Here is a 288,358-nt window from a genome sequence, read left to right on the forward strand (position 1 = left end):
CACAATTGCAGGACATAATTCCACTAAGCTTTTTGCTTCTGTTTATCAAGGATCCTCTTTCCTCCAGTTTCAAATGACATGCCTCTTAGTGTTTCAGAGACCTCACTTGACAGCACCAGTTATAGTTTGAATCTGAAGTTTTCCCTAAAGCTCTTCTATTAATGCAGGAATATTCAAAGGCTAAATGGTTACATTATGAGAGGAATTACCTAATTGGTCCCTTCTAGTTAGAATGGACTGACAGGGTGGTAACTGTGGGCAGTCGGGGTATGGCTGGAAGGGGTGGGTCTCTAGGCACATGGCCTGGAAGGGTGCATCTTCCCTGGGGCCCCCTGCCTTTCCCCTCTCTGCTTTCCAGCTACCATGAACAGAGCAGCACTCTGTCACACCCCTTCTGCCATGATGTTCTGCCTCACCTTGGGCCCAGAGCAATAGAGTCAGCCCCCATGGACTAAAACATTGAAACTATGAGGGAAAATAAACTTTTCCTCCTGCAAATTGTTCTTGTTGGGTATTTTGGTCATAGTGACAAAAAGCTGACTAACACAGCAACTTTGATATCTGCATTTCTATTAATAGTCCACTTAGGCTTCTCCTGTTGTGCTCCTTCTAGCTACAGCCTGCTGACCAATTTCAAAGTCACTCCACCTTTTGTATTTTTTATAGCAGTGTCACATTCCTGATGCCAAAATTTATATTAATTTCCCACTGCAGCCATAGCAAATTACCATCCATATAGCTTTGAGGACACAAACTTATTACCTTCTTATGCTATAGTTTAGAGTAGAAGTCTCATACAGGTCTCAGTGGGCTGAAATCAAAGGGCAGGCTGGGTTGCATTCCTTTCTGCAGGCTGCCAGGAAGGATCCAAGGTCTTGCTCTTTCAGGTGGTTAGTGGAATCGAGTCGGTGTTATGGTTTAGATATTAGCTGTCACCCAAAGGCTACATGTGACACAAAACAAGAAAGTTTAGAGGTAAAATGATTGTGTTATGAGAGCCTTAACCCAATCAAGTGAATTAATCCCTTGGGAGTGATTAACTGGTAAGGTGTGGCTGAAAGAGGTGGATCCCTGGGAGCATGCCTTTGAAGTTTATATTTATTTTGCCCATGGAAAGGAGATCCTGATCCCCCCACCTTCCAGATGTGATGTCCTGAGCTGCTTTCCTCTGCCACATACTTCTGCATGATGTTCTGCTTCACCTTGGGCTCCAAGGAATAGAGCCAGCCTTCTATGTACTGAGACCTTCGAACCCGTGAACCCCCCCCAAATAAACTTTTCTTCCTCTAATTGTTCTTGTCAGGTCTTTTGGTCACAGCAGAAAAAAAAATACTGACTGAAACAGTGGAGACCCCTGTTCCTTTACTAGCTGTCAGCTGAGGGGTTTTCCCAGTTTCTTCCTGGCCTCCTGCTTCCAACTTTGAGGCCAGAAATAGCAGGTTGAATTTTCTCATGCTTCAAATCTCCCCTTCTTTTTTTTTTTTTTTTTCCTGCCTCAAATCTCCTAGCTCTTACTGCAGCTGGGAAATGTTGTCTGCTTTGAAGGACTCACTTGAGTAGATTGCGTCCAATCAGATAGTCCACCATCTCAGGGTCTATAAGTTAAGGACATCTGCAGTATCTCTTTTGCCATGTTCCTGGGATTAGGGTATGGATGATTTTGAAGGCCTTTAATCTGCCTTCCAAACTGCTATTGTTCTGACTTGAACTCAAGTCATTCTGATTACATTTGGATTCTTCCTACCAGGGTTCATAGTCCCCTGTCATAACTGGACTTTATCTCATGTCTGGAGGGCCCCTCATCTTGTAGTCTTGTTCTTGCCACTGTATTTGTGTCAGATTAGTAATGCTTTGGGCTATAAGTAACAGCAAACAGCTAAGATCTCCTTGAGCTGCTTGACTTAGTAGAAGTTTATTTTTCTCACATAACAACACGTCTGGAGGTGGTTGCTGGGCTCAGTTTAGTGATTCAGTGATGTCAAGCCTTTGGGCTGATAATTGTCGGTCTTTCTATCATGGTTGGAATGTGGCTGCAAGAGCTCCAGCTAGCACATCCACATGTGCTAGAGAGGAGGACATGGGGATAGGCAGTGGGCTCCAGTTCTGTCTGCCTCTTTAATCAGGAAAGCAGATGTCTTTCTGAAAGTCCCCATCAGACTTTCACTTGCCACCTCATGTGTTAGAACTTGGTCACGTGTCCCATCCCATGCTATTATAAGGAGATCTGAGAAAGTTAATCTTCTGCTTTTCCTGGTGGAGGTAGGTAAAGAAGCAGAAAATTGGAAATGAGGTTTGGACCAGCCAAGTTCCATTCTGCCCGGGATCCTGTCTTGGTCTTTTTTTTTTTTTTTTTTTAACCAATTCACATTGGAATCGCCACCCTGCTTCTGAATCAGCTGCCTCCTGGTGATTGTGCTCAGACTCCCTGTCTGACCCCTACTCACTCTTCTGGCAAGATATTCTGACCCCAGCCATGTGGTTAAACTGCCATCTGCAGTGGCTGTGATATGCTTCCTGTCATTTTTTGCTGGTCCCTGGAAGCACCTAACCATCTTTCAGAGGTCAAGAGACTCCACCGGTCCCGGTGACCATGCAGAGGCAAGCTTTCATTTTGGTAGCACCTGTTTTCCCATGGGTCTGTTGTAAACACTGTGTGTGCACACTCACACAGGGAAATAAAGGGGGTGTGGGTGGTAGATTTAGGTCACATTGACCAAGGACATTCTTATCCTAACCTAGCTTTAAATTCTGAGTAGAAAGTCTCCTGAAAATATCAACATGGTAGAGGTTATCATTGTCTACCATAATATGTAGTCTCCTCTTCTTCCCTAGTAACAGAACTGTGGTTTTATGTGCAATAGCCACCCACCCAAACAAAAGACTTATTTATTCTCAGATGAAGAAGACTTCTCTCACAACTAGGTACAGCCATGTAACTAAGTTCTGACTAATGTGACATGAGTGGATGTTTCCTTACAGAGAGAGCATGTCCTTCTTTATTCTTTAATTTATTTTGCTATTTGGACTACATATGAAATGGCTGGAAATCCATCGACCATCTTGGGATACGAAGAGGAAGGAATATGTTAGGGATGGCCAAGAGTTGACATTAGCCCTGTATTTCCCACCACCAGGTAAATAAACTTTGCATTTAAGCCACTGTATTTTTAGATTTTTGTGTTATTTGCAACTGAACCATAAGTAATTACTGTAATTCATGTATTTTTTTCTTCTGTGTGATATCTAATGCTTCACATGGCTCTGTAATGTAGATTATCTCATTTTCAACAGATGGAAAGATAGGATTTTTTTTTCTTCATTTCTAGGTGGTCATGGTTTCAGGAGAGCTAGTTAGGGCCAACAGCAGCCATCAGAGATGACCACCTAGCAGGACTGAAGACTGAGAGAATACCAGTTCAAGAGGCAAAGGACAAGGTTGCTTTCAGAGTCAATAGTCAGTGACAAACCTGGAGCAAAATGATCCTGCCTCTACTTTTGTCAGATGAGGTCCTGAGTCTCAAATTCAGCCCTTCTTCCCCATATCACTTCCCCAATTTTTAAAAAAATCTTTATTTTATTAATTTTTATGTGGTGCTGAGGATCGAACCCAGCACCTCTCACATGCTAGGCAAGCACTCTACCACAGAGCCACAACCTCAGCCCCCACTTCCCCAATCTTAAAATGGTGTTTTGGTCTTCACTGCAGAAGAGTAAAATACCCCACCTCAAATACATTTCCTTGGTATATTCTGAATTGTTTATTCAGAGAAATTATAGTCACAGGAATGGCTCTGAAAAGCTGTCCTTTTGTCAAAGAAATTGACATCTCTCTACACCAAAAAGTGTCAGATGCAGACAGAGCATTTCTTTTCTTTTAAGTTGTAGTTGGACACAATATCTTTATTTTACTTATTTATTTTTATGTGGTGCTGAGGATTGAACCCAGTGCCTCACATGGGCAAGAAAAGTGCTCTACCACTGAGCAGCAGCCCCAGCCCCAGACAGCATTTCCATCTGATGTTCCCCTGTCTGCTTCAGAGGGATCTTTCCATGCACAAGAAGAGATCAGGGGTCTGACACCTGACCCAGACAGGTGGCTGTTCCCTGGGAGACTTCCTCTTCACACAAGGCCACCCTTGCTCACTGTATACATTGTTCTCCCTGGAAAAGAGGTAGATCAAGTTTTAGAATGATATGAAGTAGGTGGGTAGTCACACACCTGTGATACCCCCCCCCCGAACCCCCCTCCTGTGACATAGCTTCCTTGAGAGGTAGGGGTAGATTTCTCTTTGCACTGTCAATCATTTTATATAAATATTGTCTCCAGGAATTCTTCCCTCCTGAACTACAGCTTCAGCCACATTGCCACTGCTCACTGGTGGGCTCCTCTTGCATATTGCTGGCTGGCCATGTGTGTAAGGGTTCTCCATTATAATGGAAATACTGGTGGCGGGCTGGAGTGGCCTCCTTGTGCTATCACATTCTGATGGCCCTTGTTCTACTTCATTCCAAAGTAGCAATCTGGCCACAGTCCTCCAGAGTAACTTCTGCTTTATTCTGCCTACACCTCCCCATACACTCCAATACACCCTTCTTCCACCCCAAATTCCACACTGTATTAACTTCAAGCTCTGAGTGACATTGTGGGGGTTTTTTTGTTTGTTTGTTTTGGGCCAAGTTCTCTTCTCTCCTACTACTCTCACCTGGCTAATTCTAGCAAGGCCCTGCCTGACCCAGCTCAACCCACAGAGCAGGCTGCCTCTTAGGAAACTGGTGTGCTGATTCACAGCAGGTACACAGGAGGGGCACATCTCAGCAAAGGAGGCATACCAGATAGCCTGAGTAAAGCTGTCTCTGCCAAGGATGAGGATGTGAGGGGTTCATGGTTCTTTGATCCTTTAATAACAATCACAGTTTTTCTTATCTGTGATTCATATTTTTCCTTATGAGGTATTTAGGGTGGATTTTCTTTAGGTCTGAGGTCCAAAGAGGAGAAGAGAGCAGAAATGAACATTTAGTGAACATGAAGCAGGAATTAGGTCCTTGCAAACTCTGGACTGTAACACAGCAGTTAAGGGCCTGGGGTTGGAATAAGTCAGTGCTCACATCTACCCAGATCTGCTAATTACTAGCTCTCTGACTTGGACAAGTCAGTGAATGATAAATAGCACCTGCTGCATGGAGTTGCTGGGAGGTTCACATATGAATTGCTTAGTTTGGGCCCAGCAGATATTATCTCTTACCAGGCTCCTTTTACAGATAAGAAAACTGAGTCTCAGAGAGACTATGCTGCTAATACACACTGCTTGTGGATAGTAGTCCAAGTACCAAAGTTTCTTGAGTCATTTAGTATCATCCTCACTTTGAGAGATTATCTTTGGGCTAAAAACACTTCCCCTGGAAATTGTGTATGTGTATTGGCGGGGGGAGTGACAGGAAGAACAATAAGCAGGGGATATTCTGTTAGACCCCTCTGTCATTGATCTGTGAGGGCAGCATAAGGTTCTCAGCAATCCAGGCACAGAGAGGTAAAGTAACCTTCTCAAGGCAGTACCTCATGAGATAGTCACTAGTGGCAGTGACCTCAAAGAACTTCCCAATTCTGTTCTGCTCAATTGTGTCCCAGAGTCCTGGGGAACAGCAGGATGGTGTGGTCCTCAACATAGGCCCAGAACTTGGTCTTAGGCTCTCTGCTCCCATGGGAGGCAGCAGAATGCAGAGGTTAGGACACTGGCTCTGCGGTGAGGCAGAGCTGCTGGAGGGGTCTTGGCATCATTGTTCAAAAGTGGGGAGACATGGACCAAGCACTCGTCTCAGCCTCATTTCCACATCTATAAATGAACACAGTCACAGCCTCCAAGAGTTACAATTGGATAGGAATATAGGTGAACTGTCAGGTGTTTCATAAATAGTAGTTCTAATTCATATTATGTTTGTTATTACCTGTTGAAGAGGATGGTTTAATGTCCTAGAAGAAAAGCAAACCATCTACCTTGTATACCACCTACCTGGAATAGAAATCCACGCAATTCACAAGCATTCTCATGAGCTGTGGAGACATCTTTTCAGCCCTGTGTTTGGACTGAAAGCTGCCCAGCCATTCTGGATGGCTGCCTGGAGGCTTACCCCACTGCTCAGATGCAGATCTGAGCTCTTTCACTTTCATGAGCAGCCATGGCTGAGGTACCTAGGAGAGTCAAGGTCTCCAGGGTTCCTGGGCAGTGACCTGCCTGCTTTCTTACTGTTCTGGTTCCAGTCACAGCTCTCCCAGAATTCCTTCTGAAGAATGGAGGTTGGTTTGGGCTCTGGAAGTCAATGAGTCCTACAAAGACAAAGTCCTCCATGAGGATTCACAACCAGCAGCCTTCTGGCCAATGTTCTCAGGCCCATATGAGTTTTAGGAAAATGTTTCTTTGGACAACGTTGGCTTTCTTGTCTTCCCCAATTTGGTGCTCTTTAATTGCTTAGGATGATATAGGGTTAAGAGTACCAATGTTAGAGGGAGGAGCCTGGTTCCAGTAGTCTTTTAAAAATACTCTCTCTCCATCATGTACCTAAGTGAGGCAGCCTTTCTCTGGAGCACTGTGCCAAGACTTCTCAGGGATTAGGATTGTCTCATAATCCCTCCTGACATCTCCATTAGATAGCTGCCCCTAACAGATGAGGACATCCAGGCACAGAGAGGTAAAGTAACTTTCTCAAGGCAGTACCTCATGAGATAGTCACTAGTGGCAGCGAGGAAGGAGCCTAGGGTAGGACAAGGCAGAGAAGGAAAAGACAAAAAGGAACAGGGAGGAATAAGAGATAACAATCTTATAGAGCCTATTTCCTAAGCCCCAGGGATATGACTTATTTACCTCTACCCTCAGCTTTGCCAGGAGGAGGTTTGGGGATGGATGAAGGTCAGCAAGGATTGAAAGGAAGATTCATAAAGATGCTAAAGGCGTTTGGGAGGATTGGGGTGGAGGTGGGGGAGGACACTTAGCAGCAGACAGGATGCAAAAAGATTTATTCTTTCCGTGGAGGAAGTAAGAAGCCCAAGAGGATGCCTTTCCCAAGGGGTCACCAGCAATTATTTAATTCCATACCTGTGTTTGCATTCCTGGTGAGCTCAGTCTATTAAAGTCGTGAATACCCATGAGCCGAATGCAGCCTGTGGTCAGTGAGACATCAAGGCACATCCCTGGTTCCCTTAGTTACTAGTTTGCTTTAATTTTTGAATTAATGAACAATTTCAGATACCAGAGCCTTGACCCACGGAGAAATGCAAGGTTTAGCCATTTTCTTATCTCTTCCACCAGGTGATTTTCATCCCCTCCCCGCCCTCAGCCCAGTGTCTCAGCACTTTCCTCTTCTCTGTTCCTGAAAGAATCTGCATTTCCTCTGCCCAGCTCCGGTTCTGGCTTCCTGTATGCTAAGCCTCTTGCAGTTATCATCATGTCTTCAAATACATTTGATAGGTTCAGGAAGCTGCACCGGAGGGAAGATGGAACCTGCAATCAATATTAAAAAAAAAAAAAAAGGAACTATGTTTCTAAGAAAAATGCATCACTGGTTTCCCACAGGAGTTGTTTGTGTACCATATACCCTAATATCGGGGGGGGGGGGGGCAATGTATCTAATCTTTTGTGCTTGGCTCTCCCTAGCCATCTCAACAAGAAAGAAAATAGATCTTTTACCAGCTTTCTGATATTCTATAGTAAAGACTGCCTTTCCTTTTAACCCATTCATTCATCAGACAGCACAAAATAAAATATACACCCCCCCCCCATCTATTTCTCTCGGCTACTAGTTTAGTATATTTATGGTGCATGAGTCATCGAGCTGCTGTCTGATTGGATAAAAACCAAGCACCCCTGAGACCGTCAGTCAATTACAGCTATTCTCAGCTTCATTCACAGATTTATTAGCTTGCACACACGGAGAGAAATTCATTCGGCAAAGTTCATTCATAAAAATTTCAACACTCTGCTTATCATTCTGCACATCTCAGCCTTCTGCTGCGAATGGGCTCCTGAAAGAAGCTCCAAGAGTCCGGGAGGGAGGGAAGCTCTGAGGCAGGGTGGGCAGGCTGGGAGGGAATCTGAGGAATACGGCGGGGTGGGGTGGGGGAGAATGGAGGGATCGGGAGTCAGTGAAACAATGCGGAGCAGCTCCTGTCGCTAGTACTCCTGGCTTGTGGCCCAGAATGGGATGCAAGACCAGATCTTCCAAGAGAGGGCAGCCATCAGAATCAAAGAACCCAGACAGAAGGGCCTTTGACTCATATATACATTATATTTTTCCTCTTTAAATGAACAATCACAGGAACAGATAAAGGGTTAATAGGCCAGTCATTGCCCCGCCCTGTGGGAGCAGGTTTGAAAGTTCCTGTGAGCAGAAGGGGAGGCTGGGGGAAGGGGGGGGCAGGGGTGCGTGCTACATATTTCTGCTAGATTCCTGCAAGGCTAGAGATGCAGCTGGACCGGCTGGCCAGTGTTCTACTGGGTTCTGTGCGGAAGAGTTGGCGGTGAGGGATCCCTGTCGCTGGTAGCCTGGGTGCAGGATTTCCCAGCAAGGAATCCGAGGCGAGAGCACCGGGCCCCTGCCTCGGTCAGGGAGGGACTGAAATCAGAGATGGGGAGGCGTTTCCCCCTGGGCTGTCATCCTTAAGCGTCCGGAGCCGAGGCGGGCAAGGGTTAGAGCAGAATTAGAGAGGTGGCTGCTACGCGATTTGCGAATTGCACGGGGCGTTGAGGCTTTTGATGTCCATACCGGTTATCTGCCAGACAACGAAGCGATTTATGCTACAATATCCTGTTTCAGCACTGCCAAGGCTATGCGAGAACGCGGCCAGGACAGCCTGGCAGGACTTGTGCTGTATGTAGGACTCTTTGGGCACCCCGGGATGCTGCACAGGGCCAAGTACAGCCGCTTTCGGAACGAGTCCATCACGTCTTTGGATGAAGGCAGTCCTGGAGTCTCTGTCGGGAACAAGGGCTCGCCGCAGCCACCCCACCCTGGTCTGGCACCTCACCTGCCGGCTGAAGATGCCACCTTGCCGACCCAGGAGAGCCCCACCCCACTGTGCACCTTGATCCCCCGCATGGCCAGTATGAAGCTGGCCAACCCTGCCACTTTATTGAGTCTGAAAAACTTTTGTCTGGGTACCAAAGAGGTGCCCCGGCTGAAGCTCCAGGAAAGCCAGGATCCGGATCCCAGTAGCCCGGCATCCCCTGAAAGCAGTCTGAATAAAATCGGGTCTGCACCTGCAAGGCAGCCGGACCTGTTGGGACACAGGGTGACCTCCTTAAGCCCTGATGCTTGCCCACTTCCTGGTCCTGGAGAACCAACCCCCAAAAGCAGGCAGGACAGACACTTTCTGCAGCCCCTGTTGGGGATGGGCATGAACTTCTGCGTGAGGGTAAGTCCATTTCCCTCTCTGCACTCCTGAAGACTCTGGGGGAAAGAGACATTTTCCCTGATTTCTGCAAGGGGCTATACATTACCTGCCTGGGTTCTAGATTTGAACAAGACATTGTGCAACTGGGCCAAGGGAGAGGGGAGCTGGCTTTACACATTTTCCAATAAATATCTGGCATGTACCAGAGTCAGAAAGACAACCTTTGGTTCAAGGGCATGAACTGGTGCTAACTTGTAGATAGTTGCTTGTGTAGGGACAACTTTTGATACAGACAGCTGAGGTGGCACCTTCTTGTCTCCATTGGACCTAACATTGTGGCAAAAAGAGTCAAGGGTTTCAAATTTGAATAGTGGTTGAGACTTGGTAGATTATAATGGCTGTTGTATTTTGCATGAATCCAATAGAAATTTCTGTTAGAGAGGAGCATGTGGTATATAAGGGAGCTTGAATTAGTTCTGAAAAAATTAATTCAACATTTAACAAACACTTCTCAAAATATGGCCGAGTCTTCAACCCTTGTGCTAGGAGGAGGTCTTAGCTCCTCGGTGCATATTTATTGCCTACACTGCAGCAAGTAGGCCTTGTCCATGGGCTACGTGAAAAATCAAGGCTCTCACTAGCCTTGCATCTGTCCTTGCCCAGTCAAGATCTGGCCCCTTGCCCTTTTAAAGCTCAGATCCCAGTGAACACTTGTAAAATAATAAGAGAACAATGCTTACCTATGGATATCTAGTGTGATAATGCTGAGGGAATTCAGAAAAAGGGAAAGGTGCTTGTGATCTGGATTCATTCATGTGGTAAAACTTCAAGGGAAGGTGCATCTTGGAAAAAATATCATGTCTAGAGGAGATTCCTGGAGGTGCAAGAATAGGAGCAAAGACATTGTGGTGGTGGCAGGGGACCCTCCATAGGGCTATACAGGGCTTCCTTGAAGAGAAAGGAGGATGCTGGAAAGTGGAGATAGTGGGTGATAAAGAGAGTGGCTGGTATCACAGTGCTCAAACAAACATGAATAAAGACAAGTATAGACCCTGCATAGTTTAGGGATGAGGGGCAGTTGTCCAAAGCTCTCCAATGCCAAATGAGAGGGTTGTAAACACTCTGAATGGTGAACAAGAACCCTCCCTGGTCTGTAGGCAAATCATGACTTGATGGCAGTAGTTTTAAAAGATCAGACTATTGATTTATTGGACATGAATTGAAGCAGGAAAAAATTTGCGGCTGGAAGGCCAGTGAGAAATCTTGTTATTGCTTTTGTTTGTGAAGACTGAGGATGATTATTGTGAAGAGTGAAAAATTACTTTCAAATTTAAGTCTTGGAATGACATTAGCAATGCCAAAGAAAGAAAAGGAGTAAATTAGGGAGGGGGATTTGTGCTAAGTGTGCTTTTGAAAGGTAACATTAAAATAATATTATCTAGTGGTGCTAATACGTAGGTAGAGAACAGAATAAGACTGGCACTAAGGTGAGAGTTTTGATCTGAAGGTATTGATTTGAGAGCTACTGCAATAACTGGATCACAGACAGACAAGAGGGGATCTTGAGGAAGGCCAAATAATAAATTCCGGAAGGGTTGTAGAGGGAGCAGGCTCAGGGAATCCTCAACAGATGGGCACCTGCAACCTGAAAGATAAATGTATGGAGCACTCAGTTCTTGCCTTCCAGCACAGTGAGTGGCCCATATTGGAAACACTTTAATGTATCTACTGAAAGTTCATTTGTCAAGCTTCAGTGCGTGCCAAATCCTCGTAGGAAAACAAGTGACTCTCTTAACCCATGCTCTCTGCATCTGTCCTTCTGTGGCCTGCAGATCCTCTGCCCTCTGCTTCACCTTCCCTTCTCTCTTGTACCTCCTGCCACCTCCCCACACCCATACACCTGTACAGTTTTAAATGTGGAATAGTTGCTATGCAATCTCTATTTTCCCTGGGAAGTGATCCAGCTGGCATTTTAGGTTTTTAATGAGGTCACCAGCTGTCTTTTCATGGCAATGATAACTGACCCCAGGAAAAGTGCTGACCCCATGACCCACATGCACACTAGATAATGCCAATAGCTGTGATGTGACTCCAGTTACTACCTCTCTTACAAAGTCACAATACATGGAAGAGCTTACTTGAATTTTTATACAATCCTAGCTTTACAATTTAGAAGGATCCTATTCATCAACTTATCAAAATCAGTGCCTCCATGAGGAAACTGTACCCTAAAGAAGTAATTTTTAAGGCCACACTTTGAGTCCAAAGCAGATTGAGATTTGGAACCTGAGTCTCCTGTGTATCATTCTTGGTGCTCTTTCCCACAGGTTCTCATCCTGATGGATGTTCTTGTCCTAAGAATCCTTTTGAGACATGAACCTCTTTTTAAAAGCTGCAATGCCAACCTATTAATATACAGTGAAAAAATATCATACCAAGTGAACCACAAATGTGATCCATGTAACTCATCTGCAGGAAAAAGCACATAGGAAGATTTAAGTCAGTGCTTGCTTAATGATGATGTCTTTGGATCCAGAAGTAACATTCTTAGTGGCTAGTGGACTGGGCGGGGAGGGGGGGCGGCGGAATTTTTGTAGGCAAAATCTGCCTCATAGTCTAGTCTATATCCATGACATGTAACTGCTCCCCTCCCTGCCGAAACTTATTTGCCAACTCATCCACTCATTTATTCAACAAGTATGGACTGTGAAACAATTATGTGGTAAGAACTATTCTAGTTTTTGTTCTGGGCATCCGTGAGCAAATCGGACCAGGTGTGAGCCCTAATGGAACTTTCATTCTAGTGCATGGAGTTGGGGCCTAATAAAACAAGCAAGTCAATGTTTCAGAGGGCAGTGAGTTCTACAGAGAGCAATGATGCAGGGTAAGTGAAACAGGTAGCACCTGAATGAAGAAGGCAGATATTCCTTCTGGGTATAAAACCGGTACTGTTATAGCTTCTTTTCGTTTTCTTGCATCTTTTCTCTTTGCAATAGAGACTGTACTTTTCATCTACTCTAAGTTAGCATTGACATTGGGTTAAATGTCTTTTTAGAAAAGGACTTCCATTGGTATTATGACATAAAATTAGTAATACAGTTAAGAAGCACTATGAATCCTAAGCACCTCCCACCTGCAGAGGGAGCAGGCTCAGGGCATCCTCAATAGATAGGTACCTGCAACCTGAGTAACTTTCATTTTTAAGCTTAGACTTTGAACCCCCTGAAGTCTCTCTGGAAAGACGTCCTGGCAAACCATTTTCTGAGATACCAAGCCAGGAATGAGACAGTCAGGCCCTGGTTTGGGCAAAGTAGTGAGTTGGCTGAAGTCCATTAAGTGGTGTCAAATGATGACTTTCATTCTCATCATAAAAGTAAGTATTGTTTCTTAATGAGGTCTTCCCAAGGCCCTTCAGTCATCAATAGTCACTCACTTAAAGGTCTCCAAGGTGCCCAACATAATCTGCAGTAAGTGTAGAAAATACATAATGTGATCAGCACTCTCACTCTAAAATGAGAGAATTTCCCTCTGTGTTCTTCAAAGTGTCCCCTAGCATGAGTGTTTAATGACTCCAAGACTCCTTTCTTCACATGGGAGGTGTTTAAAATGTTTAGTTCCTTTTCCCACCACACCCCAACCCTGAACCTGCTCCAACGACTAAATAAAGCAGAAGCAAAGAAACTAACTCTGACAGAGCTTCTCCGAGTAACCTCAGAGGTTCTCACAACAATGCTCTGAAGAAGACTGTATTCTCCAGGTCAGGACACTGACACCCCAAGGGTTTGGGATTTGCATATACATTACAATTAGTAAGCAGTAGATTGTGGATTCCTATCAGGGTTTGACTCCTGTGGTCTTCTTCCTGCATTTCACCTACCTTTGAGCAAGACTGGAAGTTCATGAATGAAATAGTGTAGATGGAGAACCATACTAGGCAGGACAGCTTTGATACAGAACCAGCCCATAGAACTTGGCATTTATTTGCACGATTCTATACTCTTCACTTTTACCCAACCATTTTCCCCAGACTGTATTAGTTTGCTATTGCTACTATAACAAGTATCACAAACTGGGCAGCTTGCAACAACAGAAATTTATTTTCTCACAGTTCTGGAGGCGAGAAGTCCCAAGGCAAGGTATCAGCAGGGCCATGCTGTCTCTGAAGGCTCTAGGGGAGGAATCCTTCCTCACCTCTTCCAACTTCTGGTGGTTGTCAGCAGTTCTTGCTGTTTCCTAGCTTGTAGATGTATCACTTCATTCTCTTCCTTGTCTTCACATAGCATTCTGCCTGTGTGTCCATGACCAATTTTCTCTCTTCTTATAAGAACACTAGTCATTGGATTTGAGCCCATCCTAGTCAAACTTGACTCCATCTTAACTTGATTACATCTGCAAAAACCAATTTCCAAATGAGGTCACATTCACAGATTCTGGGGAGGTTAAGATCTGAACATATTTTTCCTGGGGGTTTTAGTTCAACACATAATAGTCCCCCAAAACATTAATTGCAATGTGTTTGCTTACATAGGTATCCTTGTGTTCATCAGCTTTGTGTGTAAATACAAATTTGTCTTGAGAGATTTTCTTAACCTTCCTTTGTGAATATCACATTTACTCTGACAAATCACCTTGTTCTGTCTAGTGTTGTATCTTATTTCTGAACCAATAATCTTGTATTGTCAGTATTCTAATTTCAAGACTAGATGTAGTTCACCAAACTAAAATGTTATGTCTACCTCAAATATCTTTTCCACAAGAAAGTGTAGGTCTAGAAGTTAGACAGGCTGGGTTAAAGCATGAAGCTGACTGGCTTTGTGACCTTGGGTGAGTCACTTCACCTCTCTGGGGTTTCATCTTCACATACTTGAAATAAGAAGACTGAATAAATGCTGTTTATTCTCTTGAGGTTCCAAGTCTTCTTTTCCACATGTCTGAAATCTCTTACTATTAGGACTTTTTTTTTTTTTTTTTTGGTTAGAAAGATGTCTCTGGAAGAAATAATTTTTAGCATCATCTTGTGAACAGAGAGGATAAAGAATGTCCTTCAGTTACTCTTTGAGAAACACTGAGCTGGCTTCATTATTAAGCCAGGAAGGGATGTGTTCTAATGGCATGGGTAAAGGTGGTAGATTTTAGAGGTGTGTGGAGAGGAGTCAGACTGTGGAACAGCACTCAAGTGTGGGACTCCAGGGAGTGGTGGAAGGTGGGCTAGTCTAGGGGAGGCCAGGGTTGGAAGAGGGGCACGATGGTGGCAGGGATTATGGGAGCATGGCATTTCTCCTGTGTTGGTCTACCAGAAGGACTGCAGGAGCAGCAGGAGTTAACCCTTCCCTGGTCTCTCTGGACAAAAGTGCTTAGAGGAAAAGGCCCTGCCAGACAGACAACCTGGTAATTCTAATCTTGAAAGAGGAAGGCTTGTGACTCCAGGAGACCCCTGGAGAGAGACAGTCCCATGGTGTACACACAGCAGGGCCAGGCAGTGTCGCTCAGATGCCCACAGCTAAGGAAGGTGGCTTTCTGCCTCTGCCAACTTCCCGCTTTTCTATGTGATTGGTGATTTAGTGGGAGGTGGTGAGAGTAGGTGGAAATAATTCCAGCTAAACAGACAACTTGGCTTGAGGGTATTGCATTTTCCTCCCTGTTTCTTTGTGGCGTGTTTATGAAGTATATTCTACTAGGACAATCTTAGGAAAATCCTGGCATGTTTGACCTGTATTTTCTTTTTTTTTTAAGAACTTTCCATGTCCCTTGATCTGTCTAGTCCTTCCATACACCTTGACACCAGAGCAAAAAAGAGTTTCAGATATCAGTGAGTCCAAATGCTTCACTTTACAGTCAGCTCCAAGCTGTTTAGTGACTTGCCCCAAACCATACGTCTCGTTAGTGGTAGAGCCCAGAAAGTTTATAGCACTCTATTTTCTACTCCTATCATGCTTATTTTTTTCCATTTTCTGCACTCAATGTGCTATTCCAAACGTTCTCTATTTGGTTAAAATGCTGGACATGCTTTAATAAAACCAAAATCCAAACTTTTTTTCTAATAGGAAAATTGTCTTAAAATAGTAGTGAGAAGATACAAGAAAGAATGGGAGAGTGGCAAGGAGCTATTAGAAAACATCTGATGCTGGGTAATGTATAAAGAAAAGAGGTTTTTAAGCTCACAATTTCAGAAGCTGAATTGGGCAGCCCCATCTATTTGGTCTCTGGTGAGGGTCACTTGGCTGAATCATAACATGGTGGATGGTGTCACTGTGTGAGTGTATGGGAGAGGGCGAGATCACATGGAGACAGGAAGCTTGAAAGAGTCAAGGTCCAGGCTGTCTTTTATAGCAACTCACTCTTGTGGGAGCCAACTGGGACTCTGTGAGAGCTACATTAATGCCTTCTAAGGGCACGTCCTTAATGACCTACTTACCTCCCATTAGGTCCCATTTCTTAAAAGTTCCACCACCTCCCAACACTGCCACACTGGGACCAAGCTTTCTACCTACCAGCCTTTGGAATACACACTAAGACCATATCCAAACTATTGCAGAGCCCTTAGAGCACTGGCTTTGACAATTTTCCATTGTATTTAAGGAAGTTCCTGAGGGTGGTATGTGTCCATGTTGGACTAGGACTTGTACAGTTATGCATGGACTGGCCTATTTCATTCATCTTCTATAACCCTCTGGGGGACATTTCTCCAATATGGCTTCTTTTCACTTCTGTTTCCTTCCTTCCTTCCTTTTCTTTCTTTCTTTCTTTCTTTCTTTCTTTCTTTCTTTCTTTCTTTCTTTCTTTCTTTCTTTCTTTCTTTCTTTCCTCCTCCTTTTCCTCCCTCTCCCCCCTCCTCCTCCTTTTCCTCCCTCTCCCCTCTCCTCCTCCTCCTCCTTCTCCTCCTCCTCCTCCTTTTCCTCCTCCTCCTCCTCCTTCTCCTCCTCCTCTTCCTCCTCTTCCTCTTCCTCCTTCTCCTCCTCCTCCTTCTCCTTCTCCTCTTCCTCCTCCCCCTCTTCCTCCTCTCCCTCTTCCTCCTCCCCCTCTTCCTCCTCCTCCTCTTCCTCCTCCTCCTCCTCTTCCTCCTCCTCCTCTTCCTCCTCCTCTTCACTGGGGATTAAGTTCAGGGATGCTTCACTACTGAACTACATCCACAGTCCTTTTCATTTTTTATTTTGAGACAGGTCTCCTAAGTAATTTAGGGTCTCTTGAGATTTGAGCTAAATATTTAACTGTGGAATTCAGACACTGGAGCAGAAGCACGAGAATGAAGTAACTGGAGGTGTGAAAGCCCACTTGTGAACCAATGCACTAACTTGGGACATTTGGCAATGCCTGGAGACATTTTGGAGTGTAATAACTGGGACAGGAGAAGGGTACTACTGGCCATTAGTGGTTAGAGGCAAGGATGCAGCTGAACATCTTACAACACACAGGGAAGACCCCATAACAAAGACTCAGGAGGCCCAACATGTCAATAGTGCTGAAGCTGAAACCCCTTTTCAGTGGGATGAATTGCATAAACCTGGGATGTGGATCAGGAGGTAATGCTAATGAAAAAATAAACTAAATTCCTACAAATTCCTAAATTGTTGAGACCGACCTTGAACTTGAGATCCTTCTGCCTCACCCTCCTGCGTTGTTGGGATTTATAGGTGTGCACCACCTTGCCCAGGTTACTTCCATTTTCATATTACTCTAAAGCCAATATTATGTAACCACATGGATGGGACTGAACCAACTCTGGAGAATGATCTAGATGATGCACACACACTCTTGAGTCAAGGCTGCTCTCTCACCCCTTCTACCGAGCTTTGCTTACTCACATCAGCTGTCTGCCCCCAGGGTGGCTAGGTTTTCATACCTACCTGGGCATGGGAATGTGAAGAAATTTCTAATCCTTTGTCTTTCACTTTCCAATTCAGACTACCTGGTAGAGAAGCTGAGAATGTCTTCTTAGGTGAACATACTCTGGCTCCTTTCTTTTATGCAAAAGGACAAAGGGTACTGGGAGGGGGGCGCTGGGTGAGACCTCCAGAGTGGGTGAGACACTCTCAGCTGAGAGTGCCTTTTTACTATTCTAACAATGTTGCAGAGTTTTTCAGAGTAGGAGTACTCCAGGATTAGTACAGACTATCTATAATTTGTGGGTCAAAAATTTCAAAAATGAAATTTCCCAGAGAAATAATGATAAGACTTGATAAGCTTTCTCTTATGGTTAGAGAGAGGATCAAGCTAAGCACAGAACTTGTGTCATAATAGCTTCCAGGTGTGGGGAGGAGAATGGATGTGGTCTAGGAGTGCTTTGGGGCACAGAAAAAAAAATTAAAAAGGAAAAAAAATGATGAAAGGCCAAATTTGACTTTGGCCATTCCCCAAGTCCCTTTGGCATACCTTCTCCTGGCCAGCCATGACACTCTGGTAGAGCCTTCTTCCCTAAGCCTTTTCCATGGTCAGTAGGAAAGGCCTGCTTTCCTTTCTAGAGTTGCCTGCTGACATCCATGGTCAGCTCTCCTGTTTCCTCCATACAGCAGAGTGAAACATTTGCATTTTGAAAAGATGCTTATCTACTTCACAGACTCTTCTTTGTAGTATTTTCCAAGTTTGCTGAGGAGCACCTATGTCAGTTAAAAATGATTATTAAATATATAAATTTCTAGCCTCCATCCTGGACTTATGGGATCATAGTAGTTGAGGCTTGGGCCCAGACATTTGTATTTTTATAAGCTATTTATGCAATTCTGATGCACAGAAAATATGGGTAACTGCTGAACACAGTGCAATGGTTCCCAAGTGGGGATCATTTTGCCAGTTGGGTCATTTGGCAATGCCTGGAGACATTTTGGGGTGTCATAACTGGGACAGGAGAGGGGTACTACTAGCCAGTAGTGGTAAGAGGCAAGGGTGCATCTGAACATCTTACAACACACAAGGAAGACCCCATAACAAAGACTCAGGAGGCCCAACAAACATGTCAATAGTGCTGAGGCTGAGAGACCCCATGTCAGTCGGATGAATTGCATAAACGTGGGATGTGGATCAGGATCAGGAAAAATAAGCAACCAACCAATAATTTCTATAAATCTAAATTAAGCAACTTCTAATTTTATTTACCTCATTCCCTCCACCAAGACCCTAATATAGACCCTTTCACCTTCATCATTGTAGTCACCCTTAATGGGCTTCCACAGTTCCAGTTACTTCTTTCTTATGTCTCTTCCCCAATGTCTGAACTCCTCGGTTTGATATTTAGCTCAAATCTCAATATTATCATCCACCAATCTTTTCTAAGAATCTGGAATTCATATGAAATTATGTCCTCTTTTAAATGCATAGATTTTCTAAAGTTTATACTTTGCCACCTGAGTTTCCACCCCACCATACTCCTCTTGGCATCCACTCAGGATCTCAAGCAATGGGGGTGGGAGTGGGGCAAAGGACCCTGAAGTTGCTGAGTCACCTGCAGCTCAAGACATCCATGAGCAGCAGATTCTACTTCAACTCAGGTGCACTCTGGGCTAAATGGCATCTATAGGCTAGCTGGCATCCCAATTGTGGCATTACACCATTATTGGTAGCTCATTTCACCAGTAAGAATTTTAACAACTAACAAGTAAATTTTAAGAACAGAGCCATCTTGGGTTTGGAAACTTCTAGTTACAGGGGAACACATACTATGAAGCCAGAGACTTGAGGAGAAAGACTATGTACTGTGAAGACAGTTCCAGAAATCGGACCCTCCTCCACCATGCCTTTAGATAATAATTTATATGAAATGGTGAAATGCATAATTCAAGATTAAATATTTTAACCTACTATGAATTCTAGATTCTAAAAACATTATTGCTCCACATCTCCTCTCTTAACATTGTTTTTTAAAGGTGGGTCTCAGAACTCATCTGTCCATTATACTACTCCTTTCTGTTTTAAGATAAGTTCAGCTCTCCAAGGTCATAGCACTCATCGGCAGTACAGTAAGGACTGAAGTCCAGACTTCCTGACTCTCACACCAGTGCTCTTTCCACTATGTCATGGGAATAAGACAATTCTTGCATGAGGATGTTACAACAGTAAAGAAGAGCAAAGTTGTCCACACAAATTACTGTAATATGTCAGGTGATAATAAATGGCACCAGAGTGCCAAAGGAAAACATTCTGACTGTTCAGGAAGGAAGGGGTTGGAAGGCAAGACAGGGGTGCCAGACCCATCCCATACCCCTCACTCTTCTTATCCCACACAGCTTCTGTTGTCAAGTCCTGTTAATTCCACCTTTTGATGTTCTCCTCCATTTTCCTCCATCCTCACGGTGGCTTCTTAGGTAGGGACTATAATATGCAGTGCTTCTAAACTTGTTCCATCAGCTTCTTATGGAACTAGTGTTGTGTGAAATATGCTGGGAAACTGCTGTTGTAGCTTTCATTAGAAACCAGAAGATGAATAATCATAATACAAGAGAGAAAACAATATATGCCTAGAGAAGATAGATACATCAGCATCAGAGAAGTAGAAGTGACTTCTAGCTGGGTGGTCAGGAAAGCCTTTCTGGGCCTTTGAGATGGTCTCTAGGGACTGGATTGAATGTGTAAACAAAGGGGTTTTCAGATGGGCAGGAAGTAGATAAGGAAATGTAAGTCGTACACAAGAGAGAACGTCGCTTTTCATTTGGCCAGAGTAAAGGCTGCTTGGGAAAGACTGGTGGATAATAATATTCTGATTTGAGCTAACTATCAAACTGAGGAGTTCAGTCATTGGGGCAGAGGCATGAGATTGAAGTCACTGGATGTGTGGAAGCTCATTAGGGTGAGTACAATGATGAAGGTGAAAAGGGTCTACATTAGGGTCTTGGTGGAGGGAATGAGGTAAAGAGAGAGTGGTAGAGGTATTATGGAAGAACAGTTTTATAAGGGGCACAAAGAAAGAAAGGGTGAGGTTCACCTAGGATGCCTGAGGATTTGAGGTAGCTGGCTTAGGATAGGGAGGGGGAGCCAGTGGAAGACATGGGGACCCAGGAGGAGAAGCAGCTGAGTGGGACAACCAAGGGTTCCATTTTGAACAATCTGAGATCAAGGTGGCAGAATCATCCAGATGAGAAAGATGACCAGCAGGCAGGCAGAGATAGGAGAACATCTGGCCTGATGTGTACTTTGTAGACCAAGCTTCTTTAGCTGACAGTGTCTGACAACTGTCCTATTAAAATGAGAGATTTCAGGTGATTCTTAAGAGTGGTAAAAATTTTTGAGAGTGATGTATCTTTTTTTAAAAAAATTCTAATTTGTTATGTATGACAGTAGAATGCATTACAATTCATATTACACATACAGAGAACAATTTTTCATATGAGAATGGTGTATCTTAATACTATGTATTAGAAGTCCTCTTCTCTGTTACTATTGAGGCTTGTTATTATAGGACATAAAAATTACATACATAATTTTAACACTTAAGTTAAATTTGCCTAAAGTGTGCTTTTGTTTTGTAAGGTCAAGGGGCCTTTATCTGAATTTTATACACAATGATTCTTTTTCCTTTTCAACTTGGGCATAAATTCTACCCACAGTACCTTATCTGCATTCCTCATTTCAGTATCTTTAAAGTGGAAGATGTCTTGGAGACATCTTCAGAGCAATCTCAGTTCTCAGTGAAGACCCGTTTCTTTTCTTTCTTTCCTTTTTAATTTTGTTGGTGGTACTGTGATTGAATACAGGGGTGCTCTATCACCCTCAGCTCTTTTTATTTTTATTTGAATTATTGAATGTCTTGTAAGTTGCTGAGGCTGACCTTGAATTTGTGATCCTCCTGACTCAGCCTCCTCTGAGCCCTTGGGATGACAAGTGTGCACCATGTGCCTGCCCAATTTTACTTTTTAAATCATGTGTTTTAGAGTAGGTGTATCTACTTCTAACTTAATATATTTTCAAAAATAATTAGCCTTCATAAAACTTTCCAAAGCTTTTGACTTATTTTCAATTAATTACCTTTTAAACAAACTTCTCACTCATGTTTTATCAGTGTGTTTAATATCTCCTTAGATTATGTGATTTCAGCAGCAATGATTTTCAGCAGCCAGATTCTTGGAAAGCCCATAGTTCAAATTATCATAGCAGGTGTGGACACACTGGTGGCCTACTGGTTAACAATCCAGCAACATGATGTGTTGATATGTCACACAGTGCATTTCTGATTTTCATCATCACATACACCTGCTTGGTTGCATGGCTTTAATCCTTGAACACATTTTACATTAGATTTTTTTCCCCACTAAACCTGACAACATCTTACCAAGGATTAATAGATAGCATTTAATGAATACTGTTGCACTTACTCTCAAAATTGTTTCTATTCAGGAAAAATGATACCAAGAGAGTGTCTCAGGGCATCCTAGAAAACAACCCTGCTAGGAATACAACAGACACCCTGAGAGCCCACGCAGAAAATCCAGGCAAGACCCAGCTCCAGAGGTGAAACCAAATCAGCAACTGTATCTCTTGGTATAGAGGTTTAAACTTAGAAACTCATCTAGAGCTTTCCCCTTTATAAAGAAGACCCCAAACATGTCAGTTTTGAGTTCCCTCCACTCTTAATACTTTTACCACTAAGACTAAGTGAAGAGCTTTGGGTTTTGTTTTTCTTAAAAATAACTTGCATCTTCTGGGATACCCTTTCATCTCTGTAGTGTTTTGTGAAAACTAAAAAAATTGTAGTAAAGTTTGCTACAAAGGGACATGTAATTTGTTGGCCATTCAGAGGAAATACTGTCCTTCTCAGGTGTGATGACATTAAATATTAGAAATCCACTCTACCAAAACCCAGTGTGGTTTTACATCTCTATTTCCCCAAAACCAAGACAATTTACCCAACAAAATGGTTGTATTTTTAGTTCTTATTTACCCTAATTTTCTAGGGACTCAAAAGCTTCCAGGTTCTTGGTGAAGGAGGTTTTTCTCTCATTTGGATATATATTTTTTTTAAATAGAAGAGTCAGTTCTATTTAAATATTTAAATAATTCTATTTAAATATTTAAATATTCATCACTCGAATAACAAGTGATGACTTTTCTAGTTGTTTTTGACTAACATAAGTTTTTCATTATTGCATTCTCTGAAATGTCAAAGGTAATACATGCTAATTTGGGGGACAATTTAGACAGCACAAAAGGAAGTAAGTGAAAGTTCATTCTCTAGGGTAATTGAAACTGGTAACAGTTTGCTTAATATTCTTTTACATTATTTCCCCTGTGCAATGCATATTTACATATACACACAAACAGAGCTGTGAACACAAGGAGATAATTCTGTGTGCTGGGGTTCACCATGTTTTTCCTCTGCTGACCCCACGGTGGTAATGCAGTGTCTTAAAATGGACCACACTTCTAGCTGTTCCTCTAGAGACCCAGAAGTGCTAGAGGACCCTGATGGGAGGCTGATTTGTTTGGTTTCTGAAAGGATGTTAAAGATACATTTTCTGGCCAAATTAAGAGGTACTTGGAAAGCGTTTCTGATATCTTAGAAGTTCCAAACATTGGAAATAAATGTCAAAGACTTTTCAAGTTACCTCTATGCACCCCCCAACCTCAGATTTTCCCAGCATATCCATCACAGAAAGCTCATGGGAGCCACCACTTAATACCTGTCAACACAATGCTGGACTCTCAGGACCTATGTTATATCAATGACCTCTTCTCAACCCTTCAAATACAGAGGTCAGTTTTTAAAACTATGTTAACCCATCTGAAATAGCTATAAGCGGTTCACTCAAAAACAAAGAAACCCTTATTCAACACCAAATCTTAATTTCTTTATCTCTTATGACAAGCAGCAGTAAGTTACAGAGTTTTGCAAAAAAGACAGACAAGACTGCTGGTACCATATAATTGTGCCTAGTTCCATGATAGGAGAGTTTGGGGAGGGAATGTTTTGAATGTACTCCTCCGTGAGTGGAGAGGAGGGAGAGAGCCATGCAGTGAAATTACCAACATGAAACAAATGGAAAGAGGTTCCACTTTGGAATGTGTGGTGGATTTCCAAATCTCCCTTCAGAAAAATGCAAGACTCAGATTGCCTAACTTGAGGCTGACACCTATGGATAGAGCGAGGAAGAGGAGGAAGAAGGGGAAGAAATTTGAGAAAGGGTAAGGCAAGATGTGGGCATAGCTCTGGGAGGCCCCTGGGCTCTAGCTGGGAGTGATAGTATGCATACTCATAGGTGATGTATTTATTTATGAGTTAAATCCTGACAGCTTCCAGAAAGGTCCTAGGTGGCCCACCTGCTAATGAGGTAATGCTTCCTACACACACTGAGCCACTCTGGGGAGTGAAAGAACAGAAATGTGAGTCACCACCCAGCTATTTAAGAGGAGGCTGTTTCTTCTGAATAAAATGCCCTCGATGCTACCAGCACTCACAGCAGGAGGCCAGGCAGCAGAAGGCTCACTTTCTTGACATTGCCAGGCAGTCAGTGGGTTTTTCAGGTAATTGAAGATTCTCTTTTTTTTTTTTCAGAAAGGAAAGCATTTTATTTTATTTTATTTTTATTGATTGTTCAAAACATTACAGAGCTCATGATATATCATCTTTCATACATTTGACTCAATTGGGTTTTGAACTCCCATTTTTACCCCAATACAGATTGCAGAATCACAACTGTTACACACTCACATTTTTACATAATGGTATATTTGTGACTGTTGTATTCTGTTACCATTCCTATCCCCTACTATCCCCCCTCCCCTCCCCTCCCCTCCCCTCCCATCTTCCCTCTCTACCTCCTTTGCTGTTGTTCAATTCTCTCCCTTTTTTCCCTCCCCCTTGCCCCTCACAACCTCTTATAATTTTGTGTATCATTGAAGGTCTCCTACCATTTCCATATGCTTTCCCTTCTCTCTCTCTTTCTCTCCCCGAAGATTCTCCTTTTAGAAGGCAACCTTTTTTGTTGTTTGTTTGTTTGGGTTACCAGGGACTGGAGGTGTTAACCACTGAGCCACATCCCAGGACCTTTTTTTAAAAATTAATTAATTTATTTAAATTAGGTATATATGACAGCAGAATGCATTTTGATTCATTGTACACAATAGCAGCACAACTTTACATTTCTATGGTTGTACACAATGTAGCGTCACACCATATGTGCAGTCATTGTACCTAGGGTAATGATGTCCATCTCATTCCACCATCTTTCTGGTCCCCTTGCACCCTCCCTACCCTCACTCCCCTTTGTCCAATCAAAGTTCCTCCATTTTTTCCCATGCCTCCCCCCTCCCCATTATGGATCAGCCTCCACTTATCAGAAAGAACATTTGGCCTTTGGTTTTTTGGGATTGGCTTACTTCGCTTAGCATGATATGCTCCAACTTTATCTCTTTACTTGCAAATACCAGAATTTTATTTTCTTTTAATGCTGAGTAATATTCCATTGTGTATATATACCACAGTTTCTTTATCCATTCATCTATCGAAGGGCATCTAGGTGGCTTCCACAGTTTAGTTATTGTAAATTGAGCTGCTATGAACATTGGTGTGGCTGTGTCACTATAGTATGCTGATTTTTATGTTTTATTTTGAGACAGCCTCTTGCTGAGTTGCTTAGGGCCTTGCTAAGTTGCTGAGGCTGGCTTTGAACTTTCAATTCTCCTGCCTCAGCCTCCCAAGTCAGTGGGATTATAGGCATGTGCCACGGTGCCTGGCTAGAAGATGGTCCTTAAAAACTTAAAATATCTTACATGGAAACCTCTATGTGATGACGACAATGTGCTTCTTTCTTGTCATAGATGATTGATACTAAATGAAAAAAAAATGAGGGAAAATGCCATATTTTTTCTATGTCTGTGGCTTATATTTTTATAGAGATAATTCTTATACCGTGAAATTCACCATTTAAATATACAATTCTGTTTTTTTTAATATATTCATAGAGTTGTATGATCATTACCACTCTCTAGTTGTAGGAAATTTCTTTATTCCAAAAGAAGTCCCATACCATTAACAGTCATCCTTGTTCCCTTCCTCCACAGCCACTAATCTACTTTCCGTCCCTGTGGATTCGCCTCCTCTAGATATTCCATGTAAATGGAATTATATAAAATGTAGTTTTCTTATGTCTGGGTGTTTTCACTGAGCAAGTTTTTAAGGCTCATTCTTTACTTTTGTTAAAAAAAAGTTTACAGTACTGAGGATTGAACCCAGAGGTGCTTTTAATTTTTTATATTGAGACAGGGTCACCCTAAGTTGCTGAGGCTGGTCTTCAACTCATGATCCTGCCTCAGCCTCCCAAATTGCTGGGATTATATTAAGGTTCATTCTTCTCTCTCTCTCTCTCTCTCTCTCTCTCTTTATACTTTATTTAGAGACATAGTCTTGCTGAGTTGCTTAGGGCCTTGTTAAGTTGCTGAGGCTGGCTTTGAACTCACTATCCTCCTGTCTCAGCCTCCTGAGCTGCTGGGATTACAGATGTGTGCTACTATGACCAACCAGGGACATTCTTGTAGTATGTACCAGTACTTCATTAAAAAAAAAAAAATGATGAATATGGGCTGGGATTGTGGCTCAGCGGTAGAGCGCTTGCCTAGCACGTTCAAGGCCCTGGGTTCGATTCTCAGCACCACATAAAAATAAACAAAATAAAACTATTGTGTCCAACCAAAGAATAAATATTTTAAAAAATTGCTCTATAATATGCCAGTGTATGGATGTACCATATTTTGTTTATTTATTCATTCATCAATTGATGAACCTTTGGGTTATTTCCACTTTTTAGCAACTGTGAATAATACTGCAATGAGCATTTCATGTATAATGTTTTTTTTTTCACATTGTCGATGGACCTTTATTTTTTATTTATTTACTTATATATGGCGCTGAGAATTGAACCCAGTGCCTCACACGTGCTAGGCAAGCACTCTAACACTGAGCCACAACCCCAGCCCCTCATGTATCAGTTTTCATAAGCACATGTGCTTTTAACTTCCTTAGGCATATACCTAGGAGTGGATACTGACTGAAATTTAATTTCCTTTTTTTTTTTTTTATGGTGGAAGTAAAACCTTTGTGCTGACAGTCATGGTGCTGTATCAGGACTAGGCAAGTCTTCAGGTGTGGAATGGATTTGTTGCCCCTGAACTTTGGGTCCCCCAAAGGACTGAGCCTTTTGAGTTTAAATATCTGCTTTTGAAAAGTTTTCAGATTTCTTCTGTTTAATCAGCTGTCACTTTTTGCTTTTGACAGTGAGTCTGTCTCCTGGAGGACCCAGCATTTCAACCTGGGCTTCTGAGTAAAAAAACCTGTTACAACTGTTATCTACATCAGAAGTAAATGGGAGTCTGGGGATGAAGCTCAGTGGTACAGCACTTGCCTGGCATGCACCAGGCCCTGGGTTCAATTCCCAGCACCACAAAAAGAGTAAATGGGTTCTGAGTTAAGGGCTACGGTGTTTTGCTAGGAAAACACAAGCAGAAGCGTTAAGTGTGGACTAGGTAGTGTTTTGGATGATTACTTTTTTGTGTTTTCTAGCATGCTTAGGACATTTAGCATTGTTATGTCTAGGATTTCCAGTTAAGATTTTATCATATAAAGCCTCTAATTTCAGATAATCGGGATTCAACTGTTACTTCTGCTGGCACATAGGAAAGTCTGTGTAATTAAGCTCTCCTTTGGTAGGAAAGGAAATGCAGAGATGTCCAGAAGTGGTGACTGCCTTCTGCAAAGCACAGGTTAAAAATCCCCCTTATTATTTTGGATTAGGGCATCATAAAAGTTCAACTATGAAGTTTAAATCAAATAACTGGAGTTTAAACAAGGCAGAAGTTTGCCTTTTTGCTTGGTGAAAAAAAAAAGTCCACAGTTGCATGGGTCAGGGGTGCATGGTTATCCAGTCATCAGTAACCCTGACTCCTTCCTTTTTTCCGTTTTGCCATCCTTAATGCATGGCTTACATCCTCAGGCTCACTCTAGATTGCAATATGGCTACTGGAGCACCTTCCCCATGTTTGTCTTCCAGGCAGCAGGAAGAATAAAAGACAAGGACAAAATGTTATACCTCGTGGCTGAGTAAATCCTATTTTCAATAGTTTTCCCTGAAGTCTTACCCAATGTCATCCTCTTACAACTCATTGGTCTTCTGGCTTCAAGGGAAGCTAGAAAAGGGTACTTTTAAAGTTGGGTACATTGGGGGTTCTGTTAGTAAGGAGAAAAGGAAGAAGGGGGAAAGATATTGGGAGGAAACCCAGAATCTCTGTCTTGGCTCCTTACAGCTCATGGTGTAAGATGGATGAGGCAAAGGAAAGTTATCGCAGTGTTATACACTGCACACACAGCTGTGTAGAACTACTCAAGGGCCCATCCCAGGACCATTTCAAAGTTTGTAGGCTTAGATAGTTGAAAATGTGAAGAGACAGTTTCCCAGAAAAGACATACAAATAGCGAAAGGCATATAGACATCAACATCACTAGTCATCAGGGAAATGAAAACCCAATCCACAATGAGGTAACACCTCATACCTGTTAGAATGGCTGTTATCAAAAAGGCAAGAGGTAACAAGTGTTGGCAAGAGTTTGAAGAAAAGGGAACTTTGTATATTGTTGGTAGTGATGTAATTTGGCACAAGCATTATAGGGGTTCTTCAAAAGATTATAAAAAGAGCTACTATATGATCCAGCAGTCCTTCTTCTGTGTATGCGCCCAAAGGAAATAAAATCAGTACCTCATAGAGATCTGCATTTCTATGTTCATTATAGCGTTATTTAAAGTAGACAAGATATATAAACAACTGAAGTATCCACAGATGGATGAATGGGTAAAGAAATTATATTATAGATATATGTATACGCACACACATATATGCAATAGAATATTATTCAGCCTTAAAAAGGAGATTCTACCTATTGTAACAACATGGATGAGCCTGGAGGACATTATGTTAAGTAAAATATGCAGGCACAGAAAGAAACAAATTGTATGATCTCACTTACATGTGGAACCTTTTAAAAATGGAATATATAGTAGTGGCAAATACAGTGGTGGAGAAGGCAAGGAAACCAGGGGGTGTATTTGAAGGGGTACAAACTTGCAGTTAAGTAGGATATGTGAAGGGGTACAAACTTGCAGTTAAGTAGGATGAATAGGTCTATAGATCCAATAACCTGCGTGAGAACTAAAGCTAACAAGATTATATTATATACTGAAAATTTGCTAAGGGAGTGGATTTTGGGTCCTCTTACCGCAAATGTCCGCCCCCCCCCCAAAAAAAAGATTGTTGGAAGATGATTGAATTGTCCATCTCAGTTCTTCAGTGGGAGAATCACAGGATTTTCTGGAAGATATGAGATTTCAGAAGAATGTTAAAGGAAGTGATTCTCTGAATAAACCCCCTTAAGGTATGATGGGAATGGCTGGCTTGGAGCCAGGACAGTGTTACTTGCTCTTCTTTGTTCCCTTGTTATACTCATGAATGCCATTGGTCATGGGTAGCCAGGGCAATCGTGGGTGGTTCAGAGTGCCGTTGATAGCTGGGCAGGGAAGGAAGCTGCTTGACTTCCATGAGAATGTCAAACCTGAAACAGACTCCTCATTATTAGCTATAACTCCCTGTCCTCTCCCTATCCCTAGAGTCTTGTGTGAGCATTCTTATCTTTTTAAGTTCCTTATGTTAAACTATAGATTCTTCTAGAAAGCTATTACTTAATGTCATAACAAATACTACTAGTAATCCACCTCATGCTATTGTATTATATCCTGAAAATTTGCTAAGAGAGTGGATTTGGAGTCCTTTTACTCCAAAGGTAACCACTTATATGAAGAGAAAATGTTATTTTTCACTTTGAAAGTTTCTTGATGTGGGCATTTGGGAGAATCTGACTCATTATTAACACAATTTATTTGAATCAAGTCTTACATATCTCATGGCTATTTCCACTCCTACCTCCCCCGGAGACTGTGAACTCACCAATATTTCTCCTCCCTCCTGTTATTTTCAACCTTTTAAAACACAAACATGCTCAAGTCTGTTCCAGTCTTAAAATTACTTCTCTCCTTAGCTTGAATTTCCTCTTTTGTTAACATATACATTCCTCAAAACAAAAACAAAGCAAAAGCACTATACCCACTGGCTTGCTTCCTTGCCTGTATATCAACTTCTAAATCTCCTTCTGTCTGGCTTCTTCCTTTACTCCTCTCCTGTTATTACTTCACTAAAGCCAACAGAGAAAGCCAACAGTTGCTAGATTCCAGGGGTTGTTTTCCAGGCCCTTGTCCTATTGGCCATCTGCACCGCCCTGCATTCAGCTACCAGCCTCTTCCTCCAGGAGCTCTAGTGCCTTTGACTTCTCTGCCATATTGTGCCCTTCTGGTTCGTGTACGTTTCTGGCTTTCATTTTGTGTCTTTAGTAGACTCTACTCTGCCTACCCTTTAAATGCTGAGTGATATCATTTATCTTTTTTTAATCTATGAAAAGTAGAGGAGTTGGAATGAATGATTTCTAAGGTCCTTTCAAGCTTTAGTATTCTCTAAAGTCATATCAGGAGTTAGAATTCCCTGACTTGAATTACAGAATATTCTTGTGTTTCATGTAAAAAGAAATGTAGTGACAGATGACTTCACAATTGGGCTGTAATTCTGCAAAGGCATATGGTTGGCTGCTTCTTTTTGAGAGAAATCATAAAAGCTGGAAACTAGTATGGCATCATTCAGCAGTTTATCATCATGTGGGAGACTGACTAATGCAAGGCACAGTTTCACCATAATGAACACTGACCATTGTGTAGGGGTTGAGTTCTGGGACTTGGAGGGAAGATGGTATGTGAATGAGTTCTTTGGCCACCATGGCCTCCAGTCATTGACCACACACAGGTCATGGTGAAATCCTAGATGACTGGGAAGATTGGAGCCACCATTGTACTGACACTCCCCCTGGAGATATGATGTTTGACTAAACATGGCAAATGGTGACAAATATTTTGACTTTTTCCAATTTGCCCTTTTCAATAAAGCTTAATTAAATTTAACTTCTGGTCTTAATAGTAATTTATTTATATATACTGCTATCCAAGATTTCAGATTGTTTACTCAAAGCAGGGTTTAATATGACAAGGAGGGGCAGGAGCAAAAACTTAAGGGTATTTGAGCCTTTTTTTAAAGAGGGAAGGGTGTAGACACCTTGGGGTGGGAAGGGGAATGGAAGACAGAGTTTGATGAAGCTTCTATCATTTGTCTATCTTGCATAAGTACTTGCAGATGCTCTCATTTGTGAGTGTGCAAAATTCCTTCAGTAAGTATTTAATTCAGTCAGATACTCTAGATCCTAGGCACTCAAGGCTGAGTTAGAAGTGTGAGATTTGGGGGATGTAGGGTATAATTTTCTATTTTTGGAGTCCATGCAGAATTGAGATATAAGGTTATATAAAAAAGATTCCATTTTAAGTGAATTATGGGTTGTCATAATTCACTTAAAATGGACATTATCATTATAGGTAATACACACATTACCATTAGTAGGTTAGATTATATCCCCTACTTAATTAGACAAGGTTACAAAATATAATCAGTAGGTCATTCTCTAAGCCATGGGAGTGATTCCCTAAGTTGTGGCATTTCCTTGGCTACAGCAGAAACCATATTGAGGCTACAACCAATAAGATGGTGGATATGTTGGGCCATTGAGACTATGGACAGGGCTCTACTCCATTAGCTCTAGTGTACACCTATAGCACCCTTATTCAAAAGTGTTTGGGCCCACACCTCTGCAGCTCTGTGATGAGATGCAGGGCTGCTGCACCTTGGCATCTCTTCCTGGAAGCCTTAGAACACCAGATGGGCTCCCAATGTAGGGTCTGAGAATTGCACTGGCTATCTACGCAATAGAGTTGCTGGCTTTTTGCCTAACCTTTCAGAGCAAAGGACATCCAGCAAGACTCTCCTGGGGAGCATATTAACTTCTGTGAGTCACTGCTTTTCCATCTCATTTATGATTCATGACTGAGGCTATATTTTTAGCTTTTATTTATTTGGGTCTGAGAAGTGGGCTGGGTGGCAGTGTAGTTCAGAATCTCACGGAAGAATGAGGAGAAATTGGCATCACACTTAAGCCAGGGTTGCATGAAATTTGGCTATAATACTCAGACATTCAGCAAACCTTAACTGAAAGCCTACTATGTGCCGCAAACTGTACTGGACTCTAAGACTGTAAGGATAAATGAGACTCAGCTTCTGCCTTCCATGAGCTCAATGAACTGTGTGGGCAGATGGCTTCCTGGATAATTAATGTAGTGTAACACCCGCCAATATGCCCAGCCATATCTCTAGACTTCATGTGTATTAAAGTGTTTGGAATTTTTGAAGTGCCCCTTATCCTTGCCCTTATTCTTGCACATGCTAGGTTCATTGCAGGGGAATTCCTCTTCCAACCTCTTGTTTGTTCTTCCTCACTCAGCATGCCTTCTGAAAAATCTTCCCTGTCCCCCGAGGCTGACCTGGAGTCCCTCCTACATGGTCCCTTGCATCATAGCACTATCCCACTTCTATAAAGAGTGTTCTTATTGAGGTCCCCTCAAAGTAGTTGAGGCTGATTCATCAGCTTCCCAAACTAAGGCAGGTGGAACTGAAGACAAGCAGGAAGAACAACATTGTCACCCCAATGTAATAACTACCATCTGCTGAGTCCTTTCGATATGCCAATCACCATGCTTAACACGGCACATGTTATTACCTTATTGGATCCTCATGATAACCTTAGGAGACAGATACATTTTTGTATCTATATTACAGGTGAGGAAACCGGGGCTTTGAGATTTGTAGTTATTTGCCCTGGGTTTCACAGCTAGTCCATGCAAAGCTGAGATTCAAACCCAGGCCTGTCCAACTTTCAAAGCCCACGCTCCTAGACTCCATGCTGTGTTTCTTCTTCCCTTTGGTGGTTTCCATCTCAGTCAAGATGGGCCAGGTCATTTTGTGTTAACAGATATTCTCAGCATCTCCGTATTTTTTGCTTTAGCCAAACTTTCTAGCACATTGGCTGGGACTTGGCTCTGTCATCAGTCACCTGGGCTCAGGACAGCTTCCCAATTGCAAGGAAAAGGAGATAGGAATGATCAGTCCCATCGTGAGGTCATTGTCAACTGAGGAGCCTCGTCCAACTTCGGAGAGGCTAGAGAAGTACGATCCTACTAAGTGCAGGGACACTAAAAAATTGGAAATATTTGTGGATCTGCACCAATGATTCCCACCCATACAAAAGAAAGGAGTGGGGGAAGTAGAAAAATGAAAATAAAACAGAAGGATAAAGTGTCCAGAGGAATGAGAGCATTCCAGGAAATAAGAAAAGCCTCTTTAACCATAAGTCTCTGATTAAACAGCTGCTGGGATCAATTATTCAGTTGTTCCCCCTGTAAATAGCACTGTTAAGGCTGCCTCTCTTCGGAATGTATTAATGCCTTGACAAAACTTGGGATTTCCCTGGGTCCATCAGGGGAGAATAGTCAATTGCTATCACAAAAGCAACTTAATCTGAGTAAGGCAAGCTTTTGCAAGCCGGTATTTCAGCTCTTGTTTTCATTATGAGGAACCAGTCCTACCAGGTTGGAGACTTTCCTCAAGAACAATAGAGAATAGCATTCTTGGTCTCCTAGGATTAGGCTTCCACAGTGATAAAAATCTCTTAAAAGTTTACTTAGTTGAGTGGACATAGAACCCACCTTTGCTTCTCCCTCAAAGACTTGAGTTAAAGCTATTAGTTGCAACTTTTGAATCTCAATAAGAGCCCTAAAACTAAATATAAGATACCAGGCCCCAGGGAGTTTCTGCAAAGAGCACATTGAGTATATTTTAGTCAGGGAGAATTGACCTTTGTACCAAGAAGTTCCTGCTTTCCTAGAACACAAAGGGTGATTGAAGTAATGTGGAACTCAAGACAGTATTTACTGTTTTAGGTGGTTGTCTTAGTCCATTTTCTATTACTATAACAGAATACCTGAGGCTGGATAATTTATAAAGAATAGAATTTATTTGGCTTATGGTTCTGGACTTTAGGAAGTCCAAAAGCATGGAACTGGTATTTCTGGCATCCGGGTAAGAGCCTACTTGCTGTACCATAACATGTCACAAGGTATCATGTGGTGAGACAGAGCCGGTATGCAAGTGTGCTAACTTGTGTCTCTGTATCTCTTCTCATAAAGCCACTAATGCTATCATGGGGGCCCCACCCACCCTCATGACCTCATCTAATCCTAATTACCTCCTAAAGGCCCTACTTTCCAAACACATTAACATATGAATTTGGATATTAAGTTTTCAATGCATGAACTTTGGGGGAACACACTCAAACCTGGAAATCATGGTTATAGAAATCTTAAAGTCATCCTATATAGTGTGAAAACATTTATATATATGAAAACATTTACTACCATCATTGATGTCTGACTTTACCACTCTTCTTTCTCTTTACATCTGTCCATCTATTTATCTGTCTATCTAACATGAGGATTTTGTGGGTAGGTAAAGGAGAGACATAATGTAATATCTTTAATCAAGAAGTTTTTGGGTTCTTGAATTCATTTTCATTTTAAATATCTCCTCAGATTAAACCCACATGGTACATGGGGAAGTTTCAGGAGGGTATGCATCGCAAGGAAACCTCTTCTATCTAACCCAGGTGCTCTGGGGAACGCCTCTGGATCAGATGAAACACTCTTGAGTTTTAGTTAGGGCCCCCAAATCACTGTGTACTATCCTTTGTTTTTTCATAGATGAAAGGATTAAAGTCTCCCCTATGTGACAAACTTCTTCAGGGAAGGGAGGTGACATGGAATGGAGTGGTCTTAAACATTGAAGGATCTGAGTTCTTCTGCATTTACCAACCCTGTGATCCTTTCTTCCCACTTTTTATTTTTTATTTTTATCTTTCCATATTTTTTGTGCACTATAATTGTACATAATGATGGGAATTGTTGTTACATATTTGTACATGCACACAATATAAGAATGTAATGTGGCCAAGCCCTGAGATCTTTGAGGGGAACACTGAACCTCTGACAATCAGGTTTTCTATCTGTAAAAGGGCATCATTCACCTATTCAGGTCTAGTCCTAGTTCTGCTGTTGGGATCAAGTGAGATAACATTGATGAGACCAGACAGCATGTATGTCTATGTTTATGCAAAAGCAATGATCACACTGGGTGGTTTTTTTGGCCATGCTCAGCAGCAGAAAGAACCACTTGTGGCTTCAAATACATGGATGCAAAGTTATTCCTTAGGTGAAGTCATAGCCCTCCAAATGCTCTCAGTGTGATTTTTGCCACAGGGATAATCTCAAGCTGAGTGACTTTGTCTGTACGCAGGTCTATAGGCAGAGATGAACTCTTTCTCAACTTAAAAAACAAAACAAAACAAAACAAAACATGTGTAAGCTGTTTTCAATGGGAGTAGGATGTTGGAATGACACGGCATAGCAACCTCGTGGGGTGCAGATGGTTGTCATACTTTCCTTGCCCACAGACAACCAACTTTTTTTTTTTTCAGATGAATTAGAAGATTTCTTTGGATAATTGTAGACAGCCCATTTCCCAATATAATACAGTGTCAACAAAGCACTAACCAGACCTTGATCTTGATTGTGTAACTAGGTATCTGGCCCACAAGACACTTAATTTCAGGTTCCTGGGTTGCCCACTGTCAAAGAGACTTTTTTTTCTTTAATCAGCTTAAAACTTCCCTCATTTAATTCTAAAACTCCCCAGGAAACTACACTAAGGCATTATCAGTTCTGCTTACATTAGGAGGACAGCAACAGAATCTCAGTGAGTAGAGACAGTTGGTGCTTCTTCAGTGGCTGTGTGTGAAGGAGTGTACATAGTGGGGGAAGGGTGTGGATGGAGACAGCTCGGGCCAGGAGCCACAGACCTTGCCCACTTCACAGCCCTACCTTTTGGCATGAGCAGGAATCCCTGAGAGGAAAACTCCCTCTTGGAATAACAAGCGAAGCATATGACTTACTTTTAGAAGGTTCCATCTTTGTAAACATTAAGGATTTAGAAGGTTGAAATTCTGTTTGCCAAGTCCCCAGTTGTGAATGAATGAACAAATTTAGACTTTTAGGCTTTTGAACATGGACATAAGGAACAGCTTTTGGCTGATGTTTGGATTTAAAAAGAAAAAAATGTGTTCCATACAATCAACTCAACAGTATTTTGAGCGATACTGTGTGCTAGGCAGTATTCTAGGTGATCAGGAGAGAGCAGACCTGCCCTCTGCTGTTAACCTTTTCGTGGAAGACACAGACAACAGAACAATAACAAAAACAAATAATATTTTCAGCAGTAAGAGTCTGCATAAAAACAAATATAAAAAGGTCAGGGATGCCTGTAATCCCAGCAGCTCAGGAGGCTGAGGCAGGAGGATGGCAAATTTCAAAGCCAGCCTCAGCAATGGTAAGGCAGTAAGCAACTCAGTGAGACCCTGATTCTAAATAAAATTTAAAATAGGCCTGGGATGTGGCTTAGTGGCCGAGTTGCCCTGAATTCAATCCCAATGCCAAAAAAAAGAAAGAAAGAAAGAAAGAAAGAAAGAAAGAAAGAAAGAAAGAAAGAAAGAAAGAAAGAAAGAAAGAAAGAAAGAAAGAAAGAAAGAAAGAAAGAAAGAAAGAAAGAAAGAAAGAAAGAAAGAAAAGAATGAATAGTGGAGAAAGCAGCTCTGTGCTGTTGGATGGGAGTTGAGTGTTTGCTATAAGTTCACTCCTAAGAGGAGTCAATGCTTGCCAAGAGCTCTTGTGCCTTTTCCTTAGGGGCCTTCTTCTTCTCCTCCAAACTTCCTCCCTATTCCAGGGAAGGGGTCCCACTCCATTGTCCATCTGTCTGGGTTTTCATTTGATTGTTACACTAATAGGGAAGGGATTTGTTCATTCCCTCTTTACAGACCTCATTCCAACTCAAACCTGACATGAGGAAGGCTTTTGACCAGCTTGGCTTCCGGATTATTTTAACTGGAGATATATTCCTTTAAGAAAAAACACATTACAGATGGTCCAGTTAGGATGCAGGTTATTTTAGGACTTCCTGAACATCATTTCTTGGCAATTCATTCAAATAAATCATTTATTGCACTGTAAGAGGTGCTGAGGATAATGATGAGTAAGATTCACTCTCTGCCCTTGAGAAGCCCATAGTCCAGCTGGGGGCATAGACGACATCAATAGAGATAAATTGCACTAGACGAATGGAACCTGGGGGCGTGATGAAGATGCTCTGGAACCCCAAAGAAAGAGCATGAACTCTGCCTGCAGGGTGCTGGAAAAGGTTTCAAACAACTGCAATAATTTCTAATTCCTCATTGATTTATTCATTCATATCCATTCATACATATTTCCTGAACTTTTTACATCAAGGGTTTACGTATTGCCTGTAGATATTGCTTGTTTGGCCTCCCGTTGTTTCTTCTTGATAATTTTTTTATTGAGGTATAATTCATATGTCATACCATTCATCTACTTAAAGCATACAGTTCATCTTTTAAAAAGTATATTTACAGAGTTGTGCAACCATCACCAATTTTAGAATATCTTCATCACCTCCAACAGAAGCTCTGCACCCTTTAGCAATCACACTGCGTTCCCCCCCAAACTCCTCCACCCCTTTTGCTATTGTTACAGATTTGTCTATTCTGGATATTTCATACTGGTTAAATTAAGTAACATGTGTTGGCTGTCTTCTTTCACTCAGGTTAATATACTCCAAGTTTATTTATGTTGTAGTATGTGTCAAATACTGTTCCATTGCAAAATTATACCACTTTTTATTTATTCATTCATTCAGTTGTGGACATTTGGGTTGTTTTTCTACTTTTTGACTAGTATGAATAATGATGCTATGAATATTTAAGTGCAAGTTTTTATGTGGACATATGTTTTTAGTTTTCTTGAATCTATATCTAGGAGTGGAGTTGCTGAGCCATATGGTAATTCTGTTTAACTTTTTGAAGAACTGTCAAACTGTTTTCCCTAGTAGTTACACCATTTTACAGTCTCTCAGCAATAAATGAGGGTTCAAATTTCTCTACAACTTTGTCAGTAATTGTTATTTTCTGTTTGTTTGCTTATTTTTAAAATTATAGTCATCCCAGAGGTTTTGAAGTGATATCTCATTGTGGCTTTGATTTGCATCTCCCTAATGATGAGTGATTATTGAACATTGGCCATTTGTATATCTTTTTTTTTGGAGAAATGTCTTTTCAGATCTTTTGTGCATTTTTAAATTGGGTTATTTGTCTTTCTATTCTTGAGTTGTAAGGGTTCTTTATATATTCTAGATGCAAGTCTCTTATTAGACATATCATTTGCAAATGTTTTCTACATTCTGTGAGTGGTCTTTTCACTTTCTTTTGTGAAAGTATTTAATTTTTATGAAGTCAAATTTATCTATTATTTTGTTTGCTGCTTGTGTTTTTGGTATCATATCCAAAAAATAATTGCATAATCCAAGATCTAAGGTTCTGATGATTTATGCCTGTTTAAGTTTGTAGTTTTAGCTCTTATATTTAGATCTTATAACCATCTTGAGTTTATTTTTGCATAGGTTATGAGATAGAGGTTCAACTTCATTCTTTTGAATATAGACAACTAGTTGCCCCAGCATCATTTGCTGAAGACTATCCTTACACCCATTGAATTGCTTTAGTATCAAATTAATTAATAGTAAACATGAATCTTTATTTCTGGACCTCTCAATTCTATTCTGTTGATTTGTAAATCTATCCTTATGTCCAGTACCACACTGTCTTGACTGTGCAGCTAGCTGGTTAGCAAGATTTGAAATTGGGGCAAGTGAGTCATCCAACTTTTTTCCTTCTCAAGATTGTATTGTTTATTCTGGGTCCTTTGAATTTCCACCTGAGTTTTAGGATTGGTCTATCAATTTCTGTATAGAAACCATCTGGGATTTTGATAGTAGTGTGTTGAATCTTCAGATCAGTTTGAAAGCATTGCTATCCTAACAATATTTAGTCTTCTGATCCATGAACATGGTTTGCCTTTTCATTTATTTAGCTTTTGAATTTTTCTCTAATATTGTAGCTTTATAAATGTTTTGCATTTATTTTCTTAAATTTATTCACAAATATTTTATCTTTTTTTCTATTGTAAGTGAAATTGCTCTCTTAATTTCATTTTGGATTGTTCATTGGCTTTGTGAATAAAGTCTGACTTCTGATAAACCAGAAGATCAATTTCCTAAATGGTAGTATAGGACTAGCATGAGGAGTTTGGGCCTCATTCTTCTATAGGCTAGGTGGTTTCAAGTTAGCTCTAACCTAGCTACTTTCTTATATATGGATTATTTCACTCATTAGTAGTTTTATTATTAAGCATTGAGTTTTTGACCTTTATGATTGCTCTTTGGGAGGAAGTCTAAATTAGAGGTTTAATTTGGAAAGGGGGTTAATATTATCAAAATCTTTAATATGACTATTTTTATATATACATCCTGTTCTTTCTCAAAAGTTGCTTCAAGCCACATCTAACTTGCTCATCTCAGGAACATTGTTGAGTCAGGCTTTACACCAAGTAAACAATGAAAAAATAACCATTCCTGTTTTAAAGCAGATACAAACACATTGACAAAAAAGTACCATATGGGCAGCTGAAGTTTTATAAAAGAACTTCTATAAATTCAGACAGTATATATAAGTGGGCCCAGAGAAGTGAGTGGTCACGCCTGTGGGCAGAGAGGAGAGGAAGAGGGGAGGTTTCATAGAAGTGACTTTTGCCTTTCCTTGTGAATGATACGTAGGAGTTGCCAGATGGATGTGGTTAAGAAGGATATTTCAAGATGAATGGGCAGAGGAAAGCGAAGTTCTGGATCCAAACAAGTTGGTGAGTTCAGCAGAATAACTGGGGTGTAAGATGGAAGGGCAAGAGAGGAAAGAAAAGGCTGAAGATTTCAAGGCTATCATGTTAGGGAAGCTGGATCTTTTCCTGAAGACTGATGTTTTTTCTAAATAATGAGCTGATCTCTACTCTGCTTACCAAAGACATATAATTGAATTATTATTATTTTTGTCTTGTTTTGTATTGGGGATTGAACCCAGGAGCGCTTTACCACTGAGCTGAGTCCCCAGCCCTATCTATCTATCTATCTATCTATCTATCTATCTATCTATCTATCTATCTATCTATCTATCTATTTGAGACAGAGTTTTTCTAAGTTGCTTAGGGCCTCACCAAGTTGCTAAGAACTTGTTATCCTCCTGCCTCAACCTCCCGAGGAGCTGGGATTACAGACATGCACCACCATGCTCAACAGTGGGTTTGTTTTGATAGATGTTAGGGGTATTAAGCAGTGGAGGCTCATGTACATGGAATAACCAAGTGTGAGTTCCTTGGTTAGAATTGAGTGAAGGAGAGTGCTTACACTAGGATCATGAAAACTGGGGCAAGGTATGGAGTTGAGGATGGAAGACAGGGCAGATTCGAGCAGCTATATGAAGATTGAAAGGATGGGATTTAGCTCCACATTGGACGAAGGACTGGAAAGAAAGGGAGTTGAGTTTTCTGGTTTATGTAACTAGAGAGGCAGTGACACTATTGGCTAAGATCAGAAATGTAAATTCAGAAATAATTCAGTGTATTGAATTTTGAGTTGAAAGTAGAATATTCATTTTCTTATACCTACCTACAAGTGGAAGAGAGCTTAGGCTGAAAATTTGTGTGCCATCAATCAGCACTATGTAGCTCTTGTGGCCATGAGTCTACATGCTAGGAATTCATTTTCTTGGCCTGGAGTTGAACCTGGGAATCAGTTTTTAAAGATTCCCTAGTGATTCTTATATGCATTCAGGATTGAGAACTACTAGTAGAGGATGAGAAGAGAAGGAAACATTGTTAAAAGACAAGATGAGGCTAAGGGTAAGTTGCAAAGGAGACTGAGAAGGAGTAGGCAGAAAGCAAAGACAATAAATCACAGAAAATGTTCTCATAAAAGCCAAAGAAGGGGAGTGGTTCTGAGGGAAAATAAGAGTAGGTGGAGATCCACACTTCACTAGAATGAACCAGGAGGAAGTAGTTGGTTTGCTCAGGAGGTTTCAGGGGTGTTAAAGCCAAAAACTTATCTATGGTGAGTTGAGGAATGAATGGAAAGTAAAGAAATAGAGACAATATCTCAAGGTTATTTAGGAATGTCCTTCCTTATTGGCCTTCCTTTAAAAAAAAAAAAAAAGACAAGAAGTTATTTAAAGAAGCTGAAAATCCCCTAGTATATTCTTGCCAACTCAGCGGCCTCTACTATTGTTGAGCATTTATTGCATGATGGCCAGACCTTCATTATATCATATTTGATTATATACTGTTATTCAGTATTTAATTGTTTCATAGCTGTCATTCTTCCTTATCTGATTACTCTTATTTTAAAAGTGCATGGCCTAGACCTTAAACTTCTCCTGCATAATATTCTCTCATACTTTGAGAATGGGGAAGGTACATTCTTAAGAAGAGAACATGGCATTAATAAAAAAGGATTCAACAAACTATATTGTTATATTATATATTGTGTTCACATTACTCAAGAGTGGAGTAACAACAAATCCCATCAGTATGTACAACTATAACATATCTGTAAAAATGTGGGGGAAACGGGATTTAAACAGGATTTCAGGTGAGGTGGTAAGTTTGCTTGATTATTTCATTTTAACTCTAAAAAATAATACTACATACTTATTTTTTAAAACATATCCGTGCAAAAGTGTGAAGAAAAAAGTGAAAAGCTGCCTCTTCCCAGCCCAGAGGAAGCCGCTCTTAACAGTTTATTGTAGAGACTGCGGACATTCTTTCTGAGGATTTGGGGTATATCTTTTTCCATAGGTAATACCCTTGAAGTCACCATTCTCTGCGAGTCAGATGAGATATTTTCATAAGTTAGTTATCACTCCTTTTCTCTGAAAATCCCAGTAATTTCACAATTGGAATGGATTGCCCCAGATAAACATGTCCATAAATTGACTGTTCACTTCTCCCTGGAAGCAAATGATTGGGTTGATGCTCAGAAAGTACAAAAATATAATTATTGTGGTGTGCAGAGAGGGAGTGAGCTGGGAGTTAGGTAAGCCACCTTCCAGGTGCTGAATGGGAAGTTGCCTTTGCATTTGCCAAAGCTCTGCCTCTTTCTCACCAACCCTACAACCTCTATGTAAAGGTCTTTAGTGTCCTTTCCTTGCCACAAGATCAGGTATTAGGGAATGTTTTCTGTCTCCTGTGCCGCTCCTGCAGTCCTCAGAGCAGCCTGAACTCACAACAGCTATCACATTGTGGCCCTCAGTCTTGTCACTGTGTTACCAGGGTTGACCAAAGGAGGAAAGTGGGAGCCACTGGACAACCTCTTTTCTTTTCACTCCTGTTATATTGGGTCCCAGCAATGGGCAGTGGTCCCTAGAATAAACCCTAATTCAGTTTCAGTGAATAAATGAAACTGAGCCAGGTCCTTCCCTTGAATAGGCTTTAATTTCTTCTTCTATTAAATGAAGTTAACAACAGTGACTCACCTCATAAAAACAGAAGTCATCTCTTTCCATGGTTAGCCTGTCTTTATGAGGCCAGGTTTCTTAAGAACACAGATCTGTTCTTAAGATCTTATGCAGATCTGCATTTAATAAATGAAATGAAAGTTATTGTCATCTCTAGTTTGTACCTAACATATTGAACTTCTACTCCCTCAGGCCTTGATATTCAGTCACTCTGTTTATGCATTTATCAAGTGTCTAAACAAAGAAATGGACAGGTTATTCTTCACAGCAATGGACTCTGCTCGGAAGACTTCACCATTCCTGTTCTCCTTGTTCATTTCCCCAGATGGAGAGAACTTCATCCCACTCAGCTTCTTCACCGCCTTTACCCCTTGTAAGGTTCAGTAGAGTTGAACACTAGATGCTTTCTGGGTTCTTTCAGCCCGTGTTATAGATACCCTCTGGGTGCCTGGCACTGTCCAAGGTGCTAGGATTATGGCAGTGGTTAGGGTCCTTCCTTTTAGGATGCTTGAAGTCCAAGAAATGAATAAGCAATTACAAATAAATTCAATTATCCTTCAATGACATAAAGGTCACAAATAAAGCTATGGAAAAGAGTGGCAGGAGGGAACCTATAAAATAGTGTCATTTGAATTGAAACCTGAAGGATGAAGAGGACTCAGACCTGCAGAGCAAAGGGGAAGGTTTTGAGAGAGCAGAGGGGTCAAGGCTCTGCCTTTGGGAAGAGTGGAGTGGATCTGAGGGAAAGGAAGGAGCCAGTGTGGCAGCAAAGTGTGTAGAGAGAGAGGGACAATGATGGAGTTGGAAGGGTGAGTAGGGCCAGGAAACACAAGGTCTAGGGCCTATAATAATGAGGGGTTTTTGTTTGTTTTGTACTGGGGATTGAACCCAGGAACACTTTACCACTGAGCTGAGTCCCCAGCCCTATTTATTTATTTATTATCTTATTTATTTATTTATTTGTGACAGAGTCTTCCTAAGTTGCTTCCAGGCCTCACCAAGTTGCTAAGAACTTGTGATTGTCCTGCCTCAGCCTCCTGAGGAGCTGGGATTACAGGCATGTACCACCATGCCCGACAGTGGGTTTATTTTCATAGATATTAGGGGTGTTAAGCAATGGAGGCTCATGATCTGGTATGATTTTTGAAAAAATCATTGTGGCAGAGAGTGGAAAATGCAGGTCCTTGGTCACCTTTTCAAAAAGTGTACACTGATAAGCCAATTAGTACCACCTTGCCAGACATTCATGATTTACAGCTGCAGGAAAAGATGGCATATACTTCTGCATCAACAAGGTATTCTGGGGGAATTGGAGGTGTAGTCTATAACTACTCCCCAAATTTCACGGGGAATCTATTCTTTCCAGGACCAGTACTGCAGGAGACAGGGCAGCAGGGGCTGAGTTGGGTTGTGGATCAGAAGAGGGTACTGAAAAGCAAAGAAAACAAAGCAACCAATGAGGACACATAATCTTTTTGATTTACCTTGATGTGGAACTTGAACCCTTGTTCTGAAATGGACATTTCTAAATTTAGCTTTCCTTTCTGATTAAGCCTTATGGTTCATTGAATATAAATCTCTAGACCTCACTTACTTCCATGTGGTACCCAAGCCTTGGGAAGGTAAGTGTGATTGGGCAGAACAAAATATCCAAGATGTTTCTTATGTTGATCTTAGAGACTCCAAGAGGGACATGATTAACAGGGGTCTGGCTGAGAACATTCCACCCAGTGTGTTCTCCCCAACATCAGGGTCAAGGCAACACTTGTGCACTGAGCTGGTCTTAGGATGTAAATCTAGAGAATCTGCTCAGAATACTACATGAACTCTTTGGAGAGAAACACCTCCCCCACCCCCAGCTTCTGCCATCTTTCCACAGTGCTTTTGCCATATCCAAGCAGAGGGAAGCTGGAAGGCTTCCAAAGGAAAGCTAAACAGGAAACATATCATTTCCAAGGAGCTGACAGATCACTTTCAATCAGACTGCTTGGCTCTTATAACATTTCCAAATCACTTCTCAAGAGAAACACTCTCTCTAGTCGACCAAGGCTCTGCTAAGAGGATTTCCTCCCACGGCCTCACCTGGCAAAGCTACATAGAAGACTAAGTCTGTATTTCTAGGCTTCTTTTCTCCACAGGATCCAGGATTTAATTTTCAAACTGCCAACTTGTTATTTCCTGGCTATCCCACCAGTGTCTTACAGTCAACGGGTCCCAAATGAATTCTTCATCGTCCCCTTCCTGGCTTTCCTGTTTCTGTTGATGGTATTACTGTTCCCTCTGCTCTCCTGACTGAAAAAGTCTGAGTCATTCTTGACTCATCCTTCTCTCTTATTCTCTATGTCAAATCAACTGCCGAACCCTGTAACATCTATTTCCGTGATGTCACCTGAATGGGTCTCCTCCTCCCTATTGCGACCATCCTTCCTCCATGTGGGTTGTCAGTACCTCCATTTCCCACAGGAACATCCTAACTTATTCCCTCACTATTAACCCACCCACCTTCACACTGCTACAGGCTTCAGCCTCCTCAAACCCAGATTGCATCAGGCTGTTACCAGCAGCCAGACGTGGCTCCCCACTGCTGCCACATTAAATGCACACTGTCTTTTAGCTTCATATGTCACAATTCCTTTTCCAATGTTCCACATTCAAGTTAAACTTACTAATCATTGGTATGGGACATGACTTTTTTTTCCTTGAGCTGCTTTATTATTTCAGTGGTATTGCAAAAGATGATAAAATTGTCTTATGTTACTAATTTCTGTGATATATATATATATATATATATGCTAGTTAGAGCTTCTTTGAAGATTGGACATTCCTATATTATTTGTCTCACATTTTTTTGCTTCCTGTAATGTTCAAGAAATTATGCATAGTAGGCATCTAGGAGCTTTACATGTGTGAAATAATTCAGCTTTTACAACAAATGTATTTCCATTTTACCGATGACAAAACTGTGATGCAGAAAAGTTAAGTAATTGGTTGTGATTCCCTAATGAAGAAATGGCAGAGACAGGATAAAAATTCACCCCATCTGGCCCCAGAACCCACACTCTTGACCACCAAACTCACATTCATCTCTTTTACCTGCATTCCTGGTATCAACCATTTGCATTTTGCTAATGTTTTGAACTGAACCGAAGTGTAAGGCATGTGTCTATTAATGATCAGATAGATCAATGGCAGATGGAGTGTGCATATGTAACTTGACATCAGGAGCTGATTTGAGGTGCTTCCCAGGAAATCAGTATTTAGCTAAGATACAGCTTTGTGGTATTTTTGTCCTACTTCTTCTTATTTTTTTCTTATTCTAGTACATGGGCTGTATTGAAGTGCTGCAGTCAATGAGGTCACTGGATTTTGGAATGAGAACCCAAGTTACAAGGTAAGAGACCAAAAATTATGGGGAGGTTTAACATCTATAGTTTAACATCACAACAGTTTCTCCTGCAGGAATATCATGCAAGCTTTCAAAATCAATATGGGTTTTTTATCTATATGGCTAGAAGGTAGAACATACCCCAGTGACCTTGCATCTCAAATGGCTTTATCTCATCATGTGAAAATTACCCAACTGTGTGGCAGAGCATCTGTGTTCCATATGAGGACTAGTAAGATGATTCAGTCTACATAAATAGCTGGTTTCCCAGGTACCAAAGTACTTAAAAATTATGTCTGGAAATAGGACATTATAGAACCTCAGACCTGTCAAAGAGGTAGCTAAAAATAAGAGCAGGCAAGAACTTTTAATATAAAAAATCCAAGCTGTCTCCATTTATGCCATCCCTGTCATGAGAGTCAGTCTGAGTCTTGCTCCTTTTTGTATAGTGAGCTAGATGAAAGAGTTGAACCTGGGGGGAGCCTTTATCCAGGTGGCCCCAGATAGCTTATAGGAAGAAATCAATCTTTGTTATGTAGAGCTCAAGTAAAAGACTGAAATACAAGGCATGGTTCATTATAGCCAAGTTCAAAGCAAGGAAGTAAAGGAGAATATGTGGGTGTGAAACTGGTAACTGGGAACACTGTGAGATGAGAGAGATGAGGTGAGAGGACTAGGATTGACAAGTGGTTTAGAATGGAGACTTGTGCATCTGTGGTAGATGGTGCTGTGTCTCAGGGGTGTGCCCATCTGGATCTGTGGGTGCTACCTGTTCTGAAGGTGATGGTTCTTGTTGCAAAGAGAGGAACTTGTTCTAATGCTCATTCCATGGAATTCTAGGCCTAGAAAAGGATCCTGTGATCAAAAAATTTGAGAAAGAACCTTATTGCTTTTTAGGAGAATCATAATGTACAATTTTGATGTATTACGAACTCTGAGAGGTCCTGTGCAAAATTAACTTTATGCAGGGCATGGTGGCTCATATCTGTAAGCCCAGCAGCTTGGGAAGCTGAGGCAGGAGGATCTTGAGTTCAAAGCCAGCCTCATCAAAAGCAAGGCACTAAGCAACTCAGTGAGATCCTGTCTCTAAATAAAATACAAAATAGGGCTGGGGATGTGGTTCAGTGGTCGAGTGCCTCTGAGTTCAATCCCCAGTACCCCACTCCCCAAAAAAGAACTTTACCTCAAATATTTCTAAACATATTTGGCCCAAGAATCTTTTTTTTCCATATAATATAAATAAAAAGGGGCTGGGGTTATGGCTTAGTGGTAGAGCACTCGCCTAGAACATGTGAGGCACTGGGTTCAATTTTAAAAATAAATAAAATAAAGGTATTGTGTGCCTCTACAACTAAAAAATTAAAAAAATATATAAATAAACAATCCTTGTATCCCTAGGGTTCCATGGGAAGTACTTTAAGAAATGCTGATTTGATACTCTGCCTTATGCAGCATTGAAATTTGTCTTTGCAAATTTCTAACCAATCCTTGGTATTTGATCTAGAGTCAAATAAATGAAGTAAAATCCTGGATTTTTGCTTGCTTGTTTGTACACTTGATACCTACCCCATACCTAGAGCATGGAAGAGCTTTAGTGGATATTTATCAAATCAGTGCAAGTTCCTCTTGACTCTACTTGCAGTATTTGGAGATAGCTATCACTTTCTTCTCTATATCTTCCCTTTTGCATTCTTATGGAAAGAATAATCCTTCAAGTGATGTGGGGTCTGGACTACTTTCCACACTGTTAACCCTATTTTGGAAATGTTTTAACCTTTATATCATTTTGATGATCCTTAATCTGAGAAAACCTTTCCTATGACTGATCTCCCAGGTGTCTGGGATAGGGGCACAGGACAAAGGAATGCCCACTTTCTGGACCTGAGTGCTATGGTCCGGGTATACCTTTTCCCAAAAATTCTTACATTGAAACTTAATTGCTAGTGTGATCATATTAAGAGAGGAGGTCTTTACTAGGTGATTAAGTCACAAAGGCAGATTCCCTGGTGAATGAGATTAGTGCTTTTATAAAAGAGGTGAAAGGGAGCTGTTTGCCCCTTCTGCCTTGTGGAGATGCAACGAGAAGCTCCCACCTACGAATCAGAAGCCAGACACTGATTCTGCTGGTGCCTTGATCTTGAACTTCCCAGCTTTCAGACTGCAAGAAATTAATTCTTATTATTTATCAATTATCCACTCTAATGTAGTTTGTTACAGCATCAGGAATGAACTAAGGCACTGACAGTGATTTTACTCAGTTCATTCATTCATTCATTCATTGACTCATTCTCATTTATTAAAGTTTTTATAGTATGTCCATTAAGTGCCTGAAACTGTTCACGAACTAAGGATCCAGCAGTGAGTAAGAAAATGTCTGCTCTCATGAAATTTACATTCTGGCTGGGAAAATGGACTATGGCAAGGAAATAGATATGAAATAAACTTTTAGGTAGTAATAAGTGCTATTACTAAAACAATAATTCAGAATAAGAGGATAGATGTGTAGGGACTAGCCTTTTAAACTTTCTTTTATATCTTAGTTATAAAAACACTACATGTTTACTCAGAGCATTTGGAAATTAAAAAATATGAAAGAGGAAATTATTTATAATCTCACCTAGAGATAATGTCTATTAACATTTTATGTTTTGGAATTTCTTTCCAGTGTTTTTATTCTATGCATGAGCTCACAATGATTTTTTTGCAGAAAATATGAGCCATATTATATATTTCTTCCACATTAATCATTTTCCTATTGCTCCAATTTTTTTCTTTACTTTTCTTTCTTTCTTTCTTTTTTTTTTTTTTTTTTTGGTAACAGGGATTGAACTCTGGGACACTTATTTTACTGAGCCATATTCCCAGCCCTTTTCATTTTTTATTTTGAGACAGGGTCTCACTAAGTTGCTTAGGGCCTTGCTAAATTACTAAGACTGGTCTCCAACTTGCAATCCTCCTGCCTTGGCATCCCAAGTTGCCAGGATTATAGGCATATGCTACCATGCCCAGTCTTTATCTCCCATTTTTATTATATATATAATATATTATAAAATATATATATATACACACACACACACACACACATATATACACACACACTTATATAGTGGAATGTAATATATAACAAAATTTACCATTTCTAAGTGTGCATTTCTGTGGCATTAAGTATGTTTATTCTGCTGTACAACCATCACCATCATCCATCTCCAGGATTTCTTCATCCTCCCAAATTTAAATTCCATACTCATTAAACACTAACTTCCTATTCTCTGTCTCCTCACTTACCACAATCTCTGGCAACCACCACTACTTTTTGTCTCTACGATTTTGACTAATCCTAAATACCCTATATAAATGGAATCATATAGTATTTGTTCTTTTATGTCTGGCTTATTTCATTTAGCACAATGCCTTTGAGGCTGAGTGCTGTTGTAGTATGTTTCAGAATATCATTCCTTATTAAGGCTGAATACTATTCTATTGCATATATACTGAAGTTAGTTTATCCATCCACTAATCAAAAGATATTTGGGCTGTTTCTTTAAAGAATTTTTAATGGCTGCATAACATTCTTTTAATTGTTGTAATACTGCTATGAACATCTTATTAACATCTCTTGAGTATTTCTATAGGACAAATTCTAGAATTAGAATCATTGATCAAACAACTTAAATATTTTAAAGGCTTCCGATGTGTATTGCTAGGTTGTTTTACAGAACAACTCTACTAATTGAAACTTTTCTCCTTCATCATGTATCTTTTAGAGTCTGGGGATGTAGTTCAATGATAGAGTACTTGGCTAGTATGCACAAATTATTTAGCCCTTGGACTCAGTCTCTAGCACTGCAAAATATAACATACAGATAAAACTTATAAACTATATGTCTATACTTTCTTAGTTAGAAAATATTTAAAAACTGACTTATTCCCTCTGCTATGAAGATTCAGCTTCTCACTAATGTAGACACCCAAAGGAGAAAGTCTGGCTTTGCCTTTGGATATTATTCTTTATAGATATGTCTATATGTGATACAGACATAAGAGATTATGTTTTGGGCAGATTTATAGAAGCTTGAGGGTGGTGGTCTTTTTCAGATTTGGTAGTGAGGAGGCCTCTCTGAAGAGAAGAAATTTGAGCTAAAACCTTAGTAAAGTGAGAGATTTAGGCCACAGGAGTATTTGGGATAAGAGAGCTCAAGACAGAGGAAAATGGCTATGGACATTATCTGTTCCCAGCATCAACATTTTGGCATGTAGTTTGATAGAAGTATGAAGGAGTATGCACCTTCTCCCAAGAATGGATTTAAAAGAAAAACATTCAATGAATCTTAGCCCTGGAGAGGGAGAGATTGATTGGAGGGGAGGTCTGAATTTTAAGATACTCTTTGGTAGCCTGGGGATTTCATCTGCTATGGGGCTTGAAATTTTTTAAATTAATTTTTAAAAATTTATATATGACAGTGAAATGTATTACAATTCATATTACACATATAGAGCACAATTTTTTCATTTCTCTGGTTGTATACAAAGTATATTCACATCAGTTCATGTCTTCATACATGTACTTTGGATAATGACGACCATCACATTCCACCATCATGTCTAACCCCATACCCCTTCCCTTCCCTTCCCTCCCTTCTGCCCTATCTGGAGTTCATCTATTCCTCCCATGCTCCCTGCTCCCACCCCACTATGATTCAGCCTCCTCATATCAGAGAAAATATTCAGCATTTGGTTTTTTGGGACTGGCTAACTTCACTTAGCATTATCTCCTCCAACTCTATCCATTTACCTGCGAATGCCATGATTTTATTTTCTTTTATTGCTGAGTAATATTCCATTGTGTATAAAAGTCACATTTTTTTATTCATTCATCTACTGAAGGGCATCTAGGTTGGTTCCACAATTTAGCTATTGTGAATTGTGCTGCTATAAACATTGATGTAGCTGTGTCCCTGTAATATGCTGTTTTTAAGTCCTTTGGGTATAGACCAAGGAGAGGGATAGCTGGGTCAAATAGTGATTCCATTCCCAATTTTCCAAGAAATCTCCATACTGCTTTCCATATTGGCTGCACCAATTTGCAGCAGTGTGTGAGTGTATACCTTTTATTCCGCATTCTCGCCAACACTTATTGTTGTTTGTATTCATATTAGCTGCCATTCTGACTGAAGTGAGATGAAATCTTATGATTTGCATTTCTCTAATTGCTAGCAATGATGATGAACATTTTTTCATGTATTTGTTGATTGATTGTATATCATCTTCTGAGAAGTGTCTGTTCAGGTCCTTGGCCCATTTGGGGCTTGAAATCTTGAGGTCGATTTCCATATGAAAGGCCAACCGTCATTCACCTTACTTCAGAATCTTGTACTAAGCTTCCCCTTTCCAGTTTCCTGAACCCATTCACTGGGATTCATCAGGCTCCTCTCACCTTGATGTCAGACTGGCACATTCAGTAATGAGCCTATCTCGAAGCCATGAAAGTTGCTGCCTCTGAGCAGATGGCTTCATTGTTCATATGTGATCAGGTTAAAAAAAATGGTTCACTTTCCCTACAGACTCTATTTCCCACCTTACTTCCCAAATATTTAATCTTTTTCATTTTCTCTTAACTTTTCCTTCTTTCCCCTTGTTCTACTTCTTTAACCTGTATATGTTTTGACATTCAACAAATATTTAATTTACTTTATTATGATTTTCATGGATGTTATCATTTAAACATATTGTTAAATCAAGTTTCAAACTTTTTTATTTAAAATTTTATCTATTTTCAAAGTTTTCTCGTTTACCACATTGTCCTGTTCAGTACAAGACAAAATTTTTAGTGAGTCAGTTATAATTTCGAAAGAAAGAATTTTATTTTGTGTGATCACACACAGCTATCTCCACACATTTTCTATCAAACATGATAATTCAGATGTGAGTGCTGATAAATTAGTGTAGCTGAAAGTCTCCATTATGGGTACAAACAAATGGGGGCTGATGTCCCTCCCATAGTAAATGTCTCACCATCTCTAGGTTGCATATAATAGACAACAACATGACATCCTGGTAATGAAGAGGAGCCACAGTTAAAATGTACAAAGAGGATCCCCATCTGAAACAGGAGAGAGATGGAGCAGAATTCCTGTCTTTATGATGAACTTTTTGCCAATTGTCTAAGTGGTGAATCCATAGGACTCAGAACACAGAAGGTACTCACATGAGAGCAAAGAAAAAGAAAAGGACAAGAGGCCATTTACTTTCTCAGTAGTTCCCCAGATTACACCCTATTCAAACCTCTCATCACACTTCTCTACATTGACTTCAGGTGGACCGCCAGGAAAATGAGAAGGTAGACAAGTAGAAGACATGCTGAAGATGATAGAGACATTGCTTCCTCCTGGAAGACTATCCTCGTGATTTTAAAAGCAAAATTAAAGAAAAAAAAACAGCCCTCATTTGATCCAAGTTGAGAAACACACACACACACACACACACACAAACACACATACACACACAAAATCAGGTGGTTGAAACCTAAAGCCCAGCTTCCCTCCCTTGAGTAACCCACCACATCATGAAAAGATGCCTCCTTGGTATGTCCAGGGGGGGACCTGTCTTAGACACTGAAGGAGGAGTAGACACATCAGGGTAAACCCAGTAAATGAAGCGGTGTGATGAAGCTTGACTTCCAACCTGAAGAATAGAACCTCATATTTTGATGCCCAAAGAATCGTAGAGGAAATATGTAATCCATCACCACATCACCACAGTGCATATTATACCCCAAGGAGCAGGGCCAACTGTTAGCAAAGGGAACTCCAGACCCTCACTTTACTCCTTTGTCCTCTTTCAGTATTTGGTGCCTTTGTAACTCATATTTATTTGGTAATAAAATCAGCCAGGCTTAAGTGCAAGGCATGCAGCACTGGCTCCAAGGGCAGCTAGGCACAAGTGGCTCATAGTGGCTTTGCTTTATTTGCACACTCGCCATCCCTGGGGTTCTGTGAAGGAAAATGGGGAGCTTCCAGAGAATAAGTGGTGAATGCTCCCTTTTGGGGTTCTGTCTTAAAATTCATTTTCTCTAGCTGATCATCTCAGGCTGCACATTGTGGTTTATCTGCCCCATTATGCCATGGGGGAAAAAATCTCTTGAGTAGTGTTTTTTTTTTTTTGGAACTGCTGCTATAGACAGTAAGTAGGCTGTTTGGGTGATTTGGTACTAGGTAAGGCAACAATGAAGCAGAGATCATAATTCAGAAGATATTATAATTGGACTAATTTCCTGTTTGTATGTAATGTTATTGCTCCTGAGCAATGATTCTGAAAATTCAATTCACTAACTTGAAATTTTTGATTCTTTAGCTTCAACAGGACATTAAAGGTAGCTTTTCAGAGTCTCTCTCTCTCTCTCTCTCTCTCTCTCTCTCTCTCTCTCTCTCTCTCTCTCTCGTGTGTGTGTGTGTGTGTGTGTGTGTGTGTGTGTGAGAGAGAGAGAGAGAGAGAGAGAGAGAGAGAGAATAACCTTTTGATGCAAAGCAGATCCAAGGTACAGCTGAACATTTCCATAAGGTCTGGTGCATGTGGCTTTTATGAATTGTGAACATTAGGAAGACAGGTATTCTGTAGAGGTCAAATATCTGTGTGGAGGTGATTACATTAAGATACCCATTTTACCCATTTGTTTGAAAACAGCCTGGCATTTATCTAAACTTCCTGAGTGTTATGGGATCAGGATTGTTTAGTATGTATATCTCTGTCTAAACCTTGGAGTAGTTGAACAGCATATGGTATATTGATTCTGTGCTGACTTAGGATGAAACCTAGGAGTAGGAGTAGGGTTGCAGTTCAAATGACCTGCTAAATGAGAACCACTGGAGTGGAGATAAAAGAATGAGCCTGTCAGGCAGGGGAACACACCCCAGAAAAGAGTTATAAAGTTCTAGTCTACACTAAGGATTGGAAACAGGCATTGTGGCCAAGATGGAATGTACATGGCTGGTTAAAACAAGTCCCATTGTTTCTTGCTCAGAAAAGAGTATTAAGACTGCAGTAAGGATCTGGAGTCCCAGGGTCAGATTCATGACCTTTATCAGCCTTTAGAACAATAAGCCATGCAATGAAACATAACATTCATAATTAGTATTTCCTAGGTGAGCGCTGGTGTAAGTGGATAGATGTCAAGAGGCCTTTGCTGGATGTTTGACGTGGCACATGTGTGAGTATGCAGATAGTGACTGCTTTTTTTCCCCCCCAAGTTTCATTGCCCTCCAATTCCTCACAATCTATTTAAGGCTAAGATCTCAATTCTCAAATACTTGAGATAAATAAAATAGCCCATTAAATTTCTTTTAGAAGTATTCAAAGACCTAACTAAAAAAAATGGTGTCTCCAATCAATTGGAAAAGATTTTTATAGTATGATGGAGTCCTGTGCAGAGAGAAGGTATGAAAACCAACTGTACCCTTGTCCTCTTAGGGTATTCCACATGGCAGGGGCATAGTGATTATTGGAATGAACAGATGTAAGATTAAGAAATGTACTTAATTATACTTCAAATGTAAATGTGGTATATACATACAATGAAATACTATTCAGTCATAAAAGGAATGAAATCCTTTCATTTGCCTCATCATGAATGGAACTGGAGATCATTAGGTTATATGAAATAAGCCAGCCACAGAAATGCAAGTACCACATGATCTCACTCATATGGAATATGAAAAATCTAATCTCATAGAAGTTTAGAGTAGAATGGGGGTTACCAGAATAAAAGCAGAGTAGGGAGAAAGAAAGGAGGGGTGGGGAAAGATTGATCAATGGGTATATTGATCAATAGTTATAGTCAGACAGGAGCAAGAAGTTCTGGTGTGCTGTTGTTGCACAGTAGGGTGAGTATAGATAACAATAATGTACTCTCCATCTCAAAAATTCAGAGGAAAGAATTTTGAAATTTTTTATCATAAAGAAATAGAGGAAATAGATATGTTTAAGCTGATTTAAATATTACCTACTGTATGCACATATCAAAATGTCATTTCATTAACATATCTAGCTTGTTTTTCTATAACAGGTAAAATTAAAGTGGAAAAACTATTTTCAGTATGATAACAACATCACCCTGATCATCATCATTGCTAATGTAAATCCTATTGGGGGTCATCTCATTCTTAAAAGTTTTTCACTTTTTTTTCTGATTATGGAAAGTAAATCTGGTTTATTGTGGAAATCAGTAAATGGAATTAAAATAGAAGAAAAACAGACAAAACAGTGAGATCACTAATAGTAACAGTTTGTGGTATAGTTTTTCTACTCACATCTATCTACAAGCTCATATGGGAGCATGTGGTGCATATTAATTGATAAGCTGTTTTTGCTATTTGTTGTGCTCATTTTCTAAAGCATCAAGTCTGAGTAATAATTCTTTGACCTCAGCTTTAAGGTAAAAGGAATAATTTGCCATGGGTATATATTTATTGATTCTTTTTGGTTTCGAGTAATAGAAAAATGATGGCTGAGTTTAAGCAAAAAGAGAAGTTTCTTTTATTTATTTATTTTTTATTTTATTTTATTTTATTTTGCTACTGGGGATTGCTGTACCACTTAGGTACATGCCTGACCCTTTTTATTTTGAGACAGAGTCTTGCTAAGTTGCCAAGGCTGGTCTTAAACATGAGATCCTTCTGCCCTTGGCTCCTGAGTCACTAGAATTAACAGGTGTGCACCTTCAGGATTGCCCAGGAGAAATTTCTTGGAAAGGTAATTGGGGTAGCTCATGGAACCCGAGAGCAGTGAACAATCAAGCAAATAAGGACCAAGGTCAGGGCTCCAAGGCCTCCTCACACCCCCATCTCTGACTCTCTCAGTTCCAATTAATAAATTCTCAGGAAGGCTACTGATAGTGATTGGGGCCAATTTCTGAACCATTCACCTTTGTCCAGGATGGCGTTGTATTGTGGCAATATGGCAGTTCCATGGTGATCATATACTGGGCAGGGTGGAAGAGACAAGCTGTAGGAAGAAAGGGAAAGGGAGGGGAAGGAAGAGGAGTAGTAGGAGGGGAAATGCTAGGAAGATAAAAATCTTATAAAATAGAAGTAGTAAAAAATAATTTCCATCTCAAAGGGAAAATGAGACATCATATCAATAATTTCTTTGGGCACTTTAAAAAAAATAAAAGAAAGAAAATTGAGACTATTTAAATCATCCCTAAATGCTCCACTAAAATCTCATGCTTGCAAAATAGTTAACTCAATTTTTAATGTTATTATAGCAGTGCATTAATTTTGGAACATACATCAACTTCACTGCATTTTTATGTGGTGGTTGGACATTTCTGGAAATTTTGAGAATCCATGTCTAGGTCCTGTGTATATTTATGTCCCTTTTATAGGACTTAGGGCATGGCTTTAAATATTTTTAGAAATTTATTAAATTGTCATAGTTTTTGTTCCATGACAAACTATTTAAAGTATATCTATATTTTACTTGTTGAGGGACTCCTTGGACAGGAATGAAACTCCCAATTATAGCATCTTTTCCTTGGAAAATATGATGCACTTTATGGAGTGGTTTCTAAAAATATGTTGCAGCTAAAAACAGGGCTGCTGATTTATCCATGTACATCTCTAGGAATCTGTAGATATTTATCTTACAAGCACATACCACAAGCAGGTTATATACACACACTCGCCAACCTAAGACAGAGAGTTATATACCTGTCCAAGTCCATGTATAGATAGGCAGTGGATGGCCTCAAGAGCTTGAAGGGAAACAAATTAATTCAGAGGTTAAAACACATGAATGTTAAAGCCCATGCACGTGGAAGAGACTCCAGTATTCTTATACAGTATTGCTGAATAAAACAGGTCCCTCCATTGATGTCTTCCCAGGCCTCCCTTAACATGCAGAACCAGATGAGAATGCATTCTACTATTTTCCTTTTGTGGTCCTTTTGGCTTCCTTAAGGCTGAATTTCTAGTTTTGATTTTGTCAGTGGCCAACCCTTCATCTGAATCATTTTGCAGTGCAAGTAGAACAGGCCTTTTGAACCACTGTTCCTGGAATCACCAATGCTACAGTTGTGTCAGAGCTTTCTGAGAAAGCCCAGTGTGCCCCAGAGTGTGTACGGCCTGGAAGGGATTTGGTTCCCTAAGGTCCTATTTCAATGAAACAATCATAAGGGCATCCTTTGTCTTTGGGCTTAAAGGTTCTCCCTTGGAAGTTTGAGTCAGAGACTGGTAGGTTTCAGAACCACAGTGCCTGAAACATAGTTGGATCAATGAGTATTTGTTGATTAATGGAAAAGTTTCCATGTTTCTTAGACCTAGATCACATATTTGGAAATGACCCTGGAGGTTTGGAAGTTTCCATGGTTACTGCTGGTTAGAGAAAAGCAAAGACCTAAAGAATCTAAAACATGGGATCTGGAATTCTGAAGCTGGCCAAATTGCAGAATGAGAAGCTCATAGACAATTGGATCAGGTAACTTGCTCCACAATACAGTGTTTGGCTATGGGCACTATACACACACACACACACACACACACATATACACATATACATTGTATATATATATACACACATATGTATACATATGTGTATATATATATACACACACATATATACATATGTATATATACAAAAGAATGTATATGCACAAAAGAATAAAAATAAAATCACTGAAGATACTCAGTTTGGTTCAGACAGCCTTGAGGTCCAAGTTGATTCAGAGGAAGTTTCTCGATCCACATGAAATTAGCTGAACTTCAACTTATTTGTAGATGAAGGAATAACTTCAACTGTTATAAATTGAATAACTTCAATTTATCAAGGTCGCCTAGCAAGTCCAAAAGTAGTAGAGCCAGAAACCTGCCTCACTCTTTTGCACTATGCCTCAAAGTGAGAGAATTTTAAGGAACAAATCTTAGGGAAATGCTAAAAGCCAGAAGTGACAGAATAAGAAGACGTTTAATCCTCAGTTTTGAATTTGGCCTGGGTTTAAATGCCAGATTCCTCATTAGTAAGTTCTTTCTGAAAGAGCTTCATAAAGAAACTAACAAATGTGTAGGTCAGGATACTTTAATGTCCTTTTCTCTACTAAGGGAAAAAACAAAGTCTGCAGTTCTCATTCTAGTATACAGGACTCCCGAGGAAGAATGTTGGACTCTACTCTGGAAGTTTTGAATCAGGAACATTCATGTTTAAGTTCTCAGGTAATGCTGATGCAGCTGGTATGTGGACCACACTTTGAAAAATCACAGGTACCAGCCTATCAAGTGTCCAAATGAGGTATCCAGTTAGATCATAAATCACATGGAAATCTTTTATTTTTTAAACAAATCACCCCCCAGAAAATCCCAAAAGCATTTTGAAGTTTTTATTTTTAGGAAAGGAAAGCAGGATACTAGGGGAATGCTAGAGCCATTTTTAATTCTTCTACTCTCTAAGAACACAGAGAAATTAATGATATAGTTCTGTTTTAGTCAGCTTTCTGTCACTATGACCAAAGGCTTGACAAGAGCAACATAGAGGAGATGTGTATTTGCACGTTTGAATAATAAGGGGACAGGTCATTTTGATTCAGATTACCTGTGCCACTTATGAGACATTCTCTGACAATGACTTTTTTCCCAGTTGTCTGTATAACATAGATTTTTTTTTTTAACTAAAAATTTTTAAATTGAGGCATGGTATTTTCACATCTTCATGGACATATTATGATAATTTGATACATTTATGCAATGTATAATCATCAAATCAAAATAATAAACATTTCCATCTCTTCAAACATTAATTATTTTTTGTGTTAGGAATTTTTTTACTTTATTTTTAATGTTTTTTTATTAGTGCATTATAGTTAAACATAATTGTGGGCTTCATTTTGACATATTCATATGCATAAAACATAACTGGCACCATTTCAATCCCAAATATTTCCCTTCCCCTTTCCTACCTCCCTCTCCTGATCCTCTTCTTCTACTCTATTGATTTTTATTCTATTTATTTATTTTTAATTGGTGCATTATAATTATACATAAAAGTAGAATTTATTGTGATATATTCATACATATACCTAGCATAGTTTGGTCAATGTCATCCTGTAGTTCCTCCTTCTGAATCTTTGTCCTTTCCCTAAATCCCCTTTCTCTTCTCTGCTGTTCTCCTTTCTATTTTCAGGAGATTTCCTTTTCTTTTAATTCCTCATTTTTTTCTAGCTTCTACATGTGAAAGAAATTTTGACATTTGATTTTCTGAATTTGGCCTATGTTTCTTTTTTTATAATTTTATTTTTTAAAAAATTTAAATTTATTTGTTCTAATCAGTTATATATGATAGCAGAATGCTCTTCAATTCATTGTACACAAATGGAGCACATTTTTTCACTTCTTTTTTTGTACATAAAATAGGGTCACACCATTTGTGCAATCATACATGTACCTAGGGTAATAATGTCCATCTCATTCCACCATCTTCTTACTCTCACTCCCTCTCCCCCTTCCCCTTTGCCCCAGCCAAAATTCTTCCACTATCCCATGACCTCCCTATTATGGATTAGCATCCACTTATCATAGAAAACATTTGGTCTCTGATTTTTTGGTTTTGGCTTACTCCACTTAGCATAATATTCTCCAGCTCCATCCATTTACCTGCAAATGCCATAATTTTATTCTCTTTTAATGCTGAGTAATATTCCATTGTACGTATATACCACAGTTTCTTTATTCATTCATTTATTGAAGGGTTGGTTCCAGAGTTTGGCTATTGTGAATTGTGCTGCTATAAATATTGATGTGGCTGTGTCCCTGTAGTATGCTGTTTTTAAGTCCTTTTGGTATAGACCAAGAAATGGGATAGCTGAGTCAAATGGTAGTTCCATTCCAACTTTTTTAAGGAATCTCCATAATACTTTCCAGATTGGTTGCACCAACTTGCAGTCACACTAGCAATGTATGAGTGTGCCTTTTCCCCTACATCCTCACCAGCACTGATTGTTGTTTGTATTCTTGATAACTGCCATTCTGACTGAAGAGAAATGAAATTTTTAGAGTAGTTTTTATTTGAATTTCTCTAATTACTAGAGATGTTGAACATGTTTTCATACATTTGTTGATAGTGGGCTATCTATAAGGAACTTTGTTTATTCCCTTAGTAGAGAAAATGACATTATATCTTCTGAGAAGTGTCTGTTCAGTTCCTTAGCTAATTTAATCATTTTTTTTTTGGTGTTGAGTTTTTTGAGTTTTTTATATATCCAAGAGATTCGTCCTCTATGTTATGTGCATGTGGTAAAAATTTGCTCCCATACTACAGTCTGTCTCTTCACCTCATTGGTTTTTTGTTTTGTTTTGTTTTGTTTTTTGTGAAAAGAAGCTTTTTAGTTTGAATCCATCTTATTTATTTATTCTTAATTTTCTTTTGTGCACTTTAGGAGTCTTGTTAAGGAAGTCAGAGTCTAATCTGACATGATGAAGATTTGGGCCTACTTTTTTTTTTTTTAGCTTTCTGTAAGCATGGGATTGTCATTTATTTATTTATTTACATATAACAGTGGGATGCATTATAATTCTTATTACATATATAGAGCACAATTTTTCATATCTCTGGTTGTATACATAGTATATTCATACCAATTTGTATCTTTATACATATACTTTGGATAATAATGATCATCACATTCAACCATCATTAATTACCCCATGCTCCCTCTGCTCTATCTATTCCTTCCTCCTATGTTCCCTTTCCCTATCCCACTATGAATCAGCCTCCTTATATCAAAGAAAACATTTGGCGTTTGGTTTTTTGGGATTGGCTAGCTTCACTTAGCATTTGGCCTGTTTCTTAATAAGTTCCATCTATTTACCTGAAAATGAAGTAGTTTCATTCTTTTTTTATGGCTGAGAAAAACGCCTTTGTGTATATAAACCACATTTTCTTCATCCATTCATCTGTTGAGAGGCACCTTGACTATTTCCATAACTTGGTGATGGTGTAATTGCACTGCTCTAAACATTGGTATGTGTGTATCACTATAGCATGCTTATTTTTGTTTTTTCGGATAAATATAAAGGAATAGTATTTATAGCTGCGTGATGTGGTAGTTTCATTCCTAATCTTTTGAGGAATCTTCATACTGCTTTCCAAAGTGGTTATACTATTGATGCAGTTCCACCAATAATGCATGAGTGTACCTTTCCTCCCACATTTTCACCAGCATTTATTATTTGTGTTTTTGATGACTGCCATTCTAACTGGAGTGACATGAATTCTCAGTGTAGTTTTGATTTGTATTTCCATGATTGCTAAAGATATTGAACCCTTCTTAATGCATTTGGTGACCATTTATATTTCTTCTTTTGAGAAATGTTTTTTTTAGTTCTTTTGCCCCTTTATTGATTAGGTGGTTTTTGTTTTTTGTATGTTTGTTTGTTTGTTTTGGTGTTAAGTTTTTTGAGTTCTTTATGTATACTGGATATTAATCCCCTGTTGAAAGAGTAGCTGGCAAAGATTTTTTCCATTTTGTAACTTCTCTCTTCATACTCTTACTTGTTTGCTTTGCTGTGCAGAAGCTTTTTTAATTTGATGCCAGCCCACTTATTGATTCTTGGTTTTATTTTTGAGCTTTAGGAGCCTTATTAAGGATGTCAGTACCTATGATGATATGTCAGGGTGTTGAGACTATGTATCTTCTAGAAGTTGCATACTTTCCGATCTAATTCCTATATCTTGAAACAGTTTGAGTTGACTTTTGGATAACACAGATTCTTAAAAATAATAATAAAAAAAAGACGTCCTCTAGTTATGTGGATATGCAAATCTAAGGTGATATATAATTCTGGCAGCAACTAATTGGCAAGTCTTAGGTAAATGGAGAGTTTAGGGCAAAAGGTTTCCTGGAGTACTCTCGAGGTTAGCTGCTGAGGGAATGAGGGAATCAGGCTGGACACAAGGAGAGGCTGAATATCAATGAAGTCACAACAAAGGTCTCTGCAGATACCATGGGCAATTCTGGAGTTAGGATAGCACTTTAGAGTTGTTCCAAATTGAGGCAAGGGGACAAGACCCTCCAATCCCATAGTGACCAGTTATTGGATGCCTGCTACCTCTCAAGGTGAGACATATGCATGGGGAAGGTGACTTCTCTCGGGAGAGGACAACTTCTGGGGAAGGAACCCAGTTGTGTGCAGTCCACTCCAGCAATTGAGGAAATGAGTACCTCCACTTTGAAGGAGTGGGGAGAGTCTTGTTTATACGGGGAGACAAGGTCCACACTTTGTTTCAATGTCATGGGGACACCTAAACTTTTATATATTGAACACATTTTATGTCCAAAGTAGTCTGAGAGATTACATGGGGACTTAAATAAAATCATTCATGCAATCTGCCTTTATAGAAACTTGTGCTATCAAGTACTACTTGTATAATAGACATAATTTTTACTATTATCCATTGTATTACCTACAGCATCCCAGTTACATCACATAGAATACTTTGCTGGTACTGGGTACTGTATAAAATAGATTTGATCCAGTTAAAGCAGAAAGCCATTAGAAGGATAAAGCAATAGCAATGGTTGACATTTACTGAAACATTGTTCAAACACTATCCTACTTTATATATTTAAGGGAATGAGACCTAGAAAGCTTTAAAAACTTGTTCAGGGTCACAGAAACTTTAAGACACAGCTAGAATTTGAACTCTAGCTTGCTCTAGAGAAAAACGAAGTAACTGGGGCCAGTCCAAGATCTTTTGGATCCTGTTTCTCTATAATAATGTTTAGAGAATCATAGTCTGCAGGCCAAATTCAGCCAGTGGCCTGATTTTGATTTTTGTTACCTTGCTGTCCAGGAATAGTTTTGATATTTCTAAGTGGTTGGGGAAAAAAGAAGATATAGTGACATGTGAAAATTATATAAAATTAAATTTTCAGTGTCCATAAGTGTTACTGGCATCACAATCGTGCCTATTCATTCATAGACTGTAGCTGCTCTTCAAGCCATAGTAGCAGAGTTGAATAGTTGCAACACAGACTGTATAGCCTGCCGATCTTAAATTATTTACCATCTGGTCCTTTTCAGAAAAACTTGCAGAGTGATTCTCAACCTAAGTTCATCTGGAAACACTTGGGAGGGATTTTAAAACTTCCAGTCCCTAAGTCCTATCCTGTACCAATTAAATCAGAATCTCTAGAGATAAGACTCTGTCTTCAGTACTTGTTAACACACTCCTTGGAGTTTCTCCAATGTGCAGTCAAGACTGAGAACAACTGCCTCGAGTGGGAATGCAGTTTGAGGTTCAGATGGACCCAGACTCTCTGCCTCCAGACTGCCAGATGGGAAAGAGAATGCAGGTCACTCTTGCCACCTGCATGTACTGGGAGCAAAGAAGTTCAAGACCTCCAGATGCCTGCTGGTAAAAGCATTCCCCAAGAGCAGGCAAGGCAGGGAGGCAGGGGTGGGGGGAGAGGAGTGGATTTGCTAAATATCTACTCTAGCACAGAGTGACTAAGTTGAAGACAGATTTTCCCCCAAATGGAAATCATCAAATGTACAGGGAGTGTAGCCTTCCTTATCAAGCCTCTAGGAACAGTTAGCCTCATTTCTTAGCATCCACTACAGAAACCATCTGGTCAAAGCTGTAGAGCACAAAACCAGTTGCCCTATGTAGCTGAGTCCAAGAGACTTTTGAATCAACCATGTGAACCATCAACTCTGCTTCAGGATCAGCTGAGAGGCTTGTCAAACTGAAGATCCTAGCCCCATTACAGACTGAGAGAATCAAAATCTCTACAAACAACCCTAGAAATCTGCATTTGAACAGTTACCAGTTGATTATTGAGAACTTGAAAGTTTTTTGCCACTTACCTGAATGGTTTTGCTGGCAAATTCCTGACAGATGTGCAGGTCCAACTGTCCTTCAGTCATTTGCCACCGTGGACTTAACTGGCTAGCCCAGGAATGATTCCTTTAAGAGTGCACACCCACATTAAAAAATGAACTTTTCAGATAAAATTGATAACATATATGCCAAATGGCCTTTTAAAGAACCAGTTTTTTTTTTAAATGTGACAAAAGTTGTACTTTCCAACAATTGCTGTCTCACGCAATGTTATTAACACCTTTGCAGCAAATTGGTTTAAATATTAAACAGGGCCAAATCTTCCTTCTTTGAAAAAAAGGCCAAATTTTTGTAAATAGATACATATCATTGAGAATGAATGGAGTGAATAAAAAGTAGTTGATCAAGTTGGATCTGTTCTGTTTTTTTTTTAATTTAAATGAAAGAACTTTGACTTTAAAGTGATCACATTGCATGTCGATGCACTCTTTAAAAGCCACACCTTCATAATATTTTGAATGTTTTCTCTCTAACAGAGTTGTTTTAAAGAAGCCCAGCTTATCCCAAAGTAAAGGAAAACAGAGTTTGGGACTGACAAATTTATTCTTACTTTGTATGAAAATGACTCTTGTCATTTTCATAAGGCATAACCACTTACAAAGGCTACAGACTTCATTTTGTGGGTGTAAGTGTCTGAATATTGAAATACATGATCCTATTATAGGAAATTATTGTGAGATAGAGAACATTAGCATTTACTTTCTGTTAACTAGGGAGACTTGTAGGGGAGAAATGATACTTGGAATAGGATGGTCATTTCACCTCATTCCAGTGTGATTAATGGTCCACATTTGTATCAGAGCCAAAGGACAGAAGAACAGAGTAGACAGAACAACCTATGTCCTATGGTGGCTGAGCTGGGTCGAATTGCAAATGTACTTCAGAATCAGATTTTCGATATAATTCAGGAGGACAGTGGTGGTTAAGTCAGTGTGAGGGTAAATGCTATGGCAGCACTGAAAGGTTTTGTTTGACCACCTGGGACCTGAGATGCATGTTTCTAAAATGAAAGGACATATTTATGAGCTGGGTGTACCCTCCTTGAGTGAATGGGTGATGCCCCTTGATAACAGCACAAAGGGAATCTGAAGTTTCCATTTTTAACTGGTCTGTGGACATTGACTCTGTTCATTGTGCCTTATCGCCATGTTGGCAGGCTCATATTCTAAAACATCGTGTCCAAGGGCTTTCACAAGTCCTTGGATGTCTTTAATTTCACCAGGCTGAACAAAATTGAACACATAGATCACTGAGACTTGATGTCCTGAAGGCAAAGATTTTGAAAAAGATGGCACTGGTTTCCCTAGAACAATTGGAATAATATAATACCACACCGAGGTGGAGTCTGAATGACTCACAAGTCCCTTCATTCACAACATGAAGGCAATTTGAGACTCTCAGGTGACAACTTGACCCTTAGACATTGTTAACCGGTTTCTTTAAGGATCATGTTGGAGATGAGAAGTAAAGGGAAGTCCCTTGGGAAATAGAGGCAAATTAGTGTGGCCGCAATCTTTTCAGTTTGGAAAGGTTCTTGTTGTAAGAAAATTTTACTCTCTTTTCTATTGCTACAACAAAACTGAAACCACTCTTTCACTGTGTGTGTGAACATGTGTGTTATGTGAGACAGTGGCTGTGACTCTGAGCGTGTGTGCAGGGTGGGGGATTGCAGGAACATTGCCTGCAATCATTCCAGCGGAGCCCTTTGCCTGGTTTCATGTGACACATTTTCTGGCTTTTCTATTTACTGAAGAACTGCATTTTCACTGGGAAAAAAACTGCCCTGAAGCCCTTCCCCCCATTAAATGTACCACTTTGTCTTGGATTGTGATATTGCCTTCCAAACTTGGGGGGGGGGAAGAAAAGGAGGCAACATTGCTGCCAAAGGAGCTTAACTGTTTAAGGGTTAAAGACACAGAAAAATTATAACTTAAGTACTGCAGTGGGCCTGGGGTTAGTGAAGAAAGATGGCTTTGTTTAGATGATTGGTTTGGACTTTGTGAAGGCAGACAAAATATCTTTTTTTGGTCTTATGGCGTAGGCAGGGTTTTATAGTCTTAAAAGCAAATCTTCAACTGCATTCTCCTTCTCTTACATCAGCCCACTTCTCCCCTTCCTTCTCATGTGGTGAAACAATAAACAAAGTGGCCACTGTTGGTGTTGTGGGGTGTTTCTCTCTCTTTCTAGAACAGGCTCCCAGGATAGAAATCTTCAGCCATTTAAACTCCAAAAATTCTGCTCCTCTAAGAGAAGACAAGTGCCAAATGTTTGCTAGCTGCAGAAGATCTCATGGCAAGACAGCTCTGAAAGGCCTACGCAGAAATGCAGACTGCTGGCAGCTAGGAAGGCGGGGAACCCTGGGCCCTGGGAGAAGTCGCCACTGCAGGCTCCCAACTGTGTTTTCTTTTTCCGTAGCATTTGTACAGTCAGTGTATTAGGCTGGAGGGTGTGGCTGAGACTCCAGGAAAAACTCTGAAAGTACTATTTGTTCTTGAAAATATTACAGTTAATTTCTTGGTCCCACTCTCAGGGAAAGAAAAGATCTTTGTAAAGAAAAGCAACAAAATGCAGGCATGCCTGAGATTTCCAGATCTGTTAACACTGATATCAGCAAAGAAAGTGAGTTTCAGAGGTTATTTTTAAGCAGTGGTTTACAAATGCTTTGGGGACAGTGCGGTGGGAAGTGGGCCCTTTGAAATCGAATAAAGGTAGCACGAACACAGTTTTTGGGGGGTGGAGGGAACCCATGGTTCATTTTAGAGTTTCAAATCCAAAACAAAATAAAAACCTCTCCATTTTCAAAGTAAGTTCATAAGCACATGTTTTCCCCTTGTTTTCTTTTGAGGAGAGTTGTAAATCCAGAGATTTTCACACTGTAAAGCTGCAGGCACCTCAGTTGGGGTGAGTGTGTGAGTGTTCACGTGCCTCTGCCAGAAGGCATTAGCAGCCAAGGGACAGAATGCAAAGGCTGGGAAAAGTTGGGGCTTCAGCAAGAGCCTTTTCAGAGCTGATCCCAGCCCATTTGCCCTTTTCCCTTGGCAGTTTATCTCAGCCACATTGATGTGAATGTTGGCTAAAAGGTAGCCCTCACTCTGTAGGGGACAGGGGACATGAGGAAACGGGGACAATCAATATCCCCCCACCACCACCCCAGCCTGGGGCTCCTCCTATCCACCTGGCCATGTTGCTCCTCCCTGGCTGAGTGAGAGTTTTGAAGTCAGACCTGGATTTGTATTCTGTGTCTTCCGCTATCAGCTGCCTTGTTTGGAAGCAGTAAAATTTAAGTTCCTTTCTCCTTCCTTCCTTCCTCCATCTCTCCCTCCCTCCCTCCCTCCCTCCCTTCCTTCCTTCCTTCCTTCCTTCCTTCCTTCCTTCCTTCCTTCCTTCCTTCCTTCCTTCCTTCCTTCCTTCCTTCCTTCCTTCCACAGGGTCTTGCTATGTTGCTCAGACTGGCCTCGAACTTATGGGCTCAGTGGATCCTCTTTTTCTCAGCATCCCGACAATATTTAATTTGGCATATTTTATCTCTACATCACAAGCTTTGGGGTTGGTTTTCTATTCTAAAATAAATGTTCCTTTTACTTACACACTCTTTCAATATAAGTTCTTGCCCTGTCAAATGCTTTGATAATTTTTATATTTGTCATGCTTTATCAAATTACTCTTTAGAAAGGTTATGCTAATACTATTTAGGCTCCTAGCAATGGATAAATATGTCTGAAGTGGTAATGGACTTCATATTTGTTTTTTTCCTAATGTAAATGAAGTATCATGTAGTTGTTTTAAATCTAATTTTAAAATGATAATGTGTAAGAACAGTTTCCTCTTTTTTAAGATTGAACTTTTCTCTCTCCTTCTGTGTGAATTAGCAAACTATGGTCTGTGGGCCAGATCTCGCCAACTGATTGTTTCTAGAAATAAAGTTGTACTGGAACACAACTATGCTCATTTGTTGGCATATTGTCTAAGGCTGTTTCTTTGCACTACAGTGGCAGTGTTGAGCATTTGGAACAGAACAAAGACTAAAATATTTGCTATAGGGTCCTTAACAGAAAAACATTTGCCACTCTTATCTCATCTCTTATCTCTTATTCACTCCTGCTTTACCACATTTTATTCTCTAGCAATGTCAAAGTATTTGTTCCCCTTGTATACTTCATGCTTCTGCTCTTCTCTTTCTGAGATTTCCAGTCCCCACTCTGCCAGGTAGATTCATCCTTCCTTGAGAGTGCTCATGCTAAAGAGTCCCCTTTAATTCAGATTTACCATGTTACTTTTGTTAGAAGATAGTGACAGTAGGTGTGTGAGAAATTAAAAACAAACAAACAAATAAACCCAGTACCTGGGAAAGCACTTTGTAAAACTATAAGGCACTATATAAAAGTAATACCTTCTTCTAAAAATAATTCTAATAATACTTATTATATTTGGTAGCATCAGGGTCCACTTTTCTTTGTACTTTACTTTGAACTACTTATAAAGCACCCTGATTGATTCTTATGGAGTAAAGGTCCTGCCCTTTCTTATAATACTGCATTAAATACTATGGATACAGTGGAGTTCCTGGACTAATTATTTTGGCAGTTTTGGAAGTCAATTTGGATCAATTATATGAGTCTCATCAATTATTGAATAATCACTAAGGTGACTCAGAACATTAATCAACCAACCAAACAAGCAAATCCAACCTTCTGCATGATCCTTCTGTTTGACTCAGAGAACAAAGGTTGGAATACTAGAGGAAACAATATATGAAATCCTGAGAAAATATGCTAAACCAAGGAGCCATACTCTTCTTTGGTCGAAGGTAATTATGCAAAAATCAGACAAGATAATACCTTGGAAAAGAGTTTCATTTATTCAGAGGGAAAAAAGATATCCTAGGCTAAAACATATAATTCTGAAATGGTATGTGAAATTTTTGGGAGTTCAGCTCGCCCTTCCAAAGTGTCTTCTGTATCACTGATCTGTACTATCACCTATCCTAACCGTAGCTTCTTAGTAATGGGTCTGAATTCCTTTCTCTAGTGGCTCCCCTGTTTCTGTGGAAATCAAAATTATCTCAGAAAATATTATAAAAAAAACTGAAATACAATGTTGTATTATCTTCATACACAATTTGTTACTTTAAACAGTGATCTCTGGGGAGACCCAGGAAGGAGCATAGAGAATTCCATTTGCCTTGTGAAAAGTTAAATGTGTGTGTCGAAAGCAAAAGGCTCAGGTTCATATTACACAGAGTGAGGAAGGGTCGGTTATGAATGTTCATCGTCCCAGACACAAAAGCTTTTAGTTCTAACTGCATTTCTGTAGAGGAGGGCCCTTCTCCTCCACCACTTCCATTAAGGAGCAACTACTTATTTTAGTGGTGCTTTTCTCTCAGGAAGTGCAATATGTAGTAAGAGCAGAAAAATAAGCAAAGGAGGAAATTTGATATTGATTTTCTTTTTCTTCTGTGAAATTACATGAAAGCTCAATGGTGTGTAGCAGTTACTCAGTCAATAAGCCTCCATTTGAGCCCACCTTGAAGTCCAATGCTCTCCCTATCCTTTCAAACTTCTTCTAGTGTTGTATTTGTTTGTTTTTAATTGTCTTTGGTGCTGAAATAACCATGAACCACAGTGAGGATTTTGCTAAAGGAAAAATTGTGAAGTATTCCCAGAAGACAAAGGTTGGCCCCTCTTTTTTGGTTAAAAAATCAACAATAACAAAAAAATCAAATCTGGTTGTATACAAAGTATATTCACACCAATTTGTGTCTACATACATGTACTTTGGATAATAATGATCATCATGTTTCACCATCATTTCTAACCCCATGCCCCTTCCCTTCCCCTCCAACCCCTCTGCCCTATCTAGAGTTCGTCTATTCCTCCCATGCTCCCCCTCCCTATCCCACTATGAGTCAGCCTCCTTATATCAGAGAAAGCATTTGGCATTTAGAGATATGGAAAATTGTGCTCTACATTTGTAACAAGAATTGTAATGTATTCTGCTGTCATATATAAATAAAAATAAATAAAATCAAAAAAGTCTAATCTGAAAATCCAAGGAAAAAAATTAATGAGCAAAATGATTAGTAGGACTCCTTGTTGGAAAGCAGTTTTTCAATATTAGGGTATTGCTAGGTCTCCCTGAGTTTGAACTAACTGCAGATGAGACTAAGCACGGCATTTTCTCCTGTGGGGCCACGAGAAGGTCATTTATGGCAGCCCCACTGTTTATGTCTGCATACATGCTGGTCATAATAATGCTAGCGTTTCTTGAATGCTTACAGTGTGTAGGTGATAGGCTAAATATTTCTATGGTTTCTGTTCTATAGGGAAGCAATAAGTCGCCTGTGTGAAACTGTCCCTGGGACAAATGGAGCTGCTAAAAAGCGAAAGGTAAATATTGATGTGTTTTGTTTTACATTTCTCTAATTACAGCAAAGAAGGTATCAAAATTTTTATTAGTTCATTCCACCACGTGACCCAAGATCCAGTCTGGACTTATTCATTGGCACGATATAGAAGCTGCACCCAAAGTTGCTCTTGTCCCTCAGAATTTTCGAGCTCAGGGGACAGTGTCTGAAATGGTGACACCTTGCTTGGCAGAGTGGAGGAAGTGCCTGGGTTTCAGGGCAGAAACCCTGGTTCCCTGGCGGGTCTGCACTTGCCTTAGAGTATGATGTCTCTTCTCTCTGAGACACTGTGAAGTTAGGGAATTCAAACACATGACAGTTTGGGGCCTTCCAATTTCAATATTTTATACACATATGCATTTAAAAATGTTTTAGAATTTTATACTTCCTGGTAGAGATGAGTTAATAACACAGGGGTAGAAGGAGATTACCATGCTGAAAGAAAGCAAAAATTTTGATGTTAGACAGACCTGATTGAAATCCTGCCTGTACCACCCAAGAACTATATGATCTTGGACAAGTCATTTTCCTCTTGGATCCTTGGTTTTCTTATCTGTAAAATAAAAGAAAATAGTACTTTATAAGATCATGGAAACATTAAGTGAAGTGATACCTACAGAGTGTCCACCAGTGTCTGGCGTATATGAGACTTTCTATTTCTATATATTTTCTATTTCTATGTCTTTCTATTTCTAGTATAATTGCTATTAAGCTGTTAATCCTGAAATGCATAATTGCCTTGAAAAGTCTTAATTTAACAAAGAGGTGAAGTCTCTTTTTCAGATATGTATATGAATCATAGAATCGTGAACTGTTTAAGAGGAAAGGGATGTTTATTGATCTCATTTTGCCAATTGCTAAATTGAGTCTGAGAGAAGAGATGATCATTGGGACAATTATGGTCAGAGCCACCTCTCAAAGCCGGGTCTCCTGATTCCTAGCTGAGTGATTTATTTCTATATCACCCTGCCTTATTTTTTTGTTATCACTCTTCATCATTTTACATAGGGCTGAACCCAGAATCCCAGAGTGGCTCAAAGGAGCCATACATCATGGTAACCCCTGACAAATGGGCCCTGGAATTCTATAAAGGACTCCCTATTATTGGCTTCTTTGACAGAACCCCTTGCTCCAAAGTAGCCACTAGACTCTTCCTTCTCCTCATCTCTGCTTCAACTGGATGATCTCAATAAACAAGCTCATTCGTTTAAGATTTTCTTGTTTCAGGAGTACCCCCAAATAAAACAAACCTGGTTATTATCTCTCCAGAAAGTATACCTATAAAGAAAAATAAATTCTTGAGTTAATTCCCCTTGATAACTAGCATTCTTAATATATACAAGGGAGTCTTCCTGGAACTTCATTTTTGAAATGCTCTTCATTTCCAAAATTTTTACTGTGATAAAATACATATAACAAAATCTTTTCTCTTAACCATTTTAAGTGTATGGCTTAGTGGTATTGTTTTTCTAGTCTCCAGTTCTTTTCATCTCTGCTCTGATATTTATTACTTTCTTCCTTCTGCTGGCTCGGGGTTTAGTTTGTTCTTTTTTTCTAGTTCTTAAATTGTAAAGTTAGGTTTTTTTTTATTTGATATCTTTCTCCTCTTCCCCCTGCTCCTCCAATGTAAGGGTTTATAGCTTTAATTTTCCTCTTGGCACTGTTTTTGCTGTGTCCCTAGTTTTGCACGTATACTATGTTTTTACACTTTGTGAATCATCACAGAAAACATAAACAGGTGCTATTTCTTATCCTCATTTTACAGATAAGGAACCTGGGACTCAGAGAGGTTAAGTAACTTGCCCAATTAACCAGAGTTGCCAGATTAAGCCCAGGCAGACTGGATTCAGGATCCATGTTCTTAACCACTGTGTTCTCTGCCTCTCTGGCCTTGCATATCTCCCCAGGTTAGGGAGTCAAAAACTATTAAGGTCAACTAAATATGCTTAGGATCTGTTTTATTCCTTTAGGTCTGTGGAGTATTTCACCATAGGAAATTTGGAGGGCTGAGGTACTTATCCATTTGTTTGATATGATGAGTTTCTAAGTCTAAAAGTCAATGAATAACAAAAAAGTGTGTGTGTGTGTGTGGGGGGGTCCTGAGCGACTGTGATATGGAGTCAGTCTGGTGTCAATACCAATAAGTTAATTAGTTTATAGGTCTCCCTATCTTAGAAGTTTTCTCATTTATAAAATATGATAAGAATCACCCCTCCCAGCCAGCCTCCACTTTCTTTGTGAAAGTTGGGAAGTATCCTAGTCTCACTTTCTCAGCCTCTCCTTTTTGTTCCCTTCTCTTCCTACTCCCGCAGCTGCCTGTCCCTAGGCCAGGACCTGCACAATTTTCCCCCTCTTATCAAAGCAGAAACACTGTAGCAAAATTGCCAGAATTAATTTAAAACATGGTAGTCACAATCACTATAATCTGTTACCATTTCCCTGGGTACTGTGCCTTTCCATGAACTTTATTACTGAATTTGATTCTTCCAAGAATCCCATGGCTAGAGGTAGAAGGACAGAAGCAATGTTATTATTCCTGTTTTCTAAGTATAGAAACAAAGGTTCAGGGAGTTTCCTAAGGTCCCTCAGCTAGTTAGTAGCACCCTTAAGTTCCCTTAACTAGTTAATAGTTTCCTAAGGTCCCCTGGCTAGGTGAATCCAAGTTGCCCACCACCAGTCCTGTTTGTTTTCTATTCGGCTATATTTGCCTGAAACCTATGTGCTTTCTCTTCCATGGGTTATTGGAAAATTTCTAAATAATTTCTAGTAATAATAATAATAATTATTATTAAATTATTTATAAATAATTTCTAGTAATGGAATGAAATAATTTGACTCCTATACTCCTTTTTTTTTTTTTTTGTAATGCTAGGGGTGGAACCCAGGGCTTCATGTGCACTAGGCAAGTGCTATGCCACAGAGCTGTGTCCTCAGCTCTGTCTTCTATCCAATAAATACATTTGAGCATTTCTCTCAAGGTTAAGGTTATGGGAGGGCAAAATTAAGATAATATACATAAATGATTTTTGTAAATAACAAAGTACTTGTCGATTATGAGAGAGTACTATTATTATTTAATAAAAAAATTTTAACATCTAGCATGCAAAAGAAACTCAGAAGAAGCAAGGAAGTGGTCCACTCTCAAATATAATCACTTTGGGTAACAAAAACCCCAATATAATCACTTTGGATAACACAAAATCCCTGGATTTATGGCTTATCTTGCCAAGCACTATACAAAGAGCAAAGAAAGCAAACCAAGAGTCAACTTTATGATGGAAGGATACTTGTTTTTTGGGGTATCTTAGTTACACCGTCACCATATTTTAGAATGTACTTGGAATTGAAAATAAACATCAAATTTCAATGATGTATATTTAACAGTTTGGTGTGGTTTCATAAGGATTCAAATAAAAGTATATAAGAAAAACTATGAAGAAACCAAAGTATGTGTTAACTGATTGCTTCAAAGTATTGATCCAGCCTGGTGTGGTAGCACACACCTGTAATCCCAGTGGCTTGGGAGGTTAAAGCAGGAGGATCACGAGTTCAAAGCAAGTCTCAGCAACTCAACGAGACCCTGTCTCTAAATAAAATATGAAAAAGGGGCTGGAGATGTGGCTCAGTGGTCAAGTGCCCCTGATTTCAATCCTTGGTACCAAAAAAAAAAAAAAGTATTGATCCATATGTTGAGGCAATCACTCTTTTCTATCTTCAACTGGCCCACTTTCCAGCAGAGGATTTCAAAACTTAATTCAAGATTCCATCAGAGTATGTAAATCCTTCAAACTATCTTTGAGGATCTTGGAGTTGGAAGAACAATAGCAATAGCAATAATAGTGCTCATGTATGCAGCCAAGTACTATGCTAAATGCTCTCCATTTATTACCTATTTCAATCTACAACAGCTCTTATAAGGTGTAGCTTCTATTTTTTTTTCACTTTTTATACAAAAGGATATTGAGGCTTAAAAAGGGTATTTCTCCAAGGTCATACAGCATTTCTGGTCATAAATGGCACTTCTGCTTGAGAAAATTGGCCAACCCATCCCAAAGACATACCCTGTATTGGTACTTCTTTCTCTGCTTTATGACCACAGGGCCTAGTATAAGTTATAATGAAAAGTCATTTCATCTCATTTGATATGTGTAAAGTGAAATAGAGAGGAAAAATATGGGCTTTGACTCATTTTTAACATTTAAAAAACATTACCATTTATTCTATAACAAAATCCATAACTTACAATTTTGTTTTGTTATTTTTAAAGCCCCCAGTTAAATTCCTATCAACAGTTCTTGGCAAAAGTAACCTTCAGTTTTCGGGAATGAATATAAAACTGACCATCTCAACGTGCAGCCTCACACTGATGAATCTTGACAACCAACAGGTGAGACAATGAATATCATTTATAGTTTATATGTCATCTATTGTTTTGGAGAACTGGGGGTAGAGGAAAATAAAGTGTCCAACAGAGTATGCCTATCATTTAATGAGGCATAAAGGAAAAAAATCTGCCCAAGATTTATGTATATTTATATATGATAATAATTAGAATAATAGTATTACTAAGCCATCATTTAGGCATTTAACTGCCTACATACTTGCTATTCTCTAATCAGCTTTGTATAAAAAGCTAAGGTTCAAAGAACACAGTAAATACCATTTATTAACTAATATCCTTCATTTGGTCATTGATTATTCTCCACCAGCTCTCCCTAAAGGGAAAGCATTTCCATTATCAGAATTAATGAAGTATGTATTGGACTGGGGTGCAGATAACAGACCAAGGAGAGGGGTGATGTCAGGGTTAATGTTGTAGCTAACAGAAATTTAAGCAAAAGACATTTTCTTTCAACTCCTGTGGTTGAAAGCTTTCTACAATGTTATTGTGTGAACTTATTTTCTCTCTTGATGATTTATGATACTACAGTAGCCCGAGTTTTCATTATGAATCTCATTTCTCATAGAACAGCTTTGCTGAAGCAAATATAAAAGATATATCGGTATGGCTAATTATGTACCTTCACTAGGATATTCTTTTTGACTTGGTTTTAATTTTTAAGCTAAATTACTTGTAACAGGTTGTTTATATGTTTTGGTATTTGATTTTTCTCCGATATCTAGTATATAGTACACAGTTCAAGGTTCTTAATATTTAAGGTTTTACTCTATGGAGTGCTCAAGGATTTGTGGAAGGCTTAATGTGCACGGTAATGATAAAACACTAAGTTTAAGATTATGTGGGGGTGAAATGATGGCTTTTCCATTTATTAGCAAGTCATCCTTCCATTGTGAGCTTCAGTTTTCCTCACCAGTGAACTGCAGAGCACAGTATGTATCATAGAGAATATATGTGTGTGTGTGTGTGTGTGTGCGTGTGTGTGTGTGTGTGTGTATATATATATATATTTATTTATTTAAGCAAAATGATGGAAAATTTCTAAGTAATTTCTAATTATAATATTATCATTATTAAATTATTTATATATAAATCCATATATACATATATAAAAATCCATATATATATATATATATTATATATATATATACAATTCTGGAGTATATTTCTGGGTATTTAGATAGGACTTTGAGATGTGTATCCTGGTTTTTTTTCCAAATGTGTCTAAAATTAATTCATAACTTTGCCTTTACATAATTCTATCCTATTAATAATAAATTCTAATTCTATTCTATTCATAACTACCAGTCATAATTATGGTCAGATATTAATTCCCAAGTAAGGTGAAGAAGGAGGAAGGAAATTGGGAAATCTTTCTGAGATATCTGGGAGAGAGGTGAAGAGAACAGAAAATGAGGTTACAGGACTATCATAGGGTTTCTGAGAGGATGAATTTAACAATATCTCACAGGGCTAGAGGATTAAATGAGGTAATGAATGTAAACATTTAGTACAGTGCCAGTCACACGGTATCTAGTATTGTTATTTACTCATTCCTTCTCAGAGACTTTTTTCATATATATACTAAGTACTTACTGGGAAAAGCATAATACACAAAATCATAAATTTGTCAGTAATTTATAAGTACATGTTTTTGAGGGCTGTTTTATTTTCTAAACTAAAAAATGGAATAAAATGCATTGCTGATGCATTAATATAAAATATCTTAGAGGAAAATACTTGATATGAAATAATTCAAAATAGATTCCCATCTAGTTGGTTTTTGACTGATTGTCCAAGAGAGGTGATACCACTGGTATAATGATAGCATAACATTTTGTCCTGTACCAACCTGGAAGATGCAAAGCATCTGGGTGGAAGATGAAACATTCATTAAGTCATTCATATGCTTTGACCTCAAGAGTTCTGTGGCTATAAAATTTAGTTTTAGTTTTCACCCTTGTACATGATAACAATAGAGGCTCAATGCTTTTGGTCATGATATGAATTTAGAAGCTCTTGAATTACCTCAGAATTTTGTAAGGTAGGAAGAGCAGGAAAAGCTGGAAATATCATGGTGACAGCCTATGTGCAGAATTGAATGATTAGTTTTTAGAAATGTCCCTTTGAATAGTGCTTGAAAGGAATTGAATTTATGTAGAATTATTGTTCATGTGATGGGCATAGTTTATTTTCAGCCTCTACTTCTCCTTTACTATCTTATTCAATTCACAGCAGTTAGAGGTGGCATAACTACATGCCCATCATTTTTTTTTCAGTCCAAACAAAGGTAGGAAGAATAGGCATGGGTAACTTCTACTACCAGTAACTATAGCAAGGATGTATCTCTGAGAATAGCTCACATATTTTCTATACTGGTAATAATAGCATTAAGTGGGTTTGTGTTCAGCCTGCTGCTGGAGTGGGGACCAAAGTTAGTATCTCAATGATCTCAGACTCAGGGGCTGATATTGAGTTATTCTGCAATGCTGGGAGATGACTAGTGGAAGAAGGTAGAGATGTACCAACATGAATGCTTCATTCAAGAAACTTTATGTATCTCATGGGAAGGGCAACTAAATGTTCAAGGAATGAAGGCAGTAAAGAAGAGAGACCTTATAAATGTAGCGTGAGAAAAGGATTTATTAATTAAATCTTTAAAGAAAGCTCTCCCTAGAAGTTCTAAGATAAATAAATAAAAAGAAATGCTAATGCCTCCCCACTCTTCTCAGCTTCTAAAGATACACTATGGAATAAAAACATAAAGAGGTTCAAGTTTATGGATATATGAATAGATGATAACACCTATTGTTTAGGTGGCTCCATTTGTCTTCAGTCACTGAGATCATTAAAAATATAAACATTTACTCCTAGAAGATGTTTCATAGTGCTTCAGAAGCAGAAAATAAAAAAGCATTAAACATGTAATGTTTAAACAACTACCATATTTGGGGGTGAGAAAATACATTTTGGAAAGGCAAGTTATATGAGTTTTATATATTCTTTGTTTTAAAATTTAAGCAACAGACTTTATTTTTTGTTTTTGTTTTTGGTACCAGGGGATTGCACCTTTGTACTCAACCACTGAGCCACATCCCCAGCCCTTTTATGAAAAAAATTTAGAGACAGGGTCTTCCTGAGTTGGTAAGTGCCTCACTATGTTGCTGAGGCTGGCTTTGAACTCTCAATCCTCCTGCCTTAGCCTCTTGAGCCGCTGGGATTACAGGCATGAGCCAACCACATCTGACAAGCAACAGTCTTTCTTGACATACTTTAATACAGTAGTTCTGCCTTATCTGTGGGGGATAGTTCCAGGCTCCCAGTGCATGCCTGAAACCCCAGTGCAAACCAAACCCTATATATACTGTTTTGTTCTTAAGGTAGATCATAGCAACCTCAGCATAGGATTTTTTCTTTCTTTATTAAGTCAAAGACTTTCAACTTTTCACTTAAAGGAAGCACTATATGAATTCTCTTTGGCATATCCAAATTGCCTATCTTACTACTATTTTGTTTGTGGCATTAAGTAAAAGAAGGATTATTTGCACCAAGATACCATGATAGTGGATTCACTGATAATGAAAGGGCTAAGTTACTGTGGGGCAGGTAATGTATACAATGTGGATATGCTGGGTAAAGGATGATTGAGGTCCTGTATGGGATCAAGCAGGATAGCATGAAATTTCATCATGCTAATCAGAATGGAGTGCAGTAAAATTTTGAATCACTTATTTCTAGAATTTTCCAGAAATTTTCAGACTGCAGTTGACCACAAGTAACGTAACTGAGGAAAGTGAAACTATAAATAAAGGAGACTATAATATTTTAGGACCTTAAACAAAAATGTGAGTCTCAGTAGTTCCCACTCCCACCAATTCTTGATTCATTTCTAAAACTGTCACTAACTCTAATAGCTATTAAATTGAGAAGAGTAATAAACAGATTTTTTTTAAAAAAGGTCATTGAGAAATAGATATATCATTTAGTCTCTACAAGAAGAAACAACTTCAAATACCTAGAGGGCAGCCAGGCAATGCAAACTGTCCGGGCACAAGAAAAAAAATAGGGTGCAAGCATAATGATAAATGGTGAGTGCTATTTGACACTATAATGGGGGAGATGACACTGGAGAACCTGGCAAACAGAACACCTTTCCTAAAGGTGAATCAGATGTGTTTTGCAACAGAGGACTATTTAAGGGCTGGCATATATCCCACTTTGGGGAAAATAAAAATTGAAAACCTGTATTTTTAGCTGCTATCTCCGAATTGAGATATTGGTCTTTCATTAAATTATTAGCATGAGCCAAACAAAATAGACCTGGGTGAGCCAATGTGGGACATCTGATGTAAGGAAACATAATACATATGGGGACACACATACACACAATCTGGAAAATAGACAACCCCAATCACACTCTGTATGTTTAAATTCCTTTAAATTCTCTAATCTCACCCCAAATCCCCTCCCCCTTGCAAAAATAAGAATACCCCAGAACTCCCTTCTTGTTTCCACTAAATGAAGATATATATATATATGTGTGTGTGTGTGTGTGTGTGTATAATATATATATACACATATATATACATATATATATGTTGTATGTGTATTTTATACATACATATAGATGTATTTAATCCTCACAATTTGTAAGGCACATCCAATTACTATTTTCAGTTTAGGACCCAACCAGAGAGATGAATTTACTGTTACTGAAGTAATTTAGTGGAGCCCAAATTTGAATCAGGCAGTCTGGTTCCATTTTGTGACCTTACCATTAAATACATTATATATATATATATATATATATATATATATATATATATATATATATATATATATATATATATATATATATAAATTAGAATATGTTAACTTTTTATTTTCAGTAAATATGAACAACTATTTCAGTGGTCTGAGCTTGTGTGTTACTGAGGAATGAAGCCAGGGGTACCTTACCAGAGCAACATCCCCAGTTGTATTTTTCATTTTGGGACAGTACTAGTTGCTGAGGCTAGTTTCTAATTTGGAATCCTTGGTCCTCAGTTTCCTGAAGTCACTGGGATTACAGGCCTGTGCTACTGTTCTTGGTTCTTTTTAAGAGCAACAAACCATCAGTTTCAGAGCCCAGGTCTTTCTCCCCAAGATGAACCTACAAATGCAACAGGAAGCCTGGTGCCCTGGCACATGTCCATAATCCCAGCAGCTCTGGGGGCTGAGACAGGAAGATTACGAGTTCAAAGCCAGGCTCAGCAGGTGCGAGGTGCCCAGCAACTCAGTGAGATCTTATCTAAAGATAAAATACAAAATAGGGCTTGGGATGTGGCTCAGTGGTTGAATGCCCCAGTTCAATCCCCAGAAACCACCCCCTTACCCCCCAAAAGCAACAGGGAATAGTTCCCTGCACCCCATCCCTTGCTCTGTACTCAGTCCCAGAAACAATTTCAACTTGTTTGTAGATTCTTTTTTGAGCCTTATTTATCGTGTTTACTGTATACTGGCATCCCTCCACTCCAAGTCCCAGACTCATCTGACTGTAGCTACAAGTTAGATGAGAAATTAATGGAAGACCCAAGGTATTGGGGAGGCAGTAGGATTAAGGACCAACATTTACCTCTTTTCTTTCCTCCATCTTTCCTTTCCCTTTCAACCAAGCCAATGTTTTGATCTTATTATCCTTATCAGTCCTCTATTTTATTGGACTTCCCCACACCAAAAGACAGGATGGCTATAAAGCAAGGATATGAGTGGTCCTATTACACTGAATCTGTATTTAACTGCCATCTGTGGAACCCTTTTATTGTTCATGGTAAGACCTGCTGGTATATTCATATTGCTTGGCATAGCCTTCTGACAATTTACTTGCATGGAACTTCTGGCTTTTGATAACCATGCAACATGCTCATTGATAGGACAGGTTTCCTCAGGTAGGCAAAATTTCATAGGTAGTAATTGTTTTATTTCCAGAAATTAATTTGTAAATTTGCAGATGGATAATTTCCTCTTAAAATACTGGCTGTTTAAACCACAAAGTGGGTGTAGTGATACATACAATAAAAAGTAGTGTACAAAGTACATATGCAATACTAACAGCCAAACAAAATACACAGAACAAGAAATTTTATTATCTCCAATGCTGGTACATAAGGAATAACAAGTTTAATTAGAGGAGGAGACAGAGGGAAACTTCAGATACTGAGGTGAATTTCTGAGCAGGTTTAAAACCTTCAAAGGTTGACAGCATAATTAATGTGCATACAGTCTTTTTAAAGTAGAGGGCTTTCTTTTCACTTGACAATTTTCACCAACAGTTGTTACAATACCAAGATCAACTAAAGTCTTTCACCTGTCAAGTTAAACGAAAATCAGCAAGCAAAACAAAACTTCCCTAGTATATAAGGGTATTAGAAATAATTTGTCTTTTTGGTACTTTCACATACATTTTAATGTCAAAATTTGAAACTTTGTAAAAAGACATTTTTACTTTAAAAGTCATGTCAATAGATTTTCCTGAATTAATAGATCACGGTTTTATAAATGATCAAAATACACGTACAAAATTTCAGATGCTCTTGGAAACACATTTTAAGATATAGCATATGTGATACATATATTTTAATTCACTTATCCTTTCGTAAATGAATACTCAATTCATCTTACACTCCAAATTTAGCCTTTGATAACCATGACTTGGCTAGATCACAAAGCAGAATTTTGAGTTTCTCAACAGGTTTTTCAGTCCAAATAACTTGTATGTTTTTTTGTTTTTCCCCTCTTAGAATTTGTATCAGTGGGCTCCTGTATTGGCAGTTTGTCTTGGTCATGATTCACTCTTGTAAAACCTTCTTTACAGACTAGATATCTTCCCCAGTGGAAGGAAAATAATCTTGATCAATAACAAAGTCAAAGCCATAGGTGTTTCAGGACATTCTTGGAAAACAGATTTCAACAGTCTTAAGACCCCTTTTCTTTCATGATGCTTTGTCTTTTCACAACTGTGCAATCACTGTCCTATTGTCCTGTATTCTGAAAAACAAAAACCAAATTTTTTTTTTCCCCGAATCAAGTTTTCATTGCCACAGAACGATTTGGAATGAACCCAAAGAACAGCGGAAAGTTGGGTCTCTCCTCAAGTAGTTTCCTCCTCTTATCTGCATTAAACTACTCTCTATCAATAATCTCATCACAACCGAGTTCTTCGGTTAGACGATTGACCACCATAAGTGAAAAAAGCTCTTCGATAAAAGCTAACTGATCAAACGGGGTCTTCTCATAATGCATCTGAAACCCGCCATCCAGGGCTGCCTCCCTTGCTCGGGATGTTCTCAGAAACATCTTGTTGGCTTCTTCAAGGGCGGCTGACACTCTGTAGCCCGCACCACTCAGCTGCTCCTCTTCGGGATAGTCGTAGTCGTCCTCCCAGTCATCAAATTCCTCGCCCTCATCCTCGCTCTCGAAGTCTGGGCCCGCGATCTGGCCCGGCTGTTCCCCGGGGTTGGGCCGGTTAGCCAGGCCGCGTTTCCCCTTTGGCGCCGCCATTGGCTGGGCCTCCTCCGCCTCCATTGGGCCTTCCTCCTCGAGCTGTGGCGGGGCCCCGTTGCGGGAGGGGCTCAGGGATGGCTCCCGGTTCCCGCTGCCTACCTCCATCTGCGGAAGGTCACCCTCGCCAGGCATCACATCCATCTGTAGGTCATTGCACTCTTCATACAGCTCGGACAGCTCTGCCATTTCCGACATTGTTGAAACTGCTCAGTCTCCTGCAAAGCGCTTTCGGCACAAGAAGAGATGCGCGGACGAGTGGTTGTGCGCGTGCGCAAACGCTGCGCGCTTGCGTAATCTCTTGCGCACGCGCGTTGTCCCGACGCCGAAGCAGGATCGGCGCGCGAGTGTGGTGGGGGACGGTGGCGTTCCTCGGGGAATGTCAGCTGGGTGGGTTTTGATTTGACAGTTTCAACTCTGCCTTGAGACTGTATCCAAGAGCATCACGTAGTACTTCAGCTTATGATGCTGTGAACTGTAAAATACGTGGCAGCACTTCAGACTCCCATCCCACTCCCTCCCTCTTCCTCCCCCGGCCGTGGCATCAAGCCTTTAGTTTACTTTTAATCCTTGCTCAAATGACTTGTGAATCCACGTCTCCAGGCCAGACAATATCCGCAACCACTGGGCAACATATTAACAAATGACCCAGGCTGCTTTTTAAATTTTGGTTATTTAAAAAAGTTAAATTCGCAAATAACGCTATTTTCTTTAAAAATTGTGAAGAAATGCTTGGTTCTATATCTTTTCCTAGGATCTGACTTTCCACGATTATCAATTTGGTGCTTATTTTTTAAGAACCCCCCTCCCCCCAACACACACTTATTTTGTATTTACATGAATCTCTATGTAACTTGTAGGAAAAAAAGGAGGTTTTGCGATTTTTTGTATGTATTTTAACCCGTCTTCCATTTAAAGGGAAAATAAGCCTCAAACAATGTAATAAAGATTTAACTTTTTGCTTTTTTTCTCATTTATGTAAATATACTGTAGTTGACCTTATCATGGACGGATAATTTGTGTGTTTGTTTTTTTTTATGTTATAAACAACGGATAAATGAACATCTACATGTGCCAATGTTTTTCTAGAATAAATACCTAGAAGTGGAAAGGTGGAATCGTAGGGTATGTATATGTCATTTTAAATATGTCAAATTGCTCTCTGAAGTTTCTCCACAAATTTAAGTTTAGCTAGCTTCGTTTGAGACTATCTACAGCCTTTGCACACTTGATATTGTTGGACTTCAAGATTTTATCAACTTAATGGTGGTATCTCGTCTTATTGTTCATGGCATTAGTTTACCTTGGAAGTTGGTTATTTTTCAGTATGATTCATCATTTGTATTCCTTCTGTGAATTAACTGGTCTTATTTGGGGTTTCTTTTATTTTCTTACTAAATTATGAGAATTCCTTATAAATTCAGCATGTGAATACTCTTTTTTCTTTTTAGAAGTACCTTCTGTGACTCGTTTGTCTTGTTTAAGGGTCTTGTATAAACAGTTTTAAATTTAATCTTTATGTAATCAAATTTAAGTTTTTTTCTTTTTCTTCCTGACTTTTATACGTCAGTAATGCGGTCTTGCTTTCTGATAAGGAAAATCTTGTTTTTGTTCTTTAAAAAATTGCCTTAGCTCTTCTTGCACATTTATTCTTCCTTTGAATATTAGAAGCAGCCTGAGTATGTCTTTTTATACTATATCTGCTATCTGATGAGGGAAATTTTGTGTACTTATTATTTTAAAATTGATTTAGCTGTTTTTCCACATTTATTCTTCCATATTAATTTAGAAGAGGCTTGAGAAGTTCTATTAATGACATTGGTAGCATTTTTATTAGAATTAGATGGAATTTATAGCTTAATTAAAGGGAAGAAAATTGACCTTTGTTATCTTTTCATCTATAAGGTGATATGTATCTTTCTACTTATTCGAATCTTATACTCTTAATAGAGTTTCTAAAAAGATTTACATGATTCTTATTAGTTTAATACTTAAGTATACCTTTTTAAAATGTTCCTCCCATTTTGCCCCCTGGATACAGTGTCTAATCAACTATTGTTGATACATGATAATGACAGTGATCTTTGTATATTGTATATTTCTGGAAGGAACTGAGATGGCTGATAAGAGAAATATTAATTTAGAATAAATATTTTATTTTACTGAAATATATAGAAAAGCAAATAAATAACGTATGTAATTTATCATAAAATGAACATATGTGTGTAATCACTACCCAGATCATTTGTACCATCACAGTAAAATCACTTTACCTCCTTTCCTGTGCTTCAGAAATAGCCACTGTCCTGACTGCAAACACAATAAGATAATTTTGCCTGGTTTTGAACTTAAATAAATTATATCATGCAGTATATATTCTTTGTGTTTGGCTTCTTTTGTTTAACAAACACATCATTGCTAAATAGTAGTCTGTTGTTTGAATATCATAGGGGTCATCATTGGAATTTTTTCCAGTTTTGAGTTATTATAAACAGGGAATTTATTATCTTTCTTGAGGTTATCTTTTGTTGTACATATTTACTCAATTGTGGGATATATGTGTAGGAGTAGAATTGATTGGTCATATATATGTAATTTTAATTGTGTCACTCAGTTCTGAAACAGGATTAGTCAATAGTGTATAGTTGGTATTTTAATGAAACTTTAAACCTGTATAACAAATAATCTCTGCAAATTGGTTATTTATTATACTATGATTGCCAAACCAGCTAACAAACTAGAATCTCAAGTAAAAGAGACAATCTTCTTGACTAATTAATACAGTTTACATTTTGAGTCTTACTTGACTTACTGGCAGTCTTAATGTTCTTAGTGCATATCCACTTGATGGTAAATGACTGAAACCAAATTCAAACTATGCAAAAAACAATAAATAGAAACAAAACTATAAATTAAAGGGAGAAAATATATTGGTTAAAGTGATGGAACAAATGTTTCCACCAGACTTTTTTCTATCTCTGATTTTCTCCAGATGGAAACTTTGGACTCCAGCAGACTTTTCCCATGTGGCAGCAAAAGATGATCCCCAGAAACTTTGGGCTTACACTGTCCTTAATGGCAGAGAGAGAGATGCATTTTCTCTTATCAGCCATCTCAGTTCCTTCCAGAAAACATTGATTGGTTTTGCTATATCTGATTGGATATACCTGAATCTTGTTCATCTAGGTAGGGAGGGGCAGTGATATGGGCATGTCAAAATCACCTGACTCTAATGGTTTGAATTAGATTATTTGGGAGAGGGGTTGTGTGGTTCAGTGGCAGAACATGTGTTTAGCATATGCAAGGTTTTGAGTTCAATTCCCAGTACCAAAAAGCAATAAAAAATGGATTATTATGGAATATGGTGGGGTGGTTTCCAAAGGAATGCTAAGAAGGTAAAAACAAAATGGATACATGTATGTCCATTACTGTTAGACCATACATAACTAGGAATAATAATTTATAGTATTATATTTGTTTGTTTATGTTTTTCAGATTATTGCAAATCATCATATGCAATCAATTTCATTTGCTTCTGGAGGGGATCCTGTAAGTATGGCTTCATAAGTTATTTTTATGAGTTAAAAAAACTTTCTTGTAAAATCTATCAGTCACTATATGTCTTTTCCAAATATCTTATTATATTTTGAATAGCTACATGTAACAAGTAATACAAATTTGGCTTGGGCAAAATATTTTCTGTTACAGAATATAAAAATATTTGGATTAGTAGATGAGCTAACAGTACTTCATTGTGTTATTAGCCATGAAGTTGTCATCTGGTAAGCTTCTTGTTGATAGCATCCAAGACTATGAAAAGCAAGTATGTCTATTTATGTTGTCAATTCGCTCTCAGAATTCTTCTCAACACAAAGTTCTAGGCAGGCTACTAATTAACTGGACTTGGTATATATGAAGCCTATTTGCCATCCTGGCCATCAACTAAGGCTTAATCTAGAATGGTTTTGCAAAAACCCATGGAGAAAAACCTTAGCTGGTCAGAGAACTTATAATTATGTTCTGTCAAGAAACCATGTGGGGCTGGGGATATAGCTCAGTTGGTAGAGTGTTTGCCTCACATGAACAAGGCCCTGAGTTCAATCCCTAGCACCACACACACACACACACACACACAAAAAAAAAAAAAAACACCAATGTGGGGCTCATTTCCTACAAATTATGCTTAATTCTCTCTCCAAGCCTACTTTGTGGATTGGAATGTCATTCCTTCACTCCCTCTTGCACTGTTACTGGACCTAGAGTCTTTGAATAGGGGCATTGAAGTTATGGAGTATGTGACTGAACAAGGAACAAATGTTTAAACTGAGAGAACAGAAGAATAAATTTGCTCCCCTGTGATATTATTGGCCATTTTCTTGTACCTGTAAACATTTGGAAGGTTAAAACAGGGCAAAGTATTACTTAAATAATGAACATTGATAACACCCAGAAAACTAATGGAGAACACAAATAGACAACAAATACTTTGCAGAGGAGATAATACATTCTGGGTGGGTAAGAATATAGTATTATTAAATATTATATCTTTGAGAAATGAGCCAATTAAATGCTCATTTTTATTTATCCATTCCATTCAGTTTCTTACCCCTCCCTTTTTATTTAAACCAGAGATTGAAGCCAAGGGCACTTAACCACTGAGCCATATCCCAAGCTCTTTTTATTTGTTTTGAGACAGTCTTGCTAAGTTGCTTTGGGCCTCGATAAGTTGCTGAGGCTGGGTTTGAACTGGTTATCCTCCTGCCTCAGCCTCCTGAGCTGCTGGGATTACACACAGGTGCCACCACACCTGGCTCAGTTTCTCGATTTTAACTGAGGAATAAAACTTAGAGTCATATATGATGAGCCATATAACCTGGAAACCCAAGATAGCTATGAAAGGGTAGTTAAAAAATAAAACAATACCTAAATCTGTCAGATGTTATCACTGCAATATTTTGAATTTGTTTAAACTCTGTGATAGATATGTAAAGTCTGGAAGTTACTGTAGGTAGATCATTGATTGATTTACTGGTTACTGAAGAATTTGAGCAGGTTCTTCCACTTCATTGTTTATGTAACGTTCTTTTGTGTAAAGTATATAGCTAAGTGCCATTTAAATTAATCCATTAAAAATATTCAGAATTACTTTTCTTCGCTTTGGCTACTAGTGACTCAAAAGTATTTAAGCATATAAACCAAGACAATCTGCCTTCGAATTTCTTTGAAGCATATAAAAGAAAAAAAGCCTTTATAAGATTATTATTTATTTGTTTATTATTTTTTAGATATGCAATTTTTCCTTTTAGGCTTCACTGCTTCCTTACTTTTGGGTGCATTCATTTTCAAATGACTATATTAATTCCATGATGATACCAAATATAAATGAACCAAATTTTAAGAGCTCCCCCCACCACCCTGCCAGACGTCATGGGTAGCTAATTATTAGCAAACAGAGGGCATGCAAGATGGCTGGTGCTTTACAGCTGCTATGTGAACCCAGAAGTAGCTCTGGACTTTGATTTACCCAGCCTTAATCTATCCTCAGGAGTGACATGAAGGGTGGTACAACAGAGATGGCTCAGTGAATCCAAACTGAAAACCACCAGCATGAGCTCCTTTCTTTTATTATAGCTTGGTCATCCATGAAGGAACTCATACTTTTCTTGTGTCTTGTGTTCTGTAAGTGTAATGTGAAAAATAACTATTAGTGTTTGGTCTAATATACCCTTTTCAAGTTTTAAGGGTTGCTATCATTTTAGGATTAGTGTGTAAACCCTCATTTATACTCAGGTGTGCCCTGCATGATTTCTGTTCTTGTTCTCCAGAATCTTAAGGCTTTTCATCTATTCTTTATGTGCCTTTGTTTTTTAGTTCTTTTTTTAAGTATATTTTTTAGTTATTTATGGATCTTAAATTTATTTATTTATTTATATGTGGTGCTGAGAATTAAACCCAGTGCCTTGCATATGCTGGGCAAGTGCTCTACCACTCAGCCACAACCCCAGCCCTTCTTTACTTCTTTAAATTCACCAAAGCACTGTCTGAACCAAAAACAAACAGCAAAAAATCTCTAGCACACTGTGAAAAAACATGTACCTGTTGAATTGAGTGGAATCCTTATGCTCTCTGTGGCTGTAGAGAAAGCTTATTGATTCAGATTTAAATAGTAATATGGATCCATCCTAAGCATCAGCACTAACAAACCCCCACTGAAGTTTTATCCTTATGTCTCGGAGACAGTGTGGTGTAGTGCTAGGTGTTGAAATCAGGTTACTTGATTTATTTAACCTAAGGTTCAGGGTCCTTGGCCGTAAGATTGGGAATGATCCCTATTGCCTCACAGTGTTGCAAAACTTCAGTCAAATGATATGTAAAATGCTAGCACAGTGCCTGGCACATAGTCACAAGGTAACTATTACTGACACATGTCCATAATTGTTTTAGGATTCTCAGAACTAACTGGGTCCAAGAGGTAGGAAGCTGAGTTATAAGTCCCTGTGGTCTAACATAGCCATTTTCTTTCTACCAGATTTTCTCCACATTTCAAAAATACTGAGTATTCTTCCTTGCCTGTGGCCTTTGTTCACTCTTATATTTTCTGTCCTCTAAAAAAAAAGTTTATTTTCCTTCTATCAGCTATGAATGGAAATGCTTCTAAGCCTTATGTGCTTTCTACATTTAAAAAATGCATTGCGAGTATGTCAAAAATTAAATACACCATTTTAAATACACCATTTTCTGTGCTATTTGTGTTATTCTTTTGAACATTCTTCAAATTCTCCTAGATGTTTGCTCACAGGATTTTAAAGTTATTAGAATGTTGAGGACTGTTTTGAAGATGAGGAAAACTGAGGTCTGGAGAGGTCCCATGACCTCTTTCCCATCAATTGCACCAGACAACATTGCTGGCATCATGCCACTTCTTCAACTTAATGAGAGGGTCTTCAGCAGTTTTTATTCTTCTAAGTTAATATAAAACAAAGCTCATATATACAACCTCATTTACTTAGAATATATTTCAAATCTTTTTTTTTCTTTTTGCATGAAAAATTTATTTAGGTGTATGTTATTTTTAAAAATAACCCAAGACGAGTTATGCTGACCCTGCTATCTACTTCCTGTATGAATCACTGTGAGTTATTAAGTGATTGTCCTTGAGGGTATTACAAACATGGATTTTTATTTCCTGCCAGTTGATTGCATCTTTCCTCTAGAGAGTCATACTTTTAATCTGCATTGTACGTATTTTTTCCCAAGAATAGAGATAACAAAAAGCATCTTTAATTATTAAAATCTTACCATTCATCAGGTTACTGTTTTCAGTAAAAGCTGGAATTGTGAAGTAGCTTTTTCTGTGTTTATTTTTACAGTTGGTAGCACATGTCTTTTTGAACTTAAGTTTTTCATGCGTTCTCTTTTTTTAAAAAAGATTTTTGTCTATGTATTGATCAAATAAATATATTGTATTTTTGTTTTATTATTCCTTAAGTTAGCTTGCACTGCATACATGCAAGCTAACAGACACAAAACTCAACATGTCTTTTAATCTGTTTATTTTCTGATGTACATCATATCTATTTGGACAACAGAGAAATCACAATGCTACATCCTCATTTATGACACCTTTGTGATTGAATAATTCCTAATATTTCAATTTTCAACATAGGAGTTATAGCACCCAGATATTTTCAATGAATATGTCCTAACATAGCACCTACCTGAATTCTGTTTTTTATTCTTAATGACATAATCTGCCTCTAAATTTTTAATCTTCAAATTCTTTCCCCAAGGGACAGAGAATATGGGCTCCATAATTGTTAAATTGTGTAGTATATATTGTAGTCCCTTCTGCAAAGCTTTTTTTCTTGAAATAAAAACATTCATATTTAAGTCCTTGCTTCAGTATCATGTCCTAAATGTATTCTTATCTTTTGATGGTACAATTCATTAACTTAAAATGTAATCCTTTTTTTTTTCACTGTTGAACTTTGAAGTTTAATGATGGGCCTTATTTAACCATAAACAATGAGCTAAAAGTTGAGTCCAGATGCAGTTATATCTAGATGTGCAGGCACTTCAAATATATGTATGCAGCATATCATTTAAATAAAGTAGAAAAACTGTCGTGGTGTTCTTCACATGATATAGAAGAGGACATACAATTTAATAGATTTTTTCTTTGAATATATTTTGTCCATTTTCTTCATGTAGTATATATATGTCAAATTGCTTATATTGTCCAATATTCTTTTCCTTTCCACATACAGTACAGGCCTAAAATCAATCTATAATCTATACAATAATAGGCTATTATATCTATTTTTCTCTAAAATAAAAAATTTATTTCTTAAAAAAATGTTTCCCATTAAAATGTAATCTTTTCCCCCCTTTTTTATAGGATACTACAGACTATGTTGCCTATGTAGCTAAAGACCCAGTTAATCAACGAGGTAAGGAAAGCATTTTCTAGATTTTGTTGAGAGCTGTTATATACCATCTTTAAAAAGTAAAAGGCAGTTATTTTTAATATGCAGAGTTATGAGTATCACTAGAGTGCTATATTGTATTTTAGAAATATTATGTATTTAAGTTGGAAATAAATAACTTTGCTAGCAAAGTAGAAAAAATATGTGGGTAGGATTTAAATCTTTGTCACTGAGAGATCCACAAACTAAAAATTTTAAGTATAACTAAAACCATAAACTATGTGTATACTCAAAAGGGAAGCTGTTTTGGTTATGATTGCATGAGCTGGATGCATGTTCCCAGTGGGCAAGTAAAATACACATAAGACCCAAGCCATTGAAGTTATCAGCCTGCATTGGCATTGATGTGTGTGTGTGTGTGTGTGTGTGTGTGTGTGTGTGTGTGTGTAAGTGCATGTGTGTATATGTGCATGTGTATTGAGCCTGTGTGCTTGCTATTCAGGAGTCTGGAATGTCACTTTTATTTTTCATAAAGAGACCTTTGACTGATAGTACCTCCTACTTCCAGTAGCACATCTTACTCTGGTGCATTATAACACTTTATTTCTCTTTTTTAACACCCATATTTTTATTATCTTATTTACTCATGACACTTGTTTATATGCTATGAGGCTAAAATTCCTATGAGGGCAGAAATCTATTTCTCTTACCCATTCCTATTCCCAAGTACTCATCACAATGCCTAGTACATAGGTGATGAACAAAAACTGTTTTGTTGATTGAGCAAATGGAAGAGTTGATTGGATCTCTCATCCTGGGACTTTAGCGAGGTTGCTTAAGAAACTCATTATCCAGCCATACTGTGGTTTAAGAGCCTGAAGTTCCTCATGTAGTTGGACATTGCTGGACAGATGTGGTTAGCATTGTTTCTCATTCCTAACTCTAGGACATTTAGCCTCCTCTTAGAGATGAGATTAGGTCAGTTCTCCTCCTTAATTAAAACTTATTAGTTAAGGAATCTTTGCCACCCCAGGAATGGAGTTTGCTCCAAACCACTTAGTAAGTGAATATGGAATAGGATTTGGAAATTTTTTAAAAGAGCTCTAAGTCACAGTGGTGGAAATACATATGGCATGCTAGGGGGCAAATGAGTAGAATATACTAAACTGCAGAATGTATGTGAAAGAAGAAAAAAAACAAAGTCTAAGAAGTATCCAGAGGGCATAAAGAAAAGAGCTAATATATAGGGACTTAATTCTGTGAAGAAATGGGCAGATGTGCTGTTTGTTAAAGCAAAGCTTTATAAAGAATGGTTTGGCAACAGGCTGAATTAGGTGAATTCAAGGAAAAAGTTGAAGCAGGGAGATCCATTTGGAAGTAATTGTGATTGTCAGAAGTGAAATGATGAGAATCAGCTGCTGACACAGAGCTTGACACACAGTAGATATTCAGTAAATGCTTGCCAAAAGAACATGGCAAAGTGAAAAGGAAAGAAATAGATGAAAAAAAAACTACAAAACATTCCATTACAATTAAACCACACTAAGGTAAATAATGAAGAATGGTTAATGGTCAAAGGGTGGGCAGAAGAGACAGGAACAATATGGTGTAGTAACAGCATGGCAAAGGATTCCAGCAAAGAGCAACTTCTTTTAATCCTGCCTAGAGAATAATGGCTTGTTATATTTATATTTGGAAAGACCTCTGAACAAGAAGCTTTTTTTTCTCTTTTCCTAACATGAAAAGAACAGGATGAAAGGAAAAAAAATATGTCAGGAAACATAGATGTGTAGTAACTTTGCCACCAGTCACTGAATTTATCTGGACATGTTATTGCTCTTAAGTAACAGTGGTGAGGCAATCAAGAGTCATAGTTGGTTGCTGAGAATAATGGCCATGAAGAATGAATCCATGTGCTTTCAGATCCCTTCCCTTGCTTAAGTAAAACAGGCAGAGAAAATCATGCAGCACATTCACTTAGAAAGCTCCCATGGAGCCTGAGTAGTATATCAGAGATGAGATGCATGAAAGGGATCTATAGGGATCCTGGCATGTGGATTATGAGAAGGCATTCATGAGAACTCTTGAGTGAGGTCATCGATTGGCTTTGAGAAACAGCCCCAACAGAGCTTTCAGTTTTTCTTTCAGCCATTAGCATATATATATATATATATATATATATATATATATATATGAAATAAGATCAATGTTGGGATAAGCAAGACTGGGTTAGAATAATAATTTTTCCACCAAAATTTCATTATATAATATTAGGCAGATTGTCACATCTTCAAACCTCGACTTTTTAATTGTGAAAGTGGGAATAATAGCGACTACCACCTGGTGTTGTTGGGATGAATAACTGAGATAACATTATGGACAAAGCATAATTTTATTTCCTCCTTCATCTCATCTTTGTTTCTTCTTTAGGAAAACAGGCCTCTACTTAGAAGTTAGGATATTTTTCTTAGATTTGAAAGTTAATTGTCTCCCCATCACTTGTTTCTTGTTTTCCTGTCCCCTCATCCCCTCTCTTACTTATCTTGTTAAAAAAGACCCAGGAGAGGCTACTGTGTTCTTAATATACCTCTGCTTGCACACTAATCTAATGTTAAATCTTTCCCCCTCATTTAAGCCCCCGGATTCATGGTATCTGCAAAGAGATAGTGACACAGCTTTTGAGGCCACAAATAATTATTAGGTATCAGTTGCAGGCCACTAGAAGCCATCAAAGATTGTGAATTTTATACAAATTATATGGCTTCTGTCATTCTACTGAGGTTATAATATAATTTTTTTTGGCAGTTTTATCTGTAAAGTGATATTGGAGGGCAGAAAACCAGCCTGGAGTTTGTGAGTCCAATTCCAGGGATATCTCATTAGTTCTAAATTGCCTTGGAGAAGCAAGGGACAGTTTTTTAAAAATTTAATTTTTTATTGGTGCATTATAATTATATATAATGGTAGGATTTATTATTGGATATATAAATGGACACAATATAACAATTTGGTCAATATAGTTCTCCAGTATTTCCCCTTTTCCATCCCTCCTCCTTCCCCCAGGTCACCTTCCTCTACTCTACTGGTCTCCCTTCACTTTTCATAGGACTCCCACCACCCCTGCCCTTTTATTTTCCTTTTTCCTCTTTAGTTTCCACATAAAGAAAGCATACAGCCCTTGTTTATGAGTTTGGTTTATCTTGCTTAACATAATATTCTCAGGTTTGTCTATTTCTCTGCAAATAGACATAATTTTATGTTTCTCTGTCACTAAATAAAACATTATATATATATAATATTTTCCCTATCCATTCATCAATTGACAGATATCTAGGCTGTCCCATAGTTTGGCTATTGTGAATTATATCAATGTAAACATGGGTATGCATGTATTGCTAAAGTATGATAACTTTAATTCTTTAGGACAAATACCAAGGAGTGGTATAATTGAGTCATATGATGGTTCCTTTCCTGGACTTTCCGGGAACCTCCAAACTGATTTCTATAGTGGTTGCTATAATTTACAGTCTCACCAACAGTGTTCATATTCTCTCCAGCATTTGTTATTGTTTGTATTCTTGATTACTGCCATTCTAATAGGAGTGAGATGAAATCTTAGTGTAGTTTTGATTTGTATTTCCCTAATACTGAAGATGTTGAACAAATTTTATATATTTGCTGGTCATTTGCATTTCTTCTTTTGAGAAGTGTCTGCTTAGTTCATTTGCCTATTTATTAATTGGGATATATGTTTTATGGTATTGGGTTTTTTTTAGTTTTTTATATACTTTTGATATAAATCCTCTGTTGGAAGAGTAGCTGGCAAAGATTTTCTCCCATTCTGAAGGTTCTGCACATTCTTGTTTACTTTGCTGTGGCTTTTTAATTTCATGCTGTCTCATTTCTTAATAAGCTTTCTTTTGTAGTTCCAATATATTATTTCTTGAGCTTTAAGAGTCCTATTGAGGAAGTTGTTACCTGCACCTTTATGTTGGAGTGTTGACCCTATATTTTTTTATAGGTGTTGCATAGTTTCTGATCCAATTCCTAGGTCTTTGATCTATTTTTTAATGTCTTGTAATGCTTCCTTTATTATTCTTATTTTTTAAAAAATGATTTATTTATTTATTTTAATTAGGTCTATATGACAGAAGAATACATTTTGATTCATTGTACACAAATGGAGCACAACTTTTCATTTTTCTGGTTGTACATGATGGGGTGTTACACTATATTTGCAGTCATACATGTACGTAGGGTAATGATGTCTATCTCATTCCACAATCTTTCTTGCTCCCATGCTCACTTCTCTCCTCTCCTTCCCCTTTGTCCAATCAAAGTTCTTCCTTTTTTCCCATGCCCCCCCATTATGGATTAGCATCCATTTATCAGAGAGAAGATTAAGCCTTTAGTTTTGGGGGATTGCCCTTCTTGGCTTAGCATGATATTCTCCAACATCCATTTACCTGCAAATGCCATAATTTTATTCTCTTTTAATACTTAGTAATATTCCATTGTGTATATATACCACAATTTCTTTATCCATTCATCTTGAAGGGCATCTAGGTTGCTTCCACATTTAGTTATTGTGAACTGAGCTGCTATGAACATTGATATGACTGTTTCACTATAGTATGCTGATTTTAAGTCCTTTGGGTATAGACTGAGGAAGTGGGATGGCTGGGTCAAATAGTGTTTCTATTCCAAGTTTTCCAAGGAATCTCCATACTGCTTTCCAGAGTGGTTACACCAATTTGCAGTGCCACCAGCAATGTATGAGTGTACCTTTTTCCCCACATCTTCACCAACACTTACTGTTGCTTTGTATTCTTGATAATTGCCATTCTGACTGGAGTGAGATGAAATATTTAAGTAGTTTTGATTTGCATTTCCCTAATTACTAGTGATGTTGAACATTTTTTTCATGTATTTGTTGACTGATCTTTAATCCATTTTGAGTTTGTTTTTGTGCAGGTTGAGGGTGAGAGGTAAGGACCTAGGGAAGGGAAGTTTAGACCAAATTTGTAGATTGAAGTTTTTGATGATTATTTAGACATGAAGGTTGATGTAGAAATAGAAATCAAATATTCTCAGGGACTCTATGAGAATTGTTTGCAATGCAAATATCTCAATGTTTGACTTATTGTAAATAAGTAATAAATTGTCGCTATTTTATTATGCTGTATGATTTGGAGTGGTATCACTAGAGAAATGGGAATTCTCAAAAAAAAATAGGAAAAAGACAAGCAACACAATGGAAAAATAGGGCAAATAAAATAGCTACTATGTATTGCACACTCACCATATGTCAGGCATTTTCAGAGTATTTTGTCCACATTTAGTCATTTAATCATAACAACAATAGTATAAGGTAGGTCACAACACTATTACTTTTTTTTTTTTTTTTTGTGGTGCTAGCTCAGAACTCAAGACCTTGGGCATGTGAGGCAAGCACTCTACCACCTGAGCTATATCCCCAGCCTATTCCTTTTTTACAGGAAAAAAAAAAACCAACAACAACAACCTTGGAATTGAGAAAAGTAAGGTATTTTCTTAAGGTAACCAGCCAATATGAGGAAGGACCAATTCCAGATCCTGAGCAAAAGAACATTACAAGGCACTAAGAAACATTTTGGGGGAAAAAAATTTAGTCTCAGTATCAAAGACACATAAATTATAATTAACAACATATTTTATTTTTAAATTTCAAACATTGAAAAAAAGGCAAAATGTGAGTAGTAATTAACATTTGAACACTGCTGATAAAAAGTATAAATTCAAGCATTTTTCAGAGCAGTTTGACAGTTTGTATCAATGAAGACATGTTCAAACCAGCAGTGTCACTTCTGAGGAAGTAATTAGGACATGCACAAAGATTAAGCAATACAGATCATTGTCATATTATTTATATAACAGGACAAATAAAATTAATTCAATATTTATAAATGGAAAATCATTAATCTGGATCCATATCATGCATTATTATGCATTAATTAAGACTGTTTTGAAGAGTAATTGATGATGTGGGGAAAATATTCTTAATGCTATTAAGTACAGAAAGCAGGATCTGAAGCAGTATGATTAGTGTGACCCCAGGTAAGTTTTGGGGTGAAGGTTAAAAGACACATTCTAAATTAAGGATAGTGGTTGTCCTTAGATAGTAAGATTTTGTGCAATTTTTGTTTCTTTTTAGTACTTTTTAAATTTTCTAAAAATTTTACAATGAACATTACAAACATTAGAAAAAATGTTCTAAATCCTTGATTAAAAATAATGAAACCATAAAGATGATGTTATAAAATTATCTAGTGAATTTGTCCATATAGGTAAAAATGGCAGACAAGAGAAGCCCAAGGAGTGGATCTTGAGAGTAGGGAGACAGAGGAAGAAAAAAAAGTAAAGAGGGGAGGGACCCAGGGAGAGAGAAAAAAGAACACCTTCAGTGCAGGTTTGTAAAAGCTAGAATATAACTATAAGAGTTAATGAGATCACCAAAGAAGGAATCTAGAAAGAAGAAGGCTGAGAATTTTAGGGAATGGGAGAAGTCAAAGATAGTATGATGCTCCAGAGTAGTCAGGAGCAGAAGAGAAGGAAATCAGAAGATGAGTGCTTCCCAAGAACAAGGAATGGCAAGTTTCTCCCAGAGAAGAAATTAGAGAAATTTAGATGGCAAATGCAATTCAGTCCTGAAATTAAATTCACCTTGGGAAGCAGAATTTTGGTGGACTAGTGAAGCCAGGAGCCAGATGGCAGGGATGAGGCTGAGAGTATGACTGACAGGAAATGGAGGTGGGCAGAGGAGACCAGGCATCCTGCTAGTAATCCTCAATGTTCCCACTGTCTCCCATGTGCTTAATTCACCTTTCACATTAGTGCATGCAAATCAGACAGTTGTCATTTTTTCCCCCATCTTAGCTAGGACCCTTTTGTGAACTCTTCATTTTATAAAAGGCCCTTTCTTTTGAAAAGGCAATTTCCAGTAAGAATGTTTTGAGTTTACCTAGTGACTAATACAGCTTTCCTCTGTAATTGCTGTCAATGAGGAAATCCATATTCTTCTAATACTACTCCAAGTGTGTAGCAGTCCAAGAAGGTTTGAATATTTTCTCTGGATTTAGTCTGTAAGAGGCCCCAGTTTATAGAATTATATGGATATAGGAAGACCACAGTTCTGAGTCTCTGAAGAAAGTTAAAAAACAAACAAACACTAAACAAAACTTAAAACAATTAAATGGAGACTTAATTTATAGTTATGTCACGGTAATGAAGTACATGCACTATAGCACTGGTGACATCCCTTAACCATGAACTGACAGCAGGCCGGCTTCTTTGAGCTCCTTTTTCCTAAGGTGTGTACTCCCTGTTGCAATCCCACAGCACCATCTGGTGGATGACCCAAGAAGCTAAACTTTTGAATTTAGAATTTTCTAACAAAAACAAAATAACTGTTCTGTCCAAAACAAGTAAAACTACCAAAGAAGGATCTGTTGTCCCATAAGAATCAGTTCTCATCCTCTTGCTCATGACTACTCAGTTAGGAAACCATATGAAAATGAGAACAACAGAAGATGAATCTTTTAAATCTTAGTATCATGCTTGATACCAAATAGTAGAACTGTGGGTCTGCCTGGAATCAAAGTGGGATGAAAAGAATCTAGATCTGCATCTGAGATCTAGAGATCTGGAGAGCAAAGCTTAGATCTCATGCCAAAGTTATCAAAGTTATGTCACTAAAAGTCACTTTTTTTTTTTTTTTTTTTTGGTAACAGGGAATTGAAGCCAGGGGTGCTTAACCACCGAGCCACATCCCCAGCCCATTTTTGTATTTTATTTAGAGACAGAGTCTTGCAGAGTTGCTTAGGGCCTCATTAAGATGCTGAAGCAGGCTTTGAACTCATGATCCTCCACCTCAGCCTCCTGGACATGCTCCACTGCGCCTGGCAAAAGTCACATTCTTTAGGGGGATTGGGAAGTTTTATATATTGTCTTTCTTTCTTCCCTTTAGCTATAGGTTGGGCAATTCTTAGCCAAGCTTTTGGAGATACTGGGAAATGGCATATTTATGTGATTCAAAACCCACCCTATACTGGTTAAGAATAAAAGTATGAGAGAATATTTTGGTGAAAGACAACCAATATGATTTGCCATTTTGAAATGCTAAAATTACTTCTACAAGTTGGGTGTGTTCCCAAAAAGTAAGCTAAATGACAGTCACCTGCTGACTATTACTATTACCAAGAGTCACTATATCTTTCCTAAAGAGTCACAAAGAATAGATGGATTTTTTACAAGGAAATAGACTTTTTGTGTATTTTTTTCTTTTTTGTTTTATTAGAACTTTATGGTTATATGTAGTCATGATCAATTTTTTAAAAGACTGTTTTCACACACATGCTGAATGAGCAAGACTCAGGGTGTACCAATGAAACCATCTAACCATTTTATTCTCCAAATGGCTAGTTCTCTTCCCTGGGATAAATCCTTCTCTTACTCCTGAATAAAACTTGGACTAGGAGCTGGGGTTGTGGCTCAGTGGTTTAGCGCTTGCCTGGCATGTGTGAGGCACTGGGTTCCATCCTCCGCACCATATAAAAATAAATAGTGTCTGTGAGTGGTGACAGTATCATTATTGAAATACTTGTGTTTCCTGAAGGAGGTAAGACTGAGTAAAGTATCTGCACATAGTCAGTCTATTTGTCCATTGTCACTTATTTTATGTAAAGGAACATGAACCACTGTTTGGGTTTTTTTTTTCTGTTAATCTCCTCAAAAAGTAATATGCCAGTAATAGGGTTATCTGAAGAAATACAAAAAATTATATTCTTAGAATCCGCCCAGGTATCAGAATCAAAGAAGCTGAGATAAATAAATTATTTTGAAAATATGTTAGAAATAACAGAGGATGGTCAGCCTGTTTGGTTTATTCATTCTTCCTGTGTGCCCACATGCATCGTCCTTGTCCTCAGTGGATTTAAGAACTATGACAATGTATGTTTACGGTGCCTTTGTTTAGTATGAGATAATTGTGTTTATATGGTTTTGTCTCTGTGCCTTCTATTCTGTACCATGAGTCTACCTGTCTGTTTTGGTGCCAATACCATGCCATTTTTGTTACTACAGCCCTGTAGTATAATTTAAGATCTGGTATTGTGATGCTTCCTGCTTCACTTTTCTTCTAAAGATTGCTTTGGCTATTCTGGGTCTTTTACTTTTCCAAATAAATTTCATGAGTATTTTTTCTATTTCTATGAAGAACATCATTGGAATTTTAGAAGGAATTGCATTAAATCTTTCTAGCTCTTTGGGCTGGGATTGTGGCTCAGCGGTAGAGCGCTTGTCTAGCACGTGCGGGGTCTTAGGTTCGATCCTCAGCACCACATAAAAATAAATAAATAAATAAATAAAGATATTATGTCCAATGACAACTAAAAAATAAATATTAAAAAATATTTCTAGTTCTTTTGGTAATATGGCCATTTTGACAATATTATTTCTGCCTATCCAAGAACATGGGAGATCTTTCCATTTTTTAAGGTCTTCTTCAATTTCTTTCTTTAGTGTTCTATAGTTTTTATTATAGAGGTCTTTCACCTCTTTTGTTAGATTTGATTCCCAAATATTTTATTTTTTTATTTGAGGCTATTGTGAATTGGTTAATTTTCCTAATTTCTTTTTCAGTTGATTCATCACTTATATATAGGACAATAGTTGATTTATGGGTGTTATTTTTATATTCTGCTACCTTTCTGAATTTACTTCGGAGCTCTAGAAGTTTTCTTTTGGAGTTTTTTGGGTCTTCTAAGTACAGAATCATGTCATTGGCAAACAGGGATAGTTTTTGAATTCTTCTTTTCCTGTAGAAAAGATAGCCTCTTCAACAAATGGTGCTGGGAAAGATGGAAATCCATATGTAGCAAAATGAAATTAAATCCCCATCTCTTACCCTGCACAAAACTCAACTCAAAGTGGATCAAGGACATAGGCATTAGACCAGAGACCCTGCACCTAATAGAAGAAAGAATAGTCTCAAATCTTCATCATGTTGACTTAGGAACCAACTTTCTTAACAAGAAAGTACAAGCAGTAAAATCAAGAATCAACAAATGGGATGGAATCAAACTAAAAAGCTTCTTTAAAGCAAAGGAAACAATAAAGTATGGGAAGAGAGAGCCTACAAAATGGGAGAAAAATCTTTGCCACCTGCACCTCAGATAGACCATTAATCTCTAAGATATATAAAGAACTCAAAGAATTTAACACACACACACACAAACACACACACACACACACACACACGCACACAAAAAAAACCTTAGTCAATAAATGAGCAAAGGAAGTGTTCAACATTTCTAGTGGCTAGTGGTTAGAGAAATGCAAAATGAAAACCATACTGAGATGTAATCTCACTCCAGTCAGAATGGAAATTATCAAGAATACAAGTAACAATACATGTTGGTGAGGATGTGGGGAAAAAGATACACTCATACATTGCTCGTGGGACTGTAAATTGGTTCATCTGGAAAGCAGTATGGAGATTTCTCAGAAAATTTGAAATGGAACCACCATTTGACCCAGTTATCGCACTCCTTGGTGTACACCCAAAGTACTTAAAATCAGCATACTGTAGTAACATGGCCACATCAATGTTTATAGTAGCTCAATTTACAATAGCTAAACTATGGAACCAGCCTAGGTACCCTTCAACAAATGAATGGATAAAGAAAATGTGGTTTATATACACAATGGGATATTACTCAGCCATAAAGAGAAATGAAATTATGACATTTGCTGGTAAATGGATGGAATTGGAGACTATCATGCATAGTAAAATAAGCCAATCTCCCCAAATGAAAACTCTGATATTTGGATGCTAACTCACAGTAAGGGTGGGTATGGAAAAATAGAAATACTTTGGATTAGACTAAAGGGAATGAAGGGAAAGGAGAGGAGTTGGGAGTAGGAAAGTTAGTAGAATGAATCAGACATTACTTTTCTATGTTCATATATATTCATATATGAATACATGACCAATGTAATTCCACATCATGTACAACCAGATATATGGGAAGTTGTACTCCATATATGTATAATATGTCAAAATATATTCTACTGTTATGTATTAAAAAAACATAAAAAAGCTACTATGACAGAAAAAGGATAGGATTTTTATAAAGCAAAAAGGGACTTCAAAGATCAGCTGACGGGGATGGGGTTGTGGTCCAGCAGCAGAGCACTCGCCTAGCATATGTGAGGCACTGAGTTCGATCCTCAGCACTACATAAAAATAAATAAACAAAAATAAAAGTATTGTGTCCAACTACAACTAAAAAAAAATATTAAAAAAAAATAAAAATAAATAATAAATAAATAAATAAATAAATAAATAAAAATTTTTAAAAAAAGAGATCAGTCAGTGCATTGTCTTGGTAAGCAAGGACCTTGCCATGAAGTGGCTTGTTCAGGGTCACAAAGATAGTAGCATAATTGGAACTTGAACTCAGATCTGAGTCTTTGCACAGAATTCTTGTAAATATCCTTATTCTCTTTGCTCTCTCACTGGAAGTGAAATTTTGTTTTTCTTATTTATTTACAACTGAATCTCTTCTTTCTTTCATTATTTCCTCATCTTTACCCCTTAACATCTTCAAACTTAAGAAAAAATAAAATTACAAAAATTGTTCTCTGATATAATTTCTGATTTTGATTTTATTTTTAATTGGATCATGAATGTATAAGATTAAAAACAAAATGAATTACCTTTTTGTAGAATGTAACATGACTTCTCTTGGTTCAACTGGAGGATATATCTCCAAGGGTACTTTGTAGATCTTAGTATATGAGCACTGGCTAGGAAAGAAAGACTATATTTCCAAAAAATGAATCAAGCAATAATTTTTCATTCAATGACTATAAAAACATGCCTTACTATGGGGATTCATGGTAGATTTCACTTCAATAAAATCCAAGTTAATTTCTTAAAGTAAAAATATAGATGTGTTTCAGGGAAACAAGTATTTATTCAACAAGTATTTTTAAGTCCCTTGTAAGTCCATTATAAAGTTGTCACTATGACAAGCTGCTGTAGAGAAAACTAAAGGGACAGTATAAAATGGCAATCTAAATATAGACCAAATGTTTTCTTTTGGTGAGAAGGTTGTGTATTTACAGGTATTCTTAACTGAGTTTTACAAGCACACATTCTTGCAAAAGTGTTTATAGAGAAATAATTCCCTTAAATAAAAGTCACATTAATTATGGAATGAGAATATCTGAGATTCCATGAGATGATTATCAATATCAGTATAAGAAACACTGTTATGGGTTCTATAATTTACTGTTTATCAGCTCTATGAATTCTGTAAGATGGGAATGGGTTGCCTTTTAATTAAACGTGATATCCTTTCCAAGACAATACAAGGCATAAAATCTTGCTTCCAAGTTAATGCCATTAAACCATTCCACAAAGACAGTTATCTCTTCTTGCCTCATATTTCCCTTGTGGTAATTGTTTCCAGTGTTGGTTTAAAAATTCTAAGACCCAAGATGCTTTCCCTGGTATTTAATTTAATTTCCCATGCACTCCCTTAAACTTATCACATTTTTTCTTTACTATTCTGAGAGCATAGCTGACATTTTTAATAGTATTCTTATGTATATTAAACTGATATCAAGTGTCTTCTTCATCCCTCACTTCTTCAGGCTATACAAGAGTTCTTTTTTGCCCCCTCATAAGATTTATTGACTCAATCTTTAAATCATTCTAATGACTCTAAGTCATTGTTATGAAACTCAGTCCATTATATTTTTATATTCAAGGCCCTAAATTTGACACCATACTCCAGCCAAATCAAGAATGTTGTTATATGTGGTGGGGAGATAAATTTATAGTCTGTACTGTAAACACAAGCTCTTGTTTTTACATAATAGCAGCAGATTTTCTAACTCATGTAATTTTGAGATGCTGGTAGATGCCTCCACCCCTTATTTATTTTACATGTAAAAATTAGCCTCTTCCCAGTAAAAGCTTCTCAGAAAGGTACCCAGTAAGAGCTTTAATATCTTCTGGTAATGATAGCATCACCAGATTTTGATTTTAATGCTTATTAGAGAAATTCATTGGTGGGATTTCAAAGATGGCCATGATTGTACTTACCACTGCTTTATAATAATAGCAATGCCAGGGCAAAAAGGGTGACTAGAGAAAGGGATATTCCAAAGCCCCTATTTTTACCAGCAACTCATCCCGCATGTTTGGAATAGGTTTGGAAAGTTATCTTTTTTCTTCTGAAATATGCGATACAAACACGAGACCTCAAATTCCATCTTCTTGTCAGGTACTATGTTAAGATCTCCTGCATTGAATTCAAGAGATAGTATATAAATATTTGTCATATCATTAGTCATGACAGTCTATTTTGATTAAAATGTGGGCCCAAAATACCTGTCTTGGGACCAAAATTTGTGTTTGGAAATCTTTAGATATAAAACTGAATATTATTTTTCTCATTGATTTATATGAAATATGAAGTATTCCTCATTATTTCTCTCTGAAGAGAGCTGTAAATCTATTGCTGCCTTTTGTTCAATTACCAATTAATATTCTGGAAGTATTTTAACTTTATATAATCTTACCTGATTGGAAATTTGTTATAATTTTTTTTTGTATCTCTTCTCACAGCCTGCCACATATTAGAATGCCGCAATGGAATGGCCCAAGATGTCATAAGTACTATTGGGCAGGCTTTTGAACTCCGGTTTAAACAGTACTTGAAAAATCCTTCTTTGAATACTTCTTGTGAAAGGTCAGCCAAGAGTTCTGTGGTTATTTGACTTGCTTTCTATTTTAAAAATTAATATATTTTAAAATTGATTAAGGAAATTAGTAATTATTTTCTTATAATTAGGTGCAGTTTCAGTACAAAATTATAGTGACATTTTCTATTTTCTTCCATTCATATTTATAAAGATATCTCCTCTTGTTTTGTAACAAGATTACAGGAGACAATAAAAGTAATAAACAATCAGTCCTGTTTCTCTAGTGTAACAGAAAGCTGTGAATTACATACAATTATAAAATAATAAACGTTATCAACAAGTTCTTTGGATTTTTTTAAACCCCAGATCTCTTATGTAAAAACAAGAACCAAGAACAAAATAATAAGAATCAAATGTCTACTATAGAACTTCTTGCTTGCTAATTTGCGGTATAAATAGATCAGCTTTCACTAAATTGTGGCAGCGGGTGGAACACGACATGACCCAATGATCTCGTTGTACTATCTAAAGCACAGAAAGTTCAGAATGAAAGCTGAACTCCTTTAGGTCTCTTAGACTCCACCATGTATGGAATGAAGCAAAGCCTCTGGCTTGCAAACACTAGGCTTGGAGATGTCCCTTAATGAGGTAGTCTAGGGTAGGAAATGAGAACCGTTACTAGAAGCCTTGATGCTGAATTTTTCCAGAATAGCACATTGGTCTTAGTGCTATCATTTTGTTTTATGTATAATGAACTCAACAAAACTTTGTGAGTTGTCAGTAGAATTTGCTTGTTCCAAATAGTCTTGATATATTCTTTTTTATAACAAATTTTTATTACTTCTAATTTAAAAGAAAAGCCTATTTGTTTCTTCTTTACCCTGTTTCAGTTTTAAAACCAATTGAATGTTTATATAAATGTACCCACTTACTACATATGGTTCTAATATTTCCTTATGAGTCCCATATATTTGTCTGGATCTGTGCAGACAAGATAGCTAGCCATAGTGTTCTTAGTCTTTTTCCATCTTAGTTTAATAAACTGGGCCAGGTCTTCTACCCAAAGAACAATATCTAAATTTTCCTTGAGCAAAACATTTCCAAAATGCAACAATTGAAGCCTGCTGGAGATACCCAGAAAGCCTTTGCATTTTATGACAAAAATGCCTTATATTTAGAGAGTTTATTATTAATTATTGCTATTATTATTATTATCATTAGTTATCCCTGAGGAGAGACACAAAGCATCACCCTTGGCACTTTTTTTTTTTTTTTTGCTTACTCCACTTTGTCTACAAAAACTAAACAACTCAACCATCTGGTTGCTTCCATCCAGATGTTTGCTGTCACGTAGCACAGCTATACACTTAAAACACAAATGCAAAGGTTTTCAGGATGATTTGCTTGGTTCTACTCCCTTTGCATCCTTTACATCACTTGAATTCCTGCCCAACCTCTTAGGGTTTCTTTTTTTTTTTTTTTCCTTTACAGTGAGGAGGTGCATATTGATGGTCTTTCAGAAGAGAGAGAAGATCATGAATACTACAATGAAATCCCAGGGAAGCAGCCACCTGCAGGTGGCGTTTCAGATGTGCGGATCAAAGTTCAAACTACAGAACAAATGGCTTATTGCCCAATACGCTGTGAAAAGTTATGCTATTTAGTAAGTAATGTTTTATTGTTACAGGAAGCACCAGTGTAACTATGGCCCTATCACTACAGCATTTCATTTGAGGGTTTCCAAATGCCAATTTAGGGAAAGTCTCATCTTTTTCAAATGGTTGGTGGGAGAGTGAATCATAGAGCCTGTACCAGATCATTTTTACTCCCAGTCCACCAACCACAGCCTCAGCAGTCTCATATCTCACTTCACTGGAAAGACCAGGCCATCCAACATATTATCCTCAATTTCACCCTTTCCCATCCCCAAGTCTTCCTGTGTTCTCCTTGATTCTCTTTCTTAGCAACTGCCTCCAAAGCTAATTTTCCCCCTGTGCTCTTGATCCAAATCTCTTCAATCTACCCTTGTCCTGTCCACTAATTTCTGTCTCAGTATTTATCCTCTGTCAGTTCTTTCTCTTCTGCAAATAAACTTGGACTCCTGCAATCCAACTAATAATGTCCTACCTCTTTCTTACCTTCCTTTCACTCACAAACTTCCGGAAAGAATTGCCTCTGTCTTTGCTTTCCTATCTACATTATACTATTAGGATTTGAACTCTGCTTGACAACTTGAAAGAAATTACTTTTACAATGATAATCTGCTTTAATTTTAAATCTGTTTTTCTCTCTGTATTTTGCATCTGTCTACAGCATTTGGCATGTTGGCTACCTCTTCTTTTTTAGAGATCTCTTATCTTAGCTTTCAAAGCCCTTCCATCTTGTCATTTTCTTCCCACATTTCTAGTTACTGCCTGTCTACCTTTCTGCTTGCCTGCCTACCTACCTTCCTTTCTCCAACATTTTATTATGAATGTTTCAAATGTACAGAAAAGTTAAAAGAACTATATAGTGAACACTCACATAATCAACATCTGGTTTCTACAATTCACATTTTACTATATTTGCTTTATCACATGTTGCCATTTATCGTTCATTGATCTATCTTATTATGAACACATTTCAAAGCAAGTTGTATCTTCATCTCTTATTTTCTTCTATCGTCTCTCCTGAAAATCCCAGCCCCACCTTTCTACAATGTAAGTACTCTTTGAGGCTCTGCCCTCAGCTCTCATCTTACCTCTAGCAGGCCACCTGTGCACATACTTCTTCCACCTTCTGTCTTCAGCCCTTATTTACCTCTCCAGCTGTAATGCCAAGTTGTATTACCAAGCTTATTTATATAAAAGTTGAATTTGGCATTTTCTCCTTGACTTCAAACTCAATTCTTGCACTGATTTATTCATATTTATTATGGCATTGCAACTTTTTCATGAATCCATTGTCTTTTGTTTTTATAACATTTTTGGTTCCATATTGACTTTGTTTTCAAGACAAGATTACTCCCATGAAAATGTCTTTTGAAGCTACTTAAAACTTTTTCATTCCTGTTATCCTTTTAAATTCTGGTCCTCTCTTGCTTAGATGGTTCTGAAAGCTCCTTTCCTGTCTCCAGACTCATTCCTCAAACCCTTCTACACAGTATTGCCAGATAAATATTTCTTTTTAAAAAATATTTTTTAGTTGTAGGTGGACACAGTATATTTATTTTTTTATGTGGTGCTGAGGATCGAACCCAGTGCCTCACACATGTGAGGCAAATGCTCTGCCACTAGCCACAACCCTAGCCCTCCAGATAAATCTTTCTAAAGCATAGACATTACCCTTCTCAAAGGCATCAGTTGATCCCCATTCCATTGCTGAAGGCAGCTACATATATAGGAATGATTGAAACCCTTTTATTGGGTGAGATTTTTAAGAATAAGTTTGCTTGGTTAAAAACCTCAGTAGAATAGGGTTCCAGTCTGTCAATTCAAAGTTAGGTGGAGGTTGGCTGCATGGCCCTTGTTTATACAATGTCCTGAAAGTTACTTTCTGTCTGAGACTTTAAGTCCTAAAATGTGAGCTCCCAAACAGAAAAGGAAGCACAGAGGACACAGGACATTAGCAGTCTTTATGATCACCCCCCTACACGATCAGACCCACCTCTCTAACTCCAAAGCAATACTATGAAAAGAGTATGCTCTCCCCATCCAGAATCTCAGTTTCTGACCTGACATTTCTTGTGTCAGAAAGTGAAGTTACCTATTATATTCCTCTGGGAGTATTATAAGTATTTTTTCTTTTTAAAATTTATGCATGTGTACATAAATGTTTCACCATTTAAACGCACCAATAAAAATGTGGAAAGAAGAGAGAAAAAGAGAAAAAAAATAATGTTTCACAATTTGATTTTCATTTAGCCTGAAAACTCCAAGTGCAGCAGTGTATATGAGAACTGTCTGGAACAAAGCAGGGCAATAGGTAGGTACAGAGTCTTTTCCCATCTGCTACCTCCTGATCCCTTTTAAGTCATATGAATGTGTGTGGCCCTTGCTCTTAAAATCTTTATGGAAAAGTCGTGTATATATAACTAAACACACAATCTTTTTGCTGAAGTCTTCCCAGAGAGGCCCAGAATGCACAGATGTATTACTAGAAAGGCTTGTGGTTCCCTCTTGTTCTTGTGTGATCCATCATGCTGATGATTTTGCAATATGGAGTCTATCACTTCTCTGACATTATGAAAACTTTTTTTCTGGAACGGTGCTGTCTCTGCTCAAAACTCAAGGGATTTTCATTTCAAAGACCAAACAGTAAACTAATATTATGAAAACTGCCTGTCAAATTCTTTAGGATTAAGATAAAACCTTTGTTCCAGGTTGGCAAAGGAAACAAAAGGGTACTTGAAATGTGAGAGTACCAATTAGGGGCCCATCTGCTCCATACTTACCAGGGTACTACATGTTTTTGTTTTATTTATTTGTCTATTTATTTATTTATTTATTTATTTATTTTAGGGTACTACATGTTTTATTGCTGTGTGTGATCACTAATGTTAGGCAAAACTTGTTCACAATGCAAACAGGACATCAGCCGTCAGATTGGAAATAAATTTTCATAAAACAAGTTATATTGCTAGTTAGTTCTTTCATTCTTAAAGTTGTATAAAATATTTATATGGGAAGGAAAGTTTTGCAGCTTTAGAGGGGGAGATGACTGAACAGTATAAATAATGCAGTGGAGGACAGAATTGGATAACCACATCTAAAGCTAAGGCAGTATTTTAACATATTTAAAAACATGACTCCTGATTTAAAATATCATGGAATTCTTCAAGATTACTTAAAACTCTAAACAGAATAATAGGAGATTGCCATCTACAAAGTAGTCACTTCAAGGATCCTTTTATATTTCCTATGCAATTATGCCAGTGCAATCTATTAATTTTATTATTTTTACACAGTGGAGGGACATATGAGGATTTATTGTTTCTAGTGTAACTGATTATCACTCTCTTCGATCCTAAAAAAAAAAAAAAAGGAATAATAAGGGCTGGGGTTGTGGCTCAGAGGTAGAGTTCTTGCCTAGCATGCATGAGGCACTGGGTTCAATCCTTAGCACCACATAACAACAAAATAAAGATATTGTGTCCACCTATAACAAACAAACAAATAAATAAATAAAGGCATAGTAAGCTAAGGCAGTATTTTAACTTATTTAAAAACATGACTTCTGATAAAAATATCATGGCATTCTTCAAGATTACTTAAAACTCTAAACAGATTCTTAATAATATGACGAATCAAGCTAATAATTGTAAATGTGAATGTCTTTTAAAAATTATGCTAAGATCTGTAATTCCTCCTACCGTCTTTCTTTTCCTTCACCCAGGAAATTCTTAACCCAGGGATTTAACAGTTAGGTACATACCATGGATAACCTGTAATATTGTAAACATCTCCCTTTGCTGAGCTCCCTTGAAAATATTTCTGTCCTTTTAAATCTTATTAATATATTCTTCACTTATTCAGCTGTTCATTCAGTGATATTTATTGAAGACTTCTCATGGACCAGGCACTGTGCTAGCTGCTAAGGATAGACAAAACTAGCACTCATGTACTTTGCAGGTTAGTCAGAAAGACACACATGAACAGATGCTAACAAATGTAATGAATGTCACAAAGCCCAAGATGATATGGGAACAAATAGTAGGAAACCTATTTAATCTAGGGAACTACAGAAGGTCTTCCAAAGGAAGTGACAGCAAAATCAAGATCTGAGGGATAAGGAGAAATTATCCAGGTACAGTGGAAAAGACAGGGAAAGAAAGGGAGGGAGAGAAAAAGACAGGAAGAAATAGAAAGAATGAAAATGAATAAGCTTCAGAACTAAGTGTGCTGGCACCCGGACTGTGGGCAGAGACAGCATGGGGCAGAGAAGAAAAATGAGTCTTGAACCTGTAACAATATCCTAAGGATTGTGAAAGTTTTTACTCCTTCCCAGATACCTCCCTTTCCAGCTTGTTTCCCTCCTCTCCATTAAACAGTCATCATGATCATATCTTGCATCCTCAGTCACCCAGCTTCTGAAGAGAACTCACTGAAAGAAAAGTATCAACTTCTAGAATTAGTACAAAATTGTAAACCACAATACAACTATTGGAGGAAAGTGGCATGTTTCCCTCCTCTTCCACCCCTCCCCCTTCTTCTCCTCCCACCTCCCCCTTCTCCTCCTCCCTCTTCCTCCTCCTCCTGTTTCCTCCACCTTCTCTTCTTGTTCTTCCTTTTCCTCCTCTTCTCCTTCTGCTCCTCCTCCTCCCCTTCTCCCAAGAGCTCTCATCTTGATTTTTATTTTTTACATTTTATTCTTCCTCCAAAAGAATAAATTTATGAAGGAATTAACAGAGGCATCATTTTAACCTTGTTCAAGATTTTTCTTTTTGTAAGTAAAGCTTAGTTATAGAATCCAAAATTGATCGTTTTTGATTATCTTGGTTTTATTTCTTACTTAAACCAACAGTGTAACTTCTTATGTCATATGTGGCATTTATATGCCCTAAGCCACCATAAGCAGATCCAAACACACAAGTAGTCTTTATAATAAAAGGTTGTTTAGACCTGGGATATTTTTTCATAGAAATAATTTTAGCAATGATGCCTCTTACACAATTACACTACATGATACTGTTCTGGTTTGCTTAAACTGGAGCATAAATGTATATTTCATTATGAAAAATACAGTTAAAATTCTGTTACTGCCTTTCATCATGGTGGCTCTATGGTAATGATTAACTGAGAACCTTGCAGAGTCTTGGGGAAATGAGAGATGGTATTTGTAATTGAAAAAAGTCCTCCACTAGATATATTCTTCCACAATTAGTCCCTGAACTACAACATTGTTTTTGATGAGGAATCATAATATTAGAAAGCCTTCTTGCCAAATCTTAGCCACTACCTGGGTGTAGTGACACGCCTGTAATCACAACAATTTGGGAGGCTGAGGAAGAGGATTACAAATTTGAGACCAGCCTCAGCAATTTAGTGAGTTCCTGAGCAACAAGACCCTGTTTCAAAACAAAAAGCAAAGCAAAAGAAAATAAAATGGGCTGGGGATATGGCTCAGTGGTAAGGGCCACTGGGTTAAATCACTGGTACTAAAAAACAAACAAACAAAAAAACCAATCTTGGCCACTAAAATCCTGGTGGGATAGAGGAATTCAACCCATGCTCCAGAGGCTACAAGAAAGGTCCCTTCTATTGTGGCAAAAGGCATTTTCCTACTGTAATGTCCTTTCATCCCTAGATAACCATAAGTCAGGTCCATATTTCAGGTTTATATCACCTTCCTGTGACTCCTGGGCATGTGTTTAAAAAGTGGTCTGAAATTCTTGACCAATGAGCAAATTAGCCAGTTGCCAGACCAGCAAATATATAGTTTTTATGGCATTTTCCAGAGCTGCATTTGTAAGCATTTGAGAGACACCTATATAAATATTTTTAATAAGGTTTGGATTTTTCCTCCCAAGACATTTATTTATTCAAATATTGACTTAAAACTTGAATTTTGGGAGTATTATAAATATTGCAATAAGTTATTGAAGGATTTAATTGTTTTTGTTCTAAACACAGAAATAATCTCTATCCTTAGCACTAAATTTTTTCCACATGGAAAAAAAATAATTAGCAAAGTATAATAATGTTTCCCAAACCTTCAAGTTAAATGGAAATGTTGATATTCTAAATCAAAATGGTGTTAAAGTTCCATAAACCTTAAGGGCTTACACTTGAAAATTTTGTTAAAGTACATATATGGTGTATATATTTATTTTCTGCCACAAATCTTCTCTTAGGCAGGTTGGATAGGTTTTCAGAGTAATATTTGGCACAGAGAACTTTTGGAATGCATAATGGCCGGCATATGTGACTAAGGTCTCATCAACCATATACTTTAGCCTAGAATGATGTTAAATTTGGGTACTGGGTGGGGTACCTTTTTTAAAAATTTAAGACAACATTGCCAACTTCAGTATGATGTTGCATTTAAAAAAAAAAGCAATGGTAGTTTTCAGGAGAGACTGTATACAGACATCCAGGCTTCTGTGTAATCCTTCTGAATGGTAAATTTGATGTGGTCAACTCAGGCTAATGCTTCGGGAAGAAGCAGATGTGTTAAAGGTTGATTCAGGATCCTCAGAACATGATGGGGTAAAATATGCTAAGATAGGAAAACAGAATAGACATTCAGTCATTTGTTCATTTAGCTATTTTTCTTCTGAGTAATAAACAGGTAATGAAGATGCAAGACCTACTTTAAAAAAATTTGTTCTAGTCTTTCTTCTTTAGGACTCAAGGAATTTGTGACCTGGAGGGGAAAGATAGACAAGAAAACAGATGAAATATATTATGGAGTGGCATCTAACCCAACTTGAAGGAAGGAAGAACTCAGGAGAAAGCTTTCTGAAGGTTCAGGTTTTAAATAGTTTCAGGGCAGAGTTGTACAGGACAAACAGGAGTTAAAGAATGGGGAGGGTTATTGCAGTAAGAGATAAATATCATGTATAGGGGCTTAGCATCTATGAATAAATAAACAGCTGAGCACTATGATAACTATTTATTGATTGCCTACCAAAAGGCAAAGTCTATGTTCAGTGTTTCACTAACATTAGTTCCTTTAATCCTCCTGACTCTAGTTTAAAGATATGAAAACTGAATCTTGGTGCGTGTGGGGTATGGGGTGGGGTTACTTAGCTTGCTCCAGGCCACACAGTAAGAGGTACCACAGGGGTGTGAAACAGGTTCATATGAATTTAGAATATTTGGTCATATTCTAATTTCAATAATTTCTATGAGCAGCAACTCTTAAACAAATGATTACTCAATCATTTGTTATAAATACATATGCCAGTGTATTATGCAGACATTATAAAATACACATAGAATACTTTGAAGTTGGAATTTATGGTAAACAGTTTTTTAACAGTCTTGCTAATCAGAACAACTAGATGCTATCATTAGATAACATTTTGAGACCCAGTATGCATTTAGAGCATTTACTGATAAAGAAAATAGATATAGATCTTCATTTTAAATCTTGGTAATTTTAACTTCTGGGGACCAAAGTCTCACCTGATTATATTGTTATTCATAAGCTCATAATGCAACCAAGAAGTTTGTACTAAGAGTAAAAGAATGATCTTCAATCTTTGATTTCTTTGCAGTGATCTTTTAGTCACTTTCCGTTTGTGAAAGTAAATTTAGTTTAAAGTAGATAATACAACTCATAAATCCTCTTAACCAACAAATGGAAACTGTAATATGTTGCAAAATATACAAACAAAAGAGGTGCTCTGTTGAACTCTCTCCCTGCAGAAACCCCACTCCTCTCTCAGGAAATCCTACATATGAAGTATACCACTTGACCAGATAGCATGAAACAGCTGACAAACAGAAAAGGAGTAAAGGAGGAGCAGGTAGTAAGAATGTAATCTGGCTGGGCTTTCCCTACTTGGTGTACTCTTAAGTTTCTATACTGTCAATTAACAGAATCATAGCACTTAACTCACCATGAGGTGTGGTCCACTATGCATTAGATTTGTTGTAGGGGACAGATGAGACAAGGCACTGAAGATAGCAGGAAATATTATTTGGCTGCAGCCAGGTTCAGAGTGTACAGCTTTTACCGTAATCAGTTAATCCCCTAAATCCCAAGTTCAGGTAGTTTCAGAACTTTATGCCCAGCATGTAAGGGGAGGGGCTCAGAAGTTCATAGTCAGCAGAAGTTCACATAAAAGCAGCTTTTTCTTTCACTGTTTTGGGCAAGTTAACCCTTCAAGGATAACACCTGAGAAGAGGAGAGCTGCTTCTCCCCTTTATTTCCTCCCCCTGCCAGCTGTTACTATGGAGCCCGATTGGTAACTTATTTTATCTTAGAAATGTAGACATCTCTGTGAAGCTCCAGCTCATGGCCAGAGCCCTTGTTAAAGGATATGTCTTTTTATTATCATATTTTGCATTTGCAAGCACACTTTTACAAACTAATATATTGGATAAGTGTTTGTGAAAAACTAGTAAAGGGGTGTTCAGCACCTGCAGTGCTGATTTCTCCCAGGTCACTAAAATAGAGCAACAGGAAAATAGGAAATTTACCTACATTGAACTTTTGTAGAGACTCTTTTCTGGTAGTCTTAAAATCAATTATGGTGAAGATTTCTGAAGAAGCTTAGTTAAGATTTTCTGTGGAGGAAGGGGTGTCACTACAGGTCCTCAGAGGAGTTCAATGACTGAAGCAATAAAGGACTAATGCTGTTTTATGGCAAAGCAATGGAATGTCACTATTTCATGTACACCTCATGGGATAGTACATTTAGCTAAGACTTAAGTATATTTGTTTAAACAGAAAAGCAAAATATTCTATCCTGGCATTCTTAGTAAAGAACTATCTGGATGCCACAGAGTACTTCATGCCATCAGGTAGTGCTAATGTCCATGAATTCAGTATTATATGCCAGGTATGTGCAGGATGACAGCTGTGAACAAAGCAGACGTCATCCCTGTTTTCATAGAGCATATGATTGAGATGTGTGCAGAACTCCAACAATTAATAACAAATAAAAAATGAATTGTTCTTGTGGTATGGGCTCCAGTGGTTAAGCACAAAATACTAGGAAAGAAGAGATCCAATCTAGTTTGAAGGGTCAGTGAAGGCTTTCCTGAAGAAAGGAGTTTAAACTGACATCTGAAGGGCAAGAGTGATGGATAAGGGGAGAGAAGAGCATGTCAATCAGAGAAGAGGGGCCTTACTATGGAGACCGTACTTCGAGGTCAGTGTGACCCCAAGCAGAGATCTGGAAGGAGAAAGGAGGAAGGGGAGCCAAGTACAATAAAACAGGGCTTACGGCTTGTCAAAGAGTGTGGGAAGCAATCAGAAGGTTTTTAAACTGAGAAATATGACCAGATTTGCAGTTTAAAACATAATTGTAGGCACTATGTATAAAATAGTGTGGACGGGAAGAGAACAGCTTAAGAGGGAAGAAGGAGAAAACCTGAGGGTAGAGTCCTATCCATTGAATAACAGAATGAAATATTGCAATTGGTGCAAGGCTGAGGTTGGCAAGAGAAAACTTTGAGAGTAAAACCGATACTAAACTTCCCATACTTAAGAATTTTAATTTATTAATTCATTTATTATTTTAAAAATATACTTAGTTCACAAGAAGTAAGAATTTTGAATTAATTACTGAAGCATTTGAAAAGGAGTTTAACAAATAGATATTCAGATTTTATATAATATTTGTGTTTTCCTGATTGCTATGCTACTACTACAAGCCAAGCCACGGATTGGAACTGTTTGCTGAGACAATTGCAACCCCACCCCTCTTGTTTTTTCTCCAGCCATTCCTCTTCAGAATTTTTTTGCTTATCTTTGGTCTGCTTTGGGGATAATGGGTCAGCTGAGGGACAAGGCAGAGAAGGAAAGGAAGGCCAGAGAAAAAGTGTCTTTTCCTTGAAGATTGGTGCATGTCTTGATTTTATGAGTGAGACCCTAAAAATCAGTGTTCAGTTTTTGTTTAGAGTAGGTAGGCATGACTTAATAGCTTCCTGTCATTTCTCTACTTAAACATGATTTACTGTTATCAAAAATATAATGAATTGATCACTGCTAATCACTATAGGTAATGCCCAGGAGAAAGGGGTGCACTGTCAGCGAGATGCCTCGTTAATGAAGCACACATGTCGAGTGGATCTTTTTGATGACCCTTGCTACATTAATACGCAGGCTCTTCAAAGTACATTCAGCTCTGCTCAGAATCAAAACCCATTTCAGCCACTGGGGAGCTCATGGCATTATGGAAGTAAGTATCTACTCATTGTCTGTTTGGTTTCCTGGGGGCCATGCTAATGAATTACAAACCGTGTATCTGAAAACAACAGAACTCTTCTCTCACAGTTATGGAGCCCAGAATTCAGGTCTTGTATGCTGAGTTTTGAAGTGTTCTCTTCCCTATGTGGATCTGATTAAAGACCTTGCCCCATTTACTCCCCTTGGTTACCCTATTTTACCTGATTAGAATACTGTCCAATTTTCCTCCCATTGGTTACTTTAGAATACTGTCTACTTTATCCCCATTGATTATTTTAGAATACTGAACCTCTGGAGGGAATTGCCACTCATCTCCCTATCTTGTCCTCCAGTGGCATTTTTCTTATATCCTGCCTCTGCCATCTTGGTGTCCCCGAACTCCTGCTTAACATTTCTGCTTAACATTTTCCCCTGAGAAATATGATCTCAAAATTCTTTTTGGGGGGCTGAGAAGCTGACATTTTCTTACAGCTGCTTCAGGCTGACAGTGGACTGTTGTTCTTCTCTATTTGGGATTCACAGAACTCTTGCCCTGTCTGGTTAAGAGGAGACAGCGGAATGCCTGGGTCCATTTGTGGGATCAGTTTGTAGCCTTGTTGTAGTACCAGCTGGAGTTTGATTGCCTTTAAGTGAGAGGAGAGAAGTCTTATTAGGTAGGTTTAATAGGCAGGGTCCAAATAACAAAATCAAAAGGAGTATTAAAAGGGGTCCTGCCAAGGATAGTAACCAAGACATCCAGTTCTACAATTTTGACTATGACTGTGACTTTGACTGTGACTTTACTTCCAAATTTTGGAGGCTTGGTATGTTAATTTCTTTGCTGCACTCATAATTATCTCAGATTGATTTGCATTAAAGCCACATTCTTCTTCCAATAAGAGACATAATCTCCCTTTCCCAGCAGTTAACAAATCTAGTCCCATTCTGTTTTGGAGAGTGACTGCTGCTAATGAATCTGATTTTAAAGGGAATTATGCTTTTCACTATTTCAACTAGGCCACGGGAAAGATCTTTAGACAAGCTCTGAAAATTAAAAGGGAGGTGGTTAGCCCCTCTACCCCTGTGCCAGTTGGCTGCTGGGAATTCTTGATGTTCCTTGGCATGGATGCACTCCATTCTAATTTTGCTTTGGTCTTCACATGGCCTTCCCCTGTGTCTCTGTTACAGATCTTTTCTTTCTTGTAGACAAAAATCACTAGATTTAGAGTGAAATGAGATGATTGTGTGAAATAAGATCAGCTCATCTTAAGATCCTGGATTTAATGATATTTTCAAAGACCCATTTGCTAAATTAGGTCACATTCATAGGCATCCAGGATTAGAATTTGAAATTATTTTTTGGGGACATTATCTAACTCATTATACTGTCTCTTGTTTTTAAAGAAGACTATTTCCTTGACTTCATTTTTGGGGGGTTGTAAAGATTTTTTCTTAAGTTCCTCCCCATGGTTAATAATAGATTAGAACTTTATGGAAAAATTTTGGGTTTCAAGTTTTGAGTACATTAGTTTTGAATATTCTTTCAAATACTTTGTAATTATTCTCATTTTTTTGTTTCTGTAATGTGTTTTTACTGAAGGAAGGATTGTCAAAACTAGAATTTTGAATTTGTTTATTTGCATGAGGTACAATGGATACCATTTATGGTCTGTTTAGTGATGTCATTTATATTATTTTAAAAAATCCTTGATAAGTCATCTCTATAGCACTAAAATGAGCTGGCTCCTTTCTTCAACCATATACTGTAGGTAAAATGTAATAAGACAAATATCAGTTTGCTGATAAATTGCTACCAGGAGCAAATGCATAAACAAGAACATAAATAAAAGCAAAATAAACCAGACACCTACAATCAACTGAAAAATAAATAAACAAAAATGTTTTTCATAAAATATTGAAGCTTGTTAGTTTTGGAGATTGGCTTGATTTCAAGTTTGGTTTGCTCCAAAACTAGAGAACCAGTCCCTGAGAAAGTCCTTTCACTAGCCCAGGAAGTATCTCCAGAACTGCCAAAAGCAAATTTCCAGCTAGTGTGGCTGCAATGGCAAGAAAAAATTTAAAAGGAGATTTTGTTGAGCCTGAACTTCAACAGACTACCTTAACTCTCTAGACAAAGAGAGTTCTTATTGCCAGCCAGGTGGCAAGCAGTTTGTCTTTTTGCATACTTTCTTAGATCACTTTTGGCATCCAACCCAACCAAGTAGGGTTCTCTGGAAGCAGACACTAAGATGGTACTTGGCATGCAAGGTTTTTATGGGGATCAATATCAGAAAGTAAAGAGGAGAAGGAGAAACTGGGCAGGGGGGAAAGTAGAACAGTAGAAGTACAGGCCTAATAAAGCCTTGGCCAGCCCCACAGAAAGCCTGTGTGTTTTGTCAGAATTGTCCTACATTGAGCCTAAATGGCTGGGACTTTATAACCCCATGTATCTCAGTTTGGATGTGTACCACTCTAAGGAAGATAAAGCCTTGGGGCTGGTGAGATGGACCCTGGAGGGCTGGTTAGGTGGTAGCTTACTTCTACATGGGAGCAATTGGTTCTTCCTTGAAGGGGAATCTAGGCAGTGTATCTCTGTCCATCACAGAGGGCATCTTGTAAGATGGATGATGGGAAGTGAAATGAATTCAGATTTCTACAGTAAGTTCACTTGATTGTCCCACATATAATATCTTGGGTGGATAAGATAACATTTGTTATAGGGTTGGTTTTAAAAGTAGCTTTATGAGGAGTGTATGTTTGATAGAGACACAACATATCAGAAAACTTATTTAGTGAGGTGTCCAAATTAGGTGATCTGGGGTATTCTTTGATTCAAAACTCTACTTTCTTTATTATTGAGTCTTTGGTATTAAAAATACTTAGAATCTAAGCAAAGAAATTTTTGTGTCATAGATAATTAAGCAATATGAAAAGGCAGAAATAATTCAAAACAAAATTTCTACCAATAGTTGAAAATAAATAAGGCCTTCCTTGTCTGAAATTGCAATGTCAAGGTATATTTTCCCTGAAGAGCTTCTTTTTTACCTTTTCTTATTCTCCCTGCTTTAGTGGCAGCATGTTTAATAATTTAGACCTCCAGTACTTTCTTGTTCTTTGTTTCCTATTAGAATGTAAAGTACCATGACCTCCTGGGCTTCTTGTTGCTCTCTTGAGGTAAATTTCAGCCTTCTGTGACTCCCTCCAAAAAAATTAAATCCAACTCCAAAAGCTTCAATAAAGTTGATTTAAGAAAATTTTAGGAGAACATGGGATGAGGTAACTTCATGCATATTTTTCTATAAAATGTTGTAAATGAATCTTTAATCTTTCCTCCATAATATTTCTTCCTGTTTCCTTCCTTCCTCCCTAAAATACTCTTTAGCTATTTTAGGCATATTTAGCCTCTTTTATCAAGACAAAAACTTACTGATTTATGAAGAACTAAAAACAAAACAAAAATCTATAGTTATGAACCTGTTATTGTCCATGCATGCTCTCAGGGCTCTTCAACTCATCCTGTCACACTATCAATATAAGAAAAGTTCTGACACATGTTTATTCTTACTGATCATGGCAGAAGGGCATCTTTCATTCTTGAACTGATTTTCTGTCTCTGTATTATTAATTTCAATCTAAGCTGCCATAAGCAAGAAATGCCTCAAAATGCTCATATAAAAAAGACCAGCATTTTATTTCTTTTACCCATTGGTTCAAAGACTGGGATATAGGGCTGGTATAAGGTTACATTGCTGTTCTTGACATCTAGCTTCCATCTCTGGTCTAAGGTGGTTGTTTGGATTCTCACATTTGTATTCAGCCAGTGGAAGAGAGACAGGCAAGAAGAGTGCTGTATATTCCTTTGAAGGATATGACCCAGAAGTGGTGGATATTATTCATTCTCACTGGTAGAACTTGTTGTTATACCCACCTGCAAGGGGAAGCTAGAAATGTTACCCTAGCTGGGTGCCTAGCCAAAACTTTGGAGTTGTATAATGTAATGAAAGGGAAGATAGACATTGTTAGACAAGTAATTGTCTCTGCTATGGTATTTTTCTGCCTCTCAAATATGAACTTTTATTTTCTTATATAACATTGTGCCCTCTTCCCAAGGGAGATCCACAAATACCCATCCATTTATAGCATCCAAGATTGGATAGGTATCCCTATTATCTGCCAAGTTATCTGCCCTCCTTTATACCCAAACTTAATAGTGGAAAAGGGATAAGATAACTGTACTAGAAACACACATTTGCAAAGGGAAGATTTCAGCAGCAAGTCATTGCAACTTCCAAATCCTGCCAGCAGTGGAAGCTCCTTGAACTAGAAGTGGAGAATGTGGTTTGCTTGGACCCTGGCTCAGCTATTTGAGAGGACTTTGTTACCATGGATCTAGACTGTGCCCTTTTCGTTGACCCTGCTATTATCTTCTACATGTACACCTAAAGTAAGTGTTGGAGAATGTGCTTTTCCTGGAGGCTCTACCACTTTTGCAGCCTGTATCAGTTTGCTGTCAGATTGCTACCAGGAGCAAATGCTTAAACAGGAACATAAATAATTATGTTTTGTGTTGATAGAGACATATATGAGGCATTGTGATTTCTTTGGCAATGTGATTTACTCAAAAATTTAGTAGGATTCTACTTTATTTGATTAGAGTCCTTACCATGTGAAGTTTTACATAATATTCCTTTATTGTCCTTTTATTACCTAAAGAACATGTAGTAATATCCCTTCTCTCATTCCCATTATTGGCAATTTTCTCCTTTTTTACTTGATAAGCCTTCTTTTAGGTTAATTAATTTATTGATATTTTCAAAGTACCCAGGTTTGGGTTTAATTTTCTCTTTTTTTTTTGGTTTTCTATTTCATTGATTTCTATTTTTATCTTTATTATGTCTTCCTTTTGCTCTCTTTGGATTAAATTTTCTCATCTTTATCCAGCTTCTACTACATTTTCTTCTAGAGACTTTACAGTTTTATTTACATAATAAAACATTTATTCCACTTAACCCTATATAATTTATGTCAGATAGAGGGTATAACTTAATTTTATCCAGTTTAATCAGTTTTTCAAACACTGTTTATTAAATAATCTCTTCTTTTCCTCCATGCTAGGCTGTGCTTATCTATATAAATCGATTTATGGGATTTTCATTGCACTTTTTCTATTGGGTCACTTATATGTTCTATATCAGCATATGATTTGCCATGTGCTAATTGCTATGTCTTTGTAATATGTCTTAATAGACATGTAATTCTTTCTTTATAAATAATTTTCTTTGAGTACTCACTAAACCTTTTGCTTATGCTTAACCTATTTTGTTGACATTTTTTGCCAAATTTTCAGACAATTTTTGTCAGTAAATATATTTTTCTTCTCAATTATGCAAATAAATACCAATTTTATAATCTTCATCAAATAAATTCCCATTGCACATTTTTTACGTGCCCAGGAATCCATACTAATAAGCCATATATGGTCAGTTTTCATTATTTATATGTTTTCATTACTTACATACTTGAGAATTAGCTTATCCGCTAAAATTTCATGGTTACCCCAAAATTAGTGATCTGAGTACTTTCATAGTCATTGACAGATATGCATAGAGCAACAAAAAAATGAGTCATATAAATGCCACATTCCCAGATAAGGTAAGATAAAGAAAAGCTCTTCCTTCTTGTTCACTTCTCATACTGTAAACACGTGTTCTTTTGTGGTGTATTTAGTGTCATGTTTTGCACATTTGTGCTATTTCTTGGTAATTTCATTGTTTCAAATGTTCCCCAAGCATAGTACTGAAAAACTGTGTAGTGTTTATAAGTGCAAAAAATTTATGATTTGACCAGTGTAACTCCACATCATGTATAACCACAAGAATGGGTAGTTATACTCTATGTATGTGTGATATATCAAAGCATGTTCTAGGGACTGGGGTTGTGGCTCAGTGGTAGTGCACTTGCCTGGCACATGTGAGGCACTGGGTTCAGTCCTCAGGACCATATAAAAAAATAAACAAATAAAACAAAGGTATTGTGTCCATTTATGATTAAAAGTGTTCTTTTTTTTTAAAGACACCTTCTACTATCAAGTATAACTAAAAAGAACAAATTAAAAAAAAAGAAATAACTTGTCTAAAATTTAGTCAGGAGTCACTAAGTGGTCTTGGTTGAGAAAAATACATGTAAATTAAAATAGAGTGATAATCCAAGTTTTCAAAGGGGATAGTATCCCATATCCTTGTAGTGTATGAGAGCCAATAATTATAATTTTAGCTACTCTGACAATTATATAATGGTATCTCATCGCATGTTTTGTGGTAATTTCCCTGATTTGCAGTGAAGTTGAACAACTTTATGAGCATATAATTTAGTGTACTTTTTAAGTAGCTTGTCTATCTTTTTTAAAATTACAGTATTACTCATATATCCTGTATGTGTCAATTATGTATACTATAAATATATTTCCCATTCTGTGAAAAAAAAAAGCTTGTGATGTGTTTTAGATAAACATTGACCAGGCATGAATTTTAGCGAGTTCAGTGTTAATCAAGATACATATTAAACAACTTGTCTTTAAATAGAAACCCACATAAAATAAGATTGTATATTGACTGATTGATAAAAATGTTGTGACCTGAAGCTTGTAGGAACATAAACTCTAAAGAGTAATGCACTTCCCTTAGGAGTTAATGGTTGCTTTCACTACTTCAGTGTTTGTGGCTACTTTATAAAACATAACTTGTGCAAATACCCAGAATCCACTGTATTTACAGTTCTCTTTAATAGGAAATGTAGTCATCATGACATGTTGTAGTGAGAAAAGGGTAGGCTTCAGAAAATTGAGGATTCTTCCCAGCCCTGATACTCTTCTCCTATGCTGTTATCCTTCTTCTGATTACATCCTTAGTTATGTGGCTATTCTGACTTTTACATACATTTTACTCTATAGACAGATTTTTTAAAACAATTCAAAAGTAATACAAATGCTCACAGAAGAAATTAAAATGATAAAGAATAGTATAAAATGAAAAGAATAAAGATTCTTTCTTGTGCCCCAGCACTTCATCTGAATCTCTAGATGTTAATGACTTCTTTCTGATTACTTTCAGAATGTTAATGCATAGTTAAGTATCTACTTCTCTAGCTTAATTTTCTTTAAAAAATAAATGAAAGTTACAGCTCCCTTCTCTATTTGCTCATATTAACTTCTTATTTTAGAAATTTGTCTGTGTTAGCACATTATCTCCTTTATTATTTCCCATTTCTCTATAGTAGTCTATTACTACATCAAAACAATTTATATAATTATTCCTCTATTGGCAGACATCTCAGTTTTCCCAGTTCTTTGCTAATATAATAATCAGTGCTACAAAAAAGCCTTTTATTTGTGCTCTTGAAAAATTGAATTTGTTAGTGAGCCATCTTTACAGTTCACATTGATTTCTTTAAATGTCACATTCTTCCTTTTTCTTTGGAATTACTTGCAATTATTTATCCATATTTTGTAAGTTAGGTTTTTTTCCCTTAGGCTGTATTCTTCCTTTCAGAGGCTTTGCCCATCAGATAGATATGGGTGTGAATATTCATATCCATTCTGAGTTTTCCTGAAGTTCTGATAATGAACAATATGTTTTTAGTTCCTAAGTGGAGCTCCAAGATGAGAGGATTACATTCTTCTATGATTTGTAACACTTTTGAGGGGAGGGGTGTCTCAATTAAATATTGAGTGTCCTACTTTGCTGCTTCCTAACCTTCTCTACAATTTATTAAATATCATTTATAAATTATATAAATAACTATATTAGATTATGACTATCATTCTCAAAGTCAACTTTATATAAGAAAAGTAGTAAGATAACAAATGATGCACCACAATATTGAGAATGGTTATATTTAGGGATGGAACTACAGATGACTAATTTTCTATATTTAAAAAATAGCATTTAAAACAACATTTTAAAACATCTGTCATATATTCTGCTTTTGGCAGAATTAGGTTTACAGCAAATGTTCAAGTGACTTAAATTTCCCAGCACAGTATATCTTGTCCTGGTGCTAGCTTCGGAAACTGTGTTAGGAAAACATTATATCCTCTGGCTGGCCTGAGATCTGTTGCCTCTTTTCAAGATGATATAATGTCTGTTTTTCTTTTGTTTTGTCCTTGTCCAAAAGCTCTTCACCAAAATCTGAGAATAAACTAAAAAGAGACATCCACTAAGATAAGTGTGCCCCCACACCCTCCCAAGGCATGCTTCACATTCATGCAAACACTTGCTCACTTACACAAACACACACAAATACTCATTAGAACTTCTCCATTGTGCCTGAAAGCAGGCAGCACTGAGGCCAATCACAAGTATTATTCATCAAATCTAAACACATTTCACCAGGCTTTTTTCTGGCAACAATAGGAAGACTTGATTATTTGTATAGGAGAATTATTTCCAGTCATTAGATTTAGACTACAGATATTTTTAAAAATGTGAATGCTGCATCTTTTGTTATGCAGAAAGAAATTCTTAAGGAGGGACAAAATTATAACATATTAACAAGAGAATTGGATTATGTCCACAGAGTGCTATTTGTCCTATACCAGTGATTTCATGGTATAGTTATATTTGAGTTATAAAATTCTGTCAAATTAATTTCTCATCTTACATAAGAACATGTAAAAACTCCATCATATTAATAAAATGAGAAGTATTCTTTATATTTAAAAATTCAGAGTCTGTTTTTTGTGTTTATTTTCTTGGTAAATTTGCCAGAAAATATACAACTATTACCTGAATTCAGATATAGGAATTTATGCTGTTATTTCTGGAGATCCTTTGCATCATTTTGATATCATTGATATCTACTAGAGACCTTTGTAGGCACTATAGAAGTAGAGTTGATAGGCCAGTTTTAAATGGAAAAATTTCATATCCAAAGCTAGGGCCTTAGAGTTACGTGATTAAAAGCCTGGGCTTTGAAGTCAGGTTTTGAATCCCAGATCTACCACATATTAGCAGTGTGACTCTAAGTTAATTAGCCTTTCTAAATATTCACTATCTTTGCCTGATTTAAAAGCAAACAAGTATCAATAATAACAAGAGCTAGCTGATATACATTCTCATTCCCAGTGTTCTCAGCTCTGCACAATACTGATTCCACAGGGCCTTAAGGAGCTGCTTTAAGGCTAATGCCTCATTGATGTTTTGCTTTGTTTTACCTCATCAACGCTGTTTTGTCCAGGCAGATGAATGGCCTAACTAATAGAGAGTTCATTTAATATAAATGCTTTAAGGTTTAGCAAAGCTTTGAAGTTTTTGGTCAGAAGAATGTCTAGAAGCACATTAGTAATTCATAAATTAGTATAAAAAAGGAAAAAGAAAATGCTAAATGTTAAACAGTGGGCACAATTCAAAGTTTCTGTTGCTGTTTTAAAAGAATTGAGAAACATTTTGGAAGTTATGAGTAGTCCAGGTACAGCGTAAGCCTCTTTCTTTTTAACACACAGCCCTTGGGACACAAAGAGCCTCTCTCTACAGTTATAAAAGCAGTTCTCATGTGTTGGTTCTGTTTCTCATCTGAAAGGAAAACTCCTGTACCTGGGAAAGCCTTTTCTGGTAATAGAAGCCAAAGGCAATGTTTGGATCTACCATTAAATTAGAGCCTATTGGGAGTTTTGGAAAAGAAAAAAACACCTCATTTGTTCCAGAAACAGTGTTAAACATTGCCTAGCTCATAGTAGGACATAAAGTTATGTTTGATGAGTAGTTGGATGAGGAGATAACTTGGAGATGTCTCTCTATGTGTTCTGACTTCAGAGGCACCAGAAACTGTTCAGCCGGGTGCCACAGCCCAGCCTGCCAGCTCACATTCTTTGCCACACATCAAGCAGCAGCTGTGGAATGAAGACTGCTACCATGGCAAGCTGAGCAGGAAGGCAGCTGAGAGCCTTTTGGTAAAGGATGGGGACTTTTTGGTTCGGGAGAGTGTGACATCCCCTGGGCAGTATGTACTGAGTGGACTACAGGGAGGCCAGGCAAAACATCTTCTCCTGGTGGATCCTGAAGGCAAGGTATCATTGATTTTTCATTACACATTTCATAGAATATTGTCTATTAAGGTTACTCTGAATGGTATCCAAAACTTGAGATTGAATAGTGTTTATGTTTAAGCATTTACTTTTTCTTGAACCTTCCATCTAGAGCAAGAGGTGCTAAGTAGAGACTAGTGGAAGAATTAGAGTGGGAGGCCAGGCTGGAACATTAAGTTAAGGATAATCTCTCTCTGTCCTTCTCATTCAATCCAATGAACACCTACTACATGAAAGTACAAGGATTCAGCTGTGCTCTTATTGACTCTTGTTCAGTGTCACATAAGTAGTTCTTGCTCTCAGGAGGCTTATAATTTCATAAAATAGTGTTTAAATAATCATAACATAAAGCCAAATGAGATAAGGATGGTTCAACCAAAACATTATAATGTTTCTCAGTACAGAGAGATCATTGTGGTTGAGACAAACTGGGAAAACTTCTTATAGGATCTGACATGTTAGGTAAACTATGAAAGAGTGAAGAATTTAAAAAGGGCATTTGGAGTACAGTGAAGGAGTGATAGGAACAGATGGAGTAATAGGATGGTATTAAGCCAATAGAAGATGTATGGGTGGAGCAGAGAATAACCTGTAGACATCTGGAAACGTTCTTTGGAGACGATGTATAGGGTGGAAATGCCTAATTTTCTAGACATTGGGGAGGCATTAGCAGTTTTAGAAGAAGGGAATGATACATGAAGAGGTGACATCAACCACAATAACAGCAGTAGTCCCAGTCCTCATTCTCCAACAGAAACACTGATTTGAAAATTCTGTATAGACCAAAATACTTTTATGAGAATCTTGGAATCCAGTTAATAAGTTAAAGTTGTCAAGGTGAGCATAAAACTGGGAATTATCAAGTTGAAATTGCTAAAAAGAGCAATTCCACTTTACCTATGGCAGTTCTCTCAAGCCAGCATAGCTTGGTATCAGGAGAGAATGCTCTGGCTCATGACTTCTGCCTTCAAGGGTGAAAGAGAATGCATGGGATGGGAAGCATGCATCCCGTCCATTGCTCCAACTTTTCAGAGGACTGCCTGAGAGACTGGTTTCTGTCTTGCCTCATATGGAGCACCAATGGACTTGGCATAATGGGATGCATCAGAGCTGATGAGAACAAAGAACACAAAGTAGCTTGCTGCAGGTATTCTTTGCACAACCAGGAAACAGTGTACAACATGAGACTTTTCCTTCAGGAAGGGGTAGAACAAAATTTACATCCAGCATTCTGACTCTTTGGAGGGGCTCCTAATGGCCTGAAATCTCTCTTGGGTTGCTGATGGGAAGTCAGGATATCTTGGAAGTCCATTGGCTACTGAGAACAATAGTGAGAGACTTGCAGCTATAGAACAAAGGAGCTTGCAGTGCCATAAAAAGATACCAGAAAGAGGAAGAGAGTTTGAGCTTCTAAAAACTTGGCCTCTCTAATTGAGAAATTGAGTACACAGGCCCAGAGAAGTTTCATCTCCCCTCCATAAAAGGTTTTAGAGGCACCCAGAATCTCTAGCTGGTCTGATTGGTGAGTATATTCCCATATGTGAAGATAGTCTGTAAGGATTGATAGACGTAGCTGTTTTTCATGTGTGTGGATCCCAACACAAAGTTATGAGACACAAGAAGAGGCAGGGAAACATTGTCCTAACAAAGGAACAAGGTACATCTGCAGAAGCTGATCCTAAAGAAATAAAAGTATGCTTGCCTACCATGTGTGAAGCCTTGGATTTGGTCCTCAATGCTGCAACAACAAACCTTGCTGATTATTTGAAGCTGAGAACGTAGCTTAGTGGTGGAGCGCTTGCCTAGCATGTGCAAGGCTCTGGATTCAATCCCCAGCACGCACACTCACACACTCACACATCCAAACACCCACAATTAATTAATTTTTTAATTAATTTAAAAAGGGAAATAGAGTTATCTGAATTACCTGACAAAGTAAAAGAGGTACCTGAATTCAAAGTAACCATCATAAAAGATGCTGTATGAGCTTAGGAACACAAACCATGAACAAAATGAAAAGCCAGCAAAGAGAAACAAAATATAAAAAGGAATCAAATAGAATTTTTGTAGCTAAAGAATATAACTGAACTAAAAACAACAAGTTTCCTCAAACAGAAGGAAGAATTAGTGAATAAATGATCTTGAAGGTAAGTCATTTAATATTGTCCAGACCCAGGTACAAAAAGAAAAAAAAAGATAAGGATGCCTAAAGGACTATGGGACACCATCAGATGGACAGGAATCCAAAAAGTCAAACACAGAAAGGGAATAGAAAGCTTATTTAAAGAAATAATAACTGAAAGTGTCCCAAACTTGGGGAAGAAAATAGACTTCGGACTCAAGAAGCTCAATAGACTTCAACTATGAGAAATTCAAAGAAGTATACACCAAGACATAGTATAATCAAATCATCAAAACAGAGAGAGTTCAAAAGCAGCAGGAGAAATGTTCATCATGTACAAAAGAACTCACTTAAGATTATCAATGGATTGCTCATATTTTCCACAAAACAATGAGTGGATTTGATATATTCAATATTCTGAAAGAAAAAAATTTCACCATTCAAAAGTACTACATCTGGCAAAAAAAAATGACAGATGAGATAACCAAAATCTGAAGGTGTTCATCATCACTATCCATCCCTTACAAGAAATGCTAAATGGAATTCTTTATGATGAACCAAGCAACATGAAAATTTAAAGGTCATTGGTAAAGGTAAATATTATAGACAAAGAATACTGTAACACTGTAATGGTGGTGTATAAATAGCTTTTAATTCTGGTATAGAAAATAAGACAAAACTATAAACAATAACTATAAAAATATATTAATGGATATATGGTATGAAAATATGTAATTTGTGAAAGCAATAATAGTATGCATGTATAGAATTTAAAATGTACAGTATTTATATACTGTTGAAGTTGCTACTAATAGCTTAAAATAGATTATTATCATTTAAGATGTTTTTTGTAAGCCCTATGGTAACTACAAATAACATACCTAAAGAAGATACACTAAAGAAATTGACAGCTATTGGTACATGCCTGTAATTCCAGTCGCTCAGGAGGCTGAAGCAGGAGGATCACAAGTTCAAAGTCAGCCTCAGCAATTTAGTGAGGCCCTAAGCAACTTAGTGAGACCCTGTATCAAAATAAAAAATGTGCTGGGGTTGTGCATTAGTGGTTAAGTGCCCTGGGTTCAATCCCTGGTACAAAAAAATAAGACAAAGAAGTCAAAACATGTCACCACACAAAAAAATCAGTGAAATATAAAGCAAGACAGCAAAAGGTAGGTCAAAAAAAGACAGAAAACAGTTAATAAAATGGAGAGTTTTTTCCTATTAATAACTACTTTAAATGTAAATAAATTAAAGTTCACAATCAAAAGACTAAGTGGCTGAATAGATTTTTTTTTAAAGTTGCAAAGATATGTTATCCACAATGGCTCACTTTAGATTTTTTTGGTTTGTGTTGGGGGGAGTACTAGGGATTGAATTCAGGGATATTTGACCACTGAGCCGCATCCCCAGGCCTATTTATTTTTAATATTTATTTTTTAGTTGTAGTTGGACATGATACCTTTATTTTATTTATTTTTCTGTGGTGCTGAGGATTGAACCCAGGGCCTAGCCCATGCTAGGGCTACACTCTACCGCTGAGCCACAACCCCAGCCCTCCCCAAGCCTGTTTTGTATTTTATGTAGAGACAGGGTCTCACTGAGTTGCCTAGTGCCTCGATTTTGCTGAGGCTGGCTTTGAACTCTCCATCCTCCTGTCACTGGGGTTTAGGTGTGTGCCACTGCATGTGGCTCACTATAGATTTAAAGACACATGTAGCTGAGATTAAAAGGATAGAAAAAGATTTACCATGCAAATGATAATCAAAAGAAAGCAGGAGTGGCTGAGTTTATATTAAACACAAATAGACTTTGTCAAAAACTGCTAAAAGTGTCAAAGAAGGACATTATCTACATTTTTGTGCCACTTTTCCCCTTTTTCTGTCTTGCTTTGTGTTTCTCTTTCTTTCTTTTATTTTTTTGAGGTAACATCTTTGATTCCTTTCATTTTCTTTGTGTATCTTCTATAGGGATTTTATTTGTAGTTACAATGGAGCTTACATAAACAATTTATAGTCATAATAGTTTATTTTGAACTGATAATTTATTAGAATGTTAATTATAAGTGTATATAAATCCAAGAGCAGAGCACAAATATGTGAAGCAGAACTGAAGGGAGAAATAGAAAGCAGCACAGTGTTATTAGGGGATTTCATTACCTACTTTTCAATAATGAAAAGAATATCAGAAAGAAGACCAATGAAGAACAGAGAACTTGAAGACACTATAGACCAAATGGATCTAATAGATGTATACAGCAGCAGAATACACATTTTACTTAAGTATATACATAGTAAATTCACCAGGATAGGTCACATGCTAGGACACAAAACAAGTTTTTAAGAAATTAAAGATTGAAATAATACCAAATATCAATGGAAGAAAGACTAGAAATTGTAAAAGGAAAACAGTTATTTTTACAAATATGTAGAAATTAAACAACACACTCTTGAGCAAGCAGTGGGTTAAATAAGAAATTTAAAAGAAATTAGAAAATATCTTGACAAATGAAAATGAAAAATACTGTATTAAACTCACAGAATGCAGCAAAATCCTTACTGAGAGAGAAGTTTATAGTGACAAATGCCTACATTGAAAAGAAGAAAGATCTCAAATGATCTAAATTTATACCCCAAAGAATTAGAAAAGTAAGACAAACTAAGCTCAAATTTTATAAAAAGAAAGAAAGAACTAAGATTAGAGTATGTATTGCTTAGCTTTGTATTAATCCAAGGGAATACCTAAGGCAGCTGATTTTATAAAGAAAAAGTTTTGTTTAGTTCATAGTTTGGAGACTGAAAATCCAAAAGGCACAATGTAGGTTCGATGGTCATCCCTGGGTCACATCACTTCATGACACAGATGCAATGGTGGCTGCATGTGCAGGAGAAGTAAGTTATTACATTTTGAACCAGGAATAGAGAGGAGGCTGGGAGCCAACTCAGGCTCTCATTATATTCCTCTTGAGAACTGCCAAGGAGTTCTAAAAGAACTACCTTCTGAGGGCACACTTCTAATGACTTAAGGAACTATCTTTAGACTTTACCTTACAAAGGTTCCACAGCACTTCCTAGTAATGCCTCTGTGAGGACCAAACCTTTAGTCATAATGAACCTTGGAGAGTCACTCAGATTATAGACAAACCAGAGCAGAGCATAAACAAATGGAAAAACAATAGAAAGCAATAGAGAAAAATCAGTGACACTAAGAATTGTTTTTTTGAAAACAAAGAAAATTGAGAAATCTTTAGCCAAGATAACTAAGAAAAATAAGACAAGTAAAATAAGAAATGAGGACACTACGTAATTAAAAGAATTATAAGATACTACTATGTATAATTATCTGCCAGGAAATGGATAAATTCTTAAAAATCTAAACCTACCAAAACTGGATCATGAGGAAATAAAAAATCTGAATATACCTACAACTGGTAAGGAGATTGAATCAGTAATCAAAAATCTCCCAACAAAGAAAAGCTCAGGACCAGTTTTTTTTAGATTCAATGAAATCCCAATGAGTTTTTCAGATAGACATAGGAAAAATACTCCTAAAATTTATATGGAACCACAGAGAACCCTGAGTAGCCTGAACAGTCTTGAGAAAGACAGTGCTGGAGGCCTTATATGCCTGATTTCAAAACATATTTAAAAGCTGTATTAATCAAAATAATATGGTTCTAACACCTAGATTAATAGATTAGTAAAGAGAGTTCAGGATTGAGCCCATTTATATGGTCAAATGACCTTCAACAAGGGTGCCAAAACTACATCATGGGAAAAGGATAGTGTCTTCAACAAATGAGGCTGGGAAAATTGAATATTCACATGGAAAGAAAGAAAGAGAGAAGGAGGGGGAGAGAGAGAGAAAAGAGAGAGGAAGGAAGGAATAAAGGAGTGAGGGAGGGAAGGAAGGTAGAAAGGAAGGAAGGATGGATAGACAAAAATCAACTCAAAATAGGATTAAATGGGGGCTGAGGTTGTGGCTCTGTGGTAGAACTGTGAAGAACTGGGTTTGATTCTCAGCATGACATAAAAATAAATAAATAAGATAAAGGTATTATGTCCATATACAACTAAAAAATTTTTTTAAAAAATAGGACTTAAATGTAGAATTTTAAGTAAAAAAATTTCTAGGAGAACATAGAGGAAAAGCTTCTTAACATTGGTGTTGGCAGTGATTTCTTAGATAAGATTCCCAAAGCACAGACAGACTCAGAAACAGAAAATAAAATGGTGTTTGCCAGTCCCTGGGGATAGGGAGAAATGAGAAGTTGCTGTTTTATGGGTATACAATCTCAAGTCATACTAGAGAAAGTTCTAGAGACCTGCTGTACAACAGTGTGCTTCTAGTTAACAATACATTTTAAAGTGTACTATATATTTGAAATCTCTTGAGAGAGTAGATCTCATGTGTTTCTTTTTTATCACAATTTCTTAAAAAGCCTACGTGGGTGGGATTGTAACTGTAAATGTCTTCAGGGTCCAACCAATACTATAAGTGAGTAAAAGTGGGAAGATGATGGAGCGAGCATAGGGTGCAGTGGGTCTGCTGAACTATAAAACACCCAGTCACCATTCAATTCCAAACAGTTGCTGCCTAGTAGGGCAAGATTTGATTTTTCCAAAGAAGCCACAAAACCAGAGTTTTATATAAACTCTTCCCATTTTCAGTTCAAAATACCTAGAACTCTCCTACTTAAAAATGCTCCCTAACCTAATCCCCAGCAAACTACAACATCTGGTGTTTTTGGCCAGAGAATGGAACCTTTCAATCTCCATACTAGGAGGATTAATTTAATAATTTATATGTTGGATCCATTATAGAGAAGGGTAAGACCAGGGAAAGAGAAAAGTAATTAGGAGCTTCTAGGTAAGAAGCAGTGAAAGGCTGAACCAGAATGGAGGCAGGAAAAATACAGAGGGGAAGCAGAATGATTTTGAATTAACACTACTGGTGGGGCTGTAAATTGGTGTATCCAATGTGGAAAGCAGTATGGAGATTTCTTGGAAAATTGGGAATGGAACCACAATTTGACCCAGCTATCCCTCTCCTTGGTCTTTGCTCAAAGGACTAAAAAACAGCATTCTGCAGGGATACAGCCAATCAATGTTTATAGCAATACAATTCACAGTAGCTAAACTGTGGGACCAACTTAGATGCCCTTCAATAGATGAATGGATAAAAAAAAAGTGGCATATATTTTACACAATGGAATATTACTCAGCAATAAAAGAGAATAAAATCATGGCATTCGCAGGTAAATGGATGGAGTTAGAGAAGATAATGCTAAGTGAAGTTAGCCAATCCCAAAAATCCAAATGCCGAATGTTTTCTCTGGTATAAGGAAGCCGATTCATAGTGGGGTAGGGAGGGGGAGCATGGGAGGAACAGACGAACTCTAGATAGGGCAGAAGCATGGGAGGGGTAGGGAAGGGGTATGGGGTTAGAAATGATGGTGGAATGTGATGGACATTACTATCCAAAATACATGTATAAAGACACACACACACACACACAAAAGAACATAGCATGGCAGGATTGGTTAGCTGAATTGATGTGAGGTGGGGATGAGATGGAAGAGATAAAAACTTCTACAAGGTTTGGAGCCATTTGAGAGTTAGTTGAAGTCATTGTGCCCTTTTCCTCCAAATCCTTGAAAGTGTATGTATTAAAATTAGGGATATTCTCTTTTGTAGCTATTGTAAAATAATAATCAAAATAGGAAATTTAATATGACTATAATATTATTATCTAATTTATAGTTCCTATTATTTGAATTCTGTCCATTAATAAGTATATGTATATTTAATATGCCAAAACCCAATACCTTGGCAGAACTCAAAAGAATCCCTTGTAGGAAAACTAGTAGAATTACATAACAAGGTACCCCCTGATTATACACCATCCTCCCCTTGATGATTCTTCATCTACCTTCTGAACAGGAGCAGATGTATGCTAAACTGCCAAGCTAATAGCAATGATGAATAGTATTGTATGTCTTCTGTCCATGCATAGATTGAGGATGCAATAATACTAGGAAGGAAATTCCACAGAGGAAGGCCTGGCATAGGAAAATAGAGTTCCTTTGGCATGCAGACCGTAAGTTCTGTGCAAAAAATATTTATGAATCAGCTACTTTATGAAGTCTGCTGGAAGGAGACATGAATGCCTATTAAAAAAAGGTCTGAGGAGGTTTCTTGGAGGAGACAGAATTTGTGTTTAGCCTCCAAGGAGAGGTCAGACTTCTCTTCCTGTAGACACAAGGTAATATGAAAACACACAGCTTAATGGAAGATAAATTTAATCCTGGGATTTACTCTTGAATATAAATCAGTTAAATATTTATAGTATTGGCAAAAGTATAGAGTATATGAAATAATAACAACACAAAGAGGCTGGTTGCAAATTTGAATTGAGTGACAAGTGCTTACCATTTCTTCACTGTAGGATGGTTTCTGTAAAAAGGTAATGAGACATGAGAAAGTTGTTTATTAGGGAAAATAGAGTTGAAAAGTGATTTTTATACTTTATTCAGCAAAATTACTACTTTAGGGATAGGTCTGGAAAACACACATTATTGTCATTATTCTCTCACCCTCTCTACCAAAAAAATAAAAGATGATTTAAAAGATGGTAATCAGAAGTACTATTCTTCATATTCAAAATTCAAATTGGTTCCCTTCTTATTGAAACTACACAATTTATTTGCTTTCCTTTCCCCACCCCAACTATCTATATCTTTCAGAAGAAGTACTCTTATTTAACCTAAATATATTTATACTTGCTCTTTAAGGTGAGGACCAAGGATCATGTGTTTGATAATGTCGGCCACCTTATCAGATACCATATGGATAATAGTTTGCCAATCATCTCTTCTGGAAGTGAAGTAAGCCTTAAACAACCAGTGAGGAAAGATAGTAATCCGGGACTTTCGCATTCCAAGAAATGACAACACTGAAACATCATCACAATGGTATTTCAAGAAACTCCATTTTTTGTTAGTCCACATTAAAAATTCAAACTTTGTTCCTAAAAAAAAAAAAAAGCACAAACTGTGAAGTGCATATTTCCAAGAACATCATGGACAAAGTCTTTTATAAAACAAAAAACTAGTAATATATCTTCAGAAAATGAAAATCAGAGAAGAGGAAGAGGATTGCTTCATTTATAAAGAAATTATACATATGCACGGATGTCACTTTTTAAGGTCATATTGCATTGACAACAAGCTAAAAGCACAATTAAAATATCACATTCTAAAGACAACTTGAACTGCGGGGGCAGTGTATGTGCCTTTTAACTTGATAATTTGGGGAAGTTTTCATGTGGGGCAGATAGTCCATTTTATATGGACTGATAGTTCTGGGTGTTTTCATGTTCTATAACTACAGAACCATTTGCCAAAAATGTTTTTTCTTGCTAAAAAAAAAAGAAGCAATTTGCTTGATAGTTACTGACGTTATTTCATTTTTCTGCTTAGTAGCATCTTTCATGGCGATGTTAAAATAAATATGGCATTGAATTCAAACTGTGTCTATGCCAATAGAGTCAAGTCAAAAGCCCCTGAAACTGTTAGTCTTTTTCATTGGTCTGTCCCACTTGCTGTTTAAAAGGTTGTAAAGGATCTATATTCTTTGGCCTAATATTTCTCAATCTTTGCTATTTGGACTGTTTTTATACATTATGCCACAAACTTAAGAGGCCAAATCTGTCAGTCATTTTTTTAATTTATCATTATTCTCTCACCCTCCTTGCCAAAAAAATAAAATGTGATTTAAAAGATGGTAACCAGAACTACTGTTCTTCATATTCAATATTCAAATTGGTTCCCTTCTTCTTGAAACTACAGAATTTGAAAATATAGGGAAATTATCTTTTGACTTACTGCCACTGAATCATAGTTTTGTACCTACATATGTCCTAGCACCTTTTCTAGATATGGTTAGACAAAATGCAGAAGGGTAAAAACATTGAATGAAATAGTAGATCAAGCATTATATAGGGATAAGTATTAGGCTGGGACTTATCACTGTGACCTTGAGTAAGTTGCTAAACTCATCTGAATTCCAATTTTCTTGTTTATAAAATGAGGGAATTTGACTAGGAGAGTCTAGTCCTACCATAGTATGAGTCTATAAAAGGCAAGTCTTTCCTTTGTTAAAGGTCAGTATTGATAAACAGTCTGTATGGTCAAGGTTAAAAAAGTTTTTTTCCCTTTAGTCTGTGCCTATATTCAGGATAAATGGCATAACTGACATAGTTCAGACCCCACACCTTTTAGTGTAAGACAGTAAAAGTTTAGAATAATATAGGCAACGTAGTACAAATGGATTTAGTTTGCTTTCATTAGCAAAAATGTACTGCAGTTCTTTACTTGCCTTTGCATATATAGATATGGCAGTGTGTGTTTAATCCTGAATTATCTCAATAATTGCCTTAACTCTGTTTCATTTTGGCTAAGTAGATATAACCTAATATTTGTGATTGTGATACATTTGGTAAATTTTCAATATGGGAGACTTTTTAAAATAGAAATCATCAGAAACCAAACATAATGAACTCTAGTATTGTTATGGAAAGACTTATGATTTTATTTCTGTTGCCATTGATTTCTTAGGTAGGTTCATTTCTTTTTCTACAACTAGGAAATAATGTATCTTTCATTAATTTTCTGTACATCTTAGTTATTGATCACTTTTCCTTATAAAGAGCATCAGTATGCTACAGATAACAGAAATTTATGGGTAATCTAACCACCTTTATCAGAGACAGGGCAGGGCTGTGGTTGGACTCAATCTTCTGAGTAGAATGTTGACTGGGAAGCAAGAAGTTCCTGATACAAATGAACACAGATAGCAGTAATCGTGTGAGCAGTACATGTGGGTAAGCAGTATTTGACTATAATGGCATAGCAATTAGGCAAGCAATACTGTATTTATAAATACCACAGGCATAGTAAAAGAAACACAATAAATGTCTGCATGCTATTTTAATCTCACGTTCTTCATCCATTTTATAGTGAAAACCTATTTACTTATAAATATCTGTAAATGATTTTTTTTAAGAAATAAATGACTATTGCTTTGTGACAACTGACAATATATGCCTGGTGTTTGGGAATTGGAAAACTTTACCATTTGTAGGATGTATCAGGGTCCTGGTACAAAGCAGATGGCTCAGATTGGGTAATTTGAGATGTGGGCAGAATACAGGGAAACCACAAGGGAAAATTCAGTGCTCTGGGGCCCAGTGGAAAGAAAAAGAGAGGAAGCAGTTACAGAATCCAGAGAATTGTGGGCAAGGGCTGCCTTTGTGAGCTATGGTCTATCCTGGAGGAATGCAACCAGCCCTGATATCTCAACAGAGAGAGGGGCATTTTTAACATATTTCCCCCCCTCTCTGAATTCCAGATAAGATCCTCCCCTGGTCTAAGTAACTTGAAGACAGAACAAGACTTGATGTAGTCCTCCTGAAGGACTTGAAAGTTAGCCTCCTCAGACACAGAGGAGGATGCAAAAGAGTAGAGAGAAAATCTGAAAGGATAAATGGAGCATATACATCACAGAAGACTTGGGAAATGGTCAGACTTCTCAAAACATCAGAGAAAGTTTCAATTTGTCATTAAGGCAAAGCTAATTTGCAGAGAAATATGTATAAATGTTTGGGTAACTATATATGAATCACAGCAAAATGTCAGCTTTTTACTATTAATAAAAACTGAATAAGCTGTATTTTCAGTGTTGGTTATTTTGCTTAAGAACAATTTCACATACATTTAAGTCTTAACATATATACTTTTGATCCTTGACCTTCCTGTTTCTTGAAAACCCCTCTTCTAATTTTGCCATTTTCTTACTTGTAATTATATAAGGAAAAACAATGTATCTGACTCTGCTACTTTTTATGATTGGAATTATAGATCTACATAGATTACAACATGAGATAATTTCTTACTATGTTGAACATATATATGAAACATACCATTCTATATCTATGGAAAATATTTAAATACACACATATTAGTATTAGAAATGAATTGGTACTTTTATCTTTTTGAGATTCTTATATATACGATGGGATTTTTCCTTTATTTATATGCTTGCTCCTCCTTGCTCCATTTTTAGGTAATTTTATAGTCTTACTAATGGGTCAAATAATCTTATTAGGGTGGGAATAAAAGAGAGTTTTCCTATGGACCTTACAAAGAAAGAGCAATAAGGGAATGCTACACACAATTTTCACATGTAAATTTGATAACTAAGAAGAAACAGACTGATTTCTTTCAAAAGTACAAGCTATCACAATTCACCCAAGAGGAAACTGATGTTTGAATAGCAATAAAGAAAAATTGAATTCATGATTAAAAACTTAGCTGTGATGGTACTCAAATATCAACTTGATTGAATTGAGATATCCTTAGGAAATACCTATAGTTAAGAGATTTCCGGTGTGTCTATGAAGATGTTTCCAGAGTCATATAGGCATAGCATGGCACATGGGATAGAAAAATAAAGAGGATACCCTCCTTGTTTGTTGGTATCACTGTTCAATACTCTGGGTTACCATATGGAACAAAAAGTAGAAAAAGGAAGTAAGTGTGGGTACAAGCTCAATTTTTATTGAGTGGGTGCATCTATTGCTGCTGCCATGGCCCAGGAACATTGGACTCCAGCTCCTTTACTCTTCCAACATGAACTCTCACCGGCAATCCTCCAGGGAGCTTCTAGGCTTTCAATCTCCAGTTGGGGCTACATGATTGCTCCCTCTTATTCAGAGGCTCCAGCTTCTTGGACTGAGCAGCTATTAGTTCCTCTGGGTCTCCAGTATGCAGATGTGGAACTATCCAATTTTTGATCATGTAGCTCCCCTTTTATAATCATTTGTGTGGGTATACACACACACACACACACACACACACACACACACCCCACACACACACACTCCCCCCACCCTCTGTTGGTTTCTGTTCTTCTAGAAAACCATAAGACTATCCCCAAAAGAAATTTTAGATAATTTTAATAGAGAACTCAATCATTTAAAGAATAGTTAACATCAGTGCTATGCATTCACTTCTTGAACATTAAAGAGAACACTGAACTTATATATAGGGCTTTTCCTTCATTGATAAGCTTGCTTCTCCTTGCTCCAGTTTAGGTAATTTCATTGTCTTACTAATGGGTCAAATAACCTTATTAGTGTGGGAATGAAAGAGAGTTTTGCCTACAGACCCTACAAAGGAGGACCAAATAAGGGAGTGCTACACACAATTCTCACATGTAAATTTGGTAACTAAGAAGAAACAGACCAATTTCTCTCAAAAGAACAAACTCAATCATTTAAAGAAGAGTTAACATCATTTTTTGAAGCAAATATTACTCTGACATTAAAACCAGACTAAGTGAAAAAAAGAAAAATATCAATATCCTTGTGAATATAGATGCAAAAATCCTTTAATGTTAGCACATAGTATTCCCAATATATAAGAATAATCATATAGTGAGATTCATTCCAGGTATGCAAGGCTAGTTCAGTGTTTGAAAAGTGATGACTATGAGCTACCACATTAACAATCCCAAGAAGAAAAATCGCCCAGATCCATCCGCACTGCCCTGTACGAATCCCAGGCTCACAGCAGGCCTGGTCCACCTCTCCCCCAGTTGGGCAGACACCTTCCAGAGCCTAGCCTCTGGCGCACTACCTCGGGAGGGAGGTCAAGCCCAGCAGCCTAGATCGGCCCACACCAGCCTGTGTGGGTCCCAGGCTCACAGCAGGCCCAGTCTACCCCTCTCCAGGCAGAGCAGACACCTACCAGAACCTAGCCTCTGGTGAAGAACAATCCCTCCAACCAGCAGACTGCCCTAGGAGGTCAGCTGGGTGACCCAGAACCACCCACCCTGGCCTGTGCAGGATCCAGATCCAGGATGTAGTAGCATTCATTTTGGGACACCAGCAAGGTCTGGAAGCCCAACATCAAGGTGAGGTACAGAAAATCTGCATGGGTACTATAAGAATATAGGGAAGAAACTGTAATATCTCAGATCCACACTGCAAGAAAGGAAGACACACAGACAACATGAAAAAAATAAGTACCCCAAACAAACCAGGACACTATAATAACAGAACCCATTTTCAACCCAACAGCAAAGTTGATGAAATGTCAGAGAAGGAGTTCAGAAGGTTCGTAATTAAAATGATCTGTGAATTAAAGAATGACCTAAATGAGCAAATATAGGCAAAAATTGATCACTCCAACAATGAGATAAGAGAGCAGATACAGGTAGCAAAAGATTACTTCAAGAAAGAGAGACTCTGAAAAAAATCCAGTAAGAAATCCTTGAAATGAAGGATACAATAAATCAAATAAAAAAATCAATAGAAAGCATAACCAACAGACTAGATCACTTGGAAAAAAAATCTGGAAAATAAAGTTGATTACATAGTGAAGATAGTTAGAAACCATTAACAGAACATCCAAGAATTATGGGACAGCATCAAAAGACCAAATTGAAATGTTATTGGGATAGAGGAAGGCACAGAGTTTCAAACAGAAGGAATGCACGATCTCTTCAATGAGATAATATCAGAAAAATTTCCAAGCATGAAGAACGAATTGGAAAACCAAATACAAGAGGCTTACAGGATACCAAATGTACAAAATTACAACAGATCTACACCAAGGAACATTAAAATGAAAATGCCTAGCATACAGAATAAGGATAGAATCTTAAAAGCCGCAAGAGAGAAGAATAAGATAGGGGGAGACCAATTCGAATGTCAGCAGATTTTTCAACCCAGACCTTCAAAGCCAGGAGATCATGGAACAACATATACCAAGCTCTGAAAGAAAATGAATGCCAACCAAGAATCTTATATCCAGTAAAACTAAGCTTTAGATTTGATGATGAAATAAAAATCTTCCATGATAAACGTTAAAAGAATTTAAAACTAGAAAGACTGCACTATAGAACATCCTCAGCAAAATATTCCAAGAAGAAGAAATGAAAAACAATGATGAAAATCAGCAGAGGGAGAGATTATACTAAAGGAAAATCTAATTAGAGGAGAAACCTAGTCACATTAAATACCAAAAATAAACAAAAATGGTTTGGAATACAAATCATGTCTCAATAATAACCCTGACTGTTAATGGCCTAAACTCATAAATCAAAAGATATAGACTAGCAGATTGGATTAAAAAAAAAAAAAGACCCAACAATATACTGCCTCTAAGAGACTCATCTGATAAGAAGACATCCACAGACTGAAGGTGAAGGGTTGGGAAAAATCATACCACTCACATGGACTCTGGAAGCAAGCAGTGGTTTCCATCCTCACATCAAATAAAGTAGACTTCAAACTACAGTCAATCAAAAATAATAAAGAAGGACACTACATACTGCTCAAGGGAACCATACACAACAAGACTTAACAATTTTAAATATATATGCTCTGAACAATGGAGCATCTACATTCATCAAACAAACTCTTCTCAAGTTCAAGAGTCAAATAGACCACAACACAATAATTTTGTATACCCCTTCCCTGACTTCCACGTGTTTTGCTTCTAACTCCCTGCACTGTTGCTGTCTTGCCACCTTTACTAGTGCAAGAGTGTGAAATCTCAGGTCCTTTGCCTCTGATTACACTTAGGGGATTCCATGTGGGATCAGGTGGGGCCCAGCATTTTTCCTGAAGTCACACCCTTGCTTGGCCCTTTCCTGTCCCTCTTCCTCACTTCCTTACTGATTTCGCCTGAAAGTGTTTCCTTAAATCATCTGCATCTGAATTTTCATCCCAAAATTCACTTCTTTAAACTGACCTAAAACAGATGTGTATCAAACAACTTTAAACATGTGTCCCATTACTGGCCCATGTAAGTATTAAAATGCATTAATATTTTTGATGAATCTTGTAATACTCTTATGAATGGTATCATTGTATTTTGTTAGTGTACACTGAGTGCCTTGTGTGAGCAGTTAAAATATATACTAGTTTTATAAGTTCGTCTTGAGACTTCTTTTTTAACCTACTGAGTGTTTCAAGAAACAGAAGTGGGATGGTCTGAGCATCTCTTGGCATTTGGGTGGACTTGTATTCCACAAATATAATTCTTATAGATTCAGACCTTTTAAAATGGTCACATCACTTATAATAGCTTTTACTGATTTTCTGATTAAAAATCTTGTTGTGATTGAAATATTAAACATTAAATACAAGCAATTGGCCTTTCAGAACTTAAAGAAGCAAAAGACCTGTTGTCCCATGATTTTCATCCTTTTTTTTTTTAAGTTGGGAAAAAAGGACTCTGTGACAATATAAAACTGAAAAGAGCAATAGAAATTGTTTATTTACTTTTAAGAAAGAAATATGATCTAATTCATATGATTTGATAAAAAAAATAGAGCCCTATACATTTTCAAATAAACAAGTAATTTTTCACACTTGCCTTGGTAATATGTTGTGAGTTATTTAAATAAAAGAGATTCATAGCACATTTTATAAAGTAGAAGCAATTTCAGAGGAATTGGATGCCTTGGTTATAGATTTTTAGTAATAAAGATTTGAACTTTAAAATGTGTGTTATTTTAAAGTCATGTTGTAGGAAAAGTGTAAATAATTTAAACTGGTTAACAGTACACAGAGTTGGATTAACCAAACGACTCATAGCAAACTTACTGAATATTGATGAAGCCAAAAAAGATAGTTAATAATTAAGAAGCTGTAATAATGGCTCTTAAAAACCATTACCTCCTGAAGAAAAGCACTATTAAAATCATTCTCCCAAAAGTGGGAATTCTGGCTATCCTCAAGTATGCATTAGCAGCGACTTTACAATGTTGTACATATAAATTATGAATAATCATTCTTGATATACCTGATAATAGTATACTCATTTAAATTTATGAATTCTAAACATTAACAAACTTTGATATCTTGTTTGGTGGATTCCTGGATGTGTGAAAAAATAAAAGCCTATAAGTTAGCAAATTATTTTCCCATGATAACTTAATAAATGACTTTGGCATTTGTGTCATTGAATGGCCCATCAGAGAGATCCTTGTGGCCACTGTATTTGGGCTATGGAACACATTTGGTGAATCACTGGTCTAGACTTTCCAAGTATAATCTATCATTAAAAATACATCTTAGTTATGACTGGCTATATACAAGGAATATACTGATTTTGCAGGGCTCCCATAATAAAGTATCACAAACTAATAATTTTATTCTCCCACATCTCTGGAAGGTAGAAATTTGAAATCAAGCTGTTGTAAGAGCCTACACTTTCTCCAGACGTTAGGGGGAAAAAATTCTTGCTTTTTTCCAGTATCTGGTGGCCCTGGTGTTCCTTGCCCATGGCAATATAACTCCAGTTCTGCCTCCATCTTAACATGGATCTCTTCTTGTGGTTTGTGTCCTCTCTCCTTCCAAGGACACCAGTCATTAGATTTAGGGGCTACTCTAATCCATTATCACCTGAAATCAACTAATTAAATCTTTAAAGAACTTATTTCTAAATAAAGTTAGTCTTAGGTTCCAGATAGACATGCATTTGGGGGCAATAGTATTGCCCAAGCCAATACCCAAGCCAGCTCAATTAGAAAGCCATTTTAATTTTAAGTTCAAGTATCTCTGAATCCAGGGAAAAGCTGAACTAGCAGGCTTCTGATAGTACAGGAATTAGGCAAATCCATGGCTTTCAGTGGTAGAAGTTCATGATCTTCAGTCTTGGCTCTGCCACCTGCATGACAAAGCTATAGAGGCAGCCTATTTCCCATGAAATACAAGTGTAATAAGAGACTGCTTCTCTTCTGGAAGGCTGCTACCTTACTTTTTTCGTGAAGTCCTATTTCAGTTATCTGGTAAAGGAATTTGATTGGCTCAGATTGGGTCTGATTCTCACCCTTGATCTAATAAGGTATGGCCAGAGCTGGGGATGGTGTGTGTGTAGGGATGGTGCTGAGGTCACAATGGTTGTGAGCATGAGAGATTCTAGAAAAATATGTCAATGTTAAGCCTCTAGAATAGTGCTTGGCACAAAGTAGATGCTCAAAAAGAATTGTTGAATGAATGGGCTACAAATAATGGTCTGATCTTCCTCAGTTCTTTCCAAGCACTCCTGTTTCTGTCTCTGGTGCTTCCTAGTTTTGTTCTGTTTGCATAAAACCACATCCTTTGCATAGACTTCTCCTTTGCCTTATTTCATAAGTTTCTGTTATCCTTGTCTTTCTCTGCACTGCTTCCAGAACACCTTAGTATTTAGGTTGTGGCAGTTGTACCTTCCTGGTTATTCCTTACTGCCTCAGACCCCAATGTGTGCTCTAATCCAATAAGTCATAGGATGTGGAAACAGAATAGAAAAAAAAATCTTTAGGGTTTTTACATTTTAAAAGCTCTTTCACATATTTTTTCCTCATTGTATCTTTCCCATGATCCTGCAAAGCTGATATTATCATTCCTATTTTCAGATAAGTGTTCCAGGCTTCACAATGCACTCACAATGCTAATCAACTTGCCTGCTAAGGTCTCTCCTCCTCTTCCTCCTGGAACCTTCCTTGACAGATCCTTAAATATTCACTTTCCCTCAGAATTATTGCCTGTTCTACTCCTATTAAACTTAATGTTTTCCTTGTTCATGTTATCATTTGTCTTTCTATGTGAGGATCTTGTTCCCCAAACAGTGTTGGTATCTTGAAGATAGGGGTTCTGCCTTATACTTTATATTCAAGCACCTTGTCGGGACTTAAACAGGATAGGCAGCTAAAGAAAATGTTATTAATTATCATATAATCACAAATTCTCTAAAATCCATTTTTAAAGGCAGAGGATTTTGATTTATTCTTTATTCTGCACCTTTTATCAATTGTGTGTTAATCTCACTAATATATTTTGTATATAGTGATAAGCTCTGGATTTAGAGATAAAGGACCTAGGTTCAAATTCTGTCTCCTATTAGCTGTATGGCCCCCTAATAAGTCACTTAATTTTTCAATGTAAGTTTCTTCAACTATAAAGGGGATAATATTAAAATCATGAGCACCCAAATGAGATAATGCCTGTGAAAGGGCTTACAAAACTGTATGACTATGTAAGAAATTATAAACACTGCCTCCATATGTGCTATCCCCCTTGCATATTTTATGCTTTTGTCTTTGTAAGAAACAGCTGTTTGTGGGCAGGGATCACTTAGCATTCTTGATTAAGCATTCTGTCTAACCCTGAGCACAGGACACAAGATACATTAGTTTACTAATTGACTTTGGTGGAAAAGTGCTGCAGTCTAGTTCTCATTAACAGATACCATGGCTCAGGTTCAACAAATGCCATTTACCTGGATGTCTTTTATTTGCTTTTTCTGGTCTATAAAGTCTTTATTTGTTCATTTATTAATTTATTCACTTAACACAATTTAACACAACTGTCTTGAGTGGCTATCAGGGGGTGGTGAAGCATGCTAATAGATGCCCAGGAAGCAGAGTAAATAAGTACCTCAAGTAACATTGTTCTGAGTGAAACACACACACACACACACACACACACACACACACACACAAACTGATTGTAATAGAGGCATTGTATCTCATGAAAGGATGAGTTGACTCTGGAAGGGTGGGCTTATAGGTTGCCCACCCATCCACACTGTGTACAGAGGTGGGAAAGATAATTTCTGCCAAGCGAAGGTAATGAAAGTCGTCAGAGGAGGTATTCACTCTCTTGGAGACAAGTAGATGGATAAGCAAGGTAGGGCAATGCAAGTGAAAGAAACAGTTTGAGCAAAACAAAAGCACTCTGGGAACTATTGGTAGCTCACCTTGTGATTTTATGCATTCTGTCACTATGGAGTAAATAACCATTTTGTGCCAGACCTTATGCTAATTGATGAAGTTTCAGGGGTCATTGTAGGCATCACAGGGTTTGAGTGGTGAGGTGGTAAAGGAAAACTAGCCAGATTACAAAGAGCTTTGTGCAACCGTTTTATTCCATACATATTGGAGAGGGTTAAAATTATATGTGAATCTGCTGTCACTGACTCTTTTGTATTCACTGGAACTCTTCTAACCAGAGAAGGCAGATACCAGTATCAGGCTTTACTGAATACTTGGAGGTGCTGTCTTAAAGGATCGGTTAACATATATTTAAATGACGACAACATTCATACCCAAGGGAATTCAAGTACATAGTGAACAAATATGGGAAAATGAGCCATATTACCAGTAATTAATGAAACACAGATTTTAACAAGGCAGGAATTTCTAAGCTAGAAGACAAAGTAAAACAACAAAGGCTGGTGATAGCACCTTAGAGGACAAAAGAGTGAAATGCAAAAACTTTTTAAGGCAAGAAGATTTGGGTGGGAAAACAGGGACTCTGTGCAGCAGCGGGGTCACTGGGGTGTAGGTGTGGAAAGAACGCGAAACACAAGAAGCCGTCCCACTACCCCCGCCCCCGCCTCCCCTCTGACACCCCCCAGCGCCCTTCCGCACCAAATGTGAGAGCCGGCTCAGGGAGCCAGTGCATCCGAAGGACTCAAGCTGGGCGCTCTGGCGTCTCTAGGCAACCGATAAGCCCACCCATCCAGAGTCAACGCTTTGGTAATTGGCTCATTAATTAACCAATAGGAGCACAGGGGGAACTTCCCGCCACCTCTGGCGCCCGCTTCAAACAGCCATGCTCTTGCAACTGCAGGGGGACCTCTCAACCAAGCTTGAGGAAGGCGGAGACCTCCGCCTCCTCGCCCGGCCCCGAACCGGCCGGGCCCCGCCCACCAGGCGAAATTCTAGCGGGTGATTGAAGGAGGCGGCTGCTCTTCAAGAACCTCCGGCTCCGTGGGTTTGTTTGTGACTAGGAAGGAGCCAGCGGGTTAGAATCAAGGTAAGGGGGTTTGCTAGAAGTTGGTCTTCGGCAGGGGCTAGAGTTCCCCCGCGGTGACAGCGTCTGTGGCCTCCGGTGAATTTTGCTTCGCAACCGAGCTTGGGGTTTGGTTTGGAGGGGTTGCGGGGTTCTTGGGATTTGGTTAAAGCTTCCGCCGGGCTGACCTGCCCCCTCCCCAAATCGTGCAGTGGTGGCCTGCCCGCGGGTTACGGGGTTCAGCTTTTGACTTTTTAGTGTCATTGAGACCTCTTTAGTCTCCCAAGATCCTACTTAGAAGTGGTATCTGGGAAGCTCTCCTCGTCTCCTTTCCAGCCTGCTGGAGTAGCCTGGAGACTCTTCCCTGAGGACCCCCACCGGTGGTCACCTTGGTGCCCCGCCTGGCTCACAGTGGGTGCTCTGTGCACGCGTGTTGACCCTGTACGAGTGACGCTGGCACCCAAAGCTAGCAACCTAGGCTTCCTGGGATCCGTCGGTGCAGCTTTTGATCTCGTGATACCTACCTGTTTGATGTCCTGTGGCTGACGCCCAACCGAGTTCTTTGGTAAGGTCATTCATTTATGCAAGGCCATGCATTTATGTATTAATTCAGCCTGTGGGTGCCTTCTGTGCATTAGGATCACTCTCTTCTTCCTCTGCTTATCTTGAATTGATGTGTCCAAGCTGCTGTCATTAGTACTGAACACAATGTTGAAAACAGATATTGTCATCACTTGTTCATTTTGTTTTTCCCACCATGTCCTTTGTAAACTTGAACAATGCTTGGTAAATTGTTGAATGAAGAGGCCTTTATAGCCAGGTGTTGCAGGTCTACAGCAGGTTAGTATGCTCTGGCTATTTCCATTCTAGAAGGGAAGTTAGCAGGTAAGCAAGGAAGTAGAATTTTCTAACTTCCAGGGCAATTCTTATAACCAGTTCTGGGGCACCTAACCCTTTCTATCTTGTACTCAAGAACTGGAGTTTGATTTAAGCTGATTTTCACCATATACATCCATGATACCAGGCAGTTTACAGATGATTGCATTCAACTGAATAAGAGAGGCTGAAGGTGAAGCCATAAGCAAAGTATTGAGAAATGCTGTCTGAAAGTGCAAAGAAGTGACTAATTTCATGGGGTGGTGGTGGTAAGATTTGGGAAGGCATCTGGCAGAGATTACCACCATTTTCATCCCAGAGGAGGTTGTATTATTTGAAGTATTATGCAGGTTGTACATTCACCTTTTCTTAGAATACTGTTTTTACCCTCATTTCATTAATGAAGGAATGGTGGCAGTTTAAGATTGCACAGCTGATAAATAGAAGAGCCAAAATTGAGCCCAAGTTGTCTGAATGGGTTCCCTCATTCTTCAGCCACTTACACCATATTGTGTTCTTTGAGATCTATTTCTGATCAAAGCCTGTTTTTTCTGTAAAACCTCTTTAAACCTTCCTTTCTTGTTAGACATGTTATGTGCTTTGTATTTTCCCCTTTGATAGAATTTATTACAATGTATCATTGTAATTGTTAGTTTGCAGCATTGTCTCCCTAAGAGAGTGAGTTCCCCTTGACTGGTAGGTGCCATATCTTAGGTGCATATAGGATATATTCTGGCACACAGTAATGTTCAATACAATTTTATTAAAATAATGAATTCCAATAGGTATCATGCATATATTCTATTAATTTAGCAAACACTTGTGTGCCTACTATGACCAAGGAGCAGATACATTTAAAAAAAATTTTTTTTAATAGTTGTAAAGAGACAGAATGCCTTTGTTTATTTTTATGTGTGCAGAGGATCAACCCCCATGCTAGGCAAGCACTCTGCCACTGAGCTACAACTGCAACCTGGCAGATATATTTTAATTCTGCCTTTAGGGTGCTTAGTTTGTTCATTGAGTTAAAAAAAAAAAAGTACTTTTGCTTTGTAACCTTTAGCCCAACTAAACACATACTGTTTTTCTTCTTGTTGCAAGGAGGGCAAAGAAAATATAACCAGGGACAACAAAGTGAGTGTTCGATTAGATAACTGTGTCAGAGAACTGTCTAACCTAAGAAAAGAACAGATATTTATTTTATATATCTTGTTAATGGATTCAGGAAAAGTTTTCTATTTTAGGATGAAAATCTTAACTGGATTACGATATTTTTTAAAAAGCATATGTGTACTTCTTCATGTTAATTTTTTTTAAATGGTCTGTCTTTTAAGTCAATAAATATAGCAATATTTTTTATTTTACTAGTGGTATAGTATTGCCAAATTAATTCAAAAGTAATTTTTAATTTTGTAAATGTTCATTTAAAATATATTAATTGATAATTTTCAAAATGGTTTTAGCAGTTTATATTTTTGCCAGCAATTTATGAGCCATACACAATAACCAATATTAGGTGTTACACACTTTGAGATTTTTTTCAATACAGTGATTGAAAATGGCATTTTGTTGATTAAATGACACTTCTTTGAATTCTTCATGAGTTCTGCACTTTTTTCAAATTAACTAGCACTAACATGTTATTTACATCATGTCACTGCCCATTTTAAAATTGAGTTGCCTTTTTCTCATTTTCTTGCAAAAATGATCTGTTAAGACCTTGTTTTGCAAATATTTTTCTCATAATTTTTTTCTGACTTTGTTAGTATTGCATTTTTTTGATACTTAATATTTATTAATTATATCTTTTGCTTTATACTCATTCTGTGGTTAGGTTTTCAATCAATTTTTTTCCTTATGGTTTCTGGATTTACTATCATGCTAAGAGTATGTGTATTTAATATAGTCTTTTATTCTGAATATTATAGTAAAGTCTCTGATAGTGATTATTAGTGATGATTAAAGTGTCAAAGAAAAACATTTTTACTTTTAAATTTCAGTTATTTTAGTAAAAATACTAATTTCCTTTTAATCTTTTTTTAAAACCTCATTAAGTTGATCAGATTTCTCTTTATGCCAAAAATTGTCTCTTAAGGTCTCTGATAGTTTGCACTTTTTAGAAGGAAATCTTATTTATACCTTTTCTTCCCCAGCGGGGGAGATTTGGTCTTTTCAGATACTAATGGCATGGTTTAGACTTAAAATATCATTTTAAGAAAATGCAGTTTTGTCTTTTATTCTCTTCACTTTAAAAACACATTGTAGAATTAATCTATTTCCTGAGAAAAAGTAGTTCAGTATTTAATATTGTTCCTTTATTTAACAATAGGCTCTTGTAACCTTCAAAGTTCCTTTTCAATATTCAACTTCAATTAATGACCAATTAATAAAGGTTGGGGGAAAACCCCTCTCTTCTTTTTCTAATATAGGAGAAATTAATCCAAATTTATATTCTGGGTTGTACTTGTAGTTAAATGAAAGAAGAAGCGGGGAATATAGTAAGCAGAATTTAGAAGCAGCAAGGATTCATGGTTATCTTTAAGGGCCAGCTTAATCTGATCTCTTTATGGTGATAGTTTACCTGGGCTGGGATTTTAATTATCTGTATATACTGTAGTCTTGATATCTACTTGCAGGAGTGAAATAAATCGTAGAAACAGGAGATTATGTGTTTTCCTCTCACCCTTTCAACTACATTGTAGGCTTGTTACCATATCCAGATCTTAATCTTAGGCTGGTACATAAGAGAATTCTTGTAGGTGCTAGGTGAAGACAAGAATTTAGATTCCTCAAGCATATAGTTTTCCTCTTAGTGAAAGAGTGCTTATTTTCCTTCTCCCTCTAGTCCTGGCACAAGAGTAGAAAGGAGTAAGTATGGTTGGCCTAAGGAGCAGATGCTGGGAAGGTTAAACTTGGCATGAAAAGTTCAAGTTGATAAAAGTTGATTAAAAAGGTTTTGGATGCAGGTACCAAGAGAAGAAAGAATGAGAAGGTGGGCTGGAAATTAGAGGCTGGCCAAAAAACAACAATAAATAAACAACAATAACAAATAGGTATATGGGAATTTTCAGTGTGGAAATTCATATTTGTGTTAATGCCATATTCTGAAGTGCACATTTTATTTTCACATTTTAATATCCACAAAGTATGATGTGTCATAATTTAATTGACTGCTTTTTTTTGTAATAGTACAAATGGAATTATCATCATATAATTAAGGGTACCTTAGGTTTGATGAAATGGAATATCTTTTGGTGTTGGACTGTTGTGATATAATTCTCAACTCATAACACAGGGAGTTAAATATTTTTTCTTACTTGATAATTTTTTTCTTTTTTTCCTTCCTTTCTTCCTTCCTGGGGATTGAATCTAGGGCTTTGCCCATGCTAGGCTAGTGCTCTGTCCCTGAGCTATACTCCCCGTGACTTTTCTTTTATTTTGAACAGAGTCTTACCAAGTTGCTCAGGTTTGTCTTGAACTTGAGATTCTCCTGCCTCAGCATCCTGAGTAGCTGGGATTACAGGCTTGTACTACCACACCAAGCTAAGGAAGATAAATTCTGTATAGAAAATGCATTTCGATTGCTGGGTCTCTGTGCTTTTTATTTGAATTCCAGTTTAATGATAGTTTAGAGCCTGAAGGGTGTAGTGAGTGAGTTGTGGCTCAGACTCACATCAAAGTGCATTTCATTGGCATGAAGAGCACTGGACTGAGTGGTGGACCATATTAGGCCAGGTAATGGATGATACCTGGTTACTTTTTTTGGTCAGAATTGTTCAGAGTTTTGAAATTCTGGGAATTCTAGATATAGTGTCAGGATCCTTAAGTATAATTTAATAATCAACAGTCTTTTTAAGTGTGAGTAGTCAAAAATGCATCTCTAGTTGTTGCTTCTGCCACACAGTAGTGACTGTTCCTCAGAGAGCTTTTGCTGTTGCTTTTGGAATTGGAACCTCGAAGTGGCATAGCTTCTGGTTTCCCATCTATCTTTCCTTAGTATTTTGCTGGAACCTGATTGTATCAAGTTTACAAGCAGAACATTTAACACTTAGATTTCTGTTGTGTACTCTATAATGTTAGCAGATTGTAGTGGTTTCTGGGTAGCAATATTAACTCAGGATTTAGGAACTCACTTTTTGTAAAGTATGAAATTTGGATTTGTGTTGTTCAAAGAATGAAGAAAATTACTACCTGTGCCTTACATCAACTTGAAAGTTTTGTTTGAACTTGTTAATAAGATTTTTGTGTTTGGCACTCTTCTATATCATTATCATTATTTTACTTTTTTGCTCAAGCAAAAATTCTGTGTTAAATTATACTTTTCAGGCCATTAAAAAATTATTTGTACTTTTATTACCTATTTGCATTTAAAATTTTTTGAATTGATGCATGCAGATATTTTCTATGGATCAGAATTAATTTGTAAGAGCTCTCTTTATATTTGTAATACTGTTTATCATACATGAGTTACACATATTTTCTCCCAACCTGTTGTCTTTTGACCTGGGGTATGGCAGTTTTATTATGTAGTTTTGTTCTGGGGAGATTTTATTGGCTATAAAATATCTTCCCCTTCCCATAGGAGGACCATGTCATTAGACTTTGGCAGTGTGGCACTACCGCCACAAAATGAAGAGGAAGAATACGACAAAGAAGATTATGAAAGGGAAAAAGAGGTGAGTTACTCACAAAAAGGACTCTAGGCCCAATCTTTAACAATTTGTACTTAATGATAAAAATTATATCATCTTGTGTAATTTTGAAGGGATTTATAATTCTTAAAAACAAAAACAACAATACAACAAAATCCTAAAACCTGAAGGCTACTTGGACCTAAGAAGGTAGATAAGTGGAATGCTTCCTTCTTTGAGAGAAGAATAAAACACAACTTAGTGTTGCCATCAGATAAATAGTTCAATTCTTTAAGAATTTTTGTTTAGGAGACAATGACTGGCTGTGGAAGGAGAGGCCAAGTTTCTGTGCTCGGAACAGAAAATGGAGTCTTCAGGACGTTTACAGATGAGTGGCAGACAGTAAACAAGTAAATAACCAAATAAAGTAATTTGAGTAAGTGCGGTGTATCACTGGTTACTCAGGGAATAGGCCATTCTCAAATCCAATCTCCATATCATTTGATCAGCTGTTACAATTATGATCTTGCTTTTGCCATTTCTGTTCCCTCCATTGTTTGCATTGAAGATCAGTTGGAGAAAGTGCATTTAGTCTTCAGAAAAGGAAAGGACTTCATAAATAAGTGACTCAATAGTCAGAGGACACTTACAGCAAATGGAATCTCAAACCACAGACTACCACGAATAGACTCATATTTGGGACAAAAGCCTTCAATCATTTTATAGAAAAGTAAGGCACCATAATAATTTTTAAATTGCTGTACCTCTGGTGTACGGTATATATGGCAACATGGTATCATGTCAGTATTCATATCAGTTAATTGTTGCACATTATTCATATTCTTCACAACTTACTGGAGCTTAATTTTTTGGTGTACCATTTGAGAGTTGCTGTTGTAGTTGTCCTTGCTATTCAGTAGACCTCATTCAGAATATTTTAGGCAAATGTTTACTTATATACATTTGCCTAAAATATTTAAAGCTGGGCCACAAAAGAAGAATTCAAAAGCTCTTTTATTAACTCGTCCATAATGTAACAATGTGACTTTACAAAATGCCTTTCACCTAAAGTTACCTACAGTGTGATTTCACAATTATTACAGATATGCTTGTGGTTATGCTTGAGATAAGAATGGTTGTTATAAGCATCTATTGATAAAGCCACAGCTTAAGGTAGATTGTCATTTGAGATTGTCACTGTCTGTTGAAGTATACATGTATTTTCTGCAATGTCACCAGAAGTAGCTCTGTGATAATTTTTTGTTCCAGATAGTACAATTACATATGTATGTACATATATATATTCTGGAGCTGATAGTTTGGGGCAGAAATAACTTAGTAATGTGTGCTGTCAAGATAAATGCTCATGATGGCTCATTTAATGATAATATATATATATATATATATATATATATATATATATATATATATATATATATATATATTGAAAGTGATCTTGGTAAAAAGGGAGGTGATTTAAGTAGTAGGTAGCAGACAGAACTTTGAACCTGGTAATGCTGCTGTGGGTCCTCTTAGTATTTATATTGGTACTTCTCTAATAGAATAATAAAGTTTCATTGAGCTTGGAATTGTGTGTTTTAGAGGTAGATTTTCTAATCAGTACCTTTTCCACATTTTAACTGCCTTGCTTTTATGTAGTTATAGAAACATTTTAATATTTTGTTTCCACTAGAGGGGCCTAGTGTTTATTTACATTCCATATTATTTGATTTATTTAGTGAGATTTTCTTGTCATTCCCCAAGATAGCTCAAGAAGCAAATGGTTGTGTCTTGATATTATATATATATATATATTTTTTAAATCCATTTCTTATACTTTATCTGGATTGTGTCTTGTGAGTTTTTCCCAATGCTATACAGGTATCTTTAAAGGAATATTGAATGATCACTGTCTGGGTTGAAACTTAATTGTATACAAACAGGTAGAAATAGTGTCATCCAGTAACCAACTTCATGTCATATTGAATAAGAGGACAGTGGAAATGGGGAGATTCAGACTGTAGGTTCCAGCTCTGCCCTTGACCTGTGTTTCCCTGGCTTGCCCTTCATGTTTTCTGGACCTTGGTTTGCTGCTTGCCTTTAAAATGAAAAACTTGACATGGAGGAACTCCAATGATTGCTCTTGGCCTACAATACTATTATGCACCATCTACAGTGTGGCTCATACTTGTCTAATAAATGCTTCTCTTTCAGAGATACAGCAACCTAGACCAGGTCTCCCCTACTTATACTATGGAATTTAGTTTAGCTGATGAAATGCTTCCCCCACACCTTGCATCTGAACATAGCATAATTCATAAACTAAAGATATAGCTGCCAAGTTATTCTGGCCCTTTATCATTCCCATATTGGACCTTTTTAAAGTATGTTTTAAACTTGGTTCTTTGATTAAAATAGATCTGCTTAGTGTGTATCCATGAAAGCTTTATTTTATAATTCATTTAAAAAAATACCAGAATCTCTTCAGAAGTGCACTTGCCAGGTTGCCTGCTCCAAGGGTAGATGACTGTTGGTTACTCCATTTGTTGTTTTTCTTTTGGGAGAAAATGTATTGTATGGTTTGTCATCTGAGAACTTCTGCTTTCATGAATACCAGGGGATTATAGGCTCTGAAGACAGTCTGTTTAGTCAATTTAAGTGGAAAATCCTAACAAAGGGCTGACATATTGTCTGTTTTACATTCACTCCTGAACAGAAGTTGTTGATGAAATTCTTTGAGTTAAATGCCCTCTTTTTCTTTTTATGAAATAAACATGAAGTAATAATGGAAGAGGAGTTTATAGAATGATTTAGAATGTGTTTTAGTAGAAGCTTTAACAATAACATATTCTCTTTTTTCTAGGGGAAGTACCTCTTAAATTACTAATTTAATTTATAATTGTCGATAGACAATTATATTCCACTGAGAAGATTGTTACTTGCAGTCACAAAAACAGTCTGTTGAATTTGAAATTAATGAGGGATTAAATTTTGTCATTTATAAGGATTGTAATTTTGTCCTTCAGTATGTATTTGGAAGGTAGCAGATCTAAATGAGGAAAATTTAGTTTCTAAAATTCTCTATTTGTTATCATGGATAGGTCAATATGGCAATTTTGTGTTTGGTGACACAAGGTTTAATGACCAAAAGCAAAATCTATTTGACAGTGGATAGGAGGAGGGCACACTTTGATCCTGAGCAATGGAGATGTTGAGGGTGGGATTTTGTTCCTGAATGACCTTATTAGAAGGACTTCATCTCATTTCATTTCTCTCTGTCCTGAAAGTTATAGAAGGTAAGGAGGAGGATCCAGCCATATCAAAGAACTTGATGGAGGAATTTTTTGAAGATGAACTAAATTGTTTAAAAATATTAGCATATATGTAAAAATATAAGACTCTAGATACTACACGGATGAGTTTTGTTTTTTTAAATAGCTTTAATTATTATTTATTTATTGTTATGTGGTGCTGAGGATCGAACCCAGCGCCTCATGCTTTCTAGGCAAGCTCTCTATCACTAAGCCAGAACCCCAGCCCCAAGGGCTGAGTTTTCTGGTTAGCAAGTTAATCTATGGATCCAGAAGCATTTTGATCAGCTGATTTCTCACACTCAACTTAATTTTCTTCCATGGATGCCAATTTTGTGATATCACAAAGAAAACAACAATAACTGCTTAATTATTATGTAGCTATTTCTGTCTTTGTGAGGCAGGGGGAAATGAATGGTTCCAATGTCTTTGGCAAGGTTCCCCTGATTTATAAGGCCATGTACTTGCACCTCACTAAAGGTTTAGAAGAAAATATTCTTTCTGTTCAGGAATCCTTACTTGATGTAAATATGAAAAATTGATTTTATTGTTATTTTCTCTTGTGTAACATGTGAGGTAGTGTTTTTCCATAAAGCAGCGATGCTTAGTTCGGACAGAACAGATTGGGCTACTTTTGAAAGACATCTTAGATATTTATTTTTTCCCCAGTACATTGTCTTGATAGCATGGTTTTGCTACCTTTCACTTGAGGCAAGTAATATTCTTATATATTGATGTGTTTTGTTTGTAGTGTGTTTTTTTTTATTCTTTATAATTTTTAATCAACTCTGATGTGTCTATCACTAAAGTGGCAAATTGATTTTTCAACTACCCTGCATGAGCAGATAGGCAAGGATTTGGTTGTTAATATTAGTATTAAGCAGATTTAAAGGTGAAGACAACTTTTCATTGAAATGCATTTTTCTTTTGTTTCATCTTTAACCAATCAAATTCACTGAGAAAACTTTTTTTTTTAAATTCAGGAATATCAGAAATATACATGGAAATAAGAAAGTATCTACTTTGTCTACTTCACATAGTCCATTCTCATTTCCAAATTTTATTTCACCATAACCTCGTTAACAATTTGGAACATTCTTTTCAGAGCTTTCCTAAGAATATATTTATTTTCGTTTTTACCGAATGTTTTAAGAAAGATTGTAAAAAAAATTCTAAACCCAATACTCAGATATGAACTGCAGCTACGTTCCATTTTTTTTTATACTAGTGACAGAGAAAGTGGAAAACAAAAGCAAAAAAGAAACAAAAACCTGCCATAAACCAAAGAACATCTCATTTTTTTCTCCAAGGTTTTATAGAGTATTTAATGTCTTTAAAAGTCACTCATTACACAATTTTATGGGATTGAATTATGCACTTTGGAGGGACTTAGTCAACTTGTTAACTGGTGCTTAATTTCTTAAAAACAAGTCATTATAAGCAGTCCCCTTACAAACTGTTTAGTCACATAATATTTGAATCTTCTAATTGTTACAAATTTTAACACACTGTGTTGGGACATGAAGAAAGACAATTACCCATCTTGAAATTCGACAAATTTTTCTTTTTATCACAATTTATCTCGAAACTTGAATGGATCTATTTTATCTATCTAGTTCATGTAGGCAGAATGTTAAGAAGAAAACTTTCCTAGAATAAAATTGGAAAGCAAAGTCAGATTATTTTATGTTGGTATTCTGCTTTTGAGAATGCTATTGTAGAAAGCCAGAATCTTCTGGCCCTCTTTTTACTCAAATGTCTTATTATAGTCCAGAGTATTGTATATCTTTTCATTACTGGAATTATATAACTGACTACTAATTAATTACTCCCAACAGGGTTTCTCTCACATTGTGGGAGCTTATGGACTTTTAGGCCACCTGCTGCTGCTGTTCTTACCACCTAGGCAAAGTGCATCTGGCAACTCAGATTCCCTGTGGGATGTCTGATTATCAAGTCTCCAAGGTCCAAAAAGGGGCAAAACAGGACTCTGCAATGCAAGTCTTCCCTTTGACAATATAATACAGTGATTATGCCATTATTATGACTTGCTATATTTATATAAAAAAGTTTTTCAATCTGCTGTAATGTGTGTATTTTAAAATCTAAGACCTTTGTAGAAAAAAGTAAAGCCTTCTAACATAAATCCTGATATTATGCATTTCTGTTTCCTTAAGTGAAATGATGAACATAATTCATGTGGAATTTAAGAAATTAGTTAAATGGAAGAATTAAACCTCCATGGCTTGTCACTTGCTGTTCCAAGGCAGCTTTGGTTGGCATCTTGGGTTTAGTCAGTGATACTGATGTGGTCTTTTCTGACTCAGTTGCAGCAATTGCTCACCGACCTTCCTCATGATATGCTGGATGATGAGCTCTCCTCCCCTGAACTTCACTTCTCAGACTGTAGTATGGACGGCACAGAGGAAGAGTAAGGACCTAAAATCACTTTTCCTTGCATGTTGCATTTTATGTATTTTTTTTTTTTTGGTTCTTGCTGGTAATAATAATGTAAGCAATTGTAAAAATTGTTGACTTAATTCTTAAATCTTTGGGTAAAAGTTGATGGGGAAAAAACAAATATAAGAATCTTTGGGTTCTCTGTGTTTATATCTAAATAAATGATAGGCTTTAAATCTAGAGTATTGATTTTTCTCAAGACTGCATCCTTCTGAGCAATTGGAGATGAACTGGAACAAGCATCAAATTCTGCCCAAATCTCAAAGTATAAATGTAAGTATCTGGTGTGATCATGACTGTGAATGAGGGTGGGAATAGATTTTAGAGCTTTTATTTTACTCTGTCATCTAATAGCACTATAATGAAATTCAGGGCTTATATATTGGAGAAAAAAGTGGCAATGGCTGGGAAGAGAATCAAAATAAAACTGAAGACCAACATCCTGAGTACCATCTCAAAGAAGATGGAGATGAAGGTGGGAGTGGCTATAGTCCTCCAAGCAAAAATGAACAGACTGATTTGTATTGCCTTCCTGAAAACTTCAGGCCTTATACCAGTGGTCAGAAGCAGGAATTTAATAACCAACCAACCAGTGTAGTTAAATTTTCTGATCCTCAGAGGAACCATTTTCAGGTATTGTAAGAATTTGACTTTTAAGAATTTGTGTGTACATGCATTTGCATGATGTATGCATGTGTTTAAGAAATGCATGTAAATTCGATGGTAAGATGATTTATTTTAACTACAAGAATTTCTGAGGGTACAAATATTCAGCTGAATTAGTCATGCTATCTTCTGTTTACAATCAAATGCAATTATGATCTTAAATCAAAAGTTTAAAATAGGAGCTTTTTGGAAACAGTTATTTAAACATTAAAAGTGAAGTATGCTATAGAATAACTGTCCTGCACTGCTGCTTCTGGCTCTGCTATTTCAGTGTGCTTCAGTTAAAAGTTATGTTTAGGTGTTTTGATAATAGGGTTTAAAGGAGTAATTTTATAGATTACAGCATTTGGTTTCCTCAATTTTCTTGCTTGCTACTCTTATAACAAATTTTAAGTCAAACACTTCAAAGCTAATGCCTGTTTTGTGTGGTGTTATAGTAGTAGACAGGATGAATTAACACACTTTGTTTTTACTGTGAGCAAGTTTAATGAAGTAAGACCTCAGGATACAGTTAGTTGCTTTGCTTCATAGAATTTTCCAATGACAACAAATGCCTCACTTTGCTAATTGCTATTCTGTGTCACTCAATGACAGGATGATTTTTTTTGGTCCAATTAAGGTGGCTATTTTTTCTCAATTCTATTTCTGGACAATGTTACTCATTCCACAACTATTGAATATTTATTATGTATAAGGCATTATATCACATATTCTTGTTATTATGTGCATTTTTATATTCTCTAGATGTTGAAATCATCTAAATCATTTGTAATAAAATATTTGTGTATAATTTCATTGGGATTTGAGTTTTATTTACAAAATTATACAATAATTGTGTTCAAAAGTACAATGAAGTATTCAATAACAATAAGCACTGTTTTTGAGCAGAGATGTCTATAAAAAAATTTGTAATGATACCATAATTAGCTTCTATAGCATAAAATTAAGGTGTCTAATTGAGAGAATTTTGGAAGAGAAGGCCAAATCCTAATTGTTCATTTCATTTGTCATCTTATAATAGCAATTTGGTTCATCACAAGGTCCCAGTTGTCAAGCTTTGGCGCCATATAAAGTGAAATATAAACCTTATCAATCTTCTGTCCAGGATAACTTTCCAGTCCAGGAAATAGCAGGAAGTGACACACTTGAAGGCCTGCAACAACAATTCCTAGGAGCTAGTGAAAGTAGGTATTACATTTACAGTTATTTCTAAATAACATAATTGGGAAGTTTTGAACACTGAGTGGATATTTGAGCATATTCAAGAATTATTATTTTTTTTAAGCATGACAGTAGAACTTCTGTGGTTGATATTTCAAAGAGTCTTTATTTTTAAAGCTCTATACTGAAGTATTTGTGAATAAACGATAGAAAGTCTAGAACTTACTTCAGAACAATGTGTTGGGTAGGAGTATAGATGAAGCAAAACTTGCCATGAATTCATAATTGTTGACTGTTCCTGGGAAACGGGTGTATGTGGGTTCATTATGCTATTCTTTCTGCTCTCATATTTTTGAAATTTTACATAATTAAAAAGTTAAAAGAAGGAAAAAATATATTTTTTAAATTTTGTATTGGGGATTGAACCCAGGGTGCTTAACCTCTGAGCCACATCCCTAACCTCTTTTAATATATATATATATATATATATATTTTTTTTTTTTTTTTTTTTTTTTTTGGTCTCTCTAAGTTGTTTAGGCCCTTGCTAAGTTGCTGAGGCTGCCTTTGAACTTGTGATTGTCCTGGCTCAACCTGAGCTTCTGGTATTATAGGTGTGCGACACTGTGCCTGAAAAAAAGAAAAAAATTTAACAATATTTTAGTCATTCTAGATTGTTAAGAACTTTTTATGAGCTTCATATATTTCTTATTGGACTCTACTTTGGAAAAAAGACAATTTTCTCATCAACCTCAGATTTTTTATTACATAGAAATGTAATTTGACAAATCAGCCACTATTACCTTTTCTTTTGAGTCTTACAATTTTTGTGTAACGATTAGGCAACTCTCATATATATATATTACTTTATGTTCAGAATTTGACATAGGTCTCAGATTTAGTCATGTGGTAGTTGCCTCCAATGTTTTTTGTACAGTGTGTACATCAATATGATAATAAGAAAAGAGCTTATAGCTACTAGAGAATTTTGAGATGAAATGCTGGTATCATAAATATCAAAACTTGAACAGTGACTATCCTGAATTGTATATCTAGCTTTTATTGTCATGCTCAGTGGCATAGTAAATTACTTCTAATTATTGTGTGTGTTGCAAAACCAATGTGATTCTAGAGTGTGACTACAAGTTTTGTTGTTGTTTTTCCTTTAATTAATGGTGGAAAGGTCATTCTGGATACTCTGGGTTACCTGGGCTACCCCGAGAAAACTGGATACATGTTGTGATTTCGTAGTATTGCTTCCAGCATATGCTGGAATATATACCATGGGATGATACCTAAAAGGTAGGGAGAGGCCCAGAATTCACTTTCTCCTGAAGGAGTCATCAGCAAATATGGTGTCCTTTCTTTGTTCATATGTTTCTGTGGGATGAGGAAGTGTATTTGGCACAATTGGCTTTAGGCTGAATAACAGGCATCACAGCAGTGGCCTGGTGTTTCTGTGTCTCCTGGTCTTTCTGCATACATAATCTTTCAACACCTTTCTTATCTATCTACGTTTTTAAAAATTGGTTACATATTTGCCTAAATTTGATATTTGGAAGTTAATTAAATAACTTAATGGGGGCTGGGGTTGTGGCTCAGTGATAGAGCGCTTGCCTAGCTTGTGCAAGGCCCTGGCTTTGATCCTCAGCACCACATAAAAATAAATAAAAATAAAGGTATTGTGTTCAACTACAACTAAAAAGCAAATATTAAAAACAAAAAAATAAGTTAGAAATTAAAATAAAATAACTTAATGGAAGAATTAACTTTGGTGATTACAGCTTCTTATAGCAACATCAGTTTTAAAAAAATGTGAGTTTGGAGAGGTGGAGTTTGCAGACTTTTTTTTTTTTTGAGCCAGTCTTGCTATAAGGCCTGAGGACTGTGACTTGGAACAAAGTTTTCAGTCTTTGTTTTTTGGATTTAACATAAGCATCTCTTTTTAAAAAGGGGACTGAGGTATCTTGTTAGTAACTAAAACTTCCTAAATTAGTAAGTAAAACTTCCTATTACTGATTATAGAAACATTAGCCTAGTTAATAGAAAATGTGAAATATTTATTGTTACATAATTGAAGCATTAGCCTTCTCTTACCAGTTATTATTTTCATTTTTTCCCTAATCTTTTTAAGTGTTCCTTTAAGATGACTTTGATTCTGAAAGATTTGGAAGTTCTTTATTAGTCTATTCGTAGTTAACTAATAGAGCAGTTATGTATATAAAGACAATATATTTAGCACTCCTGCCAAAGAAACACTATTTTGAGAGGGATATCTAGCAGGTTTTTTAAAATATCATTTTAATAGAAAATGATATACTTATTTTGTTTTTAATTTTATGAAAGCATATTACTCTATTCTGTTGTTTTTATATGCAGTGATTTTTAATTGACCAAACTGGTCAATTCAGAGTAATACCCTAAACCAGTAAATTTCACATTTTGGGGGCAGTGACACATAGTAAGAAGTACATTTTTTTACATTGTGATATGGTCCACAATATAAATCAATGTAAGTAAATATATGTAAATGAAAAAAGTTTCACAGGGGCTGGAGTTGTGGCTCAGAGGTACAGTGCTCACCTAGAATATGTGAGGCACTGGGTTCGATCCTTAGCACCACATAAAAATAAAATAAAGGTATTGTGTCCACCTACAAATAAAAAAATAAATAAATGTTAAAAAAGGAAAGTTATTGTTAACAACATGAGGTACTCTGATATATTACAGTTGTTCTATCTTGATTTTTTAAAAATATGAGTCATAGTCCAATACACTGTTTTCACAGTACTCTCAGAGATATCTGCACAGCTTAAAAAACACGGCCCTAAATGACCATACATTTATATCTTGGTTTGTTTTTATCTAACAAATTGTCTTTAATTCTGCAGATTCTAAAGAAAACATACAGATTATTCAGCTTCAGGTTCTTAATAAAGCAAAAGAGAGACAACTGGACAACTTAGCTGAAAAATTAAATGAAAGTGAACGTCAAATTCGTTATCTGAATCACCAGCTTATGATAATTAAAGGTAAGATACCAATTGCTGGGTGCCAATGTTTATAAATTACACTAGAGCCAAACATCTTGTTTCCAACATCCTCAGTTTATTTCTTCTTCTGTTTTTTTTTTTTTTTTTTAATTATTTCCAATCACCTCAAATTACTTGGTTTGAGAACTTACAGTGAAATAGAGCAAGACAAAACTCTAGGACTTCTGAGCCCTTTTCTTGGATTACTTCACTTCAAGTATATTATTTTGGAGTGCTCATTTTTTTCCCCTATTTTCTTCTTTTCCTTTATTTTATTCCCCCTCCTGTTTTCTCTTAAGCTGTTAGAATCAATGAATGTGATTTAACTATGCTGATGGCATTCTGCCCTAAAAAAGCTGTTGACTTCTTATGTTATTAAGTATGCCAATTCCCAGAGTGACTGTTTAGTTTGCAATGCAGCATTTTCTGAACCTATAGATTAGCATAAACATTTTAAGCCAAGTAGGAGTATGAAATCCTGAAATGTTTTTGGTGTGCCACAGAGAAAAAGGTGTCATTTCTGGTGTAATCACATAAAGGGAATTCAGATTCAGATGATAATTGGTTATTCTTCATGTTGTTTGTAGTTTTGGTTAATGCTGAACTTTCATTGGCAGAATAATTTTGTGACTGAACTCCAGTTCATTTCAAATTTAATTGATGATGAAAACCTCTTTTTCTGTAATGCTCATAAAATTTATTTTGAGAGAGAAACTTGTGAACTGTTACTTCAAAGAATTTAAGATTAGGTGAATGAAAGAGTTATTTCAAGTATGTGTAGGGGGCAGGTAGTCTTCAGATACCTTTTTTGCTTAAAAGGGGTTTGTCACATCAATGTAGCTTCTCAGGTTAAAAAAAATGCTGAAATTATTAGGAGATTCTTTTGGTCCAAAGAGGATATAATAAAATGTTAAAGGCAGCATTTCTGGTTCTCTGAAATATTTTTGGTGTCACTCAACTATTTTTTTTTTAATTTTAGTCATTTTTCTTATTTTCTTTAAATCAACTAAAGTTCATATGTCTGAATTGAATTTGTTCAAAAGTATTTATATAAATCTGATAAGTATAAGGACAATCAGGGCCCCTCTACACTAACATTTATGTAAACATTTTTAATGCTCTAGATGAAAAGGATGGCTTGACTCTCAGTCTTCGAGAATCACAGAAACTCTTTCAGAATGGAAAAGAAAGGGAGATACAGCTTGAAGCACAAATAAAAGCTCAAGAGGCTCAAATACAAGCATTAAAAGTCAATGAAGAAAAGGTACCTATTTTAACTTTATTTATGGTAAAAGAAAAGCAAAATGTTATTAAATGAAGAGTTTAGTCACTAAACAAAACTTTTGGTAGAGTAGAAATAAATTTAGAAGAGCATTTTACCTTCCTCCACCTTGCTTCTTGTCTGACCTTGGAGGAGGGGTGCTGCCATTCTCCTGGCCACCTACACATGTGTCCAGAAGACCAGCTCCTTTCTTCCCTTTTCTCCAGTCAGCCATTAAGTTCTGCTGACACCCCCTCTTCTCTGTCCATTCAGAATTTTACCTTCTTATTGCTAAAGTCTCTTAACCTGGTCTCTAGTCTTTACCCTTCCACATATTCTCTTATGACCATCTGAGTAATCTTTCTAGAATACAGTTTTGATTTTGTTATTCCCTTATATAAAGGCTTTCAGTGACCCCAATTTACCTTGGGACAGAATACAGTAATCAGGATGACTCTCTGATCCTTGACTCTACTCTTAATCTCTTCAGACTTCACAGTCTGTTGTCTTTCTATACTCATATGTATCATTCGCCTCTGGTGTGCCTTTTCTACAGCACACTCTTTGATTAACAAATCCCTGCAAACAGGTTTTCTCTAAGTCTCCCCTGCTTCCTTTCTCAAACCATCACATCTATTATAATAGATCAAGAACACTTTGAAGGCATCATTGGGCTGCCCTCATCTTTGTAGACCCATGATCTAGGCCAGCAACTGGCATGTAGTTTGGTGGTTGGTATATGTTGAGTGAATGTAGTTGTTCAAAGTTGATCCATTTTTCTTATATATTTCTTTATTCAGGCTCTGATACCATTGTAACTAACTTTTTGGTATGCTTTGAAATTGGTAATTAAGGTAGTAAAAAAATTTGTGTTTTGTTTACGTTTTCTTGTCTAGATCTTGCAAATAAACTTTTTATGTTTTGTAAAAAGAAATCTTGTTGACATTTTGATTAGCAAGGCATTGTAGTTTATCATTTTATAAATGAGTTCACCAAGTTTTGGAGAGGGCCCAAGTTTACAAAGCCATGTATTGACTAAGCATCAGAACCTAAATTTTCTGACTCCAATAGTTTCTTTTCTTTTTTTTATTTTTCTTTTTATTTTATTTATTTATTTTTAGTTGTAGATGGACACAATGTCTTTATTTTATTTTTTGTGTGGTGCTGAGGATCGAACCCAGTGCCCTCCACATGCAAGGCGAGCACTCTACCACTGAGCTACAACTCGTTTCTTATCCTTATCTAGAGAAGGTATTCTTTTTTGGCTTGGTGGAGTGGGGGATGAGGCAGGTGATGACTGCTGCTTCTTAAACATTTGGGGAACTATTCTTTAGATTCACCTTTTTTTGGATAGTGGATTGAACTTGGGGACTCGACCACTGAGCCACATCTCCAGCCTTATTTTGTATTTTATTTAGAGACAGGGTCTTACTGAGTTGCTTAGCACCTTGCTTTTGCTGAGGTTATCTTTAAACTTGTGATCCTCCGGCCACATCCTCCTGAGCTGCTGTGATTACAGGCTTGTACCACTGCACCCAACTAGATTCATCTTTTAATAGGGTTTTTTTTAGTGTATTATAGTTTTACATAATCATGGGGTTTATTTTGACATATTCATGATACATATAACATAATTTGCTCCATTTAAATCCTAAGCAAATGAATCAATGTCTTAGCAAGGAAAGCAATGTTGGAATAAATAGGTAATTTCTAGAGTAAAGCATGAAATTTTTATGCATAATATGGATTATTTTTAACTTTTTGAAAACTGACAAACTTTGAGAAGTTAAATTTTTATATTGTAAAAGATTATAACATTGTAATCTTTTATAAGTTAGAAATTGCTAATAGAATATTTAAAAATAGAATATCATAAATAAAAAACTAAAAGGCAACAGAGTCACCAACTGTATATAGTTCCTATTACTTCTGTAACAGATTACCACAAATTCAGTGTCTTCAAATAATAGAAATTTACCTCACAGATCTGGAGGTCAGAAGTCTGATAAAGATCTTATTGGGCTAAAATCCAGGTGTCAGCAGGGCAACATTGCTTTTCTAGAGGCCCTAGGGAGAGTTGACTTTCTTGCATTTTTCCAGTTTTTAGAGTTCACCTGCATTCCTTGCCTTGTGGCCCATTTCCATCTTCAGAACCAGCAGTGTCTGGTAGAATCTCCCTGGTTCTGATTTTTCCACTATTTATGGACTCAGTGGTTACATGGGGCCCATATGGATAAACCAAAATAATCTCCTTATTTTAAGGTTATCTGATTAGTAACATAAATTCCATCTGCAACTTTAATTTTCTCCTGTTCTATAACATAACATTCATAGATTTGGGGGATTAGGAAACTCCTTTGGGGACATTGTTTTACTTACAGTACTAGCTATACTTTCAAAAGTGTTTTTAATGGGGCATGATGGCACACACCTATAAGGCCAGCTACTTTGGAGGCTGAGGCAGGATGACTCAGCCAAGGAGTTCAAATCCAGCCTAGGCAATATAGTGAGATCCTGCCTCAAAAAACCCAAAATAAAACTTTGTTTTGGCAAATTTTAGCAGTCTTTTTAAGGAATGGTTATAATTTTTCTTTGACCTAACCCAACCCTATTGGGTTGCCCCATACTTTGCTCACAGATCAATGCACATACTAATAGCACCAGTTCACTAGCAGCAGGTTCCTTGCCTGTAAGTTACCTACATTGCTATCATGCTGTGAAAATCCTTTCTTTCTTCTCAGGTAAATGCAAAGTCTATTTTTTCAATGAATATTGTTTTCAACAACTACAGGCCCCTTGGGCAGCAGCTAGAGAAATTAAGACCTTGATGTGGGAGACCCCTTCTTCTCCACTCTTATTAAAGCCTGATTGAGTTTTAAATAGGGCTCACAGGGTTAAGTACTCTCACCATGGATATCCTATGTGTATTTACTAGATGATCAAGAAGTCTAGAACAACTGAAATGGCTCTGGAAAGCTTGAAGGAGCAACTGGCAGAGCTTCATCATTCTGAGTCACTTCAACGAGCTAGAGAGCAGCATGAGAGCATTGTTATGGGCCTTACAAAGAAGTATGAAGAGCAAGTGTCATCCTTACAAAAGAAGTTGGATTCTACAGTTGCTGCACTTAAAGAACAGGTTGGGATGATTTCAGATGACCAACTACTATCAACAAGTAAAGTTGGTTATATTTTATAACTGATATTTTGCAGTACTCATATAGAAATCTTGGATGTTTGCAGTAGGTGTTTGATTGTAAATGAAACTTAAAATTTAATGATGTTTCAATCTATGAATAGATTCTGGAAGAATACTTTTGGAAACCTTTCTTCCTATAGAATTGGTTAGTACTTTCTCAATTTTCATTTTACTAGTCTTTTATCTGTAGAGTATTTATGTGTATTCATCACATTGTCCTAGAATAACTCCAGCATGAAAGAAATGAGTGCTAGAGGCTGGCCAGAACCTGAGAGTTTGTCCTCAGAGCTTAACCAGGGTCTCGACATTTGATAGAGTGTTGAGAAATGGTCAACACTCTGATAGAGTCAGTAGAGTGTTGAGAAAATGGTCCTTGGGATTAGAGTTAATTTTGAGAATACAGTTTGAGCAATTCTAACCTGAAAATCTGAATTCCAAAATGTTCCATATAGTTGACGTGAAAGTTCAAGTGGAAAGTTCCAACCTAACCTCATGTAATAGATTGCAGTCAAAATGCATATGCACTAAAAATCCTTAAAATTCCCTTCAAGCTGTGTGTGTAAGTGTATAAGAAATGTAAGTGTATAAGTGTATAAGAAATGTATTTAGACTTGTACCATGTGCACAAATACCCAATTACATATATGCAGATATTCCAGAATTGAAACATTTCGGGTAAGGGATACTCAACCTGTAGTGTAATGTATAAAATAGAGAAGAAAATCTCATCTAAACTCCATTTGAAGCTTGAGCTTATTTCACAGGCATTATTTATTATTTTTGCTCAAAAAGGAATAAAATATTATAGGCTGAGGTGAGTTAGGTGGCAGGTTTACTTGTGCTCCAAAATGTTTGTTAATCATTTGAATAAAATTTCAGAATGCATTTATTCTAATGCAATTTCAGAATTAATTTAACCCAAGGGAAAAGAAGAAGAAACAAACTTGCAAGAGTATGGAAAGCATCATCACACCTAAAATGATTCCTGATTTGGGTTATTTCTGATTTATATAGGACTCTAACTTTCCCATGCTTTTCAATGGTTATATATAAGACTACATTATTGGTAGTACTAATTGTTTATATACAATTTTATGTGTAACTATGAGTTCTTGCTAGATTTGTTTTACCAATTATGTTTTTATTTTATATGGAAAGATATTGTGAATTTGATTATACGGAGAATATACAGGAGTGGAGAAAGATGAAGACTGTGCCAAATTATTGAAAAGTCTATTTCATAGACTATTTAAACAAATATAATTGGATATTTATTAATTTTATTTTAAAACTGCCATCTATTTAATTATTTATTAATTTTGGCCCAATGCAGTGTAATAGAATTAAAGTGAAATGGTCATTGATAGATGTTAGGAGAAGAGTGGAGTATGGTGTCTCTTCCACGTTAGGTTATTTGAAGCTCTATGTTCTCTGTTGACTTTGACATAGTTACATTGGGGACAGGCTAGAAGGAATTTATAGTACGTTCTGCCCTGTACTACTACATTCTTTATTTTCATCATCCACTCCTTTCTTTAACCTTCAACTAGCTGACAGGAAAAAGTCTTCATTCTCTTTCACACTTCAAAAGGTGTTGATTAAGGTCTTTCCCACTGTTACCCTTCATGACTGGTATTATTTTGTAACAGAGCATGTCATTGGTGTTAGAATTAACATATTTGCACATTTGCTTAACAAGGTGATGATTCCAAAGGGGCTATGGTTGGTTGTTTCTGGGAATGTTTTTATGGTATCCTTTCTGGCTGTCAAATTGTTATCTATTGGGTTAGCAGTACTTATTATCTCAGAATCCAAATTGAGATTCCTGATTAGGTAAGTGCTATAAAATCAACCAGGAGCCAGGGAGATGTGTGGGAGACCAACCTCGCATGAGGCTGGGTTAACGCCCCTACTGGGAGATGTGGCATCAGGCACCCATGCTGCTAGACTGCCCTGTTCTTCTAGGGTTCCAGTGACTGTGTCTTCCTGCCCAGGCTTGTCTTCCTTACTGCCCCATGGGTGGAGCTATGTTCACCTGTTTCTTTGTAATATAACCCTTGCCCTGTTTAGGATAGAATCTTCCATGGAAGTGCCTTGTGTGTGTCCCCCTCTCTTACTGTGCCTTTGGGTGTGACCTACCTAGATGTCAGTCAACCTGCTGACAGTGGACATCATGAAGATAGACCAGCCCCCTGAAACCTTACCCCTTACCTCATTTGAATAGCTTCTCCTCAATAAAAGGGGTCAGCATGTGCTCTCTCTCTCTGTCTTCCTTCGGACCCTTAGGGTCAGAGGAGCCATCACAGCAACCCCAAAGAAAAAGATATTTGTGTCTCTTGTGTGGTTATTTTGCGTACCCCAGTTAGCCCAGTTCAACTAGAGTAACCCCTGAGCCTTTTAATCGTGAACAGAAACCTGGCAGAGATGTCTTCTTGAAATTAGAAAAATGCTTGAGTATGTTCTCTACAGAGTTAATTTAGAATTTCTTACATAACTGATAACTATCCATACATACTACATTTTGCCCTTCTTTTTTTTTTTAACAAATTTACCAAAGAGGTATAAAATATTCCCTTTCATCTAACTCTTTCTCCAGTATACATAAAAAATAAAACAACTCTTGGAAAATAGTGGTAAGGTACTGGATAATTTACCTTGTTGAAATTGAGTAAATAGCTAGATTTACTCCACTAGCTAGATTGAATGGCTCTTATGTAATCATGGATAACTGTTCCTGTATACTGTATGTACACAGTGTTAAGAGTAAATGTTCACACATAGTAAGTTTTGCTAGTTACAGAGGTTTGGAACCTCCTAAGGCAGTACATGACTAAACTCCAGGGAGTCTATGAATCCTCTGAAATGATGGGTAAGATTTTCTATTGGGGTGAGAGTGCACAATTTTGTGGAAAAGACCTATCACCTTTTTAAGATTTTCTAAGAGGTCCGTGCTTCTCTTGCAAAAGATTGAAAATTCTTGCTTCATAAAGATATTGTTCTTAGTGGGAATGAACAACTAAATTGTAAACGAATCCTATTATCTCATCTATTCAACAAACCTTTTCCTGAACAACTAAACATAAAAGTTGTAAACAGGCTTTTGTAAGTTAAATTATGTGTATATGCATATATAATTTTTTTTTGAGCAGTTTTAGGTTTATACCAAAGTTGAGTGGAAATAATAGCATTTCCCATAGTCCCTATTTCCCCACATATACATAATCTGTTCCATTATTAATATCTTTCACTAGAGAGTGATATATGGAATTTTTCATGTAAACTTTAGTGTTATTTAGTTTGTTAGTATCCACAAAATAATTAGCTGGGATTTTAATTAGGTTTGCATTGAATCTGTAGATAAAAATTGGAAAAAAGTGATATCCTGACAATATTGGGTATTTCTTTCATGAACATGGAATACTTGTTCATTTATTTAGTTCTTCATTGATTTCTTTCACCAGAGTTTTATAGTTTTAAAGAGCTTTTATATATTTTAGATTTATATGTATTTCATGTTTTGGGGATGCTAATATAAATGATATTGTGTTTTAAATATTTAATTTAAGTTCTACTTGCTCATTGTTGGTATATAGAAAAACAATTGACTTTTTTGGATTAACCTTGGATTCTACAAACTTGGTATAATCACTTATTAGTGCCAGGATGGTCATATTGTCTATGGGTAAATATTTTTTTTTCATTCTTTCCAATCTGTACTTTTTATTTCCTTTTATTGTTTTATTGCATTGAGTAGAATTTTCCAGTATGATGTTGAAAAGCAGTGATCAGAGGGTCATCATTGCCTTTTTCCTGATCTTTGTGGGAAAACTTCAAGTTTTCACTGTTAGGTTTAGTTTTAGTGCTTTTTTTTTTTTTTAAATCAGATGAAGACGTTCTTCTTGATCAAGTTTGTTGGTTTTTAAGTCATGAATTGGTATTTAATAATTTTGTAAGACAGAATTCTCTAATTCCATGTGATGGGAGGGAGTAACAATTTCTGAGTTGGGTTTTTTTGAATGTCTGTAACTGGTATATTTTGAGAAATATGTATCTTATAAAATAATATCATTTAATATTTTCCTTAAGATATCATTCTGTGTAGAAAAGATTGTTATACATGTACAAACACCATGTACAATTCTTTTTTATTTTGACTGAGTGTTAAGGTTTTTTTAGTGTAAGAGAAAAGATGGGAAGAAATGGTTTCCTTGGAGCTCATGGAGTTTCTCTAATGACAAAGAATGGGAGAGGGAACTATTTCCTAATAGTTATTATGTCTTGCACTGTCTTCTCCCAACTTTACTTTACCTCCTCCCATTTGTAGAAGTATCATATTACGATCTTTGATTATCTCCTTGATGGTGTATTACCTTTCTTTAAGCTGGTGGAGCTTTAGAACTGTGCTTCTCAAGCTGGCCTGGGAATCAGCAGCAGTATGCCAAGAGGTTTGCAGTGCTGAATAAACATGGACTAGTTTCTAGAAGCTTCATTTTACTAAAAAATTTGGTAGAAAATTTTTAAAGCAAACACAGCTACATTATGAAATAGCACACAAAATTTACATGAATTTTTAAAGTAAAATGAGAGCTTTTAGAATCCCTTTCCTATGTTTAGGAAACTTCTGTTAGTTTCTTTTGGGGATGTACTTATGTATTCTTAAAGCATTTTTGGGCTTTGGGTTATTCTGTGGATCTGGCACCAAAGGCCTTTCTTCTCTCTGCTTCAAAGCCCCTTCTTGATATTCTCTTAACTACTTGTTTTTTTTTTTTCTCTCTTTCAAGAATTTCAATCAACTATCTATATCTATTCTAATGCCTCTTGGTGTTCTGCCATTTGCCTGAAATTCAGCCAGGGTAGCCATTTTTTTAATAAGGTGATGATTTCTTCTACCTGGGTTTGGATTTCCATGGCTTATACTCCCAAGCACATTTTCTTTTTGGAGAAACTTGAGTGTATTGTTTATATATTCTGTATTATTTATACATCCCCATACACACACACTCACACTCATTTACCCTCTCTGTTTTTTCATTGTCATTCAGTTTTTAAATGCTTACTGTAGTAGCTACTGTATATAAGGCACAGTAGAGGCATCTTCAAGGAAAAAATTAAGGAAATAAGACATATAAAAGGAAGAAAAAGAAGCATAAGAGAGAAACAGATCAAGTTTTAAAAAAGTTCAGAGAAGGGAAAGATTATTTTTGCCTATCCTAAACAGAGCTTAGAGTAGAGTGAGTTTCCATGTGTTTATCTATATCCTTACTGTCCTAGGATACAAATTCCATGATTCAAACTGGTCTGCCTAAATATGTATACATATACTTAAACTGGTAGCATAAAATGCAGAGAAGAATTGTAATTAGTTTCCTGTGGCATAAATAAAATCTAACTTTAGAATACATTGTTTTGTGATTTTGTGAATGTGGAGTAAAAGGGGACTTTAGGAATCACCTTTATCAGCATAATTACGAAAGAAGCCGACTGAGATATTGAGCCTAAGATCATACAAGTTTTTTCTTTTGACTCCCAGTCTTGTGCACTTAGCCCCCGAAAAGTGATGCTGCAACGTGATGAGTATATATTTGATTTAAAATCCGACAATGTATCAAAATTTCAGTCTAATATTTCTTAAAATTGATCCTGAAAATGACTTCTTGAACCCTTTTTCTATGTAGGAAGATATTTGTTCTCATTTGAAAGATCACGTGAAACAACTGGAAAGGAGTCAAGAAGCTGCCAAATTAGAAAAAACTGAGATCATTAACAGGTTGACGAAGAGTCTGGAAGAGAGTCAGGGACAGTGTGCCCAGTTGTTGCAGTCAGGTGGGTGCCTTGTTGGGCTACTGTCTCCCCAGAAGTCCAGTGTAATGTTTAGAGAGAACACAGTAGGAACCATGGTTAATAAAAACCCAGAAAATGTCAACAGAGAAGACAACCAGTGACAAATTTCTTTTTTTAAAAAAAATATTGTTATATAGGTATAAAGGCACAGATCATTTTTATTACATAATTTTGAAAATGCTGACAAGTGTATTGAATGGAAAACCAATAATCCTAGTACTCAGAGATAAAAATTATTAATGTTTGAATGTATTATTTCTTCAAAATAAATGAATACATATGCATAGGTAATGCCCTGCTTCTGTTTATAGTACATTTCTGAAAATATACTAAAGCCTAATATGTACAATTCAACAATAAAGTATATAAAGTGAATTCTGTTTTTGAAAACTAAAATAATTATAAAATCTCATTATATGTTGCTTTTTGTAAACCCAATATTTGATGATATGTATAGTTCTGTCCTTTTGTGTAACTTCTTCAGTTTTTTTCCCCTCACAATGGAATAGCCACTTAACCTGGTCATTGAAGTCAGAGAGTTAACATTTTTGTTGTTCTTAAGATTTCTAGAATGGTCTCTTGGTATTAAGTTTGAGACACTGGCTTCCTGTCCTTTTAATGCTAGCAATAGTTTTATTCCTTATAAAATTATTTTAGGGTAAAGCAATAAAATAATTGTCCATTTGTCTGCATACAGACAAAACAGCCCATTTTCTGGTGAACTGCTCACACTATGAACAAAAATCACTGGTTGTTCATTAAATGAAATCTGAAAGTCCTACTTTGGCATATGAAGGGCACTTGAGACTTTTGGGTATGATATGGAAAAGGGTGGTTTACTCACAGCTTGAAAGCACTGAGGTCAAGGACTGACTGCGTATGTATATTTATTTAGGTGGGTCAGATTTTAGATCCCCCTTCCTGTTTAGTTATGTATCCATTTTTCTCACTTGGCATTACTTGGTGAGCTCTTTTCCCGGCCATTAAAGGATTTCACAATATGATTTCCTTTAAATGCATAATATGCCATGACTACTTTGCTTAGTAATTTCCCAGATGGTCATTTTCTTTTGAGGAAATCCAATAAAATCCCTTTAAGTGAGTATCTCCCCTAGTACATTTAACATATTAGTTTGCTAAAGTTTCAGGAAGCACAACCTTAATATACTTTTTTCACATATAGAGGTGGAAGTGGTAGAAATAAAAACAATTAGAAAAAAGCAAAAAGCAGCAAGATGTAGTTTTCTTAGTGGAGGGTAGAAATGGTTAGAAATGCATTCCACAGGATTTTTTTTCTTTCTGTGATTTAGAATGTTTTACTCCTGTTAAAAGTCTTCTGGAGTGCTAGTGTTTGTAGATGTGGCTGATTTGATTTATAACAAGGTCACAGTAACCTACACCTTTGGCTCCCCAAGGACATATGGGGCCATATGAGATCTTTGCAAAGTCTGCTGAGATCCCTATTCCTTGAGGGTAATAAAACAGAACTGCACCTTCCATAGCACAGTGGATTCAAGTTCTTTGGACCACACGTACTTTTCTCCCTTTCATTTAGCATATCCTGTGATTTTTTTTCCTCTACAGGCTCAATACAGGAAGTGGCTCAGCTACGGCTCCAGCTGCAGCAAGCACAAAAGGCACACACTATAAGCGAGAACATGAACAAGGCTTTGCAAGTGAGTATTGCAGCTTGGAAGAGACTTTCTGGGTAACTGCATTAGGCAGTGATTACATCACCTTTTTGAAGTTTAGATTACTCTGTGATAGGGGTGGCTAGACCCTTTCATGCCAGCCTGTAGAAGGTGTTCATAGTCTTACCCACACCATTTGGTCTCCAAGCCCAGGTCTGTCTTACTGCAGAGCCAGGGCCCTGTCATCTCCTTCATATGTCCTCCTTCATGCCTCCTTATATCTGGAGGTGTACTCCAGAGAAAAGTTTAGGTACAAGTATGGGAAATTCTCTTTTTTTTTTTTTTTTGGTACCAGTAGGTACTACTGTCCTACATCTCCAGCTCTTTTTTAGTTTTTTTAAATTTTGAGGCAGATTCTTTCTAAGTTCCTTAGGGCCTCCCTAAATTGCTAAGCCTGGCTTTTAACTTGCAGTCCTCCTGCCTCAGCCTTCTGAGCTGTTGGGATTACAGACATATATCACCATGCCCAGTTAAGTGTGGGGAATTCTTAATTTGACTACAGTTTTTTTCACATCCTCCTTAAGTACTACTCATATTTTCCACTGAACAGACAAGAAACACTGGAGAGGAATTCCAGTATTACTTCCACTGAAAGAAGTATTTTGCTTTTTTGCCACTGGCAGGTGAAAGTATAATAGGTTCTTGGCAACGTACCTACTTTGTCCTCTGCTCTAGTAAGCCAGAGACACTACCATCAGCATCTCAGCTCAAGGGATGCTTTTCATATAGGACCAAATGTTAGCAAGAGACGTCTTAGAGAAACTAAGACGAATGTTTTCTCATTCATTCGTTTATGTATTCATTCAGTTTTCTTAAAAACCTCATATATATATCTATATCTATGTCTTTATAAAGTTATTTATAATGCATGGTAATAATGTACTTGAAGAAGTTTTTCTGCCTTCTTTTGATCCTTAAAATAAATTTTGATATAGATATAATGACTGATTTTGTCATATAGGAAAATAATAGAAATAATTTTCACCAATTTGTGTCTTCATACATGTACTTTGGATAATGATGTCCATCGCATTCCACCATCCTTGCTAACCCCCTGCCCCCTCCCTTCCCCTTCCACCCCTCTGTTCTATCTAGAGTTCATCTATTCCTCCCATGCTCCCCCTCCCTACCCCACTATGATATACAACCAGAGATATGAAAAATTGTGCTATATATGTGTAATAAGAATTATAATGCATTCCGCTGTTATTTATTTTTTAAAAATCAATTAAAAATTTTTTAAAAGGGTAATTTAATCAGACAGTGTTAAGCACTTAATAAAAATCAAGATCTATTACAAAAAAATATTTTCAATAATTTTGTGTTGCAGGAGGAATTAACAGAACTAAAAGATGAAATTTCTCTCTATGAATCTGCTGCAAAACTAGGAATACCTCCAAATGACTCAGAAGGAGAATTAAATATAGAACTCACTGAATCATATGTGGATTTGGGTATTAAAAAAGTCAACTGGAAAAAATCCAAAGTTAACAGGTATTGAGAGAATGTTTTAGTTTACTGTAGAACTTACGTTAATAAAGTTGGTATTGCATGGTAAACAGGTGGCAGCAGGCATGAAACGATGAGATGAATAGGGGTTCTGAATGTGGAACGGTATGTTTTATGTTTAGTCTGAAATCGAGATGAACAAACTTGAAGTATTGGTACAGTCTTCAACACTCAAACATATCACTTTCAAAAAGGTAAAAAGTGACTAATGTAGTTAAAGGACAGAGTAAATTCTAAAGCTGAGATTATCTGTTTTAACTATTAGTGAGAGGGCATATTATTTTTATATATTAACCCTGTGTGTTGAAAGTGGGTAACCTTGCATTTCTTAATGGTATATGATAAAAGAAGCACTGATTCCCCTCCCCCCTTGGAACCTCACTGTCATCTTCCTCTTAAAATAGGGATTCTGTCTTTTTTAAAAAATAGGTTCTTTTTAATAATACATGACAGTTGAATAATTTATTCTGACATAATTATAAAAGCATGGAATATGTTTTGTTCTAATTTAGCCCCTAGTACCTTTACCCCACCTTCCCATCTCCCACTCTCTTCCCTCTACTCTGCTGATCCTTCTGCCATTTACTCGTAGGGAGTTTGTCTTCTACTACTGCTTTATACAGATACTTTTAGCAATCTCACAGAAGACAGTACTTTGTGTTTTTTCCAGGAAGGGATGGGAGAGGGGTGGTGGTAGTAGAAGAGGAAACATTAGACATTTACAGGATGAATGAATGAGACTTTTATTCATTCACACTGTTGAGACACTTGCTACATGGAAGGTGCTGTGTAAGGTTTTGGGAATAGAGGCAAAAAATGAGTTAGAAACTTTCTTCCCCTTGTATGTTTACATTTTATGTGTTCAGGAAGAAGATGACATACCCATAAGCAACTAAGTGCTATGTGTCCATGCATGGGATTGGGGGTACTTATCCATTCCCTCTATTGGTCAGGTCAAGGATGAGATATGAGGTGTTGGGAAGAGGTTGCATTTAAGCTAAGGAAAGCTTTTCTTGAATACATTTGGCTCTCATTACCACTTTCTGGTTTATAGTTTAATACTGAGTTTACCATCATGATAATGTTTTTTTTCAGTGAGACCATTTAATTCATGTTGTGTTTCAGATATTTTGCAAGTAAATACAAACAAATCTCTTGAAGAATTTGCTCTACAATAGGCTTTAGAGTTTGTGTATTTTAAATGGCAATTTCTGGTTTTTTAGAACAGTAAGATGCAGTTCAGCATCAGGTGATCTAAAGCGATCAGGTGAATTGTGAAAGATGATATTATTTTAATATGCCTCCATTTATCTGGAGGCCTGACTTCAGGAACTTTTGTGTGTATAGAACACAGCTACAATCTGTAAGGAAACAAGAAAATAGTGGAACTAGATTATGTAATGTATATATTAGGAGCCACCTTCAAGCTTGTTTCTCAGGGCCATATTGACTTAGATTTATTCAGATAAATTATCTGATTTCCTGACTACAATGTGTAGCTGGGTCAGGGGCCAGGGGCAGAGAAGTTCTGTCAGTTCCTGAGCCAGGCAGCTCAGACTTAGCAAGAAGAGAAATAAGGAAACCCAAGAGGCTGGATTTGCTGACCATGAGGGCATATAGCCTCACACATTATCCACACAGGTTCTATCCACATCAGAATGTCCACAATTATGGTCCCATGTTGAAGAAAAGCTTCCACTTTGATTTGTTTGTTAAAACAGAAGAGGAGTGTGCTTCATAGTTTTTAGACAGATTTACATAAAAATGGGAAGTTAAATATATTTGTCTGGAAAACTCTCTGCCTTGAATGCCTCATTACCTATCAGTGCTAGATTAATTCTAAGGGGCTAGTGAAAGAGCATGGAGTTTAGATCCAGACTGTTTTGAACCATAGTTTTGCCATTTATTACCAGCTTTATGATCCTAGGCAAGTTTCTTACCTTTTTCTGAGTGTGTGCTTATCAAGCTTGATTTCCCTTGGAAGTTAAAGTGAAGATTAAGGTAGATAATGAATATAAGAACCTCATGTAATATGTTCTGGCACAGATTGGGCACTTAAAATAATAGCTATTACTGTTATTATGTAATAGATGATTAGTTAAAATATGCCCTGCATCATGTTTTAATTGAATACATACTTGCTAAAGTTTTTGATCCTCAGTCTTGTGACAGATGTTGGCTCCAATCTCATCACGTTAGAAATGGGGAAAACTGGAGCCCAGGGAGTTAAGCACCTTTGTTCAAGAAGATGCTTAATTAGCAGCAGAACCAGTACTTGAGCCCCGAATTCCTGAGGCCAGGCCCTGTTTTATATTTTTTTATGTTTATGAGACAGTTAAACCTTTTTGTCTTAGAGTTCATTTTTATTTACATCTTTTATTTTTGTGGATTAAAGATGTAGTACATGCCAAAAAAAGTTTTTTTCCAATTTGTTATTACCTTGAGTTTGTGTCATGGCCTGGGAACTGGGTAAATAGTACATTATATGTATGTTTATCTTTTTACAAAATTTATTTTGTTATGAGGTCTACTAAAGTCCAGTCGACTGTATTTGCACTTTTTAGTTGGTTAGCACTCATAGCCACAATCCTCTAGTGATTTTAAAGCATGTTCCTATAGATAATAAATCTGAGACATCACATCATGACAGACACATTAAACAGGTAGGTGGAGAAGAACTGAAGCAGGCTGGTTAGTCATTGAGTTCATTGAGAAGACATCCAATGACATGCAGAATAAGGGAAGAAACATTCAGCTTCTAGTCATCCCTCATACCACTGTTAACAGATGATAATTGTGCTTTGAAAAAACTACAAATGTTTATTTTCAGATCAAATTTAAAGGGCATAGGTGAGAAGAGATTTGTACCTTTCCTTTGGGTGAACTGTGTGATTCTTAAAATCAGAGGAAGCAGCAGTTTTCCCAATATTGAAAATTTTAATTCTTTGTTGACTTGAGCTACCTTCAAATCACTTACCCAAATAGTAGTGGCTCCAAGCTTGTATTACCAACACCGCCTCCCTTAAGCTACTGCCTAGTAAATTTTAAGGGCTTAACCTCAGTGTTCTATTTTACGTTCATGGAATTTGAGTAGCTAAATCTGCATGCAGCTTGCAGACAGCTTCCTCTCTCTCTTATTATAGTTGGCTGCTAAGCTCAAATAATAAACATTTAACAAGTGGAATGCCTTTTCCCTTTGGTCTTCGCAGCAGGCTTCATAAGGGACTACAGTTTATTTGAATTTAAGGGAACCAACGTCCATAGGGCTTTAATAGTAAGCCTAAATGAAGAACTGGTCCCCACCACTGGCTCTTTCCCTTTTGAGGAAAAAGAGAAAATTATTTTAGCAAGCACTTTCTCTGCTAACTTGGCTCCCTCTAGAAGTACAGGATGTGCTATTTCAGTGGTCAGCATTTAGTCAGAAAAGAAATAAGGGAGGCATAATTTTTTAACTGAGCAAAATAAACACTGTACTTATAATACACCACATAGCAGAGGAAAATACAATGTCATGTATTTAATATTATATTTCTTACATAATTATATTTCTAATTCTTATAACTATTATGTCTTCTATTTCTACATAGAAGTATAGTGACTTAAATATAGTGGATTTCATGTAGTGGTTTAAATAGGTGAGATCTTCTATACACAAACATAGTTACATAATATGTATTGCATATACAAAAACTTCCTGTATGTATCACAGGGAACTTCTTTTATAACTTTAAAAACTCTACAAAATAATACTCCTTCTCTCTCTTTCTATACATACAAAATATTCTAACATTAAAATGTTAGAATCATCTGAAAACTGAAGACTAGTAAAAATTTTGACTCAGATGCTATAATTTTTTTAAAAATACTTTTTAGAACAGCTTAGGTTTACAAAAAAAAAATTACATCATGGGGAGAGTTCCTATATATGTAGCTCCCATTTTTGCCTACTAACATCTTACATTGACCTGGTACATTTGTTAAAGTTAATTGATATTGATGCATTATTATTAACTAATGTTTATAGTTTATTTAGATGTTAGTTTTTACCCAGTGTCCGATTTCTCAGGATCCCATCCAGGTACCACATTACATTTAGGAGTCATGTTTCCATATATTCTTCTCGACTTCTTTTGTTTTAATGATATTGACAGTTTTGAGGAATATTATTCAGGAATATTGGAATTTGATATTTTTCTCATGATTATATTTTTCTCATGGTTTCTATAGAAAACCACAGAGATGAGATTCCATTTTAGTTTCTTCATATTAAAGGTGTATACTATCAACTACTACTTTCCAAAAGTAACTTTCTCCTCCATTGGGGAAAAATTAGAAATACAGACTAAGAAAAAAGTAAAATCATCCATAATATAACCTCATTTTGTGTGAAGAAAACCACTGTTAACACTTTGTTATCTAACTTCCATGTTATCTGCTTTGTGTGTTTCTAAAAAATAATATTGAATATACTGTTTTATGATATCCTTTAACTTAGTACATAGAAATCTTTTAATGTCAGTCAATATTGTTATATATAATTTTAAAGGATATATAGATTCATGAACCATATTTTAGTTTGTAGTATAATATTGTTTAAAAATTTTTATTATAAGTAATTCAGTATCATTATTATAATCATCTTTGTATTCAAATCTTTATTCACATCTTTATTTCCACAAGATGTAGAATTATTGCCAAAGGGTATTCACATAGTTAAGGATTTTGACAGATGTTGCCAAACCAGTCCTAATGTTTACATATTACCTATATTGTGTGGTAGTACCTATTTCTCTGCACCCTAGCCATTGCTTAAAGTTATCACTTTTCCTGTTTAAAATTTTATGTCCTACATTATTAGATCTATCACTCTTTATAATTTCTTATGTTTAAAAAGGTGGTATTTTCTAGTGCTTTCTGTAGTTTTATTTTACTTTTTAAACATTTAAAACTGTGAAATATAACACAGAGAGTGCATGAAACATGAGTGTAGAGTTTAACAAGGTATTTGAAAGTGAATGCTCATGGGCTCACCACCAAGGTCAAGAAATAAACAGTGCCAGTCGCTGTGCACGTTCCTCTTTCCGTCCGTAACTTTGAGATTAAGTGCTATCTAAACTTCTATTCCTTTTCTTGTTTTTCCTTCTCCTTTAAATACCCAATTTTTCTCACCTACAGATTATTAGACATGCCTTCATATTAAGGGAAGCCATGTATTGGTATTTTTATAGCTTTATTGAGATATTTTTATATACCATAAGTCAACCACTTAAAGTGTTTTTAGTAAATTCACAGAGCTGTGTAATCACCACCACAACCTAATTTTAGAACATTTCAATGTCCCAAAAAGAAACCCTCATACCTATTGCTAGTCATTCCATATCATCTCTTCTTGCCTCCACAGTTCCAGTGCACCACTATTTTCTGTTTCTATGTATTTTCCTACTCTATATATTTCACATAGAGTTATATAACATGTGGTCTTTTGTGATTGGCTTCTTTTATTAGACTAATATTTTCAAGGTTTGTCGATGTTGTACATGTATCAGTACTTCATTCCATTTTGTAGCTTGATAATATTCTATTATGTGGATATGCCACATTTCATTTATCTATTCATCTGCTATTGGATATTTATTTAGGTTGTTCCTACTTTTTTTCAATTACTAATTATGGTGCTATCAATATTTATGTTCAGAATTTCATGTGGACATATGTTTTCATATATATTGTAATATATGAGTGGAATTTCTTAGTTGCCTGGTAACTCTATGTCTATCATTTTGGAGGACCATCAAACTGTTTTACAAAGTGCCTTCACCATTTTATGTGAACTTCATCAATGTACAAAAGTTTCAGTTTTACCATTTCCTCACTAATACTTGTTTTCCCTTAAAAAAATATAGATAGATAGATAGATAGATAGATAGATAGATAGATAGATAGATAGTAAGTATGCTCCTCCAGGTAGGTGTGAAATGGTATCTCATTGTGGTTTTGATTTGATGGTTAATGATGTTCAATATCTTCATATGTTCATTGGCTATTTGTGTATCTTATTTGGAGAAATGTCTATTCAAATCTTTTGCCTTTTGAATTGTCTTTTTATTATTTAGTTTTAAGAGTTCTTTGACTATTCTGAATACAGGTGCTTTGTCAGATACGTGATTTGCAAATATTTTCTCCTATTCTGAGTTGGTTTTTTTTTTTTTTCACTTTCTTGATAGCATCCCTTTGATAGTAAAAAGTCCTTAATTTTATGAAATCCAACTTACCTGTATTTTACTTTGATTGCTTGTGCTTTGGGTATCATACTTAAGAAATCTTTCTATAATCCAAGATCCTAAAAATTTGTATCTATCTTCTATTCCAAGAGTTTTATCTTTTGCATTAGGTTTGGGATCCATTGTGAGTTAGGTTTTATATATGGTTTGAGCTAGGAATCCAACTTCATTCTTTTTTTGTGTGGATATCCAGAAGTCCCAGTATCATTTGTTAAAAAGAATATTTCCTTTTAAATTGTTTTTACACTCTTGTTGAAAATCAATTGACTGTAGATGTGAGGATTTATTTCTGGGTTCTCAATTCTGTTCCATTGATCTATGTCTGTTCTTATGCTAGTATCATACTGTCTTGAGGTAAATTTTGTAGTATATTTTGAAACCAGGAAATGTGAGTTCCTCTAACTTTGTTCTTCTTTATCAAATTTGTCTTGACTATTCTGGATTTCTTATTAATTCATTTCCATTTCAATTTTAGAATCAGTTTGTCAGTTTTTGCAGAGAAACAAGCTAAGTTTTCATATATTGAACGAATCCATACATTGCCATCTTAATAATATTGTCTTCTGATTCCTGAATATGGGATGTTTTCCTGCTTATTTAGATCTTTATTTTTTTAATTTATGTATTATAGTTTTCAGTATATAGGCTGTGCTTCATTCATTTGTTAAGTTTATTCTCTCTGCTATTCTTTTTGTTTGATTATTTTCTTAGGTTTATTTCTGGGTGGTTTGTTAATAGTATTTAGCAATACAGTTGATTTTTGTATATTGATCTTGTATACTATCACATTGCTGAACTTATTTACCAATTAAAATAATTTTCTTAGTGGATCCCTTGGATTTTTTTTATATTCAAGATCATGTTATCTGAATAAAAGAAATGATTTTACTTATTTCTGTCCAGTGTATATGGATGTATTCTTTTTTGTTGTTGTTTTTTGACTAGTTGCTCCGGTTAGAATCTCTACAACACCGTCAAATAGAAATGACTGTGAATCTTCCATCATTCTTAATTCCAGCCTTCCACAAAGTCTTAGGGCATGGACGTAATGCATTGGTGACCGTTAGTCTGATTTCCAGTAGAATATTCATTGACATCAGCATTCTGGTCATGGCCACTTATCTAATCTCTGTGACAGTCTAGCTCTTCCCTATTCTCTTCTTCTGAGCTCTTACCAGAATTGCCTATAATGCTCTGCCTTCAGTATTTTAGATTTTTTTTCTGGCCTCCTTCTCCAAACTCTTCTAGTCTCTCCCCATTATCCAGCTTCAGACCTATTTCCACATTTTCAGGTTCATTACTAGCAACCATCCCACCCCTATTAACAATTTTCTGTATTATTCTAGTAGGTGAGACTGGATGACTTTATAAGAGGTTTATTTTTTTTTTTTAATCATGGTTCTATAGGTTCAAGGTCAAGAGACTGAGTCTAGTGATGACCTTCTTGCTGGTAGAGTTCGGAGTTGGGTAGTGAGGGCTTCACATGGCAAGAGACAGTGCATGTATCTCTGGTCTCTCTCCTTCTCATAAAGCCACCAGTATTCAATCATGTGTCTTTCACCCTGATGACCTTATCTAATTCTGACCACGTCTCCAAAGGTCTACTTCTAAACTTGGGTTATGTTTTCACTCTCTTCATGGTTCACATTGGGGTTAAACATCAACACATGAACACTTGGGGGACACACTCAAACTATATCTAAACCATAGCATGGTTTTAATTTTTATTCACATAATGACTAATGATATTAAGCATCTTTGAATGTGTTTCACTTTTTTCTTCCTTTTCATTTCCTGATGTAGGCTCAGTTGTCATTTACATACATTGTTTGGTTGAGTAGGTGAGTGTTATGTTGAAATAATTTGGACACTTAAAAAAATTGGATTGCTTTTCTAATTATTGGATTGTTTACATAGTCCAGGATATATTTCCTTTATCTGATATGGGTTGTGAATATTTTCTCTCAGTTTTTGGTTTAACTTTTCATTTTCTTAATGGTGTGCTTTGAAAATAGAAAGTCTTTACTAATTCTCCTGATTTGATCATTGTATATCATATATATATATATATATATATATATATGTGTGTGTGTGTGTGTGTGTGTGTTTTATTATACTGTACAGCATAAATATGTATGATTATTTTATGTCAATAAAAATTATATTCCTGGAAAAAAAGTTCAAGTTTTTATGAATTCCAGTTTATCATTTTTCTCTTGTATAGATTACAGCTTTCATGTCTTAAAACTTTGTAACTCAATGTTATAAGCATTTTTGTTCAGTGATTTTCTAGAAGTTTGGTAGTTTTCTCTCTAATATTTATGATCCATTATAAGTTAGTTTATAAGTATGGTGTAAGGTAAGGATGCATATTTACTTTTTCTATACCCATATTCAGTTATCCAACACCATTTGTCAGAAAAATATTTTCTTTCCTCATTGAATTGCCTTAGTGTCTTTGTTGATAATCAGTTGGCCACATGTGGGTGGACCTATTTCTTTCTTTATTTTTTTAGACTATGAGTTCCTTTTTTTTTTTTATTGGTTGTTCAAAACATTACGAAGCTCTTGACATATCATATTTCATACATTTGATTCAAGTGGGTTATGAACTCCCATTTTTACCCCAAATATAGATTGCAGAATCACATGGGTTACACATTCACGTTTTTACATATTGCCATACTAGTGACTATTGTATTCTGCTGTCTTTCCTATCCTGTATTATCCCCGCTGCCCTCCCCTCCCATCTTCTCTCTCTACCCTATCTACTGTAATTTATTTCTTTTTTTTTATTGTTGGTTGTTCAAAACATTACATAGTTCTCGATATATCATATTTCACACTTTTATTCAAGTGGGTTATGAACTCCCATTTTTACCCTGTATACAGATTGCAGAATCACATCAGTTACACTTCCATTGACTTACTCATTGCCATACTCATGTCTGTTGTATTCTGCTGCCTTTCCTATCCTCTACTATCCCCCCTCCCCTCTTCTCTCTCTACCCTCTCTACTGTAATTCATTTCTCCCCCTTGTATTATTTTTCCCTTTCCCCTCACTTCCTCTTGTATGTAATTTTGTATAACCCTGAGGGTCTCCTTCCATTTCCATGCAATTTCCCTTCTCTCTCCCTTTCCCTCCCCTCTCCCTTTCCCTCCCACCTCTCATCCCTGTTTAATGTTAATCTTCTTATCGTGCTCTTCTTCCCTACGCTGTTCTTAGTTACTCTCCTTATATCAAAGAAGACATTTGGCATTTGATTTTTAGGGATTGGCTAGCTTCACTTAGCATAATCTGCTCTAATGCCATCCATTTCCCTCCAAATTCTATGATTTGGTCATTTCTTAATGCAGAGTAATACTCCATTGTGTATAAATGCCACATTTTTTTTTTATCCATTCGTCTATTGAAGGGCATCTAGGTTGGTTCCACAGTCTTGCTATTGTGAATTGTGCTGCTATGAACATCGATGTAGCAGTGTCCCTGTAGCATGCTCTTTTTAGGTCTTTAGGGAATAGACCGAGAAGGGGAATAGCTGGGTCAAATGGTGGTTCCATTCCCAGCTTTCCAAGAAATCTCCATATGCTTTCCAAATTGGCTGCACCAATTTGCAGTCCCATCAACAATGTACAAGTGTACCCTTTTCCCCACATCCTCGCCAGCACTTGTTGTTGTTTGACTTCATAATGGCTGCCGATCTTACTGGAGTGAGATGGTATCTTAGGGTGGTTTTGATTTGCATTTCTCTGACTGCTAGAGATGGTGAGCATTTTTTCATGTACTTGTTGATTGATTGTATGTCCTCCTCTGAGAAGTGTCTGTTCAGGTCCTTGGCCCATTTGTTGATTGGGTTATTTGTTATCTTATTGTCTAATTTTTTGAGTTCTTTGTATACTCTGGATATTAGGGCTCTATCTGAAGTGTGAGGAATAAAGATTTGTTCCCAGGATTTAGGCTTCCTATTTACCTCTCTTGTTGTTTCTTTTGCTGAGAAAAAACTTTTTAGTTTTTTAGTCCCATTTGTTGATTCTTGTTATTAACTCTTGTGCTATGGGTGTCCTATTGAGGAATTTGGAGCCGGACCCCACAGTATGTAGATCGTAGCCAACTTTTTCTTCTATCAGACGCCGTGTCTTTGATTTGATATCAAGCTCCTTGATCCATTTTGAGTTAACTTTTGTGCATGGCGAGAGAAAGGGATTCAGTTTCATTGTGTTGCATATGGATTTCCAGTTTTCCCAGCACCATTTGTTGAAGATGCTGTCCTTCCTCCATTGCTTGCTTTTAGCCCCTTTATCAAATATAAGATAGTTGTAGTTTTGTGGATTGGTTTCTGTGTCCTCTATTCTGTACCATTGGTGGGTGGACCTATTTCTGTTCTCTCTTTTCTGTTCCATTGATCTTTTTGCTAATGCCAATCTTAATACTGTGGCTTCCCCATGAGTCTTGGAAAGGCTGGGAAAAGTCGTTCAACTTTGTTTTCTTCTTCAATATTGCTTTGACTATTCCAAGTCCTTTGCATTTCAGAATTTTATAGCAAGTATTAATTTCCACCAAAAACTCATGAAATTTTAATCATGTTTGTGTTCAATCTAGAGGCCTATTTGACTGGGTGTGGTGGTGCATCTGTACTTTCAGTAGCTTGGGAGGCAGAGGCAGGAGGATTGCAAGTTCGAAGCCAGCCTCAGCAATTTGGTGAGGCCCTAAGCAACTCAGCAAGACCCTGTCTCTAAATAAAATATTTTAAAAGGGGCTGGGGATTTAGCTTAGTGGTTAAATGCCTCTGGTTCAATTCCAGTACCAAAAAAAAAAAAATTATAACCAATTTGGGGAACATTAACATCTTAAGGATAGAGTCTTCAATTTCTGAGCTGTTTAGATCTTTAATTTTTCTCAATAATATTTTATGAGTTGTTAATGCTGTTAATGCTTTGTAACTTTTTTAGTTTCTTTTCTGACTTCATTTTGGATAACTGCTGTTAAAATGCTGGATAATGTTTTCAGTGTAGAGATTTTCCTTTGGTAGATGAATTTCACTTTATCCAGCAAAATTATCTTTGGCATTTTCTGTTTGTTTTTAAGAGCATGTCTGCTAGTGACAGATTTTATTTTCCTTATATTTGCTAATTATATAATTCTGGATCAAATATTCATTTATCTGAGCACTTGAAATATACATTGATTCATTGGCATCAGTAGTTTCTGAAGAGAATTTCATTGTCTTTCTGATATGGTTTCTATCTGTAATGTGTAACAGTCTTACTCCTCTAATGTTTTAAGATTTTTTTCCCTTAGTTTTTATCACTTTGATTATGATGTGTCTAGGTCTGTTTTTCTTTTAGTTTATAAGGTAGGGTTCACTGAGTGTCTTGAATATGTGAATCTATTATGTCCTTTACCAGATTTATAAAAATATCAACCACTGTCTCTTGGAATACCTTTTTCCTCTTCTTTTGGTTCTCTAGTTACTGTGGGTCACCTTTGATGGTTACCCACAGTTCCTTAAGACTTTGTTCTTTTTAAATTATTTTTTCTTTATCTTTTTTGTTTTTAATTTGGATAATTGTTTTATGCTTCTTTCCAAGTTTACTAATTGTCTCCTATTATATCTCTTCTAATGAGCCTAACCAATGAGGTTCTTGTTTTTGTTTTGTTTTAAACTTCCAGATATTGTTATTTTTATTGATAAAATTTTCACTTCATACTTTATAGTTTTTCTCTTTCGAGAATTCTGCTTTTTTATTAATTTCAGGTATGCTCTCTTATGTTTTCTTTCACAAAACATAAGATAGAATAGCTGCTTTAAATATATTTATTTAATTTTTTTTTAGAGACATGGTCTCACTGAGTTGCTTAGGGCCCCACTGAGTTGCTGAGACTGTCTTTGAATTTACAATCCTTGCCTCAGCCTCCCGAGCCACTGGGACTACCGGCATGTGCCACCATACCTGGCTGCTTTAAATTTTAAAACTCCTTTGTGATAGTTCTAGCATTTGGATCATATATTGTCTTTTAAAATTAGTCACAATCTTGGTTAGTTGTATACTAAGTAATTTCAGATTGTATTCTAGGCATTGTGAATTTTATGTTGTATAGAAATGCCATGACCAGCGCTGCCAAACTAGCAGGTTCCAATGAGGGATTTTAGGAGATTGGAAGAATAAAGACTCAGGTACTCAGATCTCGAAGATAAACAGCTAGGATTGGGTAGAGCACTGCTCTCTGATGGAGAAGCAGATCTAAAGAATTATGCCAATTATAATCTTTATTGTATATGTCTCATTAATTAGATTAAAGACTATGTAAGCATTATTCTTTGTATTCATGAAAGTTCCCGAGTTAGCAACATTATGCATTTTATTCCTCAGTTACATTCTACAGTTGCAATGTGCAACGTTAGGAGCATTGTGTAGTTCTCAAGAAAATCCATTGTTTAAAATTACTATTATATAGGCATGTTCAGGAGCAGCAGAGCTGGTGAAACATTGTGGTTATCTTAGCAAGAGAATTATTTCATTCCCAGGAGCTGTGTGCCTGAGAGCAAGGTAGAGGCTGATAAGACTCTAGCACAGAGCCTTCCCATAGAGGGCATTACCATAGCAACTAGGCATCCTGCACCTTTGCACAGAAACTTTCCCAGGTACCAAGCATGCCACAACCATGAAGTCATCAGGGACCCCAATCTTAGACACTGGTCTCCCAATCACTGTCATCTCTCTCCACATAGAAACTTATGTGGGTGTTGTAAATCTCAATTGTCCAAGCCTTTGCCACATTAACTCCCTCAGGAGTTAATCATCATGAAACCTGTGTGTGGCAGTTGTTTTCCAAATTGTTGCTATGTTTGTTTGAGGGTCTGTTCTGTACAAGTATAATTCAGAGCTTATATTGTGACTTGTGCAAGTTTATATACAGAATTCAGGATTGTTCACTCCAGTTCTTTCCTCAGAAGTCTTCCTGCACTCTTTACTGATTTTAGCAGTTTGATCTTTATGTGACATATGATGGTTTTCCTCGTTTTTCTTCTGCCTGAAATTCATTTAGCTTGTACGTTTTATGGAATTTTAGTTTTCATCAAAGTAAGAAGATTTTGACCATTATTTTTTCAAATATTCTGTCCCCTTTCCCTTTCCTCTTCCGGGACTTCACTTGTACATGTTAGAAGACTTCATATGCTGTATATATTTCTGTTTCACTCTTCTGTTTTTAATTTTGTAGAGTTTTATTGCTGTGGTTTTTGTTTTTGTTTTTAACTACAGAAAAATCTCTTCAATAGGTTTTCTGCATGTACTTCACAGAGAATACTTAATGATTTCTTTTTTCATTTTTGGATGTAAATTTATTTTATTCTAATGTCCTTTACTATGTATACATGGAAGTTGAATATAAATTAAATTAAGAGTAAGCATGCCTTCTATTCTTATTCAATATAAAATCACACATAATTTCAAATGACAAATGTTTTATTGAAACCAAATGGCACTTTTTATATTTGTGTGCACTTTTTACTTTGTATTCACTAATCATTTCTTCTTTAGTGTAAAATATACCGTTAATCTCATCCAGTACATTTTTCATTTTAGGTATTGTCACTGTTGTTTTATAAGTCTAATTTGTTTTAATATCCTCTGTTGCTCTCATCATTTTCGTATTTTTCCTTATCTTTCTGGGACAAATGGAATACATTTAATTAATTCTGTTGTGTCATTGCTGATCAGTTTCTGTTAACTGTTTTTTTTCCTGATTGTATTTCATTTTCCTTCCTACTTCTTTGCTTGCCTAGTAAATTTTGATTGGATGCTACACATTTTGAGTTTTATGTTTCAGATGCTGGATTTTATTGTATTTTTTAAAAATATTTTTTTAGTTGTAGATGGACACAATATCTTTATTTATTTTTATGTTGTGCTGAGGACTGAACCCAGTGCCTCACATATGCAAGGCACATGCTCTACCTCTGAGCCACCGCTCTAGCCCCTATTGTATTTTTAAAATTACACTTTCTTTGTGACACACTTACTTGGAATTAATTTCATTCTTTCAAGGGTTTGTTTATAGGCTTTGTCAGAGCATGCTTAGAGTACACTTTAATCTGGGGCTAATTTTGACCTTCTGCTAAGGCAATGTTTGATACCCTGTGAAACAGTACAATTTTCCACTATGGCTCAGTGGAATGCAACACATTCCTGCCCCTATTTTTTTGCTATGGTTCTTTCCCTGTCTACACACACTTATACACATAAGTTCTTTTTCTGTGCAACTCCTTTTATTCCATATATATATTTTATATTTAAAATATTTTTTTGTGTATAATATATATATATTATACACACACACATATATATATAAAATATATATTTCTGTATTATGCAACTCTTTTTTCCCCAATATTTTCTCCCCTCAAATTTTAGATACTTCTGCTTCCCCAAACTCTGAACTCTTTGTCTGCAACTTAATGAAATTACTGGGCTCTGTTTTCCCCTCCATCACTATGCCCTGGAGACTTTAGGCAAAAAATTGGGCAATCATGGGCCTCACTGTGTGTGTTTTCCTATCCTCAGAAATCACTGTTCTTGCTGCCTGTTTAATGATTAAAAACCGCTGCTTTATCTATTTGATTGATTTTTTTTTCAGTCTTAGGAGGACGCTAGATCTTGGTTAATCTATTATGGCAAGGAACAGAATATCTCATCCCAGCTTCTAAGTTTATTGAAACTAAAATTGGGTTTAAATTAGCATGGTTTTTATTTCTGTGCTGTTTCAGGTGCATAGACATCCATTCAGGCTTGTGTTTCAGGAAGTTGAAAGAGATAACAGAAATTAAAGGTTAGGGTAGCTAGTGTGTAGTATCGTTTTCCTCCTAATGTCCATGTTGTTTCTCTTGAAACATGTATATAGCATGCAATGTATCAAAAACACAAATGGAAGCCATGTCACAGATCTCATGTCTAGATTCTTTAGAATGAAGCAGCAGAACTACACTTGCTTGAACTTATTTCTGTACATGGGGACTCAGCACAAGTGACATCATTGTGTATGACAAAGTTTAAAATTGTTTGAAATATTAGTGTATAATTGTATAGGTAACACAACATAGTCAGGGATGCCATTAGTACTTTGAAGGAGGAATCATGCTTGCTTTGTTATCCAATTTAACCCACAATTTCTGCATTAGCTTAATGCCACAGGAAGACCTGAGTGAAGAGCTTTCTAAAGATGAGGTCATCCTGAAGTTGAAAGCAGAAGTGCAGCGCCTGCTGGGGAGCAACTCAATGAAGCGTCATCTGGTGGCTCAGTTACAAAAGGACCTCAAGGACTGTCACAAGAAAATTGAAGATCTCCAAGAAGTGAAGAAAGATGACAGGAGCATCGAGATTGAGGTTTGTAGAGCCCAGAAGCTGTTTTGAAAAGATGTAATAAAGAAACTTTCTTTTTTTTTTTTTTTGTGGAAAGGAAACTTTGGCTGACAAGGGTCATTTGACTTTAGAAGTAAAGTTTAAAGAGGAAATGCCACTTAAAGAAATGTATTTTCTGCTTACTCTTGTCACCTAGTAAACGAGATGCCAGTTAGGTAAAATTCCTTTACCACAAATTTAAGGAAGCATTCTATGTAACAGGGTCTTGCACTTTCTTCAAGGTTAATTTATATCAGTAGAGCTTTAAAATCTGATTTTTAATTGCTCAGTTGGTAGAGAGCTTACCCTGCATGCACAAGGCCCTGGGTTCAATCCCTGTCACCACACACACACACACACACACACACACACACACACACACACACACAAACAAAACAAACAAACAAAAACGACTGATTTTTTTCTGCACAATGAAATCCTTTAGAATTTTGAATGTGTGATTTCCCTAATCCATATTCTTCTAACAAAAGTTACTCTATACAAGGAAATAAACCATACAGTGGTAGTACAGATGGGAGAAGCTTAAAAGCAGATTCTGTGGGTCCTTGAATTCCACTTCTGTATTCTTCAGGCAGTACCCTCGCTTCATAGGTAAGGAAAATGAATCTGGGGGAGTCGGTGAGCTTTCTAAGGTAACAGAGTCAGTCTTAGGCAAATTGAAACTAAAACTTGACTGATAAATGGCCAAGGCTGCTTCCTTAGGGCCATGCTGTGTTCAGCCCACCTTTCCTTCACAAATCCTCATCTACCTATACTGCCAAGAGAAAGTGATACAGGAAATGCCTAATAATTAAGAAAGGACAAGGGGGAAAGGAAGGACATGAAAGGATATTAAACTTCTGTATGTTCTAAAAGGAAATCTATTAAGAGAAAGAACACATCAGTTTAAAGTTTCTTGGCTATCTTTCTAAAGAGAACTGAGCAATCTAAATCCTCCCCTGGGTATTTCTAAGTATACATTCTAAGTTTCAAGAGGGCCAGCAAAACTATTTATGGATTATTTGGCATGTTTCTTTTATGAACACTTGAATGATATGGATGTTTGTTGCTTTATACATACTTTATAGTATATTTTTATGTTCATTTATAATCATATAGAACAATTTGAAGTCATTATGGAGTGTTGTATTTTTTTGTTTTCATTTTATATGACTTCATAGCAGTAGTTTATTTAAAGCTGAATTTTCACCCAGGAATCTTATCTATAATAATAAAATTGTTCTGTACAAAACCCCAGTAATACTGCTTTATGACTATTTTAGTCAGCTTTTTTTTTTTTTTTTTTTTTTGCCACCATGACTAAAAGAACCCAACCAGAACAATTGTAGAGGAAGAAAAGTTTATTAGAGGGCTCAAGGTTTTAGAGGTTTGGTCCATAGAAGGCCGGCTCCATTCCTCAGGGCTCAAGGTAAGACAGAATATCCTGGCAGAAGAGTGTGGCAGAGGGAAGCAGCTCACATGGTGATCAGGAAGCAGAGAGAGAAAGAGATCTCCACTCTGCAGATACAAATATATACCCAAAGCCACACACCAATTCCTGCCTTGTTCAGCTATATCTTGCCACTTCAGTTACCACTCAGTTAATTCCTATCAGGGCATTAAATCACTGACTGGGTTCAGACTCTTAGAACCCAATCATTTCTCCTCTGAACCTTCTTGCATCGTCTCACATGTGAGCTCTTGGGGGACATCTCACATCCAAACCATAACAGTGACATTTCCAGGATAATATATGATGGAATTGGGAGACTGCCTATACATAGCACTGGGCAGTGATGGGGAGCAGATCAAATATTAGGCAATTCACTCTAATTGTCCAACCAAGGCCAGTAAGGTAGATTGTGGTTAGAATATGGTAAAGGCCTTAGGTAAACCAGACTGGCTTATTAGCAGCCATATCTACACTGAATTTTTTTGTGAACACAGAACTTTTTGTGTCTGATTCTTAATGAACAGTTTTACCATACCTCAAGTTGTGGTTCAAGCTAAACTCTGATTCTAAAAGTATTGGAGAGGCAATGTTCGGTAGCCAACTCAGAAGGTTTCTATCTAGAATCTTTTTAGACATACAATTAGTGTATTAAATTTCTTGTTTTCTTGAAGATAGTGTATTCAGTATTCTACTTTTGAGAAGAAATTTTATTGTGACATTCAAGTAATCTTTTCACTTTAAAGATCTTTTTTTTTAAATTTAGTTGGAAACAATACCTTTATCTTATTTATTTATTTTTATGTGATGCTGAGGATCAAACCCAGGGCCTCTCATGTGCTAGGCAAGCTCACTACCACTGAGCCACAACCCCAGCCCCCAAAGATCTTTTTAAAGGTACTGTGCTGATAAGTCCAAGTACCTAGTCCCTGTGTGATTGCAGTGTGATGATTCATCAAAACCAAGTATAAAATCTAGCCCTGAAAAGCGAATTCCACTGTATCAGTATAATATGACTTTTATTCCCAGTAATAAAAACTCTCCAGTTTGGAAGAAGCACAGATGAGTATCATAAAAAATAGAGGCCAAGTCTTTTAAAAACAGAAGGCCATTCTAGGGAGTAAATAACATCTTTAGGTTTCATGCCCACCTCATTCCCTGCATTTGGACAGAAGCTAAAAAGAGTAGATATTCTTAGCCCTTATTCTGACTGGGGTTGTAGAAATGTCCTCTGGGAAAGGTGGCAGGTGAAAAGGGAAAAGTCAGCTTGAGCTGTTTGACTCTGAAGGAATGAAGACTTATGCTCTACACTGAATTGGAAGACTGTCCAAGGTCTGCATGGGCAGAGATACCTGCCCCCCTGTTAGGAGCAGAACATATAGATATTTATGTTATAGATATTTGTTAAACATTGGAGAAAAGAACTCACAGTCAGGCATATAATATGTCAACAAGTCAAATATAGTAGATATAGTAGATGAATTTAAGAAATTGTTGTGATTCCCTCTCAGTAAAGAAATAGATAAGGAAAACGTTCAGATAGGAAGAGGAAAAATATGCAAAGTTATTTAAACAGACAAATGTGGGAAGATGGAAAAACAAATGAATTATATATAAGAGGTTGCACTCTGGTGACAATGCAAGAAATACAAAGGAAACCAATTGTCAGATGCCCCTTTCCCATCGGACAACAATTATTTAAGGATAATCATTGGCAATGGAGATGAAAGTTGGATGGACTCATGTATCACCCAATGGTATCATTTATGTGATCTTTCTAAAAAGCAAGTTGTCAAAGTTTATTATGAAGCTTTAAAATTGTACCTATTAAATAAAACATACATGAGTTAATACTGTTACAAATATTTACAGAAATAGAGTAAATGCTTATAGAGTATGATGAGAAATAAGATATTTGCCTAGTCTCAAAGAATCTTTTCAGAAGATATTTATTATTTTACAAGCCAAAAGTGGTAAATTTACAATGGAAATGGCTAGAAGACACTGTCTTCAACAGTGAGGCATATTGCTATCTGCTATCTGCTACCACAAGCATGTATCTTTTCTTTGGCATTCATGAATCTAGTAAAGAAATAATATCAGAAAAACCCAAATTGAAGGATAATCCTACAAAATAACTGATTAGTTCTCCTAGAAAATGTCATGGGTTTGAAAGAGAGAGACTGAAGAACTCTCATTGATTAGAGAAGACTATTGAGACATAACTTAATGCAGTGTGGAATCATGGAATTTGATCTTGAACCAAGAAAAAGGACACCAGAGGAAAACTGGAGACATTTGTGTGATGTCTGCAGATTGGTTGGTAATACTGCATCTGTGTTAATTTCCTGGTTTTGATAACTGTGTCATATGTGGGGAAGTGTGAAATTATGCATGCTGTTTTGCAGGGTTTTTTGTTAATATAAAATTATTTCAAAACAAATACTTTTGATTTCTTTTTAATACTTAGACGAAAACAGATACTTCAGAAAAGCCAACTAATCAATTATGGCTTGACTCTTCTACTTCTGATATGACTATTAGAGATGATGTACTACAACTTAAACAAGAAATTCAAGTTTTACAACAACAAAATCAGGTAATTAAAAATGTCCTATAAGTTAATGAGAATTTTCATGACCTTATTAAATATAAAAGAGATAAATACACTTTTAAAAAATACAGAAGCAATACAAGTTATTACTCAAGTATAGTAGTAGGCAGTTATAGAATCCAGTTGTTTCCCTCTACTAGTGGTTTTGGGTAGTGGTTTCTTTGGAAGTTTAGTGTAATTCCTGTTTCCTTTCTATCTAATGGCATGACTGATACATACAGGTGTTTTTTCCTTCTCAGTCAACCTTTGACTGAAAAGTAAAATCTTGCTTATTTATTTATATGTTTACCAAAGATTATTGAATTTTATGACTTATTTTAAGTATCAATTAGCCAGTACTTCCGGTTAAATGTTTTCATTTAATATCAAAACAAATATAAAATATTAACTTTTATTCCTATCAAAAAGCTACTTATCAAATAAATCTATGCTCTTACCAAGGTATAGAGCCATTTCTTTTGTAGAATTATGAAAATGAATTATACCAACTAATGTTATAGGGTAAAATTGAGCACAGAGGATGTTAAAAAGATGAAGATAGATTAATTGATGAAAATGATGTTTGTTTCCTCTAAATACTTCATTTTTTTTTTCTTGTCTAGGAACTTAAAGAAGCTGAAGAAATACTGAAAAATACAAATCAAGACTTATGTAATCAAATGAGACAAATGGTACAGGATTTTGACCGTGATAAACAGGAAACTGTGGAGCGGTAAGTATGTAGATGCCAGATGCCTGCCTTCTGGGTCCCCCTTCCTCCAAGATACCCCACCCACACACACACAAAAACACAAAGATGAATAAAATGAATGTTTCCCTTTTGGGATCTTGAATTGGCAGAGATAAGTCCCTGGCTTCTCAATTAGAATTTGGAACACATTTTCCACAGAAACGTGCAAATATGGGTTCTATAGCATCATTAGGACTGCATCTCACTGAAATATTATAGCTTAGTGGGGTTTTTGTTGTTTGCTTGTTGTTAAAGCGAGTCTGGGAAACTATTTTTTATAAAGAAGAAATCTGTGGGAGGAAATATGTCTTCCAAATACCAAATCATAAACTTGGAAACAGACTTTTGGGACATAACTTACATGTGAGTTGGATGCTGCTAGTATTTGAGTTTAATATATATAACTTGGGATTTGGAAACCACACCCTCAATTATTTTAATTAATTTCTTTATAAACAGAAGTCCTCAATATAGATTACTTTGTGTTTGAATGACTGGGACATTCTCACATCCACGTTTGTCATTTTTCTGTAGAAACATGAAAAAAAGAAAATTTTGAAGATTCTCATAAGATTATTGGTTATAAATTAGTTATTACTGGTTTTGGTTGAAGAAAAGCAATCTGACCATCCTTGTAATTGGCATTAGAGGGAAGAGGTGGGGAGGAAGTGGTTCTAGAAATCATTCTAGTGTTTCTAGTAATGCCGAGCCTTGCCTTAGATCCCCTTCTCTGTTGCTAGGTGTGAAAGGACCTACCACCAGCACCATGAGGCCATGAAAGCCCAAATACGGGAGAGCCTATTAGCCAAACATGCTTTGGAGAAACAGCAGCTCTTTGAGATTTATGAAGCAACTCAATCTCAGCTCAGGTGAGAATGAGACTTCGGCTGCTCTGCAACTATAGAGACAACCATTCTCCTAGTCCATAATTTAAAGGAAAATTGTTTGTTATGCGGCCCTTTAATTTTTCTGTGGTCATTTAGTTGCGGGTTTTGTGTATCCAAGGTCTGACATCGATAAGTTGAGTAAGGAAATAACTACTGTGCAGGAATGTTACCTAGAAGTGTGCAGAGAGAAGGATACTCTAGAGTCGACTCTCAAGAAGACCACTGAAAAGGAGCAGCAAGCTCAGGAACAGAAGGTATGGTAAAGTTTAGGCTGATTCTTCATCACCTGGTCTCTCAGGCCTCAGTTTGTCGTGGAAACTGACACTTTTGGCTGGGGGATGTGAATGGGGACAGTGTCCCTAGAAGTCTCTTCACTTGGGGCTATACTAATATAACTTAGGAAATATAGTAAAAATTGAAATCGTTATTAAAACCTTTATAGAAAATGGCATATACAAAGGAGGAAATGTTTTCTTGTAGATTTATTCTAGAAGGCAAAGAAGTGCGGACAAGACTCACTTTAAATCTAAAACACATGGCTCCTTATTTTCATTTTGTGTTGACTGCCCAACTTTCTTTGTTCCTATGAGCTCTGCACAGTGTGTTCATTCCTTCAGAGGCCTTTTCCTCAGGCCCCTTTCTCTCTCAGTAGCTAATCATCATTTTATTTTTCTGGAAAGAAGGACAGGAGTTTGAATGTAGTCGAATGATAGGGAAGGTGAGGAAGGTCAGCGTGTTAGTATGACTTCTTTCAGGGGAGTTGGAAGAGTGCAATGGTTGCCCTAACTTCTGGTTCTTCCAATCTGCCCTTGGTCCAGGAGTAGAGTCACAAGGAAACAGTCGCCTGAGCTTTTTCTCTACCCTGGTGGGGATTCTCCCTCACACACAGATCTGACTTTCCCTTATGCTTGGGGCCAGCCTACTGACCAGTTTGAAAGCCCCCTGCCTCAGGATTAAGACATGTGTTTAAAGGCTTGAATAAATGTTCTATACAGAGAGTTTTGAGGAAGTTATATTAAAGCAAGGATTGCTACCACAGACTTTTAAAAAAGAATAGTAAAGAGAAGGTGAAATATTCAGTTTATTTAATATTTTGATTATTTTTTAATACATTAATATGATGAAAAAAGGTCATGTATGCATTTAGTAGAAAATTAAATGGAGCTGTTTTAGTCAGTGTTGGCAGTAAAAAAAAGTTAAAAAGGATTTTATATTATCTAAAAATTAAGAACTTAGCTTTCAGTGATTGTGTTTAAAATTAAAATATGGAGAAGATCTCTGTTTTTAAAAATATATATATTGGCAAGAACGTAAGAGCAGTTCTCTCAATGAAGCCATGCTTTTCAGGAATTTTTGTTTGGGTATGTTTAAAAGAATCAATTTGACTATAAAATTGGATTTCATATAATAGGTGAGTTGCAATTAATAATTGTTACTGACTGATATTTGGACTTATGAATGTTTGTACATGGAAGAAAGGTTAATACTGCTGCTGTTTGGCTCTTTCCAAAGAAACAAATTTAACAGTTAATTTTTTTAAAATTTAAAATTATCATTCAGTATAAGAAGTTATTTTTTTCCTCATTGGATGAATAGTTTATTGATTTTTAACACTTGTATATATTTGTCAGATTACAGAACAGCCATACCACCGTAAAAACTCCCTTGTGCTATCACTTTGTAATCACATCTACTCCCTACTTACAGGTCCAGTGTATTTGGAACATTAGATGTTTAATTTCTTTCTTCTCTGGGAATTGTTTAGGATTTTAAAAAAATATATATATATACACACACACCGGGGATTGAATTCAAGGTCACAAAACCATTGAGCCACATCCCCAGCCTTATTTTGTCTTTTATTTAGGGACAGGGTCTCACTGAGTTGCTTAGCACCTTGCTTTTGTTGAGGCTGGCTGTGAACTCAAGATCCTCCTGTCTTAGCCTCCCAACCCACTGGGATTACAGATATGTGCCACCACGCCCGGCTCAGTTTTTTAAATTGTGGAACTACAAGCCCTTAGTAGTCTTTGTAAGCCAATCAGAATGAAACACCTTTATATTTAGGAGAGTTTATTTAATCTTTTCATGTCTCTTGGAGATTGACAAAGATATACCAGTTTGTTTTCCTAGGAAATGTTTTCCCATGCGCAGTTCAAGAACTTACTCTGGAGCAGCCTAGGGAGCTTTTGGGGGTACTCCTTCTCTGCAGGACACAACTATTTTCTTGTAGTTTAGCTTTAGGTAGGGAACTTAGTTTGGCTATAGAATTCATGGAACTGGCAACCCCAAGAGCCCAAGGGGATATTTTAATGTTTCACATGTGCTGTTGTCTGAAACACTTGTTGAGTCAATCCATAGGTTAAGCAGAAGCTCAGTTATGTCCTGAAGCATTTATTATCACACAGACTTTTCTTCATGTGTTAGCTTTTCTTATTCAAAAAAAGTGGGCAAAAAACCTTACACAGAACTCTCTGGGTTGTGTAGAAATCAGTTTGGCTATGAATTTGTAGACAAGACTAAGATGACCATCATTCCCATTCATAATGCCATTGCTATACATGTTAAGGTTTATTCATACAACTGCAGGCCAAACTAAGCCAGTCCTTTACAGAGGTTAGAGAGTTGTTTTTTGTTTGCTTATTTTGGTTTTGTTTTTGCTATCTAAGCAAAATACAACAAGTTTTATTTTTTTAACTTGGAGAGACTATAAGTATTATTCAGAGATATTTACTTGAATTTTGTTTAAAGAGACAGCTATTGGAGGAAAGAGAAGAACTTGTAAGCAAACTGCAGTTGGAACTTGAAGAAAAGTACCAAGAAACTCTTATCATGGAAAAAACCAAGTGGCTGAAAGAGCAAGAAACTGGTAGTAAACAGCAGGTTGAAAGCGAAATGATGTTAGCCAAAGCACACTGGGATAAGGAACAGAAAGAGGTGTGGGTTAAAATTTCTTTCTGGTCACTATGTTTTAAAAATGTGTTAATTATAGAAGACAATTATAAATAGACATAATTTTTAATTGGCAAGTGGATATATAATTCTCTGTTCTACCTTTCAGAGTTGGGCTCTTAACAGTTTACCACAACAGTTTTACCTCTTAAAGTTAACCTCTCTTGACCCTTCAGCCAAATTCAGGATATAATGGGTTTACCTGGGTACTTCTTTGATTCCTAAAAATTGAAACCATGATCTAATTTCATATGTGAAGTGATTCTGATAACTCTAGATAAATATATATATCTATGTGTATGTGTGTGTGTGTGTATGTATGATTAACAAATAATCCTTATAATGGATTAGAAGAAGGAAGTAGTGGACAGGCTCAGAAGTACAAAATTTATTATCTCTATTGTGTATATTACAAATTAGCTTAGGAAATGCTAATAGTTTCCTAGAAAGTTAATGACCAAATTTTATCTTAAGAACTTACCTAGAAATGAAAAAAAATTTTTTTCAGGTTTATTTAAACTTAGATTCTCCTATTCATAAAATTCTTTTTAATTTCTACTGATCTGGTAGCCAGGTAAGCAGTTTGAGAACTTTGGATACCCAGGAGGTGGGAACTGAAAAAAGAAAAAGCAAATCTTGCAACTTCACAGTTGGCCTAAGACGGATGGTGTTTAGATCCATCCCATTACATTGTCGAAAGGAGAAAAATCAAGACATTCTTCTAGTAATGGCTTCCTCTTGAATGCAGTCTACTTAGTAAAATTTAACTTCATAACAAATAAAATGTCAGTGTGTTCAAGTTAGTAAACTATTTTTTAGATTAATTGATTAGATTTACTCAGTGCTGATTTGTGGAAGCATGGTATCCATGATGGCAAAACCTACATTTATAGCAAAAGTTTTTCTTTTGTTTGTTTTTGTTTTTATTGTGCCACATGATACTGTCAATATCAAAGCTTCCAGAAAGTTGCGTATTAAACGCCAGTTAGTCTGACCTCACACAGCATAATTAAATCTTCCCTGTGATTTTTCTCACATAGTTAAGGTCAAAGAATCACTTTCAAGTTTTACTTGAGAATATATTTTCATTGACTGAATTTCTAAACCTCAGATAATTACTATAACAATGTCTAGATGGTTTTCAAACACAGGTATGGTTGCTTTTTTGTGTAGTTATTCTAATTTTCATTTATTTGAGCATTTTTCTTCTCATATGATATTTCTTCTGAAAACAGATGAAACAAAAACTCATACAACAGCTGGAAAAGGAGTGGCAGTCTAAGCTGGATCAAACTGTAAAAGCTCTGAAAAAGAAAACCACAGATTGTGGAAGCCAAACTGACCAAGCAGCCACCCTGGATGTCATTTCCAAGGCAGACATGGAGGTCATGGTAGAAAAGCAGAAGCAAAAGCTCCAGCGAGATTTAGAACAAGAGAAGGAAGCAGCTATCAAGGGGGCTTTGAAGAAACTCCAAATTGAATTGGAGGTCAAATACTGTGAAAATATTGCCCAACAGGTAATAGGCATGACTATTATAGAAATTATCGGTGCTCCCTATTACTGCAACTTTTGAATTGTTATAGCTTTTAAAATTTTGTGCTTTCCTAGAATAGAAAACCCGTTATGTTTTTCCTAAAGTGTTCTTCATTATATTTCTATCATAAAACTCTTACCCCTCAATTTTTCTGTATCTTCTTTCATTTTACAAAATGTTTGTTCCTCTAAGATCTGAGATTTCATTTGAGGTTAAAGATGGTCGTTTTCTATCTGAATGAAGCACAACTTAATTGTGAATTTTTCACATCTAATTTCATAGAAAATTTCCCACAAAGTAGTTATAGATATAAGTATACTTGAATAAGATTTTTAACAATATTAGTGTTGAGACTCAATGTGACTTGGGTCTGCAGGCATGCCCCATAAATGGAATTTTGTCTGTAATTCTCATCAGTTGCCAAAATGTGGTGCCATTGTCCTTCCTTTGAAGCACTCAGAAACTAGCTTTTAACTGGGGCAAATGACTTGATTTCAAAGAAGTATCATACTGAGAAAAATATAGTCTGTGTTAACAGAGTTACCTGTTATATGTATCTTAACTATTACAGTGCTTCTTGAGTTTGTTGGACTCAGGACTCCTTTACACTTTTAAAAATGGAGGAATCTAAAGAGCTTTTGTTTGTGTGGATCATAGATATAACCTATGTAACAAAATAAATTTGAGAAAAAATTTTAAAAACAAGAAATACCCCAAACACAAACTCTGTTCATTGTCAGAGCATTTTTGCCATCAACACAGCATGTAGTTCCTGGAACACTATGCTCTTTGTGCATGAGAGATGGCACTGGAAAAGGCAGATTGTGTTTAATATAATTTTGAAAATCGTTTTGGCTTCACAGACCACCTGACAGGGGTGTCTGGCCTTCAAGAGGTTCCTAGACCTTGATATATCTTTTACGTTTTTATTTCCTGAAAGACATATTATTGTAAACTTCCAAAAAAGATAATACCTGAACTAAGGTTTTAAAAAATATATTCAGGTTTTAGCTGGGTGCGGTGGCACATGTCTGTAATCCCAGTAGCTGGGGAGGCTGAGAAAGGAGGATCGAGAGTTCAAAGCCAGTCTCAGCAAAAACGAGGTGCTAAGCAATTCAGTAAGACCCTGTCTCTATAAATAAAATACAAAATAGGGGTTGGGGATGTGGTTCAGTGGCCATGTGCCACTGAGTTCAATCCCCAATAACCACGCCCCCCCCCAAAAAAAAAATATATAAATACACACACTCCCATACTCAGTAGTTAAAATTTTGCTTGAATTGAGCTTACAGGGCATTCATAAGATCTGGAAACATAGACAAATATATGTAATGGTATCAAGGATATCTTCAATTAATTAGATAATTTTCTGAAGTGGTCAGTATGTTAAGAAAATTTTCCATAGACATAGAAATGTATTTAAAGACAATTCTTTGGTATTTATGTAATTCTAAATCTTGTGAAGACAAGCAAGAAAAACATTAGCATATTGTAGTATAAAGAAAATGGTTCATAATAACTTTTAAAGGAATATAAATTTTTATAGAAACTTTATCTTTTCTCCATATTCTCAATTCCTGGGAGTTTACCTGTAATTGTATTTAGTATGTTAGTAAGAAATATGGCCTAGTATCAATTCTGTTTTTCTATTTATAAATATATGTGCATACATTTTAAAAGAAAGGAATAAATACAAATTATTTAATTAATGATCTTGTAGCTGGTGGTAGATTTATATCAACCATATAATTCATCATCTTAAATTTTTCTACAAAATGAGGTATTGCCCCTATTCTTTTGTACAAACTCATTCTTGACAGCAGGAAATTTTTCAGGTGTAAGGTTCTCAAACATAGTGGTACACATATGTGTGTGCATGTGCATGCATGTATGAGGTGGGAGGAGCATGTGGGCGTAGGGACGAGATAGCAGCTGGCACCGAGCAGCCCTTTGGAATACCTCTTTTTCCCCCAAGATAAACAGAAGTTTGTAGGAAATAACAATTGATACCTCATAAAGTTTTATAAGATAGTATTATTCATCAAACATCTCATAGATTCCCACTTTCTGTTGTGGCATTTGCAAGGAACAGCATGGGAAGTTTAGAAAAAATATATCTGAATGTACTGTTTAGGATAAGGTAAAGTACTTAAAGTCAGTGTACCTATGCTATAGTGAGACACAATGTCAAACGCACATGAAATTATAGTTGTTATTTGAAAGTGAGCTCTTTCTGAAATTTTATACCCTGTTTTGCCTCTTTGTCTTGTAATGTCCTACAGGTAGAGACAGCTGTGCAAAATGCTCGCCTTCGATGGCTAGAAGAACTGCCTGAGCTTGCAGAGTACAAAGCACGAATGAGAGTAGAACAGAAGAAGTGGGAGGAACAACAAGAGATCTCTGTGGCCAGAAGGGTAAGCACTCTCCTGGAAAGGAACTTCGGGAAGACCTCTCCCTGGCTTCCTCTTTTGCCTCTGTCCTGGGAATTTGTTCCTACTCGTGACAGTGCATGTTAAGCATTAACTAAGGGGGCTTAGCATATGGTGTCTGTTATCATCATCAAGTTGTGTAGGGAAAGAGAAAGTATTTTAGTATCTAAAAACTCTCATAGAAAGATAACCTTGACTTAGAAATTAATTCCCATTCTGTCTTGCACTATCTTTAGACAAGATTGAGAACAGGTGGTTATCTGTTTACTATTAACTGTATAGTATACTCTTGTGTGTGTGAAGGTTTTCTGTGCCATGTCAGTCATCATACAACATAATCTCTTTGGTAAAGCGCCAATTTTCCAGAGATGTCTGTTCCTCGAAAGGAAAACCCAGATATTATTACCATGTGATCCATGTGTACTCTTCAACTTACTAGTCTAAACCAATTCTACTCAAAATGCCAACAAACCAAAAATAATTCTGAAATTTGACACAACAATTCTAAAATGTATTTAGAAAAACAAAAGGCCTAAAAAATTGTTTAGTGTCTTGGAAAAGGAGTCCCAGTCCAGCTTTCACGTATAATAGACTATATTGGAAAGAAACAACTTGGACAGTTGAGTCACAGAAATAGAACTGTTTTAAAATTCAGTACGATATAGAATTCAGTGATAGGCCTAACTATGAATTAAAGCGTAATAAATTGTTTCAAAATAAGAAAATGAGGAGTTATTTCATAATAAATCATCTTATGATAGCCAGATAACTGTGGAAAAATGTTTATATGCTTCACAATAAATGCTAAGTTGATGGAATTAAACACTTTTAAGTGAAAGTATAGAAAAATTAAAATAAAATTAAATATTTCAGATCTGTATCCCAATAACAACCCAATTTTGAGGCAAATGGACCTGACAGTAAAGATAAAGTAATAGGCTTAAAATATGCACAAATGTTTAAAACATTTTTGTTTTTCCAATAAATAGCAATGTCAAATAAAGATGAGAATAAAAATAAGGAAAATAAATGAACCACGCCTGAGAAATATTAATCTAATGTATAACAAAGAATTCATATAAATTCATAAGAAAAACAAGAGTTCAATGATAAATACACATGAGCCAGCAATCTCCATAGTCCAAGCAGCAAAAAATCAGTGGAAGAACATCCATACCTGTCAGTATGAAGGAAATAAAAACCAAAATAAATTTAAGGTGCCATTTTATGCCGTATGTATAAATCCTCTCTTCAGAATTACACAACACACAGAATATAATATTCTGAATTATATGATACACAGAATTTAATAGATTGCAGTTTCAAGCATGTGCAGTCTTTTGATGGCCATTTTGGAGAATAATGTGGAATATAGCAGAAGTTGTAAATGATTCATATCCTGTACTCCTCATTGTACACCACATATTACTTGAGGAAATATTTCAATATAGATCAAAACCATTTATAGTAGTACATGGGTATTTGTTATATCATTATCTATACTTTCTCATGTGTCTGAAACATTTCAAAAGAAAATTTAAGAAGGAGAGAGAAAGGGGAAAGAATATAATAGTGAGGATATTTGTCTCAGAGCTCAGAAGTCAGGTAGAATATAGAAATTAAAATAGGCCAAAAGATCTTTCCTTAAGAGAACAGAAGGCCTGAATGTATGTGAGTGCAGAAATGTAGAAGTGACAGTGTATTGCTTCTGAAACTTCAACAAATGTGAGACTCATCTGCAGGGTCTATTAAGGTACAGATTCCTGGGCTTTCTTTCCAGTTAGAGATAATGAATTGATAGGTCTGTACTGAGTCCTGAAAATTTGCGTCTCTTATAGGCTCTTGGGTGTTGTGATACTGTTAGCTGTGGACCACACTTGGTTGTAACACTATTCTAGATAATTGTATGAGCTACAAAACATAATGTTAACTTGTTGCACATCCTTTTTCCAACCAAAGGAGCTAGAGAAAGGGCTCAGTTCATAGTATTGACCAGAGAATTCCTTTAAAATTGGAGTTATCATGAATCCAGATCTGCAGCAATGTAAAAATCAGTTTCTAAAGTTCACAAGTGGTCAGGGTAGTTCAGTGGTTCCCAAACTTTGCTGCACATTGAAATCACTTGAGGATCTTTAAAAAATCCTGTTGCCTGACTTCCATTCTCAGACTGTTTTGATTGCTATTGTATATAGCCTAGGCATCAAGACTTTGTAAAGCTCTTTAGGTGATTCGGGTTGATTTGAGTTGACTAATGTTATCAAATTATCCTTATAGAACTTCACTTGAGAAGGTATGCATTTTTGGTCAAGTTTGGCAGGTCTTTTAAATTCCATTGGTCTATATGTATTCAAGTCACCTGGTAATGATTCTCAAGCATCTATTGCAATATGATCCTTTTTTTTTTTTTCCTAAAAAAACTACTTAAATGGGTTTCAAGTAACTACTGAATTATTCTTGTGGTGGAGAGGAATTTTATGAGAACTTCCTTTGTAAGCTTACCTTAGACCGTGAATTTAGTAAGTAAGTACTCATGCTGTCATTCCAAGTACATGTAAGAAGTATTGCCTATAGTAATCACCACTGGGTCAGCCTTTGAGGTACTCAGTTCTTTCTCTTTTGACACTGTTATGTCCTGACTTCTTTCAATACGGTGAGGGAGAATTAGAAGTAAAAGGAACTCAAGGTTATTCTCCAACTGCTCATTTTTTTTTTTTTTTTTTTTTTGGTGAAAATAGTAAATTGCCAAAGAGATTAAATTAAGTGGCTTTTCCACGGCCATACATCCAAAAATAATTCAAGCTATGTAACATTTGAGTCTTCGTTATCTTCAGGATCTGGGTTGAGTACTTTAAGTGGATTATCTCCTTATATCATTTAATCCTAAACAGTGCTATCAAATTGGTATTGTAATCATCCCTACTTTACAGGCAATGATACTGAGGCTCAGAGAAGTTGAGTAGTGGGCCTGTAGTCATAGTGACCCATGAATGCCAGCAGTTGTCTCCAAGTCTGCCCCTTCAAGCCCTCTTGCTAGGCTGTCTCTGCAGTCAGTGCAGAACTGGAGCTGGAGCCCAGGGTTTTGATTTCCTTATTACTTTTTGGTTATGACCTGCTGTTTTATCTGCTTATTCCTTTGTATTGTTATAAAAGAAAAGGAGATTAATGAAAAATGACTTCCTGTTTGATATTGTCATTTAATGAACTGTTTTATCCACTAAAATTGCATGACTTGCCTATTAACAAATAATTATGTAGGTGTGTGTTACATTCCTAATAGTAAGGTTTCCTTATGGGATTGCTTTTGCTTTAGAAAAAAGATGCTTAATTTGTAGGGGGCTTAGATAAAAGTTGAGACTGTATCAGTATTAAAAATATCAGGGTTTATTTATTTATTTATTTTAGAGAGAGAGAGAGAGAGAATCTTTTTTTTTTTTTTTTTTGATGGACACAACACAATGCCTTCTTTTTTTTTTTTTATAATGTGGTACTGAGAATCAAACCCAGGTCCCGCCCGTGCTAGTAGAGCGCTCAACCGCTGAGCAACAATCCCAGCCCTCAGGGTTTGATTACAATTTGGACCACCAAAAAAATATATATATATATTAATGTGAAATACTTTTCTGACATTAATTTCAGTTAATTATATAAATATAAATATATAGAATGAATATATAAATTTATATTCCAGTTTCAGCTTTTAGTTCTTCATTCGGAAATTGATATTTTTAGATAACATAAGCCATAAACTAGCTAGTGATCTAAAATGAAGGAAAAGATCCTCAAGACTTCATCCAAATTTGCTTTTTTTTCTTTAAGTTTTAAATCTCTTGAGAGGTTAACCTAAATTGTTGCTTAGTTTAATTTTGTTATTAACAAGGAGAATCATAAAGACTTTTTAAATATGTTATATTCTTCAGCTGGCATTGGCTGTGTCTGAAGCTAAAGAGAAGTGGAAAAGTGAGATTGAAAATATGAAGAAAAATATAACGCTGGGCAAGAACTTGGAAGAGAAGATTCATTCTCTCCAGAAGGAGCTGGAGTTAAAGAACGAGGAAGTCCCTGTGGTTGTCAGGGCGGAATTGGCTAAGGCCTGGAGCGAATGGAACAGAGAAAAGCAAGAAGAAATCCACAAAATTCAAGAACAAAATGAGCAAGATTACCGGCAGTTTTTAGATGATCATCGAAATAAAATTAATGAAGTGCTTGCAACAGCTAAAGAAGACTTTATGAAACAAAAAACTGAACTGCTTCTCCAAAAGGAGACAGAATTACAAGCTTGCCTGGAACAGAGCCGTAGAGAGTGGACAGTGCAGGAAGCCAGGCGGATCCAACTAGAAATCCATCAGTATGAGGAAGACGTCCTAACTGTGGTCGAACTTCTCTTATTGGAAACCCAAAAAGAGTATATCAGTGGTTCAGAGAACAAGCAGCCTTTGGAAATCTTGTCAACTTGTTCTTCAAAGTGGGTGTCTGTGCAATATTTTGAGAAACTAAAAGCCTGCATACAGAAAGTACTTCAAGATACAGTCTCCATGCTTAAAGAAAATACCAGCCCAGAAGGGGAAAAGGTATGTTCCTCAGAGTAAAAGAGCTATTGGATGTCAAGGATGACTGTAGAAGTTGCATATGTTTGGTTTTTTTTTTCTTTTTTTTTTTTTTTTAGGAGATGTGAGACTTGTATTTATATCAGTGGTTTAAAACACCTTTTGTAGAAAATTCAAAGGATCTATATTTTGTTGCCAAAGAACCTTTACTGCTTCATAGTACCACAAAGTGAGGCAGAGTTTTTAGCCTCTATATGTCTTTTTCCTAAGAGAGAAAATATGCTTTCCTTTGAAAGGATGAGATTTCAGAAACTGAATAACTCTTGTTCTTATTTTTCATTTTCTGGGTCTAACACTTTAAGAAATATGTATCATATCAAGCTGTAGTTTCTTAAAAGCTTCTGAAGAGCTTGGAAGTCTGTTTCTTGCCCTCAATGAATTTATATCTTATTTAGGCTAAAACTACCAATCAAATACAAAAAGTATTGGAACACAAACAAGCAAATAAGAGGTATGGCTCACACACCCAAAACCCTAAAATCCAGTTTCATTGATTCACCTGGTATGTGCATATAGAATGGATTAATTGTATTCTTTTAGTTGAATAAGTATTCTCTTAGACTGACTTTAAGTTTGTGTGGAAGAGCTGATAAAAACGAAAGTCTTGCTTCCTTATAATTAAAGAAATTAGGTATGCATGAAAGATCCAGAATAATGTTCTAAGTTTCAGCATGTGGAAAAGATGTCAATATTATCAGGTTGTTTGAGAGAAGAGTTCAGACATATGAGTTGAGATCCATCAGGATATCATGACTGAAGATTTTTCAAGGTCATAATTGAGAATTTATATTAATATCTATAAGAAAGAGTTATAAGCTAGGAAAAAAAATCTGAGTTCTAGTAATTTGGTGATAGTTAGTTTATTGCTTTGGGCAAATATATACCATTATTTTTCAACCTGAGAAAAACAAATGAATCCCTGGCTTAGTTCCTTAAATTTGCGTGCAAGATATGTATGACATAACTGGGCCTTCCTATACCCAGCATGTGAAAAAGTACATAACTTTAGAACCAGAAGGGACCTAGAAGATCAGTCCACTTTGTCCCAGTTCACCCCAGTTGCTGTTTTTCTCCTTGATTTCACAGAGATGTCATTCTTGAGGAGTTGCCTTCAATATAACAATTGGATAAGATTGCTTCCCATGAGCACTACTTAATTCTTTATTGAGAATCTTTGGAGAAAATAGATAATTAAAAATAAGAACGTTATCTATAGCAGGTTTTAGGATGAGAAGTGATGGGAAAATCGTGTCAATGTTTTCAAGTTTGTTTTCCCGAAAAGACAATCTCTGCCTTAAAACATGAAGAAACTACACCACCTTTCCCATTTATATTTTTATTTTGTTGGCATTGTAGTTGTAATGAATTTGACCCCTGCTTCAGTGAGAATATTCTGTGTTTTCCAAATGGTGTGGAATACACACACACATACACACGTACACACATGCATACCCAATCAACCTGAGGTATTTTTATAGGGCTGATAATTATATACACAGTTTAAGGTCATCTGTGTGACTTAATGTGGCTCACAGTTCTGTGGAGAGAGGATCAAATAATCTGGCTAAGAATTTAGCTTTTGTTTGGTGGATCTGGTTCCATTCCTGAGGAAAAGCTGACTTTGAAGTGCCCAGTCTACCTTCTACCATTTTTAAGCTAGCTCAGCTCAGGATGTTGAGGTAAATCAATGATTATAAATTTACAATACAGGTGCTATCAATATGAATAACTATATTTTGTTAAATCTGTACTTAGAATTGTTCATGGAAATTAAAAGTGGAAAACTGTGTATTTAAAGAAGTCTTCATTAAAACAGTAGAAGTGATCAAAAGTTTCCTAGAATGGAGAGGATGCAGTGACTGGAAAATGTCATTTCTAAGAAAATGGATACCTTATCAAATACATTAGTGGAACAGCTCACAGTGGATAAAAGAAAAATATCAACTGGGGCAAAATTTTCCAGGAACCTTAAAGATGTATATTCTGTTTTTTTTACTTTCGAAGTCAAGTTAAAATTAAGACCAAAACGGTTATTGCTTTCCTACCTTTTTTGGTCATCTTGGCTTTTCTTCTCCAATTTTAAGTGGAAACTAGAGATATTAATAGCCTTTGGTTCAGCTTTTATTTCTCTGTTGGGCCTCAGTCTCATAGCCTCTTGATTGTGAGCCTGCTGCTTCTGTGGGACACCATACATGGGCTTCCTGACATTTAGTGATTGGGTTTCTTAGAATTAAAATCAAGGCTTCTAGAATCAAGCAGAGTATGTGTTTTAAGAAATTAAACAAGACTGCTTTAAAACATCATGTATTCTGTTCCTTTGGTATTTAATAATTGCCCCAAATCTGAAAATATTAATCTTAAAAATCTGTGAGTTTATAGCTAAGCCTCAGTTTCTCTTTAACTGGAATTTGATTGGCATTTCTTATCTAATGAGAGCATACATTAAAGTACTTAGGAACATTTAAGTACTAAGTAAGTTTAAAAATAAGTTTATTGTTATTTTCAGTTTGGAGGAGGCAAAAGGTTGATATTGTAGTTGCTAATGAATTTGATCTCTGCTTCAATGAAAATGTTCTGTATTTTCAAGAATAATTCTGACCTCATATTATTTGTCCTGTGGTTTGATAACATAAATTATTCAAAGTCTCTGAAATTCATATATAAATAAATGCACAAGGTAAACTTCATGTCTCTGTCATAGCAGGCCTATCTGTCCTCTGTTGGACTAGCCTACTAGGAGGCTCCTAGTGACATGTAGCACTGTGAGAAAAACATTAGTGATAGAGCACAATTGTTTTCAGGCAATGTTTTTATTTTTATTATTAGCATTTTATATAGAAATTTGTATCAATTTTTTTGTGGAGGATATTCATTATGAAGATAATTTTTTTCAGAGAAATATGGTCAAGATCTCTATGAATCCTGCCAGCGGGGGTAGTGGGAGAGGAGATCCTGGAGTCCCAGCAGCCCTTCCTGCACCCACTTCCAGATACCAAGTACAGCCTTTGCCCTTGCAAGAAGCAGAAGCTGGTAATTGGATTTTGTTTCCATGAGTCTTTATAATATGTGTAATCACTATTCCAGAGGGGCATCTTGAGTATAAAAGGAAATCAAAGATGTGAACAGTTTTCTGAGTGAATAAATATATAAATTACTCTGACTTGATTTCTATTTTCTCCTTAGATTTTATTTTGTATTTAGAGGACAGTGTTGAATTAGATCTTGTTCTTAGATCTTGTTCTTCTGTCTTTTTATAGATTTTATTCCATTTATGTGATTCTATTGTAATTATAAGGAAAATAATGAGAGTTTTAATAGAACAATCATGTTTTTATTCCCTGACTATTGAGAAATTAAGGGTTTCATATAAGATATGGAGTCTTTAAGGGTTTCATATAAGATATGCCAGATAATGGAGACTTTTTTCATTCAAATTACTGAAGTTTATTTCAACCATTTGTTAATGGAAGAAATACTTGTGAAATACATTAGATATTTTCTAACTTATTTGTATGCTTTTTTTAGGGCAGGGATAGTATTTTTAAACTCTTCCTTTCCAACCATGGTGAAGTGAAGAATGTAGAGATTGTATTCCTTGATTATTTGATGACTTCATAGTTTAACTTTTATTTGGTGGCTTCAACTTGTCATTATGGGAAAGATTATACAGTACCACAGCACCTTATATTCAGAGCTTACTGAGGAACATCGGGTTTATATTGCCTATTTACTGAAATTTTTGAGCTAGGAATTGGCAAATCCTTCATAAACTTTCATCCTTTTTAGCATATTGATCACTTGCAGCCTGCTCCTGCCCTCCCCACAAACATACCTGCCTTTCTTCTTCCTGTTTTTTGTTTCCATGTAACCTGGAAAAGAACTAGCAATTTCCAGGACAAATCACACATACTGTTATTTACCTTAGTTTCCACATTTGTAACTGAGTAGGCATATTTACCATAATTGTAGATTAATCTCTGCCTGTCCTAAGAGTTCAATTGACAGTTTTCTCATTGTTCACAGACCCTTTTCCTGTGCTTATGGGTTCTTATTGCCAGTTAGGTTGATAGTAATGCTACCTTAATTTGTATTTTGCTTCTTACTTTTCATGCAATACCATATTTAGAATAGCCTGAAGGTTATATTTTAACAATAAAATTTGTAGAAACAAATTTTAAATAATATTTGGCTTTGGGCAGTTCTATGAAAGAAATAAGTCCTATGAAAGAAATTAGATTTGGCTGAAGATAAATCATACTATAAAATGGTTTGTTTTTCTTTCTTTAGACTGTTTCCCTTAAAAACAAACACAATAATAAAATTATTAGAAAGGATTAGATCCAGGGGTTAAGGATATAACTCAGTGGCAGGGAGCTTGCCTAATATATGCAGGTCCCTGGGTTTGATCCCCAGCACCAAAAAAAGGAAGAAAAGGAGGAAGGGAGGGAGGGGAAAATAAAGAAAAAACAAAGAAGGGATTAAGTCTGAAATATATTAAAAGTTAAAGTCCTTTACAATCCTAGAATCAGAGAGTACTACTACTGACGGTTTTGTTACAGTCTCTTAATATCCTATTATTTTTATTAAAAAGTAATTTAAACATTAATTATGAAATACTTAGTAGTGCAAAGAATATATGTAATGCAGAGGTAAGTCATGAAAAACAACAACCAGGAACTAACAACCAGGAACTCAGTATTAAGTTTAAGAAATAGAATATCACCAGTGCTGGTAACCCACAGTTCCGCCCCACAGATTCCCTCAAACTGAGGTAACAAGTATTCCATTTTTAAAAAATTATTTCCTACTTTTCTTTGTTTTGACCAAATATATATGTTCTCAAGAATATTACTTCATTTTATGTCTCAACATTATAAAGATGGTTGAATACTCATATTTTTCGTAACTTGCTATGTTCCTATTTAATATCATGCTGCTTATTCATCTGCGTATAGCTGTAGTTCATTCATTTTCATCATTGTATAGAGTTTTCTGTTGTATGAATATTCTCTAATTATGTGTTCTTTTATTAATGGGAATTTGCTTGGTTTCTAATTTTACATTAAATTTTTCTTAAGTGAAAAATTTAAAATCAGAGCTGGGGATGGTAATACATGCTTGTAATTCCAGCTACTCAGAAGCATGAGGCAGAAGGTTGGCAAATTTGAGGTCAACCTTTGCAACATAGCAAGACCTGTTTCAAATTTAAAAAAAAAAAAATTAAAAGAGTTGGGATCTAGCTCAGTCATAGAGTGTCCTGGGTTCAATTTCCAGTGCTGAAACAAACAAAACCAACAACCACAGGAAAAATATGTATCTATAAGTCTATATCTATATCTACATACATCTATCTGTGTGTGTGCTTTTCCTGTGCTTCTGGGTTCTTATTTCCAGTTAGGTTGATAATAATGCTACTTTAATTTGTATTTTGCTTCTTACTTTTCATGTTGTATCATATTTGGAATAGCCTGAAGGTTATATATTACTGTGAAATGAGTAGAAACAATTTTTCTTTTTTTTTTTTAGAGAGAGAGAGAGAGAGAGAGAGAGAGAGAGAATTTTTTAATATTTATTTTTTAGTTTTCGGCAGACACAACATCTTTATATGTATGTGGTGCTAAGGATTGAACCCCGGGCCGCACGCTTGAGCCACATCCCCAGCCCAAGTAGAAACAAATTTTAAATGATATTTGGCTTTGGGAAGTTCTGTTCATATGTGTGTGTGTGTGTGTATGTACATACATTGATATACATGCATATATATGTATATAGATAGATAGATAGATAGATAGATGATACCATACACTGATATACATGCATATATGTGTGTGTGTGTGTGTGTGTGTGTGTGTGTGTGTGTGTGTGTAAATATATATGCATGTATATCAGTGTATGGTACCATTGTGATGCTTCATTGATCCTTTGATGCTCATGAACATAATTGGTTCCATTTAAGTGAAACTAAATAGTGAGGAGAGACCAAACAGTAATTTTGCTGGACCAGTGACTTTATATTAACATTTTAGATACTGGTCTCTTAATCTGTGCCTAATTTGTGTTTCTACTTTATTACTTCTTATTCATGGTTATAATCTACCTTCTGTATCATTTTCTGAATTCGACACATTACTTATGACAATAGCTATTATTATTATTGTATACTTGCTATATGCCTGTATGCCAACAATTTATACATTTATATCTCCCAGTAATTTTTAATCATTTTTTTAAAAATATGGAGACAATTTCAAACTTTTTAAAAAGTAGCAAAAATAAAAGCAGTTGTTTACAACACTTGTGTATCCTTTAACTAGAGAGAAATGTGTTGACAATGTTTTACCCTTTTTATGCTTTTTGGTGTGTATGTATATGTGAATTTCATTTTTTCCTGAACCATTTGAGGGTAAGATGTATGCATTGTGACCTTCATGTTTAAATATCTCAGCCTGAATTTTTCAAGAATAAAGTATTTTCTTGCATAACCTAACAATTAATTTAACATTAGAAAAAAGTATCAATCTGTTGCTTGTATTGTAATTTTGTGAGTTGACATGATAATGTCTTGTATAATATTATCCCCTCCCCTACAGGAATCTAACGCCAGATATTATTACATTTAGTAGTCATGGGTTTTAGCCGCTAATGTAGAATATTTCTCCAGCCTTTCTTTGTCTTTCTTAGCATTCTTGAGAGAAGTATCCTCTATTCCCATGACCCATGTTTATCAGAACTTCTCTTGTTTTGGGTTTATCTGGTGTTTCTTCATGATTAGATTCATATCATGCTTTCTGGGCTGGAACGTTGCATGGGTGATATGTCTTCACATTTGGAGGCACATTTGTCTTATTGGTGAGGTTTGTTTGGTCACCTGGTTAAAGGTTGTCCAATTTCTTCATTATATACTTATTGGGGTTTCCCCTCTTTGCAACTAGTAAAAATCTATGAGGAGACACTTTTAAGACCATGCAAATATCCTCATAAAACTTCCTCTTAGATTTGGCAATTATTGATGATTCTTGCCAGATCCATTCTTTCCCATGCTGGTTAAAAAATAATAATTTTCCAACTCCAGGCCTTCTTCCATTTTTACCAGTTGGCCCTCATCGTGTTATAGTTAAGAATCCTCCTGTTTCATTTGCTTATTATCCATCTACCTAGATATGTATCAACCTACCCATCCATCTACTCAGAGGATTATTGATCTGATTCACAAATTCTTGTTTTTTCCCATGCTTTATAATTCGTTAGTATATTTAATTTAGTGCTCAAGTTGTCCCAGATTCAGCTAATGAAGCACTTTCAAACTGGCTCCTGTATCCTTGCAACATGTCTACATTTTTTTTTTTTTAGTACAATCTTACTTTCTTCATGGCAAGATATTTCAATTTCATTTAGTATATACCCTCTCCCAGTACTGGAGTCAGCAATTTCTTGAAGATCCCTGGTTCCTTTTAGTGTTGTGATATTCAAGACCATGATCTGAGCCTTAGGTTTCATAGAAGTTTTTAAAGTAGATGGTATTACAATTTTACATAATAAAAAACTAAGCCTCAGAGAACTTAAGTAATATGCTCTCTGAGTCATACAGCTAGTAAGTAGTGGAACAGGACTTAAATCCAGTTTCTCTTTCTTAAGCATCATGCTCTTTCATTATACTATAGCCTTTCAACAGGAGTCATGTCATCTTGTTTACTTTCTGTGTGGGTGTGTGTGTGTATGTGCGCGCGTGCGCGTGTGTGTAGAGTCCTTAGTTAACTTACATAAAAGTTTTCTGTCATTTAATTTTTGCAGATAAGAAAAAGACACTTGAAATTAAAGATTTATGCTGTGGACACTGCTTCCAAGAACTTGAAAAGGCAAAGCAGGAAGGTCAAGATCTGAAAAGAAAACTGGAGAAATGCTGTAGGCATCTTCAGCATTTAGAAAGAAAGCACAAAGCTGTAGTGGAAAAAATTGGAGGTTAGCACCCAAAGTTGCACTGCCACCAGTATAAAAACTCTTTGATCCTTGTTGAAATGTTCAGATGTTACGCTTTTATGAATGTATGTGCTGGTTCTCTTTGGGGATTAATATAAACCAATTTGGACCTCATTTTTACTAATCAAATTATTAATAAACTTGAAGGAGGAAAATTTCAGCTTTGATTAAAAGCTTCCTATTCCTTTCTTCCTTTCTTGACTGAACAGACATTGAGAGCTCAATGTGTGTCAAGCAGTATTCTAGGCACTGGAAGCCCTCACTAAGACTTACAAAATGGAGGTGTTTGCCACTGAGAGCAGTGTTCTAGGAGCGGGGAAGGCATAGCAAAGGCCTGGGGTCTGCTAGCCTCCATCCATCCCATGCCTCACAGTGCTATCAGGATATGAAAGGGATATCTTTGGCCATTTCCCACTGCCCTTCTGGAAAAAAGGAAGCTGTTGGGCCTAAACCCCTGCACCCTCTTATTCACCTATAACCCGTGCTCTGAACTCTGCATTCGAAATGTTTCTGATTTCTGAACTGATTGTATTTTCTCTTTCTGCTAGATCTTGCATATGATGTTGTCTCTGTCTTATATTTACCATACTATTTCCCTTTTGGTCTGCCTCATGCTTTAGAATTCAACTCAGTAGATGCCTCATTTGCAAAGCCCTCCTTGATTTTTCCATCGGGTTAAGTCAGCCACTCTTGGGCGGCCCTGTAGCACTTGGCTCTTCCTCCACTGTTTCCATTACCATTCTGTATTTTAATCATTTGGTTACTATCTATAATCATTCGGTTACCTAGTCAGACTCCTCCCTGAGGGTAAGGGCTATGTCTCTTGTCTTATTCATCCTTGTGGACATGATGTACGCCATCTACCATACAACAAATGTTTGAATGAATCAAAAACCTAATACTAGGGTCTCAGATAATTGTGTTGTTCAAAAAGACTCGGCAAATTAGATCATTTATTTTCTCTCTTTTGTCTGGACAATGGAAATCACCTATAACTATCTTCTTCCAGTTTTTGCACCAATCCATTCCCGTAGGGCAGCAATAACAACCTTTTACAAAAGGAATTGGTTCATGACACTCTTTTGTTAAGAGCTCTTCAGTGGCTTATTCAGGCCCTTAGTATGAAATACAAGCACTTAATTTAGCCTGGTTTAAAAAGGTCTTCATGATTTAGCCCTGCCAGCCCTCAGCCTTGTCTCCATGGTCCTCTTATTCTCAGGCATATTATGGATTTCAGTGTCTCATCGATGAGCCTCTTGTCTTCTTCCTCTATCCAAACTTCCTGGTATCATTGCCTGGCTAACTCCCACCCATTTTTCTCCTTATACATTACTTCTTCAGGGCGGTTTTCCTGACTGCCACATACCTGGTTAGGTCCTCCTACTACATACTCTTTGAAGCTCCTGTGCTTTTTATAACATTCAGCATCTTTGTAATTATTTATTGTCTGTACTCCTTGGAGGTTTAGACTTTTGAGCAACAAGAATCAAGTCCTGGAAGTACTATGCCAAGTTACTATCTATAATCATTCAGTTACCTAGTCAGACTCTTCCCTGAGGGTAAGGGATATGTGTCTTGTCTTATTCATCCTTGTGGACATGTTGTACGCTATCTACCAGCACTTGGCATAGTATTTCCAGCAGTATAGCACATACTTGGGTAAATATTGCTGACTAATGAAGCCACCTGCCACCACCTACTGCTAACCAAGTCTGTTAGGGATAGCTAGTAAGTACTATAAGGCCGGAAAGGGTCTTACAAATTTTGAGATAAAAAGCTTTAACAGCTACACTTTCCTTTTGATTAACTTTACTCCTTAATAGAGACCAGTAGAGTAAATGAGATATATTTGTCCAGCTCAACTGTAAGATATAGATAAAATATAGCTATTACAAAATTTAATGAAAATCAAAATATTTTTACATAATAGAATGACCACTGAATATGATTATTATTTACAAGTAATATTTAACATTGTAGATTATGGTCATAGTTGTTTTGCATAGCGATTTTTAAAGCTGCTATCCTATCTTCCACAATTCCTAGACTTAGAAATGATCCAAGAAAGTTGCTACTTTCTTTAAAACAGTGGACTGATAAAAAGATCAGGGCCAGAATTTTAAGTCATTTAATAGTTTTATTTGAATTTTTTTCCTCAACATATATCTATTAGGTGATAATATCTTTGCTATTGTGCCTCCTTCTTTTTTGTTTCTTAATTCTTTTTTTCATTTTCTTGGTAGCATTTGTTAAAAAGTGGTTTAAAATATATATGTTATATCAACCACCAGGGGTTATAGGATAATTGCATTCCCTAGTTCATGAGGTGTGTTGAGGGGCTGGCATAGCAGGAAATGTGAAGTACCATGTTCACATTTTACTGAACCTTGGTATTGCCAGGCCTTGTTTAAGGCATTGGGTTTTTTTTTATTTCTGTCATAATCTGTAAGGCATGTAAAACTGTCTTCATTTTACATGTGAAAAAAACTTGGATTCAGACAGATTAATATGTCTAGATTCATCTAGTAGGTAATAAACTGGGGTAGTGTCAAAAGTTTGTCTCTCTGACTCTAAAATTCATGCTTATTTTTTTCTTTTATACTATATGGATTCCAGTTTTCTCATATTCTTTTTAAAAGTCAAAGAATAAAAATCTTACATTATTTCTGAAAATGACAGCTACTTAAGATTAATTTTCTCTATATTTTGTATTGAGGTGCTTTTTCAATGATCATCTATAGGAGCATGGACCATATACTAGATTTAAGAAAACATGTAATTAGTAAACCTAATAGGTATCTACAGATCTTCAGTCTGGCTGGAAAACAAAACTTATGCATGTGTTTTATACACCCCAGGACAGTGTGTAGCTCAAAGCAAGATGAAGATGGGTTACAAACATTAAGTAAAGAGAAAATGTAACAAGGAATTGTTCAGACTAGGCTTATAAGGGAATGAAAGACCCAGGAGAGCAATTGGAAATGATGCAAAATAGAGACTTTTGTGTTGGGAACGTGTGGAAAGGAAGACTGGAAAAGACCTAACCTAATATAAACTTTTTTTTATAGAAGAGAATAATAAAGTTGTTGAAGAATTGATAGAAGAAAACAATGACATGAAGAATAAATTGGAAGAACTGCAAACACTTTGTAGAACACCACCAAGGTAGACTTTTACTATTTTAAAAGACCGTTTTATTTCTAAGTCTAATTTCTAGAAATATCTCTGATATTGTTCTATTCCTGTCAAGAAGTATAAAAAAAGGGGGAAAATTTCCCAAACCCTAACCCCAGAAGATACCCTCTGCTAACCCTGTTTTATATTATTTCAGCTTCTTTTACACACACCCCATGCACAATGTGCTTCTTAAAAATTGGAGTGATTGTAACCCTTTGTTAACTTAGTCTTATGAGAAAAACATTCCCCCAAGTTATTAGATATGTTCCTACAATGTGCTTTTTAATAGCTTTCATATATTTTCATCATGTGGATTTACCATTATTTATTTAAGCAACCATGACATAAGTTGTCTCCATTTTACTCTTGCTTTAGTGGAATTTTTTTTTTTTTTTTTTTTGGGTATTGAGGATTGAACTCAGGGACACTTAACCACATCCCCAACATCCCCAGCCCTATTTTTTTTTTTTTTTAATTTTATTTAAAGACAGGGTCTCACTAAGTTGCTTAGGGCCTCACTAAGTTACTGAGTCTGGCGTTGAACTCACAATCCTCCTGCTTCAACCTCTGGCGCTACTGAGATTCTAGGCATTGTACCACCATGTTTCAAGTGTATGAAATTCTCAGTTTATTTTTATTTAGAACATATTAATACATATGTGTATATATTAAAAGTCAATTTTTTCATTATAATCTCTGCTTTTGCCATCTTGGATTGTCTTTAGGTCACTGTCAGAAGGGGCCATTGAAAATGCATGTCTGCCAAGCAATAGGCAGGCCTTGGAAGAACTTCGGGGGCAGTATATTAAAGCTGTAAAAAAGATTAAGCGTAAGTCCCTAAAGAGATTCCCAAGATTTTTAGGATGGTTTGAACATTTTTTATTGCTATGAAACGTAAACTCAGAATTTATGCGCATTAGTACTTTGAGGGTATTTTTCAAACTAGCTTTTTCTTCAATCTTAGAAAAGATCATTGATACCATTTCAAAATTAGGTAGTAATGGATCATTTTGCCCAAATATCTTTTGGAAATGACATGAAAGTAGAGTTATTTTTATATTGTCGATTATCCTGAATTCTTTAAAATTGTTGCTATCTAGACATTAGTACTAAACTAAAAATATAATACCTTACCACATGAAATTTAGTAATTATTACATATTAGCAATTATTGCTTCCTACCATAAACTTTTAGGGACTATGGAAATGAATCCAGTTAGCAGCTGTTCTGTTTTTTCTCATTATCATATCTAACACTTGTAAACTTGGATCTCAAGAATTTCTCAGAACCAGGTAGTGACAGCAACTCTGAAGAGCATTCCCCTGGTATGTTTTCACAGTATAAAATACTTCCTGCTTTTTAATTACAAAATTGCAGAGGATGGATGTATGTTTCAATATAATAGCCAGTGTTTTTATAGGAAAATGTATATTTGCCTCCTAAAATTAAATGAAGTACATGCCAACATAAAACCTCCAATCATCCTTTCTAAAATGTAACTATGACATAATACACACATAGAAATTATCTTAATTTTAGAAAGGATGATTGGAGGTTTTGCATGTACTTCATTTTAATTTTTCCTATTTCAAATAATGAAAAGTAGATGTGGCATTATTACGTAGGATTAATTTCAGATGCTAACGGACATTAATAGGGCAATTCTTATATAAATTGGTATCCCTAATATAATAAAGATGGTGAAATTCTAGATGTAAGATGTAGTTCTGAATTTATTTTTGTAAAATGTTAAAGATGTGGATTAATGATTTTATGCAAACTTCAGAAGATAACTGTCTCATCACTCTCTACAGTAGCATTTTGTATAAATCTTTCATAGATTGTAATGTATTTAGTTAGATGCTCAATAAATGCTGCTGAAAGTAAATGAAACATAGATTTTCTTAGCCCAAGAGAAGAATATGAATCTTCATAGCTCACACTGTGTCCTTTTCTTTTGTTTTTCAGTTTTTCTCTTCCTTTCTGTTCACCTTTTCTATTTCTTTTTCTTTTAAATGCTTAATTTCTCTACTTCCTATTTTATTTTTTTGCCCAAGTATTTAGAATATGATAAAATACTCTGTATTTCCTTAGCATATATAGCTATCCTCATTCCAGAAGAACCAACCGATTCTCTCGAGTCTACCAAAATGGTGATCTGAAACACCTCATTTTAATGATTACAGAAAGTATAAATTTATTTAGCTTAACAGCAACTACTTTATGACATACTAGAGGGTCAGGATTTTAGATGGGGCTCAGTTGACCAATCCAGCTGCCCCTGTGGCTTCCTTGGGGGTCACTGAGTGGTCTTTGGCTGGATTCAGGGCAGGTCTGGCATAATGTTTAAACCATAGCTCCAGTCACCTTATCTCCCAGAAGAATAGTCTGACGTCTGCCTCCCGTGTTTCTGAAAAAGTTCTTATACCTCCTGTGGGTGTTCTCTCCCCTATAGGTGACATGCTTCGTTACATTCAGGAAAGTAAGGAAAGAGCAGCAGAAATGGTAAAAGCAGAGGTGTTGCGAGAACGTCAGGAAACTGCCCGGAAGATGCGCAAATATTACTTAATTTGCCTCCAACAGATTTTGCAGGATAATGGTAAAGAAGAAGGGTAAGTTCAGTACAAACAGTGTGTCCTAAGAGCACCAGGACAGCATATTGTTATTTTCTAAACATTTTCCTTAACCACAAAATTAGCTTTTTTAATATGATCAGCTGTCAGGGATTAAGAGAGGCTTATGGCTGTGCTACCCTAAATGTTGGCAGAGTTAATAGAAAAACAAATCCTGGGGCTCAGGAAGTTCACAACTATTTTAATTTTGTATTTTGGAATTCCCCACAGGGCTGAGAAAAAGATTATGAATGCTGCTAGCAAACTTGCTACAATGGCAAAATTGCTAGAAACTCCTACTTCTAATAGATCCCAGTGCAAAACTGCACAGGCAGGTATGTCTAAAGAAGTCACTTGAGTGGTTTTTCTCTCTCTTCTTTTTGGATTTTGAATATTCTCAGTATGGAAAAGAGCAAATTGTAAGGAATAGAGTTTATAAAGTTGTAGGGAAATTACTTAAACTAGAAACTTACCAAGAAAGAGCGTAGAATTTCTGGTTCAAGTAGATAGACTAAGTGTGCCTAACAGCTCGCTGTTTTTGTAGCTTTCCATCGTTGCTTTCATCCCTAAAAATGATAGGAAAAGTTTTAAACAACAAATAAAGAATAAGAAAAATATGAAATCACATCTGGGTTCCAAAAGATGTTAATGGGTAAATCAGAAGCTATAAGAAATCCCGAAAGAAGCCAGACACAGTGGCACATGCCTATAAACACAGCAGCTCGGGAGGATCATGAGTTCAAAGCCAGCCTAGCAACTCAGCAAGGGCCCAAACAACTCAGTGAGACCCCATCTCTAAATAAAATATTTAAAAGTGCTGGGGATGTGGCTTAGTGGTTAGGCACTCCTCGGTTCAATCCCCGGTATTAAAAAAAAAAAAAAAAAAAAAAAAAAAAAAAAGCCTGAAAGGAAGAAGACTGTATACAATTGAAAATGGAAAACTGTAATTCAAAACTTCCAGAAGATGACAGCCTTGAGTCGGAGTAATATCAAAATTGTGCCCCATATGAAAGTATACGGGATGTCTGTGGGGTAATTTGTTGGGTGTTCTAGAGCAGTGGCAACCAGGTGAAATCACTCTATTTCTTCATTCCCTTCCCACTCTTGATTGGGCTGGGCAATAGCAACAGGAAAAAAAAGTCTGGGAGCAGGGAAGTGTTCCAGGTGGCTGGCCACATGTGAAGGAAGAATTAGGAGCCCAGAACTATTAGATCTTTCTGTCCTGCTGCTCATTCTCCCTTCCCCTCTCCAGTTCATTTAAGGCAGGCAGCATAAACAGATAACAGTATTCAGGACATCTAAAAAATTACCTATAACCAAGAATCACCATGCATTTACAGAAAGCTATCACTGTGAAAAAAGACACCAAACTAACATCAAAACAAAACCATTAGAACTTATAAGAAAGCAATGGAATTAATAGAATAAATAACAGAACCTAAGAATGTTAGAAATTATAGTATTCTTGGAGCGATGTAAGAGAACATGGTAGAGGAAACTAAAATATGCTAAAACTTTCATTATGTTCAAGGAGAAGATATGGGTATTGATAGCTTTATAATTACAAGAAAAATATAGGTTTAGGAATATGTGCTAAAACTTAAGGGTAACCAATAAGAAAGAGAATATATAACTTTCTAACTAGTAGAAAAAAGAAAACCTTAGAAGAAAAATTTCTAACAAAATCAAAATAGAGAATGGTTAACAACAACAACAACAACAAAAATGTAGAAGATAAAGTTGAAATATCAACAATCACACTAAATATGAATAGGTTAGACTCATTTATTAAAAGGTCATAACTTTCAAATGCAATTTTCTAAATTATGGACATTTGCTATTTTAACAAGAAGAACATCTAGAATTCAAATACCAGGGTAGAGAGTGATATACTTAGCAAATGTGGTACTAATATTGATGAATTATAAAAGTAACTATAATATTAGGTAAATGAGAGCATTTAAAGGGACATAGATGATATATAGTTCATAATAATAATGGAATGGTCTCCCAAGAAACTATAAATTGTTTCTTTTTGTATATAAATAGTTTTAGAGTGTAAAAAGCAAGAGCTGATAGAAATACCTGGAAAAAAAAATGGTAAATTCCCAATCATACTGGGACATGTGTAGCATTATCTGTGGGGAAATGGAGTATTTGAACTTCTGGAAAACTTAGAGATTGTTCAGGAATACATGAGACATCCCTCATGTAGGAGCACAAAGATTATATGTGTAAATTTTGGAATGGTGATGAGAACTTTAGGAATAGTCAGGGGCATACGATAAAGAAAGACATTTTCTAGAGCGGGGGCAATGTACAGGTAATATCCCTGGTAGAACGTCCCTTTTTCATGGACTCTAGAACAAGATATACCATTTCTGAGACATGATGCTTCTAATTCTATACTGTGTGGCTGTTTTGCCTTTGATCTGATTTAGTATCCTAGCCAATTAAATCAGAAACTGTATTTAAGTTAGGTTGTGTGTAGGAGGTGGGTATAGGTGCTAGGTGGGTGGGGTTCTTCCAACAGATTTTCTTTATTAGAAACTCCATACTGACCCTCAGAATCAGCAAAATTGTGAATATTGCAGTTGGCTTTTGGAGAGCTATAACATCTCTTTCAGAAAATGATTGATCAGGTGGATAGCAATAATAATACATTAGACTTCAGCAACAAAATTAGACATATGTAAAGGAATATTTTTATGTGTCTAGCATTGATTTTTTTTGAGAGTGATTAAAATACATTGGCATTCTTTGAGAATACATAAATACATAATTTATTCTTATCTTTAAATGTTAATTTTCTCCTAATTTATGTTCCTCTAATTTTGTGTTCTCTTGCACATAGTAACACTACCCGTGACTTCAGAGATGCTGATTGGAGTTGAAAAATCAAAAAGAAATGATATGAATCAGAATATACAACATTTTGAAGCCAAATCAAACTGTGTAAAAAGCATCCCCAGAAATATGTGTGAACAAGTTCCTAAGAGGAGGGCTGCTTGTAATTTACAGAGGCGGTTAGAGGATTCAGAGCATGGAGACATACAGCATATGGGTTTCAAGGGGTCACATTCAGACTTTCAGTTTGGGGATAGAAGTTGCAGACACCTAGACATTTTGCCAAAGAATGTTTCTACTGAATTTGTTCCATATGAAGTCGAAGAAGGCTTTGATTTGCACAAGAAGAAAGACCTGCCCAGTGACACTGGCTCTCAGTCACTTCTGCATTCAGGTGTATACCCTTTTCTGGAAACCCTTGGAAATAAACCCTCACCTAGTTGTTCCCCTGGGCTTTCTGAATCAGGATCCACACATACAATCTTTCGAGGTCCTAAGGAGAGGCCTGGTTTAAAAGCATATATATGCAATTCATTCACAGAAAGTGAAAATGCTACATCTGAGAGCAGTCACGGTTTGGGTGTTCAGGAAACTCCAGTAAAGGACGGAGGAGACCTCAGTGACTCATTAGGCTGCCTTTCCAACAGTGCAACTTTACCCTGTAACAGTCGTGAAGTGTCATTTTTACATGATAGGACACAAAGAACTGTGGATATGCTAGGTGACTCTGCTAAGTTCAGACAGTTTTCAGCAACCAATTGTTTTTCAGATACAGAGAAAGATAATATGATTTGCCAACCGATGAAATGTCAGAGTGATCATGTTCCAGGCCTGTCAAAAGAAACCCTGTATCCCCATCAGGGGAAGACCAGTGTGACTCCCGGACACCCAGTGCATCATAAGGCTGATAAATTCAAGTCAGATTCCAAAAAGCTGAGCAGTACAGTTCCATCTTCAGTATGTCGGCAGCCTGCAAGAAAATCAATTATTCCACTATCAGGCCAACAAGATAGTGGCTTTGATAGTCCATTTGTTAATCTAGACTAATTGTTGTGCTATTTAAGAAGAATCATTAATATATCAACAAGAGAAGACTTTGTACTGAAAAAAATTGTGGGCTCTAGCTATATTGAGATGTTTTAATAACATCTATTATATGAGTAAAGTATTCTCATAAAATTACTTGAGATATTTATGTTGCCTTAATCTTCTAAAGGCCAATGGTGTGTTTATAATCTGCTTCTGTGTGGTGCTTATATTTGGTTGCTAAACTATCTATTTTTATACTTATAAATTGGCTCACTCTGCAGTGTTAAATTATTTAAATAAAATTGCATATAATCTGTAGAATTGTCATGAATTATTTTGTAGTTCATATTAACATTAACATCATGCTTCAAGTTCACTCAGGAAGAAATATAAACTTGGATTATTTGTATATATGACCAGCCAAATGTAATTTTTGAAATTGTCCATGTTGTGAGGATATAGACTTAATCTAGACATACTTTTCCTAGAAATATCTACTCAAAAATTTGATTCTTGCTTTCATTTAGATAAAAGAGGTTTTGCTTTAAAATACAGATCTGTGTCCTGGTTTCATTATTTAAAATATTAGTCTGATTTTTTTCAGTTGATAATTTATATTATTTTATATCACATCCAGAGACTTTGTCTCTTTTATCTGAAATATTACTTTTTGAAAATTTGAAATAATAAGCTTTGTTGTCTAGAAAAAAATGTGAAACCTATAGAAATTTTACATTAGTGCAGAATTGTCTGACTTACGAGTGCTGGGGTTGGAGGTTGTAATTCTGAATGGAGAACACATGCAGAAATGGATGTCCACCTAAATATCAGTTTTCTAGACATTTTACAGATTTGTACAGAGGGATATGAAAGAGTTAGATGCATTCTCTTATAGTCCTTTTAATTTCAGTAAAGTCAGTAATGATGTCCCTTCTTTTCACTCCTGATTTTGGTATTCTGTGTTATCTGTATTTTCAAGCCTCCCCGCCCCCCCATATAAGGACTTTGATTTCATTGATTTTTCCCTCTGATTTTTATTTCTTTTCATCTGCTTGCTTTAAGTTTAAATCATTCTTATTCATTTATAAAGTAGAAGTTTAGGTTACTGATGTAAGTATTTAAATCCCTCAATTTCCATCAGCACTGTTAACAATACTTAATGGATTTTGGTATGTTATATTTGTTTTCATTTAGTTCAAAATATTTTCTAATTTGCCTTGTGCTTTCTTTTTTGACCTATAAGTTGTTTGGAAATATGCCATTTTATTTCCAAGAATTGGGGGTTTTCCAAATTTCTTTCTGGTGTTTATTTTATATCTCTTTGTTATTGGAGAATATGCTTTGAATGATTTCTGCCCTTTTAAATTTTTGTTATTTTGTGGTCTAGCACATGGTCAATCCTGGAATATGTTTCACAGGCACCTGAAAAGAATGTGTATTCTGTTTTTGTTGAATAGAATGTCCAAAGATGACAGATCAATTTGATTGACAGTGTTGTTCGAGTCTGCTATAGCTGTGATTTTCTGCCTGTTTATTCAATTGATTATTAAGAGTGGGGTGTTACAGTCTCTGGCTAGAATTGTTCAATTACCTGTTTTTCCTTTAATTTCTGTTGGACTTTGTTTCGTGTGTTTTGGAGGTTTGTTTTTAGGTGTACATGCCTTGATATTTGTTATATCTTTCTGATGTTTTAGCTCTTTCTCATTATAAATTATCTTTTTTGTCTCTAATAAAATTTTTTATCTTAGTCCATTTTGTCTGTAATAACTGTAGCTATTCCATTTTTCTTATGATCACTCTTTGCATGTGCATCATTTTCTGTCTTTTTTATTCTATTTACATTTTTCAATTTAGAGTCTGGCAGATAGCATATTATGGGGTCTTACTTTTTTTATCCAGTCAAGCTTTGTTTTTTTCCATTGGAGTTTTTAATCCATTAAAACTTAGTATAATTACAGTTGTCTTTGTGTCTGCCATTTTGCAGTTGGCTTTTTGTGTTTCTTTTGTTATTAATTTTTCCTTTATTGCCTATTGTGTTAAATAAATATTTATGAGATTACCATTTTAATTACTCTTAAGTGTTTGCTATTTTTAAAAAATATTTATTTTTTTGTAGTTGTACACAATAACTATTTTTAATTTATTTTTTATGTGGTGCTAAGGATGGAACCCAGGGCCTTGCACATGTGAGGCGAGCACTCTACCGCTGAGCCATAACCTCAGCCCCAGTGTTTACTATTTTTGAGTTGTTTTTTTAGGTAGTAGCTATATAGATATTCTGGTAGGCATCTTAACTTTTCACAGCCTACTTCAGATTAATGTTGACTAATGTGTGATAAAATACAGCAACTTTGTCCCAGTTTAGTTTTATTTTCTTCTCCCTCCTTTGTGCTGTTATCATATATATATATGATATATATGTGAAACCTATAGAAATTTTACATATATATATATATATATTGCATTTATATATTGTCTTTTATATGTTAAACTGTATGATGTTATAATTATTCTTTAAAACAAGTCTTCAAAAAAATTTAAGAAGAAATAATAGTTATTTCTTTTTTTTTTTTTTAGAGAGAGAGAGAGAGAAAATTTTTTAATATATATTTTAAGTTTTCGGTGGACACAACATCTTTATTTTTCTGTGGTACTAAGGATAGAACCCTGCGCATGCCAGGCGAGTGCACTACCGCTTGAGCCACATCCCTAGCTCCTATAATTCTTTATATTTACCCACACAATGACCACCTCTGCTGCTCTTCATTTTTCCTGTGGATTTAAGTTACCAAGGCTGATATTTTCTCTCATTACAGTACTACTTCAATATTCCATGTACAAGAAGTACACCAGTAAAGATTCTCCTAATCTTTATTTTGAATGTGTTTCTAATGCATTTATGAAGGACAGTGTTTAACGGATTTGCAATTGTTGTTTGGCACTCTGAACACGTAGTTTCACTGCTTTATGGCCACTGCTGTTTATAACAAAAGGTTGGCTATTGATCATTGTTTCCTATATGTAACAAATTGTTTTTCTCCTACTGCTTTTAGAATTTTTCTCTCTGGCTTTCAAGAGTTTGAACAGTGAGTGTAGGTCTGCATTTATTTGTAGTTATCCTGCTTAGGCTTTGTTGAGTTTCTGGGGTTTGTAGATTATTTTTTTTATTTGTTCTTTTTAGTTATGCATGATAGTAAAATGTATTTTGATATATTATAAATACATGGAGTATAACTTCCCATTCTTGTGGTTTTACATGATGTAGAATTACACTAGTCATGTATTCACATATACAGATAGGAAAGTAATGTCAGACTCATTCTATTGTCTTTCCCATTCCCATCTCCCCTCCCATCCCTTCATTCTTCATTCCCCTTTGTGTAATCCAAAGTACTTCTGGTCCCCTCCCCCCACCCCCTGCCTCCGCTGTCCTTTATGTTAGCATTCACATATCAGAGGAAACATTTGGCCTTTGGTTTTTTGGGACTGGCCTATTTCACTTAGCATGATAATCTCTAGTTCTGTCCATTTATTGGCAAATGCCATAATTTCATATTTTATTTTTATAGTTGAGTAATATTCCATTTTGTATACATACCACATTTTCTTTATCCATTCATCTGTTTAAAGGTGCCTAAGTTGGTTCCATGGCTTAGCTGTTGTGAATTGAGCTGCTATAAGCATTGATGTGGCTATGTCACTATAATATACTGATTTAAAGTCCTTTGGGTTTATGCCAAGGAGTGGGAAAATTGGGTCAAATGGTGGTTTCATTCCAAGTTTTCTTACAAATCTGTACACTGCTTTCCAAAATGGTTGCACCAATTTGCAGTCCCACCAGGAATGTATAAGTTTTCCCCCACACCCTCGCAAACATTTATTGTTTCTTATATTCTTGATAATTGCCATTCTAACTGGAGTGAGATGGAATCTCAGTGTAGTTTTAATTTGCATTTTTCTAATTGCTAGAGATGTTAAACATTTTTTCATATATCTCTTGACCAATCATATTTCTTATTCTGTGAAATAAATGTCTGTTCAGTTCCTTTGCCCATTTACTGGTTGGTTTGTTATTTTGGGATATGTTTTTTGAGTTCTTTATATATCTTGGAGATTAATGCTCAATCTGAGGTGCAAGTGGGAAAGATTTTCTCCAATCCTGTAGGCTCTCTCTTCACATTCTTGATTGTTTAAGAAGCTTTTTAGTTCAATACCATACCATTTATTGAACCTTGGAATCTTAGGAATTCAGTTCCTAAGCCGATATGATGGAAATTTGTTTTTAACTTTTTTTTTAGAGAGAGAGAATTTTAGTTTTTGGCAGACACAACATCTTTGTTTGTATATGGTGCTGAGGATCAAACCCAGGCCCCACACATGCCAGGTGAGCACACTACTGCTTGAGCCACATCCCCAGCCCATGATGGAAATTTTTTGGCCTACTTTTTCTTCTAGTACTTACAAGCCTCTGGTCTAATGCCTAGGTTCTTGATCCACTTTAAGTTGAGTTTTGTACAGCATGAGAGATGGAGGGTTTGATTTCAGTTTGCTGCATATGGATATCCAGTTTTCCCAGCACCATTTGTTGAAGAAGCTATCTTTTCTCCAATGTATATTTATGGAGTCTTTCTCTAGTATTCGATAACTGTATTTATGTGGGTTTGCCTCTGTATCTTCTGTTCTGTACCATTGGTCTTCATGTCTGTTTTAGTGCTAGTACCATGTTGTTTTTCTTACTATGGCTCTGTAGTATAATTTAAGATCTGGTATTGTGATGCCTCCTGCTTCACTTTTATAACTAAGGATTGCTTTAGCTATTCTTGACCTCTTATTTTTCCAAATGAATTTCATGACTGCTTTTTCTATTTTTATGGAGAACATCCTTGGAATTTTAATTTTAATTGTCTTAAATCTGTATAGCACTTTTGGGAGTATGTTCATTTTGACAATATTAATCCTGCCTATCAAAGAACATGGGAGATCTTTCCATTTTCTAAGTTCTTTTCAATTTCTTTAATGTTCTATAGTTTTCATTATAGAGTTCTTTAACCTCTTTTGTTAGATTGATTCTGAAATATTTTTTGAGGCTGTTGTGAATCGGATAGTTTTCATAATTTCTCTTTCAGTTGATTCATTATTGATGTATAGGAATGCAATACTTTTATATCCTGCTACTTTGCTGAATTCATGAGTTCTAGAAGTTTCCTGGTATAGATTTTTTTTTTTTTTTTTTGGTCTTCTAAATGAAGAATCATGTTGTGGCAAATAGGGATAGTTTGAGTTCTTTTCCTATTCTTATCCCTTTAATTTCTTTTTTTTCTGTCTAATTGCTCTGGCTAGAGTTTTAAGGACTAGGTTGAATAGAAGTAGGGAAAGGGGCATCCTTGTCTTGTTCTAGTTTTTAGAAGGAATGCTATAAATTTTTCTCCATTTAGAATGATGTTGGCCTTGGGTTTAACATATATAGGTTTTACAATGTTGAGGTATGTTCCTACTATCCCTAGTTTTTCTGGTGTTTTGAACATGAATGGATGATATATTTTGTCAAATGCTGTTTCTGCATCTATTGCAATAAACATGTTATTCTTGTTTTTAAGTCTGTTGATGTGATAAATTACATTTATTGATTTCCATATGTTGAACCAACTTTACATCCCTGGGAACTCCACTTGATTATGGTGCATTATCTTTTTAATGTGTTCTTGTATGTGATTTGCCAGTATTTTATTAAGAATTTTTGTATCTGTGTACATAAGGGATATTGTTCTGAAGTGTTCCTCCCTTGGTGTGTCTTTGTCTGGTTTTGGTATTAGGGAAATACAAGCTTCATAGAATGAGTTTGGAAGGGTTTTTTTTTTAATTTCATGGAATAATTTGAGGATTGATGTTCTTCTTTGAAGATCAGGTAGAACTCACATGAGAATCTGTCAGGTTCTAGGCTTTTCTTGGTTGGTAGGCTTTTGATGGTATCTTCAATTTCATTGCTTGAAATTGATTGTTTAAATTTTGTATGTCCTCCTGATTCAGTTTGGGTGGGTCATATGTCTCTAGAAATTTGTCCATGTCTTCAATGTTTTCTATTTTGTTAGAGTATAAATTTTCAAAATAGTTTCTGATTATTGTATGTTGTGATTTCTTTTTCATCACAGATTTTAGTAATTTGAATTTTCTCTCTGTTATTTTTCAAAGAACCAATTTTTTATTTCATCAATTTTGGGGACTTTTGTTTGTTCCAATTTCATTGAGTTCAGCTCTGATCTTGATTATTTCTTATGGTGTTGGTTGGTTCTTCTTTTTCTAGGGCTTTGAGATGTAATGTTAAGTTATTTATTTGGTAGCTTTCCATCCTTTTAATGAATGTGCTCAATGCAATGAGCTTTCCTTGTAGAACTGCCTTCATAGTATCTCAGCAATTTTGATATGTTGTATAACTATTCTCATTTACCTATAACTTTTTTTATTTAATCCCTGATTTCTTCTGCTATCCACTGGTCATTCAGTAGTATATTGTTTAGTCTCCAGGTATTAAACTGGCTTTTATTTTTTTTTTATTGTTGATTTGTAATTGCTTTCCTTATGATCTGATAGAATGCAAGGCATTGTCTCTGTTTCTTTATTTCTTCTTATTTTTTCTTTCTGTATCTGTTGCTAAGAATTAGTTTGTGGCCTAAGATATGGTCTGTTTTACAGAAGGATCCATGTTCTGCTGAGAAGAAAGTGTATTAAGTCTTTGAGAGATTAACTATTCTATACATGTTAAGTCTAAATTATTACTTGTATTTTTTAGTTCTACAGCTTATTTATTTAGTGTGGGAAGCCGTTCTTGCATGTGATTTGAGCTACCTCCCTGGCTGGGTGTGAGGTGCTTAGACAAGCTGAGTCAGAGCATTCCCCACTCTTCCCCAGGTGCAAGGGCTTGTCCGTGTGGGGGTGTGACTGACCACTTACCTGAAAACCAATCACTGACCCTGACCTTGGAATGCTGCCCCCCCTCAACCTTCATTGGATGGAATTTTCCCCTGAATTTTTTGTTCCCCAATAAAAGCTCACTCCCTGGCGTGCTTCTCTCTCTCTTGCTGGCCTCTTGTGTAAAACTCGCTACTGCATCAGGTGGCTAGAGGCAAGAGCTGGGAGAAGCCTTTTCTGAGCTGGGCATGAAAAAGGTAAATTGAGAGTTATGTGTCTTTAATTTGAACTCACTAGTTAATTTCTATGTTTCGAACCTCTAGTATGAAGCTAGCGTGCTGGTCGAATGGCTGAATTTAGTTTTTGTTTGGAGGATCTATCAAGTACTAAGAGAGATGTGTTAAAGTCATCCAGTATTATTGTGTTGTGGTCTATTTGATTCTTGAACTTGAGAAGGGTTTGTTTGATATGTGTAGATGCTCGATTGTTTGGAGCATTTTTAAAATTGTTATATGTCTTGTTGATGTACAGTTCCCTTAAGTAGTATGAAAAGGCCTTCTTTTATTCTTTCTAATTAACTTTAGCTTGAACTCCATTTTCTCTGATATGAGGACAGAAATAACTGCTTACTTATAAAATCCATGTAAATTATGTTTTTTCTCATTCATTTACCTTCAGTCTATGGATGTCTTTGTCTATGAAATGAGTCTCTTAAAGACATATTGTTGGGTCTTATTTTTTATGTCAATCTGTCAGTCTATCTTTTGATTGATGAGTTTAGGCAATTTACATACAATGTTATTATTGAGAGATTATTTTTATTCCCTGTCATTTTGATTTATTTCTGGATTTTAATTTGAATTAATGCTCCTTTGATTGACTCCTCTAGTATAGTTCTTCCCTTTGCTGGTTCTCCCTTTTATTTTTCATTTCTTCTTTATGAAGTATTTTATTGAGTATGTTTTCTAGTTCAGGCTTCCTGGTTGTGAATTCTTTTGACTTTTGTTTATCATGGAAGGTTTTTATTTCATCATCAATTCTGAAGCCTGATTTTGCTGGTTATAGTATTCTTGACTGGCATCCATTTTCTTTCAGAGCTTGGTATATATTATTCCAAAACCTCCTACCTTTGAGGGTCTGGGTTAAAAAATCAGTTGAGATCCATATTGGTTTCTCTCTAAATGTGACCTGTCGTTTTTCTCTGGTAACCTTTAAAATTGTATTGTTGTTCTGTATGTTAGGCAGTTTCATAATAATGTGTCTTGGTGTGTCTGTTGTAATTTTGTATATTTGAGGTCCTATAAGCTTCCTATATCTGATTTTCCTTTTATTTAGGTTTGGGAAATTTTCAGATATTATTTAATTGAAAAGATTGTGCATTCTTTTAGTTTGTTTCTCCAAGCCTTCATCAACCCGAATAAATCTTAAATTTGGTCCTTTCAGGTTAGCCTATATTTCTTGGAAGTCATCCTCTTCATGGTCGCTTAACATAATTTCTCCATGGTCAACTTTATTTTCAAGATTATATATTTTGTCTTCGTTGCCTGAAACTGTCTTCCAAGTGGTCTAGTCTGCTGATCATGTTTTCCATTGAATTTTTAATTTGTCATATTGATTCCTTCATTTTGGGGATTTCTACTTGATTTTTTTTCAGAATTTATCTCTTTTTGAAGTGATATTTCACTTTCTGTATTTTCTCCATAATTCTACTCCTTATATCATCCTTTATCTTACAGATTACTTTAACTATGTACATTCTAAATTCCTTCTCTCTCATTTCTTCCACTATGGTGTCGTTAGATTCCATTATTAAAGTATCTTGGTTTGTTTGGGACAATTTATTCCCTTGCTTTTTCATGTTGTTTGTGTGTTGATCCATGTAACAATCTGGAACTGAGGCAGGAGAGTTTTTACCCAGTAGTCTTGATGTGTCCCTGAAAGTTTATAGTACCTCACCATTTAAGGGGAGACAAATAATAACAACCACCACTGCAAAGAGCATTTAACCAAATAGTTGCTGCTATGATATCTACAATGTTGTCATAATAAACAGAATTGATATGATCAGTTACTGCCTACAATAAAAACAGTAAGTTTGCAGAGGGGTTTACGATTTCAAATGGTGGACAGGGATAGAACAGAAGTGATGTAGGATGTGATGATTATGAAGTAGGAGGAAAGAATATAGAAGTAAAAAAGGAAGAGTAAAAGTGAACAATAGAGATTGGCTGTTAACAGAAGAAAAGAGAATCAAGGGAAACAAAATTATACATATTTTATATATATATTACACATGTGTGTTGAGAGCCACAGCCAAAGGGGCCCCAGCAAACTTCCAGCTGCCGGCTGATGATCCAGCTGCCAGCAAACTTCCAGTTGCCGGCTGATGATTGGCTCACAGTGGCCCCAGCAACATCTAGCTGATTGGCTCCTCTGCGGTGATGTTCATTGGGCTGTTTCCCTGCCCTTCAGACTGCCAGCTGATGATTGGCTCACAGCGGCCCCAGCAACATCTAGCTGATTGGCTCCTCCACGGAGCTGCTCATTGGGTGACTTCTTTGGCTCTGCCCACGCAACCCAGCCAATCGGCCTCAGGAGCAGGAGGATTGTGGGAGGTGGAGAGGCTGGTGTGGGAGAGAGAGGCTTGTGGAAGCCGGTGGTGGCAGTTGGGCTCTGAGGGTTTTTCCCTGGAGCTGTTTTGTTTGGCGTTTGTAGTTCTAAAAATAAAGTTAGTTTCTTTTTGACAAGTGGCTCCTGATTTGTGCCAAGCCAGACTTCGGCATTTGGTGGCCCGTACGGGGAGCAACTGAGGGTAAGTAAACTGCTCGCCCCTGAGGGCAGGGCGAGAGGATGGGTAGCCATTCTAAGTTTCCTCTTTTGTTTTGCTTCGTTTTTGTTTTAACTTGCCTGTCCCTGGAGATGAGTGAGAGGGAAGAAAAACCACTCACATCTGAGGAAAAACTATTTGCGTTTGAGGAACAGATAGGGAGAAAGGACGGATGCATATGTCAGGAGGATAGAAAGGCTGTTATAATGATTTTGTGTGGTTCCCTTTTTATTGGATTCTGTCTCGGTTTTGTTTGGCGTCATCTTGTTGGGTTGTATTATAGTAGAAATACGGGATCAGCAATTAGTAAAAAACAAACCGAAAGAGTGTTAAGTAAATTGTTAGAGGAAGGAAGCTTCCCAGTAAAATCAAGAGCAGTCAGGGCATACGTTGATGTAATACAAGAATATAGCCCATGGCTTTTTAAGGAGGAGTTGTTAGATATATCACAATGGAACCATCATGGTGAAGATTTAAAAAGAATAGAAAAGAACAACCCAGGGACTCTGCCAGTTGGCACATTGTCATTGTGGACGTTGGTATCTAGTTTGCTTAGTCCAAAGCCTTCAGTTCAGACAGAGGTAGAGGAAGAAGAAGACATATTGATTCAAGTAGAAGAGGAAGTCTCTCAAGTTAGTCAGACAGAGGAAAAGATTCAAGTAAAAGCTCGAGCTAGTCAGAAAGAGGAAAAGATTCAAGTAAAAGAGAAGGTCTTTCGAGATAGTGAGACAGAGGAAGGAAGTTTAGAGCAGAAAAATCTATCAGGGGAAAAGTTAAAACAGGTGACTGCTAATAAGACCCTTTTATTAGAGAGCGTAAGTGTCCAACCAACAGCACCGCCTCTACAGGAGACTGCTACTAACAGCATTCTATCACCAGAGGGCGTAAGTGTTCAACCAACAGCGCCACCTCTACAGGAGACTGCTACTAATAGCACTCTATCACCAGAGGGCATAAGTGTCCAATCAACAGCACCACCTCCATATGCTAAGAGACTCCCAACCCCCGCAGTTGATAGTTGGGATCCTGAGACAGGATCTCAAGTATGCCCTGTATTTGAGGTAGGAGGGCAGCAAACTTACCAGGGTTTAAATTTCAAATCAGTGAAGGAGCTAAAAGAGGCTGTAACAACCTATGGTCCTCAAGCACCCTTCACTGTAAGCTTGGTCGAATCCATTACCAACTTAAGCATGACGCCAGCAGATTGGGCTAGTATGTGTAAAGCTGTGCTAAATGGAGGACAATACCTGTTATGGAAGGTTGCCAATGAGGAATTTTGCAAGGAGATGGCTAGTCGAAATGCAGCAGCTGGTTATCCTCAGAGAAATCTAGATATGTTGTTAGGAAAGGGACCTTATGAGGATCGGCAGCAACAAAATGCATATGATCCTGGTGTATATTCACAAATTGCTATAGATGCAGTCAGGGCATGGAAGACTTTACAAGAACATGGAGGTTTACAAGGTCAATTATCCAAGATAATACAAGGAGCTAATGAACCTTACGCTGAATTTGTAGATAGGCTTATTCAAACAGCTACCAGAGTTTTTGGGAATACAGAACAAGCAATGCCATTTATAAAACAACTGGCTTATGACCAAGCGAATCGTTGGTGTAGAGATATCATTAGACCATGGAAAGAGGAAGATTTAAACACATATATTAAATTATGTAGAGACATTAATGAACAAGGGCAAATTGTGGCAGCTGCAGTAAAACAAGCTTTAGATGCCAGAGACATTAATGAACAAGGGCAAATTGTGGCAGCTGCAGTAAAACAGGCTTTAGATGCCAGAGACATTAATGAACAAGGGCAAATTGTGGCAGCTGCAGTAAAACAGGTTTTAGATGCCAGAGACATTAATGAACAAGGGCAAATTGTGGCAGCTGCAGTAAAACAGGCTTTAGATGCCAGGCCAAGAACATGCTACAATTGTCAACAAACAGGACATTTTAAAAGGAATTGCCCCATAGGAGGAGGGTTTAACAAAACTAGGTATCAAACAAGTAGAATACCGGGTATTTGCCCACGATGCCGTAGAGGGAGACATTGGGCTAATGAATGCCGTTCTCAAACCACCATAGAGGGTACTCCATTATATTGGGCTAATGAATACCGTCCTCAAACCACCATAGAGGGTACTCCATTATCAAAAAACGAACAAGGACAAGGTGTTTATCCACAATATCGTGGACAAAGGCATCGGGCTCCGTTGCCAAAAAATGGACAGGGGGCCCCAATGCTCCGGGGCCCCAAACCACAAATATACGGAGCACTGGAGGAACCCAGCAACCCCATCAAGGTAGTGCCCAGCACATCAGATCCCTCATCAGACAAACCAGAGGGAGCGCAGGGTTGGACATCTGCGCCTCCACCAAATCAGTACTAACTCCAGAGATGGGAGTTCAAATCATTCCCACAGGGGTAAAAGGACCTCTTCCCAAAGGAACAGTAGGCTTATTATTGGGACGCAGCTCTTCTACTCTAAAAGGACTTTTGATAAGTCCTGGGGTAATTGATTCCAATTATGAAGGTGAAATAAAAATTATAGCCAGTTCTCCAAAGGGTATATCAGTAATTTCACCAGGAGATAGAATAGCACAGTTACTAATAATACCAAGCCTACATGATAAATTTTCCAGTCATGTTGTAGAAAGAGGTTCCAAGGGATTAGGCTCCACAGGTGTAGATTGGGCTATGCTTTCTTTAAATTTAGATTCTTGACCCATGCTAAAACTAAATATTCAAGGACATGAATTTAATGGGCTACTGGATACAGGTGCAGATCTTAGCATCATCTCTCGTCAAGAATGGCCAAAACATTGGCCATTACAACAAGCCACTCAATCGCTTCGAGGCCTAGGAGTGGCGACTAATCCCGATAGAAGTGCAATGCTATTAGATTGGAAGGATCCTGAAGGATGTGAAGGAACTATACAGCCATATGTATTGGATCATCTTCCCGTAAATTTATGGGGACGAGATGTCTTAGATCAATTAGGTTTGACATTAACAAATAATATCAATCAAAATGCACCCACTATTATGGCTAGACAAGGTTTTAGGAAAGGAAAAAGATTAGAAAGACAAGAACAATGTATAGCAGCACCAATACAAATAGATCAAGGAACAGACAGACATGGGTTGGATTTTCACAAAGGGCCACTGAGACAATAAAAATTACATGGAAATCAGAAAGACCAGTATGGGTTCCTCAGTGGCCCTTGACTAAAGAAAAGACACAAGTAGCCCATGATCTGGTCAAACAACAATTAGCGGAAGGACATATACAACCTTCTGTATCTCCCCATAATACTCCCATTTTTGTCATCAAAAAGAAATCTGGTAAATGGAGATTACTGCAAGATTTAAGAGCCATTAACAATGAAATGGTCATTATGGGACCTGCTCAATCGGGGATTCCTCAATTGTCTGCTTTGCCAAAAACTTGGTATGTTTTAGTTATAGATATTAAAGATTGTTTTTTTTCAATTCCAATTCATCCTGAGGATAGTCCACGTTTTGCATTTACTATCCCTGCACTAAATCATGAAGGTCCTGATCAGAGATATGAATGGAAAGTACTCCCTCAAGGGATGGCTAACAGCCCAACTATGTGTCAAATTTATGTTAACAAAGTAATCCAGCCACTTAGAAATCAAAATCCTGAACTACAAATATTTCATTATATGGATGATGTATTATTAGCACATAAAGCTAAAAACACATTGCTAGAATGTTATGCCACACTTACAAACTTATTAAAAAATTATAATCTAGAGATAGCAATAGATAAAGTACAATTAAATTTTCCAATTAATTATTTAGGAGTTCTATTATCCTCAACCATGGTCCGTCCACCAAAAATTCAAATACGAGTAGATCAACTCAAATCACTTAATGACTTTCAAAAGTTATTAGGAGACATAAATTGGATAAGGCCTTATCTAGGTATTCCAACAGGAGAATTGGGACCTTTATTTGATATCCTAAAAGGTCCATCAGATCCAAATTCACCCCGAATGTTAACGCCTGAAGCAAGAAAGGCATTAAAAATCATTGAAACATATATGGAAAATATGCATTTGGATAGAATTGATATAAGTTTGCCTTTATTATTTATTGTACTACCAACAAAAAATATTCCTACAGGAGTATTTTGGCAAGAAGGTCCATTATTATGGATACATTTATCTTATTCTCCTAACACTATTCTTACTAGATATCCTGAGGCTGTAGGACAATTAATACTCAAAGGAATAAAAACAGCAAAGGCAGTGTTTGGAATTTCTCCCCATAAAATTATTACTCCATATACTATGAATCAAATTGATGAATTAGCTAATGAGTTAAATACTTGGGCAATAATAATGTGCAAATCTAATGTTTCATTTGATAACCACTTACCATCTAATCCTTTATTGTCTTTTTGGTCATTGCATCCTGTAATTTTTCCAAAAATGACAAGAAAAACACCTATCATGAATGCTCCAAATATATTCACTGATGGGTCAAATAATGGTACAGCAGCAATAGTTACACCTGATCAAACTTTTACATTTTTAGTACCCAAACAATCAGCTCAAAAGGTAGAGCTTAATGCAGTATTACAAACTTTTGTGATGTTTAAAGATTCTGTATTTAATTTATTTTCTGATAGCCAGTATATAGTTAATGCTATAGTATCCCTTGAAGATGCTGGTAGAATTTCCCCTTCTTCTACTGTTTTCTCTTTGTTTTCCACTATACAAAGTTTAATCTGGGACAGAAAAGATCCATTCTTTATAGGACATATCAGGGCACATACAGGATTGCCTGGAGCCCTTAGTTTAGGCAATGATTTAGCAGATAAAACTACACGTGACATACATATTTTCTCTGTACTAGAAGAAGCTATAAATTTTCATGAAAGATTCCATGTCAATGCTAATACTTTACAAAAGCGTTTTAAAATAACTAAGGAACAAGCTAGACAAATAATAAAACAATGTCAAAATTGTGTGACCTTTTTACCACAAGTTAATCTTGGAGTCAATCCTAGAGGATTGATGCCTAACCATATTTGGCAGATGGACGTCACACACTTGCCAGAATTTGGAAAATTAAAATATTTGCATGTTACAGTTGATACTTCTTCTGGATTTTTGATGGGCTCCCTTCATGCCGGCGAAAAAACTAAAGATGTTATAGCTCATTGCTTACAAAATTTTGCCACTGTGGGCATTCCAAAACAGTTAAAAACAGATAATGCCCCTGGTTATACGTCTACTTCTTTTAAACAATTTTGCTCATCATTTGGCATTACTCATATAACAGGAATCCCATACAATCCACAGGGACAAGGCATAGTTGAAAGAGCTCATCAAACTATTAAAATGTACTTATTAAAGCAAAAAGATGGAATTGGGAAGGGGTATATATTCCCCAAAGATAAACTTAAAATAACCCTTTTTACTCTAAACTTTTTAAATTTGGATTCATCAGGACTTAGTGCTGCAGAAAGGCATATGTGTCCAAAAAATGTACATAAGCCCAAGGTACTTTGGAAAGATATTCTAACAGGACAATGGAAAGGTCCTGACCCAGTAATTGTCTGGAATCGGGGGTCTGTTTGTGTGTTTCCACAGGAAGAACAGCAGCCGATTTGGATTCCAGAGAGATTAACCAAGGTTCTGACCCAGAACAGCAGCCGATTTGGATTTCAGAGAGATTAACCAAGGTTCTGACCCAGTGATTGTCTGGAGTCAGGGGCCTGTTTGTGTGTTTCCACAGGGAGAACAGCAGCTGATTTGGATTCCGGAGAGATTAACTAAAATCCTGACCCAGTGATTGTCTGGAGTCGGGGGTCTGTTTTTGTGTTTCCACAGGGAGAACAGCAGCCGATTTGGATTCCAGAGAGATTAACTAAAGCGATTTCTACAGACCAAAAAGAAGATGATTTAGCTCAAATCCATAATAGCTGATATCCAAAACTCCAATTTGGCTATCCTTACATCTGTGACAGAACCAGGATGCTTTTTTCAATATCTATTTTATTATTGCCCTTTCCCATATCATGAAGTTCTATTTTATTTTTTTGAGCTCATACAGACCTAGGTTAATGTTTTGCTGATCAGTTCTATTTTTTTTTTGACTATAGAGTTTTTAAACATTGCAATAGAGATTTTACCTGTAAAAAGTTATAAGGCCTTTACTATTATGTTATGTGTTGTATGTATTATATTATGTGTGCACACTTGTGTTTTGTGTTATATGTATGAATGTATGTATGTCCAATGTACGTATTTCCATATATCATGTATGATGAACGCTCATGAAAAGATGGATCCAAATATTTTTTTTTTATTTTTATTCACGTGATTTAAATGGTTTAATTTAAATTGGGTAAATAACTGTTAAGAATTGTTTTAATATGTAAACAAAAAAGGAGGTTAACAGATCTGTTTGTTTACTCTCACCTTTCGTTTTCATTATATTTAATAATTCTCTTCACTATAATATAAATTGTTAAGAAAATTGTTTTCTTTTAGTGCCTTCTGAAATGTTACCTAATTTTTTCTTTAGCCATTATTGCCAGAATTTCTATCTTCAGATGAAGATAATATAAATTGTTAAGAAAATTGTTTTCTTTTAGTGTCTTCTGGAATGTTACCTAATTTTTTCTTTAGCCATTATTGCCAGAATTTCTATCTTCATCCCAGTGCCGATGAAGATAATATAAATTGTTAAGAAAATTGTTTTCTTTTAGTGTCTTCTGGAATGTTACCTAATTTTTTCTTTAGTCATTATTGCCAGAATTCCTATCTTCATCCCTGTGCCAGTGAAGACAAAGATAAAACTAATCTACAGTTTCTGCAATAGCCATCACTGAACTGCTTACAGAACTTGCACTGAACTGCTTACAGAACTATGTGTCACTTGTATGCATTGTGAACTATCTGTTGGTGCAGCGACTTGTGGTAGTGTTGGGGTATTTTTGCTGATGATATCATCGGTGGTACAATTTTCCCAAAAGGAGCCGTCAATTGACTTGGTATATCTTCCTCCCTTCTGCTTGTCATGATCATTCAGCTAAAATTTGGGGGTCAACAGAGGTGAGGCAAAGAACCTCACCCCCCCCCCCCCCCCGCTGAGACCTCTCCACAGGTGTGGCTGTATACTGGACTGGTAGTCAATGACGGGTAAGATCCAATTACAATGGTACCAACCTAAGACAGGAGGCTGACGCCCTGAGGTCAGCTCATCCGAAGACGGGTAAGGACCATATGTATTGGACAACCTAAGGCAGGCACGGTCCATAAGCCACATGCTTGTTGTTTAAACAGAGAGGGGGAGATGTTGAGAGCCACAGCCAAAGGGGCCCCAGCAAACTTCCAGCTGCCGGCTGATGATCCAGCTGCCAGCAAACTTCCAGTTGCCGGCTGATGATTGGCTCACAGTGGCCCCAGCAACATCTAGCTGATTGGCTCCTCTGCGGTGATGTTCATTGGGCTGTTTCCCTGCCCTTCAGACTGCCAGCTGATGATTGGCTCACAGCGGCCCCAGCAACATCTAGCTGATTGGCTCCTCCACGGAGCTGCTCATTGGGTGACTTCTTTGGCTCTGCCCACGCAACCCAGCCAATCGGCCTCAGGAGCAGGAGGATTGTGGGAGGTGGAGAGGCTGGTGTGGGAGAGAGAGGCTTGTGGAAGCCGGTGGTGGCAGTTGGGCTCTGAGGGTTTTTCCCTGGAGCTGTTTTGTTTGGCGTTTGTAGTTCTAAAAATAAAGTTAGTTTCTTTTTGACAAGTGGCTCCTGATTTGTGCCAAGCCAGACTTCGGCACATGTGTGTATATATATATGAATTTTAAAAAACTTAAGTACAAAACAAAACTGAAATATACTAATCAAACATCTTTATCCTCAAAATACTGATCCATGAAAAATAACATTTCAAAAATGCTAGAAATGAGAAAGAAACAATATGAATATGTATAAAAGTCCATGAACCATTAAGGTCACAAAATAAAAACAAAGATGTTGATGAATTGTTAAAAATTTGTTTCCATTGGAGTTCAAAAGATTCTCAGCTTCTCTTCTCAGCAGTGTTAGGTAAGGTTGTCTGGATTATGATGTTTGCTGTGTCCTCTGGGTAGGGTTGCTAGGATAAAAAAAAGTTAATCCCATAGGCAGAACTCCTGGAGATAGGATTTAAGCTTAGGTAAGCTCCAGGCTTTGCTGAATACCAGTTAGTCTGGAGATTTTAAATCAGCACACCTCCAGGGCCCAGCAATTGCTAGTTCATGCTGGAAGATAGCACTCCAGGGATCTCCCCTGGGTTCCACTCTTGTAGTGAAGAAGCCAGTTTTTAGTCCACTAGGTCACTTGTGGACCATATGTTTCCTGATCTCAAGTTCAGTCTCCAAACTCAACCTCTTCCAACCCTGCCCTTTCGAATTCCCAGCCTAGCATGTCTCTCCTAGCTGGTCCTGTAAGCAGCCGGATTGGAGGGACAGCGGGAAACCCAGGTGGGTTTTCACCACAGTCCCCTGTGTAAACCTCTCGTATCTTTTTTGCTCCTAGTCACCTAGGCACACTGTACACCATGAAGTGTGGGCTTGCCAGGCCTATGGTTTGGGCAGAAGCCGGCTCCTTCAGCTGCCAGCCCTTGTACTGTGGCTACAAAATAGTTCCTTCTGTCCTCTACATGCCGCTGGGGAAAATATAGTTTCTTCCCCATACAAGGGTATTGAACAGCCTGCCTTTCAGTTTAGTCGGACAGTGTCTTTGATCTCTATCTATACACGGATATACCTCAGTCCTCCTAAAAACATAGGTTCCTTTAATTCCTTTATGCCTCCACTGTGCTTGCAGAAGACTGCTCTGGTTGGTGCCTCTGGCCATAGTGGCAGCTGTGGTGCTGGGAGTTCTTCCTTATTATATCCAACCTCCTGAGTCCCTGATCTCCTTGAGTGTACAGTATTAAATTGCAGTAAAGACCCCCCCCAACCCCACCCTTTTTTTTTTTTTTTGCTGTTTACTCACCTTGCTGAGAAGCTGCCTGTTAGTTTCATGCCATGCAGCAGCCAGGAAAGTGACCTCTATTACACCATCTTGAAACAAGCCTTCTTTTTTTGCAAAATTAGGAGTTTGAGCCATTATTTCATCGATTATTTGGGGTGGTTCTTTTCACCTTCTGCTCTTCTGGGACTCTCATATATCTGATTTGTTTAATATTATGCCACAGATCTTGGACACTCTATATGCTTATCATCAATCTTTATTAGCTTGTTTTTCATATTTGATCATTTTTATTAATCTATCTTTAAGTTTTCTGATTCTCTGGCTATCTCAATTGTTTCATTTAGCTTGTCAAGGAATTTTCATTTTAACTATTATACTTTTAGACTTCAGAGTTTTCATTTGGCTCTTTTTTTACAGTGCTATTTTGAGAAATTGATATTCTCTGTTGAGTCATTTCATCATGCTTTCTTTTAATTTCTTAAACATTTTCCCTTCTAATTTTAAAAACATTTATAATAGCTGGTATAGTTTGTTAAGAACACAAGAAAGTTAAAATATACTCTGAACAAAATTTTTAAGTGCACAGTACAGTATAGTTAACTATGGTACAAATTATACTGGCCTCTAGAACTTACTCATGTTGAATAACTACAACCTGATACTTGTTGAACAGGAGTTTCTCATTTTAGTCTTCTTTGAGCCCCTTTCAATCACCCTGTTACTCTCTGCATCTCTGAGTTTGACTATTTTAGATCACTTTTACGTGGATTCATGCAGTCTTTGTCGTTCTGTGAGTGGTAATCTTTATTAAATTCAACATCTGAGCACACACATAGCTCCTGACAGCTTTTTTTTTTTCTTCTTTTGAGTGTGGGTCATACTTTCCTATTTCTTTTAATGCTTAATAAATTTGTTGAAAGTTGAAGATTCCTTGTAACATTGTAGCAATTCTTGATTCCAAATTTTTCCTGTTGAGAGTTGATATTGCTGTTTCGTTGTTGTTGCTGTTATTGTGTTGTGATTTTCTTGGACTTAATCTTCAAAATTTCTCTGTGGTTGTGACTGATGATTTCTTTGCTCAGTTATTTTAATTTGTAATAGTTTAGTCATATCAATGATTGGCTAGAGGTCACCTTCAAAAACTTTGAGCCCAGTAGGTGTTCCCTCTGCTTATATATATGTGGATTTGTTGGGGCATGCATTCAAAATTTTGTTTTCTAGTATTCCTTCACTTTTTCTTTCCTCTGATCTCTTCAAGGTCTTCCTGCTTATATATAAATCTTACTTCTAGCCCTGAGAATATGTGGCATGGGCCCTCTTAGTTCTTCCTGTATATTCATGCAGGCTCCCATTCAGATGGAGATATATGAATTGCTTATTTAGTCCTCCTTTCCAGGCTTTTTCCCTGTTAATTTTTAAAATCAGTCTGCCAGTCTTTCTCCCAAGATAGTTCTACAACCTCAGGTTATCAGAATTGGGCATGGGCTCCTCACCTTCCTCTCCAAATCAGGTCCACCCACTCTGGCAAAGCTGCTGGGTTTCACTGCCTTCCTTCCCTGCCCTATTCACAGTATGTGGCTGTAAAGCTGGGTGGGGAATGAGAGTAGTTCTAGGTAAGAGTGCTCAAAGCCTCACTGATCTTCCAAAGCTTCTTTCAACAGTTTCCCAATTTGTTGTTTCCCTCTGATTGATTTCTGAAGCCCTGAAAGGGTTATTTTATTCATTTCCCCAGTTTTATAGTTAACTTTTTATGTATATTGACTTCACCATCACTAGTAGTTCCCTTATTTTTACTTATTCTGTCAAATACTGAGGTTTGGTCTTTTCTATTACTTTTCCTTTATTTTTTCCAACTTTTTATATTGAAAATTTCATAATCTAGAAAGTAAACACCTATATGCCCTTCATTTAGATTTATTGTTAAGTTTCTAGATTTGCTTTATATTTGTAGGTATACAGGCACATACATAGTGTGTGTCTGTGTAAAATTTTTCCCCTTAGACATGAAGGTTAGTTGCACATACCTTGACTAATCTTCTGTAAGGGCTTCAGCATGCATCTCCTAAGAACAATAATGTTTTCTTTCATAGATGTATCATATTTAGGAAAATTGAATATTGATATACATAATCAGTACTTAAATTACTCCAATTGTTACAATAATATAATTTTTTAGAACTTTGCTGTTTACCTTTAAGCTGAGAACTCATACCTTGTCTTCAATTATGAATAATCCTCTACCATTAACTAATTATTAATTTCTTCAACAAATACTTAGGCAGTGTCAATAATTGCTTGTTAATGCTCCAGGTGGATTCAAGGATCAGGAAAATGGATGAGTTTTTTGCTTCACAGATCTTATATTCTAAACTGGGTAGAGAGAAAATATATATAATTTATATAGTATATTAGAAGTTGGTAAGTACTATGGAGAAAAATAAGATCAGGTAAGGGGAAGAAAAGCGGAGGTGAGAGGTGGTCACAATTTTAAATGCAGTGGCAGTATAGCAGATCACACTGACATGATAGATCTGAAGAAGGCAAGTATTGCTCTCCACGGTTCTCCTTAAATTCTCTTCTTCTGGAAGCTCTTATTAAACACAGGCCCATCCTCTGTGTCTCTTAATTGTTCTTTTGTGTGTTTTTATCTGTGTGTTGCTTTATGAACTTATACCACTAGAAGTACCATCTTCCAGTTTGCTAATTCTGTGTTTATTCAATTTATTTTTTTCAATTTTACTCCCATTGATATTTTTTTAATATTTATTTTGTCTTTGTAGTTGTACACAATAACTTTATTTCATTTATTTATTTATTTATTTTATGTGGTACTGAGGATCGAACCCAGGGCCTTGCACGTGCAAGGCAAGCACTCTCTTGCTGAGCCATAACCCCAGCCCCTCTAGTTGGTGTTTTTATACCTACACTTTCTCTATAATTTCTCCTTTTCTTGTTTAGTAATCTTGGTTTTTTAATAGATTCTATTTCCTTGTGTTTCATAGACAATTTTTAAATTACTTCTAGAGTGATTTATTGGTGCCACTTGGAGGCGAGGCCATATCCAAATAGGTATTTTAATTGTCTTTAGAATTACTTTCCTCAGTGTTTGTTGAATTTTTTGCTTGCAACCTACTGGTGAAGAGGACACATCTGAGTTTTCTCCCTCCATCCTGTCTAGTTTTGTTGTTGTTGTTGTTGTTGTTGTTGTTGTTAGACCCCCTTGTCCACCATTAGGTTTCATATAAGTGGTTTCCGATCCATTAGAATAATCTCTGAAATCTAGTCCCAGAGCCTGCAGACAGATTGGCCCAGGTCCTGTCTGCAAGACTCTGCCTGTATCCTTCTGGCTCTATAGGTAGATAACTTTGATAAATCTGTAGCTTCAGGCAGAGATGGCAGCTTCCATGAGGTGAGAGAGCTCCTCTTGGGCTAGTAGTTTTCAGCTTCCCTGAGGTGAGAGAGCTCCTCGTGGGCTAGTAGTTTTATTTACTTTTTTTTCTTTCTTTCTTTTATTTATTTATTTTTTAAAATTGTATTTTATTTTTTTTTATTGGTTGTTCAAAACATTACAAAGCTCTTGACATATCATATTTCATACATTAGATTCAAGGGGCTAGTAGTTTTAGACAGTGAGCTTCTTCCTTGCTCTCTTCCTCCAGCAGGTTGGGATTAGTCATTGTTGTTCTGCAGGAATTCTTGGCCACGTTTACTATTTTTGGACACAGAGCAAGTAGTACCTTACTTTTCAAGTCCTCAGAGATATTTTGGTTTTCATTGTCATTTTTCTTTTTATATTTTTGTCATTGTTATATGTTTGCAAGTGTTAGGTAGTTCTGAAGTGTAAACCTATAATGCCATCAGGTACCTAAAACCTTTGCCATGAACTCTGCACCATTTGGCTATTTCCTTAGTCTCTGTGGGACTAAGAAATGTCAGCTGTTATTAAAGTCTTAGGCATAAGGCCAGCTAATGATTTGGGTGAACTAGATCTGAGAGTGTATGAAGGAGAATATGGGAAATACAGCTGGAAAGGTAAACGGATAGCTCATGGATGGTCTTGAATGCCAAAGCCAAATAATTAGAATCTGATTCATAGAAAATGAAGTGTTGTTAAAGAACTGCCTCCTGATGGAGTGCAGCGTCAAGGGAAAGCAAAGCACCCAAAGGGGTTTGGAGCCTGAATAATTGGGCAAATACTGTGCTAACTATTAGCATGTATTGAGAAATCAGGAAGAAACAGGACATAGTAAATTTAAGTGACTGTGCATGAACTGTAACATGATGCCCAGTCCTCTGGTGGACACATAGTAATTACAACTAATTTACAGACACTAACTTCATGCTGAGCATTGTGACAAATACTTCATCAAGGTGTTCAATCCTCACAACTGTCTTTGAGAACCAGGCTGTTTCGAAACAGGCTCTGTATAGACTGTTTGGATGAATAAAACTAAAATCTGGAGGGATTATGTAATTTGTTCATAGTTCATACAGGCTAACACATGGCAGAGCCAGAAGTTATATTCAGGTTTTTAAAATTAAGCTTTTCATTTTCAAGTAGTTTGGATTTACTAAAAAAGTTGAAAAGTTAGTATGGTCTGTGTAGTCTCAATATTGCTATCTTTTTTTTTAATATTTTTTTTTTTAGGGCTGGGGATGTGTCTCAAGTGGTAGTGTGCTCGCCTGGCATGCGTGCGGCCCGGGTTCGATCCTCAGCACCACATACAAACAAAGATGTTGTGTCCGCCGAAAACTAAAAAATAAATATTAAAAAATTCTCCCTCTCTCTCTTTAAATATATATATATATATATATATATATATTATTTTTTTTTAGTTGTAGTTGGACACAATACCTTTATTTATTTATTTTTATGTGGTGCTGAGGATTGAACCCAGGGCCTTACACGTGCTAGGTGAGCGCTCAACCGCTGAGCCACAACCCCAGCCCTCAATATTGCTGTCTTCTTATGTCACTAATGGTATCTTAAATGACTAAGGAAACAAGATTTCATTTAGATCCTTTTTTTTTTTTTCTGTCCTGTTGATCCACGGGGCTATGGTTTTATCCCCATTCTAAATTTATTTGGCTTAAATATGAGCTGGCAATTCATTTTGAAAGGGTAAGTCCTTTCTCTTTTTCTTTCCTCCAACTTCTTTCCCATATTCCTCAGAAAGAAAATCAGCAAAATTTTACACATATGAAATCAGGTTAACTTGCTTTCTTGGTTGGATATAGGGAAAAAAAAATAGATCTAACTCTTTAAATTTATAAAATAGGATAATATATGTAGATTATGTTTCAGCTAGAAATTTGCCAGCATAACTAGGAACCTATAATACAATAGAACCACCTTGAGTAGTTTTTAAAATTCAATTTGTAATGGTTTATCATAAGAAAAATTGAAAAGCATTTAGCTATTTCCTAGTAAGGACCAATGCCATTCTAAAATCTCTTGTTATAATTATAACTTTTTTCCTTAAGGACAGCAAATTAATTAGAAATCAAAACTTATTTACTTTCAAAGGAAGTATAAATGGAATGGCTTCTTCCGTAAAAGTCAGCAATAATATGGAAACTTTGAGAACAATTATATCTTATGCTTTTGAAATGTTTTCTGGTGAGTAAATTGAATACAACAACAAACAAAATAGATTTTTTATTATTTATTTTTTATTTTGGTTCATGTCCTTGTCTGATCTTATTTCCTTATAAATTTGATTTTATAATTTTATTAATATGTTGTATAAAAAATGTACTAGTTGAAATTCTGCTTCCTATATTTCTGACATTATGAGCCCTAGAAATATAGTTTAGTTGTATAAGAATATAGAATGAATCCAATATATTATATTGTGATAATATATGTGTACATATACATATATGTATATGTGTATATTATTATAATATCACAACAACCCTGTGGATGTTAATGATTTTACTGGCTGCCAGTTAAGTTTTCCTGGAGAATTTTTTTTTAAATGTAGTCCTGTGTCAATCTCTCCAAAGTCAACAAGATTATTCACTAAATAATTTTCTTGATCTTTACATGCTCTATTGTTCAAATATTAATGATTTCTAACCTTTCCAAGACCTCAAATTTCTGTTTTAAAAGATTTCTTTCTGTTTGGTTTAAGGTTTGGTCTATATATGAATACACATATACACACACATACACAAAATAGTATGTGCTTTTTTGAATATATTGTGGAGCAGTTACTGTATTAAGCTCTGTACATATATTTTTGTCCTAATCCTTCCAACAACCTTTCAAACTAGGTTTTATTATCCTCATTTTACAGAAAAGAGATTGAAAGAGGTGAAGGGACATAAGTCTCCTTAACTCATGTAGCTGAGCAGGTATGCAAAGAAACCATGAGTTACTACAAGAAGGATATGAACTCATAACTCCAACCAATCACATAAGCCCGGACAACAGTATATTTCCCACACTGATAATGCACTTTTTGTTTCAAATGTATGGATGCTATTGTATCGTTAGCAAGAGGCCATTATACTAACAACATTTAGGAGTTGCTCGACTATTCTGAAAAAGGCCTTTTAAAATCTGATTAGATCCAGATTGAGTAACTTAAATTCAGTTAGTACAAACCAGACTCCTCAGGTTAGAAGACTGAGGCAGTGACTGGGATCAGAATGGAATAAATTATGTTTTGGATCTTCATTTCATCCTTTACAAGCCTAGATTTTATATCTGAAAAATGGGGATTTGTAGCTGATGTTATTTGCCAAACACTGTTATCTACTTCTTCCTTGTTGACAGAGCAAGGAGGAATAGGTCTGTCCCTCTCCCTCATGACTCAGTCCCAACTCTACAGCTAACTCCTGTTTGAGCTGGTCACAGTGGTTCAAAGTCCTAATGCCTGATTGCTTTAGGGATAAGAATAGGGCCCAGTTCTGGACAATGGAAATGGCTGGAGGGCTTCTGGAAAATGTTTCTTCCTAAAAAGCATTTCCTGCCACTTTGGAAAGGATAACTGACCTACAAATGTGTGAGTTGTACATCAGTCGTGAAAGCCACTTTCTAGATGTTGCTGTGACTAGTGGTAATCCCTGATTTGACTATACCCATCTTGCTTACATCTTGAAAATGAAGCCAAAGGGCCTGAAGAGGAGGACAAGAACTCTGTTATACTGTCCAATGACTGACCAAATTCTACTCCGTACTATATGTGAGAATACATGTCCTAGTTGTTTGGGGAATTTTTCTTCCTGTTACTTGCAGGTGAAATAATCTTACACAATAGTATCTGCTTTATGGGGTTGTTGGAAAGTTCAATTGAGAATTTTTAAAAAGAACTTAATGATACCTGCACATAGGAAAGACTCAATAAATGTTAGCTCTAAGTGACAGTAACAAGGTGGTACTTTTAGTTATTTTACAACTCTTAAGTCTGGTGTGAAATCTTACCCCACTAAACACTGTCATTTCTTCTGTTCTCTAGTACTCAATAAAAATTGCACGTGGATATATCAATTATTCTAAAATAATACAGAATTATTTTATAAACTTGTGTTCCCAGAATGCTAAGAGTTTGACAAACACCAAAAGTTTTAAGAAAGGATCATTCTTCTCAGATCAAAATAAATTTGGCCCATCTCCCTCAAAAAAAAGTAAGCAATACTCCCATTTTGAGGCAGAAACAAAGATCTCAATTACTGAAAGAAAATCATCTTCTTCAAATTACTTCCTGAATAAATATTGTAGAAAATTTACTTTTGAAAGTCTTCTCCCTGGAACAAATCAGATTATTCACATGTATTTACCTGCTCTGAAATAAAAGCTCCAGAAGAAGGAATATCTATACTTGCTCAAAATCAAAATACTAAAGTTTCAGCAAAGGAGCTTCCTTAAAAGAAATTAAATATTTTTTCTCTCTTAGCAGAAGTCTTCAAAGAGTTTAGAATCAAACACAAATGAATTGAAGTATGGACATGGCCATCATAAGATAAAGATCTAAAAAAAATGAAATTACTTTGTCCCTAGACCCATAAAATAATTTGGCCAAACAGAAACCTGCAAGTTGAAAAGTCTGGAATCCTCTAGCTTCTCATCTCTGCCTCAGTTCAAGGTCCAATATCTTCTTCCCACAGCCTTTGGCCTCTTTGAAGAAGCTGGGTCAGTTGTCCTACTCTTAGGGTATAAAGGTAAATGGCACAGGGATGCCCAATGCCAGGCTCAGCTTTCAAAATGTGCCCTCTGATGGATGCTCATTTCAGAACAACCCATTGACCAGAAAAAAGGCTTTCTGGGATCAACAGAATGATTGATGTGCTTCAGAACTCTTTTTCCAGCAAGGACAAATATTTGATTATATAATAAAGAAGTTATGTCTCTTGGCACCCAAAGAACTGACCTACAATGACAAATGTGCAACTTATTAAGCAAATTCCACGGAGCCTGCAATACGTACTAGTTGTTTTCTCAAGACACGTAGTTGCTTTACCACCAAGAGCCCGTTCCTAGATGGCTCCAGCTGGCAAACCCACTCTCATTTGGATCTGCTGCTTTGTAATCACACAAAGTTTCTCTGTGGGTTCTTTTAAATACAAAATAAGCTGATCTGCTTTCTTTTCCCTTTGCTGCCATGATTCTAGAGACCATAGATAATTGTTTAAGTCCAAACCCATAATGCAAGTTTCTTTTGGAGAAAAACCAAGAAAGCAGGCCCTTCCATGATTCGTCTTCAGATACTTCATCCTCTGGAGGCAGACACAGCTTCATTTTCTTAACTGAGATGCACACCCTAAGCAGAGTTGCCTGGTTTCCATTTAAATGGGCCCCCATAAGTTGTTTTGGTCCTAGAGCTCTCACTAAAGCTGTCTAGAAACCTCAGCTCTGTGTGCTCTTGGGATTTCTCCTTACCCAACGAAGCACATGGGGTGGGTAGTTGTGCCAGTGGTGAACAGGATCACAGTAGGCCATTAAATTCACTGGCACAAAGGGTTTTTTTCTTTTTGGCTTTGTTTTGTTTTTTGCTGAGGAGGAACAAAACCATTAGTGGAAACACTTTCATGGGGAGTAGCCCATCACTGTCATCAGAGATCAAGCTCTGGAGAGGCTTAGGAAAGAGACAAGGACAGCCCTGGCTGCCAGCTCTATGCAGATTATTTATACCCACAGCGGGGTTGCAAGCACAGCAGATAGAATGATGGATATGTATGGTAAGAACTTGTCCATAAGCAAGTCCACTTTTTCTACAAACGAGATTTTTCTAAAAAACGAGGCAAATTAAACATTATAAAACTTCAATGTAGGACTAGGATTGTGGCTTAGCAGTAGAGCTCCCCTAGCATGGATGGGACCCGGGTTCAATCCTCAGCACCACATAAAAATAAAGGCATTGTGTTGTGTCCATCTACACCTAAAAAATAAATATTTTAAAAAGACATCAATATATAATAAAAAACCCCTTCCCTCCCCTGATGCCCAGTTGTCTCCACCCTTGAAGCAGAATCTGATACTCTATGTACATAGGTACATACGAATAAATATTCCTTATTTTTACAAAAATGGAAGCACATTATAACCATTGCTCTGTACCTTTCACATCATAAATTTCAAAGCAAGCAAATGAACAGCAAATCGTGTCTTTTTAAAAAATGTTAAGTGAAAACCTGAAAATAGGGAAAATTGAACTGAAGAAACATCAGCAGTTGCTTACACATATGGGGTGGCCGCCCACAGATAATTTCTAACCAAAGTGAGGAGTGACCTTCTGCTGGGGACAGCCTTCCTAACTCCAAGGAAGGGAGGATGGTTGTACAAATTAAGCATAGTTGTACCCTGCTAGTTTCTCTCTCCTCCCTATTGCCGTTCTCTGTCCCTTCCTCCACATCTTCCCCGACTTTCCCCAGGCCACCCTGCTTCCCCACGTCTCTAGGACCTCTCCTTCCTTCTGCCAGTCCCTCCTTCAGTTCTTTCATCCACCCTTTTTACTTGCATCCTCTCCACCAGGTTATCCTTCTGGAGTCCCTGGCTTCTACCCTTCTTTGACTTCTTTAATGCAAGTGATGAGCTGCATGTGGCATTAGAGGTCATAGGAAAACTGGCAAAGGTCCTGGAAGGCCGGGTTTGGAAAGGATGACACTGAGCTAGTGGTGGTGTGTGAGAAGAACCCAGGGACCAGAATGGGGACTGCATTCCACTGCGTGCCTTCCTCCTCAGGCATAAGAAGTCGTGTTCTCAGTCAGCATTCAACCAAAGAGGCAGAACCAATAAGAAATAAAGATGATAGGCAGACAGACTTGGCATATACAATTGTGTGGTCTGGATAAGAATAGTCTTGATTTGGGAAAGGGAAGAACACAAGCAAGTTGAAAACCCATGTGCCCAAGCTAAAGCTATTGTTTGTCCACAGACCTGCTTCTTAGAAGGTCTTCTGACAATGAACTCAGGCCCAATGGGATTATCTCCCTAGTTCAACGTCCTTTGATGGGTCTTCATTTACTTCTGCAGAATCCCTTCACAGAAGCAACTAGATTGAGTGACTGGGAGAAGCATGGGAGCACAACATGGCTGCCATTTCCTTTCCATCCTCTAGCTCTTGCAAAAGAATATCTCCTGTAGCCTGCTTTATCCAGAAACATACTAGAAACGGACTCCTAAGGACTATAGTTTAACCCAAGGAGATTGAGTCCTCCCATCATTATAGATGGTTATTAAATAAATTGATCACAGGTTTGACTATAATGCCCAATTGTTATAAAAGTTTTTAAGCAGTTTCAGTTTTTATGCTCTCATTTCATGGCAGACTGATAGTCTGCAAGGCAGAACCAGCTCAGGGGCCACAATGAGGAGCGCTGTTCCATGAGTCTCTAGATTCCTTTAGTCTCTCTCCCTCATCTTTAAGAGCCCAGGAATAATATTAGCTAAGCTATGACCAGCCCTAGGGGTCCTGCATTATCTCTTCTAGTTACTCTACATCTACACTTTTCTGCTTAGAACCTTTGTATAAACAAACAAACAAACAAAAAACTCAAATCATCCTATTTTGATTATCTTATGTTCCTGTGATCAATAGTATTCTATTTTTTAAGAAGCATATGAAACAGCATTTTAATCACCAAATCATTTGTACAGGTTTAGCATTCCTAATTTGAAAATTCAAAATTCAAAACACTTCTGGTTCCTGGCAATTTGTGTAAGAGACACTCAACCTGTGTTCCTCACAAAAATCCAGACACACTTGACCATTGACTCCCCAGATGACAGCCATTGCTACAGTTCTATTTTTTTTAATCAGTTAAGCTAATTTTCCTTCAATATTTCACTTATATAGCTCATTTGAGTGTGTGTGTGTGTGTGTGTGTGTGTGTGTGTGGTGCTGGGGATTGAACCCAGGGCCTTTTACATATGAGACAGGGGCTCATTTGAGTTTTTATATGTTTCTTACCATATGTAACTGTCATTGAGTAACTGTCATTGAATTATTTAGATTTTAAACTCTGGAGAGCTGAGACCATACATTTAATCTATAGGATTTGAGTGTAAGATATCTGATTGAGTTTGATTTGGCCTGGGTAGGCATGCTTCAGGTCTCAAACCAGAGAAATTAGAGTCTTTCTCTAAGATTTCATATGTAGTTGTTGAAAGAAAGAGGCTCTCTTTTTTCTGGGATGTGCATGTCATTATATGTCTCTGTAATCAATATAGTTTTCTATTTTTTAAAAAGCATATGAAACAGTCAACATTTTATCACCATTAGCCAAAGAAAGGAAGCTGTGTTCTATTAGGACACATTATTGGGACTCAGGAAGAGCTGCATAAATAACTTCAGTTCACACAGCTAGAAGTCAAGTAATAGATCAAACTCTTGGCCACTGACTCTAAACTTGGTGGTCTTTCTACATTATCATTCTGCACCTATTAAGAAGCTAAGAAATTAGAAAATCCTCCAGAAATAGAAATCAAAGAACAGGTGTGAGCCTGGATTCTCCTAATACCTGCCCTCTGAGCTGATTCTCCAGTGGATCCTTCTCTTGCCTCTGTCCCTCTTCGCTTCCCTGGAAATTGACTCCTACAAAAGAAACAGGGGTCCAGTTCTTCTTTTCAAACTTTACTCTGAAAGAGAAGATAAACTAGTGATAATAGAAATTCATTTCATGAAAGAATATTAAACCAATGAGCCAGGAGTCTCTAATCATCTTAATGTGAGGAGATTCCACCTCAGGCATCTTGCCCTCATTCTTTGGGGTGCAAGACACAGCTCTGAGATCTCTTTAAATGTAGACTATTCAAAGGTTAGGAACACTACAGTTGCTCCTGCCTTTCAATAAGCATTTATTGTCAGAATAAAATTTCTCATCTGAATTAAGGTTTAGAGAATCCTTTATTATCACCATAAAATTAATAAATTATAAATATAAAGGAATCTAGAAATGGAATGGGCATTCTTGTAAGAAACCACTATTGCTGCATTACAGAATGCCCTTCGAGAGTACAAAGACTCCCTAGGACCAGGCTTGGGGCTTTCTTCCACAGAGCAGAGGATTCCCACATGGAAATGTTGACTTCCTCACATCTTTGTGTTTTCTAGCAATTAAATGGGATTGATTGGAAAGAATAGACATTAGGCAAGAGTTGCAGATATAATGTATACAAGATACCCAAGTGGAATCATGTCACATTCTCATTTAATGTTGTACTCCCCTCTAGTGGATTCTTATATAGCACAGGATACATTGAATATGGTAAAGGATAGCAGATTTTAAAGGAAAAAATAATTTTAAATGTATCTAAAGTGTGCTTATGTTTTTCAGAATTTCCATATAAGTCTGTAAAATTTCAGGACAAAATTTAAAGATATGTTAGTTTACTTTTCTCAATTTTCAGGTGAATCAGCTAAATCCCAAAAGAGAAAATAACTCATCCAAGATTAGACAGTTTCCGATAGATCTTCTCACCACTAGTGGCAATATTGAACATATATATAATCCTGTGTTTCCCATGGAAGTATAAAGCCTATACCTACCCACTCAGATGTCCATCAACTGAGGAAAGACTGATGCCTTGGAGGTAATTGGAAATCAAATTGAGTAAGTATATTTGGGGCTATCAGAAGGGGAGGACCTGCAGCAAAAAGGGAAAGGTCATTGTTACCAAGGACACATAGAGATAAATATTGAATAGATAAACTCTGCTTTGTCTTCTCCTTGCTCCTACGGATTGGTAAAGTACCTGCTTAGAGGTATTCTATGGCTTGCAGACTTCCCTCTCCTATAGTTTGAATTCTTGCTGTATAATTTTTAGCTCTGCTTTACTTTCCTAAAATTTTCACTATCATTTCCCAAAAAATCATATTTCTCTACATTCTTCTATATCAGTGTAAAGTTTCTTTCTTTTTTTTCTTACTCATTGTGAACAATATGGCAAAGTATTTAAAAAATTTAAGTCTCTCACAATTGTGGTTGACATCAGGAATGTTTGATTAACCTCCTACAACGTTGGTCCTCACACTGACAATAAATGTAAACCCTGGGCAAAATAAAACAAACAAAAACTAACTGGGGGTTGTGGAGGCTGAATGAAATAGATTTTGCAAGCAGTTTGGCATTTGAGAGAAGGGGATGGCAAAAGGTGTGTTTCCTGTGTTTTTACAGCTTTTGGTTTAAAAGTAGACCACAGTTGGCTGTATCAGATAATGGAAATGCTCACTGAAAACTGGTAGATTTCTAAAGAATCAGAAAACAAAAGTTTCAAGGTAACCACAGCTATTGGAAATCCTAGCAATAAGAAAATCAGAAAAGGCAAACCAAAAAAGTCTGTGTAGAAACTGTGCTAAAATCTCTGTTGATTTCTGAACACTTCATGGATAGAACAGATTCTATGTAGCTAAACTAAGTTAATAATAAAGAAAAACTTATCTGAGATTTGGATTACTGCCCAATAGATGAAGAGTTTATAGTTTGAGTCTGATAGAGTTACTTGCCTGCTAAAGCAAAACAGAAAACAAAAGAATATTCTTTGGAAGAATGTAACAGAATCTAGAGTCTTCCCATGTAATGTTCCTAATGTCCATATATAATCCAAAAGTACTCAACATAATAGAAATGAGAAATTATAACCTATTTTCAAAGAAAAAAATGACAATTGACACAGAGGAAACCTAAAATGTTTGAGCCCTTGAAATTAACAGGAAAGGTTTTAAAAGAAGCTATTATAACTGTACATAAATAATATAAAAGATAATATACTTTTTAAAATTTATTTATTTATTCTAATTTGTTATATAAGACAGCAGAATACATTTCAATTCATAGTACACATATAGAGCACAATTTTTCATGTCTCTGGTTGTACACAAAGTATATTCACTCCATTCATGTCTTCTTACATGTACTTAGGGTAATGATGTCCATCTCATTCCACCATCTTTCTTACCCCCCTACCCCTTCCCTTCCCCTCCCTCCCCTCTGCTCTATCTAAAGTGCCTCCATTTCTCCCATGATAATATACATTTAATGAATGAAAAGATAGAGTATTTCAACAAAGAAAAAACCTTGAAAATAAATAAACCTTGAATTTCTTCAAACAAATTCCTGAGCTAAAGATTAAATTGTCTGGAATAAAAGTTCATTTGATGGGCTTAACAGCAGACAGAGGTGACAGGGGAAAGAATCACTGAACTTGAAAAAAAAAACCAGAATTATCTTATCTGAAGCACAATGATAAAACAGATGTAAGAATAGAAATAGAGCCTCTGAGATTTATGACAAAATGTCAACAGGCTTAATATATGTATAATAAGAGGACCAGAGGAGAAAAGAAAAAAGAGATTGGGACAGAAAGAAACATTTTAAGAAATAATGGCTAAAATATCCCCCAAATTTTGTGTCAATTAAAATTTACAGTTTAACAAAACCTCAGTTAGCCCCAAGTCATCATTCAATCAAATTTCTGAAAACCAAAAATAAAGAGAAAATTCTGAATGCAGCTGGAGAAAAAGAACAAATCACACATAAGGGAATAATTATTTGAATGATGTATGAGTCTCAGCAATAATGAGTCCAAAAGACAATTAACCAACACCTTTAAAAATTTTCATGTTTTGAAGAGATTATTTCTCAACTTCAAATCCGATATCCACAAAAACATTCTTCCAGAAATGAAGGCAAGTAAAGACATTTTCAGATAAAACTAAGAGAATTCAGAGAGTACATCATCAACAGAGATGTGCTAAAGGAAGTTCTTCAAGATAGAGGGAAATAGGACAGATAGAAATCTGACTTGGAGGGATGAAGGGAGGGAAAATGGACAAGCATCCCAGTGTACCCTGAAAATGCTTTTCTCTTAGTCTTTTAAAAATATACAGAAAGTTGTAAACAAAAATGATGAAGTTGTTACTTAGATTTATAGCATATGTAGATGTCATACATGAGGCAATTATGGCATAAAGAATGGAAGTAACTAAATGGATCTGTATGGTTGCAAGAGTTCTACATTTTACATGAAATATTTTTATCATATGTCAATATTTCATCTTAAAGTCTATTTCATTACACAGTTTTATGCCCTTTGCAAAACTCAATGAATGTACACTTCAGATTTTCTATTTTACTGTGTTTAAATTTTACCTCAAAAGTACTATAAGCATTAGTACTTTTAGTTTTGACATCTTCTAGTTAATAATAATATGTGACTGAATATATTATTGATAATATTATTAATATGAATAATATTATTATTAATATTATTGTTAATAATACAATGCTGAAATATTTAGATGAAGTATACTGATGTGTGCTATTTATTTTGAAATGCCCAAAAAAGAAGAAAATTGATGTTTATAGAGGGCTGGACTGGTGAATAGATAGGTGATAAAGCTCATTTAATAAGATATTATTGGTTTAGTCTAGGTAGTAGGTAAATAATTGTTCATTGACAGATTTTCTTAATTTTGCTATGTGTTACAAACTTAGAATGTTGGCAATCTGAGATTAAAACTATATTTATAAAGATTTATATTAATCTGTTTCTTTATTGTTTCTCAGTGTAATATTGTTATTTAGTACTGGATTCAGGAAGACTTTAACATGGCATTAAGACACATTGTTCAAACCCAAATGTAAAAATAAACAGTTTTCAGGAATGTTTTAAATATAGAAATTACAAAAATCAAGGAAACTCCCCAAATTTTATCACTTGGCAGTGTCACTTTTAGTATTTGGGTGAATTACTTTTCAGTATTTAAACATGTTAACATATTATCTCTTATTATTGTGATTTTTAGACATTAAAAGTTTTTAATAGCTAACTTATATAAGACATTATCTAATCTGACATAAATAAAAATATACTTATTTTTAACTTTCACATAAATATTCACATAAGAGATTACAGAAAAAGAGTCAAGAACTAGGGATCAGACTTTTCAGCTTAAACAAGTAAAATTAGAAGACTAGAACCATGCTTTTAAAATTCCGATGAAAAAATATTTCCAATTCATATGTCAATACTTAATGTAATATTTTTAAAACTTCAATTTTTTGAAAAGAAACTATTTTGGGATGCGCTTTACCAAAACAAGGTGGTAAATAAAAAAAGTAAAAGACACAGGGTCTAGGAGACAGGAATTGAATGTGATACAATGGAAAAGGAGGGAAATTCCCAGGAAAAAAGGAAATTCCCAGGGTGGCTGTGAAGGGAAGTTCCAATAATATATCAGAATACAGCAGCATAGAGGCAGCAGTCTAGGGTCATGGAAAAGAATGTAGAGAGAGAGAGAGAGAGAGAGATCTTGAAGAAATAAAATGTATACCATGCCTGATGAGGCTGAACTAGAGATTTGGAATATTTGCTTATATACAATGAGATATCGTGGAGATATGACCCAAGTTAAATCAAGAAATTCATGTGTTTCATATGCACCTTATACACACAGACTGAAGGTAATCTTAGCATTTTTAGTGGCCCTGCATTTGGATGAACCGTGACCCATCACATACATCAGGCATTATCCACTTGTGGTGTCATGTCAGTGCTCAAAAAGTTTCAGATTTTATAGCATTTCCAATTTCAAATTTTCAGATTAATGATGCTTGACCTATAATGTAGAAAAGATTGAGGAAAATCTTTAAAAGTCCTATTTTTTCTTGAGAAAACAAAAAGTTGCACATGGAAAGAAATGTTATCATCGAATACTATTATAGGCTTATCCCTGAACAAAATTTATTTTGTTATAACAATGTAAACATTTTATATTTATCTAAGCAAGAAATTTATCTTTTATATTTAGTTATACTGAGATTGTCAAGGAAAAAAAGTGTATCTTAGTGGGGAGACAGAGTGTATAGGAACAAAAGTCATCTTTTCCATATTTGGAAATATATAAAATTCTAAAAATAAAGAAATTAAGAGAAATTAGTGTATGCATGTTATTTAGAAATTTGGAAGCAAATTCTGGAACTAAAAGAATTGAAAGTTACTTGGAGGGGCAGAAATGGGAATAAGAAAGGATAGGCCAGGATTTTGCTGTTTTTCATTATATTCACTTTTCATTGAAACTTTTAAAAAAATTTAAATTAAAGTTAGTTGGATATAACACTTTTATTTATTTATTTTTATGTGGTGCTGAGGATTGAACCCAGAGCCTTGCACATGCTACCACAACCCCAGTCCTTAAGAATCCTTAGAGACAGATGTTTGTATTCTGCCAGTCTGAGCTGAAGTACCTCCAGGTAGCAAGAACCTCTGAGTGGGACGTACATGCCTAACCACATTCTCCTGTAACTTCACATAATTTGCTTGTGTAGTTACACAACTGCTCTTAGTAAGCCCTGTCACCAAGACCTGACACCTGAATTTGGGGTAGAGGGTAGAGGTTTTTGCATTGTCACCAGACCCATCCTGTGACATTGTCCACAGACTCTAAAATAATGACTACTTTTTACAGAGATACAGTTGAATTGCTATTGGGAAAGAATGATTGGTTTGTTATCATACAAACTTGTTAAAGGATGGGAGGGCTGTCCAGGGAGCACACAGCTCCCCATCATTGGAGAGGCATAAAATTAGACTTAGGCTTTAAGAAGATATTGTGAGGACTTTTATATTAGGCATAGGATTGGAGCAGATGACTGAAATCTCCACCCTGAGATTCTTCTTTCAAGGAATTTCTTCTGTAGGCCTTCTTCATAATTGCCACTAGCTAGTGAGTATTTAGGGAAAGTATTAGGAGCCAGAAAGATATATTAATTTTTCTCTTTCCTTCTTTCAGTTTCTGTAAGGATTGAATACACTCAGTATCTTCTCATTGCCTTTTAAATGTTCCACATGTATTTGAAAATAATTTGTATCATCCATTGTTGGCAAACCATGTTCCTTATGGGGTGATTTGACTGAGCCTGAAAATGGGCACATTTTCTTTTTTTATTAGTTTGTTTTAGTTGTACATAATATTAGTGTTTGTTTTAACATAATTACACATGCATTGGATCACTTCCCCTTTCATTCTCCTCTTTCCTCCCCCCTTCTCTTTCCTCTAGTGATCTTTCTTCTATTTAGTTTTAGGGTTTTTTTTTGTGTTTTTTTTTTTTTAAAGAGAGAGTAAGAGAGGAGAGAGAGAGAATTTTTTTTTTTAATATTTATTTAGTTCTCGGCGGACACAACATCTTTGTTTGTATGTGGTGCTGAGGATCGAGCCCGGGCCACACGCATGCCAGGCGAGCACACTACCACTTGAGCCACATCCCCAGCCCCTAGTTTTAGTTTTTTAAAGTTAGTGCATTTCGGATATATGAAATTCACAGTGGTGTAAATTTATGAATTGATGATTATTTTCTTTTAGCACCTGGAGACACTTTCCATTGTTCTGCTTTTATTAATATTGAGAAATCAGTGTTTTTGGCTTAATTGATATTTCTTTGAAAATAATCTGTGCTTTTTTACTCTTTTTGGAGGGAGTTGCTTTTAAGATCACATCCTTAAATTAATGTTCTACAATCTCACTTCAATGCATCTAGATGAAGATTTGTTTGTGTTTATTTTGCTTGGGATTCCTGAATCTGAAGATTCATGCATTTAAAAGATTTTGGAAAAGTTTCAGTTATAATCTCTTCAAAAATTTGTCTCTTATCATTAGTTCCTTCTCCAACTCTGATTGCATGTAGTTCAAACTTCTCAACTCATGCTCTATGATTTTTTTAATTTCTCTTTTATATTTTCGTATTCTATGTCTCTTGAATTGTGTTCTAGTTAATTCCTTTAGTCCTGTTGTTCATGACACAGAGCCTCTTTTCAGCTGTGTCTAATCTGCTGTTTAATCTCTCATTAAACAGCATTTCTAATTTGTTTCTAAATGTTTTACATGGTTTTCAAAAAGTTACTTCTATTTTTCAAAATGTAATTTGTAGCTTTTAAAAAAAAACCTCTTCTTCCTTGTTATGTTTTGGATAGTCCTCATTTTTTCTTAACAGTATTAAACAAAGTTTTTATATTAGTTTTTGATCCTTCTAATATAGTCAGTCTTTGTAAGTATAATTCTGTAGTCTATTGTTTCTTCTGTCTTTGACTCACGATGTTTTGTGGTTTTTTTGAATTTGGTGATATTTCTCAGAACCAAAGTGCCTTGGAAATTTATCCTTAAGAATTCACTGAAGTATGGGTTTAATTAAGGTGTGCTATTCTATTAAGAATTGCATTTACTTCTGTGATATATGTAAAGAACTTTCCATCCTGAGAATTTTTAATTTTTTTGGGGGGGAATCACATGGAATTTTGACTCCAAACCATGATTCTGGTTAAAATTTCAGGGCAGAACTCTTATTTCCCTCTGAGACAAGTCTGGGGTAGTAAAAATTATTTATAATCTGTCTCTGTGGGGCTTTTGTTTCTTTGTTATGTATTTTGTCCACTAAGAGTGTCACCTTTCAGGGGTCTCACTTTATGTGGAGGTCTCTGACCTGACTCACCCTGTATTGAGCCCTGTACTGTTTCTCCTTCCCCATAAACCATCAGGGACTGACAGATATTTTTAGTGTAAAGTTTATCTTCATTGCTTGCTTACTCTCTTAATTCATGCCTTCTTGTGACTTGGGCCTCTGAAGATTTTCCAACTTTATTGCCACATCAACTTATTCATTTAATAACTACACACACCCACCCACACACACACACACACACACAAATATGCATTTTATTATTCTGAAACATTTCAGGATTAGATTTATGGCTATTTAGTTTGGCATATTTACTTCTTTTTATTCTTGATTTCTGTTTTTTACTTTCTCCTCCTCTTGTCTTTTTTGTGTTTCTTCTGTTTCTTTCTCTTTTACTTGTTATTCCATTTTTATTTCTTGTCATTCAATTTTTTTTACTTGCCCATGATATTTTCTTTCTTTTTTTCTTTTCTCTTTTTCTCATATCTTTTTTTTTCTTTTTTCTGTCTTTATTGTCCTTTATTCCTTCCCTTTCTTTACTTTTAAAAAATCACTCATGCCATTTTTCCACAAAGGTCAAAAAATGGTTCTTGGTTCAATGTAGAATAATGCATTAATAATCTTTATTTTGTAAATTAGGTTAGCTATCACTAATTAGAATAATGGTTATTGACTGGTGATCTTCACAAAATAAGTGCTCAATAAATGTTTTTTGGTTTTGTTTTTTTGCTTTTGAATGGAACTTCATTAAAGATTCTAACTCTGGGGAGCACATTGTGAGATCAAAATGTTGCCAAGTAGACTGTACCTGTGACTCAGTCAAGCCTAACCCAAACTGACAGAGAAACTGATGGAATGTTAATTGATAGCAGCTGGATGACTGGCATGAGTGCAGCCACAGGAAAGGGCCAAGGATCTCTCAGCGAGTATAAAACTTACATTATCAAAGACCCCAGAGGCTTTTTAATGAGAATGACCTCTGGTTAAAATTAGAGTGATGGGGAAATAAAGATAGTAATTTGGGGACTTTGGGTCCTAGCATATTTTCCACTTAATAGCCACTGATTTAGAAAATGAAATTCATGGAATTCATATAATAGTACTGAATTGGCTTTAATGATCTCAAAACCCTATTAGGTGGGCCCAAGACTTGCTGGTTAGCAACCCTGGAAAAATATACTAAGTGGAGAAAACAGGAATAAGTCCTAACATTTAAAATACCATTATCAGTGTCTTGGCTGACAGAAAGCAGGTTGTGGTGATTGGATTTGCCTCTTGGAGTAGCAAGAGGGATAGCCTGTTCACTGACATTGAAAGAGTCTCTGGATGGGTTTGAGGAGGATAAGATCAGTTTTTATGGATCACTAGCTGGCTGTTCATCAGTCAAGACCTCCCATTATGTGAAAAACTCTAACTTAATGCTGGCATAAAATGACAAGGCTACACGCTACTACAGGTTCTGGGATGCGTTTTGATGGGGTCCGCTTTTGGGGCTTGAGATTTCCTCTAGAGACATTATTGATCACCTTGTTCACTAAAGGAAGCCTCTGACCTGTAAATGTAGAGTTGGCTGGTGCAACTTGATTGAAATAAACTTATTAGATTTGGATGTGTTCAAACTATATGGTAATATTTAACTATATGCTGATGTATCTATTTACCTTCCCTAATACACACATTTATTTTCTGTAGCAATCTAAAGCAAATTCCTGATATTATTGCATTTGATCTGAAAATAATTTGGAATCCCGGCTACTCTTGAAAAGGGTCAAGGTTGTATCCAGTTGGTCTCATAGAGGATAGTACAATAATATTTTTTTCCTCATCTGTTAATGCTAACATAAGCATAGTGAGAGTGGCTTCTATGGGTTAGGAGCATTTTAAGTGTTTTTTTTTTTTTTTAACTCACTTAAACCCATTTTAAACCCTGGAAAATTTGGAAGGAGTCAGTTTCCTTGGGGTCCCACAGTCTATTAGAACAACTCCACCCACATATCCAGCACTAAACATGCTGTGTAAGAGGTGCTGGCAACTGTGACCCTTTGAACCTGTTTGGCTGGGATTTCTCCATTTCCCTTTCTCACTTAGCCTCAGAAGGATGGAAATGACTTTACTGCTTGCCTGTGTGTTACCCATATGTGCTAAGTCTGTTTCTCTGGGTAAAAGATCATTCATTCAGGAGACAAAGAACTGTTTTTATTCTTGGCATCTGAAAGGTATTTCTTCATCAGACTAATACTCAAAGTCATCTTTACATTTTTAGCATTAAGCAGTGTTTATTTCAGTTATGGATTCTACTTTTTATGAAGAAATGGAAGAAGGCATATAGATCAGACAGACTTAATGTTGGACTTGACCAGCTTGCTTTTCCTCAGAAGGTATAGGGAAGTGAGTGAATCCACAGTGTGCATTACTATCTCCATCTGCTGTGGATTATTACCTGCTAGAGTACTCTTTTGATTGGAATATTGTAGGTAGTCTTTTTCAATCTTATAACAAGGAAGGTTGACCACTTGTATTATGACCTCAAAAATTAATCTTGAGCTGGACATGGTGATGCACACCTATAATCCTAATGACTCGGGAGGCTAAGGTAGGAGGATTGCAAGTTCAAGGCTAGCCTCAGCAATGTAGTGAGGCCCTAAGTAACTTAGTGAAACCCTGTCTCAAAATTAAAAAAAAAAAATGAAAAACAGGTTGGGGATGTTGTTCAGTGGTTAAGCATCCCTGGGGTTTTGGATGTTTTGAAGGAAACAGATGAAGAAACCATATAATCAATATATTACTTCACAGTTTATAAATTATGGTCTCTGAGGACTCAGGCATATAAAAGAGATCCTCAGCAGGGAGGGAGGTGCAAGAAAGACAGCCCTGTGCTGCCATCCTAGATCTAGGCCAGAGATAATATAGGGGACTCTGCGTTCTGATAGGGAGCTGCAGGAAAGGGGTGTTAGTAGAAATAAAGAAGGAGGCCAGATCAGATTACCTTAGGGTAAAACCTTGGAGTTTGATGGTGCAAGGGCTGGAAAGTTGTGTCTAATGTTAACTGGGAAGAGCACAGTGTGTGGGAATTACCAGAGAGGTTCATTTTAGGAAACACTGACCTTGTTGGTGACTTTCAAGTCTGGCTCTGTGTCACCTAGAAAGTTTGGGGGAAAAAACAATCAGATTTCCAGTCAAATGCCAGACCTATTGTATCAAACTCTCTTGGGATGAAAAACAAGAATCTATATTTTTTGGAAAGGTCTCTTAGTGGTTCTGATGTTCAGCCAGTTAATATAGTTGTGATATTAATGGTTGCATAATATTCCATTATGCATGTTTCATTGCTGTTATAAGTAATTTTATAACAAGCATTCCTGACCCATAGACACTTGTTCAACTAAGAATGAATTCCTAGAAATAAAATTTCTGAGTCAAAGGATATGCATATTTTTTATGCATTTTGAAGCTTATTGTCTGTTGATACTCTAAACCTAAATCACTTAACAATTTGCCCAATATTGATAGTATCTATTACTTCATGTCCTTCCCAATTCTGGACATTACATATATTTGTCAATCGAATGAATAAAGCCTATCTCATTGTAGTTTTAATTTGCCTTTTTATATATTTATATTTGTATTTGGTTACATATACATAGATTGAACTCTATAAAAATTCCTTCTTCTTGTAGGTGTATGTGAATCAACAGTCACCCATAGGACATTAAAAGTTGGGACTGGAGGGCCTCAGGAATAATGAAGAGAAAGAAACATCTTCAATTCCTTTTGTCCTATAACTCTGGAGAAGATGGAATTTAAATATTTATTTATTTATTAGTTATTGGTGGACACAACATCTTTGTTTGTATGTGGTGCTGGAGGATCGAACCCGGGCAGCACACATGCCAGGCGAGCGCGCTACCGCTTGAGCCACATCCCCAGCCCGAAGATAGAATTTAAAGTAATGGTACCCGTGTTGCACAGTATTCCCAAATCACTCTAGGTAGTGGGGGAAAGTACTTCTGGAAAATCACTGAAGCCTAAAGCCTATTATCCTGGAGTGGATTGGACCTGGAAGAGATGATCTTGTATATAATAAGTGAGATTTTCTGTGAACACATGGACATCACATAGTAGGCTGTTTGGAAATGGGAGAGGCCAGTTAGGAGAAAATGCAAGTGGGGGTTTGGAGTGGGGTTGACAAGAAACTACACAAAGGGATTCTGTGCTTTTAGGAAGTACCAAAGAATAGACTTGGTTTCTTACGGTTACTTCAGATGGAGTTTGCATTATTTTACTTGTACTTTTTTAAATATCTCAGGTATTATCCCTGTGTCATATGTTTTGCAAATATTTTCTTCCATTTGTTGTATGTTTTTTGAATGTGGTGGACTTTGTTTTTCACATGTAGATATGTTCTTTCCTTTTGTGGTCTCTACCTTTTGGGTCTTTCTTAGAAACTTTTTGCTCTAAGACATGTACATATGTATATACTTTCAGTACCCTTAAGGTTTCTTTTTTTTTTAGTGTTTATTTTTTAGTTCTTAGTATGTTGTCAGTATATTTCCAAATAGGCAGAGTCACAATGCTATATATTGAATAACAAATTTTTTCCTTCTTCAAAGGTATGAAGTCTCACTTGCTTCCCAGAATAATTTATAAAATATCAGCATTTCTGAACCTTTTATTTTGTTCCATTAATTTCATAGTACTTGTACCAATATCACATAGATGATAATGTAGATAATTTAGAGTAAACTTTCATATCTGATAGAGGTATTCTTTTTTTTTTTTTTTTTTTTTTTAGAGAGAGTGAGAGAGGGGGACAGAGAGAGAGAGAGAGAGAGAGAGAGTTTTAACATTTATTTATTTTTTTCTTAGTTCTCGGCGGACACAACATCTTTGTTGGTATGTGGTGCTACTGAGGATCGAACCCGGGCCGCACGCATGCTAGGCGAGCGCGCTACCGCTTGAGCCACATCCCCAGCCCCTGATAGAGGTATTCTTTTTGTTCATAATTTTCCTAGCTATCATTGCACACTCATTTCAGATAACATTTTTTATATATTTTTTTATTTGTTCTTTTTAAATATACATGACAAAATAGTATATTGTGACATATTGTACATACATGGAATATAACTTATTGTAATTAGGATCCCATTCTTGTGGTTGTACATGATGTGGAGTTTCACTAGTGGAATATTCACATATGAACATAGAAAACCAGATAACTTTTTTCCAGGGCATGTACCTATGATTGAACTCGGGGGCACTTGACCACTGAGCCACATCCCGAGCCCTATTCTGTATTTTGTTTAGAGATAGGGTCTCACTGAGTTGCTAAGTGCCTCGCTTTTGCTGAGGCTGTCTTTGAACTCACAATCCTCCTGACTTAGCCTCCAGATTCACTGGAAAAACAGTCATGTGGCACTGTGCCCCACCAGATAACATTTTTAATTGTTTATTTAAATTAAAAAATGACATGGAATTCTATGGGATTTATGATTCATTAGGTAAAACTGACATTTTTGTATTGTTCAGTTTTTCAATTTAAGATGTACTGTATTTGTTATTTTAATTTTTACGTTTATCAGAAAATTTTTTTATTGTATTGCTTTGTTTTCTTTATATAGGTCCTGCATATTCCTTAAGTTTATTCCTTGATTTTTGTTGTTGTTGTTGTACAAAAATGAAGAATTTAAAACAATTAAAATGTTGGACATTATAATTTCTGATGAACTGAAATCTGTATATAAGAAACCTATGAATTTTTGTGATTCAATTAGCATAACACTAGTTGTTTATTAGGTATAGTAGTATGTTAGTCAACTGTCTGTTGCTATAACAAATACCCGAGTAATTAATTTACAGAGAGAAAGGGTTTACTTTTCCTCAGTTTTAGACATTTAAATTTGTCATTATTTTGACCCTGTCACTTTGGGCCTATAGATCATACAACATGGAGGATGTCTGCGGTGGAGAAAAACCATTCACCTCATGACTGGGAAGTGAAAGAGGAAAGAAGAGACAGGGGTCCCACTTTCTCTTCAAGAGCATACCCCACTCCAGTGACCTAAAGACCCCCCTTCATGCCCCACCTCTTAAAGGTTCCACTGTACACTAGGGAATCAAACCTTTAACATGAACCTTTGGGGAACATTCAAAATCCAGACAATAGCAAATAGTATTCTGATTGTTTTTCTGGGTCTTCCAGGAAAGTGTTTATCAGCAGTAAATGATAATAATTTTTGCCTTTTTCTTTCCAAAATACATATTCTGCCCTGGTTTTGTTCACATCTCTGATTATATTGTGTATCACTACTAGAATAATATCAAATCCTAATGGTAACATGATTCATTCTTGCCTTACAACTAATTTAGAAGAAAAAGCCTTTGTAACAGTGTTTTTTCCAAAGTATTATTTAAAAAAACAATAGTCCAAATATGTTTTGGAAACATATTAGCATATTATAGGCTCCAAAATATCTGTTTAAAAAATTGTTTAGATGTGAGTAGTCTGTGCTTAACATCTCCTAAATACATTTAATAATAAACATGAACAGAGAACTCATACATTTTTAAAAATACAGAATTATAATCTTACTCAACCAGTGCTGTACATGTTTAAACATGCAATTGAATTTGGTTTAAAACTACTCTGAAGACCAACTTACATAAATTACTTTGATTCTTATTAGTAATTGAATGCTAAATTTTAGCAAGTGTGTTTTTAGTATTTAATTAAGATAATTGAAAATATTTTTCTTTGCTCAATGTGCTGGATTTTATTAATAGTTTTTATTTTAAGCTATTTTTTAATTCCTAAAATAAACCATTCAATAACCATGAAGTTTCCTCCCTTTAAAATTCCTTTATATATTATTTGCTAGTATTTTATTTAAGATTTTTCAGGTCTACAGTTCTGAATGGTACTAATTTCCAGTTTTCTCTAAATTGTTAATAATATCAGCCTATTGTATATTTATATAATGAATTAAGGTCTTTATACTTTATCTAAGCCATGGGCCAGAATACTAGTATAAAAATTCTGTTTCTCAAGTGTTTAAAAGAACTATCCATGAAGGCAATATTTTGATGAATATTTTGGAGGGAGTTTAACAACTTTTTTGTGTCTTTCATGGTATATCCATACTTCCTCTTAGGCAGCTTTTGTGTTTATTTGATTACATCAATGGGCCCGATTAATAACCCTCTTGTATCCATGCCCTTCACAGTGTGTCTTTGCAGCTCTTCCCATCAAGATATCGATATTCTTTTTCCACATTTTGACTGTGGGCTGAACTTGTAACTCACTCTGACCAATAGAATCTGATAGAAGTGACGCTATGCCATTTTGAAATTTGGGCCTTATATGGCATTTTGTTGCTCTTGGAAATCTGCCATCTCGATGTGAATCAGCCCAAGCTCTCCTACTGGAAAATGAGAAACCACATGAAAGAAAACATAGTGGCCCATCCAAGATCATCCTAGACTAGCCTGGAGTCAGTCATTCCCTAACCATGTGCAAGATCCCAGGCAAGACCAACTGAACTGCCTAACCAAATGTAGACTAGTGAGTGAACCCTGAAGACCAGAAAAATTGCTCAACTGGATTAAAAATTTGTGAACAAAAATGCATCTTATTGTCTTAAGTTGCTGTTTAAGACAGTTACGCAGCAGTAGTTAACTAAAGCAGTTATATTTCCTTAGAAAAATGTCTTTACAGGGAAAATTAAAAGTTTGATCTAATTGTTTTATATGACATTTTCTTATGAATTTTCTGTTTCTTGTTGTTTCTAGTAAATTTTCCTTCCTTAATCCTAATGTTTTTACTTGTTGCCTTTTGTGTGTATGTATGCATTTAGTTCATTTAGTTTTAACATACTTTTGTCTATTTTACTGCTCATTTTGAAAAAAATCCATTCTTAAATAGACTTACCTCTAGTTAAGTAGAAAGTTCTATTATATAATGCTCTTACTTCTTATTTTATTATTCTTTTAAAAATTTAAGAATATATATTTTTTATTTTTCTCTTGAGATTTATTTTATTGCTTTTTATCTAGATCTTTGGATTAACTATTTACTTTGTTTTTTCTATTTGCCAAAAAAGGGCTATTTGTTAATTAAAATTATTAACTTTCCTTAGTTCAGTTTTGGTAGAATTTTCATGTTTAAAGGTATAATATTATTATTGTTGTTATATCTTGCTTTATCTAAATTGGTGATTTAACCATTTTATTTCTGAACCATGAAATTATGCAGAAAATGATTTTTAAGTATTTTTATTTTTTCTACCTAACCTTCAGTTACAAATTCCAATTTAGAGAATATGGTCTTCAGAATCTTGAGAACTTAATGAGATTATTTTGTTGACCTGGAATAGTATTACTTTCAGAAATAGACCCATTGATTTCCAACCAAAAGCAGTTAAGTCTTCTGAATCAGTAAAATGTGACTCTTTGTAGGATGGTGTGGAGGAATACTTTGAATGGTTAAAATAGTATTATAAAGGTGAATTATAAAATAAAAAAGAGGTAATTGGAATGAGTACGAAAAGTGTTGGTGTAATTGCCAGAATAAGCAGAAAGAGGAAAGAAATCCTGGGCAGTATCAGTCTTGGTTGATAATGTTATCTCTAATAATGCCTCCCTAATGTTTTAGTTGAGATAAAGAAGAAAGTGAGAATTCTCCCCACCCCACCCCCCCACACGGATCTTTACATGGAGAGCAAGGACTCACAAAGTTTGTGTTAATCAAATGTTGTCCCATCCTACCCCAAGCCCAACCCTGTTCACCCTGGTCCATGGGGCTCACTTGGAGAAATACAGCAATTTTCCTTGGAGATAAAGATAGATATAAAAGTCATGGAACGAGCCAAGTGTAGATCCTGTCATCTAGGCTGCTCTGGAGAGAAAGCTATAAGGTTCCTCTATTGGAGAATAACTAGGAAGTGATGTTTCCTAAAGAGAATAACTAGGTACTCATGATGTAGAATGCCTAAATACAAGTAACCAATCACCCATGCTTTCTAATTATATTACCAACAATAACCAAGAAATCAGTACCTGGATCCAATCTACTGCATTGTATTCAAGTCATATTCTTAATATGTAGTGACATGATCCTGATTGATATTTTTTTGGTGTTATTCACATCTGTCAGAAAAAGACTGGATGTGACTTTCCATCAGAAAATCAAAAACAATTTTATCTACTTTTATTATCAAAAACAACAAAATTACCTTTTGAAAACTTTTAATTTCCAGTACCAAAAATCAATTAATTAATTATTATAAAAACTCTGACATATATGTCTTATCCAATTTTGCAAGGTTTTAAAATTAAAGGTTGGAAAAGAGAAGGGAATTAGTAATGGTTTGTTAATCAGCTGGGCAAACCATGCTTGTCAAATTGATGACTTGAAGAAGGAAAAATACTTTGGGAGAAATAAGTATATTGTGTAACAGAAAATCCTCACCAGATTCTGAAACAGACATAAAATTAAATGATTCAGATTTCTGTTTTGGAAGCAATGCTTCTTTGCACACTGAGGGATCCAGCAGAGGAGCTAGTGGATATCTCTTCGTAGGGTATGTTGGGAGTCGCCCTGGCTCCAAAGACTAACTTCCCCATCCCCCCAAGAAGAGCCGTCCAGTGGTGAGCCCTGCTGGCTCACATGATCCTGCTGTCCAAAGGTGAGCTCTGCTGGCTCACATGATCCTGCCGTCCAATGGTGAGCCCTGCTGGCTCACCTGATCCTTACCCACCAATCAGATCAGCCCTGCTGGCTCACCTGATCCTTACCCACCAATCAGACTAGCCCTGCTGGCTCACCTGATCCTTACCCACCAATCAGACTAGCCCTGCTGGCTCAACTGATCCTTGCCCACCAATCAGACCAGCCCTGCTGGCTCACCTGATCCTTACCCACCAATCAGACTAGCCCTGCTGGCTCAACTGATCCTTGCCCACCAATCAGACCAGCCCTGCTGGCTCACCTGATCCTTACCCACCAATTAGATTAGCCTTGCTGGCTCACCTGATCCTTACCCACCAATCAAAAAGCACCCCATGCCAACTGTCAGACCATCCCCAGCTCTATAAATATGCAGAGCTTTTCTTCAATGAACGGGCATTTTTTTCTGACAGCAAGCCGTGATTGTTCTTTCAGGGTACAGTTTGAGGTTAACAGGAATACATTCCCCACTATGTGGTAGGATGCCAAGATGCCTGCCAATGTCAGTTTTTTATGATTTTGGGGGTATTTTTCTCCCTTGTTATATGTCTATGAACATGAAAAATGAAAATATAAAAGTCAACCTATTTCAGTACAATCCTGTATCTGAGGTAGAAAATGCAAAGCCTAAAGGGCTGAATCTAAGCCCTTTGCTTATGAGTATGGATCATATACAAATTCCACAAATGTATTTTAGTTGCAGGTTCAATTTCAATAGCATTTTTAGTTCAGGTAATTATAACCTAATGACAGCGTAAGTGAGTAAACAGTAACTTGTGATCTTCTGTTGCTAAATCTGTCAGTGTTTGAGTGCCAGAAACAAAAATCACCCTGTAAAGACCCTGTTCCTCATAGGCCCTCAAGATCACTTCCAGTGTTTATGTGTATTCTTCCTGTATTTTTCTGTAGTCTTTGTTCTCAATCACTCTTACCTCACCCTGGGGTTCCTGAACTATGTAAGCACAGGGCTTCCTCTGTGCCCTTCTTCATGGGCTATAGCCACTGACAGACAGATGGTGTGAGGTTTGGAAGCCTATCTGTCTTGCCTCAATTTAGGTCAACCTTTGAGGTGTAATTTGCCCTCCAGGCACTTCTGTGGGATTTGGCAGTTTCCCTTTCCCAGCCCCACTTCCCACATACCCTCAGTGGTTTCTGCTGGAAGCATTTTTTTCTCTTTTTTTTAATGGTTCTTTTTAGTTATATGTAACATTAGGATTCATTTGACTTAATTATAAAAGCAAGGAATATGATTTGCTCTAATTCGATCCCAAGTACTTCCCTTTTCCTTCCTCCTCCCTCTTTTCTCCCCTATTTCCTTTCCTGTACTCTATTGATCTTTCTGCTATTTACACAGGTTTTTTTATTAGTGTCTTGTGGATGTACATAATGGTGAGATTCACTGTGGTATATTTATATTTGTACATAGGAAAGTTAGATGGGATTCATTCCACTGTCTTTTCTTATCCTGCCCTTCCTCACCCTCCATCCCCTTCCTTTACTCCATGGATCTTTCTTCTATTTTAATGGACCCCCCTTCTTTTTTCTTTCTTTTTTCTCTCCTTATTCTGTATTAGCTCTGGAAGTATTTCCTTAATAAATCACTTGCACATAAATCCTCATCTCATAGTCTGCTTCTGAGAAAACTGATCTAAGACACAGCATACGGAGTTTAAGAAGAAAGGGATTTAAGGGCTGGGGAATGTAGCTCAATGGTAGAGCATTTGCCTTGCATGTGTGAGACCTTGAGTTTGATACTCAGCATAAAAAGGGGGGCATTGGTGGAGAGGATTTAATACAGGGACTAGGTGAATAGGTGCTTACAAAACCACTGAAAGGAAATAGGAATCAGAGGCCACTATTAAATTTAAGAATATAATGTCATAGTCAGGATGTTGCTGCTACCATGGACACACCTACCAGTAGCCAAATCTGGTGACTAGATAGCGGAACCCTGTACCTGGCCACTATTGTGTAGATGCGATGCCTTTTAAGATCATGATTTCTCCATAACCACCTAGAACTCATAGTAAGGCAATGTCTCATTCAGTTCCATCCTCCTCATCTTGCAACTGCAGCTATCTGGCAGAACCTATTTGAAATGCAGAACATAGGTGCCAGGAAGTCTGGGAAATGTAGTTTTTACTTTTCAGTCCTTAGAATGTAGGAGGACACCCTAGAAGGAAGCAGAAATAGCTGGTTATCAATTGATCATAATCATAACAGTAGGGGTGAGAGAAAATGAATTAATGTGCATTTACTGTGGGGACATTTTGCATTATATTTTATTGCCTGGAACTTGTGTCTCTTTTCCTCAATCCCTGCTCTACTACCCTAGAGCTAGCTGATCAATACTCATCTTCAATGTTCACCTTAAATCAATGTTTTTCAAGCTGACTCAAGTTTGTCATTAATCAAAAGGCCATAAAATCAATATAGTAGGTATACACACCAGCAAGATGGAAAAAAAACTCACAGAATATAAATCATATGTCTTATGTGGGTCATGGTCAAAAGACTTGAAAACATTTCCTTAAATGTAACTCTCTCAATTCTCTAGTATTTTATGATTAGGTATAGTATAGTACTTCTCCTGTATTTTGTAGGGAACTTAAATTCTTATACATTCTCTCTCTCTCTCTCTCTCTCTCTCTCTCTCTCTCTCTCACACACACACACACACACACACACACACATACACACACACACACACACACACACACACCTATGCTCCTCATTAGACCTCTTTAGACTCCAGCTCCAAGAGGTCAGGTACCATGCTTGTTTTCTGTTACCTTGCTGTGAGGTTTGCCACATAGTAAGGCAGGGAAAAGGAAAGGGAAAGAATTGTTCCAAACTTTTTTGGGAGTCACTTAATCTTAGCCAGTCTTAAAATTAATAAATAGTGGGGCACAATGATCCACCTCTGTAATCCCAGCCACTCAGGAGGCTGAGGCAGATGGATCACAGTCAAGGCCAGCCTCAGCAATTTAACAAAGCCCTAAGTAATTCAGCAAGACCCTGTCTCAAAATAAAAAATAAAGAACTGGGGATGCAGCTCAGTGGGAAAGCACTCCTGGGTTCAATCCTCAGTACCAATAAAATAAAAGATTAATGAACAGACTTGAGGCTTGGAACAAGTGTATAAATTAGAAATAACATTAGTAGCAGGAGCAAGGAAGCAAAGTAGAAGGTATCCCAGCACAGATAAACAGGTCATAAACAGCAAGAGTATCAGAGACCCACAGAAGAAACTCTAATCAGACTGGTATAGAGAGCACTGTCCTAGCCTCACTGCATAGGCTTGTCACCTGCTCCTTGGTGCACAGGGACAGGAAGCACATAAGAAACAAACTTCAAGTGTGTTCATGTAGTTCATTCAATAGAGATATCAGTTGAGTGTGGATTTTGTTTTTCTCTACAACTTTTCATGTGTGCCTAAGGCTTGGGTTCATGGACAGGTTAATGGTATTACATGTAGATTTCTGTACATCCCTACAAAAGAGTGAGGAATCTCAACAGTAATGCCAGTAAATAGCTTCTTATCCCTTAGAGAATTCTCTTGAGGAAGATATGTGTACCACCAACTATTAGTGAAGTGTACTGAAAATCAGTAGTGTGACCAATACATTAAAAATAATAAAACCAGCATGTATTAAAAGTTTTTTTTTTCTGTGCCAGGGGCTGTGCTAAGAACATTATAATTATCTACCTCTGGAAGGTTTTAGCTGCATTTTACAGATAAGCAAATTCAGACCCACAGTGTCCCGTGCCCCAGTGGTAGACGTGGAGCACCGCATGAGGACTCACTCAGGCCTGCCTCCCTCCCAGGCCTGTGCTCTCAGCCACTCTGGCAAAGCAATTGGTGACTAATTGTCTAATCCTTTTTCTAGCCCTTAATTATTACTTTCTACTTCTTTGTGGCCAGCAATTTATTTTAATTTTCCTGTGGTTGATGGTCCATGACATAAAATTCCACATTCATATACTATAATTGCAAAATGTGAATGGCCAAGAAAAACTTCCCCTTCAGACGGCAATCGCTTGCATTTATTATTGGAATGTATAAGCATTCCTAGTTATTCTGCTTGTTCATTTATTTAAGAAATCTTTTAATATTTATTATGTATCTGGTAGAGTTCTAGACACTAGGGATATTGACAAAGTCCCTCCTTTCAGAGTTTCCATTCTTGATGGAGGGGGTAAATGATTAACTCTAAATTTGACATATATCATGTGAAAAGTGTTCATAAGTACAATGAAAAAAGCATTGGGAGGCAGTGACAGTGATTTCTGTGTGTGCCTGTGTAATATATCTTGGTATGGTAGTCAGGCTTTTATGATAAGATGACATTTGAGTAAGAAACTAAAAAAAAAAAAAAAAATGAGGGAGAATAGTCCTGTGACTATGTAAGGTAGTGCTTTCCAGATGGAGGGACAAGCAGGTGTCCAGGTCCTGGGTGGAGGTGTACTTGGCTTCTTTGAGAAACATCAAGGAGGTGGGTGTGACTGCAATCAAGTGAGCTGGGAGGGGAGGGGAATGGTACAGACGAGATAAAGGCAAGATGACATAGGGTCTTGTAAGCCCTGGTAAAGACTTAAATACTTTTGTCTTACTCTGAATAAAATTTATCAAAGTAACATGATCTGAATTAATTTCAGGAGAATGGCTTCAGCTGCTGGAAGATGACTAGGGTGTAGGCAAGCAAAGACAGAAGCTGGGAGCCAGACTAGAGAGGAAGCTACGGCACTACCCCAGGTCTGAGAGGACTGGATTATTTGATCATCACACATCAACTATGTCAAGTGCTGCTGAGCAATTGAGGCGGATGGGTTAATTGAGGGCTGACCTCTGGATTCAATAATGTTGAGATTATTTGGAACTTTGATAAGGGATGTTTATGGGAATAGTGGCTTTGAAGGAGTGAGAGGAGAGAGTGGCAATGGCAGGTAGAAATAGCTCTGAGAGTTCTGCAGAGTTTTTTTGAAGAAAGTTATTAATAAGGAAATTTTTTATTTATGTGTTTTTAAGTATATTTTTATTTTAATTGACATATAACAGTTATGTATAGTTAAATAGTCTAATTTCCAGGTGCATTTATCGAATATTAAGCTTTGCTAAAAGGCATATATTACATAGTTCCAAGACATAGCTATTGATGTAAACATTTACTGGATGAATAGATAGACTAGAATCTGATATAACATTAGACTCTGGGATATATAAGATATATAAGTTATGTATAGTTATGGGGTACAGTGTGACATTTTGATACATGAATACATTGTAGGGTGATCAGGTAAGAAATTTTCCACATGATTTTTAAGGCTGGAAGAAATGCCAGCATGCTGGTTTGTTAGTTGGATTTATCGAACAGTGAGAAGAAAATTAGATTTGAGTATGGACTGTCCACCTTTGTAATTGGGTTGTTGTAAGGATCCACTATCCTACTGTTTTTTATTAATGGTTCAGTTTGTTTCTGACTTCTCTGTTATTTAATTCCCTGTGGCACGGAACCAAGTACATGTTTTCAACATTCAACTATTTTCTCGACACCCTAGGAAATGTGAACTGTGTGTGTCACTGCCACTGAAACATTATGCATTTGCCATGGAATCTGCTTCATACTGACAGCTAATTTTTGTTTTTCAGAGTGTTAACATTCTACCTAATTTCTTGCTCAGTCTAAGAGTCCTCTTCTAATGTTGGATTTCCTAAACTTAATCTCTCCCTTACCCAAGCATACTTCTAGATTTAAATATGACACTTTGCACAACTGACTTGAATGGAGCCCACAGAACATAAGCCTGGAGGCAAACCCTGGATCAATTTTGGAAAAGGTTTTTGCTACTAGAGAGAGCCTGTGCTGACTGTTCAGCCTCATTTCTTTGCCCCATAGAACCCTCAAAAAAGATGACTTACTCAGAATTTTCCTATAAGTTAATGTAGGTAGCAATGAGTGTAAACCCCTGGGGGAAGTAATCATCTGATTTATATCCTGGAATTCCATGACACCATCAACTCATAACAAGCTAATTTTGGCTCTCTGCTCCTGCACTAGAATAGTCTAATTTCCAGGTGCACTTATCGAATATTAAGCTTTGCTAAAAGGCATATATTATACAGTTCCAAGACATAGCTATTGATGTAAGCATTCACTGGATGAATAGATAGACTAGAATCTGATATAACATTAGACTCTGGGATTTATAAGAAGTACTTAAAATAGCTATCACTCTTTCAAAGTGCATGGCCCCCTACAAGATCTCCCTGCTTTTCCTCATTCAGTGTATCCCTCACATGATGTCTCGTCACCTCATCTTCTTCTATTGACTTTCCATTTTGGTCTTTATTAAAATTTTTGTTGCTATTTTTGGTGCTGGGTATTGAATCCAGGGATGCTTTAATACTGAGCCACATCCCCAGCCCTTTTTATGCTTTGAGACAGGGTCTCCCTAAATTGCTGAGGGCCTTGCTAGGTTGCTGGGGCTACCATTGAACTTGTGATCCTCCTGCCTCAGCCTGCCTAGTCACTTGCAATTATAAGCATACACCATCAAGCTGGGTTTTATTGTAAAATTGACACATGATAATTGGGTAGAACTATATGTGTGTGATTCATTCTCTTATCTGCCTGTTACTGAACAAGGTCAATTCTGAATGTTCTTTTTGAACTTAACATTTAACTTGATCACAACAAACATGTTTTCTAGTAGTGAAAGATGGTTGTCTAGGATTACAGCCAACCTGGGTGACAAAAGCCATTTTTACCATATAGCTTTGCATAGAGATTCTAAGCATGTCAGGCAAAAATTTGGATTTGTCTTTATTTTTCATACATAACAAATGCCAATCAGTTCATTTGCCCTCAAAGGCCCCCACAAATGTTTTTCATTGTAAATTACTGTTGTCAATCACTACAGCTTCAAATTTTCCAGAAAATATTCAATGTTTCCCATATTTTCACATATTTAAGTCCTTTTATACAGACTACCATTACCTAAATTGATGTTCCATGGAAGCTAATCATTTGCCACAAAGATTTCTTGCTGAAATACTTTTGAGATACTGCTTTGAAATAAATTTAAAATATTTTAAATATATTAACATATATGGTAAACTTTTGAGGAAGGATACATCATTAAATATTTGGACAGCTTTCAGTAAAACCATTCCTAGCAGTCTCCGAATGATGAATTTGGCAATAGGCAGTTTCACTATTAATTTTTGAAATGCAATTTTATTTATTTACTCTTTGACACAATTCTGGAGGGTTTAGATGTCACATTTTCTTGTTTGTTGATATAACAGAATTTTATTGGTTCAGACTATAAAAGAGATCACTTGCTTCTTTCCATCACAATATATGCAATGTTAAAGTCCTCTTTGTAGGTGGAACTTAGAAATGTGTGTCTCCTGGGTATTGCCTAAACATCCACCGCATCTGCCTTGAATCTTATCTCTATGTTTATTTGCTAGCTTGTAAAACACCTTGCTTTTTAATCTCAGAGTTACATTCCAGTGATTGGTGAGGGGCTTTCTTGGACTCTAAGTGCTCCTGCTTGGCCATGGTAGTTTTTTCTGGAGGCTTCTGTAAGTGCCATCATAGCCCTCTTATCCTTTCACCTTGTGGACCACAGGGATGTTCTCCTAATCACCTGTCAGGCCAGATGATGATATAACTGTACTTCTTATAAATCCCAGAGTCTAATGTTATATCACTGTCCCTCATAAGTAGTTCAACCTGGGACAAATTACGTAGCCTTCCCAGAGCTGAGGAGGGAGAGAGCTCTCAGGGGCACACAGAGTATTCCATGAACTTCTCCATAAAACCCACAGAAGTCAGGGGCCCTGTAGACTAAATTCTTGGAAGAGACTTTGGCCTTATACATATCGCCATCTGCATCAGCTTCCTCTTCCGCTCCCAGTCTTCTGAATCCTCAGGGAACAAGTTGGTCAAGGCAGCCTTTTAATTCAATGGATAGGTTGATTTTGACTTGAGGAACAAGAGCTTATTCCCTTTCCTAGTCTTTAAAATCTTGACATAGTTTTCAAAATTCTCCTTATAAATGTCCTATGCTTTATCTTTTATGATCATTTCTTTTTCATCTGTGTGGTATTTCCTATTTTTGAATGCCTATATCTGTCATTAATTTTCAGTAGATGCTTTTAAGGGAAACCATGATGCTATATTAAAACTCAGGAAGTCTGAACACACATAGAAAATTACCCTAGTAACCTGATTTGTGTTGTGTTTGTTTTTGTGCATGAGGCAATCACTAATCATGTAGGGACTGAGCTTGAAGATAAGATTATAAACCTTGAGAAACAACCAATATTCTGGCTTATTAGAAGAGTCATAGAAATTCTTAAGGCAGTTCAAATGCTTAAAGTAAGAAGCTGGAGGTGGGGCAGATTCTTGATAAAGAAGCTAGAAGTTGGAAATATGTCAAGAATTATTGAAGAAAAGAGATAGCATTCTCAAGATGTTCAAAAGACCAGAGAGACTAGATCTGTAGAGAAAACTGTCAGAAGCAAAGAGCAGCATCTACTTCCTGCTCCAAAGTTAAGGAGTCTTCCCAAGTGTTTGGAAGTCTATGCAATCTCAGTCTGAGGAATGGACACATTGATGTCAATGGGTGGAGACTCCTCACTGAGAGGAATGGAGGCAGCCCAGAGAGCCCACTCATTGCAAACAGAGAAGAATGCATTTTTCCTGGATTATGTTTCCAAAACAAGATGGCCAATGCGAACCCAAATTGCATCTACCCATCATGTCTGCAGGTTCATGAGGAATGAATTATGTTGCCTCAGGAGACACTGGGCTGTTTATTTAGTGGTTGCAGTCCTGACAAGGAAGCTAAAGGGCACATAGCAGAAATTATTGAGCTTTGGAGTCAGAAATAACTGAGTCCCAATCCCAAGACTGTCACTCATAAGTAGTTTAATCTGGGATAAATTACGTAGCCTTCCTAAATCTTAGTGTTCTCATTTCTTAAGCGGGGATGATGTCTGTTTCTCCAAGATATACGAAGTTATCTAGAATAGAATTTTACAAGTAGAAGCCACCTATGTAAATACTTTTAAAAAAATGTTTTAGATATCCTCATTCAGTTTAGATTAAAATTAAAGTAAGAAACCCAGAAATGATTCTGGGTTTACTATTATTTTATTATTGCTTTAGAAAATCAAGCTGTAAATTAGCCTCTGTTTAGATATATATAAAAAAGAAAATATATCTCAATTTTAATAAAATTAATTTTAAATCCTTGTCTTGTCATTGATTTTTTTATACATCTGCTTGCAAAAATATCAAAAGCTTTCCTTTAATATCTCTAAAGTATTGAATTCTAAGTTGAATTGTAATTGTGAATTCTTGTTATAGGAAACAGCATATATATTGGAAAACTGTTAGAATGATAACTGTGTCATAAGATGCTGATTTCACTGTGAATCTAATAAAAATTAACCCACTCAATATGCTTTGATGTTTTACTGTATGAATTTACCATCTTAAAAAAAATTAAAATACTCTCACATCTGTTGGTTCTCCAGACAAAACTGGCTAGGAATCCAGCCGTTGAATAAGCCATACTGAGAAGTCAACAAACCCAACAATAGAAGACAGAATCCAGAAACAGTGGAGAAGATGGTCATGTAGGTGTTCATAATGTGGGACACTTTCCTATGGTTTTCTGGCATTTGTGTTAATGCTTATCCTTCTGCAGCCCTTTCTCTATAATAAAGAGAAAGTTGAATGGGCTGGTAATACTAGTTTAAGCACCTAGAGGGAAGACTTACTGCTGACGTAAGTGAATCCTTGCCACATTCCTTATAAATTTGCCTTCCTAGGTTTCCTCCTGATCCTTCCCAGTTTCCTCATTTTTCCCAAATAACATGTGATTCATGTTCATAACCTACCCTCTGGAGAGTTTAAGGAGCATTTTATAATAACTAGCCTACATTGGTCACCTCTGTGAAGTCAGTTGGGGGCTTTGAACTATTGGGTCATTTGTTTTTGTGTTGGGCCACCTAAGAGGGTGTTGGCTCTACTGATATGTGGGGTTTCCCTCCCTGCTGTAGTGTCTGGCTCCTACCTTCTTGTGGAACCTCAAAATATATCCCCTTAAAATTTGTGTTGACCACCCAACTGCCAGCTAGAACTAAGACTTCAATATCCTGGGTGGTAAGATTTAACAAGGAGATTTTATTAATTCCTAGATACTAAAATTTTAAAATAAGTCCTTAGATGCATTTTAAAATGTGTCATATATTATTTTAGGCATGTGAGCTATTAAATAATGGCAATAATGATGTGTTTAAATCCATTAAATCATGTGGCTGGCTAAAAGTGTTCCATAAAATAGAGTGGGAGTAATAACTATAGGTCAAACCGAACTCTGAAAGATGACCATACAGGGACCAGGCAGGCTCAAGGACACAAACATTCCCCAAGGCAGAAGTCATTTTAATGGAATTTCCTCAGACTCATAGAGAACATATGTAGTTTATAAAACAAAGATAGTATGAAGGTCCAGTTACTCAGTAATTGATGCAGAGTTCAATAGGATGGCATGTGGGGAAAGTCCTTCCAGAAGTCTGCCAGTATTCTACAAGTTCTGCATGTAGAGGAATCTGGCAGACACTGGGGGATTAACAGTTGATTTGTTGTAAGGATTTGCTGTTCTATATACAACATCTCATTCAGTTCTCCCCTGAACCCTAGGCAGAGTGAATAGTTATCTCACCTTGCAGCTGAAAACTTGGGTGGTATTTCCTCAATTTTAATTCATACATGAAGCAACTGAAGCTTCAATTAAAATCAGATTCTGCTACAAAATGTCTAGAGTGGAGCATGAAAGTGTGCATTTCTAACATGTTTCCAGATGGTACCAATGCTGTTATGTACTATATAAGACCTTAGAGAACTTAAATGATTTCAATTTGCCTGGCCAAGAAAAACTGGGGAGTTTCAAGACATAGTGGACAAATAAATGGGCATCCTATGTTTACTGAATAAGTTAGTCTTCTGATGTTATCAGCTAATAGCTCAATTTTTTTTTAGTGCAGTCCTCCATAATAGAATTTTACCACTATTAAGTGTACTTACTAATGCATCCAGCTGCTTCTTCTAGGAGCCTATAGGTTCTTTGAGGGAAAGCAATAGTGGTAGTGACAGAAAGAGAGCAAGATAGTAACAGTAATGGCAAAGATGATCTTGAGAATAATAACTAAAATTTATTGAGCTCTTATCTGGTGTTAGGCTTTTATATTTATAATGACTTTGTGATACAAGTACTACTAACATTTCTAATTTGCAAAACAGTATCTAAGATAGGTGGCTTAGAGCTGTCTCATTTAAGACAGGGGCCATATCTTACTATTCTTTGTGTTTTGACTGCTAGCATAGAACTGGACAGGGGTGGCTTTTGTTTTTGTGAAATGGATACTTTGGCCTGAGAAGTATCTAACATCTATCCCAACAACGGCTTGGGCTACCCTGATGGAGTGAGCACCCTAACTTCTAGGTTTCTTGAACTTAGTGGGTAGTTGACCTACTCAGGGTTTTTCAAACTGTGCCTTCCAGAATTACTTCAAATGAGGTAAAGAATAGACTGAGAGGGCAGGCTCTGGATTCTCCTCTGCTTTTAACAGAGTATCATTGTTTTATCTGTCTTACATATCAGAGTTCTGTGTAGGTTGGGTTTGGATAGTTTTCTGATGCTATAAGCATGCATGTTCAAAGCCTTCAGACTAGGCGATTTCTAAGATTTCATCTAAAATTAAAGACTGCATGACATGGCCAAGGTCAGTGAGAGGCAGAGCTTGAACCTGAGCTGGGTGAACTGCTCTTTCTTCTGACCCACAATATCCTGAAGCTCAGACCTAATTCTCTCTTCTTTACATAATGTACTGATCAAGTCATTGCTCTGAGGCTCAGCTGTTAAAGGGAAAGAACTGAGTCCCCCATGCTGTAGGAGAGACTTTTGAGTTGGATGGTTTGGGCACAAGGTGTGGCTCTTCACTAATTAGCTGTGGAAACTCGAACAATAGTTTATTTATTTATTTTTGGGGTACTGGGAGTTGAACCTCAGGGGACACTGAACCACTGAGCCACATCCCCAGCCCTATTTTGTATTTTATTTAGAGACAGAGTCTCACTGAGTTGCTTAGTGCCTCACTGTTGCTGAGTCTGGCTTTGAGCTCACAATCCTCCTGTCTCAGTCTCCTGAGACGCTGGGATTACAGGTGTGTGCCACCATGCTTGGTGTGGAACAATAATTTATTTATCCATCAAATATTTATTCTGCCTAACTATGAACTCAGGCACTGTTCCTCGCACTGAGAATGTTAAGTGAACAAGGCTGTCACATTCAAATGGGTGATTCAGAGAATGCAAAGAAGATAAATAAAGAAAGGGAATTTCTACTTTTTATAAATACCACATAATAAAACCAAGAAGTGTGATAGTGATTGGTGGTGTTGTGGGCCACTTTAGATAGGGCAGTCTTCTCCTATCGAGATTTTGGCTAAGACCAGAGGGAAGTAAGTCCCCCATGCTATAGGAGAGACTTTTGAGATTGAGGTAGCAGCATATACAAAGGCTGGACATGAGAATAAATTTAATATTTTAAAGAACAGAATGTTCCAAAGTAGTTGAAAGTTATAACTTGAAAGACCATTATACCAAATAAGAGTGAGGATGTAGGTGAGGCCAGATTTTTATCACAAGACACAGGTACTGGCTTTAAAGTAGCATTGATTGATAGGAGAGTAAGATGACACAACAGAAGTGAGAATGTATCTGGGGCTGGAGCAGAGATGTATGAATAGCTCTTTAGTTTTCCACCTTCCTACAGTAGAAAATCAAGAAGAAGGAGAAGGAGAAGAAGAAACAAAATAGAGGTCTCCATCATCTCCTCCCATTTCTTTTGATGTTAGCTAACTTATACCCAAAAGAAGCATAAATGCTCAGAACCTCTCAGACCCCTTCTTCAGATATCCTGCCCTGGGACACATGGGTGCTCAACAGGTAAGTAAAGAGAAAGCCCCACTTATAGCCCCAAGGGGTCTCCCTACTGCTTGGTTCTTCCAACTTGTCCAAGCAGCCAGAAAAATCTCATAAATGAAGTTTGGCTTTTAGGTGTCTTTGCAGCTTCCTCCTTTTGCCTTTAGTGAGAAGTACATTCAACTCTCTACTCGGAAACATAGACTCCTTTGGGGATGGACTACTGGTTAGTTGGGTAAACTTGGGAAGTTCTGGACTTTTAGAACACAAAATATCTCAGGGAAATTCTTCATTTTATAGTTAAGGAAATGAGGTTTGACCTCTTGGTCAAGGT

The 288,358-nt window shown here is 36.6% G+C and overlaps 3 protein-coding genes across 7 annotated transcripts; 2 read left to right on the forward strand and 1 right to left on the reverse strand.

Moving 5' to 3' along the window:
* Positions 1 to 8,413: 8,413 nt before the first annotated feature.
* On the forward strand, positions 8,414 to 137,384 carry Shc4 (SHC adaptor protein 4). 2 transcript variants are annotated; one of them, XM_040274722.2, is made up of 12 exons: positions 8,414 to 9,403; positions 45,164 to 45,234; positions 69,434 to 69,497; positions 73,782 to 73,901; positions 84,948 to 85,001; positions 89,851 to 89,902; positions 103,557 to 103,680; positions 105,125 to 105,296; positions 107,536 to 107,596; positions 115,287 to 115,466; positions 125,263 to 125,516; positions 137,064 to 137,384. In XM_040274722.2, exons 1-12 carry the CDS (start codon positions 8,819 to 8,821, stop codon positions 137,115 to 137,117), a joined length of 1,791 nt encoding a protein of 596 aa, XP_040130656.1. In that variant the 5' UTR covers positions 8,414 to 8,818; the 3' UTR covers positions 137,118 to 137,384. The 2 variants fall into 2 exon arrangements, with proteins under 2 accessions (XP_040130656.1, XP_005316599.2); XM_005316542.3 differs by having other exon boundaries at positions 8,415 to 9,403; positions 134,447 to 137,384.
* Positions 80,017 to 81,732, reverse strand: Eid1 (EP300 interacting inhibitor of differentiation 1). Its single transcript, XM_005316541.5, has one exon. It carries the CDS (start codon positions 81,648 to 81,650, stop codon positions 81,075 to 81,077), a length of 576 nt encoding a protein of 191 aa, XP_005316598.1. The 5' UTR covers positions 81,651 to 81,732; the 3' UTR covers positions 80,017 to 81,074.
* Positions 137,385 to 146,424: 9,040 nt separating the features above from the next.
* On the forward strand, positions 146,425 to 227,213 carry Cep152 (centrosomal protein 152). 4 transcript variants are annotated; one of them, XM_013357650.4, is made up of 29 exons: positions 146,437 to 146,526; positions 146,839 to 147,067; positions 151,961 to 152,054; positions 157,648 to 157,751; positions 157,981 to 158,053; positions 158,135 to 158,413; positions 159,468 to 159,630; positions 162,496 to 162,636; positions 163,761 to 163,900; positions 166,833 to 167,033; positions 172,769 to 172,916; positions 174,519 to 174,610; positions 175,956 to 176,119; positions 191,596 to 191,800; positions 195,736 to 195,864; positions 196,482 to 196,591; positions 197,350 to 197,478; positions 197,615 to 197,750; positions 200,248 to 200,433; positions 201,684 to 201,965; positions 204,266 to 204,397; positions 208,330 to 208,980; positions 211,911 to 212,046; positions 216,808 to 216,975; positions 220,062 to 220,158; positions 220,896 to 220,999; positions 222,627 to 222,783; positions 223,015 to 223,118; positions 225,638 to 227,213. In XM_013357650.4, exons 3-29 carry the CDS (start codon positions 151,968 to 151,970, stop codon positions 226,675 to 226,677), a joined length of 5,358 nt encoding a protein of 1,785 aa, XP_013213104.2. In that variant the 5' UTR covers positions 146,437 to 146,526; positions 146,839 to 147,067; positions 151,961 to 151,967; the 3' UTR covers positions 226,678 to 227,213. The 4 variants fall into 4 exon arrangements, with proteins under 4 accessions (XP_040130925.2, XP_013213104.2, XP_040130926.2 ...); XM_040274992.2 differs by having other exon boundaries at positions 158,153 to 158,413; XM_040274991.2 differs by lacking the exon at positions 146,839 to 147,067 and having other exon boundaries at positions 146,425 to 146,526.
* The last annotated feature ends 61,145 nt before the right edge of the window (positions 227,214 to 288,358 follow it).

Source organism: Ictidomys tridecemlineatus, chromosome 5, assembly GCF_052094955.1.
Source record: "Ictidomys tridecemlineatus isolate mIctTri1 chromosome 5, mIctTri1.hap1, whole genome shotgun sequence".
In the NCBI taxonomy this organism is placed as follows: Eukaryota; Metazoa; Chordata; class Mammalia; order Rodentia; family Sciuridae; genus Ictidomys; species Ictidomys tridecemlineatus.

Bases quoted from the DNA above. Each gene is read 5' to 3' on its own strand.
- Shc4 (XM_005316542.3), top strand. From the start codon at position 8,819: ATGCGAGAACGCGGCCAGGACAGCCTGGCAGGACTTGTGCTGTATGTA. The intron at 69,498-73,781 runs GTAAATATTGAT...TTATTTTTAAAG, and splicing joins GAGCTGCTAAAAAGCGAAAG to CCCCCAGTTAAATTCCTATC. The intron at 73,902-84,947 runs GTGAGACAATGA...TATGTTTTTCAG, and splicing joins TGAATCTTGACAACCAACAG to ATTATTGCAAATCATCATAT.
- Eid1 (XM_005316541.5), bottom strand. From the start codon at position 81,650: ATGTCGGAAATGGCAGAGCTGTCCGAGCTGTATGAAGAGTGCAATGAC.
- Cep152 (XM_040274991.2), top strand. From the start codon at position 151,968: ATGTCATTAGACTTTGGCAGTGTGGCACTACCGCCACAAAATGAAGAG. The intron at 195,865-196,481 runs GTAATTAAAAAT...TTTCTTGTCTAG, and splicing joins TTTTACAACAACAAAATCAG to GAACTTAAAGAAGCTGAAGA. The intron at 208,981-211,910 runs GTATGTTCCTCA...AATTTTTTTCAG, and splicing joins CCAGCCCAGAAGGGGAAAAG to AGAAATATGGTCAAGATCTC.